At 46.0% G+C, this 287642-nt stretch overlaps 7 protein-coding genes across 10 annotated transcripts; 2 read left to right on the plus strand and 5 right to left on the minus strand.

Moving 5' to 3' along the window:
- Positions 1 to 4307: 4307 nt before the first annotated feature.
- On the minus strand, positions 4308 to 132966 carry ERBB2 (erb-b2 receptor tyrosine kinase 2). 2 transcript variants are annotated; one of them, XM_053363080.1, is made up of 27 exons: positions 132961 to 132966; positions 40752 to 40903; positions 35574 to 35760; positions 35051 to 35185; positions 33602 to 33670; positions 32454 to 32569; positions 30558 to 30699; positions 27674 to 27790; positions 26646 to 26772; positions 25670 to 25743; positions 25199 to 25289; positions 23975 to 24168; positions 23269 to 23401; positions 22710 to 22800; positions 20075 to 20235; positions 18292 to 18339; positions 16092 to 16230; positions 15056 to 15178; positions 14424 to 14522; positions 12223 to 12408; positions 10917 to 11072; positions 9312 to 9387; positions 9075 to 9221; positions 8102 to 8199; positions 6745 to 6918; positions 5660 to 5897; positions 4308 to 5404 (listed from the first exon to the last, which is right to left on the minus strand). In XM_053363080.1, exons 2-27 carry the CDS (start codon positions 40884 to 40886, stop codon positions 5016 to 5018), a joined length of 3645 nt encoding a protein of 1214 aa, XP_053219055.1. In that variant the 5' UTR covers positions 40887 to 40903; positions 132961 to 132966; the 3' UTR covers positions 4308 to 5015. The 2 variants fall into 2 exon arrangements, with proteins under 2 accessions (XP_053219055.1, XP_053219054.1); XM_053363079.1 differs by lacking the exon at positions 132961 to 132966 and adding an exon at positions 65821 to 66289.
- On the plus strand, positions 74781 to 86099 carry PGAP3 (post-GPI attachment to proteins phospholipase 3). 3 transcript variants are annotated; one of them, XM_053363083.1, is made up of 8 exons: positions 74782 to 75023; positions 77253 to 77350; positions 78218 to 78340; positions 79853 to 79915; positions 80456 to 80517; positions 81570 to 81706; positions 83492 to 83696; positions 85018 to 86099. In XM_053363083.1, the coding sequence occupies exons 1-8, from the start codon at positions 74834 to 74836 to the stop codon at positions 85076 to 85078; spliced, it is 939 nt and encodes a 312-aa protein (XP_053219058.1). In that variant the 5' UTR covers positions 74782 to 74833; the 3' UTR covers positions 85079 to 86099. The 3 variants fall into 3 exon arrangements, 2 of the variants coding, with proteins under 2 accessions (XP_053219058.1, XP_053219057.1); XM_053363082.1 differs by having other exon boundaries at positions 74784 to 75023; positions 78188 to 78340; XR_008327358.1 differs by lacking the exon at positions 81570 to 81706 and having other exon boundaries at positions 74781 to 75023; positions 78188 to 78340.
- Positions 91161 to 97325, minus strand: PNMT (phenylethanolamine N-methyltransferase). The gene is made up of 3 exons (XM_053363084.1): positions 96860 to 97325; positions 93100 to 93310; positions 91161 to 92154 (listed from the first exon to the last, which is right to left on the minus strand). Exons 1-3 carry the CDS (start codon positions 97017 to 97019, stop codon positions 91725 to 91727), a joined length of 801 nt encoding a protein of 266 aa, XP_053219059.1. The 5' UTR covers positions 97020 to 97325; the 3' UTR covers positions 91161 to 91724.
- TCAP (titin-cap) lies at positions 100739 to 104022 on the plus strand. The gene is made up of 2 exons (XM_053363087.1): positions 100739 to 100957; positions 102616 to 104022. The coding sequence occupies exons 1-2, from the start codon at positions 100809 to 100811 to the stop codon at positions 102998 to 103000; spliced, it is 534 nt and encodes a 177-aa protein (XP_053219062.1). The 5' UTR covers positions 100739 to 100808; the 3' UTR covers positions 103001 to 104022.
- Positions 117698 to 123822, minus strand: LOC128400682 (melanoregulin-like). Its single transcript, XM_053363086.1, has 5 exons — positions 122689 to 123822; positions 120790 to 120949; positions 120190 to 120280; positions 119727 to 119893; positions 117698 to 118252 (listed from the first exon to the last, which is right to left on the minus strand). The coding sequence occupies exons 1-5, from the start codon at positions 122763 to 122765 to the stop codon at positions 118067 to 118069; spliced, it is 681 nt and encodes a 226-aa protein (XP_053219061.1). The 5' UTR covers positions 122766 to 123822; the 3' UTR covers positions 117698 to 118066.
- STARD3 (StAR related lipid transfer domain containing 3) lies at positions 125087 to 152766 on the minus strand. Its single transcript, XM_053363081.1, has 15 exons — positions 152579 to 152766; positions 142685 to 142989; positions 140430 to 140507; positions 140029 to 140106; positions 139818 to 139871; positions 139441 to 139558; positions 137961 to 138059; positions 136936 to 136988; positions 134028 to 134120; positions 133279 to 133341; positions 132237 to 132332; positions 131268 to 131347; positions 131083 to 131187; positions 128868 to 128961; positions 125087 to 127714 (listed from the first exon to the last, which is right to left on the minus strand). The coding sequence occupies exons 2-15, from the start codon at positions 142892 to 142894 to the stop codon at positions 127610 to 127612; spliced, it is 1326 nt and encodes a 441-aa protein (XP_053219056.1). The 5' UTR covers positions 142895 to 142989; positions 152579 to 152766; the 3' UTR covers positions 125087 to 127609.
- Positions 152767 to 163335: 10569 nt separating this feature from the next.
- On the minus strand, positions 163336 to 213789 carry PPP1R1B (protein phosphatase 1 regulatory inhibitor subunit 1B). Its single transcript, XM_053361430.1, has 9 exons — positions 213414 to 213789; positions 206966 to 207026; positions 200737 to 200759; positions 191547 to 191622; positions 178923 to 179096; positions 174938 to 174988; positions 172862 to 172933; positions 166661 to 166804; positions 163336 to 164262 (listed from the first exon to the last, which is right to left on the minus strand). The coding sequence occupies exons 1-9, from the start codon at positions 213492 to 213494 to the stop codon at positions 164159 to 164161; spliced, it is 786 nt and encodes a 261-aa protein (XP_053217405.1). The 5' UTR covers positions 213495 to 213789; the 3' UTR covers positions 163336 to 164158.
- Positions 213790 to 287642: the final 73853 nt, after the last annotated feature.

Consider the following 287642-nt stretch of genomic DNA (forward strand, 5'->3'; position numbering starts at 1 on the left):
TGGGTGTGTCGTGTCTTGTTGTCTGGGCATCCTATACACACTGCCCAGGTTTGCACTCCAGGGAAGTCACCTCAGTGCTGCTAGCACAGTGGTGTGGCTTCAGCCTTGGAGGCGCACTCCAGGCAAGGCAGATACATATAGTGACTTTAATCAGGTACAAAATTGCCAGTTCTCACACTCTGACCCAAAGTTTTAGGATGTTAGCCAAAGAGTTATTTAAGGGTGAGAAGTCAAGGGGGCAAGCTATTCTCAAAGGTCTGGCTCTCCTGTTCCGAAGGTTAAGCCACCCATTTCTAGCATTTTATTCTGCATAGGATAGTAAGGCACACATGAAATTTTTATGCCTGCAAGAGACTTGGGGGCATTTTAAAAGTGGAAACATTAGCTGAAGCCTTGAGACCTGGCAACCTTTTGCTGGGAATGACTTGCAGCTGTGCAGTGTATGTACAAGCAAACATGCTGACGCTCTTCTGTTCTGAGATTTTCCCAAAAGAACAAACTGTTCAGAGACCTACAGGGGAAAAGCAGCAGCACTGATAGGAACACATAAATTTAGGAATTCCAACATGTCCTGGGCTCAGCTGCCCTTGCTTTGGGGTTAAAGAGCCTAGAACAGAAAGCAAGCATGCGGTTTCTAAACTTTGACATGGGAGTGATCACTGCTGAATGATCTGGTGCTTGCCTTCGTAACTGATGGCCAGTCATCTCACAATTTTGTCTGTTGCTGACCACTGCTCTATGGTATCCAGTTCTGTATATACACTTCTAAAAATACAGTCTTTAAAAACAAACTCAGATCTACCCAGTCCTTACGTACAAGGGGAAAGGCACAATCTTTTTGAGACTAAGATACTCTTCTCTTAAATATTATATGAAAAAAAAGTTAAATTTTTTTCACTGAACTGTTGGAAATTAAAATCAATGGATGGTAAAAGGCAGGATGGGTAGCAGGGATTTTGGAACACAAAAAGTAGTCATCGGAGTAAACTTTGAAAGCACATTTCAATATTGTGCATACATTGGTTCTAAGACTGAATCTTCAAGGAATTTAGAACTTTCTGGCATTGAACAAAGTGGTACAGGACACTGGGTCTGAACCAAACCCTCAGGCAGAAAATTTGAAGTGGGTGGGAGGTTGTGTCTTCCAGATTGTGCTGAACTATAACTCCCATCTTCCCTGACTGTTGGTCATTAAGGCTAGAGGACCACAGGTTCCTCACTCCTGGTGTAAATGAAACCGATTTCTCCACAATACCTATTTGTTTCAATATCTTGTGCTTCTACAAGAACTTCCCTTCAGACTGAGCCCGTGATGGATCAGGTCTGTCTCTGCCTCTTAATGGTACCAAAAATGCCACCAGAGACTGCAACCTCACATTGGTGTATAAAAGGCCTGCCTCTAAGCCAATAACCTTAGGCTACCCCAATCAGGCCCACATCCTGGATTCAGCAGAATGCAATTTACCTCACTTAGGGGAGCTGAAATCCAACCCAAAAATGCCCCCTCCAACCCCTGTATACTATATTCACAAACTCCCAATAATTACTCAAGACAAATAGTGTAGAAAATGAAAACCATTGTACAGTACAATTCTCAGATATACAAATACTTATGACACAACTGATTCTTTTAAAAGTCACCCACAGCAGAATACCTTCAATGTACCCACAAGCTGGAAAACACAGGTTTCAGAGAAAGAGATTGAACAGGGCAAGGGGTCAGGGCAGAACAAACTTTAGAAATGGCACAAGTCATTTCCCCACCTCCTCCCACACCACAAACAAATTTTAAACGAGTTGCAAGCTCATCTTGTGTTACTTAGGGAATTTCTTCAGTTGATGCTAATGGTAGCTCCCCTCACCTTTGTGCATGCAAGGAGGGGCAGCTCCAGAGGGCTTCTTCCTCAGGCTCCCTGGTTTCTTTGCAAAATTCATACTTCCATGTCCCTTGTGCTGTTAATTTCCCCCCCAAATTCCGCTTCCCGAGGAAGGATGGGGACTGACTGGCTGTAGGTACAGTGAACATTCCACATTGTTTTAGACAATAATTGAGTCCACCATCTCGACAAGACAGAAATGGAGGCAAAAGAATAGGGAGCATTGGGCCCAAGCTTAGTGCCACTATCTCTAACCTGGTGCTGTCTGGATAATTTGGACTGTGACTCTCATCAGCCAAGCTCAACATGCAAGGAGACTCAGGAACACACCATTGTTCCTCCCATTGAGCTGGCTCAAGAAACTTTAGTAGGGGAAGCAGGAAATCAAAATAGCCTCTACAACACAGACATCATGCCTCTGCATAGCAGTTTAATGGAAACCACAACTGGGGAGAGTGTTGCTGGACTCATGTCCAGATTTGTGTGTTTCTCCCAAGTTGGCCCCTGTGAGAACAGGATGCTGGAGTAGTTGGGCCACTGGCCTGATCCAGCAGACACTTCTTATGTTCTTACCACATACTATCAATGTGTGCATATGTCTTTGTTGTACATCCCCAGGGCTGTTTCGCTGTACAAGACTTAACTGAAAGCCCATCCGCTGCAATGAGGTTTGTACAGGAGAACTTCCCAGTGAATTGTGCCCCCATGAGTTGGATTTATTAGCTCAATTTCTGCCCCCCTTAATGGCACCTGGAGCCAGACATTGAAGCAGCCGCTGTCACCTGTTTATTGGTAGGGCTGCCCCTATACCAGAAAGAGGCAGGGCACAGAAAACCAGCGAGGACCACAAAAAAGGTGATTGGTGCACTAGATCAAAGGCCAGTGGTAGCCTTCCTCACCACTCTTCATGAGAAGCCCTCTGTTGCATTTTCTTCTACATCCCAGCAGTCTTTGGCTGGCTGAGGTTAAAAGGACCATCCTGTCCTAGTTGCTTTCAAACACCCTCCCAAAGTAATGAGCGATTGGTACGTGGCCAAATTCCAAAAACAAGGAACATTCAATAGAATTCTCCAGGCTAGGTATCCAAAAATCAACATAACTGCAGGGGGAGTGAGGAATGACAACAAAACATTTCCAAGAGCTGGGGGCAAAGTGCAGTTTGAAAGATAAAAAAGTATAGTCCTCACAGATTAATTCGCTGAGTACCATTGCCCTGCTTTAGGGCTTTGTGCATTGTTTCTCAGTCTGTATAAATTACAGGAATAGAGCAATTTTGCACCATTTCTCCCATTTTGCATAGTTATTCTGCATTTCTGATTGTCATGGACAGGAGAAGGAGCTGAGCGGAATCCATCTCCAATCTCTGGAAACCTTAATTTAGACCCCTCTCGGGCTTCTGAGATTTCAGCAGGCATTGCCCACAGACTTTCAAGCACATATTAGCCAAGTTCTCTCTTTTAAAAAGCAAAAAGGAAGGAATATAGTTCTCGGCAAGCTAAATGGCTGCACCCATAGCTACATACTACAGCTTTCCAGTTCTCCAATGTAATAGGAGGCATGCACCCAGCCCCACCCAGTGGTGTGAGGAACCTTTGGCCCACCAGATGTTGCTGAACAGCAACTCCTAGCAGCCCTAGCCGGCCCACCCAAGAGGCAAGGTGAGGCAACTGCCTCAGGTGGCAGATCCCAATATCAATCTTTATTCCCCCTGCCCTTGTTCCTGATGTAAATCTTCACTGATCCCTTCTTCCATGGTGGGGAGGGGAGTGAGCCATTTTCATCTCAGGTGCCAAAATATCTTGGGCCAGCACTGTCTAGCAGGCCTGGCCAACGGTCAGGGATGATGGGAGGTGTCATTCAGCCATGTCTGGAGGGCCACAGGTTCCCGTACACGTTACATATTGGTTCTGTGGGGCGACTTAACCTCTCCCCTCTGAAACAACATGCCAGCTTAGCTTCTCTTCTTCCCTTTTCACCCATTGCCTCAGAACAGGAAGCCACAACAACCACCAGGGCATAAAATGTGGCGCTATACAAAAAGAGAGTTCAAAACATGGTGTTATTTCTTAGGAGGAGGGAAGCACTCCAAAATTATTCTCTCTCTTAATTAAGATGCTCAACTGTTCTCAAGTTTACAATGGGAAAGTTTGCCAAGCTGTCCAAGCCAAGAAATGAAGTTGGTCTGAGTTCCTCACCTGCTTCTTCTGGAATCTTCTTGAGAGGGCAAAGGGGTGGGAAGGAGGCTCTCGCCACTAGGCAACATTGTTTTCTTCTTCCTCCCCAGGCCCCACCAAGATGTTGTGTTTAAGGAACATCACAATTCCCCCTCCCCAGTTTACTCTGTTCTAAGGACGCAGGTGCCCCTGGCCCCGATCCTAAGGCCAAGGAGGCACATTCCCTTTTTACCACTGTCATTAAATGACCAACACAGAAAACACACCACCGTTTTTATGCGACACCCATGCGTTGCCCTCATTTTTTACAACACACGATCTCATGGTTCTCCCTTCCCCACCCCATGTCAGAACCCTTAAGTTTTTGTTTTTTTGAAAATGTACCTTAAAAAAAAAAAGGTATCGTTCCACCTCTTAGTTCTTTAGCCCAGTCAGTGGTCTGACCCTCTTTGTCTTGTATTTGAAGGGAGAGGAGGAGGGGGCAGAAGAGCAGCCCTTTTTTCCTGTATGTCAGGCACGTCCAACTCCCAAGAGACTGCGATCTACTCCCAGTATAAAAAAACTGGCAGTGATCTACCCACTGTCATTGCCAAGAGCTGTTGAGCTTTTCGGGGAGAGGACTGCCCACAGTTTTTGAGCTTTTTTGGGGAGGAGGATGCACCAGAGTTGTTGAGTTTTTTGGGGGGATCGATCAGGAGCACCCCAACAATCGACCTGTTGTACATTCCTGCTGTATGTCAAATGACAGTTGGGCTGGGTTGCCCGAACTGCATGACAGGAGATTGTCACAAACAAAGTGCTTTCGCCCAACTGCCAGGACGAGAAGGAGCGGCCTACTAGGCCTCAAGAGGGCTGTGCTAAGGCCTTAGTGAATCCCGCTCATCTTGCATGCATTAATAGTTCATTCGTTTGTGTCCTGAGCTGCCTAAATATCAAAAATAGGTTTCAGTGGTGACAGGGGTCCTCACGCAAAGTCCTTGGGGCGAGAAACCGACTCGGCTAGGCCTAGGTACTCCAGGTTCTCTGCCGTCGGCGTAGTGGCAAAGCTGTTGGTGGCAGGAGCGGCAGAGCCGGCAAAGAATTCTGCTGGGTTGCTCTTGGGAGTCTCCTGGTTCCAGTAATATAGATTGTCAAAGGCCTGAGGCAAAGGGCCGGTCAGAGGGAGGTTGCAGGGCGTCAGGTACTCTGGGTTTTCCACCACGTTGCTGAAGCTGCTGCTGTTATGGAAGGCGTTCTTTGGTTCCTTGATGAGCCCATTCTTGCCCAAGTGACCCTTTGGTTTTTCTAGGGTGGATCCTGGAGGTCGAAGGCCTTTGCTGGATGGAAGGCTGTTTTCTGGCTGATTCACATACTCTGCAGGGATAAGAAAAATGCAAAACAAATGGCTGAAACCAGGACGCAGTGACTTCCACCAACCTTCCACCCAAACTAACAGCAAACATGGCATTTTGAGTCCTCAAATAAGACGCCACACTTGCTACTGGCAATCCACAGCCACAGGGGCTAGTAGCTTGTTTTTGAAACAAAACAAAACCCACACCAAAACACTTTTCAAGACTCCCCAATTGAAATTTTTGCAAGTACATACATTACAAACAAGGCACATACCTGGAACCATACTGCAGGGCACGGGTGAATTGTAGTTCTTAGCTTCTGGGCTCTCGTTTTCATTAATCGAGGCACCAGTGGGATCTTCGCAGTAGCGCTGCAGAGTGCTTCCTGTATAGTCCCCTTCGAGCAAGTCAGGAATGACAGCTCCTGGCTCTTCCAAGAGAGGTGGGCCCAAATAGGGGTACTGAGCTGTTTGCTCGGGTTCATCCTCATCCATTGGAGTCTCTGTGGTACTCTGGAAAGGGTAAAAAACAGGTGTGCGCTTCAGCATTGCCTGTGAAGAACACGTGCCAAGTAGAAACCTGATCGCCAAGGGTAAGTGTAAGCTGAGAGTTCAGGCTTAGGGACCATTTTGCAGCCCTGGCCAGCAGGGAAGGAGATTTGAAATTCTGGGGTTGGGGTGGCTAATCTTTCTTGGCTGAACTGCCACACTCAGGGTTCACAAGCCCTCTGATTTTGCCACCCCTCCAAAAAAGCTAGGTGGTCTTGCTGGGGGGGGGGGGTATAAGGTAAAAGGTAAAGGACCCCTGGATGGTTAAGTCCAGTCAAAGGCGAAGATGGGGTTGCAGTGCTCATCTCACTTTCAGACAAAGGGAGCCAGTGTTTGTCCACAGACAGCTTTCCGGGTCATGTGGCCAGCATGACTAAACTGCTTCTGGCACAATGGAACACCGTGACGAAAACCAGAGCGCACAAAAACGTCATTTACCTTCCCACCACAGCGGTACCTATTTATCTACTTGCACTGGTGTGCTTTTGAACTGCTAGGTTGGCAGGAGCTGGGACAGAGAAAAGGGAGCTCACCCCGTCGCAGGTATTCGAACCGCCAACCTTCTGATCGGCAAGCCCAAGAGGCTCAGTGGTTTAGACCACAGCGCCACCCACTGTGTATACAGCCTGTAGGCTATGGGCTAGTCACCACCTCTCTCTTTTGCAAACTTATTGAAATATTCCACACATGAGTTTCCAGCACATGCGCTTTACAGGAGAGAAGGGCATGTCCACTGGGAAGTCCAGCCTGAGCAGGATACAAACTGGCTTTGTATATTATCACCATAAACTGTTAACAGCCACATGCTTACCCTGGTTGAGGGGATCCTAGAGCGATAGTCTGCAGATGCCTCGCCATTGAAAAAGCCCTGGTGGGGTACCAAGTACTCTTCAGCATCCACCAGATCTTGCATGTCTTCTTCCTCTAGCAAAGTGCGGTAGAAAGTGCTGTCTATGGGGCTGGCAAGACCCATTTTATCATCATTCTGCCAAGGAGGAACAACCAGAAATATTAATGTGCATGCATGTTCTAATAGACAGCAATAAATATTTGTGGCTTTGAAATTCCACTGCTCCTGCAGTGGGCTTAGAGTTCATCAAAGTAGTCCACATAGCATCTTCTCCATAATTCTTACAACAACCTTGTACAGTAGGTTAGTGGACACCTCAGTCAGTAAAGCATGACACTGTTAATTGTCAGGGTTGTGGATTCAAGCCCCACAATAGACAAAAGATCCCACCATTGCAGGAGGCTGGACCAGATGATCCTCATAGTCCTTTTCAACTCTACAATTCCATCATTCTAACTCTAACTCAAACAAGTGAACCACACCATTATGCTACAAGGAGGCAAAGAACGCCATACATAAACAGCCATTTGTTAAGCTGGTTTGGGAGTAAAATTCCCTCCCCCAGATCAATCTGATCCCAGGCATGGAAGAGACTCTAATCCACCCAGGCCCAGTTAAAACAGGAGTCAGACAGTATGTGTTCAGAAGCCTCCCAATGACTGTAGCAGCAGCAGCAGCAGCTATCAGGCTCAGCAATCACAGACACCATCAGCATCACCCATCGCTTTTGGCAATGCCTTGCTTCTCCTAGCAGTAGATTACACCAGCTGCCAGCACAATCAACAAGGAAGGGCTGTTCCCTTCATGTTTGTGGGCTTCCTGGAGGTATCTAGTTGAACACTGTTTTTGAGGCAGGAGGGTGGACTAGATAGGTTTGGTCTGTTCCGGCAAGGGGCGTTTTATGTTCTTGTGTTTATTCCTTCCCCCCTCCACTTACCTGCAGCTGAACAAGATGCATAACGAAGGAAAATCCCCTATTAGAAAAGCTAACCAACAAACTTAAAACTAGCACGGGGACAAGCAAAGGAGTGTGTGTGTGTGTGTGTACACACACACACACACACACACACACACAAAGGATCTATCCACATGATGCTAACACTAGGCAATAGAATGAAATAACAACGCCCCCCCCCCATTTTTCTCCCTCCCTCCCTCTTCCCCCAATTGAACTTTTCTCTGCTTATTTGTCCATTTTGTAACACAAGAAAATATTTCATGAAAGCTAATTTAAGACAGTGGAGAAAGATCCCCTTTGAACACAGCCTAGGTCTTGGCAGGATGAAAGAGTCTTTCCCTACCACCACTCCTGGCTCACCTGGATGACCACGAAACGCTGCGGATCCCTGGCCATTCGCGTGAATTCAGTGACCAGTTCTCGGAACTTGGGCCTGCATTCTGAGTCGATCATCCAACCTGTGTGGCAAGCACAGCCAGCACTTGGAATGAATTAGTTCGGTTTAATCAAGTTCGCTGAATTACTTAAAAATTACCTAAGCTATCCCTGAAGGTAGCTCCCATAATTGACAGGTAAACTGAATATGAATTAAGTTCATTTGGGGCTAGCACTCTGAATGATTTCTAGTTCATCTTCATTATCTTATATGTGTGCTTTTCTTTACTCTTTGGACGCTTTGGGCCTTTAAGATTAAACACCACAATTGTTGGGGGAAATAAATTAAACCATTCACATTTGACCTGTGTGTTTTGGTATTTTCTTAAGTGTATTTTATACTTTGGCATAGCAGCCTGTAACATTATGAATGCTGAAAAACAAACGTGCCGAGGATCCATTGGGTGAAGTTGAATTGAACCGGCTACTGAAGACAAACTGAACTAGTTCATTTTGTCAAGGGACAAATTGGAACTGGAAACAGCTCCTTTGTAAAATGAACTTTTAAGCTCTGAATACAAACGTTTAGCCAAAAGGTTCAAACTCCAGAAAATACAAGTTCAAAGATGTAGGCCTTCTTAGGAGGCACCATAAAGATCCTCCAAGAAAAAGGTATAGCTCAACTTGCTGGCACCCCACTTCCCTTTAAGGCAGCGGTTCTCAACCTTTGGGTCCCCGGATGTTGTTGGACTACAACGCCCATCTGGCCTTGCTAGCTAGGGGTGATGGGAGTTGTAGTTCAACAACATCTGGGGACCCAAAGGTTGAGAAAGGCTGCTTTAAGGGCTATGGGGTGCCAGCGACAACAAAGGCTACAGTAACCAAGGGCCTTGCCCCCCTTGCCCCTGTATTTCATTGCAACCCTTTTTCCTTTCATGCAAGACCTCTAGCTTCTTACATTTCACCATGATCATGTAGACATCAATGGTGCAGATGGGAGGCTGTGGTAACCTCTCTCCTTTCTCCAGCAGGTCAGGGATCTCTCGGGCTGGGATTCCATCATACGGCTTGGCTCCAAAAGTCATCAGCTCCCACACAGTCACACCTGGAGAGACAGGCAAGGGGGTCCCGTCAAGTGCCAGCCGACGTCTAACTGCAGGAACGAACAGGAGGGTCCCCACAAGCCCCCACTTACCATAGCTCCACACGTCGCTTTGGTGTGTGAAACGCCTGCGCAAGATGGACTCCAGGGCCATCCATTTGATAGGTACCTGGGCAAGGCAAATGGCACAAAGTTTACCACTGTGGCATCAAACCATCCCTCTTGTGGGTTGGTTCCAAGCAGCAGCAGCAGCAGCTGTGTGTGTGTTTGTGTGGGGCAGGAGAACAGGCTTATGGGCCTAGTTCTTAGGGAGCTAGTCAATCTGCGCCTGGGCCGTACCACCACAAGAGGGCAAGCCTAGGGACACAGGATGGAATCCTCCTTCACAGAAAACACTCTCCCTGTACAGTGGTACCTCAGGTTAAGTACTTAATTCGTTCCGGAGGTCCGTACTTAACCTGAAACTGTTCTTAACCTGAAGCAACACTTTAGCTAATGGGGCCTCCCACTGCCGCCGCGCCGCCGGAGCACGATTTCTGTTCTCATTCTGAAGCAAAGTTCTTAACCTGAAGCACTATTTCTGGGTTAGCAGAGTCTGTAACCTGAAGCGTATGTAACCTGAAGCGTATGTAACCTGAGGTACCACTGTATATAGAAAGCAAGCATGCCAAGCTAAGAAGTAAGCCACAGACCTTTTCTCCAACAGGCTTATTTGAGAGAGAGAGAGAGAGAGAGAGAGAGAGAGAGAGAGAGAGAGAGAAATGTTTTGCCTGCAGAATTATTTGATCACGTGGGCCCTCGCATGCACTTCGAAGTGTTGCAGCTCAGACACAGGCTCACTACCTCTGCTGTTGTTTATAGGAAGCAGGCCTGATACAGTGGTACAGCTTCTGCTTTACATGCAAAACCTTAATCCCTGCCACCTCCCAGCAGGACCGGGCAAGACCACCCTGAAAACCACGAGAGTCATTGCCTGTTCATGTAGACTGGGGTTAGCCAACATGGTGCCCCCTCCAAATGTTGTTCAGGTCCCAGTGCTTTTTTCTTAAATAAAATGTTTAGAGGTACTCTCATTTTCCTACTCATATTGAAATACTGCTCCTCAATGAGGCCAAATTTAGATTCACAAAATGTTTAGGGGTATGCGTACCCCCCAGAAAAAAAGCACTGTCAGGTCTCATCAACCCCAACCAGCAAGAGATGATGAGTCTTTGTCCAATATCATCTGGAGGGTGACACATTGGTTACCTCTGGTGTAGACAACACCAAGCTACATGGGCCAACTGTCTTGAGTTGGTATAAGGAACTTTCCTATTTACTGCCTAGTGGTTAGAGTGCTGGGAGACCAGGGTGCAAATCCTCACTCATCCATCCAGCTCACTGGGTGTCCTTAGGCCAGTCGATCACTCTCAGCCTGACCTACCTCACAGGGTTGTTGTGAGGATAAAAATGGACAGGAGGAAAGAACCACATACACCACCTTGAGCTCCTTGGAGGAAAGGCGGGATAGAAATGTAATAAATAAATAAATTTGCCCGGAGGAGACAAAACCAACAGTGTCAGTGCACTTCTCCTACTACTCAAATGATCTGTAACTGCACCCATTTCTGAACAATTCTGATCAACCTTTAGGGTGCTACTCAGTCTTAAAGGGAGGTGCGCCCTGGACTTGCTCCATAATTGTGTTCTCTGACCAACCTTCCCTCCATCGGCATGATATTCTGTCTCATCGATGTCCAGCAGCCGAGCCAAACCAAAATCTGTGATCTTCACATGGTTTGGGCTCTTCACCAGGACGTTCCGGGCGGCTAAGTCCCGGTGGACCAGACGGACATCCTCCAGGTAGTTCATACCCTGAGAGAGAATGAAGAAATGCTGGTAACTATCCCCTTAAAGTTGAGCCAAGGGGAACTGTTTCTAGAGCTCTTAAAAACACATAGGTGCAATAACAGATGCCATGCACCCTCAGTCTCAACTGCAGAAGTGGAGAAAATAATTAACATTAATTTCTAATTTCTGTGGCATCGATACAAACTTGCTAAACTTGCTTGGAGAAGGGAAAGGAGGGTTCCTGCAGTGCTCTCCCATCCTCCATGCCTGATTCAACTGGTTTATTCCTTTTCAGCAGCTTACAAAACAAAAAATATGCTTGAAAATACAAAGCTGCTTTATACTAAACCAGGCAATCGTTCCCTCTGGCTCAGTACTATGCGAGAACAGCTTTCTAATATCTCAGACAGAAGTTATACTCAGTCCTGCTGTCATTCCTCTAACTGGAGACACCAGGGATTGAAGCAAGGATCTTTTGCAAGCAGAGCACACATTCTACCATTAAGTTATGTTGGATTATACACTTCACATCTCTGCAAATGTCAATGCTTTGGGAGTGGCAGTGGGGTTACGTGTGTGGATGGATTTGCAGGCAATAAGCCTAAATATAAGTGGTTTGTTAAAAGCTGGGATCAGGGGGCTGAACTCATTAAGGACTAGGAACTTGTTGCAAATTTAAAATGCAAGAGAGAGACTGGATGCACATATTCTGCATTTCCTCCAAAGAGTATTCGATTCAGCGGGGCACTTGTATTTGTGAAGGAGGAAGAATTTCAGCAAGTTACGTCACCCAGTCTTCCATTTTAATACCGCAGTGGTGGGACAAGTGTCATCTGCTGAAGTCCTCCCTTTGGGGTGGTTCATATAAACACAGGGAAGTCTGTTCTGTAATGAGCCCGTCACCATCACCAGCCACGATCCCTCACAATGCAGCTCTCTTCAGTTACGACCTCCGTCGTGACCCTATTTTCTTCTTTGATTGTCGGTTTGTGATTCTATCCCCCCCACCACCTTTAAAGAGGTGAAAGATGGGGGAGGATAAAGCAAAGAAAACTGAATGTGGGTGAAGAGAGGAGGTGGGTCCTGAAAGGGGCAGAATACAACTGGCTATGCAGTCGCATGCAGGCGGACAATCACCATGAAGCCCCGCCCCCGGCACTGAAGCTCCGCCTACCTTTGCTATCTGCACACACCAGTTGAGGAGGTCCTGGGATCCAATGCGGTCCTTGTTCTCCCTCACGTAGTCCAGCAGGCAGCCGTAGGGCATGAGCTGAGTAACCAGCTGCACTGTGGAGGTGAGGCAGATTCCCAGCAGCCGCGATACGTAAGGGCTGCCCACCCCGGCCATGACATAAGCCTCCTGGGGAGGAAAGGGGGGTGTTAGAGGTCTCCTTTCAGAAGAGAAATAGTGATGGAGATCAGGGAGAAGAACTCACATGGGCCAGACTTCAAGGGGAGATTTCTATCCCTCTGGGGGTGAGGGAGCAGTGTGAGTTTGCTAACCCAGGTTAGAGGGAAGACCTCCAGGAGGGGTTGTTAATCCACTCCCACCAGACCCCAGGAATTGCTGAATTCAGCCATGGCAAACAAAACATGGGTGACGACAACAGGGAAGCCCGATGCCGTGTAAGTTGCTTGTAACTTTGGCTGACAAAAAGTGTTTATAGACCGTTTTGAGTCTGTGGCATTCCCAGGATAATGAGGAGAATTGGTGGAGGGCACATTGCACCCAGTAAGAGGCAGAAAAGATCCGTCAGGAAGCACAGCAAATGGAGGAACCACAACATACTTGGCTTGGCTTTGAGAAGAAGCTGAGATGAGATGTGCTTATGTGTCATGCGTGACAATTAAGTCAACTGGAGGGATTTCGGTGACACTTTAACCCAGGGAAATCCTGAGCATATAGGAAGGGTGGAGTTATTTTATTAGAGGCCTATTTCTCAGCTCCAAACTGATATAAAGGTCTGGCTGCAGTGCTTTAAAGGAGAGGCCCACAATTTTTGCTTTTAAGCCTTATTCTCCATCATATTACTGCCCCACCCCTCCTACACCATTTTTGACAGTATCTCTCTATTGCAGAGTTGGCAAACATGGCGCCCTCCAGGTGTTGTTTTGACTCCAAGTCCCACCATCCCTGCCCCTCTGGCTGATGAGAGTTGCAGTCCAACAACATCTGGAGGGCCACAAGTTCCCCATCTCTGTTCTGGACAATAAGTCCCATGGATTCTACACTGGCATCTGGCACACTAAGACAATATCAGGGGTAGCCTGTGATCTTCATACAAACAAGAATGAAGAATCTGTGGCCCTCCAGATGCTCTTGAACTACAACTTTGGAAGGCACTGCATATTCTCCTCTGTTTCTCTTGGTTTTGCTTTGTTCTGCTGGGATCTTTTGAACCTGTTGACCCAATGCAGTAAACTGGTAGCTATCAATTTATCTTCAACTTGATGCTCATGTGCTATGCAGTTAGAACAGCAACTGCAGCTATGGCACTTAGGCTGCTTTTCAATTAGGTGGGCCGGAGGAGGTACCAAGAGGATGTTAGAGCAAGTGAGAAAGCGCTGTCCGTTTCCAGAAACTGTGAGAAGATTCTCGAAGTTTCTCGGAAGCATTGAGGTGCAAGATTGCCTAGTCTACAGCAGCTATAAATAGCGGTGGAGCACTTATCTGTGGACATGTGTGATTCCTTACATAGGAGAGACTGCTGAGCTGAGTGCAGGCAGCATGTACAACTGAAATGTGCCTTACTATCTGCATTGTAGTAAAGTTGCAAGTAAGTCTTCTACCATCAAGACTGGTGTTGCTGTTCAAGTAAACAATGCTTGACTGAGCTTTACGGCTTCCATGTGTGTTTTATTGCCATTGGCCGTACGCAACTTGATCCTTTCAACAAGAAGCTGTGCGATCGTCACTCTGCCTTGCAAGGGAGCTAGCATACATGCAAGGAAATGTTGCTGGGCCACCCTCAAGATTTATGGTTGGAGGTGGTAAAATCTTCAGAGGAGGCAAGGTTTGGGCTGGTCATCATTATTAATGTGTGTGCCTGTGTGTGTGTGTACACACAGGCACACACAGACACTGTTTCATTCTTATTCAAAGTGCTGTTATCGTTTTATTCCCGTTGCACCACCTCAATGGTTTTTGTTCTTTTAGTCATAGTGCCTTGCCTCGCTGAGCTGCTTGGATGGATTTCCCCCCACTTTCTTGTGCAGTCATTTAGGTTTACAGTACAAGTGGTGCATCAGGAAACAGTGTAATTATTCTCAGTTAAAATCTTGAGCCTCAGGGTGCTTGTCCCTGGTTCAGCTTTAGCCACTGGGCTGCAAATTCAAACCCGGATTAAGAGGGGTCACTGCGCCTTCCTCACTCACATCCAAAATCTCCTTGTTGGCTTTGGGCGAGGTGTTTTCCCGCAAGACTTTGATGGCCACTGGGATCTTCACACTCTCGCCATCTGGAATCCAAATTCCCTGCATGGATGGTTAAGAGAAAGAGAGCAAGATGAATCAATGCATCGGGTTTTGTTTTTTAAGATGATGATGATGATTACAGGAATATGGGAAGGAGAGTGCCACTAGACATTTCAGAAACACTGCGCTAAAACTCCCAAGTGAAAGATGTGGCCTAGTGTGGCAACGCAGATTGCCGTGCCTCTCTTCACGCGGGACTTCGTGGTGTGCCAGAGGCACTCGCACACAGCAGCAGCCCAGACAGAACTCATAAGTTAAATTGCAGTGGCCCTGCTAGCTGACAAAGGAATCACATTTCCTCCCCAGTACCAACTTAATGGCTGCTGGGAAGATGTGATCACCACCTGGAACAGGAACATTTCGTTGACAGGAGACACTTGGATCCTGAGTGAACGAGGAACAGGATTCAAGGCTTGGTAGTTCAAAGCGAGTCTCTGAAAAGGTTTCCAAAGGTCCTCAAGCTGTTGGGTTCCCAGCCAAGGGCTTTCCCGCGCCATCTGCCCACACAACAAATCTAATCCAGCGCTCCTCACCTTGTACACCGTTCCAAAAGCGCCTGACCCCAACACCTTGACTTTTTTCAGTTCCGTCTCCTTGAGAATACGCATCTGTGCCTGGTTCGGCAGGGCTCCGCTGGGTGTCAATGGCTCCACCAACTAACAGCGTCAAAGAAAGTGAGGAGGGGTGCAGAGGGGGGGGGCGGATTTAAGTAGAGGTTTATGGCCACCTACTAGGGGTAATGTAGCAGTGGATTTCCAACATCAGTAGAGGATGAACTAGAGGAGCTTTGAGGTCCCTTCCAACTCTATGGTTCCACTGCACCCTAGTCAGTCTCACGTACAAGCATGTAATAAAATTATTTGGGGGGACACTGAGAAGAATGAGAACAAAACAGTGCTGGGGACTTCCTGTGAAGATTATTCTCGCTGCAAGAAGCCAAGTTACAGGGAACCAGGTAGAGGGCCTTCTCGGTAGTGGCACCCGCCCTGTGGAACACCCTCCCACCAGAGAAAAACAACTACCAGACTTTTAGAAGACATCTGAAGGCAGCCCTGTTTAAGGAAGCTTTTAATGTTTAATAGATTATTGTATTTGAATATTTTAATATTCTGTTGGAACCCACCGAGAGTGGCTGGGGAAACCCAGCCAGATGGGCGGGGTATAAATAATAAATTGTTATTATTATTATTATTATTCAGCGGGGAGTTCCCTTTTGGACTATTTATACATTTAGGTCTTTTTATACATGCATAACAGGGAAGCAGTTGTCTTATCTGGCTTTCTGTCAGCTGTCCACAGAAGTTCAGAAGCAGAGCATGAAGATGAAGGCCTTCTCATGAAACATCTGGCAACATTTCAAATTCAGAGATATACTGCCCCTGTACATGGAGGTTCCATTGAGCATGGAACGTACAGGGAGGCAATTCCCCACATGGGGAAATAAAGCAGCGCTTCTAAAAAGGCTGCTAAAATTCAGAAGCGCCATGCCAAATCTCCCATGAGCTCTGTTACAGGCTCTCCTCACAACCCCACCTCAGGGGGAAAGAGGTTACGGCCGCCAAACCCTACCTCTGTCTCTTGCAGGAGACGCCGCAGAGTGTGCTTCCGCTCTTGCTGCTTCCGACGCTTGATGCAAATGATGATGATGGACAAGAGAACCAGGACGAGCGCAGCACCCACCACCCCAGCTGTAATGGACGTAGCCTGGCTGGAAGAGGACAGAGAGAAAAGGGGGGGAGCCTGAAGCAGGGTAGCCAACTTCGCCTGCAACTTTCAGGGGATGCGAATGGGCAGGCAGGCAGAGAAGCTGCGCCAGGCAGGGCTTAACCAAGCAGAGAAAGTGAGGAGGATGAGAGAAACTTTTTAGGGAGTTTCAACTGCCAATTAGAGACCTGCTCAATTCCTCAGGCCTTTGAGTGAACCATGGATACTCAAGGAAAGTCAGCAGTCTCTCCTGATGTTATGGTGAATTTTCATCCCTCGTGGTTTTTATTTAGATTTCAACAACAATGGATTCTCCGTATTGCCACAGCCACAATAACCCAATGTGGTGGGAACAAGCTGGAGCGCATATTTTTTCACAGGCACACGAAGGTGTGAGAATCAGCCCTACCAGAGAAACTGAAATATAAACTGCGAGCCTCTAGAGGTCAAAAAAGTAAGGACAGATTTCTTCCAGTTTGGTGTGATCTTATTGTTTATGTTAACAATGCATAACATAACCAATCTCCTCCTTCCACTAGCCCCCCTTGGCCTATAAACGGCTGTGGATGATAGAGGAATACAGGTAGAGCTCCACAAACTCAAGTTTGCTGGAAGTGCAGCTCAGCCCCCTGGAAAACAAGGGCTATCCATGTTACTGGTGTTTTTATTTTTTACAGACTAGTTATAATTCTTATTATACCAAAAGTCTGGAATGTATTGGTGATGTCTGTAGCCCCCCCTCTTTGTCTTGGCTTAGACATTTCATGCCTGTTTTCTGCGATGAATTTTGTTCTGTGCTTGGTTTGGCATTTTAATAAATACCTTATTTTTCGCTCTATAAGACGCACCAGACCACAAGACGCACCTAGTTTTTGGAGGACGAAAACAAGAAAAAAAATATTCTGCATCTCAGAAGCCAGAACAGCAAGAGGGATCGCTGCGCAGTGAAAGCAGCAATCCCTCTTGCTGTCCTGGCTTCTGGGATAGCTGCGCAGCCTGCATTCGCTCCATAAGACGCACACACATTTCCCCTTACTTTTTAGGAGTGAAAAAGTGAGTCTTATAGAGCAAAAAATACGGTAACTAAAACAAATAAAGCAAAAACACCCACCGACTGATATACTGCTTAATAATCATAGTTTCAAAGCGCGGTGGTTCCTGCTGCTTTTTCTGTTGCACGAGGTTCTGATGTACTGTGATTGTAACCTACTCTGAGATTCTTTTAATAATGAGGAGCTAGAATTTGTTTTTTAATAATGCGTTCAAAGGATTTATCTCCTAGATCTTTTGGAGCTGATGCATGTTAGTGATAAAGAGCACAGGCTGTGAGCACAAACACTGTGGTTCATGTCTCAGATCAGCCATGAATTCACCAGATGGACTGAAAATTATTTCACTTTTACGAAATTATCACTGCATTTTGTTTCCCTCTGACCTCACTCTTCTCCCCCACACAACCATGTATATTTGTCTGCCAATTTGAGACTTCACACATCTGATGAAGTGGATTCTGGCCCTCAAAAGCATATGGCATAATAAATGTGTCAGTCTTTAGGGTGCCACAAGTTTATTGGTTTTTACTGAATAATCTCTATCTCTCCAGCGAATCTTTCCAAATTTGTGGCCATTTGCTTTTTCTGTAGCACTTTCAGCTCATCAGAGTACACTGCAGGATTATTTGTGCCGTCACGGGGAAAGGAAAACATCCTTTCAAAAACCACATTTTTTGTAATTGAAAACTGAGGTTTCTCAGAATATTGAATTCCCTAATCACACATATTCATGGCTCTTAGCATGGCCTTTGTACTTAGGTTGTGCCCAGAAATCTTCCATGTTCAGTAACTTCAGTAACACACAGGTATCTGAAGAAGTGTTCGTGCACACGAAAGCTTATACCAAGAACAAACTTCGTTGGTCTCTAAGGTGCTACTGGACAATTTTTTATTATTTTTTCGTATATTTCAGTAACACAATACACTTTATACTTTGTATAGGCTTGCATAACATCTTGACTTCCAACGGAAGACACATGGGATATAAATGAAAATGAGCCAAAATCTAATACCTAGGTTTCTGATCCACGGGGCAGCCGCGTTCATCCCGTATTGTACACCTGGAAAAGGAAACACCAAGTTGTATCACACAACCATTTAAGAAATACCACTTCACTTGTTAAGGAGAAACAACGGGTGCCAGAACAGAATACAGCTCGCTACTTGCAAACATTTAGGCAATTTTAATTTCTTTTTCACTTTTGCATTTTTTAACTGATTGAAACGACCGATAAATACAAAGTGTGGAGAACTAAAAGCAATCTTGTTAAAAACTGTAACAGGCATAATAATGTTCAGTAGAGCAGAATGAAGGAGACGGGCAGGTGAATAAAAGTTTGTTGTATGCGACAACAGCCGCACGGATGCTACTAGCCCAGAGATGGAAATAACCCTGACCAGAGAAGAATGGCAAACCAAGTTGATGGACTATGCAAAAATGGCAAAATTAACTGGGAAGCTTAGAAATCAAGAGGGCAAGAACTTTAAAAAAGAATGGGAAAAGTTTACAATCTATTTACGAGAACATTGTAAGCAGGTTAAAACATTAGCAGGATTTCAACCACACTTGTAAACTAACGGAAAGTATGGATAATTTGGAAGGATAAAACTTGGGACAGTATTGATATGCAGCTGTAAATATTATCATTAGGACCCATGGAAGGGATTGGTGGTGAAGTCAGGAGATTCAGAGTAATCTTGATCTTTGGGTTTTATTTTTTGTCGTATGTTTATGTTTTTTAAAAATCAAATAAAAATTTTATATATAAAAAGGAGACAACTGAATAAAAGTTTGCACGGCTTCATGAGCTTTCGGACACATGCAGTTATCACAAGCCTCGGAAGACATTTCTAGCGCCAACATTTAAAGGCGGCTTTTTTTTTATAAAAAAAAACCTTTTAATTTTCCTTTGCTGACCTTGTTTCATCAAAGCCCGTTTAGAGGCAGGTGGCGATGAGGACACCTTAGGCGGCAGATTTTTGGTGTCGCTCCAGGGCAGTCAAGTAAAAGGCTGACAGAAGTCAAAACGATTACGTGCTAAATTATACAGGTGTGCTCTGCAGAGAGCAAACTGCTAACAGCCTTAGCATTTCTTCCTCCCCACTTCCCATCACCCCCTAGGCAAAGGTGCTGGTGCCTCTTTTCCAGCAGGACGTTCTCCACACAATCCAGAATGCGGCAGCTAGACTGGTGACTGGGGGCGGCCGCCGAGACCACATAACACCGGTACTGAAAGACCTACATTGGCTCCCAGGACATTTCCAAGCACAATTCAAAGTGTTGGTGCTGATCTTTAAAGCCCTAAACAGCCTCAGCCCAGTATACCTGAAGGAGCGTCTCTATCAACATCATTCTGCCCAGACACTGAGGTCCAGCTCCAAGGGCCTTCTGGCGGTTCCCTCACTGCGAGAAGTGAAGCTACAGGGAACCAGGCAGAGGGCCTTCTTGGTAGTGGCCCCCGCCCTGTGGAACACCCTCCCATCAGATGTCAAGGAAATAAACAACTATCCGACTTTTAGAAGGTATCTGAAGGCAGCCCTGTTCAGAGAAGCTTTTAATATTTGACAAATTATTGTATTTTAATATTTTGTTGGAAGCCACCCAGAGTGGCTGGGGAAACCCAGCCAGAAGGGCATAGTATGTATGTATGTATGTATGTATGTATGTATGTATGTATGTATGTATAAATAAATAAATAAATAAATAAATAAAATTAATAATAATAATAATAATAATAATAATAATAATAATAATAATAAATAATAATAATATAATTAACCATGTTGGAAACTCACGAGTGGGTGCAGTTGGTCGGGCAGATCTGACACATGCCTTCCCCATCGGGATACTTCCAGATGGGTACGAAAGAACCGTCCACCTTCACGCCACTGGGACACTGTTCCACGCAGTAGGGGCCATCTTTGTAATGGGCACAAGCCACACACTGGTCTGCGTCCTGAGGAAGGAAGAAGGACGGAAAAAGAAAAAAAGACTTTCTATAAGAAGCACAGGGGGAGGGGAACTCTTTCCTATCAGCTGTCCTGTATGGATCTGCATTCAATATCCCCCTTACAGCGCAAGGTGACTCGTTGCCGACGTGACCCAAGACTGACATTAAAGCCAGAAACTTTGATAGGAATCTATGGATTTGGAGTCGCTGGGTCTGGGGCTGTTGCAAAGTCGCCTCAGGTGAACTGTGCTGTTCTTGCGCATTTTATTACCTAACGAAGGGAAAAGTTGGGTAACTTGGATTTTGTAACATCGCAGGCGCATTGATTTCAATGGGCAAATTTAAGCACATGCTTAAGGCATGAGTCTCAAAGCTTTCAAGGAAGCTTCAAAGCTCTTCACTTTGGCTGGATCTCGCTCTGAAAAATCTAAAAGAAATGACTAGTTGTGACTTTCTGAATAAAGCTCGCCCAGCTTTTATCTATGATCCACGAAGTCTTTGCCAGCATGCCAGCTGATATTTGCTCTCTTGCATAATGACTATGTGGGCAGTCCTTAAGAGGAGGGATGGGCGATACTTCTATTTATTGTCTGAAACCGCTTTGGCGTTTGCATCGCAACACCAGTTTCAGACTTTTTGAGCTGCCGATACATCGTGGCTTCCCAGCCACTGCGATGTATCAGTGGTTCAAATTGCTATACGCTGTGTTTATAAATTTATTTGTTTTAGTTATTTGCTATTCAGTTTTCTGGCTCTTTTGTTTCTTCCTATCATTTCTATTACAAGGTTCAACTCAAATTTTTACGTAATAACATTTTGTTAACGCATTTATGGGTCACACAGCTATTAGGTTTTGTGTGTATAAAGACTGATGATTGAGTTTATTTAAGTTTTATTACCCTCGACTTTTCTCATTTTATGTTACAAAATAGAAACATCCATCAAAACATCAAGAAGGCAGAAAAACCCAGAAAAACCTGTGGTAATAGGACCATTTATTTTTTTCTGTAAAGCTGTGACATAATTTAGCTGGAAGGAATGCAAACAAGCACACCTTTCCTGTTAATAATTTATCTCCGGTATTTCATAGCCACCTGGTTTAAAAACAAGCCTGTTTGAAAACAAGCCTGAGGAATTCTCCCTTAATATTTGGATACAGGTGACATGAGAAGACAGAACAGGTGAAACCTCCCCACTGACCTGCTCCACAGATTCAACTGCATGGATTCATAGCTCGTTTTAAAGGAAGGAGCCTGTAGCAAAGACATGGAAAGCCCATGGCCCTCCAGACTCCAACCCCCAGCAGCCTCTGCCACCGTGGCCCATGACTGGGAATTATGGGCTTTGTAGTCCAACAACTTTGGAAAAGACACCTTGCTATATTGAGCACTGGTTTTTCCACATTTTATTCCAGCATACATGGAAATTCCTCAGAAGCTTATTTTAAAGCATTTTTTGTTGTGTTCTTTAGCAGGGGGAAACCCAGAACCTTCCAGAGTGGCTTATTAGATCAGTAATTAGACAGTACCCACCCGCAAGTTCATAATCTAAAAGGCACGACACACAAGGAAAAATGAACGGGGAGGGAAGAGGGCAGAGGCCAATTCAGAAACCAGTTATTTATCATTACAGTGACTGGTTAATTTGTCCAAGCTTCCTCCATGAAAAGATACAAGTTTCTAAAAATCGACAGCAAAACACCTTCTTTTACAACATGCAGTCATGGGGAGTACTGAATCAATTGGCTTGGCACTATTTGAACACATACTGCCATTTGCACGCTTCCACCTTCCAGATTCCTCTCACCTCTGCTTGAGCAGCAAACCGGGAATACAAACCAATTCATCCTACAGTTTGTGCAAATCATATGTGGATGTAAATTGGAGGTGAGAGAAGAAACCAGAGCAGAAAAGAAAGGGGGGACACAGGGTTTGTTTATGTAGCACCAAAGGGTGGTCTGAATTGACTTCTTGGGTGTGTTAAAGGTTATATTCGGGGACAGCTCCAGCTCTGAGGGGACCCTTAGCAAAGAGCTGTCTAGCGGGGGCCCTCCAATGTCAGAGGCCCTGGCAGGTTTGTTAGATAGTGGGAGTAAGCAGCCAGAACTACTCAGATCAGCATGGGGAGACTGGGTCCACAGGTCACCATTTTAATTTCTGACAATACCACAGCACTGCTCTGGGGCATTGTGGGAAATGTAAATGGTGGCTCCCAGCCCTGTTCAGTGCCAGAGGAGGAAAAATTAAATGGAGGGCTAGGGCAGACCTGCCAGGACAGCAGATGCTAGTTCTGGTCGTTCTTTCTGCACACAAAGGGTGACAAGAAACATGAGCAGTGTGTGTGTGTGTGTGTGTGTGTGTGTGTGTGTGTGTCTTGGAACAGATGCTCAAAGATACTTTATGGATAGACAACTTGATGTGGAAAGGCGAGGAAGTCAGAATAAAGGGAGGGCCTCAGCAGCCTTCAGTCCCTGCCCTTACCGATCCATTGCAGGACTCTGTCCCATTTTGGGGCAAGCACTCAGAATGGCATGGAAGGCACCGTGTCCCATTGACGTATTCCCGGAACTCTCTGTAGGAGAAGGAATTGCAAAGTCAGATCAATCCAAAATTTAGGCAGCTTCCAGTTTTTCTCCTCCCGGCTTTCCTTAACTTCCTGGAATGTCGTGGATTGACAATCCATCATCTGCTGGTGCGATTCTCATCACAGTAACTTCTACTAGGGCTGCATTTTAATTGTTCTATAAAATTTGGTGGTGACAGATGGATATTTCAAAAAAGAAGAAAAACAAGGAGGTGATATGTATGCTATTTTCACACCTCTTCCATGTACCCTGAAAGCACAGAATTTAGTCAACAACACAGAACCCAACACTAAGAAAATGTAGCTTTTTTATATATAAACATAGCAAATGTCTCTAGACCTTAATGTGGCTAAACAATGTATTTTCTACATAGCACTCCCAGAGCCATTAGGTTGCTCCTAATCTGAATTCTAGATAGACAGGGCTCCTGGTCTGCTTTCCTCATGATCACATACCCATCCAGAAGGCTGCAGTTTTTAACACATTCGTTCCCACGAAGAAACCCAATGCAGGACATGCACTGAGTCCCCCCAGGTCCCCAGCAGTGCCCCTTGGAGCAGAGGGGGGAGCAACTCTGGTCTTCATGTACTGTGAAGAAGAAGACATAGAAATGTATGCATTTGTTACCTGTTCTTTTGCTACCATCAAAGGCATGGAGAAAGACATCAATGACAAGTCATTTTGTTCGACTCTTGCTAGCCTCACTGTGAGCTGCCCAAGCTAACATTGCGCTGAGTAACCCTGAATTCTTATGCATTTGCTCACAAAGAGCTTACATATGGAGTCCCTAAATTCTCCTATCTGCACAGGATTTTTCATAAGCCTGGCAAAGGGGCTCACTTCCCTCCCCCCTCAACACCAGATTGTTAAAAAGTGGCTCCCAGATTGGAAGATTGTGGAGAGGGGGCCTAATAATAATAACAATAATAATAATAATTTATTTATAACCCACCCCCAGCCACTCTGGGCAGCTTCCAACAAAATATTAAAAGTACAATAAAACATCAAACATTAAAAACTTCCTTAAACAGGGCTGCCTTCAGATGTCTTCTAAAAGTCAGATAGCTGTTTATTTCCTTGATATCTGAAGGGAGGGCGTTCCACAGGGCGGGCCCACTGCCTGGTTCCCTGTAACTATAGGAGTAGGTGCCACACACTTACTACACTCGGGGTTGTTGTCATTCTGGAACAAGGTCTGCCGAGGGTTCTTGAAGATGGCTTCCCAAGGAACGTTCTGGATGAAGCAAAGGTTGGGGTTGTGGTGAATCAGGACCATTCCGCTGCTGATCTCTTGCAGCGAACGCAGGCCGAAGGAGGAGATGTTGAGATTTTGCAATGTCAGAGAATAGACTCCGCTGCCAAAAGAAAAGAAAAAACAGGCTCCCCAATCAGGAAGAAGAGAAGAAGCCCTAAAATAGCGAATTTATTTGTCTATCCCTGCCGTGCTGAAGTTGATATTGACTAGCCCAGAGAGGGACTCATTTAACATCCTGTCTTGTTTTGTTGCATTTCAAGTAATATAATTTCAGGAACTTCAGTTAGTATGAAGGGTGTAGGTTTTAAAATAAGTAAGATATTCAGGCATCTTTTTGCTGTACCTGAGGATATTACTTCCAACTTCTTTCTTTTCATATATGGGAGGAAAGATGGCTAGCGCAGGGCACCAACCAGGGCAGGATGAAGTGCTTTAGTGAGGGATTACAAAGCAGAGGGTTCTCTCCACTCTACCTACCACATGGCTGGTGTGTGAGGAGAAAGGTGAGGGAGAAGAAGTTACATTGTGTAGGCCCAAAGTTTTTGTGGTTTATTTGGATATCCTCCAACCTTTCGTCAGAAGGTGAGAGGCAAGCCCTCCACTCACTGAGTGCTTCTGCAGGATTAGCCTCCATCTCTGGAGGGGTTTCCCTTCAGCAGGAAATGCCAGTTCAGAGATCCCCTTAGGAGAGACAATGGGAAACCTGGGTTTCCTCTGAGCAACCCTGAGCTTGCTTGACCAAGTAACTGAAGTTCCACACTGCCTTGTGCATGTTAACAGTGAATATTTGGAATATGGTGGCAAGCTGACAACCAGCAGGAAGCCTTTGACAATGTCAAGACGACAGACACACACAACTACCAACATTCACTGGACTTGATAACTGGTAAAAAGAGGGACGGGATATATCCTGTTAGATCTTGCGAGCCACAAAATCCATTGGGGTTTGACAGCATTTATGCAAGTAAATAGAGACAGCTCGCTTACAGCCATCTAGTGAGTTAGTAGCAGAGGCAAGCTCAGATTCTGGAATCCTTGATTTATAGTTCAGTCTTTTAGCTGTTGCAATCTAAGCTATTTCTGCCCCAATCCAGGGTGTGTGCATGTGTGTTGTGTGTGCGTGCGCTTACTTGTAAAGGGCTCGTCCCCGGATCACTTGAAGGTTCTGGAAAGGGTTTAAGTCCACAAGAGACTCCGGCCAGGATTCAATATAGAGGAAGCCTATGCAAAACACAAAGTTTGGACCATTCAGCGGAGGATAAGGGCACCTGATTTATTTATCACTTATATATCCAACTTTTCCTCCAAGGAGCTCAAGGTGGCATACATGGTTTTCTTCCTCCCCATTTTATCCTTGCAACAACCTTGTGAGGTAGGTCAGGCTGAGAGACTGTGACTGGGCCCAGTGTCACCCAGTGAGCTTCGTGGCTGAGTAGGGATTTGAACCCTGGTCTCCCAGGTCCTAGTCCGACACTCTAACCACTGAACCACACTGGCTCCCTTAATTATGCTATTCCGTAACAACAAACAACCCCTTTGCCTGGGACTTGGAGGCAGGGTGGAGGGGGCCAAGGCTACCTAGAAATAAAATTCTTACGTACCTGTTAGATCCTTCAGGTTCTCAAAGACTTTAAGCTGCTTGGGATCAAGGGGCGGAGTATCAGAGGCAGGATCCCTGGACAGAAAGGAAGGAAACTGCATTGGTGAGAAATGAAATAAACAGACACACTTCGCTTCCTCTTGCTATTATTACTGCACTCTTTGTAACTTGAGTGATGGCTACTTTAATTTTGGTTCTACACAGTTGATGAAAATGTGGCCAAAATATTTTACGCACCACATGCTATTCTGAGTGGAATCACCTCAGCATTTCTCACAAGGAAACTCTGCTGTGGACAAAAGCCAGCCCTGGTGCTTCCTTTTTTAAAAAAAAATACATTTATTTGATTTTAGAAATATAAAATTATAACAATACAACCATACAGATCCACATTTACAGATTCCTCCAAATCTCTGGACTTCTCACCGTCTCCTCCATGCGTCCTACTATCAAACCTTTTCTACAGCATCTTTTCCAATATTCTGTATTTAATACAACTCCATTGTCTCCCTAGTACTTGCTACCTTACAAGTGTTATTGCAATCATGCTAATGCTTTCATCTGTTTACAGTAGTCTCCAAGATAAATTATAATTTTTTTCCATTCTCTGTTAAAGTTTTGGTCTTCTTGGTTCTCGAGCTTTCCAGTTAGTTTTGCCATTTCAGCATAGTCCAACAGTTTGCCATTTTTCTCCGGTAGGAACTTTATCTTCTTTCCATCTCCAGCCCTGGTGCTTCCAAGACTACTTGTTCCCAATACCAGAAGGCTTTCACACCTCGTGGTCTGATTTCCACGGCCACCATTTTTGTCATATACCGCAAAGAGCCTAAATCGTTCCAACTTCTTCCACTTCTTTCCTTTTTTTATAAACACTCCCATAGCCCTTCCAAAGCTAAAACCACACATGGCACAATTACAAGGATGTATTGAGCAAACTGATGCTACACCCTTTACATCTAAAGCTCGCCGTTACTCACCCTGCAAAAGTCTCCGGCAGAAAGGCTAAGCTGCCGAAGATCTTGGTGCAGCCGGCAAAGTGGTGGATGTTGGAGGCATTGACGGCACGAACCCCTTTCAGGAAATCCATTCCCAAACCATAGCAGACTGAGAGGCGGGGGGCGGGGAGTGGGGGGGGGAAGAATGTGCATATGAGTCTACAAACATCATCACAACCATGATGCAGAGCAGACAATGGGAACAACACAGAATCTTTGGGCTAAAGGGCTGAGAGAAAGGCTAACTCAGGCATAAGCAAACTCTGGCCCTCCAGATGTTTGGGACTACAATTCCCATCATCCCTAGCTAACAGGACCAGTGGTCAGGGATGATGGAAACTGTAGCCCCAAACATCTGGAGGGCCAGAGTTTGCCTATGCCTGGGCTAACCCAAGTCCTTCTTGGGTGTTGAATGCACCAGTTGCAATCCCTAGTGGCCAAGGAAGAGCCATGAGCCCAAAAATCAGGGTGAGTTGCCTGCTGAATATCTACAAATGCGATTCCTGGAGAGCAAAGCCAAGACGGTCATGGATAGGATCAGAATACTCAGGAGGTAGCATAAGTTAAAACCAAAACTTTGAGGAGAGCACAAATCGGTTTCAACGTTTGCAACTGTTTGCATAAAAAAGCCTTTCGCCTTTCTGGTTTTGGACTGGCTAGGGATGATGAGAGTGGCAGTCCAAGATATCTGGAGGACACCAGAGGACAAGTGGGGAAAGCTGCCATAAGCCGTCTCTACAACATAGGTCATTTCTACGGGCAACAGGAATGAGAGACAGGAAACAAAGTAGTATAGCATCCCATACCTGCGTCCCCATATATATCCCTCCCCCTCGTGCCAAATATCTCCATGCGATGAAGGAGGGCATACCCTACAAGTGTTGCTGGTACCCCAGGTTCTCAGAAGGACATGTATGGTGGGCGTACACAAGACTGATGCATCATGGGAAAAGTCAGTGTCTTCTTGGAAATGGTGTTTCTCCCTCCTCTGGCCAACTCCCAGCTCTTACCTTTGGGACACGGCTTGTTGCACTTCTCACACTTTTGCATGGTGCCCACGCTCACCTCCTGACTGGTCTGAGGGCACACCAAAGTACAGGACCCAACCTCTGCAGCCAAGTAGTTATCTGTAATTCAAAACAACAGGAAGTGAACGACAGCCTGGAATCAGCCTTTCTTTCTTTTTTTAATTATAAAAAAAAACACTGCATAAGGATGGTGCTGCAACAAGGCAGATTACAGCAATACGTACACCATCCTCCGTTCACTTATACGCTGTTTTCCCATGGGAAAGCATGCTCAAAGCAGCTCACAACAACAGCAAAAGAGCTCCCGCTGCCAATATGTTTCTCATGTACCGCAACAGCCTGACCATTAAATCCTCACCAGTATTCCATGGCCATCAGGTTACATCTTATCACATGGGTAAGCAAACTAAGGCCTGGGGGCCGGATCCGGCCCAATCACCTTCTCAATCCGGCCCATGGACAGTCCAGAAATCAGCGTGTTTTTACATGAGTAGAATGTGTCTTTTTATTTAAAATGCATCTCTGGGTTATATGTGGGGCCTGCCTGGTGGGGCCTGCCTGGTGTTTTTACATGAGCAGAACGTGTGCTTTTCATAGAATCATAGAATCATAGAGTTGGAAGAGACCACAAGGGCCATCGAGTCCAACCCCCTGCCAAGCAGGAAACACCATCAGAGCACTCCTGACATATGGTTGTCAAGCCTCTGCTTAAAGACCTCCAAAGAAGGAGACTCCACCACACTCCTTGGCAGCAAATTCCACTGTTGAACAGCTCTTACTGTCAGGAAGTTCTTCCTAATGTTTAGGTGGAATCTTCTTTCTTGTAGTTTGGATCCATTGCTCCGTGTCCGCTTCTCTGGAGCAGCAGAAAACAACCTTTCTCCCTCCTCTATGTGACATCCTTTTATATATTTGAACATGGCTATCATATCACCCCTTAGCCTCCTCTTCTCCAGGCTAAACATGCCCAGCTCCCTTAGCCGTTCCTCATAAGGCATCGTTTCCAGGCCTTTGACCATTTTGGTTGCCCTCCTCTGGACACGTTCCAGTTTGTCAGTGTCCTTCTTGAACTGTGGTGCCCAGAACTGGACACAGTACTCCAGGTGAGGTCTGACCAGAGCAGAATACAGTGGCACTATTACTTCCCTTGATCTAGATGCTATACTCCTATTGATGCAGCCCAGAATTGCATTGGCTTTTTTAGCTGCCGCGTCACACTGTTGGCTCATGTCAAGTTTGTGGTCAACCAAGACTCCTAGATCCTTTTCACATGTAGTGCTCTCAAGCCAGGTGTCACCCATCTTGTATTTGTGCCTCTCATTTTTTTTGCCCAAGTGCAATACTTTACATTTCTCCCTGTTAAAATTCATCTTGTTTGTTTTGGCCCAGTTCTCTAATCTGTCAAGGTCGTTTTGAAGTGTGATCCTGTCCTCTGGGGTGTTAGCCACCCCTCCCAGTTTGGTGTCATCTGCAAATTTGATCAGGATGCCCTTGAGTCCATCATCCAAGTCGTTGATAAAGATGTTGAATAAGACCGGGCCCAAGACAGAACCCTGTGGCACCCCACTAGTCACTCTTCTCCAGGATGAAGAGGAACCATTGATGAGCACCCTTTGGGTTCGGTCAGTCAGCCAGTTACAAATCCACTGAGAGGTAGCATAGTCAAGATCGCATTTTACCAGCTTCTTTACTTTATTTGAAATGCATCTCTGGGTTATTTGTGGGACATAGGAATTCCTTCTTCTTTTTTTCAAAATATAGTCCGGCCCCCAACAAGGTCTGAGGGACAGTGGACAGGCCCCCTGCTGAAAAATTTTGCTGACCCCTGTCATATCACATTCTCGTTCTGGTCCATTTCTCTCTACCCAAGTTCTTAAAAAGAATTTTGGGAAGCCATTTTGCTTCATGTAATTGGGAGAAAATAACACCTCCATTGCAAGGATCCTTCAGAAGGAAGTTGCTGCCAAGAGCATTTTTGTGCAAGTGTCTTTTGATGCATTGAATAGAATGAAAGTTTATGAGTCATGGCGGAGGGGACAGCATGTGTACAAATTCATCAGGGCTTTTTTTGTTTTGTTGCTATTTTGTTAACGTTTTGATATTGTTTTATAGATATGAATGCTATCATACTTTGTGAATCCTATAATATGATTTTTTGTGTGTAACTGTGATGTTCAGCTTATTTTTTTAGTTGTTTTGTTAATAGTGTTACATAGACGGTAACTGTTTTATTTGCAATCTGCGATTGTTTTAAATATTCTATACAATTTATGCTGCATTTGCGATGTTCCATTATGTTATTTTTATCTTTTGTTTGTAAGCCACTTTGGGATTTATTTGAATAAAAAGAGGCATAGAAATAGATTTTTTTTAAAAACACACATTTGGGGGGCATTTTTCTTTATAGAGAAAGGGGGAAAACAAAGGCCAAGTTCTCACTGAGGTGGTAAACTAGTATCAGGATTATACCATTGCTGAATGCAGACAGCTGTTCAAATGACTGAAAGCACCACCATTTTATATATGTGTCTGTGTGTCTACTGCTATTTTCTGTGCTGTTTTCAACCGTTTTTAGGAGGTGTTTGTATGTTGCCTTTTTCATGTTGTGTATGTGGAAAAATTAAAAAACTAGCAACTGGCATACATGAAAGGAATATTCTGTGTGCTGGAGTACTCAGTCATGTGCCTTTGGCTCCCAGGGAGAAGGGATTCGAGGCAAAACACAGGCTCGTCTCCATAGCTAAGGACTAAACAGAAGATAGTAACTATCCCAGGGCATTTTCAGTTCCACAAATCCTGCACACATACCGCAACCCCAATAACATATACATGCGCAAAACAAAAGGGATAATAATAAGATCCTTACAAGGGCATTCAGCAACACAGGTTGCTCCAAAAGTGTACCGTCCATTTGGATTGGGCAGATGCTCGTAGGTGTCTGGATTGTAGTTGAAGAGAAGTGGGCAATGCAATTCGCAAATCCCGCTGTGGTTGAAGTGCAGGCAGGCCTGGAGAAACGGAAAGGTGGCAAGTCCTATTTTTCTATTTTTAAAGGCATGTACACTTTGAGCGGGTGGCGCTGTGGGTTAAACCACAGAGCCTAGGACTTGCAGATCAGAAGGTCGGCGGTTCAAATCCCTGTGACGGGGTGAGCTCCCGTTGCTCTGTCTCTGCTCCTGCCAACCTAGTAGTTTGAAAGCACGTCAAAGTGCAAGTAGATAAATAGGTACCGCTCTGGCAGGAAGGTAAACGGCGTTTCCGTGCGCTGCTCTGGTTCGCCAGAAGCGGCTTAGTCATGCTGGCCACATGACTGGGAAGCTGTCTGCGGACAAATGCCAGCTCCCTCGGCCTATAAAGCAAGATGAGCGCGCAACCCCAGAGTTGGTCACAACTGGACCTAATGGTCAGGGGTCCCTTTACCTTTGTACACTTTGAGAACTTTCACATAGGAAGGACCCCACTGAACACTCAGGGGCCACCTTAGAAAGTGAGTCGCTTGGATCAAAAGCAACCAAGTTTCCGTGGCCCCACAAAGGCTAACAAAAATTTTTGTGGCAATGAACTTCCGAAGCCGTTCTTTTCATGGTCCAAGCCTGTAGAACTAGCTTTGCACCCACTTTCAAATGAGGACAAATTCTGGGGCAGCACTATGGGGTTTCATTTCTTTTTAGGGGTGAGGGGAGCACTGCAGCTTTATGGTGTCTTTGTAATATTTATTTTATTTACAATGCGCAATATACACAGTATAAATGGAAGTACAGTCGTACCTTGGTAGTCGAACGCCTTAGTTGTTGAACAAATTGGCTCCTGAACGTCGCAAGCCCAGAAGTGAGTGTTCCAGTTTGCAAATGTTTTTTGGAAGCTGAACATCTGACGCGTCTTCCACGGCTTCTGATTGGGTGCAGGAATCTCCTGCAGCCAATCAGAAGCCGTGCCTTGGTTTTCGAACCGTTTCAGGAGTTGAATGGACTCCCGGAATGGATTAAATTTGAGGACCAAGGTACGACTGTAAAACGGGCACTCTTGCTGTGGGCAGTGATGCCCAGTGAGCAGCCCTCACCTGAAGGCTGTATCCCCAATACCATCCAGAAATTATTTCCTCAGCTGGTAGAAACCTGTCTCTGCCTCTCTTTGTTGATTCAAACTCCAGAATCAATCTCTCTCTCTCTTACTTACACACACACGTACATAAACATGCAACAAGTAGTTGATTTAGACTCCTCCCCTGCAGATGAACTGCCCATTCAAAAACAAACAATCATTTAACCATTCACTTCCTTCATCAGCTGGCTAACACCCACCTTTGTCAGGTAAGAGGCTGATGATGATGATGATGATGATGATGATGATGATGATGATGATAATAATAATAATAATAATAATAATAATAATAATAATAATAATGTACCCCACCCATCTGACTGGGTTGCCCCAGTGACTCTGAGCGGCTTCCAGCATGAACAAAAACATAATACAAAATTAAACATTAAAAACGTCCCTAAACAGGGCTGCCTTCAGATGTCTTCTAAAGCCAGTCAACTCCAGATCCCAACAAGCTCTGCTCACAATCACCAGATTCAACAGGAATCTGCTCCTTGCCTTTTGGGTTCCGCCAGGGCTCCACCCCTGTTTCTGGCTCTGGCTCCAATACAGGTTGGGTGTGTGAGAGAGGTAAATGTTTGTGTTTTTTCTTGCAATCAGAAAACTTGACAGCACGTTTGATAAATGAGAAACGAGAACCCCAGGGCGCGCACACACTCACCAGGCAGTCGGAGTGTTTGGGTCCCGTGCAGCCGGCTGCACACTGCTCGTGGCAACAATCCGTTGGGTGTCTCCCCTTACACCTTGCACAGCTGCTGGCACAGACTGTGCTTGTCACTGGCGGGGGGGGGCAAAGAGAAAAACAGAAAAGTCATAGGCACAGAAGCTCCTTCATCAAACACAAGAGGGATCTCGTACCCTCTGAACTGACAGCTTGCAAAAAGGGAGGTGCCAGCAGCAGCAGCTGCTGCTTGGGCTGCCACATAAATGCCAGGTGACAGCAGGGTGAGAGGAAAATAAGGCACGCCACAGCTACACTAGGGGACAACCCAGGTCGTTGCAACAGAGAGAAAGAAAGGCCTTTGAGAGAACAGGAGAAGAGGGGATGCCAGGGAGTTTTGTGGGACAGGGGAGAGCTAAGCAGAAGTCTAACTCCCTGAGTGAATAACAGAAGACCTCTAAAGGCTTTGCTTTAGAGACATGCTCAGATGTACTCTTCTCAGATGTACTCTTCCCACCTCCTTCTCCAAACTGGAAAAGTGCTAACTAGGCTTTGGAAGAAGGCAGGAGGGAATCCAGGACCCTGTCAGAATCCTCACGTCTCCTTCCAAAAGCCCAGTGTCTCCCTTACCCAGCTTTGGAATGGCGGCGTGAGGGCTGGGAGGCATCAAATGTTGCCAAGGGCCACCAAAGAGGCCTCAAGGGCCGCACGGCCCACCCTGTTCTACATGAAGGATGGAGAATCCCATAGACAGGGGCCATATGCGACCCACCAGGCCCCTCTGTCTGGCCCTTGGGACACTCCCCAGTCCACAGCCCTTTGCTTAACTGTTCCCGTCTGCCTGAAATGCATATCTGAACTCTGATGTGCCTCTTGATCATCTGGATGGGTGGAGAGGTGTGCACAAGTGTGCAGAACTGAGCCTACAGTACAATTCACACTTGTTGCTCCTCCCACTTTTAGCGTCAGCCCTGCCCACCACTGACATGTGGCCCCCGAATGATTGCATGGAAGGGAATGCGGTGCTCAGGCTGGGGTAGACATCCGCTGTTCTACACGCAAATTACGCATTCCAAAGCTGTTAAGAGATACTGTGTAAAACCTGCACGTTTTGGTGTAGCCCAGATCCCAAGAAGCCTGATACTCACATGTTTGACAGCTCCCTTTTCCTTCTCCCCAGCAGTGCCCATTGAGGCATATTCTTTGACAGTCAGGGCCTGATGAGTGGGTAAAACAGACACTTTCTTAAAAGCAGGGTGGTCTTCACCAAATATTCCTGTATTGTATTTGTTACAGTCGATTTTCTCACAGAGTAAATCAAAGCACCTTAGGTCCAAACCAATTAAGAACCTCCAATAAGAATCTAAAACACAGATAAAAGGTAGGACTTTCTGATCCTACCCAACTAAAACGGGCCACAATGCCACCCTTCAGATTACAAGCCAAGAACACAGGTAAAGAGATAAAGCTTTGCCTAAAAATAGATCAAGATAACACCAGGTGAAAGCATTTCACAACCAAGGGGCCACCACTGAAAAGGCCCGATCTCACGTTGCCACCCTCCGAGTCTCCTATGGAAGCAGCACACAAAGAGGGGCCTGAAGTGATGATTGCAGGGTCTGGGTTGGTTCATGTGGGGTGAGACAGTCCTTGAGGCACTGGGGCCCCGAGCTGCATAATTGCCTTATAGGACAAAACTGAGCTTGCGAACTAATGGGTGGCCAGTGTTGTCATGCCAGAACTGGCATTATATGTTCAGACTGCCCTGCCTTGGTTGACAATCTGGCTGCCGAACCTGCACCAGCAATCTCCAAATTGTCTTCAAAGGCAGCCCCATGTATGGTGTGTTGCAGTGGTCCGATTTAGAGGTTAGAATAGGCAGTAACATGAAAATCAAAGGAGTAGAAGCAGACTTCAAAGGCCTCTGGCATGTGCCAACGAAGGAAGAATGAGCAGTGAGGAATATGTGTTTGGCATGGTTTTGTGGGAGAGCAAAATGCAGTAGCGGATGCAATTTTTTGTTTTTTTGTTTTTTAAATGGTCTTTTGTAGCTCAGCCAACCCCACGAACTGTAGAAGCAGGAGCAAAAGGAGCAAACAGTAATCGAGTGAAGAGAAAGAACTGAGGATCTCAGCCTTTGTTATGTTTTATGTTTCCAGCCCCATTGAAAGAAAAAATTACTTTATAAAGAGCATGGACACTGCCTGCTAAAACCTTAGAAGCTGGAAGGTAAGAATTTGACTCTCAAGGGTTCGATTCTTCTGATTGAAGTGTAACCCTGCAAATATATTCCCTACCCTTTCCATGGCTTGCAAGTATCAAAAAAGTTGGGTATGAGAAGCATATTTGATAACCTATACAACTTGCAGACCTCAGCTTGTCTTGTGGGCAGAATTTAATTTGTCTTTAGCAGAGAGTACACATGACTCTGGTTTTTAAAAAGATTCACCTAGAATGTAACAGGATAAGAAACAAGCAGAGATATGAAGGGTAATAATGTGTTCCTGGCAACTTAAATTCAAAAAATTGGGGATTTTATTTCGGTGCAGAATTCTATAACCCCAACACAGCCCAGGAGCCAAACAAGGTTCGCTTACAGATCCGACGGCGGCGGCGGCTGATCTCCGTGTAGTTCTGCTGGTTATGTTTGTGGAAAATGGCCCCCCAGTGGATGGTCTCCTGGAAGCACAGCTGGGGGTTTTCGTCTACAATCACACCACCCTTCAAGATCTCTGAAAAGAAATCGGGGGGGGGGGGAGAGAAAGGGACAGTAAAGAGCAATGTATAAAAGACTTGTTTTAATTTGCTTTGTTTTCTTTGTTTTTATTATTTCTATGGCTTAGATTGCGGCCTACTTCCAAGTCCAGGAGGGCTTTGGCAAATGCTGAAATAAACAAAACTCGGAACATTTCTATGGCACCCTGGGAGTGTCGGGAGGACGGTCACTTGCATTTTTTCATTGTAATGCTTACAAAAGCCCCATATCTCATATTACTGAGCAGGGAAGAGGGGAGGTGTAGCAGATTCAAATGGGGACACGACTGAATTTGTAGCTCAGTTGAGTAGGCAGATCAGGTTCTTTCAGGTCCCCGTCACCTTTTCCTGCCCCTCCTTCCATACCTGTCAGATCCAACATGCCCAGCTCCTGCAGCCCCACATCCCCGCTGGGGTCGGTGTTGTTGAGGACAGCCAGGGCATACTTTTCCTCGTACAGCTGCGTCCCACGGATTATCAGGAGGCTTTCCAGCTGCAAGTGGCGCACGTGGTTCTTGGCAATCAGCACATATCCCTGCACCTCTCTGATGTCCTGGAGACAGACAGACAGACAGACAGACAGACAGACAGACAGAAAAGGTGAGAAGCCAAGAAAAGAGGAGCAAGGAATCCTCCTTGCGCGGCATGGAGGCCACCCAGGGCAACCCCAGGAAGAGAGGCGGAACCGCCCGTCCTTACGGAGAGTCGGTGTGGTGACTCAACCCTGAGTTCCCAGTTCTGGCTGGACTACAACTCCCATCATCCCTAGCTAGCAGGACCTGGGGCCAGGGATGTTGGGAGCTGTAGTCCAACAACAGCTGGGGACCCAAGTTTGACAAACACTGGGTTAGAGTGTCAGATGAGGACCTGTCAGCCCTGAAGCTCACTGGGTGACCTTGGCTTTGTCGTCATTTGCTATCTGCCATACTAGAAGCTGCAAGGACACCTAGACAAAAGGCTTCAGATTATAACCTCAGTAGATGGGCAGACTGCTGTGGGAGAAGGAAGTCCAACGAAACACTTTTTTTATTATTATTACCTGGGATCCTGAGCCATGTAGGGCTTTAAAAGTTAGTTTCGTTTGAAAACAAGCAAAAACCTGAAATGGTGGGGTTCTAAAGCCCTTATTAGATAAGATAAGATAAGATAAATTTATTGTCATTGTCCATATATACACAGTATACACAACAACGAAAATCAAACACCCACCCAAAGACCGGGTTCACATACACATTTGCACGTATCTCCAACATTCTCATCCTATTCAGACATAATCTATAAAACATAACATAATCCAGAATATAACATAACCTATTTAAAGGCATAACATAACCTAAAACCTATCTCATTCCTTCCTACTTCCTGCTTGCTATTTCTTGCAACTGGCCCTAAGATCATTATTTAGTGCAATCAGAGCTCTTGGATAGAAACTATTCAGAAGGCGTGTGGTTCGTGTTTTCATTGTCCTATATCTTCTGCCCGAAGGCAACAGTTCAAAGAAGTTGTGAGCAGGATGGGTGGGATCTCTCAGGATATTGTGTGACTTCTTCAAAGTGCGAGACGTGAAGATCTCATCCAGGGTTGGTAGTTGGAGCCCAATAACATTCTGGGCAATTTTAATTATTCTCTGTAAAGCTTTTTTATCCGTTTCAGAGCTGCTCCCATACCACGATAATACACTATAGGTTAAGACACTCTCAATGGTACTGTGATAATAGGACAGAAGTAGGTGCTGAGATAGATTCAGTCCCCTGAGCATTCTCAGGAAATACAACCTCCCCTGCACCTTCCTCACAACCATATTAATATTTGCAGTCCATGAGAGGTCCTCAGAGATATAAATGCCCAGGTATTTAAAACTACCAACCCTCTCCACCTCCTCGCCATTTATGTGCAATGGTAAAAATACACTTTTCTTTCTCCTAAAGTCAATTATGAGTTCTTTGGTTTTTTTGGTGTTAAGCATAAGATTGTTTTCTTTACACCATTGAATTAACCCCTGTACTTCTTTCCTATAAGCAGTCTCATTGTTCTCACTAATGAGCCCCACCACCGTTGTATCATCCGCAAATTTGATGATTGTGTTGGACTTATACAGTGGGGTGCAATCAAATGTGTACAGGGAATAGAGAAAGGGACTTAGCACACATCCCTGAGGGGCTCCTGTGCTTAACACTAGAGTAGAAGAATAGTGAGGTCCCATTCTCACTGTCTGCGGCCTATCAGTCAGGAAATTCCTTACCCACAGACAGATCTTCTGATGTATACCCAAGTTGGTCATTTTAAGAAATAACCTGTCTGGCAGAATTGTATTGAAGGCAGAACTGTAGTCCACAAACAACAGCCTTGCGTAGGTTCCCTGTCGTTCTAGATGACTCAGTACAGTATGGACAGCGATGGAAATAGCATCATCAGTAGATCTGTTTCTTCTGTATGCAAACTGGAACGGGTCTAGAGTGGATGGAAGACCAGCCTTAATATGATCTAGCACCAATCTCTCAAAACATTTCATAACGACAGATGTTAGAGCTATTGGTCTATAGTCATTGAGAGATACCACCACTGACTGCTTGGGGACTGGCACTATAATCGATGTCTTCAGGCAGGTAGGGACAGAACCCTGCAACAGGGATAGGTTAAAAATGTCCGTAAATACCCCAGCTAATTCTGCAGCGCAGTCCCTAATAACCCGTCCCGTGATTCCATCCGGTCCAGCTGCCTTCCTAATGTTAATGCTCCGAAAGGCACGTTGTACGTCAGAGGTCTGTAATAAAAATGGTTGTCTATCAGTAGTAGTTTCTGATGATGTGCTGGTAGCCAATGCTGTAGTGACGGTAGTTCCAGTTCCCACCTCAAAGCGACTAAAAAATTGATTCAGTTGATCAGCCAGGTGCGCACTGCTACTGGCCAGTTCGTTTTTAATATTTTGCCCTGTAATTTGTCGCAGGCCTTGCCATACTCGACGAGGGTCGGAGCTTTCAAAATGTTTTTCAATCCTCCGGCAGTACATAGCTTTGGCGTTCCTAATGCCCTTTTTCAATTTGGCTCTGGCTTCTCTATACTGTTGCACATCACCAGAGTGAAAAGCAGCATTTCTTGCCTTTAGCAGAAGATACACATCCCTGTTTAGCCAGGGCTTGTTGTTAGGGAACACCCGTATTTGTTTGATGGTAGTGACAACATCAATGCAGCTTTTAACGTAGAACAGTACTGTTGAAGCGTATGTGTCCACATTATTCTCCACAAAAAGCGACCACTCGGTGCTCCGAAAGCAATCTTGAAGTTGCTCAGATGCACCTACTGGCCACACTCGTATCTCTCTAGTTGATGGTCTGATTCTGCATACGAGAGGTCTATATGATGGTATCATAAGTAAAGATATGTGGTCTGACTGCCCCAAATTGGGCAAGGGCTTGGTCTTGTATCCATGCATGATGTTACTATATACTCGGTCCAGGGTATTTCCCCCCCTAGTGGGACAATCAACATACTGGTGGAACTTAGGAAGCACAGTCCTTAAATCGGCTCGATTAAAATCACCAGCAACCACAAATGCTCCATCCGGGTAGGCCCGCTGCTGTTTGCTAATAGCAGTTAGCAGGTGGCCCATAGCTGTAGTAGTGTTTGCATCGGGAGGTATATACACCGCTGTTATTATAACAACATTAAACTCACGTGGCAAATAAAAAGGGCGGCACTTCACCACTAGGTACTCCAAGTCAGGAGAGCAATGCGTGTCCATTTGTTTGATGTCCGAGCTCCAGTTGTTATTTATATAAACGCAAATTCCTCCTCCTCTGCTCTTCCCGGATTCAGCGGTTCTATCCGCTCTAATTACTGAGCGTCCTTCTAGCTGCAGAAGTCCCTGTGGAAAGGAGGGATCCAGCCACGTCTCTAAAAGGACCATAACACAGCAGTCCCGGATACTTTTCTGCCGAGAGGTAATAAGCTCCAACTCCTCTACCTTGTTAGGCAAGGATCTCACATTTGATACAAGGAGACTTGGCAATGCAGGCTTGTGGGGATTTTTACCTAGCCTCACTCGTAATCCAGCCCTGCAACCCCTCTTCTGCTTACGCCCTCTCCGTTTTCTTTTCTTTCTGGCAAGGAGAGCAAGGGGAGTATCCCAAGAATGTGCAAGATATGGAGGCTCTCTGATAAGCTCAGCTGGAATGTTATAGGTTGAGACCTCCTGGCTGCAACCTTCTCCTCTGCCGATACTTAAGAGCTCTTGACGACTATAAATTTCTTGTGCCTGAGTATTTACAGTCCATAGCAGCAGTAAGTTCACAAATAAAAATAAAACACAAATCGGATACCGGTCTTCGGAGTGCCGAGCCGCTGCAAGTGCTTGCGCCGCCATCTTGCTCCTATAATAACAGGTCTGCTATTCAAGCTCACCCCTATGAGACAGCCACTATGGTTTGCCATTTTACAGATGGAAACGGAGGCTGAAAGATTAGGTAGCCTTGCACACAATGAGATCACGCTGAGCAGATGCCCAAACACAGATTCCATGGGCCCAGATCAAACAGCTTTGCTGTCCAGTCAAAGCTATTCCTGCCAACTCTGCTTATCTGCAGGTGCAATCACAGCACCTGAAGCTAGGGTGGCTTCTTTCGAGGAAAAGGGTGGCAGCCACAGGTGGAAACCCAGCCTTGCTTGCTTTTGGAAGCACCTTCCCGTATGTGACACTTTCACTGTGATAAGGAGAGAGACATGCAGATTTCTATGGCACAACCTGACTCCTCCGCTCCCGGTGGAATGTACAATCTCCATCAACTTTCCTCCTCTAAATGCTACTTAAGAATATGAAGAGGCAGCGTGGATCAAATTGATTTAAATCATGATTTAAATCACTAGTCAGTAAGACTTGATTTTTACAGACTTTTTTTTACAGAAAGACTCCTTCTTGCTGGTATAATCTTAATATTTACAACCAGATGAAGGTTTCATTTTTGGAATAATAAATTTTCAGAGTAGTTTTTTACAGTTCTATCAAAAATTACTGATTTGGTTATACTATTAGAAATACATAGACAGATAATTATGAAATTATTGTGAGGTTTAATAAGTTAACTGTTTATATTTGGACAACTTTTCTGCTGTACTTTACTAGAAGGAAAAAAAATTACCATTTCCTTAGTAACAATTTAAACAATTTGTTTAACTAAAGCAATAACATTATAGCATATGTATCCACGTTTGTTAACTGATGTGATTAAACAATTAAAAAAAAGAGTTTTAGCACACATGAAAAACTTAAAACAAATCCTTATTTCCTGATGAATAGCCTTTGGACGATAATGTAACTTAAATAGAAAACTATCTTTAGAAAGATTTTTCCTCCAAAAGCATTTTATTTTAAAAATCCGATAAAAAAAATCCGATTTTTGAGGTGTGTTTTTTTAAAAAAACCCGTTGATTTTTATCCACCCTGTGGAGTGTGTGCCCACTTTCCCCCTTTCCTCCTCTTCTCATTTTCATCCCGATAAAGAGAAGCTGTCTTGAGAACATGCATTTAACTTCTCCCATCACACCCACCTTGAGAAAGGACGTGTCCACATCTGCCGGCAGATAAGTGATCTCCAGGTTGCCTTGCACAACTTGACAGTTCTCATAGAGGTGGCGGAGGGTGGCGTGGTGGTTTTCTGGGCTGGAGGGATGCTGCAGCTTCATGTCGGTCCCTGTGCAGACTGCGGAGGAGGAGAAGTGCAAATAAGGTTGGAATCAAAAGACAAGGGGGACATCTATACAAACACACACACACACACACACCTGGGAGCATGTCTGCAATCCTAAGCTCCTTGTTATGAACTCCTTTTGAAAGGCTTGGGTAAAACTAGAATAGACTAAGTTTCCAAATGTAAGCTAAAAGTTCCACATATATAAACCAGTGAATCAATACGCATTATCGTGACTGTGCGTAGTCTGAAGGCACCCTTCCCAAAAGATATTGAATTAGCAATGGGTAAAAGAAACCAGCACACTAGGAATCTCAGCTCTCTCTTTTTGGTTTTTAAAATTTAAGTTCCTAGCCCTCAGGTCTGCTAAAGTATGCTGGGAATCTCGGAAGCTCATGGCAGAGCCAAGCCGAGTTGGAATTCAGTGCTCCATTTACTGTATTTTGCCATGTATAAGGCTATATTTCCGCCATATTTTTTAAAGTTTAAAATTGGGGGTCGTCTTATACATGGATAGTGCATATGGGGGATTTCTCTATTTGGAGTCCCCAAAAATAGGGGTCATGTTATACATGGGAGCATGTTATACATGGAAAAAATACAGTAACTTTTTCTCCTTCATGACTAGCAGAAACAGAATAGTTTAGACAAGCAAATGCCAGATTTTTCCATGTATAAGACTAGGTTCCCCCCCCAAAAAAATGTCAAAAATTTGGGGTGTCTTATACACGGATACATCTCCCCCCATTTTCTTAAATTGGAGTCCCGCAAAATAGGGGGCATCTTACACATGGGGGTGTCTTATAGACAGAAAAATACGGTATATGCAAATTGGATTAAAATTATGCAAATTCATTTGGGGGTACAGGTTTTTAATTCAAGTATACAGAACTGTGCTATTTATAGACAAGCTGCTTCCCCCTCTAGAACAAAAAACTAAAAATAAAATGATCTTTATAAATTGAGCAGCCTTTCTGTTACAGGCCTCTGGTTTGTGGCAGGTGATAAACTTTATGCCTGATTGTGGGAGAAAAGGCAAGTTTTAGGAAGCTAAGTTCTGTCTTTCCCTGTAAATGTGAGGCTTTTCCAGCTCTAGAGCCAAGATATATTTTTCTGGAAAGATTTCTTGGCTTTAAACAAGACATACGTCAGGCAGAAATCCAACAGGTGATGTTCCCTGCGTGGAAAAAAGGGCAGCTTTTAAATCCCTGTGCAACAGAGAGCTCAAATAGGCAGTGCTGGATGGTGATTTCATACACTGGTTTGAACCTAAGAGGCCATTTTATTTTATTTTATTTTGGCTTCGGGAATCTCAGCATGCAACTCATTCCCGGAGGCTGGAATCTATCCAAGCCATTCTGAGCCAAGCAGGAACTTCTCTCATCCTTTCAGAAAGCCCGATACTTCCTGTGCTTCTCCCCCACTCTTCACAATTCAACCAACCAGCATGCATTATTCCCCACGTACAGCCTTTTCGCCTCAATAAAAATCCTCCTCCAGATTCCTAACACCAAAGACAACACAGCACTATCTGTTACTATAGGAAATGCTGGGCTCCCGTTTCAACTTGGTAGCTCATTTCAATAACTTCCTATTGATTAATTCCACAGCCCAGCAGAGTCTCTCTCTCTCTCTCTCTCTCTCTCTCTCTCTCTCTCTGTGTGTGTGTGTGTGTGTGTAAGAATTGCTGCTCCTCAGCCAAGGAGATCTACATTTTGACAAAACTTGGCATTTAGGAGGTATGGAAGGAGCGACTGTTTCGAAGATCATCTCACTCAAGATTCAACGGCTTGCAACGATCTTTGTTTGTGAACAAACACATTTGGGACTAAACTGAAAAAATTAAGTTTTCCAAGCCAGCTAGAAATAGACAAAACAAAGTGTATAGCTTCCTCACAAACCTTGGAATAAGATAAACCAAGAGGTCAGTAGGTTTTATGTAAATAACAGGCAATTAAAAGCAAGAGGACGGGTTTGTAGAAGTCACACAACTGTTATAACAAAAATCTGCTCGCTTTCCCTTTTGGGGTACCCAAGAGCCCATGTAGTCATTATTTAGGACTAGGTTCTCTATCTGTAGGCGAAAATAACAGAGGCCAACCATAGAATATTGAGAAGCAAAGCAGCTAGGAAGCCTGATCTTTATTAAACTGTTGCAACAGGGTATTTACAACCCCACGCAGGAGGAAGGATGAACCCTGAATATTGGTGTGCAAACCCTTATATTGACTTTTGAAACTGCCCACCCTGTAGCCGAAGACCAACCCCCTGAAACATTTAACATACATCACAGAAGGAGGTGGTCAACAACAGAGAAGGCAGTCTACAGCAGAAATCCTGTTTGCTAGGGTACCTGATAATGATCACTGGTTGCATTACCTGGGCAGTCTGGGCATTCTTGTAAATACTCAGTTCCTGAATCCAGGTCACAGGCTCACCCTAGTCATACACAGATACACCCTTAAGACAGGATTTGTGAGCAAAGAGACAATGGTGAGGTTTTCCCATTTCCTTCCTCCTTGCAGAGGAGCATTTGAGGTCAATTTGGGAGAGAGAGATATAATGGTTTCAGGACTATTTTCCTGTACTGTTTCAGACATGTGGTTTCTATCTGAAGGCAGCCCTGCTTAGGGAAGCTTTTAATATTTCATGAATTAGTGTATTTTAATGTTTTGTTCCATGAAGGGGGGGGGACCCCTTCATGGATCACTGCCCCCTTCATGGATCACTGCCCCCCTTCATGGATCACTGCCTTGCCGTGGCGAAGGGGCTTGAAGAACTCAGAGAAGCTATGAACTACGGCGAGCAGGGCACACAAGATGAACAGGTCATAGTGGAGAGTTTTGACCAAACGTGATCCACCTGGAGGAGGAACCGGCAAGCCACTCCAGTATCCTTGCCAAGAAAACTCCATGGACAAAGACAACAGGCATATAAAAGTTATGACGCTGGAAGATGAGCCCCTCAGGTCGGAAGGCGTCCAACATGCTACTGGGGAAGAGCGGAGGGCAAGTACAAGTAGATCCAGAGCTGATGAAGCGGCTGGGCCAAAGCCGAAAGGACGCTCAGTTGCGGATATGCCTGGAAGCGAAAGGAAAGTCCAATGCTGTAAAGAAAAATATTGCATAGGAACCTGGAATGTAAGAACCATGAACCTGGGTAAGTTGGAGGTGGTCAAAAATGAGATGGCAAGAATAAATATTGACATCCTGGGCATCAGTGAACTAAAATGGACGGGAATGGGCGAATTCAGTTCGGATGACCATCACATCTACTACTGTGGGCAAGAAACCCGTAAAAGAAATGGAGTGGCCCTCATACTCAACAAAAGAGTGGCGAAAGCTGTACTGGGATGCAATCTCAAAAATGATAGAATGATCTCGATACGAATCCAAGGCAGACCTTTTAACATCACAGTAATCCAAGTTTATGCACCAACCACTGGTGCTGAAGAAACTGAAATAGACCAATTCTATGAAGACTTACAAGACCTTATAGAAGTGACACCAAAGAAGGATGTTCTTCTCATTATAGGGGATTGGAATGCTAAAGTAGGGAATCAAGAGATAAAAGGAACAACTGGCAAGTTTGGCCTTGGAGATCAAAACGAAGCAGGGCAAAGGCTAATAGAGTTCTGTCAAGAGAACAAGCTGGTCATCACAAACACGCTTTTCCAACAACACAAGAGACGACTCTACACATGGACATCACCAGATGGGCAGTATCGAAATCAGATTGATTATATTCTCTGCAGTCAAAGATGGAGAAGCTCTATACAGTCAGCAAAAACAAGACCTGGAGCTGACTGTGGCTCAGATCATCAGCTTCTTATAGCAAAATTCAAGCTTAAACTGAAGAAAGTAGGAAAAACCACTGGGCCGGTAAGATACAATCTAAGTCAAATCCCTTATGAATACACAGTGGAAGTGACGAACAGGTTTAAGGATTTAGATTTGGTGGACAGAGTGCCTGAAGAACTATGGATGGAGGCTCGTAACATTGTACAGGAGGCAGCAACGAAAACCATCCCAATGAAAAGGAAATGCAAGAAAGCAAAGTGGCTGTCCAACGAGGCCTTACAAATAGCGGAGGAGAGAAGGCAAGCAAAATGCGAGGGAGATAGTGAAAGATACAGGAAATTGAATGCAGATTTCCAAAGAATAGCAAGGAGAGACAAGAAGGCCTTCTTAAACGAGCAATGCAAACAAATAGAGGAAAACAACAGAATAGGAAGAACCAGAGATCTGTTCAAGAAAATTGGAGATATGAAAGGAACGTTTCGTACAAAGATTACCATAATAAAGGACAAAAGTGGTAAGGACCTAACAGAAGCAGAAGACATCAAGAAGAGGTGGCAAGAATACACAGAGGAATTATACCAGAAAGATATGGATGTCTCGTACACCCCAGGTAGTGTGGTTGCTGACCTTGAGCCAGACATCCTGGAAAGTGAAGTCAAATGGGCCTTAGAAAGCACTGCAAATAACAAGGCCAGTGGAAGTGATGGTATTCCAGCTGAACTATTTAAAATTTTAAAAGATGATGCTGTTAAGGTGCTACACTCAATATGCCAGCAAATTTGGAAAACTCAGCAGTGGCCAGAAGATTGGAGAAGATCAGTCTACATCCCAATCCCAAAGAAGGGCAGTGCCAAAGAATGCTCCAACTACCGCACAATTGCACTCATTTCACACGCCAGCAAGGTTATGCTTAAAATTCTACAAGGAAGGCTCAAACAGTATGTGGATCGAGAACTCCCAGAAGTGCAAGCTGGATTTAGAAGAGGCAGAGGAACCAGAGACCAAATTGCAAACATGCGCTGGATTATGGAGAAAGCTAGAGAGTTCCAGAAAGACATCTACTTCTGCTTCATCGACTATGCAAAAGCCTTTGACTGTGTCGACCACAGCAAACTATGGCAAGTTCTTAAAGAAATGGGAGTGCCTGATCACCTCATCTGTCTCCTGAGAAATCTCTATGTGGGACAAGAAGCTACAGTTAGAACTGGATATGGAACAACTGATTGGTTCAAAATTGGGAAAGGCGTACGACAAGGCTGTATTTTGTCTCCCTGCTTATTTAATTTATACGCAGAATACATCATGCGAAAGGCTGGGCTGGATGAATCCCAAACTGGAATTAAGATTGCCGGAAGAAATATCAACAACCTCAGATATGCAGATGACACAACCTTGATGGCAGAAAGTGAGGAGGAATTAAAGAACCTTTTAATGAGGGTGAAAGAGGAGAGCGCAAAATATGGTCTGAGGCTCAACATCAAAAAAAACGAAGATCATGGCCACTGGTCCCATCACCTCCTGGCAAATAGAAGGGGAAGAAATGGAAGCAATGAGAGATTTTACTTTCTTGGGCTCCATGATCACTGCAGATGGTGACAGCAGCCACGAAATTAAAAGACGCCTGCTTCTTGGGAGAAGGGCAATGACAGGCCTAGACAGCATCTTGAGAAGTAGAGACGTCACCTTGCCAACAAAGGTCCGTATAGTTAAAGCCATGGTTTTCCCAGTAGTGATGTATGGAAGTGAGAGCTGGACCATAAAGAAGGCTGATCGCCGAAGAATTGATGCTTTTGAATTATGGTGCTGGAGAAGACTCTTGAGAGTCCCATGGACTGCAAGAAGATCAAACGCATCCATTCTTAATGAAATCAGCCCTGAGTGCTCACTGGAAGGACAGATTGTGAAGCTGAGGCTCCAGTACTTTGGCCACCTCATGAGAAGAGAAGACTCCCTGGAGAAGACACTGATGCTGGGAAAGATGGAGGGCACAAGGAGAAGGGGGCGACAGAGGATGAGATGGTTGGATAGTGTTCTCGAAGCCACAAACATGAGTCTGACCAAACTGCGGGAGGTAGTGGAGGACAGAGGTGCCTGGCGTGCTCTGGTCCATGGGGTCACGAAGAGTCGGACACGACTAAACGACTAAACAACAACAACAACAATGTTTTGTTGGAAGCCTCCCAGAGTGGCTGGGGAAACCCAGCAAGATGGGCGCGGTAATAATAATAATAATAATAATAATAATAATAATAATAATAATAATAAATGAATTATGTGTTTGCCTGGTACATTTATGAACATTTATTTTATATCTTAGACCTTATAATTCTCATAACACAACGAATGCTGAGCATGTGCTTCCTTGATAGCAAAAAACGCCCTAACACATTAGCCAAAGAAATTATTTTTGAAACAACAACCAAACTAGCGTAAGAAGCAACATACCAAAAGCTGCAACATCCAGCTTGCTATAAACAGTTCCACCATCATCCCCATTTGTCAGGCTGGCTTTATTCCAGTGCAGGGGGCGACAGAGTCCCCCCACTGGGGACTGCTGGCCACACTCCTATGTGCTATTCAAAGGCCCTATGTGGTCCCGAGGCCTCTTCCCAGCCTCTGAGAAGGGGAGATGCCGTACAGTAACCCAGGGGGTGGGGAAACTTTTCCACCACAAAAGCCACATTCCCTCATGGGTCATCTTATGGGGGCCTCGGTTGGAGAGAGAGAGAGACAGATAGTCAGACACACAGAGAGAGCTGCCCTTGCTATAAGCTGTTCGGGTCAATTTAGTCCGGGGGGGGTCCGGCACACTTCCTCATGCGCAGCTCTGCTCTTTCCCCCGGGACCTTTGACGCAGCAGAGCGTAAAACACAGCGGAACAGAAGCTTGAAACGTTCTTCGTGTGGTAATAACTCAGGCTGACACGTAGCTCTCCTTATCTTAAAGACTTTATTCCTTAGCAAAACACAACAGCTATAAATCTCCTGCCTGGCGAGAGTTCGCCCATGGTGCTCCTTTCTCCATGGAGCTAAACACGCAGACTGAAAGCACACAGAGAAAACCACACCCTTTCCGTGTTCTATGCCCGCCCTCAGAATGTGAGGCGTCATCACTCAGAACTCTTAACCCTGTAAGTTCTGAGCCTCTCCTATCACCCCCTCTCGAATCACGTTCTGAGAGGACCTCTGAGTGTTCAACACCTTCCCCATTGCCTTCCGCCCCTTCCTGGCATCGTTGTTAGGCACCTGTTGAACCTCACAAACCTCAGGTTCGCACTGTGCGAAACCAACCCACGCATTTGTGACCTGAAACCTCTCAGGTGGAATTCCCTTTGTAGCCCGTGATGACCGCCTGGGCACAAACTGGGGTGCTTCTCCTGACCCACTGGGGCCAGCATGTGCGTCTTCCTCATCAGAAGACTCCCCCTCTGACTTGACACGTCTGTGAGCTTTCTCCATTATGCGCACAGGAGATGAGGGCTCACTCTTGGACACTCCCTTAACAACCTGTGGAGACGCCCTATTCTGTTCAGGGACCTGGTCTCCACCAGCAGGTTCAGGCTCTGGCTCTCTTTCCTCCTCAGCGTCAGACAGACAATCTGAGTGAACGTCAGAGCGCACTTTGCGCCTTGCCCAACCATCCTGCTCAAAGAACTCAGCCTGTTTACTGACCAGAAGCTTGGTCTGATCACCTTCTGGATATGCGAATCTCCACCCTTTTGTCGCAGGCTCATATCCACAGAAGATCATTTCCTGGTACCTTGGACCACCTTCTTGCTGCAACCACTTTGGTACAGGCACCATGGCCCTGCAACCAAACGAACGGAAGAAATGCACCTGTGGCTTCTGTCCGTTGAGCAAGAAATATGGGGTGTCACCTACCACTGCATTGTAGCACCTGTTCATCGAGAAATTGGCCGTTTTTACCGCCTCCCCCCAAAAACTGTGAGGCAAACCAGAGTCATCCAGTAGAATTTCGGATGCTCGAACCAGGGCTTTACTCCTAAGCTCTGCCACGCCACTCTTCTGAGGAGAAGTCACCTTGTGACGTATCCCCCTCTGGCGAAAGAAACCCTTTAGAGCAGACCCAGTGACCTCAGAACCACGGTCGAACTGGAAACCTTGCACCTTGGTGGAGAACCTTAGTTCCACCTCTGCAACCCAATCTTTGATCAGTTGCGCTGCTACCTCCTTAGCTTTCAGCGTGAAAGCCCATGCGTTCCTAGTATAATCATCTGTCAGCACCATCAGCCACTTGGCCTTGCCCAGACTTGGCTGTGGCATACCTAAAAGGTCTGCATGCACAAGCTCAAAAGGCCTTGTGGTCACTCTCTCCACCCTGGGATGGCTAAATCCCTTGTTTCTGGCTTTCCTGCAAGCCTTGCAATTCAAAGGTTTACCACATTCTTTTACCTTGCAACCTTTGGTGCACTCTGATAACATCTGAACGTCCTCACAGGACCCATGTGACATCCTCTTGTGCCACACGCAAGCACACGACACATGAGTGTGATCAGTGGCTTTCCCAACATTCCCCTCACCCTCGAGAGGTGATTCCAGAACAAAGAGGTTGTTCTGATTTTTTCCAACACGTACCAGTTGCTCTCCACCTCTGGAAATTGTGCAAACATTTTTTTCAAAACTCACAGAATATCCCTCCTGTAAAAGGCATGGTACAGATAGCAGGCAATGTTTTATCTCAGGGAGAACATAAACCTTCAATTCAGCCTGTAAAAAAGAGACAAACATGTTAGAAACATGGGTTACACGGCCCTGTGAACCTGTAGCAAATCTAACTGTTTTCTCAGTTGAAACAGCCTTGCAGTTCCACATTTGTCCATCAGGTGGCGCTGTTACCAAATGGGCATTCGCAGCTGAGTCAACAACCCAACGAAGCACTCTCCCCCCTCCGGAGTTGTCCTTCTTTGTTGCCTTTGCAACTGACTTCCTGCTGCCCCCGACCTTGGAGCTCTCGTTGCAGGTGGTGTTTTCCACAATAGCCATCGAAGCAGACAGTTGATAAACTTTCTCACGCCTGCCTGCGCTGTTGCCATGGAAACCCGACTGGTTCCCATGGGAAATGTCCTTGGGACTTTCCTGCCCTTTGTCTCGCTGTGGACAGCTTCGGCGCAGGTGCTCCGGAGAACCGCAAACAAAACAGCAACGAATGGAAAACTTTGCAAACTTGCCTTTGGACGTCAGTGCCCCCCCAACCTTTCCAGCAGCCCTCCTCCTCGAGGCTTTTCTGCTGTTGGGAAAATGGCTTTTGGCTTCTGCTGTGGTTTCTCTGCAAACCCCCTCCAGCTCCTGCCAAACAGCCTGGGCACTCTCAAGACTCTTGGACTGGCCTTTCTGGCCTGCACCCCCAAACTTGGGTGCAGAGCCTCCAGAGGAACAGCTAGCCACTGCTTTCCTCTTCCCAGCTTCCAGCAGCTTTCCAGCATGCAGCTCATATGTAGGGGCATTCCGGCAGCCCTCCAACACAGTCCCAGCCCCCTCTGGGCCTTCTGGGCATTCCTCAGCCCCTCCTTGACTCTCTGGGCGTTCCCCAGCTTCTGTGCAGCATCTGGCCCCCTCTGGGCGTCCCTCAGGCTGGCGTCTAGCCCCCTCTGGTGTGGCTCCCACTCTCTTCAGTGCCTGCCAACCGACCCAGGGCTCCTTCCCGTCTGCCTCTTCAAAAGGGACTGCACGCGATTCATGGCTGTCTGCCATCTGTCCCCGGGGGCCCAGCTTACTTACAGGTACCTCCCGGTCCGGCAGATCTCAGCTCCTCCCGGCTGGCTCCAGTTACTCCTTAGCTGGCCTTTGGCTGCTTCTCAGCCTCTTTGCCTGCAGTCTCCCTTTCCCAGCGTCTCATCAGCTGGCCTCCGGCTGCAGCCTCCTCACACGCACGAACGTTGCTTATCTTTATTGCTGATCGCCATAACCTGTTCGGGTCAATTTAGTCCGGGGGGGTCCGGCACACTTCCTCATGCGCAGCTCTGCTCTTTCCCCCGGGACCTTTGACGCAGCAGAGCGTAAAACACAGCGGAACAGAAGCTTGAAACGTTCTTCGTGTGGTAATAACTCAGGCTGACACGTAGCTCTCCTTATCTTAAAGACTTTATTCCTTAGCAAAACACAACAGCTATAAATCTCCTGCCTGGCGAGAGTTCGCCCATGGTGCTCCTTTCTCCATGGAGCTAAACACGCAGACTGAAAGCACACAGAGAAAACCACACCCTTTCCGTGTTCTATGCCCGCCCTCAGAATGTGAGGCGTCATCACTCAGAACTCTTAACCCTGTAAGTTCTGAGCCTCTCCTATCATAAGCAACACCCAACAAGATGCAGTGAAGTTGGGGAAAACTAGTACAGCATCAAGACACCGGTGATATCACATACCGTATTTTTCGCTCTATAGGACGTACCCGACCATAGGACGCACGTTGTTTTAGAGGGGGAGAACAAGGAAAAAAAATTTCTCTCCCTCTCTGCACAGCGCCCCTTCAGCGAAGCGGAAGGAGAAACGGAGCCCCTCCATTTCTCCTCCCGCTTTGCTGAAGGTGCGCTGCGTAGGGAGGGAAAGCTGCACAGCGCCTCTCCAGCGAAGCAAAGCCAGGAGAGGAAGAGGGATCGTGCGCACCGATCCCTCTTGCTCTCCTGGCTTCAGCAAAACCAACACGAAGCCTCCGGAGCGCAGTGGGAGCACTCCCACTGCGCTTCGGAGGCTTCGCGTTGCTATCGCTGAAGCCATGGAGCCTGCATTCGCTCCATAAGACGCACACACATTTCCCCTTAATTTTTGGAGAGGAGTGCGTCTTATAGAGTGAAAAATACGGTGTTTTGTACAACCAGGCATTACTATGTGCAATGAGGTGGTGGGAAGCTGTGGCTTGCTTGCAGCAGCAGAGACGTGCATTTAAATGTGATTTTCTTTCTCCATGTGTGATTTTTTAAAAAACCATAGATTATACAGAAACAGGATAGAAAGGATTTATGGGCTAGCACACGCAGAGTTGATACAGAATGGAAACAGAACGATTTGCCCACCCCTAGCCCGAGGTAGGTAGCCTTACCATGGGGCAAGAATCTGCCCCACAGATGGTAACTACCCTAAAGCAGGAGTGGGGAACTGGACCCAGCTGGTGGACCACGTCCCTAGCTCCCCCACCCACTGTGGACCAACTCTGACATGTGCGTGGGATCATCCACCTGAGGTCATACTGACACCTGCAGATTGACACCTGTCAAAATTCAAAGGCGGTCTGCAGAGGAAGCTGTTTTAATCTAAACTGCTTCCTCCAAATGGAGAAAGAGAAGCCCATGCGCAGTCGATGCCAGTGAGGTTCCCCACTATTCCCCTAAACTAGGGTGAGCAGAGAGGGAGGCACAGCTGCATCATTTAACGATGGGGCGTTCACCTGCGCAAATCCTACTGAAATATGCAGCTCCAGTTCATTTTCACTAGGCTTGCACAGGAGAAATGTGTTGGCAGATTGTACCTCATCTTATCCAGTGTGCATTCGGATTGCCCATCTCAATCTTAGTCCTGGTTAACCTAGATTAGTCTTTTCTGAATCTTCTCTCATAAGTACCTTCTTGTACAAGTCGTACCTTGGTTCTAGAATAGAATCCGTTCCAGAAGTCTGTTCTACTTCCAAAAGTTCGAAACTAAGGCGTGGCTTCCAATTGGCTGCAGGAGCTTCCTGTACTCAATCGGAAGCTACAGAAGCAGCGTCAGATGTTCGACTTCCAAAAAACGTTCGCAAACTGGAACACTCACTTCCGGGTTTGCAGCGTTCAGGAGCCAAAGCATTCGAGTCACAAGGCGTTTGGGAACCAAGGTACGACTGTACAGTGGTACCTAGGATTACATACACTTCAGGTTACATACGCTTCAGGTTACAGACTCCACTAACCCAAAAATAGTACCTCGGTTTAAGAACTTTGCTTCAGGATGAGAACAGAAATTATGCTCCGGTGGTGCGGCAGCAGCAGGAGGCCCCATTAGCTAAAGTGGTGCTTCAGGTTAAGAACAGTTTCAGGTTAAGAACGGACCTCTGGAACGAATTAAGTACTTAACTCGAGGTACCACTGTACTTGGATGTGAGGCTGTGCTTCATGGGCCATTTTACACAGGAAGAACTGAGAGGATACAAAGCAGGGCTTTCTTGCTGGCGGCACCCACTCTGTAGAACTCCTTGCCCCCCCCCACTGTACAACTTGCCGCAGCAAATAAAAAGCTTCATTGCAATTGCACTGTATTAAATCATTAGAGGAGCAAGTTAATTTTAAACAAGTGCAAATTTTTTTTTCCTTTTTCTTTTGTTTTTCTCTTGCTACCATGCCGCTTTGAGCAGCCTTAGGAAACAAAACTCAGAAACATTATGAAAGTATAGTTAATATGGCCCTCCTTAAATAGGGACCGAATAGAAACAAGCTTTAAAGGCTTTCTGTGGGGGAAAGGACCATTCTTCAGACTTGCTACGCACTGGAGATTTTGCACTTTGTTCCTTGAAAGCGGAGGGCGGGGGAAGGGAGATTGGCACTAAGAAATAACAGGCCAGTTATAACATTCAGAGCAGGAGAGAAACAAGCTTGTTTTTCTGGTTGGGATGGGCGTCTTCTCCTCATGTTTACTCCATTCCCACGCGGGCCGTTTACGCAACCCTCTTTCCTGCACGGACAAGCACCAGAAAGAGAAGCAGAACCAGCCTTCGCCTCTAGAGGATTGGCAACATGACGCCAAGGAGCCCAGTGGCAGCCAAGTGACCGATCCCGCAGACACACATCCCAGCAGCTCCCAATCAGATAGAAGTCTGGACAGTGGGGAAGAAACTGACACATTCCTGTTGGCAGAAGAAAGCGTGATTCAAGTCAGGTCCAAGGTTCAGCGGGAATGAAGCAATAAGCGAGGTGGGACTAATAAGTAGGTTAAAAACAATGAACAGGTGGACTCAGGTTTACCATGTGGCTGAGAACTATCTGAAAATAATCTCAAAACAAGTTCCACAGACTTTCAAATTGTTTTTTTTTTTATTTCTTCTGCTCCAGCCGAGTCTATTTTGGGTACCTCTCCCTGATAAATCATTTTTCTCTCATTTGCCTTTGGGGGGTGCCTTGCAAAAATGTTGTTTAGTATGCATACACAACTCTTCATTTGTGGCATTTCAGTCCCACCCACCCCAGCCAGGACTTTTAAGAAGCGAAATCTCTGACTGGATTCTTGTCGGCATGAATGTTAATGAACGCTGAAGTATCATGCTTGATACAGCTTTCCATTTCACATGCTGCAGCTGGAAAGATTCCCTTTGAGTTATTGGTAACTTATTACCGCAAGTGTGTCTTCCTAGTGCATCTTTAACTAAATGAACAAACACCCTTTTCTGCTTTTAAAGTGGTGTAGGCCAGGCTACTTGCACAGCAAATGAGTACAGTCTGCAGCAGAGTACATAGTCCTCGGAAGTCAGTAATGGCAAAGGCATCAATTCAGGCAGGAATCCTTTCTGTAAGGATCCCTTTGTCCATTTGTGAAATGTACTGTACTACAGTGTAGCCCAGGTACTTATGGGGAGGAGGAGGAAGAGGAAGAGGAGAAGAGAAAGATATTTTTTCCCCAAAAATGGTGGATGTTATGAGAGTTTCTATCCAGCAATACTTCCAAACAGTATAGCAGGTGTGCACAACTTCTGGCCTACCAAGCTGAACAAACAGCCCAGCAGGCAGAATAATATATAACCTGATAGAGCTGTCTGATTGCGGCTGTAAATGCACAGGTCAAGTGGCAGGCAACCCACAATACATGGCTGGTAAGCAAGGTTTGGGTTGGTAGATTCACCAGCTGTCTAGACCTGCAGTATGGCAACACGGAAACAAGTTTTGTTTAAAATCAAGAGGATTTTTTAAAATAGTAAGGACTGGTCATTTTTATTTAAAGAACTGGAGAGAGAGGTGGTGAGCACACACTTGCAAGGGGCATGTATTTTCTCTCTAAAGCTTAATTTTAATGAACTGGCCCTAGGATGGAGAAGCAGTTGCCCAAGCCCTAGGTGTATTGTGGACAATTGATTAAAACAACTACTTTAGCACGACAAACAATGGCAGAATTTGGATCTTCTAGTTGCAGAAATATTTTTGGCACAGTAAAATAATAGGTACAGCAGCCTTAGACGGTAAACCAGCAGCAACACGGGAAAGGCAGCAACAACAACAACACAGGCCTATCTTACAAATGACTGACAACGAGAGAAAAACAACCTCTTATTAAATGTAATAGAGTTTATGGCTGAGGCAGGATATGAACTGAAGGTTCCTCTTACTAACTGTGTGCATTTATATCCACTATACACCATTAATAGATTAGAACTTTGACAGTATCTAAATCAAATTAGAAGTTTACCACGAGTACAACCACTAGTTTGTTCTAGATTGTATTATCAGATGGCAAAGGGTCACAGAACCCCTTTACTGCTAAACGTCACACAGACTGGGGGATTTCTCCAGGTGTAGAGCCCCCTCCCTGCACAACATGCTACACCTGCCAATTTTTAGGTCAACAGAGCTATACAACCAACAAAGAACATCAAAACATAATCTGCTTTGCAACTATTGACAGATGTAGGAGCCCTGCTCCAATTGCAGCTAGCCTCCTTGAGAGCAAAGGAGAAATATGGACATTTGTGGCAGATGAAAGAAAGAAAGAAAATTAAATATAGATTTTCAGGTTGGGACTGAGGTGCCAGTTCTGAAAACATTGCAGGTGACTTCACTAGACAATCTCCATTTTAGAATGAAGAAAGCATTTATGGGTGGAGGCCTAGATTGGCCTTTTGGGGGATTCTTTGAGGAATGGCTTCTGCAGCAGAAGCTGCGGCTCAACCCTTCTCCCTCCTGGATCAATGGTGTCATTAGACTACCCCCGGGCGGGTTTGGCAGGGTTTGACAACAAAACTGCTTTTTCAAGCCGGGCATGTTTTAGAAAGGAAAAGTGGCTCATTGAAGCAATGCTGGTGGAGCCGACATGCTCCACCTTCCACACATTTTGGGCATGCCCATGCAGCTTAAAGGAGCTAGAATCAAGATAAGCTCCCCCACTTCACCCAGCCCAGTTGCCACTGGGAGATCAAGCAGGGGTAGGCAACCTAAGGTCCGTGGGCCGAATCCGGCCCAGTCGCCTTCTAAATCCAGCCCGCAGACGGTCTGGGAATCAGCGTGTTTTTACATGAGTAGAATGTATCCTTTTATTTAAAATGCATCTCTGGGTTATTTGTGGGGCATAGGAATTTGTTCATCCCCCCCCCCCCAAATATAGTCCAGCCCACCACATGGTCTGAGGGACAGTGGACCGGCCCATGGCTGAAAAAGGTTGCTGACCCCTGACCTACAGTATAGCAGAGGCTGTGAAAAGGAAGGAGCTGCTAAGCATTTGATAGGTACAGGGCTCAGTCTCTTTACACAGGGGTAAACAACTTTGTGCCTTCTAGATATTCTCACATGGGAGAGAGCTGATACAGCAACAACGAGAAGAGGGGAAATGTACTCTGTGCGTGTTCAGAGACCCACTTCAAATTTACATCAGACATTTTAGAGCTGAGTCAGCTCTGACATGCAATTCAATCACAGGGTTTTAGATAAATGCACTCTGTCACTGGTAAGTCACACCAGGAAGCTAGACAAGAACTTTTATTATCTCGTTTTCAACAACAGCAACACAGCACAGGAAACTTGACTTCATCCAGATACAGCTATATTCAGGGTCACCTAGTGGCTACACCATAAAAATGACACTATCCGCACAAAAACCAACATTTGGCAGGGCAAGTAACAGGCGTGCTCTTCTTTCTCAACTCCCGGTTTTCAAAATGTGTGTTTGGTGAAATTCAGCATTCTTTTTCTTTTCTTTTTAAAAACTCCCCGTGTTTTGAAGGGTGCATCTCAAAATTAGTTAGGGCATCTAAGCCTACAGATGGTAGGACTGAAGGAGAAAGGTCTTAGTTTTGGAAGATAACTAAGCCGCATGAAAGGGGTTCAATACTTGCCCACGTAAGGACAGAAACACCAGTCTGATAAGCAAGGCTACGATAAAGTGTGTCAGAGAAACCTCAAGTTTCAGCAAACACTACAGATAAGTTTCCAGACACAAGTGGGAGGTTTCTGAGGAACCCCAACACTGGGAAAGACAGTTGTGAAGAAAAGTGCTGTCCCCACATCCTACAGAGAGCAAAATGGGGAAGAGACTAGCGTTTGCTGGGGGATCCAGGAATCCTTACAGCAGTCTCAGAAACCCTGCTCCTTTGGCATTCTTCACCCCAAAGGAAGCCCTATATATTCTATGGTTGTGCATTGCCCATAGCAGACACCTAATGGGGAATTCTTCCACGGCCAAGGCACAGCAGCCATGTCACTTGCCAAAGAGAAGTCTCGCTTCCTCAGCGTCTAGGGCTCAGTGGGGACTCTCCTACGGGACAATCGACTGAAAAGGGGCCGTAATAAAGTCAACTCCCAGCTGCCCGAGTTCTCAGCGTGTCCGCCAGTGGTCTCCCAGCAACCAAGCAGTAAGAGGCCTCAGGCCTGGGCCACCCAGACAAACAGAGGGCCTGGGCTCTTTTCTAGTACTTGGTATAAAAAGAGTGGGAGGACACATTAAAATTAACTTCATTACAGCTGGTGAGATTCAGTTCCGGACTGAGCCCCCACAGCTTTCGTAGATGCTCTCCTCTTTGCACCACTTTTTTTAAAAAAAACTTTAAAAGTGGATTAGGCATCTGTAAACAAACCAAATACAGCTGAGGCAAGTGGACCCGCTTGTTTTCAATTAATTCAGCAAGAGGATTATAGCAAGGAAAGTTAGTATGCTATTGTACAGGGCACCAGGTGCCTGCAAGAAATGAGCTATAAATCATATCTACTTTTCTGTGGCTCCACCCCAATTCTTCCAACAGAAGAAACTATAGCTAACTAGAAGCTCTGCATTCAGACACAGCATATTTCTGAATACCAGATGTTGCAGATAAACAACAAGGGAACATTGTTGTCCTGGTGTGCTGCTTGTAAGCATCCCAAAGGTATTAAAACAAGAGTGCTGGACCTGAAGGTCAAGTGATTTGCGCCCTGGAGGAAGGGCGGTATATAAATTGAATAAAGAACAAATGAATAAATGAATAAAATCACAACCTGAGTACAAAGCAGAGGTGTGGTCCAAGCACAAAGCCCACAAACCATTTCTCCTTCTAAAAATCACCAGTCCTTTGATTCCACTGCCTTCAGTGCTATGGTATGTCCTATTCTGAATTTCCCCTTTCCACCCACTCCACCTTCAGGCTTCACATGTTTGCAGACACAAAAAGAAAAAACAAATTCAGGCAAGACTCATAGAATAGCGCTGTAAACATTTCCTTCTTCACACAACACAGAGTTAACCTAAGGAATTCTGCACAACACAATGTGAGGATGGTCACTAGGTCTGGGAGTTTTTCCGGAAGGATCAGAAAATGTCAAGGCATTTGGTTAACAGATCTATGAACAGCTAAAATAGCTAAATGGAACATCAATGTTAAAAAGTAGCATCTTTCTAAAACGCTAGGTGATTCTACAGGCAAACAACAGGAGAAGGCCGTCACCTTCACATTCTGCCCATCTAGCTGCTGTTGGATACAGCATGGTAGACTAATTCAGTGTTCCCCAACCTTGGGCCTCCAGCTGTTTTTGGACTACAATTCCCATCATTCTTGACCACTGGTCTTGCTAGCGAGGGATGATGGGAGTTGTAGTCCAAAAACAGCTGGAGGCCCAAGGTTGGGGAACACTGGACTAGATCATGCTAGTTCTTTCGGTTTATGGAATTGTGCTATGAATGAGTTCTCAAGGGAAGGACAGAAGATCCACACCCTTCGCGAACCCCATCAACAGAGCCAGAATGGATGGAGATAAGGCACTAGATCTGACCACTTCTCTGAGGAGGCAGAATTCTGGCAAACCAAAGCATGAAATTTAAAAGATGTTGATGGACAGATGCTGTCTAATAAGCACCCATTCGCCCTCCAACTCTCGTCTCCTGCTTGAACAGCTTTGAGGGAGCCCTTGGCAAACTGTGCTTTGCTGGGGCTCCTCCTAAGCTGGTGGGCTTCCTAGCTGCATCCTTACTTAGCAGAAGCAGAAGGGAGAGGAAGCCAAAAGGAACAGCCACCCGTGTGGCATGGCACTACTAGCAGTGCCTCTCAAATTCCCTTCCAGACTTGGTACTTTGATCTCTAATCTTGCTGAGGAGGATAAGAGCGCTGGGAAAAACAAAGGAGCTATAGCAGCTGCACACACAGTGCTCTGTGATAGCAGGGGTTCAATGGGAAAGAGTTTCTATTCTGCACAGTGACCAGTCAAGTGGCTAAACAGAAACCTAGGTAGGATTTGCAGGGGGTGGACTAGATGACCCTCGGAGCCCCTTCCAACTCTACAATTCAATGATTTGCTAAATCAACCTCCAACTCACAACAACACCCCCCCTTAGTGTTTTGGTATCTACCCCAGGGGCAGGGAACCTGTTGGCCTCCAGATGTTGCTGGCTTCCAACTCCCATCATCCCTAACCATTAGTCATGGTGGCCGAGGCTGATGGGAGATGGAGTCCAAAGTCATCTGCAAGGTCACAGGTCCCCCATCCCAGGTTGTCTATAACCAGTGGGACATTCCATTCCCCACTGGATCTATCGTAGATAAACAGATACACAGCAAATTGGTGAATGCTTTAAGCAACAAACAAACTATTCCAAGTGCAATCACTTACGATAGCAGTATATTTAAGGGGAACCTAGAAAATCGCATGTCGTCAAAACAAGTGAACCGCAGGACCCCCTGTAATGACACAGAAGACGTTGTGATGCAATTCTAGACTGGCATGGCAATGCATAGCGCTTGAGTCATATAGGGACGCGGGTGGATATAGGGACGCGGGTGGATATAGGGACGCGGGTGGCGCTGTGGGTAAAAGCCTCAGCGCCTAGGGCTTGCCGATCGAAAGGTCGGCGGTTCGAATCCCCGCAGCGGGGTGCGCTCCCACTGCTCGGTCCCAGCGCCTGCCAACCTAGCAGTTTGAAAGCACCCCCGGGTGCAAGTAGATAAATAGGGACCGCTTACTAGCGGGAAGGTAAACAGCGTTTCCGTGTGCGGCTCTGGCTCACCAGAGCAGCGATGTCACGCTGGCCACGTGACCCGGAAGTGTCTCCGGACAGTGCTGGCTCCCGGCCTATAGAGTGAGATGAGCGCACAACCCTAGAGTCTGTCAAGACTGGCCCGTACGGGCAGGGGTACCTACCGGCAGGAAGGTAAACGGCGTTTCCATGCGCTGATCTGGTTTCGCCAGAAGCGGCTTAGTCATGCTGGCCACATGACCCAGAAAAACTGTATGCAGACAAACGTCGGCTCTCTTGGCCAGTAAAGCAAGATGAATGCCGCAACCCCAGAGTCGTTCGCGACTGGACTTAACTGTCAGGGGACGTTTACCTTTACCTTTTTTTAACGGTCTGGGGGGAAGGGACACCAGCTGCCTGTGGTAAGTGACTAGTGCTTATCTATCTCCCCTTCCCTCTTTTGGTCATCTTACAGCAGAAAGAATTCCTGGGAGTTCAGAGCATGGCAATGGCCATTACAATTACACAGCACATTCTGCTGTTAAGGAACAGGGGTGGGTTGCTGGGGGAGAGAGAGTGGTGGAGAGTTGGGAGGTTGAAGGTTTCTCGCTTGCTCTGTAAAACCATTAGAGAGTTTAATATTTAACAGCAGCTGCAATAGAAGAGAGGTTTGGTGGGGGAAGGTTCTGGCGGGAGCCTGAAGGTCACTATGGAAACAAGCTAACTAAGGTCAAGGGAGAGTGTGTACCCCCCCCAACTCATGCTAATATCCCAACTCAGGGAAGAAAGGAAGATTAAAGAATGAAAATCAAGTTGGGACCTTGCCAAATTATTGTCTCACACCTTTGCTCTGGGTCACTGCTCCCCTATGTTTACCCTGCTCTGAGCAAAGGGTTGCATCTCTCGGTCACCATTTACTGACATGGCAAACAAACTTTCAGAAAAGTAGGAATTCTTAGGAGTCTCTCACAGAATTAGCTGTGTCAATCTAGGAAAGCTATGAAAGTAGCATCTGGTTTGGGTCTGTCAAATAGGTTTTGGGGTCTGTTCATGATTTACAAGGGCTTTTTAAAAAAGACACACAGATTACCTCAATAATCCTTACAACCAGTGCTTTTTTTCTGGGGTTTTCAAGGGTAAGTAGTACAGCACCACTTTAGCTAATGGGGCCTCCCACTGTGCCGCCGGAGCACGATTTCTGTTCTTATCCTGAAGCAAAGTTCTTAACCTGAAGCACTATTTCTGGGTTAGCCGAGTCTGTAACCTGAAGCGTATGTAACCTGAAGCGTATGTAACCTGAGATACCACTGTACTGGAACCTTTTCCCGCCAAATGTTAAAACTGTGGCACTTACTGTAATAACTTCATGGTGAGTACTGGCACCTTCTCTCTCTCTCTTTTTTTAAAGCACTGCTTACAACAACCCTGCCAAGTGGACCAGCATCACTGTAGTATATTACATATTAGACTGCAGAGACTGCTCAAGCATAATCTTAGCATTCCCATGCTCTCGACCAGAACCCCAACTAAAGTCTTGTTTGAATCTGCAGAACACACCATGCTTTTACAGCCCAACAGCTATCTGCATTTAAGTCTACCTCTGGATTATGCAAGCCTTCAAGTCATACAGCATTCTTCAGCCAAACAATACAAAGGCTGCGACACCTACATGCACTCAAAACCGCCTCCTTCATTGGCAACTTTTTGACTGACTGGTTCATCCTAATTCTACACATTTCCCAAATCTCCAAATATGCGTGATGATGTTAATTGATTTAAAATGTAATGTGCAGGGGGAAAGACCATCTGAGTTGTGAACACATTTCTTAAATCTCTGGCCACAAACAATTCTCATGCACCTGGAGGTAGGAAGAAAAGCAAGCAGGAGTCTTTGAGCCCCAGCACCTCTCACTTTGCAACTCAACCACTGGATTTTCTTAGCGGGATTATTAAACAAAACAAAAGATGACGAAATCCAAGGGATTAAAAAATTATTTACAAACAACACAGCCTTTGCCTGCTGTACTTCACAGTAAAAAGAGCCAAAGAACAGCACGCAGCAAAGCAAGGAGCCAGTAATGACAAGAATGGATGATCAAATAATCCCCTTTGTGTCATTTACAGCTTGTTGTTAGCATATCTTCCCTTGCCACATCAGAAGTTTTGCAACATTCCAGTAAACCCCATCAAATTTTCCTTCCCTGCCTAAAATAACATCATCAACTCAAGTCAGATCTTTGGTCCAACTTAAGTCCCAACTCTAAACATTTAAATTGTGTGTGTGTGTGTGTGTGTGTGTGTGTGTCAATTTACTAAAGCCCATTTGCCAGGGCTGCTGGCAGAATTCACATTCTCCATTCAAGATGCAGAATCAAGCCGAAATCCAAAGCCCACCCAACACTAATGACTCCATTCCTACATGCACATCTCTTCAGATTTCCAGAGACAGAAAGCCAACGTGGTGAGAAGCCCCCCACTTCAGTATTATTCGAGATCTCTGCACTAAACAGTGACTGTGGGATGCAGGGAGGCAGCATCAAGCCCGTAAACACTTATCAAACCATCCAGGATACAGTTTCAACCTCTTTGTTTTGCACCAGCCCTGCTCCTCTGCGTTTAACATCAACTTGGAATAATTTAATTGGTGAAGTCCCCACGAACACAACATGAGAGGTAGGGGAAAACTTCATCAGCTGAATTCCTGCAGCTCGTGCTCTTGGTTCCATTCCGGCATTTGATTCTTCCCTTGGCAGGGTTCCTTGCAGCAAAACTATATGAACATTTTCCTGTTTGTTTTGCAATCAAACAATTAAGAACATCGATCATAGAAACCACAACGCAAAAATTAACCCACAGTTTTACAACAGCTCAAACTCATCAGATGAAAGCTCTTATGGGAACGTAATATCTTATACCAAGTCAGTCCATCTAACTCCGTATTGTCTCCCACCTGGAGAGGTCAGGGATCAAACTGGGAACCTTAAATGCAAAACAGATGCCCACCCCCCCCCCAAGCTACAGTGCTTCTCCTCTCCTAAATAAAGATGACTTTACATATCTTCACCTACTCTCCAAGGATGGTCCTGTGTGGTGGGGCTTCCTTTGAAAAAGGACTGGAAACTCCAGCTAGCTCAAAACAGGGCAGCAAGATTCCCAAAGGGGAGGGTGATAGATACCACGCCATAGTATGCCAGTGTTTTTTTCATCAGCACTGGTCCAATTCAAAGTGCTAGTATTAATTTTTTTAAGCCCTAAATGATTTGGGACCAGTATTATTGGCATCTGTCCATCTCAGAAGACAATGGAATACGCCTCCAGAGAGGCTCACTGAACACCTACACTTCCAGCACCAGGTATATATCTCTTTACTCACACATACTGTTTAACAACTATGGTTTTACTGCATTTTAGTCCTTAGATCAGTTTTGTGTCCACCCACCCCTTTCCTGGTTGTGTTTCACATTTTTATTGATCTTTTACTGCCTCTTGATGGTTTAATGTTAATTTTTGGTGCTGGTTCAGTTTCTTGCACTGACTGTTTTTTAATGTCTGGTTGTAGCCTCATTTTATTGATTTTAAAACTGGTGAACCACCCAGAGTGGTGTACAACAATTTAAAATCACCACCCACGCAATATATGTATGTTATCAACGGAGCTCAACAAGACACGGTTTTTCATCGTAACGCACCCCTTACCCACCCCATTTCCCTTGTAGCAGCAAAATAAAGGGAAAGGATACCATATATATTTTTTCAATCCTCCACAAGCAGGCAGCCCAGGCCCAAAGCAATTGGGCTGAACTGCACTTGAGGATTCAGCATGAAAATGGTATAGTCCAGGGGTCAGCAAACTTTTTCAGCCTGGGGCCAGTCCACTGTCCCTCAGACCTTGTGGGGGGCCGACTATATTTTTTGGTGGGAAATGAAAGAATTCCTATTCCTCACAAATAACCCACAGATGCATTTTAAATAAAAGGACACATTCTACTCATGTGAAAACACGCTGATTCCCAGACTGTCCACGGGCCGGATTTAGAAGGCGGTTGGGCCGAATCCGGCCCCCGGGCCTTAGTTTGCCTACCCATGGTATAGTCCATCCAAGGGGTAAGGATGACGCACTCACAAGACAGAAAATACCGCGAAATGAATGGGCAATTGAAATAACCAGACAATTCATAGCTCATAGATAAGTAGACTGTAGGCCACTATCCCATTTAGAGTAGACCGCCCTGGGGGATCAGTGGCTCTCCATATTGCTTCAGGACTCCCCATGTCAATCAACTCCAGGCAGCACAGTCCATGGTCAGAATGGTGGAAGTTGTAGCCTTACAACAATATGATACCTCAAGGACTGCCTCCTTCCATATGAACCTACCCGGACCCTGAGATCATCTTCTGAGGCCCTTCATTGTGTGCCTCCTCCATGAGAAGTCCGGAGGGTGGCAACACGAGAACGGGGCTTTTCTGCAGTGGCTCCCCATTTGTGGAATACTCTCCCCAGGGAAGTTCTCCTTTTATACACCTTTAGGCTCCAGTCAAAAACATTACTTTTCAACCAGGCCTTTGGGAATGGGAGGGATTATCGGTTTCTTGCTGCTCTTATGTTTTTCATTACAGGTAGGTAGCTGTGTTAGTATGCCGTAGTCGAAACAAAATAAAAAAATTCCTTCCAGTAGCACCTTAGAGACCAACTAAGTTTGTTATTGGTATGAGCGTTCGTGTGCATGTATCTGAAGAAGTGTGCATGCACACAAAAGCTCATACCAATAACAAACTTAGTTGGTCTCTAAAGTGCTACTGGAAGGAATTTTTTTATTTTGTTATGTTTTTCATGTTTTTAAATTATGTTTTTATGCGGTCAACCGCCCCAAGATCTGCAGATGATCTGCAAATTTACAAAGTTCTTGAACAGACAGCTGTGCTCATCCAGATGTTGCTGTACTTCAACTCCTCTCCTCCTTCCCCACTGGCCATCCTTGCGGGTGGGCAACATCTGGGGGGTGGGGCAAAGGTTCCCCACTCCTGCCATAAGGCACTTCTTATGTTTTTAAGGAAAGACATTTGGGATCTCCGGAGCAATGCCCTTCGGCAAGTTTTGACACACGGCGGGGGTGGCCTGCTGGGGATTTAAGTCACGTTAACTCGTCGAGACTGAATGAGAACAAGTCCCGCTCCGTCCAGCACCATCTCCCGCCTCCTCCTTCGCAGGCAAAACCCTCCCCTTCTCTCTCTCACACACACACATCCACTGCAATGTGTAACCCAAACAAGGCGACATCGTTTGACTCTGCCCAAAGCGACTCAAGAGTAGAGCTGTCTCTCCACCGCCAGCTTGCAAGCAATTGCTAACGCGGCGCAGAAGCGCCCTGCGCCAGCCGCGCAAAAACACGCGTCGCAAGGGCGGCTCTGCAAACATGCGCCCTTTTCCCGTTGCAGCCCGGGCTTGGGGGGCGGAAAAGGGGGCAGAGAGGGCGGCCGCCGACATCTTCAAGGACAGCTAATCCGCGCCCCAACGAGTTCTTAATGGGCCCGTTTCCTTGAAGGCGCGCGTGGCCCGAAATATCGGCGCAACCGACGATCAGAGGAGCAGAAACTTCTCTCTGGCCCCATTTCCCAGACCCAACTCCCACAACGTTTGGAACAATGCAAAGAACTGAGCTTTTGTCGATCACACACACACCCCACACAAAAACACACCAAACCCCGCCCGCCCCCGGCGACCGACTCCGATCTGCGTTGACCCGGAGACCAGGAATTAATTAAATTAATCAAAAACACGCGGCTAATTAATGAAATAATCCCGCCCCCAACGAAACCCGAAAATCAACAAGTTTGCGCACATAAGTTTCTCTCCTCTCTCTTATTTCTTCCAACTTGGAACCCCCTTTCTTGGTTGCAAAACCGGCTGAGAGATTCCTTCCTGGACGCCTTTCCTCTTCCTTTTCTTTGCTTCTCTCCCCCCCCCCACCCCCGCCGCCCCAATAAACAAGAAATAGAAACAGAACAAAACATACGGATTCAAACTTACCTTCGGTGCTCCAAACAACTCCCGGCCAGACCGAAACCAAGAAGAACCCCATGCAAAACCAGCAGGGGCTGGGAATGGGCCCCATTGTTTTTTCATTGCAAATCCCAGCTCATAATTTCGTCCGGGGAAGAGAAGGAAGGAAGGTGGGTGGAGAGTTTTGTTTTTTTATTTTTGTTTTCTCCAACCGCCTTGGCAATCGTGCCCGGTTTGTTTTCTCGAGCTTCGCTTCCCCCTTTGCACTTTTCTTTGCAACCCAACTTTTCAACCCTTTTCACTTCCTTTACCAAAAAAAAAAAGGCACTACCAGAAGCCACCACCTCTTCTCACTCTCTCTCTCCTACCCACCAGCACCAGGCGTCGGGAACGCGCGCCGAGCGCGCTCCGGAGCAGGATTCCTGCTCCCTCGGGAGTGGCAAATGAGTTCTTCGTCGGAGCACGCCAAAGCCGTTCTCTGCCTCGTGGGAAATCAAAGCTGGAGAGAGGAGAAAACTTTGCGAAACGTTTTGCTTTGCCTCCTTGCTGCTGAAGGTGGAATTCCTTTTCTTCTCCTTGGGCGATTTCTTTGGACACTTTCCAGTTCAGAGCATCGACCTTGAATGGACAAAGAGAAGGGAAATATATATATTTCTTGGAATTAAATTAAATGCAGGCTACGCTTGCCAAATAATTTAAGGTGGAGGGGACGGTGGGGAGAGGAAAGTATATAAATCTGGAGTGGGGGGGTTGGAGGGGGGAGGAAGAAACAGCTGTGTGATAAGTAGAACTGTCCAATATTTCAAAGGATCTTAATTAACCGATTAGGAGGCAAATAATTAATATTGGTTGTTTGAATACTGAACTGTAAAATACATGATTTCGGACCGTCACCGAAAATTGATATGCGTAATTGCCCTTCTGAAGGCCCTTACGATTTAATAAAGCTCATGTGATTTCTTGAGAAATCACAATCCACTGGGGCCAGCTAGCAGCGGAAACCATAATTTAGAATCATAGAATTGTAAACTTGGAAGGAACCTCGAGAGTAATCTAGTCCAACCCCCTGCAATGCATTTGAAATATCAGGTTGCAAAAATCCTAAAAGCAAGATTCAAAGGAGCCTTAACCCTTAACATGCTGGTAGCTCACAGCACCCTGGATGTTGCCTTACGTCAAGTCAGACCAATTGGCCCATCTAGCTTCCTGTTGTCTACACTGGCTGGCAGCAGCTCTGGTTTCAGGCAGGAATCTCCTACCTGTGGATGCTGGGGATTGAATTCATATTAAAATGCAGCCTCAGCAGTCAACTTTTACATTGGAGTTGTATATAATAGGGCTTAAGCTCAAAATAGGGATGCGGGTGGCACTGTGGGTTAAACCACAGAGCCTAGGGCTTGCCGATCAGCAGTTCAAATCCCCATGACAGGGTGAGCTCCCGTTGCTCGGTCCCTGCTCCTGCCATCCTAGCAGTTCAAAAGCACGTCAAAGTGCAAGTAGATAAATAGGTACCACTCCGGTGGGAAGGTAAACATGCTGGCCACGTGACCTGGAAGCAGTATGCCAGCTCCCTTGGCCAGTAAAGCGCGATGAGTGCTGCAACCCCAGAGTTGTCCGCGACTGGACCTAACGGTCAGGGGTCCCTTTACCTTTAAGCTCAAAATAAGTCTGTACTGGGCTGCAGCTTGAACCACCTAAAGCTGACAACTTATTATTTATTACATTTACAACCCAGCATGCATACTTCTCGTTTTATCCTCACAACAACCCTGTGAGGTAGGTTAGGCGAAGAGTGAGTGACTGGCCCAACATCACCCAGTGAGCTTCATGGCTGAGTGGGGATTTGAACCCTTTTCTCCCAGATCCTAGCCTAGCCCTCTAACCACTGCACATTTCTAACATACTGTAAATCTAAAATAGGAAGGACTGAGAGATTTCTGGAATAGTCAAAGTTCAGCTCCAGGACTTGTTGACAAGGCTCAAACCCCATCTGCCCTATGCATTTAAAGCAGTATCATACCACTTTAAACCTGCCCTCAGCCCCAACTGTGGGAAGCATAGTTTGTTAAGGGTGCTGAGAGCTGTTGGACATCCCTTTCGCCCTCACAGATCCATATTTCCTAGAGTTGCCTGGAAAGTGTGGTTTTTATTTTTGGTTAAGCCACTCTGAAAATTCTGTGAGGGAAATAGAGGTCTCCTAGCACTTTTCCGCACCTTTTGCAAACTACGGTTCGCAGGGTCCTTTGGAGGAAGTTGTTACTGTTTAAACAGGTATGATAGTACTTTAAATGCATAGTGCAGATGGGGCCTCGGTTCTGCAAAATGATATTATATGAGCATTTATATACCATTTTAGAAAGATCAAGGCACTTTGTGTGCTAAGTACTGTAATCCTTACAAAACCCCCTGTCAGGTAGGTCAGTATTGTACTTCCCATTCTGCCGAAAGGGAGGCTAAGAGAGAGGAGAGGCTTACCTAGCAACTTCATAGCTGAGATGAGATTCAGGTCACAATCCTACACCCATTTCCTGAAAGTAAAACCATTTGTACTCAGTGGGACTTACTCTTGAGTTGATAGGATTACATGTCAGTGTACCAGGAATTTCCAGATTTCTTAGCACAATCTCTTGACCGGGACTTGGCACCCTTATTGTGAGATACTCGTGCAGATGGCAGTGGCTCTGGGCATGTGAAGGCTTCCAGATTGGAGGCTGCCTGCTGTTGGGCAAGCTTGAGCCCTGGGCCCTTTGCACTTGCAGGAACAAAGCAGTTCAAAATGTTTACATTTTTAGTCAATCACGCAAACCCATCTGACTATGAAAAGAGACAGAAGAATGACAATGTAGGAGATGAGTATTCTCAGGGTGGGGGTGGGGGGAGAGTTAAAAGCCAGCACAATGCAGGACTGGAATACGCCGCCCCCCCAAATGACAACACACAAAACACGCCCCCTGCAAAAGGGTTCCGGCAAGCAGGTAAGTACAGTGGTACCTCGGGTTACAGACGCTTCAGGTTACATACGCTTCAAGTTACAGATTCTGCTAACCCAGAAATATTACCTCGGGTTAAGAACTTTGCTTCAGGATGAGAACAGAAATCGCACGGCGGCAGCGGGAGGCCCCATTAGCTAAAGTGGTGCTTCAGGTTAAGAACAGTTTCAGGTTAAGAACAGACCTCCAGAACGAATTAAGTACGTAACCAGAGGTACCACTGTAAATGTGAAAGGAGATGTAGAACTCAGGGAAGTAGCCGTAATAATTAATTGGTGCATGGTCCCATAGAAAGCTCTCTTGTCCACACCCTGAAGAAGTCAACAGGAGAGCTGTGCAAGAGGTCCTGCTTCCAGGGAGGGGCACGTCACTCCCAGTTGCGACAGCTTCGCTGGCTCATTTAAAGGCATGATTCAAAGTGCCCTGAATGGCCGAGGATGAGTATTTACCTAAAGGACTTCCTTCTCCGTGTAGGAACCTATCCGAATCTTGAGCTCTCCCCGAAGGGCCCTTCTCTCAGTCCCTCTGATATCTGAGGTGTGTTTGATGAGGGTCAAGAGGTGTGTGGGGGGGGCTTCTCAGTGGTGGCACCCCCACCTTTGGAAGGCGCGCACACACACCTTCATCCAGGTAGGCAAGAGGCATTATCTCAGGTCAAGGATACATTCCAGCCAAAAAGAAGTGAGGGGTCTGAGAAGTGAGAGGCCAGAGAGGGCATGGCTTAAGGGAGAATCTCGGAGGTCTGGAGGTATGGTATTTCCCCCCCCCCGGCCTAAGGTTCTCCCCTGACTGCCCCAATTAGCTCTGTTCAGTCATTCATCGCAGGGACCCAAGGCGTGTACAAACCCATTCCTCTTTCCCAACACTCCAGGCAGCTAGTGCTTATCATTGTGCTATGACAGGCTTCCACCAATTTATTATTTTCCCTGTGGCCTAAGAGGGAGTTACATGTACAGAGCCTCCAGCTGTAGGAACCCTCTACCTGGAACGTAGAGCTGATGTCGGAACAGGTTTAGTCTGCGAGAGTAGAGAAAACGTTTCCTCCCCTGGCCAAAAGCCTTGAACTGAATAGGAGAAAATATTTCTCCTTGGATGCTAATGGTGTGCTTTTTATTTTTTGCACTTACAAGGAAGCTTGCTGCTCCTTTCCCTGGTGTGCAGATCATAAACCCGCCAAATGGCCTTTTTATGTCTGTATTCCCCTTTTAAAAAGATATACAGTGGTACCTCGGTTTAAGTACTTAATTCATTCCTGAGGTCCGTTCTTAACCCGAAACTGTTCTTAACCTGAAGCACCACTTTAGCTAATGGGGCCTCCTGCTGCGCCGCGCTGCCAGAGCACGATTTCTGTTCTTAACCTGAAGCAAAGTTCTTAACCTGAAGCACTATTTCTGGGTTAGCAGAGTCTGTAACCTGAAGCGTCTGTAACCTGAACCGTACGTAACCTGAGATACCACTGTATAGGGAAGAAGAAACCCAGTATTGGTCAGCCTGCAACACTCCTCCCCATCCCCCAACTGCCTTCAAAACACCAGGGCGACTGTTTAAGAATCCCTCTCTTCTCGATCCTCCCACAGCCTTGCTGCTGTCCTCTGCCTAAACCCCTTTTCAGGAAGAGCCTCCCAGATGCTTTGAGCACTGCTGGGCTTGTGGCAAAATCCTGACTCCTGACGGATTATGAGAAAGTCGTGCGTGCAGCAGGCCTTGCCAGTTTGCTGTGCTTCCTTGCCGCTTTTGGCAGCCTCGCTTTGCTGCCAGTTGTGATCAGGGCTTTGCTGGGCTTGTTGTAGTTTCTCTCTGTGTGTGTCTGTCTCAGATATGAAAGGCCAGTGGGTGGGAGACGACTTTAGAAGAAGGGGCAGTTGGCTTGAGAGACTGCACTCTGCGGAGGAAATTCTTGGAACGTGGAGGAATTGCTAGAGAATGGGTTCTTTCAAGGCTTCTTTCAAACCCTGCAGGCAGCCAAAGGCTCTGTGTGTGTGACTTTCTTGTGGTGTTAACTGATTCTTTTCTTTCCCCTCAGCCATATTTTTTTCCCATGCCTTGCAGCAGTTTGCAAGGAGTGGGTTTTAATTCCCCGGGTTCCACCTGAAAGAGAGGATACATTTACCTTTGCAATCCCAGCTGAAAAGCATTGCAGATAACCAGGGCCTGGAAATAATATATTCCCTGCCAATATTGGGCAATGGAATATAAAAGACTTTAGGAAAGGGACTGGTTTTTTAAAAGCCTTATCATCATACAGGCATTATGTACATTATGCTACATTTACACAGGAATCAGCTGCTGGTCACCCCCCCCCCATCTCAAAAAGGTTCTTCCAGAGCAACCAGAAGCATTTAAAAGGGCCAATTAATAGTATTTCTCTGGAACCGTTGTGTCAAATTCCTCAATGTGGCCATGACATCCACTCTGTGTGATCTGCCTTGTGGCTGCCATCAGTGATTTCAGCTCAGCTGAGGCAGTAGTTCCCCAGCAGTGATTTAAGCTTGTGGAAACTAGCCAGGGCTGCATACCTAGCCTAGCATCCCATCCTCGTCGCCAGTGAAGTGTAGGTGGGTTCCCACAAGGCAAGAGACAGCAATAACAGCAAGAACCTTAATTGAACTACATAACTGGAAAACGGAGGCAAAGCAACTGCTTATACAGTGGTACCTCGGGTTACATACGCTTCAGGCTACAGACTCCGCTAACCAAGAAATATTACCTCAGGTTAAGAACTTTGCTTCAGGATGAGAACAGAAATTGTGCTCCGGTAGCGCAGCAGCAGCAGGAGGCCCCATTAGCTAAAGTGGTGCTTCAGGTTAAGAACAGTTTCAGGTTAAGAACAGACCTCCAGAACGAATTAAGTACTTTATAAAATTTGAGATTACATTGTCATGGGGGGGGATTAAACCCGAGGTACCACTGTATACATTTCTGAAAGCCTGGGCCACTCCCACCATGATTGGCTGTCTATACTTCCAAACTGCAAATCACAACTCGGAGTTCAAGGGCCAATGGCAGAGCCCCAAATCCTGAAATGTTCTGTGATTGAACAACATGTATCAAATCAGAACACAGGCGCTCAGAATTCTTAGTCCATAGGTAGGCAAACTAAGGCCCAGGGGCCGGATCTGGCCCAATCGTCTTCTAAATCCGGCCCACGGACGGTCCGGGAATCAGCGTGTTTTACATGAGTAGAATGTGTCCTTTTATTTAAAATGCATCTCTGGGTTATTTGTGGGGCATAGGAATTCGTTCATTCCCCCCCCAAAAAAATATAGTCCAGCCCCCCACAAGGTCTGAGGGACGGTGGACCGGCCCCCTGCTGAAAAAGTTTGCTGACGCCTTCCTTAGTCCAAACTAAAGATCAGGCAAACACAGACCACTGAATACGTAACAAATAGCCCAATCCTATGCGGGAGGTAGACATGTCTAGATCTACTGGCTCAGATCCTAATTTAAGTTAAGGAAGTTAAGTTTCCCACCCCTTCCTCCCCACAGTAGTCACCTGTGCCTCCCCAAAAGCATCTCTGGAGAGTTGGCGGCCCTCCTGTATAATGTGGGATATGGTCCATGGGGAGCTGCTGAAGAACTGTAAGGTTGGAAAGGGGCTCAGGGGCATCTAGTACAACCCCCTGCAATGCAGGAATCACGGCTAAAGAATCCTTGGCGGGTGACCATCCAACCCGTTTTAAAGAATCTCCAGTGAAGTAGAGTGCACCACCTTCTGAGGGAGTCCATTCCACTATTGAGCAGCTCTTTCCATCAGAAGAAGAGGAATTGTCCCAAGCTAGGGAGAGATCCACACAATTTTAAGTGATTCCATCTTTCCAATCACACCTGAGGAATGAGGACAGGAAATCTTTCCTCCTGTGAACTTAACTAATCTTGGGATCCATGCTACTGATTTCAGTGGGCTTAGTCTGTTCACCTAATTCTGCACGGAATGAGGCTGTAAAAAGACTGGAAAAACAGAGCATGTTGCAGCTTATGTGGGGTAGGGAAGAAGGCTTAAGATGCAGCTTTTTGGTTTTAATTCCCCCCCCCCCCATGACAATGTAATCTCAAATTTTATAAATTGATGAATGGTATGGAGAGAATGAATAGGGAGAGGGAACTATCTCCCTCTTTCAAAACACAAGAACCCAAGGTCATCCAGTTCAGGCTACTATCGGGCAACAGGTTCAGGTCTGACAGGTATTCAGTGGAATGCATAATTATCATATAGAAGGTATTTAAATTAACGTTGGAGCTGCAATATCTTCAAAGCAGCCCTTGGAAGAGTATACACATGAATCTCTGGAGGTGTCTACTTAGAAGTAATTTTTATTGAATTCTTGGGACTTGGTCCCTGGCAAAAGGGGCTGCCACCTTGAAATATTGAGTACAATAAAATGCACACACTATCCAGGCAGCAGTCACTGAAAAATAAAATTTGCCACGATTCATTGTAACGCTGATGTGGTCATAACCACTACCATAGATTGTTTTAAAACAATTAGTTCACAGCTATAACCTCTAGGCAATGGACAGTTCTGTCAGTACATGAATTAGAATAAATTTGCAACGGCTTCTACCCTTCCTTTCTGAGGAAGCTGGGAGGTGAAGAAATTCAGGAGCCACAACCAGGATGCTTTCTGACAACAGAGGCAAACAATTCCTCCAGATTCTGTTCATAGCTGTCAACTGTTCCCTTTTTTTAAGGGAAATTCTCTTATTCCGAATAGGATTCCTTGCAAGAAAAGGGAAAAGTTGACAGCTATGATTCTGTTGCTCATGAGGTCTGGTTAGGGTGGTTGCTACTTGTTAGGCTTGAGGATCTGACCACACCTTTCAAGGGATTAAGCCTCTTCAGGAGAAGGAATAAAGTCTCAAGGGGAAGGGACAAAAGCATGGGTCTCACTATTTATTGCTAGGCTTTCCTATTATTTCACTTTGCTATCAACTCTGCCTGTGGGTGTCCACACGACTTTTTCTGGGGTGAAGAGTAAAACACTGACAGGGAGAGCAGCCATAAAAGAACAACAGTACCTGCACATTTTGCCTCATCTCGGCTTCTACTACAAATGCTAAAAACTATGGTCACACGATATATTTTAAGCACATAACTTTCTTACTGCCCCAATTAATGCTATGCTGTACTGTATTTAACTTACTCATCAATAGCCAGTTCTTCACTTGATTAAAAAGCCAAGGTGTTTGTTTGGGTTAAAGATAGGCAAGGAAAGCAAACAATACGTTATCTTCAATCTGTTATCAAAATTAACCTCACCAGCATGTTGAATGGCAGGCAGAGCTACATGAAACTCTGTGCATGCCATGCGTGCATGTGCGACTGTATACACACTAAAGCACATTCAAAGCACATTTCCCCCCTCAAAGAATTCTGGACACTGCAGTTTGCTGGGAATTGTAGTTCTGTGGTAGGTAAACCAAAGTGCCCAGAATTATTTTAGGCAAATAATGTGCTTCAAAGGTAGTGTGCAACCTGCCGGTGTGTGTACATGTTGCTTACACCCGTGTGCATTGGAGGCAACCTATATATCTGTTCCCACAGCCCAAGATTGAACTTCTAGAGACCCAGAGGAAAGGAGATGAACACTGACGAGTGATCATTCTAGAAACCTGCACTGAACAAAGGAATTTTCGGAAAGCAAAAATAAGGGCAATAATATAGGGACGGGGGTCTTTGTTGGTGTTTTTTTTAAAAGGAAAATTGGGACAGCTGGAAGAGATTTTAAAAAGATAATTTTCAAGAGAAAGAGAGGTGGCAATACGGCTTGTAAGTGGACGTGACAGGATTGTAGCGCTTGAAGGGGAGGCAGAGATGGGGATTCTTCTCTGCTTCTAACTGGAAGGGTAAGTTTCTCCCAATACTGTAGTCTTAAAGTAGAAGAAAGAACTACATTTCCCACAATCCCCTGCCCTTGCCGCCAAGGCGGAACCTTTGGGCGTGCGGCTCGTGTTTCCCCCAACTCTATGGCTTTCCCCCCAGCGGCTTAAAGCAAAGGACCATTTCCGGTCCCCAAACCAGAAGTGGAGCTTGCAGCCTCCCGGCGGACGGGATGGCGGCTCGAACCGCGCTCCTACTGCTGCTCGGGGTGGCGGGCGCCGGCCCGGCCCCCGCCCAGGCCTCGCGGGGGGACCGGGAGCCCGTCTACCGAGAATGCCTGACGCATTGCGAGAGGCGCAACTGCTCCGGGCCCGGGCTGCGGCACTTCCGCTCCCACCAGCCTCTCTACATGAGCCTCACAGGTACTGCAAAGCCCCCGGCCGAGGGAGCGCCACGCCCACCGCCAAGGACGAGGCGCGAGGGGGGCGGAATCCGCGACGTGCTCCTCATTTGCATAGCCCCGCCCACGAATGACGGTGCCCCGCCCAGTGTTTTCCCATAGGACGGCTTGGTGGCACCGCCTACCCGCTCTTTCGACCAATTCCTGACGCTCTTTCTCTCTGCCCTCGGTGGGAGGAGGTTCAGTAGCGTCTGAACATGTGCAGAGTGCATTTTCCAATTAAATTGGCAATGGTTCTTGGATGTAGCGCTGAGCTGATGTTGCTCCCTCCCCCCTTAACAGTGCAGTCCTACTCAGAAGTAAGACTCACTGAGGTCAATTTGCAGGGAAATGCACATAGGGTTGCAGCCTGGGGCTCCAGAGCAGCGAGGCTGCGCACACAGCTGTTGCACTGCCGCATCGTTGTTTGCAAGCAGGACTCTGCTACCCCCAAAAGGGCTGGTGGGTACAGCTGCTGCGTCTATCTCCCTGCTTCAGGACTTGCAAGCTGTCTCTTGTTTATTATTGTTGTTTTACTTATTTAGGCTGTTCATATCTCATCCTGAATTAGGGAGAGTAGCCATTCCTTACCCATTAGGTAAAGACAACTATTTTCTAACGTTTTCAAAGTATCTCTCTTCGAGTGAGATTCCCTCGCCCCCCCATTGATTCATTTCTCCCAGGTTTCTTATGGCGTTGTTGAAAGTGAGCCCATTGAGTGGCTTGTTGTAGCATTCACAGCTAGGTATGTGGTTCAACACCTTATCTGCCCTCCAGGTTTCTTGGAGGTTATAGCAAGTAAGTGGGAAGAAGCCACAATTCTTTAATTAACTAGGTTGCTTGTGGGTGGCATAACATGTACCATCGTTTACATGTAGTTAGATCTTACGTACGTTTATTCAGAAGGAAGCCTTCTGAGTTCAGTTATATATACTCCCCAATTAAAGCAGGCGATGTGATGTTGTGGTTAAGAGCGTTGGATAATCTCTGCTCAGCCTTGAAGGCCACTGGCTGGCCTTTGGCTAGTAGTTATATCTCAGCGTAACCTACCACAAAGGGTTGTTGTGAAAATTAAAAGGGTGCCACTTTGAGCCTCTTCGAGGGAAAATGGGATACAAAATAAAATAAGTGTACAGTCGGGTTGAAGTTGCTTCAGGTTGAGTGTTTTCAGGTTGCGCTCTGCGGCAACCCGGAAGTAATGAAATGCGTTACTTTCGGGTTTCGCTGCATGCACAGACGCTCAAAATGACGTCATGCGCATGCGCAGAAGTGGCAAATCGCGACCCGTGCACGCGCAGAAGTGGGTTGCGTTTTGCTCAGGATGCGAACGGGGCTCCGGAATGGATCCCGCTCGCATCCAGAGGTACCATTGTATATTATTGCAACCCTAACATCCCTCACTCTGCCTCTCACACTCAGGAAACCTTAACCCCTCTTACCCATTACATCTCCTATTCAGTAGTTATATATGTATGGCAGAACTGGCAGGCCCAGGTTTCAAACATACATTTAATTTTGAGAAGTCCACATGGCAAGGGAGTTGGAACCTGTGGTCCTCCAGATCTTGGATTACCATTCCCACCACCTAGGATGCTGGCTGGGTCTGATGGCAGTTGGAGTCCAGCAAAACAACAACACCACAAACTGCCTTATAAGTATAAAACCAAATTTACTAGAATAATAGCTAGAATAGAGATAGACTTGTAACCATTCAAACAACAAACATACTAAGGTGCCACGTGCAAAACAAAGCCTGGAGATACTGAAACCGTTCTTAACCTGAGGTACCACTTTAGCTAATGGGGAATTCCACTGCCACCACCACGCAATTTCTGTTCTCATCCTGAGGTAAAGTTCTTAAGCTGAGGTACTATTTCTGGGTTAGCGGAGTCTGTAACCCGAAGTGTTTGTAACCTGAGGTACAACTGTATATAGTTGCATTTGCATGTTTCCTGATTCCAAGCAGAAAACATGCAATATATGCTTCATTTAAAACAAACAAGTTAACTGTAAGAATTCATCCTGGCAACAAGTGGCTTGCCAGTCATGCTCCCTTAAAATAAAACAAACTTGGCAAATCTGAGTACCCTCCCACCCCCGTTCCCACCCTGGTATTTTAAAATTATTTCACGGAGTTCCATTGCATTCAGGCATTAGGCAAATAAATTCATTTGCACTAATTTAAATTTGTCCTCCCCCAACTGTATTCTAGGATGGACCTGCAGAGATGAATGTAAATATGAATGTATGTGGTTGACGGTGGGCCTTTACGTCCAGGAAGGATACAAAGTGCCTCAGTTTCATGGAAAGGTAAGCAACGTTTGTGTGCAGCAGCTGTGATACGTTCCATGTTCAGGATCATTGGGATAGGAATTGAAAATGAAGCTGCTATCATAATGCTGTTATACAAACCTATGGCACAACTATGTTTGGAATACTGTGTACCATTCTGGTCGTCTTACCTCAAAAAGGATATTGCAGAGTTGGAAAAGTTTCAGGAAAGGGCAACCAAACACAGCAACCGTGCGCCTTTGATCGGGGTGCATGGCTGTCACATCCCCACACCATCCTCCCCGAGTCGTCTTGTAGGGCTCGGATCTGGGGGCAGTGGCATGAGGAAGGTGCAGCAGCCATGCCGCTTGGGGCTGGTGCGTCAATGGACACGCACACCCATGCACCGCACTTGGCTTGGAGACACACTTCACCACAGTGGCAAGATTCAGGACGGAGAAAAGAAAGTACTTCTCCACATAACACATAGTTAAACTGTCCAACTCACTCCCACAGAAAGCAGTGATGGCTGCCAGTTTGGATGGCTTCCAAAGAGCTGCCCTCGATTAAAAAAAGAGCTTGAAACTTACCAGCTAGTTGGTAGTAACTTCGATCCCTCCTGGGCTGGGATTTTGCTTTGTAGTGGAAGTCTCTACAAAAATGGGTCACCTGACATCATTGTGATGTTAAGTGATTGACCTGTGGGAGTAGCCCTCCGAGGGTGGTGGGGAGCCCAGGATCTGGCCCACTGGCCAAATCCAGTTCCCCACCATTGCCTCAAACCGTCCTGAAAGAGCATGTATACCTTCTCATTTCTGGCTGATGACATATTTTCCTTCTTCTTCTCCCTCCCTTGTTTTCCCACCCGACCCTCAGTGGCCCTTTTCCCGCTTCCTGTTTTTTCAGGAGCCTGCTTCTGCCTTTGCTTCGTTCCTGAACGGACTTGCCAATTTAGTGATGCTGAACAGATATAAAGCTGCTGTCCCCCGCTCTTCTCCCATATACCATACCTGCATTGCCTTTGCTTGGGTAAGTCATTCTGAGTGGTTAATTCCTCACCACGGCAAGATGGGTGCCTTAGCTTCCTTCTCATCTTCTTCAAAGAGGTGGGAAACATGGAGAATAGAAAAGACAAGGAAGGCTTCTGGTTGCTTGAGATCTTGTGGGAAGGAAGCAGGGGAAACATGACAGGTTTCCCTACAAGAAGACTCACAGAAACACACCATGTCCTGCTCCTCAGTCCAGGCTGTCTCAGGAAATGCAGAGCGAGGTAAGGAAGTAAGGAGGGCATCTCCCATGAGGAACAAACTTGAGCCACAGCAGAGTGCAGTGTGTTTCCAGTGGCATTGTGGGTATTTGGAGAAAGGTTTGCTGAATTATGTGGTATTTTCCTCTGTGCTTTTTTAAAAGAAGGGTTATGTTTTGGAACAACGCTTATAAGTGTTAGTTTCTGTTATAGAAATTCTAAGGTCTCTCTCATTCTCATATACACACACACATACACAAAATAAATGTTCATAAATGTACAAAGCAAACACATACATAAGTATATAAACCACTTGTCTGAAATAGTGCAAGAGAACAACCCTGAAGCCATTTTGACTCTCCCAAATTGACCTCAGATGGGAAAAGCTTTCCATTTGTTTTTGGACTGTAGGGGCTTACACCTCCCTGTAAATACAGTCTGGCAAGTATCTGTTAAGCTGAGCACACTATCGATATGTGTAAGAGATTCAAGAACTAAGTATTTACCATCTCAAAGGAATCGCCAGGTTACCCAGAAAAGGCAATCAGATAAGGCATTATCAGGTATACTGGCAGACAGGAGAGAAGTAACACACTCAGATTTCTGCTGGGGACCAGCTCTTTCTGTGATGTATGTATGATGTTTTGGGGGTTGTCTTGAGCTACAGGGTAGGCAATTTCAAAAGTCTATGTAAGAGCTTGCACACCAGTGTTCTGGGCTCCTCCTCCCTCCTGCATGGTGAGCCCCCTGGTGCAACAGTTTAATAAAGATCAGGCTTACTAGCTGCTTTGCCTCTCAATATTCTCTGGTTTGGCCTGTTATTTTCTCCTACCAATAGAGAACCTACATAAGGACTCTATATGGGCTCTTGAGTACCCCATAAGGGAAAAGGAGCAGTTTTTTCTTATATCAGTTTCTATCTAGCCTTTTTCTTCTACTCTGTGGACAAATTGTGTTTTGATTCGGAAGCAATTTGAGGAAAAGGGTGGGATAGAATTGATAGATGGTGATAATAATAGATAGCATGTCTCTAGAGCTTTTTGAGTGTTTCACATACAGTATTATTGCAGCAGTCCAATAGACAAAGCAGCACGATTCCTCTAATTTTAAAGAGGGAGTGGGACTTGCTTCTGGGTTTGTTGGTTTAAGTACCATATGGCAGTTATCCCGGTTATCCCAGAATGGCTTGTTTTTATTACTTCTGTGGTAGAAGCCGGTTTTAAAAACCTAACTTCATAGAATGTGGTATTTTCAGGATAACCATTTATTTCCCTGCTCCCTCACTCCCCCTGCAGGTTTCTTTAAATGCCTGGTTCTGGTCTACAGTTTTCCATACTCGAGAAACGAATCTAACTGAGGTGAGCAATTTTGCTCTCGTATCATGAAAAATGTTGGTGTGGGGTGCTGGGGGAATTTTGAAGGCATGGCAGAAACCTCTCTAGTGGGTTTTAAAAAAATAGATAAGGTAAATGGTAGAAAAATGCAAGTTATGTGAACCCCAGGTAAATAGTGCAGCCAGCATGACAGCATAATCCTAACTATGTCTACTCTAAAGTAAATCTTGTTGAATTCAGTGGGGCTTTATCCCAGGGAAGTGAGGTTAGGATTCTAGCCTGAGACTTTCTTTCAGATATGTGTGCTCAGGATCATAATCACGTCAAGGTGTTTTTGAGGTAGGATAAGAGGACAGCTATCACAAGGTGTTAAAAACACTACTAGTAGGCTTCTGAGTATTTGCAGGCCATAATCCCAGGGGAAAGAGAAAACTTTCAATGCAGATCCCTGTCACTGGAGAAAAGCTATGAATAAACACAAATACCATGAGGATTTTCTAAAGAGAATGTGTAGCACTGAATGAGAACCGGCCCCGATTTATAACGACATTTCTCTTCCCACAGAAAATGGATTATTTCTGTGCATCAGCCGTCATCCTTCACTCTGTCTACCTGTGTTGCGTCCGGTGAGTTTCTCTCCTCCTTAAGAACATAAGGAGAGCCTTGCAGCTGGAAAAGACCAAAGGCCCATCCAGTTCAGTGTTCTGTTATCCCACAGTGGCCAAGCAGGCTGATGTGGTTGGCACAAGCCCAATAGCACTCCCCTACTTGTAATTGTATCTTAATCCCCTTCCAAAGCGGCTTCTGTTGGTCACCATCTTCCGGTGACAAGCTTCACCACTTGCCCTGCGAACTTATACTTTTTGTCTGTCCTGCCTCTCCCACTTTTCAGCTTCATTGGTTGAAATGTTACGCTGGGGTGGGGAACTTTCTTTGGGCTCCACAGGCTAGATCTTTGTCAGCCTTGCCCACCTGTCGAATCTCCTGCATGGCTTTGCCAAGTATCCCCAGGCTCCCCCTTTAAGCCCCTGACCTGGGAGGCTTAGGAGGGAGACCGCAGAGAAACTTGCAAAGGCTTTAAAGCAGCTCCCACACTCCCAGTTCAGCCTCCAGAGCTGTTGGGAGCAGCTCATGTTTCCCTTTTTAAGTGAGCGGGTGAGTGGCAGTAGCAGAGAGGAGTCTCCCCTGTCCACTCACAGCTCCCATATTTCACTTTTATTCAAAAACTGGGCATCTGCAAAAGGACAGGTCAAAACCGCAAGAGGAAATGTGTGTGGATAGGATATGTGCAGAGAGAGGAGGAGCAACCCAAGGACAAAGCAAAAGAGCAGCAAGTAAGGAGAGCTAGTGGAAACTGGCCGGGCCTTTTGGGAGATGTAGCTGTGGCCATTCGAGCAAAAGAAAATGCTTTGTGTTCTGTCTGCTCAAGTTTCTGAATGGCAGGACCAGCCTTTGCAGCTCAGCCATGCCCATAGATCAGGGATGGGGAGCCTGTGGCCTCTAGATGTTGATGGGCTCCAACTGGACTCCTTTGTCCTTGACCCTTGGCTCACATCTGGAGGGCCACAGGTTCCCCATCCCTGGCCTAGACCCGGAGGAACGAGTCCAGAAGTGACCCAGTTCCTACAGCTCTTGCAAGTTCCTTCAGCACCGTCTCTCTGTTTTCCTTTTCTTTCAGGACTCTGGGTCTGAAACGTCCAGCCTTTGCCACCGCCATAGGCATCTTCCTGCTCCTCTTCCTGGCCTGCCATGTGTCGTATCTGACGCTCGTGCGCTTTGACTATGGTTACAATATGGTTGCCAACGTGGTAATAGGTGAGGACGGTGGAGCAATGTTCTTCCCCTGCAGCAGGTGTTGGTTGGTGTGGAGGTGTAGCCCAGCAGATAACCTTTGTCTGGCCTTCTCCCCTAATGCCCCCAACCTCTCTAAGGCCCCATCTGCACCAATCAGTATCATGACACTTTATATGGTTGTAGCTTCTCCTTCAATGAATCCTGGGAACTGCAAATTGTTAAGGTTGCTGAGAGTTGTCAGGCAACACCGTCCCATCCCTTCACAGGACTGCAAATTCCTGGGAAGAGAGATTAGCTGTTTCCGGCTGGAGAATCTCTGACAAGTCCTTCGCTGCATCTGGCCACATAAAGGCAAGGGAGAGATCATTTCCCATCATTCTGTTTCTTAACCCGAGCAAAAGATTGTTTTGTGGAGATAATGCCAGCCATGCTCAGAGCAGTGGGGTGTATGGGGTGTTAGGGGAAGGGTAGCACCTCTGGGGGGGAGACATGTCATGCACCTTCTGGGGTGGTTTGCCCACCTTTGGTTCCTCCCCTGCACTCAGTTTTCACCTGTGGCTCCTTGAAGTTGTCAGCATGTAACAGTGGCCACACCCCAGAAACAGCTTTGACTGGCCAGCTAAACCAGGTGAGAGTAGCCGATGGGTCTTAATCCCTTGGTGAGTTAGGGACTTGCTCCTGCATGCAAAGACAGGCTCTGGTGGATTGAGCGGATGAGGCCAATAATGGGTCCAACAGTCGAGAAGGCGGTTTATGCACATGCAGTCAAGGAAAGCGAAGGTCAGATGGGGCTTATCTTCCTGGGAAGGTAGTCAATCTAGAAGGAGGAAAACTCTGATCTCTCCTGCCTAGTGGGATATCTTTGGGAGAAGAAAAGGCTAAGGAGCAAACCCTACGCAGACCTGGAATCCCTAAGACTGTTGGATGGCGCTTTGTATGCCACCTTTCGGCACCTCCTGTAGCCAAGCTGGTGCCAAGTGTATTGATCTGCTTTCCTTTGGAGCATATCAGCGAGGTCAAGGTCTTGTCGTCTGGGCAGCCAGAACCTCCATACACACTGCCCAGGCTTGTGCCCCAGGGATGTCACTTTAGTGCCGCCAATGCAGTAGTTTGACTTCACCCCCGGAGGCGCACTCCATTGTCTCTTGAGACAGGCAGATGCCAACTTGCAACTTGCTAAGAGCAGCATGTAGCTACACCCTTTAAAAGCACACACACCAAAATAGCTGTGAGCGTAACTTGGAGGCTGCATCTATATTGCTGGTACATATCTCCCTTATTCCTTCCCTGCACTCCCAGGGCGTTTGTAGTATAGAGCACCAGGATAGCGGCCCAGGACCCTCAGGGCAGGTTCCCTGGGATCTGTGGATTCACTGGGTGCAGGGCCAACCAGCAAGAAAAGGGCACCTATGTTACGGTTTTTCAGCATTATAGAGGCAAAGAGAGAGCAGGTCTGTAGATCCCTGGAGCCATGATTTTCCACAACAGTGCAAAAGCTTGTGTTGTTACATATTTGCCCAGAGGTTCCTCCTCTGACTTATGGCCCCATCAGGGCTCAGAAGCAGAGTCACCACTTGCCGTTAGTTTCCTCCATGCTTTCTCAGTGGATGATTCTGGGGGTTGTATGCATGGGGAGGGGGTATTCCTGGCATGCCTTGGGATTTGGTGCTGAGGAGCAAGGGGTCTGGGGTCCAGGGCTGCTAGTGCCTCTGGTGCATCGCCATGTACATAACATACCTAAGTTCCTGCAGCACTGTGACTACTGCCAAGCATGAAGCGGCATCCTCTTTCTGCCGTACCTTGCAGGCCTCCTCAACCTCCTCTGGTGGCTGGGATGGTGCATGAGGAACCAGCAACGCCTGCCGTACGTCTGGAAGTGTGTGGCGGTTGTGCTTCTTCTGCAAGCCTTGGCCCTCCTGGAGCTCCTGGACTTCCCGCCGTTGCTCTGGGTCTTTGATGCCCATGCCATCTGGCACATCAGCACCATTCCCGTCAATATCCTTTTCTACAGGTCAGCCAAGTTTGCTTGCCTTTGTGGGTGGGCCTTCTGCCATTGGTTCTCTGTGATTGCTTGTCAGGGTGCTACTTGGACTCCCAACTCCCATCACCCCCAGCCAGCATGGCGAAGGCTCAGGGCTGATGGGAGTTGTGTGGTCCAGCAGCATCTTGAGTGTCACACACACACACACACACACCCCACTGATCTATTTTTGTATCCCGCCCTTCATCCAAGTCAGGCAGTTCACAAGTTCACAGCACAAAAATACAAGATAAAAACACAACATAATAAAAATCAATACTACCACCTCCCACAAACACATTTAATATAGGCCTGGTTGAAGAGGAATGTTTTCACCTGGTGCTTAAAGGTGTATAATGAAGGCGCCAGGCAAACCTCCCTGGGCAGAGCATTCCACAAACGGGGAGCCACCACTGAAAAGGCCTGTTCTCATGTTGCAACCAGAACTCTCATGGAGGAGGCATATGATCTACAGCAGTGGGTCTTTAATACCGAAATACTGAGTATCCCCTTGTTTTTCAAAAGCCATGGGCCCCTTACTTCTGAAAAGTTAAATATCTTTCTGGTAGTTTTTGTTATGTGAATGATGCCTTGGACCCCCCCAGGTGAGTTATGCAGACCGCTTGGGGTCTGCGGACTGCCAACTGGGGACCACTGATCTAGAGCACACACAATCTGACAAGCTAGAACTTGTTGGAATCTGTGGCCTGTAGCCAGTCCTGTGTAACGTATTTAATATACTTTCGTGAAATGAGGCTACAAGGAGCCATTTTCCTGGAGCGTAAAGTGTATTCCTTCATTCCAGCCCTCATATAGCAATGTACAGAGAAGCAAAAACAACAGGAACCTTAGGCAGACCAAAACAAACCAATAGAAAAATGGGAGATACTGAATTAGATCACCAAAATTATATTTAGGAAAGGCAGTAGGGAAAAAGTGAGCTTTAAAGGCCGCCTTGAATGCCCGAACTGAAGGAGCCAAATAAACGTTGACTGGAAGAGGGTTCCACAACTGCAGGGCCACCACCAGGAAGGACCTGTTTCATGTGCTCACCAGCTCTAATCAATTCCACCATTGGGGTATGCAAGCAGGACCTCAGGCGTGGACCTTAGATTCGAGGGAGGGCAATATGGGTGCTGCACCTTCCTTGCGGTTCACGTAGCTGCTATTTCAGGAGACTTGCATTTCAAGGTTTTCATACATCACCAGGAAGACAAGATGGGCACATTCTAGTTCTAGGCATATTGGGTAGCTCAATCCATCCCTTCACTCGCCAGTCAATTCAGCAACTTCCTCTTTCCTCTCCTTGCAGTTTCCTCGTTGACGACAGCCTCTATCTTTTGAAGGCCAACTCCATCATTAAAATAGACTGAAGGGGCTGGTGGAACACAGCTTGGAGAACACCACTGGTCTCGATGGAAGACATCCATGGGCTCGTTTCCAGCAGGAGTGTGCTGTGTTCTGAGAAGTGGCAGCAATTTGCACTCCCTGGTTCTGCCCTCCTACTTCCCCAGCATCCACGTGTGGGTTCTGCTGCCATGGTGTCCTAAACTGACTGTCTGCCTTTCTCCTGGATATATCAGGATATACATCTTGCCTCTCCTGAAACTTGCGCTCGAGTTCCTCGCGCTGCCTTCCCAAGTCTTTTCATGCTTCTCTGGGGAGATTTTGTTTGTGGCTTGTCCTGGTCGATTCATTTTTAAACATTTGTTTTTATTACCCCGCCCTGATTAGCTCTATGGTGTTAGATCTGTTGGTCTAATATGCTTTTGCTAAGTGGACTTCCAAAAGCAGCATGGACGATGCTTCTCGAAGCAGAATTTTCAGAAGCCTTCTTTGTCATGTGCCATGGGTGAAATTGAAATGTCAACTGTTTCAGCGAAGCAGTCCTGACATGCTGTTTCATTGACAGGTTGCCTTTTGTTCTTTGCCAGCCCATCAGGTAACACTGCTCTGCAAACCCTACTTCCCCACGACTTCCCTGTCGTGATAAAAACAAGAACTAAGATTCCAGGTTGCGGCGACTTCTAGGAGGAAAAATGGGGCTGGGCTCAACCTGCCTAGAAGATTTTCCCTCTGACCTCAAAGCTTTGTGCACATACTCCTTGGTGGTGTGAGCTCTCTGTACGGGCTCAGACGCACCTCGGCTCATTCTTATTTTTTCAGAGCCGAGTCCTGGCATTAAAAACCAGGGGTTGAGCCTTGTCTCAAATTAAGTCTGAGCAGAATGGAAAAATATATATTTAAAAGACTTCTTTAAAAAACCAATTGGGGTGAATCTCTGAATTTTTCATCCTGAAGACTATTCCTTCCAGTCTGTGGAAGCTGTATTCGTCTGTTCAAGCTGATATGCGATTCATGGGGGAAATAAATGGCATTTCTCCTTTCCTTTGACACATCTGCTCTGTTTTTAAAATAGACACAGACTGCAGTGTGGTATGAGAGAGAGAGAGAGAGAGAGAGAGAGAGAGAGAGAGAGAGAGAGAGAGAAGACTTGTCCACCAAAGTTGCATCTAGTCTACTAACCTTGGGATGCTTACAAGTACAGTGGTACCTTGGAAGTCGAACGGAATCCGTTCCGGAAGTCTATTCAACTTCCAAAACCAAAGCACAGCTTCTGATTGGCTGCAGGAAGCTCTTGCAGCCAATCAAAAGCTGTGGAAGCCCCGTCAGATGTTCGGGTTCCAAAGAACATTCGCAAACCAGAACAGTCACTTCTGGGTTTGCGGCGTTCGGGAGCCAAAATGTCCGAGTACCAAGGCATTTGACAACCAAGGTACAACTGTAAGGCCTAATTGTGTCCCCAGCATCTCTGAAATGCATCATGGTTCCATCTTAGATTACAGTGGCTAACAGCCATTCCTGGAGGCCATTTCGCCCCCTGCGAATTCTGGGGCAGGGATCTCAGCCTTGGGATCTCCTCTGTTCATTTGGTGTGGGCCTATCTCCTTTTTTGTCTTTTGGAAAGACTTGACGTTGCAGAAGATTCGCTTTTAAGGTGGGGCTGCAGATAAGCTGCCTCAATATTTCTGGCAAAGCCAACTGGTTTTGCGAACGTTCCCAGAGATTTTGGGGGTGGGGGGGCAAGTTCCCAATGACACACCTCTGCAGCCCTGAAATGACATCAAACTTGGCACCACTCCAGGCGTCGGGTTGCAGCACTTTCAGCAAGGTGTGCATGAACACTTAAGCATTTCCTGCCAGAAAAAGAGAGACAGAGACAGTGCAGCAGGAGGGAGCCAAGACTGCCAAGGGTTCTTCAGAAAATGACCCAAGACGAGAGAACCAAAGAAATAATGGAAAAGACCGGGTGGCTTGCTGATGTCAGGTGTTCTATGACTCTAATCAGCCACCAGGTGGCAATGGAGGCCAGTGGTGGCTTGCTGGTGCCTTGGAAGGTACATTTAATAGAATCTCAGAGTGGTCAGAAACTTTAGAGTGGTCCCCAAGGGTCATCTAGTCCAACCCTCTGCAATGCAGGAATCTCAACTAGATCATACATGACAGGCGGCCATCCAACCTCTGCTTAAAAACCGGCAAAGTAAGGGGAGTTCAGGGACGCGGGTGGTGCTGTGGTCTAAAGCAGTGAACCTAGGGCTTGCCGATCAGAAGGTCGGTGGTTTGAATCCCCACAACGGGGTGAGCTCCCGTTGTTCGGTCCCTGCTCCTGCCCACCTAGCAGTTTGAAAGCACGTCAAAGTGCAAGTAGATAAATAGGTACCACTCCGGCGGGAAGGTAAACGGCGTTTCTTTGCGCTGCTCTGGTTCACCAGAAGCGGCTTAGTCATGCTGGCCACATGACCAGGAAGCTGTCTGCAGACATACACCAGCTCCCTCGGTCTATAGAGCAAGATGAGCGCCACAACCCCAGAGTCGTCCATGACGGGACCTAACAGTCAGGGGTACCTTTACCTGTACCTTTAAGGGGAGTTCACCACCTCTCGTGGGAATCTGTTCAGTGTCGAACACCTCTTACTGTCATGTTTTTAATATTCTGTTGGGAGCTGCCCAGAGTAGCTGGGGAAACCTAGCCAGATGGTCAGGGTATTAATAAGTGGTTGTTGTTGTTGTTGTTGTTGTTAATTGCCACCACTTGAGAGCACCACTTGTTAGGCAAGGGAAGCTGGCTGAGCTAGAAGAATCAGCCAAGCCAAGGTTGGAAGCCAGATCTTCTGCAAGTCACTAAAAGCAGGAGAGGGGGCAGCCTGCCTTCTGCCCTCTTCACCACCCAGGTGCCAGTTGTTTCGGGCTCTGCTGACCAGCTGTATTTGTGCCATGCTGGATTTTTATATAGTATCTACCTTCTGGCTCGATGTGTGTGCTGGATTAATAATAATCCTCCTGCTGCCATGAAAAGGGCACTTCTTCCCCTTTGAAAGCCCAGGCCGCTTTCAAAGAACTGTACATTCTGCCCGTCCTTTTGGCCGGGAGCTCGGAAACGGGTGGGTGAAGGTGACCTGCTGGAGCTCGTCATCAAAGGCCACCTCTGCGCTTCTGCTGAAGGCCAGAGAGCATTCAAGGGCTGCTTTGCACCCTCCCTTTAGGAAAAGTGCCCATGCTAGTGGATCCTGGGTGGAGGGCCTGTAGCTCAGTGGCAGGACAGAGCACATGCTGTTGCCAGGGGAGGGCTTGAGGAAATAGAAAGAGCCAAATTGTCATTTCCCAAAAAAGCATTTTTTTTGGGGGGGGGTGATAATAGGGGCAGAAGTCCCCCGCAAAAGTGGGTTAAATTGGTTATGTATGTTACCACTGCAACCAGAATTCTGTACGCGCAGAAATGGAAAGAATAAGAAGTTCCAACAAAAGAGTGGATTTTAAAACTATTGGACTATATGGAGATGGTGAAACTGGTGGCAAAAAACAAGAGGCCCAAAAGACGAAATGTTTGCGGAAGAGCGGAGACCATTATTATATTATTACCTGAGAAAACATTATAGTTCAATGAAATTGCAGGCAGGACTGGAAAATATAAGCCAAGGAGTGGGAATGATAAAAGAATGTAACGTGGGAAATACGCTATAGAAATAATTTATTATATTTAAGGCAGTAGATAAAAGGATTTGAACAGAAACATCATGGGGGTAAGGGTGGGAAGTCAAAATGCTAAGGGAACATTGTGTGGAAACGGAATTGAATTTGTTAAATTGTATGGAAAATGAATAAAAAATTGTAAGGGAATAAGGGTGGTGCTGTGGGTTAAACCACAGAGCCTAGGACTTGCCGATCAGAAGGTTGGTGGTTCGAATCCCCGCGACGGGGTGAGCTCCCATTGCTCGGTCCCTGCTCCTGCCAACCTAGCAGTTCAAAAGCACCTCAAAGTGCAAGTAGATAAATAGGTACCGCTCCGGCGGGAAGGTAAACGGTGTTTCCGTGCGCTGCTTTTGTTCGCCAGAAGCAGCTTAGTCATGCTGGCCACACGACCCGGAAGCTGTCTGTGGACAAACTCCGGCTCCCTCGGCCAATAAAGCGAGATGAGCTCTGCAACCCCAGAGTCAGCCACGACTGGACCTAATGGTCAGGGGTCCCTTTACCTTTTTAAAGGAAATAAAAAGAGCCCTCGTGGATCAGGCCAAAGGCCCATCCAGTCCAGCATCCTATTCTCACAGGGGCCAACCTGGGGCAAACCAACAAGCAGGACATGAACAGAAGACCCCTCCCAGCTCCTGTGGTTTCCAGCAGCTGGCCTACAGAATCATTACTGCCTCTAACAGTGGAGGGAGGACACAGCTATTAGGGTTAGCAGTCCACGATGGCTGGTGACTTGCAGGGGTGCCAACTTGAATAAAATATTGGGGGTGCCCAGGTAAGCCCCGCCCCACATAATTGATCACATGATGCAGCACATGCCCACCATTTGAATGGCAATGCCCATCAACACTGGGGGGGGGGGCTGGCCACCTCAAATGTTTTATTGAGGGGGAGCCAAAGGGACCTCAGCCCCTAAGAATTGGAAGCCCCTATGGTGACTCCTTTTGTCAGTCAGGACATATTATCCGGGTGAAATGGACTTGATATTGAGCTGCATAAGTCTGAACTTGGTAGGAGACCCCCTCCTACGTTCCTACCTCTGTGCCTGAAAGCTCACCCATGTTCTTGGCGAGCAGAGATAATTTTTGCAAACGGAATATTCTTGTTGTTGTTAAGGATGCATTTTATTAATTGTGTTTGTTTAAACAATTTATATGCCACTTAGCTACAGCCATCTCAAGGATACAATGCAATGAGTAAAAACGAGTTAAGACTATGAAGTCAAAATCCAATTACCATGCCTGCTGGAATTTTTTAAAATGTCTGGCCTCCATTGGAAGCGGGTGCCTTTGCCTGATGCACAGAACCTTTTTGGTTTCCTGGCCCTGTCACTTTCCCCTGGAACATTCATGGAGCATTTGCACTCATCTGCACATGTGTGACAGCTGCCTCAAATGTTCATATTATCGCTTATTCCGCATTCTGTTTTCTGATTGGATTGGTGGGGGGATGCATCAGACAGCAGTGTTTGTGAGGAAAACCACTGGCTTGATCTCGAATGTGGCTAGCATTGTGTGAAAGCTAAAAACCTAGCAGTGGGAGCGCACTGGTATGTGGTATTGTGAACATCCCCTTAACCTGGACTGTGCCACAGAGGGAAGGGTTTTTGAAACAACAACATCCCAATCTGATATCCGCCCACCAGCAGCTGCTATTTAAATAAGAAATCGAAACACGTCTGGTGAAGCACTTAATTTTGTCCTCGGATGCCTCCATTGTTGTTTTTTTAAATCTCTGGACTGCCACGCCTAATTCAGACTCTAGCGACATGTTCTCCTCAGCAAGAGGAGATTTCCCTCTTAGATTTCTGCCTTTGTGTCGCAAACAGGTATGGTAATAAACCAGTGTCTGGGTTGTACTGGGCGAGCGGAGGGCTCATATTACAAAATACTGCTCCATTACGAAACATTGCACACGGAAAACCAACATGTTAGGATTTCCTGACTACAACCCTTGTCCCTGACAAATATGTGCAGGGATTTATTTACTTTTGTGCTTCTACCCAATACTTAAGGTTCCCTCAAGCCTTCTGGTACCTCCCTCTTGTGTATGAGTGGTACTTTCTACCTACACAAGCAAAAAGACCTCCTGCCTGAACATTGGCAGGAAAGGGAATAATAATGGCCGTAAAGCTTACCTGAAATATAGGTTTTGCCTGTACCATACTACTTTTCTCCTGCAATGAGCAGGGAATACAGGGGACTGGCGGCTCTGTTCTGGGTTGCACTTTCTGAAGCCCAAGAGGCTTGGTCAGCCTCACACAGGAAGACAAGAGCCCACCACAGGCCATGCCTCAGAATCTTCTGCAATGTGCTAGGATACCTTGGCAGAAGAGTCAATATGGAAAGTAAAAAAGGTCAACATTTGGGAAACCTCCATCCTGCTTCATGTCCTAAGGAACGTGTACCAAGGAAATGTACCTCCAGATTTATTTCATAACAAAATTTATATACCACTTAACCGTAGTAAAACCTCTTAAGTAGTTTACAAGGAACGTCAAGCGCTTTGCAATAAATGGGGGGGGGGGGACTTGATATTGCAAACAGGTCATTAAGATGTCACGAAAGGGCTGTCAGCAACAGGATTTTTGTTTAGATTTCAGCACTAGATTTTCCACAGAAATAGGAAATCTGGATTAAAGGTGAGGGGGGGGGACAACAGGCTGACATTTTGATCTGTGTGAACAATGCAAGAGAACATTTTAAGCATCTGGCTTCCTCCCAAAGAATTCAGCAAACTGTAGTTTGTTAAGGGTGCTGGGAACTCTAGGTCTGTGAGGGATAAACTACAGTTCGGGGGGGAAAGCCATATGCTTTAAACATGTTAAATGTATGGTGTGGAAGTGAACACACACTTATTTGCACTCACAGAACAGAGGATCAGCTATCATCACAGGAGCAGCAATACAGAAAAGAACAGGAGCAGCATGCAATAAGCTGGGTTTTAGGGCGCAAGGGCCTTGTGTGTGTGTTTCTGCTAGGCGAGCTAGGATCAGGCTGTCTTCTGTGCATGGATGAAGAAGATCCCTTGCACATCATCCACACCAATCTTCAGGCTCGGCGGCATGACGTAGGAGCGGAAGTTGTGGGTGCGATAGCCGCTCTTGGCGAAGGATTCCTTGACATCTGCCTCGCTGACGGGCACGACTGACAGCTTGGCTTCTCCAGCCAAATAGAAGGACTCATCCAAAGCCCCGATCATGAGGAAGTGGCCACCAGGCTTGAGAAGCGTTGTGACGTTCCGCAGGGCCCGGTCGAAACTCGGTCGGTCAGGGCTCACGGCTTCCAGGCAGAAAGCAGAGACCAAAGCATCGGCTGGTTGGCTGAGAGAGGAACCTAGAGGTTTGGCCTGGTGGACATCGATGGGAAGGATCCTTCTGAGTTTCTTCTTCAGCTTTTGCTCTTTTTCCTTCCACGGTTCCCTAAATAAATAATCATTTGTTATTTATATGCTGCCCATCTGACTAGGTTGCCCCAGCCACTCCGGGAGGCTTTCAAAACAAATCATAAAACCACAGTAAAACATCACACATTAAAAACTCCAGATGTCTTCTAAAAGTCAGATAGTTGTTTCTGAATCTAAAAAGGAGCAAAGTCAGAAGGAAAAAAATATGAGAAATCTAAAGAAGGAGAAAGAAAGAGAAAAGGAATAGAGGGGGGAGGACTGAAGAAAGATAAAATAAAAGGACTTCCAGCTCTCTGCGGCTACATATGATATTTATTCTTTAAGATCCAACCATTCTATCCTCTATAAACCAGCATTTTTTCAATCTTCAAATCCAGATATTACAAGCTCATTTTCTCTTTCGCACAAAAAGTCCATAAGAAATTTCCAATCCTCAACAAATGTTGGTAATGATTTCTCTCTAATTAAACATGTTAGCCGTCTCAGCCAAGTCCAATAATTTTATCAGCCATTCTTCTATAGTGGGTAAGGCTGTGCTTTTCTTTGTGCGTATAGCAGTCTTTGTGCATATAGCAGTCTTGCCGCAGTAATCATATATTGTAGGTGTTTTATATTATAAAAAAGGTGCTTTGTAATGGGTATACTTAGATGGCCATAGGTTTCCCATCCCTCTGCTAAGCTCTTTGTCACCTGCACTGCACAGCCAGTACCTCTATATCTACTTGCACTTCATGCTTTCAAACTGCTAGGTTGGCAGGAGCTGGGACAAAGCAACAGGAGCTCACCCCATCGCAGGGATTTGAACCGCCGACCTTCTGATCGGCAAGCCCAATTGGCTCAGTGGTTTAGACCACAGCGCCAGCAGCCAGGTAAGGCATGGTAGATCACAGGTAACCATGATTGCATCCCCAGGCTTATTCCTTGGGAAGCCATGCCTCTCTCTCCAGCATTTATTTCTTACCCATTGCCTTCAATCTTACAGGTATACTGGATGTAAGGGGACCAGTCAAAGCAGCTGGAGTCTTCACCGAGCACCCAGTTCTGTATCTCGGCCCGATTCACTTCCAGGTAGTCTGTGGCCACTATCTCCTCAAAGTAGTCGCAGGCACTGAGGAGCTGATAAATGGTGGGGCCTGTGCCAATATCAATAAGGGTGCGGCCGCAGATTTCCCCTGCAAGGAGTGAGAATAAAGAACTAAGGTGCAATCATATCTGGCGATAAACAACTACCGTACTTTTCGCTCTATAAGACGCACCAGACCACAAGACGCACCTAGTTTTTGGAGGAGGAAAACAAGAAAAAAAATATTCTGAATTTCAGAAGCCAGAACAGCAAGAGGGATCACTACACAGTGAAAGCAGCAATCCCTCTTGCTGTTCTGGCTTCTGGGATAGTTGCACAGCCTGCATTCGCTCCATAAGACGCACACACATTTCCCCTTTTTAGGAGGGAAAAAGTGAGTCTTATAGAGCAAAAAATACGGTACATAAAATACTGGAAACCTCTTAGAAAATAAATAAATCTGTATTCATAATGAGGGTGGAGGGGGAGTGCAAGTCTTTCCCAAATACAATCATAAAAGAGGATTCAATACCCTGGCCCCTAATTTTCTGTTCAGAAATGACCTTCTCATAAGGTGAAGGGTGGAAGTCAAATGGCTAAAGTCGTATCTTGAGGAGAAACCTAGAATCCAGGCTACTCGGTTCCCTTTTCTGTTTGTGTGGGGAAATGTAATGGAGATGCCTGCTGCAAATGCTCCCCTTCTCCCACTCCCCGACCCCAACAGATTTGATCCCATGGAGGCGCAGCTCACTGGAAGATTTCCCACCGAAATTATATTGAGAGGCAAGCAGGATCCAGTACTTGTGATACAGTAGTTCAGGAGATACAGGAAAAACAGCACCTGCCAAAATTGCCGCTTCTAATAAAATATCACAGGCACAAGAGGCTTGTATTCTATTGCATTTGGTCACCTTATCGCTGATTGACAAAATGCCCAAGGGAAAGTCAGATAGAAGCTCCCAGCCAATCAAGGCCTGGAGGAATGAGGCACAGCTTGAAAGATGGTCCTGTTTTCTGGATCTTTCCAAGCCAGCCGAGTTGTAAGAATCTGCACACGAATTGCATTTTAAGTCTTCCACATAGCCGGAAGAGCGGTTCCATATTGTGATGTCTCGCAAGCCACCTACCAAACTAGCATCCCTTTCACTCCACATCGCAACACGCTGTCTGGCAAGAGAAGCCTAGGCATCTGGGTCCTCCTTCACACCTTGTAGAAGTGACTCAGTCGCCTCCAGGATCCCCCTGCCCATAAGGATCCTCCCCTCTCATTGGTCAATTGCCCTTCTCACACTCATGATCTCACTGATTAAGCTAGATAAAATGTCTTTCTTTCTTTCTTTCTTTCTTTCTTTCTTTCCTTCTGTTTATACATTTCACTAATTTTACATTCATTTTGATATTTCAAAACTTGGCTTCCTTCCCCCTCTGTATGCAGTTCCTTAAAATAGTTTTTAATATCTTCTGCATATCCAAATTAACTTAATTTGCTCATTTATTCATCTTCTTTAAATATATACTCTTATAAAACTGCAGGTTATTACAATAATCCTGTCCATGTTTTTATCCGTTTATAATTTATCTGTAAATAGTCAATAAACCATTTCCATTCATATATATATATATGTGTGTGTGTATATATATGTGTGTGTGTGTGTGTGTGTGTGTGTGTGTGTGTGTATATATATATATGTTATCTTGATTTCGTATTCTTCCGGTAAGTTTCCTCGTTTCTGCATATTTCTGCATCCATTCTTCCTTACTACAAGGCCACCACATATGATAAAAAGAACCTTCTAAGCTGGATAAAATGTGGCAGTGTGGTCTCCTACTTTGGCTGTGTACATTCATTTAAGAATACACACACACACACACACACACACCTTGCCGCCAAAAGGCTCCTGGGAACTGTACACACAGAACTACACTTTTTGTGCCACCCCCAAACTAAGTAATTGACACAGCAAATTGGGACCACAAGTTAATGCCCACCCCCAAATCCAACCTTGTCCAATTAGCACTTACAGTAACTTTGGCATCAGTTGTGGGTTTTATTTGGAGGGGGGACCTGAAATTTCAGGGCCACATGTTAATGGAGCTCTTGCAAAGTCCCATGGCAGGAACCTACCACAGTAGATCACAGCAGGAATCTATCACAGTCTATCAAAGCAGCCTGCTTTGCGAGATGGCTCAGCCGCTCTGCAAACTTTGCAAGAGAACTCAGTTAATTTCAAGTCGCCACCTTTCCTAAACTTAAGTGCCAAGCAGCGCAGAGCAAAGATCTTATAGGCAGACCCCACCCCAGCAGCTCAGTTTACCTCCTGCTTCTTGACTCCTGTTTCGTTTATTTGCCAGCAGATGAAAAGATAAAGAGGTTATGATTTACAAACCGTACGGACTAGCAGATTGCAACTAATATATCAGTCTGTAAGATTGCCAGAGTATCAGGATTGTATTCAACGAAGATCTATTCGGAGAAGACCTGCTCAAATTCATGAACCTGGATTAGTCATGTCCCTTAACTCTGACTAAGACTAGCATTGGCTACAATCCTCAGTATTTGGTGCAAAGTTTCAGGGCTCTAGAAACAGGCACAGCTCAGAAATCCAATTAAGAAATTGATTTAAGAGAAGTATTTTTTTTTTAAGGGAGAAATTGTAATCACTATCAATATGAAAATAAAACACCAGACCAGAAAGCTGGCCTGTCTAGTCCTATGCTAAGCAAGCTAATGGAGCAAAGACTTACACCTGCGATCACTTCTGTGGTTGATAGCCTCTGGCGATGGTTAAAAAAACGAGTGACTTGGGCTGCATGCGCACCATCTAAAGAGCATTTAATGAATCCTAAGGATGCTGGAACTCAAAATGGCACTAAACTAGCACTAAACTTTGGCATTGGTTTCAGGGGAAAGCAAAATTTTGGGGCCACACATTAATGGAGCTTCTTACAAGGCCAAAATCTCACCCAATCTAAGTCAGTTGCCTGGGTTCAGCTAACTATTTAATGTTAATTAATTAATTAATTAATTAATTAATTAATTATGAACTATGACCTTCTAGGACCTCAGCATCTTTCTAACATTAATTAATTAATTAATTAATTAATTAATTAATGTTAATTAATTAATTAATTAATGTTAATTAATTAATTAATTAATTAATTAATGTTAGAAAGATGCTGAGGTCCTAGAAGGTCATAGTTCAGGTTTTGCAAAGCATTTTACTCCCCACCCTCCAAGTTTACAAAGGAGCTCTCTCTTTTTTTGCAATGCACTTTTTTCAAATTTAGACAGCTCCGCATTTGGGAAGCTTACTTCTGATGGATGGTGACGTTGTCAAGGAAAAGGTAAAAATGACCCAGAGGCATGGCCTGCCCAAGACATATTGGCACCTGAGGCCGAACCACTAAATGGTGCCTGCCTCCCAGCCAGGGAAGAAGGAGGGGAATGAAGATCTACATCAGGAACAAAGGAAGAATAAAGGTTTGCGTTGGGATCTGCTCCCCCTGTGAATCCTGCTGCTTGAGGCGGGCGTCTCACCTTGCCCCATGGGTGGGCCGGCCCTGTCAAGAGGCAAGGCGGAAGATTTTCAAACGAGACAAAGGGAGATCACCTTTGAAACCCAGGTTTGCTAAGGAAAACAATTACAGGTCTACCTACCCGTGGCAAAGGCATCTGCCAGGCAGCGAAGTTTCCAGGGCACTGCAAACTCTTCGCTCGTGAAGTTGGCACGGGGTGGCATGTAGTTGTTTTGCAGGTAGGCCCGAGGGTTGAACTTCTGGTAGCTTTCGGCCACAGCCGCGATACCATTGGTGCTCATGGCTGGGGAAATGCTTGGCTGTGTCCGGCTCACGCAACCGGCTCTGGGTGAGTGGCTTTATAGCCCAGGCTGACCGAATGCAATTAGTCCCGAGTACTTTGGGCTGATACCATCAGGATCAGCCTGCGGGGCCTGTCTAAATTGGGGCCATTTCTCTCGCACACTCTTCCGCTCGCCGTGGAGTAATTGAGAAGACCTTTCCAGGAGCTTGATGGAGGTCCTGGCAACGCTGGGGGCGAGGGAACGGATTGCTTTATCTCGCACTGGATAGTCGTTTAATAACTCTATTGAAAGGACACTTTATTGAGGCTGTTCATCCAGTATAACCAAATTACTGTCAGGAACTAGGATGGGCTGGGCGGGGGAGTCTATGTCATTTGTCAGGGAAGAGCCCCGCTGGCAGAAGGTTAGACAGCACCCCCTTCCACGCAAGAGGCAGGGGGGCCTGCAAATCACCCCACTCCTCCTACAACAGAGGAGACTGTCTAGTGGTTTTTACTATTAAGCCCTCTTCTCAGAGAACTGTGAGATTTGTACCTCCGTGAAGGGAATAGAGTTCTCCTAGCAACTCTCAGCCCCTTAACAAACTCCAGTTCCCAGAATTTTGGGGGAGAAGCCATGACTGTTTACAGTGGCACTTTTCCTTAGGACGTCCCTATTTTCATCACAGAAATGTTGGAGGGTATGGAGTTATCTGACTCCCGGGCCGTCTGACGGCAATTCTGTATAGAGAAGGGCTTTTAAAAAAATGTTTAATGTTTTATTATGTTTGTGTATATGTTGGAAGCTGCCCAGAGTGGCTGGGGCAACACAGTCAGATGTTGTTGTTGTTGTTTAGTCGTTTAGTCATGTCCGACTCTTAGTGAGCCCATGGACCAGAGCACGCCAGGCACTCCTGTCTTCCACTGCCTCCCGCAGTTTGGTCAAACTCATGCTGGTAGCTTCGAGAACACTGTCCAACCGTCTCGTCCTCTGTCATCCCCTTCTCCTTGTGCCCTCCGTCTTTCCCAACATCAGGGTCTTTTCCAGGGAGTCTCCTCTTCTCATGAGGTGGCCAAAGTATTGGAGCCTCAGCTTCACGATCTGTCCTTCCAGTGAGCACTCAGGGCTGATTTCCTTCAGAATGGAGAGGTTTGATCTTCTTGCAGTCCATGGGACTCTCAAGAGTCTCCTCCAGCACCATAATTCAAAAGCAGTCAGATGGGTGGGGTTTAAATAGTAAAACTATTGTTATTGTTATGGAATAGGGCGCCCCTGTTTTCATGAGAGAAATGTTGGAGGGTATGCATGCCTACGCTTCTAACCGTTTGTCCTCACAATGACCCTGTGTGGCAGGCTAGGTTGTGAGAGGATGACTTGGCCTCAAGTGACCTTTGTACCAGGATTTGAGCCCAGTCCTCTTGCCTGGTCAAGGCCTGACACACCACTCACTGGTTTTCCTTCTCTTTGCCACCCTCTGCTTTCCCTCCAACCAATAGCTCCCACAATCTCTTGCACACACAGAGAGACATGTGCATCAAGAGTCCTGCCCTCTCAGTCCTGCCCTCTCTGCCCACAACACTCCTTACTGAGTGACTTTTTTGCCCAGTCAGCTTGTCACGTTGCCCCCTGTCCCCACCTCACCCTATAGGAGGAGACAGCTCAATCCACTCAGGACATTTTCTCCCCGTTATGCCAAAGTTTTGACATTCTGTCTCTGGGGCTGATCGAAAGTGCCTTTGAACCTGGCACTGTGTCTGTGCGAGAGAGAAGAAGGGAAGGAGGGAGGGCTGTTGGTCCTCCTGAAACTAGAGTGGGGTAGTGAGGGGAGGGGGAATGAGTGGGTGGAAAGATCTTTCTTTCCCAATGACTTCATCCCCCAGACGCGTCGTTACTCAGCTGTGCTGGCTCAGTGCAAACCTCTCTGGCCAGTGAATCCCGTAACCCTTCCATCCATCCATCACCAAATGCCTTTCTGAATCGCATCCCCTTGCTCGTAACTTCTCTTCGTCAGAGGCAGGACACCTAAGTTCGTTTCATTCTCCAGAAAGTTCCAGAAATTCTGCTGAAATTTCATGTCAGCATAGTGACATCGTAGGGACCTATGAGATCATATACAGGGTCATGTACATTACAGAAATTAGTATCACTGCAGCACATGAGATCATAGCGGTAAGCGTTCTCATTATCAACATGGATGAGGCCACATGTCACTGCAGTCTTCTTTTGGCAACCAAGTATTTTCTCAAAAAACCTTCCCATCTGAGATGAAGAGTGAACAAGAGAAAGTGGGGGAGATTAAACCAGGGGTAGGCAACCTAAGGCCCATGGGCTGGATGTGGCCCAATCGCCTTCTAAATCTGGCCCGTGGATGGTCCGGGAATCAGCGTGTTTTTACATGAGTAGAATGTGTGCTTTTATTTAAAATGCATCTCTGGGTTATTTGTGGGGCATAAGAATTCGTTCATTTCCTCCCCCAAAAATATAGTCCGGCCCCCCACAAGGTCTGAGGGACAATGGACCGACCCGGTGCTGAAAAGGTTTGCTGACCCCTGGATTAAACATTTCCCCTAGTAATCAACTGGATTTCACATGAAATGCTCAACCTCCTTCAAAATCACTACTTACCCTTGAAATTAAACACATTCCCATTTTACAGACGATACAAGGGAAGTAAAATCCACTTCTGATCAAAGATTAGAATCCAGATCTCAGACCTTTCAAGTGCCCCCATTTTCCAGAGACAGTCCTGGATTTACAAAATCCATCCCAGTTTCTGATTTGATCCTGGAATGTTCCGCTTTTCCTTAGGGCATCCATATTGGTGGAAGGCAATGCCACACATGCTCCTCTTGCCACTGAGGAATTGTGAACTTCCCACTGCATTAGACGTTGGTGACTTGGTTCTTTTGACAGGTGACGAATATGGGCACCCATAGGTTGTCAAAAACTAAACATTGACTTCTATTCAACAGTGTCATGCTGCATTAACCACTGCATATACCACTGTGTGCTGACGGTCAAATACTGCCATGGCTTCAATATTTGGAGGAGCCAGAGATGGCCACCAGCTTTAAAAGAGGATTAGACAAATTCATGGAGGAGAGGGCTATTGAAAGCTGTCGCTATGACCTGCCTCCACAGTTAGAGGCAGTAATGCTTCTAAATAGCAGTCATAAGAACATAAGGAGAACTTGCAGGATCAGGCCAAAGGCCCATCTAGTCCAGCATCCTGTTCTCACAGTGACAGACCCATTGTTGAAAACTGCAAAGGGAGAGTGCCTCATATGTTTGTGGTGCTTAGCCTCAGCAATTGAAAGAGATATTTCTCTAGGCAATGGCCTGGTATCCCTCTTGAGAATCAAAAGAAGCCCTTGTGTCCTGGCTTCCAGTAGGCCCAGAATGGAAGCACCAAATTAAATGGCAATGGACATTATTTCTATAGCGTCTTTCCCGCTCCCATCTCAGAATAGTGCATGTTTTGATCTCCCGTGCTAAATTAATGAAACGACCCATCAACAGCCACAAGTTGCTGCCAGGAAATGACAGGGTTAAAAATGTATTAAAAATATTGTCACGTCACACATTTGGTTTCCAGTAGCAAACGCACCCAGGGGAAGGGAGGGGAGGTGTCCGGTATCAGAATGCTCCACCGGTGACTTTGCAAGACCGATATAGCTCTGAATGCCAACCCCTCTGGAATCGGCATTCAGGAAACCTATATAAATCACCCGCAGCAGGGACAATAGACTAGACCGAAGGGAGACTCCGAGAACGCATCCTAGTTCGAGCAGCAGCCCAGACGCAACAATGCACGGAAAGAGCGTGGTCCTTCGCAGCTCAGGGAACCTGGCTGCAGCAGAGCTGAGCTGCCAGGTATCCGAGAGAGACACATCCCGGAAGGAATCCTTCAGTGCGGAATGGAAGGACCTCTCACTCACCGCTAGGCCTGAGGAAGGGTGAGTGTTGGGCTTGGGTCTGGTGGGGATGATAGGCTTGGTCTAAACTGTTATAATCCAGCCAGGTGGCTTTGTATTTGTTACAGAAGTCTACTGGCTGGGTCCTCCCAAGGAAGCCTAGATAAAGCCAAGTATTGGGAGAAGTTAAATATGCACTGCTCTTGGGGTCCCTGCCAGCTCTATGGTTCTATGATACAGTCAAGTCTTGGAGGTGCCAGACTCTTTCTGTCAAAGAGACAGCTCAGGCCCCATCAGTGTATAAAGTTAGGGGGCTTTTTTGCCCCAGTGTGCATCACATTGAGGCACATTGGACATTTCATTACCCATTCACTCAGCTTTTAGACATCCTTTCGGAGCTAATTTCCAGGCGCTGTTTGCTTCCCGCCCCCCCCCCTGAATAATTTGGTGCCCTCAGCAAATGCAGCCACTGCATCTCTCACCTCTGACAATGAAAGCGGAGCTTCTGCTTTTAGTGATTGTGGTGGTTTGGTTTTGAGTGCTACATCTCTCCTCCAGTTAATCTATCCCTTTCCTTTCTAACCCTTTGCAAGGATATCACACTTGTATGAGTATGAAATTAGGGGAGAAAGTATTTCGCCCGGTATGAAGCAGTCTAATCGTATTTGCCAGGCTAGGGCTGGGATGGTAAGGTGTGGGGGGTTTTAAGGCTGGGAGAGGGGGCTTTGGGGTGCACGGAATAACAGAAGGAGGTGTTGCTCAGTGCGGGATCTGTAACACTGGATGCAGCTAGGGCATCACTGTCAGATGGCTGCTCTGCTTGTCAACCTTTTCAGCAAAGAAGAGCATAGGAACCTAGGAAGCTGTGTTAAACTGAATAAAACCCACTGGGCCATCTAGCTTAGAACTATCTACAGGGACTGGCAGTGGCTCTCCAGGGATTGGGACAGAAGTCTCTCCCAGTCCCACCTGGAGATGCTGCAGGCATGTCCCCAAAGTCTCTTTGGGGGGCCTAATCCAGCCCGCCGGTCATTTTAATCCATCCCCTGTGGCAGTTTATTTTTTGGAGTAAAATCCCCAAAAAAGCTCAAGAACTTCAATCCTAAAAAAAGGACAACAACTCTGGTTGGCCCTCACACATGCTCACTTCATTCACCAAATCTGGCCCTCTTTGAAAAAAGTTTGTTGAGATTTCCTCATTCTTCCATCCTTGTGTTATCAAGACTCTTGCCGCTGATGAGCTATGCAGAGTTGGCTAAATTGACATACAAACTGAGGGACAAGGACAACTGTGACTTTAAGGAAGAATGGGAACTTTTTACAAATTATCTAAAAAGACAACAAAATGAACTGGACTCCTTGGCAGGTTTTGAATAAACATACACAAATTTATTGGTTGAGAACATGATAGATAGATAGATAAGGTAAGGATATGTATAATTTTATAACATGCAGAGAATACTATGTGCAGAGAAATCAGAGAGAGGAGCTGAGGTAAGTCCTTGGTGGGAGGGGGGAGGGAGGAGGGAGGGAGGGAAAAAGGAAAAAATAATGTATGCGATTATATGGTTTGATAATTTGTTATGTTGAAATTGCTTAATGAAAAGTTTTTTTAAAAAAGAAAAAAGTTTGGGCACCCCTGCCTGAAGCTGAGCTGTGGGGTGAATCTATGATTAATTTTCCACTCCTTCTCTCCACAGCTGGTCTCGGTTTGAAGCAGACAAACAGCGCAGAGAAACCTACCGCCAGCAACAGGAAGCCCGGGTCATAGTGCAGAGGTCTCCATGGGGCATCCTTCGCTTGGGTCTGCTGGGCGAACCTCTGACCTCCTACCACCTGCCCTACCAGAGGCCTTTGCCCTTGCCCATCTTCACACCGGCCAAGCTAAGCGCCAGGGAGCTCACCCCGACCCCCTCAGAGTCTGTGGAGTCCTTGCCGGTGACTGGCGTGTGTCTTGACAAGAAATCTGTGGCCGAGATCACCAAGGAGCTGCCCCTGGTCATCCAGCCCACCTGCCCCGACTTCAAGAAAGGCTTGCCCCGCTCCTTGTCCCGTTCCATGTCTCAGGATGCCCAGAGAGGCTGAGCGTACGGGACCCTTCCCCAACGCAAGGACTTTCCTTCGGGAACTGGCTTGGAGGCCTTGGGGGTGGTGGCCCCCCACATCTGTTGCTGCATGAGGACAATCCGAAGGGGCCCAGGCACATAGAAAAGGTTTGGTAGGATTGAAGCCACCTTGATGACTCCAACGGAGAACTCTTGAGGGTGGGGCAAGGACTAGGACTAGGACTATCTCTGTGTGTAAATGTATATATTAGATGTACAGCACCGTGCACTTCTGCCACCAGTGCTTTCCTTTCTGCACCGTGCATTGCGGTGGTGTTTATTTTATTTTTAAAAAAGGACTACCTCCCCAGGGAGAGTTAGGGAGAGCCCCTGAATTAAAGGAGAGAGAAAAAGAAAATGAGAATGTCATGCACAAAGCAGCTCATGGAGGTTCAGGGCCCTCTTCCATATGGTTTCACATAGTTGGGTGAAACATATTTGTAGATAGATGGTGATGGGAGCCCTGCTTTGCGAGCTTAGCAGGAGAGAGCGAGGGCTCCTTGCAGAAAGAAGAGGAAGGTTGAAGGGTTAGTGGCAAGTGAGAGAGTATGGATGACATTGGCGATGCTCCTGGTTCTGTTTCAGCCGATGTGGCCTGCACAGGTGTTTGGAGAGGAATCTGAATGTTGTACTTGAAGAGTAGGGAGAGGTTAATGGGACTAAACAACTTCTGAGGTGGCGTTCTCTCACCCTCCTCCCTAGATAGACCTGACTTGGGGTACGGGAACTCAGTAAAAATTTCCCAGTGCATTTATAATGAGGAACATCTGCATCTTGGGATGTTGAAGATGAGCCAAAGTTGAATTAAGGGGCTAATAGAGAAGGAAAGGAAGAGGGGTTAACCTGGACAGAAGAGGTTCAAGAAACAGATTTGGTTTTACACCTGACTCCTCCCCATAGGGTATGATAAACTATAGACAAATCATTAAGAATTGTAGAGAAATCCACTGTGAATACCTCCCCATGTCCTGTACTTCTTGTCCTTTGCTTTACTTTTGAAGATATAGTGGAATGCTGTATGGTGATTTATTGTATTCTTATAAGATAAATAAAAATGAGGGGAATGACAGAAAAAACGTCTCCTTAATTTCAAAGACCTCCTTAATTTCAAAGACCTTGCGTTTTTGTCAGGTTGCCTGGCAAAGTTGCTCATCTCTCTTTTTCATGCTCAAGGGATGTGCGCCCTTAAGAGTGACGCAGAAGTCCAATGGGTGCAAAGGAAAGGAAGCTGGTGTCCCAGCTATGAAGAAACCCAAGTCAGCCACTGATTCTGTGCCACCTTAGGAAGCAAAGCAAAGCAAACCTTACCTTGCTGCTTTCAGAAACACAACATTGACTTGGGTGCCATAGTTTGGTTCAGCCTAGCCTGCGTTGGTCAAGGAGCATGCAGCTGTTCACGTGACTTCCTTTGGGGAAAGAGGGAAAGTAACATGGCTTATTTACCCTTACAAATGAACATGGCTGGAACTTTGCGGTGGAAGGAGGAGCCCACAGGGGCAAGAACTGCAGTAGGGAAACAGTGGGAAGGGGCAGGATTAAGCTGCTTCTGTGTCTCCATTTGGGATCTCTCCCTCCTGGAGCTGCTACTACACGTGTATGAATGCAACACCCTCCTTACTTACCAGAGGTAAAACGCCCTCAAAACAAGCACTCTTCCATCACAGCCAGCCCCACACCAGGATGTGTGAATGGAAGTCCCTCTTCAAACACACACACACACACACACACACACACACACACGTACTGCACAGGAACATGGACTTCCCCAGATATTATGGGCTGTATTCAACTAACAGCATAGTATAGCCCCATACGCTGAGTAAAAGTTAATTAAACACAACCCATGGGGACACACACACCCAAAAGTGATCGCAAGGTGTCCTTTTAAGTCACAACATCTTTTTGCAACTCCGTCCTGGATGTGGTTGAGAAGAGACCTTTGAAACAGCAAATATTCCCCCCCCCACTGAAATCTCCACCCAACTCCACAAATCCCCTGTTGAAAATGTGCCTGAGCCAATTCATTAGCTAACAGTTTATAGCTACCTAACTGCATGTTCACAATGATCAAAGCATGAAGACCCTTGTCGAAATCTGTGACTTCCTAAGGATATCCAGGACATATCCAGGGAGTAAATCTATGACTGAAGGCAGGCTTAGCATTGGAAGTCATGTGGAGTTTGAAAAGAAACACCTCAGAATGCAGCCGTTGAGTTCACTGGAAAGGCCTACGTCTGTCTCCAGCCTATGTGAAAACAACAGTGAGTTTTGCGGCATCTTAAAAGACTTTAAAAATGGATTGTGGCATAAGGTTTTGTGGAGTCAAGTGGACGACTCTTTCTGCCACAATATATTTGCTAGTCTTAAAGGTGCCACAAGGAAAGCGCTGCTCAGTAGCAGAGCTTGTGATTTCTATCCTAAAGGCCACAGGTCCAAACCCTGGTGCCTGCAGACAGAGATTGAAAGACTTGTTTAAAATTCTGGAGAGCTACTGCCAGTCATTGTGGACTACGGACTCAGCTACATTAGTAAAAAAAACAGTGTTTTGAACGCGTTATAAACATGCAACACCTTATGGTGCTGGAGAGCAATAAATAAATAAATAAATAAATAAATAAATAAATAATCTCTGCAATTTCCCATAGCGTTTTCTTTATTTGTTATAACTATTTAATTTCTGACTTACTTATAGTGTGTGGTTTTTTCTTGTGTGAAGATCCACCCTAAGTTATACGAAAATTTGGGGTTGCCTTTTACAGCCCAAATCTCCCAAGGGACTCGAGAGACCCCTATGTCCATGATTGGTCAGAGAAGAGTGGGTGGAGGCCGGAATCAGCAGAAAGAAGGAAGGGATATCTTTATTATTGTGTGGCAACAGAGTCCCACCACCACCACCTTTCACGATGGTGAGGAACCGGAACAAAAGTGTGTAACAACTTTTAAAGATTTTAGAAATTGCCCAAGTCCTTAGCCAAAGACTACCCAAAAGCACCATATAATTGTTACAGAAAGAGGCGGTCTACAACAGAAATTTGAGCATGTGGCCTGTCTGCTGTTTGTCAAGATCCATGATAATGCTTGCCGAATGCATTACCCGGGCCAGTCTGGACCTAGTTTCTGAAACCATTGTCACAGACGTCTCCTATTCATACACAGGATTTGATGGATTTGTAGGTGAAAAGAAAAGGTTTTCCCAGGATATTTCCTTTTACTGCAGGGAAAATATTTGGGGTTATCAAGAGAGCCAAGATGACATTGGTATTGACCTGTGTACTAAAATAAAGTGTCTATTTCTTCAGAGAATATTTCCTAATTTTGAAGAATGAAGGATTGGTTTTCTGTGGAATGTGTGTCCCTTAAATTTTTTTTAAATAACACAATACAGACCAATGGCCTGACTTGGTATAAGGCAGCTTTGTCCTATATTTGTTGTTGTTTTCCTTAGGCTGCAGACCTCTTTGTTGCTTCTGCTGCCAAGGAAGCTACGCCTCTAGAAATTCAGCCTAACAGCATGAGGTACTTTTGTAGGGGTTGCTGTCTGACAAGACCATGCCTTGGCATTGTGCTCTTAAGGAATGGCGAGAGCAGCGCGGAATGTGTTTATCTCCTTCGGACGGGTGGATCACATTCGGGTTTGTCACATGTGTAAACATATCCCAGAATTCTGTTGGGGCTCTGATTGTTTTGCACTGTGCAAACAGCAGCCCCTACACACACACACACACACACACACACACACACACACACTGCAGGAATGGGGCAAGCAGCCTTGCTCCTGTAATTTTCACATGGCCAAAAAAGTCAAGGCATCGGTGTCTGGTGCCCAACAAAAATGGTAGGGCATGCCAGTGCCCTTTTTAAATAAAAACAGGTTCCAGTACTAACCACGAAGTTCTTACACTAAGTGCCACACTTTTAACATTGGGGGGCGGGGGCGGGGGAAGGTGCCAATACTACATACCCCTGAGTACCCTCGGGGGGGGGGGGAGCACTGGCGCAACTGAGCAGTAGGCAGAGCCAGAGCCAACTCATTTTAGTTTTGTTCCCCTGCTGAGTTCTGCAAGGGCTAAGGAGGATGGTGCTGGCAGGCAAGGAAGGCCACCCTCTGGGCTTCTTGTGAGTAAGAAGGCAGGCAGGCAGGTGGGGGCTGGCCAAGGGCAGATCAAAGTTGGTTGGGCAGTGCCACATTTGTCATAAAAATAGTGGGGCCATCTCAGTGGCTCATCTTGTCCAGCAACCTGTGTAGCAGCAGCCTGAGGGAAGCACACAAACAGGACCTGAGCATACTCAGGGATGTGTAATGGCTCCTAACTTGGGACACAAAAATGGGGCAGAGGGAATGGAATGGTATCCTAGAAGAGGGCATGGCTGGCTGGCTGGAACACTGAAGAGGAACACTCCACAGTGCAATAGGACCTGAGCATACTCAGGGACATGTAATGGCTACCAACTTGGGATACACAAGTGGGGAAGACAGGAGGGAATGGTATCCTGGAAGAGGGCATGGCTGGCTGGCTGGCTGGAACACTGAAGAGGAACACAGTGCAACCTTTTGTTGTTGGTCCCACTTGTACTCGGATAATAACCATCCCACTCCATGCACAAGCTCCCCCCTTCCTTAGCAACCTCCGAAGCCAAACTGTCTCTTACAAACAGTAACCAAAGTTAGGGCAGACCTTGGCGACCGACCCCAAAGATAGCCTGATATGTACAGGCTCGGGCTACCCTTTGCAGCCCAGCCTTCACATGTCTCTGCCCGTGAGGAGCCCAAGGTCACTAGGATGACGGGCATAACGGGGCAGGCCTGGTGATCTGGCCCCTTGGGGATGTGGGCGAGACCCTGCGGTGGGAGGAGAAAGGGATGGGACAGCTAATCCAAGCCTTTGGGCCAGGTTCGTGATGCCAGAGCAGGGCCAGGGCATTTGGCAATGGTACAAAGTATGGAGTGGGCCGGGAGGGACTTATATAACCCAGAACCAACAAGGCTGCCAAATCCTTCTAGCAATTCTACTGGGAAGACAGTGTGATTCGGCAGGCTCAGAGCCAGGATTCCTGAATACTATTTATATATATGGGGGAGGGGGCACTGCTGAAGGGTTAGAGCAAAAGAGATGCTGTCAGCTAGGACACTCTGGGGTCAGGACCCACTGCTGTGCCACGGTCTGGTCTAAGGGTTAGGCGTCTGAAAGGGCTGAAGACCACCGACTTCCTACAGCTGCAAAAAAGGAACAGACAGCAGAAAGTAGCGTTTTCTTTTCCAGTTTTCCCAGTCTTAAATCCCATTTTCCACATCCGTTGGCAATGTTTTAAAAAGACCTCGTGAAAATTCATTAGCATTTTAATGAGAATTTCCCCTGGTGTGCACAGCTTTGCATGCAAATTTGCCTAACATACACAGTATTGTCAAGCAATTCCCCTTCGTGCAACGCAGTTTGTATGTTCTTTTCACTATCATATGCATTTATATGCACACTTTATCCCAGCTTGTGTGTGTGTTTTTGGTACATGTTTCTTAGCTGGAGAGCTGCACTGCAAAATTCAGAGAAGTGTGAATTTCAAAAGATGGCTGGGTTTTGGTTTGTGTGTTACATACCATCCAACATTCCTCCGATGAAAGTAGGGATGTCCTGTATTATAATAATAATAATAATAATAATAATAATAATAATAATAATAATACTCCACCCCAGCCACTCTGGACAGCTTCCAACATATATAAAAACAGAATAAAACATTAAATATTAAAAAAACCTTTTGTATACAGGGCTGCCTTCAGATGTCTCCTGAAGGTTGTATAGTCACTTATCTCCTTGGCTTGGGGGTTGCATAAGTCCTTACCCTCCAGTATTTATCTGGTGAAAATAGGGACATCCTAAGGAAAAGCGGTGCATTCCAGGATCAAATCAGAAACTGGAACAGCTTCTGTAAATCCGGGACTATGCCTGGAAAAAAGGGACACATGGAGGGTCTGGTATTGTTTTGAAAAATGCAGACTGGGAATCTTGCCTTTGAAAGAGGACCTGCATATGAGAGCACACACCTGTGGTCTGAAATGGAGCAGTTGAGGCAGTTTGTTTATCCCCCCCCAATAAACAAATAACCTTTTCATACATACAGGCCATCATGATAGACATTTTGGTCACTAATCAATAATACACCTTATCAGGGTTTGCCCCCCTCCTCCACCACCAACCACCCCATTAACTTTATGGATGTTGACCTCTAATAACTGGAGCAGAGCCTTCCCTTCTCCCAAGCACACATTCTTATCAGCTTCCCCTGATTTAAAAGCATTCTTGTACTTCTGTATTTGGAAAGATGCTCCCTTCTCTCTCTCTCTCACTTTGGTCTTTAAATGGGATTGAGCTTTAAAAATAGAATAAGGGCTTGGCAGGGGACTATCAGTGTGTCCTTTTCTGGACGGAGAAGCAAACTGTATTTTGTTTATTTGGGTGGCAGGTGAGGAGGGAGGGCCAGAGCGGTTGTCTCCAAAGGCCATGAAATAAACCATAAAAAGATAATCCTGGCAGATTAGCACATACACAACCAAGCGCACAACCTTCTAGGCGGTAACTGCCTGCTCTGTGTGCTGTTCCTCTCCCCCCCCCCAATTTTCTTTTTAAAGCATTCCCCTCCACATGGGACCACTTCCTAACATAACAGCACAAACCCCTCCAACGTGACCAAAGGTCAGAGCATCCAGCACGTGGAAAGTGGTGTGGATGGCAGAGGAAACAGGAGACTTCTGGTCTGGGTGAAGCAGTTCTGCAGATTCCCCTGAAACTCAGCCTGCAGGTTGCAGCCCATTTTCCCTCATCAACCCAAAGGGTTGAGAGGGGGCGAGAAAGTTACAAACTGCAGCAAAATGAACTAACATGTATCACCCTCTTGTCCAAGGATCTCATTTATTAAAAGGTAAAGGGACCTCTGACAGTTAAGTCCAGTCGCGAACGACTCTGGGGTTGTGGCGCTCATCTCGCTTTACAGGCCGAGGGAGCAGCCGTTTGTCCGCTTCACAGACAGTTTTCCCAGGACATGTGGCCAGCATGACTAAGCCGCTTCTGGCGCAACGGAATGCTGACACCAGAGCAGCACATGGAAACTCTGTTTACCTTCCCGCAGGAGCAGTACCTATTTATCTACTTGCACTTTGATGTGCTTTCAAACTGCTAGGTTGGCAGGAGCTGGGACCGAGCAACGGGAGCTCACCCCGTCGCGGGGATTCGAACCGCCGACCTTTTGATCGGCAAGCCCAAGGCTCAGTGGTTTAGACCACAGCGCCACCCGCATCCTTCTCATTTACAGTGGTACCTTGGGTTACATACGCTTCATGTTACATACGCTTCAGGTTACAGACTCTGCTAACCCAGAAATATTACTCGGGTTAAGAACTTTGCTTCAGGATGAGAACAGAAATCGTGCAGCGGCGGCGCAGTGGCAGCAGGAGGCCCCATTAGCTAAAGTGGTGCTTCAGGTTAAGAACAGTTTCAGGTTAAGAACGGACCTCCAGAACGAATTAAGTTCTTAACCTGAGGTACCACTGTATTAGGTATGGGGAATATTAACTATGAATAAGATACTCAGTTAAGATAGGGTTGCTGTATTTCAAAAAGTAAAAACCAGGACCCCCCAAAAGTTGACTTGCCTAAGATCCAGGACAAAGTGCCACCTTTTAGAGATTCCTCCCAGACTTCAATTTCACCTCTGAAACCCCAGTAATGTCCCACTAGTTAAGACAAGACCTATGGTGCAAGGCTACAGCCAACCCCACATTTAAGGATGGTTTTATAGGGGAAAAATGGCAGCCAGTGCTGCCAAACCTCATGGTTGTCTTGCACCAGTAATGTGGGGAGATAGGGTGGATAACTTTTTTTTTTAACCCTATACATTTATATTCCTGTTTTCTTCTTTTATAGAACCCAAAGTGGCACCAGCGTGTTTTTCCAGGCATGTGGTTCTCAGGCAATCACCCATCCAAGGCACAGATCTGCTTAGCTTCAGCAAGGTAGCAATCTTCTGTGCCTTCAGACCATACCATGGGAACAGCTGCAGGAGGCGTGTGTGTGTGTGTGTGTGTGTGTGTGTGTGTGACACAACTTAACTCTCCCTGCCTCCCACTGCCCATTAACTCACCTCCTCTCCCAACTTTGGGAGGGGAGAATAGTCTCAGAGGAATTTGCAAGAGGAAATTGGTGGGGTGGGATTAAACACGTTCTCCTCTAAGGGGGATTTCACACTTGCCATGCCCCAGTAAAAGCAGGATTAAGAATGGCTATAAAGGTATTGCTCTGCTCCCAGGTGCCATGCATTTGACAGCCTACTATGCCATATTTTAGACAGCCTGCTATGCTGCAGGTGATGAAGCTCATTTTGTAAAGTATGTAGAGTATGAGGACAATGTTACAGGAGAACTACAGGGATTGGGGAGGGGAGGGTATCTTTAACAACAACACACACAGCTTTTAAAACCAATGCAGGATCAGACACTACAGTGTTGATACACAGCAGGCAGCCGACTTTGGCATTGTAAGGTATTATGGGGCTCAGACAAGAACATGATCCCCCCCAAAAAATAATCTTTATTAGTTTTCCGGTTACATACTCCACATACACATAATGTGTTGCATTTTACATTTATACTTGCTCCCAAGCACTGACTTCCCTCCTTCCTTCTTCTGGTTTTTTATATCACATATAATTTTATTGCATTATTTTCACAGACAAGAACATGATTAAAGTCCTGCTGGATCAGGCCCATGGCCCTTCTAGTCCACCATCCTGTTCTCACAGTGGCCAACCAGATGCCAGTTTTTATGTTGCATTCTGGTACACTGCTTCCATTTTAAAAGTATTGAGGTTACGAAGTGCTTTTCTCTCCCATTACATATTTTCCTAAGGATGTCGTCATGCTGCAGTCTGTGTGGCCGCCAGCAGGTGCTGCTGTGAACTGCAGCGTGGTGAAAAACTGGGCTCTGCTGGGCCATTGCAACAGCATCAGAGGAAAGGAGGGAACTGGAGATAGAGGCCGGTGAGGAGGAAAACAGGTGGCCCAAGTCTGCAAGCAGAAGTTTGGCGAGATGTAAAGGATAAGGATAAGGGTGGCTTTGGCAGAGATGGGGTGGGTGGTGAGCAAAGCAAGCAGGGGCATTTTTTATTGTTGTTATTATTATTATTTACTTGTTTGATTTATATAACGTCCTTTATCAAAAGATCCTGAGGTGGTATGCAACATTAAAAACAGATTACAGAACATCAAAGATAAAAACATAGTAAAAAGCATGCTGACGAACAGCCTAATAATGAAATAATCACCATCATAACAGTCCTCTCCCCCACACTGTTACAGGCCATAGGTTATTTAATAGCCACAGGCCTGGGTAAAGAGGAATGTTTTTGCCCGGTGCTGTAAGAAATGTAAAGATGGTGCCAGGTGAGCCTTTCTGGGGAGAGCATTCCACAATCAGGACGACACCACAGAACAGGTGATATGAAATGGGTAATCTATGGTATGTATTTTTGTGTTTTTAAAATGTAAACTGCCCTGTGATCCTCAGACGAAAGGCAGTATAGAAAATATAGCAATAATAATAATGATGTTATTTATGTAGATCTGTACAGGATAGCAAAATATCAGACTTCCACTTTTAATAATAACAACAACAATAAGATAAATAAATAAAGCAGAGCAGACCTATTCTCTCTCAACAGTATTCTGGCTGACAGACCTTCTCCCATCCATGTACAGTGGTACCTCGGGTTAAGAACTTAATTCGTTCCAGAGGTCCGTTCTTAACCTGAAACTGTTCTTAACCTGAGGTACCACTTTAGCTAATGGGGCCTCCTGTTGCCACTATGCCGCTGCCGCACGATTTCTGTTCTCATCCTGAAGCAAAGTTCTTAACCCGAGGTACTATTTCTGGGTTAGCGGAGTCTGTAACCTTAAGTGTCTTTAACCTGAAGCGTCTGTAACCCGAGGTACCACTGTACTAAGCAGAGAGGTCCTTGTTTTGCTTCTGAGATCAGACAATTTGGGAGGGTTCAGGATGGTCTGGCAGTAGGGGGGCTGGCAGATCTTCATAGACAAACCAACAAACTCCAGGCCAAACAGAAACTGAGGCCGCATCTGCTTTCCCTTCCCCATCCATTTTGGGAAAAACATTGCTTGCCCACTGCAGATCCCGTACAGAGCAGCTCACGTTGAACAGACCCAGCGTGCAAGGGGGAGGGGGAGGCAGCTGTAGACTGGGTTGGGTGAAGCATCAATGTGAGGCTTACCAGCACACTTGTGGGCCAGGGGGAATATAACTTGGCTTGCTGTTCCTACAAGGCCCCTAGCCAAAAAAACAGAGGAGTAGCTATTTGTTTTCCCATAGTGAGGATCATAATATGCTGACCTTTGCTCAGGGCCAAGAAGGGAGCGAGACTGTTAAGGCTTAGGCAGTTGGGAAAAACAAACAAAACACACACACTTATTGCCCTTTTGTTATTTATACAAAGAGTTATACTTTGCTTTCCCCACTCCAAAAAAAGAGTTGCTCAAAGCGGCTTATAAAATATAAAGGGCATACAAAAAAACAACAATCCATCAGTAAAAACACAAATGCAGCAGAGAGCAAGAATACAATAAACCCAGGCTGACGAATTAAATAAATTGAGCCACAGCAGAACCAAAAGCCACTGGGAAAAGAAAGCTTTTATTTGTTGGTAGAACACAAAGAAGTCTTGGGGCAAGGAGTTCCACATGCAAAGGATCACCAGCTGTGCCTCAGAAGGCAATGGGCCAGCAGGAAAGAGAGGTTTTAGCCCTTCCCACTTGCCTTTTGTGGGGGCGGGGTCAAAGGAGAGCACGTTGCCATCTTTTCCAACTGCGCCCTACCAAATCGGACTGAGTTTCCATCTAGCTTCCTACAGGATGCTCTAAGATCTCTAAGATACTCCAACCCCTTTGTCATTTTACAGTGTGATCCTATGCAAATCTGCTCAGAAGTAAGTCCCTCTGAGGCCAATGAGACTTACTCTGAGGTGGGTATTTTGGATTGCAGATTTAGTTGAACATTACACAGTTGTGTTGTGTTCTTTTAAAAAGCATACTATTTAGCTCCATGATATGGGTATATGATATTTTAAAAGTGGCTGTACCAATGTATTCATATAAAGGTATTATGTGACTTGACTCTGGATAGCTCAGTTGGTAGAGGATGAGATTCTTAAGCTCAGAGTGGTGGGTTCGTGCCCCACGTTGGGAGAAAGATTCCGGCTTTTGCAGGGGGTTGGACTAGATGATCCTCGTGGTACCCCTTGCAACTTGACAGTTCAGTGGTTCTGTTTTCACTCTCTTCAATTCAAAACCAGGGTGCTACAGTTAACATGGGCATCTGTACACACAGGCAGGAGTATCCCTTCCAAGAGGCCTGGGATTCCTGCGAAAGGTGTAAAACCACAGAAACCTTGACAAGGAAGAACAAAATCATCACAAGGAAAGTTGTTAAATGAGCTGGAGGTTTGGGGGGGGGGGAGAGAAGAAGACTCATTAATTACCTAGCAGTTCTCAGCTGTCAGAAAGGATAGTGACAGGAAGAGATATATGTGTTTGCATGTCTCTGCCAAGAGGGACAAGTAGAGCAGTTTCCAATATTTCTTGCCAACCTGTAGGCTGGATGCTTGAAACCTGCGATCCAGACTCCAGGAAAAGGCCGCCCTGGGTCCATTGCATGCTTGGGATATTGTGGGGAAGGAGAAGAAAGGGAGAAATTTCCCCAGCCGGGCCTTTTGTTTCCCGCAAACAGAGACTCTGCTATTTAGAAACAGGAGCCAGGGGGATTAGCGGCAGGGACAGCAGCAATCCCTGTCACCAGGCTCCGGGCGGCTTGTATATCAGGGACAGGTTGTACACAGAGAGATTGGAGAGAAGAGGGTGATGAAAGGAGAACAGGTGGCCTGGAAGCACACACAAAAATGGACAGGGAAAAGGAGGAGGAGAGAAAACAACCCTTCTTGTAGAAAGGACAGAAAAAAAACATTTCATAGGCAGGCATGGCCAATGGGCAACATTTATGTATGTAGTTTGCCATGGACATCCACAGGATTATTTTTTTTGCAAGTGTGGTAGAGAAAGCAAATACTCTAGGGCTGTTGTTGTGGTTTAGTTGTGTTGGACTCTTCCTAACCCCATGGACCAGTGCACGCCAGGCACTCCTGTCATCCACTGCCTCCTGCAGTTTGGTCAAACTCACGTTAGTAGCTTCGAGAACACTGCCCAAACATCTCGTTCCCTCTCATCCCCTTCTCCTTGTGCCCTCAATCTTTCCCAGCTTCCCAGGGAGTCTTTTCTTCTCATGAGGCTGCCATATTTCAAAAAGTGAAAATCCGAACTTGTCTAAGTTAAGCTTTCATTCTTTTTCTTTTTTTCTTTTTGCAAAATCTCAATAAAATAAAATTGAAGCTTTTCAGCTATTTTTAAGGAAAATCAAAATCAACACTTCCAGAAATAAAAATAATATCCATACTTTCAACATGGGTTGCCATGATTTTCCATGATTTTTGGAAATTCCACCTGGACGCTATTTCTGACAGACAAATCCTGGATATATGAGCAAACATACATAAATGAAAGGTGGGAACACGCAAGCTTCTCTCAAAACAAAAGAGAGGGATACCTGCCCACACCTTTTGCCTTGCATCTCTGGTTCTACAACTGCTAAACATGTACAGTGGTATCTCTGGTTACGAACTTAATTTGCTCCGGAGGTCCGTTCTTAACCTGAAACCGTTCTTCTTTTTTTTTTAAAGATTTTTATTGAAGTTTTACAGAAAAGAAAAATAGAAATTCACAGAATAAAAAACCCTAGATTACAAAAAAAGAAAGAAACACAAAAAATACAGAAAGAAAGCACAACTAATTAAGAAAAATTAAATTTAAACAAAGAAGAGGTAAAACCAATCCATTTTTCCAATAACCTCAATTTCATATGCTTATGTTCTTGACCTCCTCGCACCTCCCCCCTTTTGTATTCCCATTCAGATATTTAATTCAGCAAATTCTTACCCTTTTTCAAATGTTTAAACTTTATACCATAACATATACTATATCCATATTTTCAAGCATATCAATACCTTTTTTTACATAATCTTATTAACTTTTATCACTAATTACCACTTATTGCCAATCCAAGCACAGTTTTAGCATTCATTAATTTTATAGTATTTCTGAAGATAGTCTTTGAATTTCTTCCAGTCTTCTTCCACCAACTCTTCTCCCAGGTCTCGGATTCTGCCAGTCATTTCCGCCAGTTCCATATACTCTATCAGCTCTTAACCTGAAACCGTTCTTAACCTGAGGTACCACTTTGGCTAATGGGGCCTCCCATGGCCGCCACACGATTTCTGTTCTCATCCTGAGGTAAAGCTCTTAACATGAAGTACTACTTCTGGGTTAGCGGACTCTGTAACCCGAAGTGTTTGTAACCTGAGGTACCACTGTACTCGCTTTTCAAAGTGAAAGCTGGGAACCTGGGCTTATGCTTCATCCGGGGGGGGGGGGTAACTCTCCCCCATTTTTATGCCTATGTTGTGTACATTAAACCCACTTCTAACAACCTCCTGCCCTGCCCTCCTCTCTCACACAGAGTAGGGTTGCCATACATCCAGAATTTCCCATACATAGTAGGAATACGGCAGTCGGAAATAGTTTCCGGGTGGAAATCAGTTCAATATCTGGGAAAATCCGGACGTATGGCAACCCATGTCAGAAGTCTAGATTTTAGTGATTTTCCTTAAAAATAGCTTTTTAAATTCCCTCCTTGGGGGGGGGGAGATTTTTGGGAGGAAAAAAAAAAGTTGAACAACTTTGGGCCAAACTAAAAAAAGCTCAACAGCCTCAGCCCCCAAAACACAGAGCATCAGGGTAACTCAGTTTCTGTGCCAAACACCCAAACCCATGAGCTGTACAAATCATGAAAATTAAGCTAATTGGCCTTTATTGGCATATTTTGCTGAATATATCCGGCTTCTCCTGTCTGCTAATAATTGGTGGGTGGGTTGGGATAGTTTGTACAGTGCATCAGAGTGGGAACAGCCTGCCCCCTTTTAAACCACACTAAGGCCTATAAATTATTTTTTTAAAGCAAACATGTGGACAGCAAGTCTAGACTCTCAATGTGCTCTGTTGTAGGCTGAAATCCCACATTCTGGTACATGTGCAGCACAACTGCAGAAGGAGCCTCTCCACACCCTCAGCCTTATGACCAGAATTGTGTACACTCAGTGCTAAAGGAATCTGAAGTGAATTCAGCTAAAACGAGTTTGCGAGTCCTCTATGTCATATACGTAATTTATTATACTCCATGGAAAGCCTCATAGCTAACTAAAGTTCAGCTCATAAAGGGAAGAAAGAGTCTCAAAGATATCTTTCTATTATCTCAGCCTCTGGCCTTGCCATAGGCAAGAGAAAACGCCCTGGAAAAATATGGAGATATTATTGTTCATCACCCTGAGAATGTTTGATATTTTATCGTGTTTTTAATATTCTGTTGGGAGACGCCCAGAGTGGCTGGGGGAACCCAGCCAGATGGGTGGGGTACAAATAATAATAATAATAATAATAATAATAATAATAATAATAATAATATATTATTATTATTATTATTATTATTATTATTATTCTGAGTCAAGCGGCAAAGCCTAAAGTAAAGGTATCAAGGCAGTGTGTGGGAAAGCCCCACATTTTTGGCCATGGAGAACATTTCAGTTCTACATTTTGGTTTATGTTTTCCTTCCAAATGTTCACCTCATGTTTTATAGAAAACTACAGACTTAGCGTCGTGAGAAACGGTGCTATTTTTTAACTCATGATATTAATTCAGAAGAAAAAGGGCAAAGCATGAACAGGAAATGGGGGCGCAAGTTCTTTGTGTCAAAGGGAGTTTCCAACAGGTTCGCGGTTCAGTAGTCTACTCTGAATACATTCGTTCTTCCATCCATAGGTTGAGTTGCATCCGCCTCTTCGCACTTTCTTCAGTGTCTGCCTCACTTCTGTCTTCTCCTTGGCTTATTCCCCGTCCACGCCCTCCTCCATCTCTTCCTGAGCTTCTTTGCTCATTGTGACCAAGACAGGACCAGGTGTTGTAGGTCCTCCATCGCTGGAAGAGCCATCGTCCTCTTCGTCCTCCACAGGGTAGAAGTGCCGAGCTGCTGACAGGAATTCATCTCCCACATCAAGGAGAAGCAGCCTGTCCTAGGGGAGGAAAGGTGACAAAAATAAGGAAATAAGGTGATAGTGTTGGGTCCATTGAGATCCCACAATAGAGCTGGCCTAAGCACACCTGAAGAAGAAAATTTAAAAATGATGCCCACACCAAGCCAAGAGTAAATATCGGATTCAATTACACTTTACCTCACAGTAATTGTGAGGTAAAATAAAAGAAGGAGGGAGAGTGGCAATCCTTGGGTCACCAGAGGGGTCAGGGATCCCCCAAATCTTTAAGCAAACAAAAAACTAATTGTTGCCAACTGCCTCTACCCCGCTTTTAAAAGACAGAGGATGTAAGGGAAACACATATAAAACAAACCGAAGAAATGGTCCCTGTTTAGGGCAGGGGCCAAAGTACTTCAAGGAGCCTCTGTCACGAGGGAGATTCCCAGGTTCTTAGTAGCACAGGCCTAATACTGAATGGGTAGGGTTGGAGTATGTAATTAACTACAAAGATACAAGTATCTGGTAATAAAATGTAAATTAGATTTATTAAGGGAAGTCTGAGTCTAAAAGCATTCAAAAGGGGGAAACGGAGATAAAGTGATTTATTGTTGTTCTGCTCTGACTGTTTTCTAGCCTAGGAGACATCCACCCTTTGTTGTAGAAAATAGTTCCCAATAAACTATTTGGCCTTCGAAGAAGAAGAAGAAGAAGAAGAAGAAGAAGAAGAAGAAGAAGAAGAAGAAGAAAACAGGAGCTGGCACACCCTTTATTTAATTATTTAATTATTGCAAATAAAGAACAAAGCATTCTTCTTTCCATCATCATCATCATTATCATCATTAATATACCGCCCTATACCCAGAGGTTTGGTTCATAAAACAAAATCAAAATATAAAACCACAAAATATATAATCAAAATTAAAACAACCTAATAACCCCCCCAAAAAACCCACATTTTAAAAGGGCATAGTATGCCAATGAAATCAACCAAAGTCCTGTTCCAGACAAAGGAAAAGATTAAACTGAGATCTTTCTCCCTCAAAGCGAGAGAACTGACTAACCAAGCGAACACCACGTATTTTTAGCCATTAACAGGGCTACCTGCAGAAGGGGGACAATTTCCAAAGGATTGCTTTGTCCTAAAGGCATCACCCTCTATGTTGAACGGAAAACTTGGCATCACACTCCCAACACTAGGAGGAGGGGAAACGTCACCCTTAACTTGGAGGACAAAGGAAAAAATATTTGGGAGAGGGTGGCAAGATATTAAAGGATTCGTAAGGCCAATCAGCACATTAGAAGGAGTCGACTCACAGAGGCTTCATGACACTGGAAGCAGTTATTTGAAAACCACAATCAGGCTACCTGGAGGAGCTTGCTTGCGACTCCTACCTCCATGGTAGCTTTTATGCCACTGTGAGTTAGGCCCACAGCTTCTGTCCCTGCGGTGATGCACTGCGCAGACAAGCACATGCCCCAACAGAAGTTTCTATTGAATCCTTCCCCTACTTACAATGACAAAGAGGTATCTCTCAGGTGGACCACCACGATGCCAGCCAAAAATGGTTGTCTGCTCGGCCAGGGCAGTGTGGATCCTGCGGGCCTCTTGAGGATTGCGAAGGGATTCATATGAGGTGCTGGACGTGACAGTGAGGAGCCCATCTGCTTCAGCTTTGAATCCTACATTGGGAAGAGATCATTTATGCCCATATCCACTCCAAAAACCAACTCAATAAATAATAACAAGAGCAGCCCTGTTGGATAGGAACGGAGTCCAGTATCCTGCTCTCACAGTGGCCAAGGATAGGCAAATAATAGGCTTCACCCCTCCAAAGTCAACAGGGAAAAGGCTCTAGTAGTTTTTAGTTGTGGAACACTAAAACCAAACTTGAGAGAAATGAAAGTGAGTAAGGATAATAGCTCTCCTAACACTCTCCAGTTTGGTCTGTGGTGGAAATCCCCCAAGGACACCGTACCCAAGACTTCTAGGATTTGCTTCCATCGGTCCTTCATCTTCTGACGGATCTGCCGGTGAGCGATGATGTCAAAGCTCAAGCGTCGGTATTCCTTTGTCAGGATAAAGGAGACCATCAAAAGAATGAACCACTAAGCTACGTTTTTCAGCAAAATGCCCACCGTCATGTAAAGTATGTGTGGAGAAAGGCCTATATAGTACAGGGATCTCTAAAGGGCTGCTTTGTGCGTGCACCATTAACACACTGCACCCCACTGAGGCCCCTATTCCTAAAGGTCATGCCACCCATGCAGATTGCGTCTATGTTGCATCACTCAATGGAAGCCATTAGCCAACCCCACCTGCATAGCCCTATGCTGGTTTTTATTTGTGGGTCACACTAGAGTGCGACAGAAACTAGAAACTGGTTTATATTATTTTAATGCTTACATCAATGCATCACTGTGTTTGTGGGCACACATACACAATCATTCTTGTCTGTTGACATCCTTGTCTGGTACATATTTCTCCAGATGATCCAACCATATCAGACTACGTGGGCAAATGTCTTGCAATTAAATCTCCCCCAAACAAAAATATTCTGTGCGCAAGGACAACATACCTCTGATCCCCGGCGCGTTTTTGACCTTTTCTCCAGCAACATGTGGAGTTTATGATCATCATCCCGTTCCACATGAGTCTTGTCCACTGGTTCATTCCACAAGTTGACAGCCTCTAATTCCCGTCGTTTCTGCAACTTGTTGAAATACTGAAGCGTGTCACTGCAACAGAAAGGTTACAAACAAACAAACAGCATCACAATGGCTGCTCTTCAAACTGAGACAGGACTCCTAGGTTTACTTCTCACCAAGTAACTCAGTGGTAGAGCACATGCTCAATCTCTGACATCTGCAGGTAGGACTGCTATTGACCCCTGTCTGAAACCCTGGAGAACCTTTGCCGGTCATTGTCAACCATACTGTGCTACATGGACCAATGGTCTGGATCAACAGAAGGCAGCTTCCTAGGTACTGTATCTGGTATCTGGGCTTTATCACTTGGGATTGAAAGTGGGAGCTCACATGGGCAACTGCTTCTCACATAACCTCCTCCATTTCTCCAACAAAAATAGGGAAGTCCAGTGTTATTTTTCTAGGAAAAGAAGTACTGGAACTCACCATGAACACCTCCCTCATTCTCTTAGAATGCAATGGCGCCCACCTGATTGGTGCTGGCAAGTTCCAGCTGAAAAAAAGCCCCAGGAACATTCTATTCCATACCCTCCAACATTTCTTCAATGAAAATAGGGACATTCTATGGAAAAGCAGGGCATTCCGGGATCAAATCAGAAACCAGGACGGCTTCTGTAAATCCAAGATTGTCCCTGAATAATGGGTTACTCGGAGGATCTGTGCTCTGTACAAAAACAGTCCCTGCACAGAGACAGCTAGCATATTGAGGGAGAGGCATAGTCTTCTCCCTGACAAGCTATTTGTTTTCATGCACAGAAACAACATTTCTTTCATGTTGTGATTCCTGCAACTTCAGTCCAAAGCAGTGCAGCCTGGGCACAGGTTTACCATTGCGGCGAACGCAATGCATCTCTTTAGCCTTGTAGATATCAGGTTGGGACTGGAAACCTTGGGTTTGAGCCTTGCTACGTACATAGAGCCTAGGACTTGCCGATCAGAAGGTCACGTCAAGTGCAAGTAGATAAATAGGTACCGCTCCAGCGGGAAGGTAAATGGCGTTTCTGTGCACTGCTCTGGTTCGCCAGAAGCAGCTTGGTCATGCTGGCCACATGACCCGGAAGCTGTACGCCGGCTCCCTCGGCCAATAAAGCGAGATGAACGCCGCAACCCCAGAGTCAACCACGACTGGACCTAATGGTCAGGGGTCCCTTTACCTTTATGTACATTTATTCACAATAATTTTTCAGACTAAAAAGTCACCCTCAATTAAAGGAGACCAATTAATTAAAAGCTGATTAATAGAAGCAATTAATGTTGCAGCCCTAGAATTAAAGTGTGCATATAATTCAAGAGGGCTTTTGTGAAGGCACACACAAAGATTGTGACTCAAACAAAGCACAAACAATAGCTAAAGTGTGAAAGCAAGTTAGGCAGAATCCTTTCATGACGAATCCTGTAAGTTACATAACCAAAACACCATTGCAGGAGGAGGAGGTTTTCAGCAGGCTTGGGGGAATGCTAAGATTTGCAAAAGTAGAACTGAAATATTTAGACACAGAGCTCTAATGGAGGAAGGAAATGCCATCTGGTTGTTGGGAGTGGGGATGAAATGGAATATCCTGGGAAAGGGTGGGGTTGTCTGGCCAACTGGGGCCCTAAACAGCAATATTCTGTACTTCCAGAATTCCAGAACTGCCAGCTTCCGTACAGCATCACTTTGAAAGCAGAACACACTTACCTTAATTTATGCCATTGTCTGCCATTGCTTATTATAAATTTGGCAGAAGCTCGGGGCTTGCTAAATGAAAAAGCTGATTTGTAACACATACCCAACCACCAATGGATTCTTCTCCAGTTCTTCTTCTATATGGCAACAGCAGCTGCAAACTTTGTACCAGAAATTCATCTCTCTCTCTTTCTTGCAATGTGTTGTAAATGCTAAGACAGGCTTGAGACCAGCATATTGAAACGCAATAAAAACCAAAGTTAAAACAGAAGATGGGGAGAAAATGGATGGGGCAGGCGTAAGTCCAAGTAGTAAAGGAACTCTGCTTGGGGGGTGGGAAGGCAAAGGCGTTATATGAATTCTCTTTAAATATCATCTGCACGTCATAAGCAGTGATCATGTGAGATTCTCCCCCTTCCGCCATAGCTTAAGGCCTTTAAAACAAACTGCAGAGTATGAAATAGTGTATTGTATGTTGCCTCCGTGTTGATATGGAATGAAAAGTAGGTTTGTTTTTCGTATCTTCAAGAAGAGAGACCGCAGGATTAGACGAGTTGTGAGGCACTGTGGAGCCACATGAAGCCAAAGGTGCAGAGGCAAGGAAAGGCAGAACAGAACCCAGTCCTTGCCGTGTTATCCACTGGGAGAAATTTTGCCATCTATTCCTTTTGCAACCAGCCCTTCCTCCAAGCAGCTCAGGGTAGCATAAATGGAGCCACCTCAGTTTATCCTCACAGCTACTTTGCAAGTTTGGTTACAGTGGGCAAGACAGTGGCTTGCACCCAGAGCTTCTTAATCGCCAAGTAGGTCGTTTGACTCTAGCAGGGCTGGTCCTGCCATTAGGCAGAGTGAGGTGACTGCTTCTGGCGGCTTATGGGAGGAGGCAGTGGTGTCCCATAGCTCTTCTTCCTGAGCTCCCCAACCATTCCTTCTGTTGGAGAAGAGAGTTGTGTGTTGTGCATCTTGCCCTCCCCATTTTTAACTGCCTTAGGGTCTGTGCTTTGCCCTGTTGTTAGTATTGAAGTAGGATTCAGTGGATGCGGGTGGCGCTGTGGTCTAAACCACTCGAGCCTCTTGAGCTTGCCGATTGGAAGGTCGGCAGTTCGAATCCCTGCAATGGAGTGAGCTCATAGCTCTGTCCCAGCTCCTGCCAACCTAGCAGTTCGAAAGCACACCAGTGCAAGTAGATAAATAGGTACTACTGTGGCAGGAAGGTAAACATTGTTTCCATGCACTCTGGTTTCCATTATGGTGTTCCATTGCGCCAGAAGTGGTTTAGTTATGCTGGCCACATGACCAGGAAAGCTGTCTGTGGAAAAACACCGGCTCCCTTGGCCTGAAAGTGAGATGAGCGCCACAACTCCATAGTCGCCTTTGACTGGACTTAACTGTCCAGGGATCCTTTACCTTTCTTTTTTACCTAGGATTCAGTGGCCAGCTCAGTTAGCTACTAGAGGTGGAAAGAGCATGTGTATGGGCTATTTTGCCCGTTGCCTCAGGAAGCAACATGTCTTGGGTCAGCCTTGGACTTACTCGGGCCACATTCCACCTTAAAGTACTATGATAACAGTTTAAAAACAGTCATGGCTTCCCAACCGCCAAAATGGATTAATCCGCAATCAATTCATAGTGACAGGGACCTCTGGGAACTGTATCTCTGGGACAGGAATAGGGGTCCACAAACGACTCTGTTTCAAGAAGTCTTTGGAGGAAGTCATGGCTGTTTATAGAGTAGCCTTACTCTGCCCAGGGTTAATAGAATAACCACATACCCATTTGCAATTCTTAGCCTTTTCCATTTAATCTTATGTCCCCACTTCTACTATAAAACTCATTTTGTGACCTTGGGTCGTGCATGGATTTCTTTCCACTGGAAGGCCAACATCCTATCTTGTGCTAAAAAAATATATGCTCACAGGAGTAATCTACTCAAGTGGACAGTAGATCTTCAAAGCTGCAACCCTGTAGAAGTTCACCACTTGGGCGGCACACTAGCTGTGCAAGTAGACTGCACCCGTGAGCAGTTTCTAAATGTAAGTTGCTAACTGGTGCTATCAGATCAGACTCTCTATATTAGAATTTTCCATCTGTAAAATGCTGAACAACAGTAAATCTGCTTCCAAGGATTGCTCCTAGGGCAAAAGCAACAGAACACTCTGAAATTCCCAGGCAAATGATCTGGGGAGGAAATCCCAATGAACACACGGAGATTTGCCCCTGGGAAAGCAGGGTTGCAATCATGCTGCCAAAATGCCAGTAAACTGTGTAATTGTTTTATTCCGCTTTCCAGATAATTACTGTCTCCCAAAGCAGCTCACATAAGTTAAAAGAGAGGAGGAGCAGGAGCTTGTCTGGAACACAGGGCTCAGCAATTAAGGTAAAAGAGTCATATCATCACTGTGCTATTTTTGAGTTGGTAGATTAGCTCCGTTCTTCAGGGATGGAGATTTGAAAGTGAAGGGATATCCCATGCTAGGCAGAAAGACACATTGAGCCAGAGGAAAGTTGTCACTAGATTTTATTAGATCAAGTAACAAAGAATCAATGCAAAAGGCATACGTGTTATTCAAGTGGCTTTTTAAATGAGGTGTGCAGGTCCACTCCCGATGCACACATAAAAGAAAACAGTTTCTGTGCATTAGATTCATGAAGTCTGTAAGCCTCCCTTTTCACAGTCCATTTGAAATGCTTACGAACAACCCAAGGCGCTTTAATAAGATTAATAGCCGATTCTTAGAAACGGGAACTCGGGCAAATCTCCGATGCTGGCAAAAAATGTAGAAATATTGTAAAGCAAGTCACTTCGGACAACTTCCCTGGATGGCGAGCCTCTTTTTCATCCTTGGAAGCCTATTGTGGTGTCTGGAAACTCACCCCACCCCGCAATAGGAAAGGCTTCTTACAAGCCTCCCTATTCCGACAAAGATATCAGATGGAGGGGACAGGACTTCCTACAAGTTCCACCCACTGCACAAAACACACAGAGGCAAGGCAAAGGGGAGAAACCAGTATACAAAAGTGGGGGGGGGGGGCTCAACTGCTGAAAATACGCCTGCAAGAACAGGTCTGGCACACATGCTAGTTGCCCTGTTGTTGTGTAAGCCAGGTGTGCAGTTTGCTCCCCCAATAAATCCAGTGCAGAATATATTTATTTGCTTTCATTTCAACCTTTTGACTTCAAGTCCTGCCTTGGGGTCTTCAAATGCACTGAGCGAGCAAGCAGCCATGCGTGATTCTCGCTACAAGACTAATTCTGATTCTAGAGCCTTTAAAAGTGCAGGAATCTGCCTTAAGGCTGCAATCTCTGTGCAATCCCCCATACTACTTCTGCTGAAAGCTGTCCCGCTGAAGTGGAGAATCACAAGAGTCAGTGCAGTTTAACCCAAATGGCTTTGGACAACAGTTAACATTTGAGGCCAAGAACTTTGGACACTTCTGGTAAGTTGCATGTTAGCTCTGTGCCAGGATTATTGCACTTATTATGTTGAAGCAAAGGCATTTCACTTCCGCCCCACCCTCCTGTGTCCCAAAGCTGATCCTCTGAAGGGATTAGAAATGTCGATTCCACTCAAGGCAAATTCAGTCAATTGCAGACCAAAAGGCCTGTAGATGTTATGTCCACCACATCTCCAGCTTTCTACACCCAAGCAAGGCGGGGTGTGGGGAGAGAGACACAGAACTCAAGGCTCTGAAGATTGATTCATGAGCTACGTAGTTTTTCACCTGGAGAATACTGGTTATCAACAGCGAATGCAGGAGAGCAGAGGAAGGCAACTTAAGGACTCTGGGGAGCGAAGGAAGGAGGTTAATATAAACATCTGCTCTGGTGATAGGTCTATACTAGTCTTACTTCTATGGCAAACCCAGCTCATGCTTCATGAAACAACAGGCTGCTTTCAATGCTTAGCTCTGATAGGCACCAGGCAGGAAGTTTCCAAGGATGCTCCTCCACTACACACACACACACACACACGCACACGCGCACACGCGCACACACACACACACTCTGGAGTGGCAGATAAGGGCTCTGGCCTCTCTATATATTAACAAGTCAATAGAACCAATTATAGATCTTGGCCTCCATTACTAACATTTGAAGCCTACTCCAGAATGATGAGGCCACAATCAAACCCAGGAACCACCAACCAACCACTGGGTCAGTTTAGTCTACGGAAGCTTATTTTATAGTCTTTGCTACTCATGGGCAGGAGGAGAAACTGGAAAATAAAGCAACACGGAACTGGGAACAGCAATGCTTTCAAGCCAAGGTGTCAGTTTTGGTGCACCACTGAAGACCAGGTACTTGACAGGGGGGCAGGAGATTTCGTTCTCTCTGGCCATTACCAACCATACAATTGGCAAATTTCATCCAAACATTCGGGCAGTAAAACCTCCTGACGCCGTCACAGCTATGCCGAAAGGTGGACGACCAGTAGCAGTGCCTGGGACACTTTCTGGCTTAACCTGCTGCACTTCAGCCGTGCGACTGTGTGTGCAGGTTATCTGATGTTGCACTTCTGTTCCGCCATGGAAGGCAACTGGATAAGTTTATGGACACACAAATCATGATTACACCCAGGGAGAAAGGAAGGGGGCTATACAGGTAAGCACTTAGCAGGTTCTGGAAGCATGATCATGAAGGAATTTGGCACATCGGAATCCATACATGGCTCAAGTTCTAGTAGCAATGTTAACTTTGATCATCGGTGAAAGGCTGGAAGAAGCCACCTTGGTGCTTCTCACCAATTCGCTTGGGCACGGACCACCTGCTTTGTCTCGATCTCCCTCTTGCCATTTGGTCATCACCTTCAGCCCTTTACCTGGCTGACAACCTGAAGACACAAGGAAAGGCTCTTCAGCCTGATCCAGAACGTCAGCTGTGAGATTTTGTCTTTGTTCTCTGGCAGGAAGAGAGAGAAGAAGAAGAAGTAGAAGAAGAAGGAAAAAAGATACTCCAGTTCTTTGGACCTTGTTGGGTTTGAGCACGCTCAAAAGGCAACATCAGAGCAAGGAGTTCCAAGAACCTAAGACCTCGCCATGACCTCCATAATACGTTTGCGCAGGTGGAAAATAAATTCCGTCATGGTGGCGCTCAAGCTTTGGTTGATGAGGTAGCGGGGAAGTCGGCCCTGCAAGAAGAGACGAAGGATGAAGCCAGAGAAGCATCTTCAACTCTGATACAGGTTCTGAAGCTGCAGTGGTCTGCCTGGCCCAAACTGGCACCATTTCTCAGGTCTTTGCCCAACATCCCCTTTGTTTGGAGATACCACTAAATGAACCCAAGGCATCCAGTGCTAAGCATGTGCTCAACCACTGCTCTCTTTAAGCTGGGGCAGTAGAAATGAACAAAGGAATATAGGAAGCTGCCTTATGTTGAATCCATGCATTGGTCCACCTACCTCAATGTTGGTTCACACGGACTGGGCAGTAGCTCTCCTGGTTTTCATAAGAGAGCGCTTTCCCTATATCTACCTGGAGATGCCAGTGGCTCAACTTGGGGTTTCTCCACATGCAAAGCATGCAGTCTACAATGGTGCTATGGCTCCTCCCCTTAAACCATAAGATTAAGAGAATGCTACAGAGAAAGGAACCACAGAACTGAGCAATTTCTGATCCCAGCTGGCAAGCATGATAATCCTTAACTGTGTCAGTGGGTTGTCAGTCACACCGCAACATTTTGTTACAGGTAACACTGTTATGTTAGGTATATAAACACCACAGGATAGTATTACTACTACTATTACTACTACCACTACTACTATATTTATTAAATTTGTACATTGCCCCTATACCCATAGATCTCAGGGTGGTTCAACGTAGGGTTTCCTTAAAATCTTCCTCTTTCCTACATATTCCTCTGTTCAGCACCTCTCTTTCATCTCATCAGGTCCAAATTATATCCCCAAACAGGGCACTCATTGGCTAGCAAAGCTATGCAATTGGTCTGATTCTGCATTCTGGAGGGAGAGCAGCCCTTGCCTCTTACTTGGACCGTTCTCCAAGGCACATCTTGATCCTCAGCAGTACAACCACATACCACGTCCATCAGAGGGGAGCAGGAATAGATTTTAATGGCACTACAGCATCTGGGCCACATTGCCATTTGATTCACGTGAAAAACATCTAATCAGGACCCAGGACCCAGAAATTTCCAAGGTTTGAGACCTTGGACGTGACAACGAGCCATTTAAAAAGCAAAACACAACAGTGGTAGAGCAGGAGAGAAATGGTCACAATCTGGCTCATTCAACTGAAAACACTCAAGGACAAGACATGCCTTACCTTGAGGTCTGTATTGAGTATCCAGAACAAGGTACAGAGGTTCGGGTTAGTGGGACATTTCAGAGCAACGAAACCACCTGGACCATTTTCCGCCCTGGAAAAAGCCAACAACGGGGAGAGTTGTCACAGCAGAAGCAATTTAATAGCTGGCTATTACCTAGAACAGATGTGTGGAGCCACATGCCCAGGAGCTGAATGTGGCCCTCTGTGTCTCTCCACCTGGCCCTCTGGACTCCCTAAGCCATGCCCCCTCTCCCCTGGCTTGGCCCGGAAGTGTTCTTTCCTGATTGGAATGTGTCTTTGAACTGCGACCCTGTCTCTCGCTTGTCTGGCTGGAGAACGGAAGAGTTTTGCAGAAACCTGGCTTTTTCATGGGTGGAATATCTGCAAGAGGCATACCCATTGCCACATCTACTTTTGCCTGTGGCCCCACCCCATCCGCCATCATACAGCCCCTGGAAGGTTGCCCATGAAAGAATTGGGCTTGATATATAAAATCCTGTGCCCAAAGCAGTGTACTCTGAAATCATGAAAATATCAAGCACATACCAATTTCCCCCGTCTTATGAGTAACTGAATTCCCCCCATCCCCCGATACGGTTTTAGAGCCACACTTTTTTCAGTCCTCAGCACAAAGAAGATCCTGGCAGGCCTCCTCTTCCATAAATGAGACAGAAAACCCCCTCCCTGAGCACTTTTCTGAAGATGCTGCTACATGCAGCAGGGGTTTTATGGCATGGGCCATAGAGGAATGGGTTCTTACAGATACCTTGGGCCCAGGCCAGGCCATTAATAACGTCAGAAGCCATGAGCATCTGTGCATGTGCTGCATTTTTATGGGAGTGCCTCAGTTCCCATTTAAAAGAGCAAGCTCCTGTCTTGCTGGAGGAGTGTGTTTGCTGTCACCGAAATCAAGTTTTACAAAAGTAATCCGAAGTCATCCGTGCACCCCCATCCAAGGGAAACTAAACCCAGCTGTGTAGTGCCCTTGGAACTTCTTGCCTGGCAAAGTGGAAACCAGAAAGGCAACAGCAGTTTAGAGGGAATGGTGTTTGGGAGGAGAAGAGCAGGGGGCAACAGGTGTCATGCCTGTTCAATTTCAGTGTGTGGACACCTGAAGTAGAAAACTCATATTTTCAACCACTTCCCACGCATTTCAAATGCTAGAAATCCAATCAGCTTGATCAAGACAAAGAGACAAGGAGCATTGTATTTCATCATGTGCATGCGATGTGGGGAATGTACGCTGCCCTTCTCACAGATTTCCCCCAACAGCTACGCAGATGCTGAGCTAAAGGCCAATGACTTTTTAATGCTATTAGTCAGAAAAATGAAGTTGGTGAGCAAAGACACCCTGGCTGGTCACCTGAGGCAGAGGCTCTGAGAATAACAAAGGAGGCCTTGATGCTCGGGCAAGGGCTCTGCTCATCACAAGACAGCAGCTGGGAGCCAAAGTTGGACTAGACACCCAGGAAGCACTGAAGAACCATTTCGTTGAAAAGCTGGTTTGAGTGGACACCTCAACACCTGCGACTTCCCCAAGGATCAAGGGTTACTGACTGTCAGTCACATGCAAAACACCTTTCTTGTTTCCCCATCCTCGTGAAACCTTCCCCTACTGTGCTATTTAGCACTGAAGAGCTCAGGTTTAGTTCTGCAGAAGGAGAAAGGGAAAAGGTGCCCTTTCCCCTTTGCTTCCTCCTAAAACTTCCCCATACAGTACAGGGAGGGGGATATTTTAGCCCTGTGGTGCAGGTTCCTCTGAACCTGATGTCCACCTCTCCAGGATACTAAACAATCAGAGGTTTAGCCAGGCTAATTCCCTCTCTCCCCACCCCAGCTTAGCATTCTGCTGGTTCTAGAAGACATTCAGTCCTTGGTTAACCAGGTTGTTAATCCCCCCCTTTTAATTTCTATTTCTAAATATCTGAGGAGTCCCCCTAAATTATGCATAAAACTATCATATAGTTTCATGTTGTCTCATTTCACATTACATACTAGGCTACCCAGTTTTAGAAGTATCCAAGGTCTTATTTTCATTTTGGGAAGTGCTAGTGTAATTTGCATTGTATCTTGTCCAGGTGGATTGCCCATGAAACTTTTTATTTTTCAGAAATTAAAAGTCAAAGACTTATGCACGATTTAAGCCAGTGCATCGGAGGAAACCTACAGGTAATAAAATAGATCAAAGCACCATCCATAGGACTCTTTATACCTGACATATTTGGAAGTAGGGGGACGTGCGCTGTGAACTGTTGCCATCCCTGATGAAATGTACCGGTCTCTCCTTCTCTCAATCCGACGCACATTTATGAAGTCCCTGGGAACACAAAACAAGAGGTCACCACCCTCCTTTAAAAAGAAAGGACTGTCAAGGGTCGAGGCCAAACCAGGACTCACCTGGGTGACACAACGCCAGCAGCAGCACCAGCTGCTACATCATAGGATACAATTGTGTTGTCATCAATCCGTTGCAAGATCTGTCAAGAAAGAAGAAAAACGAGATGCTTCCCTCTACCTCTGCTGTCATAAATCTATCTAAGAAAACACAGTCTCTCTCTCTCTCCAGGAATGCTGCCTATGGGAAATACAGAGACCTAATGGGAAATGTTCAGCACCTTCACAAAAACAATTCCCAGTTACATGGCGGGGGGGGATTGTGATAGCATTTGGTTCAGTTGAGCGCAGGGCTCCGTGTAGGACCTTTGACATCAACTAAGACAGAAGGACTCATGCTTGCAAGAAAACAAAATCTAAAAGCTGCACCACGAACAACCTTGCAGAATGCCACAGAGAGCCTTAAACAGGGTTGGGTTTATCCCATTAGATGGTTTGCGCTTCTAAATCATTTTGCCACACCTCAGTTCTGTTTCAACTAAATGTGAAATTGTTTGCCCTGTGTGCCTGCTCCCCCGCAGGCACTTCAGGAAGAAACCCCACAACACAGTGCAGAAGTAGCAACCCATCCCTCAGCCATGCAAATGGTGTCAAACTCCCAAGGGGCAAAAGCTTCCCCGTTCATGCTAAGAAAGGTGAAACAAGGCACTCAGTGGCAGCTTCATCACAAGCAGCTTCTGAGGAGCTCAAGGAAGTATGCAGAAACTGTAGGACAGGAAAAACTTGAAAGGTTGCCACGTCCAACAGAGATCAAGGAAGGACCTCAATATACAATCCACCCTAGCCCAAAACTTCCTCCCTAAGTGGGAAACACAGATAACAATTTACAGCGGTGAGAGATGCACATACAAAAGGTTTTCGTTTGTTCCTTGTTTTGCCCCTCATCAAAGACTAGAGGAGATTGAGAGTGACTAAAGCCAGGAGTTAAAATTTAGGGATAAGTAATTAGCAGCTGAGTTTGCCAAGACCTACCTGGCATGCTAACAAGGTTTTATTCCACAGGACCATCTTCTCCGGCTGAAGAATCATCTCCTGGTAAACTATCTCGGCAGGACACTGTAGAATTGCCTGCAAGGGAGGGAGGCTTGTTAATCGCCCAGCTCTCTTTTACTAGCTCTGCCCTGTCCCTCTGAGGAGGGTTCGCCTACAAAGTCCCCCAAGGGATGCAAAGGGAACCTAGCTAGGAAGAGCCGACAAGCAGCCCTCTCCCCCCCAAAAGCCTCTGAAGAGTCCTAAAGAGCCTTGAATATGGGGGAAAGGGGCAGTAAGAATGGATAGAGGGAATAAATGAAAATGGATGAAAATGCCATATTTTTGCCTTGTGGTTTTTCCTACGCCTTGCAGGGCATGGGGATGCCTGCATGGAGGATGCAAGAAAGGTCACTGAAATGAAGACTCCTTTGATGTGTGAATTATGGGGGAGCATGTGGATGTATGGCTGTGACTTTGGCCTCATCCGTTGCTGGCAAGCAGACCATAGTAAATAATGCCAAAGGGACTTCAGACCCTGGGCTGAAAAAGGTTCCCAGCCCAGCCCTGATTTGTTGAAAAGGGAAGACCGCTGCCACCCAAGTTCTCCAACGGGGAAGTTTTCCAAGAGGGATGAAATTAACCCAAGCCAATGGAAACTAAAGGATGATCTCTGGGAAGCTTAGTTACCCCGTGGCAATGGTCTTATTTCCACTGGGCAGCACACATTCCGTGCTCCCAGAAAATGAAAACACAAGTTCAGTTCATGCTTGGCAAAGCAAGTGGAAACAAAAGTTTGTTTCGCTGCTAGAAGCAAATTAACATTCATCCCCCCCCAATATCCCCAAAGAGGAATCCAGACAGAATGGACGGCTGCCTCACCCGTTCTGCTTCCTCTCCCCCAATCCTACAAACAACACTCCTTCCAGATTTTAATTCCTGTGCAACAGCCTCCACCCTCCATCTCTTTTTAACTGAAGGTGCAGGAGGAAGACTGCGACTTCTGCAAGTCATCGGCTTCAGAGGAAAAGTCAAGGCAACTTACCTTCAGGATGAACACCTTGCCGTAGAATGGCATTTCCAGAGAGTGAACCGTGTCGCCAAACTCCTGCATGAGAGGGGTGGAGGGCACATGAGTTCCCCAGCGGAAGGCCAGAGCTGCTTTTGTGCAGCACTGCGAGAACTTCCAGCATTGAATTAGGCCTCTTGCCCATCGCTAGGACACAGGGCTGTTTAAGAGCATGCTAATATTCTACCCTCTCCTCTAAGCGCCAAGTTCCAGTGCTGCTATCAGAAGATGCACAAGTTCAAGGTACAAACCACAGTAGGAATAGCAAAAGCAGGAATTGCAAAAAAACACCCCACCAGGAATAGCAAAAATATGCATCTTAAAAAAAAAAAAAATCTCAAGAGGGGAGGAGGGTGTCGAGTCACACAATTGAAGCATTACTTCTTTTTGAAAATTAAGTCATGATCCTAATTTTCTATGCTGTTTAGTTGCAGAACAAGCTTTTAAGTGGTGTGCAAAATAAAGACAGTACCGCTATTTCACCATGTGGGGGAGGCATTTAAAAGAGCAGCTACTGAAAAACAAGGCTCTCTCATCTCATGGCAAGGCTCCCCAAGATTCTTAAAAGTAAACATGCTAAGGTTACGCTCAGGGAGAGCCAAACAGCCCTATCCAGCTTAAAATAGATGATTACTTCTTTTCGAAATCTGATCAGAAGACTGACACCGCTTCCGCCCTCCCCCCTGCAAGGGCGATAAGTCATCTTTCAGGAACCATAAACTTACACTGCATCTCTCAAATGTCCAGTTCTCCTCTTGGGCTAAGATCTGGTCGACCACCTCCATTGCTGCTTTGCCTTGTTGGATGTATTCTCTTTCCTAGGACAAAACTAACAGTTAATTCATTTCCTATGACAAACAGTCCACAGTTTAGGGATAAAGCACCAGTTCCACATCCTCTGAGTTGTATCCAATGCTGGTCCCAGGCCCCGCCTGCACTATACAGTTGAATCAGCACCATCCCACATTAAAAAGTCATGGCTTCCTCCAAAGAATCGTGGGATCTGTAGTTTGTTAAAGGTACTGAGCCATTGTTCCCCTTGGAGCTGTAATTCCCAGAAGAGGGGAATAACCACTCTGAGAACGGTAGCTCTTTTGAGGGGAATAGGGGTCTCCTAACCACTCTTAGCACCCTTAATAAACTATGGTTCCTGGGATTCTTTGGAGGGTAGGCAAGTGGTATGATACCGCTTTAAATGCATAGTGCAGATGAGACTGTACTCAAGAGTTGACCCACTGAAATGAGTGAAACCAAACCTCTCCATCAGCCTAACACCCCCCTCCCCAGCTCGCTTTCAGTGTTGCCTTCCTGCTTCTTCCCATCCCCACCTGGCAGCAGAGGGAGAGCTGCTGCAATTCAACTAGGTAAGTATGTAAGCGTGGCTTATGATATATAAGTACTGGCTGTCGTGCAATTGCTCGCATGGAGTGAGCAGCAACTACCTCCAGGCAGGATAAGGACCTCCCAGGATGCAGGCAAGTACCCAAACCACATCAACACTGACCCATAAATTCGAAAAAAACCAATAATGGTCTGGCAAAAGTATAATTGTAAATGGACTACCAATGTTTTAAGTGATTCTAACACTGCATTTCTGCATTGTCGGAACCTTGTGGTGAAGGGCAGGTAAGAAATCATAAAAGCAAACAAATGGCAATGTAAAAAGCGAATTATTTGGGATGCTGAAAGTGAAAATTCAGAGTCAACTGCTTTGGATTAATGCTGCCCCCTGGTGGCCAACAGGAGATGAGAGCAATGTACATATCATGAAACAGACTTCTCTAATATTTTATTTACACACACACACACACACACACACACACACATATAACCTGACTTCCAGAAAACAAAGATTGGGATTCTGAGAATTCTGAAGTATTTCACACTCTCCTCACATAGTTTGAGGGTAGTTAATCAATTTGATAAGCTAACTATAAAAATTTGTTATAATCAAGACTCCAAGGCTGCATGTCGGTTAAAGAACAAGAGAAACAATCCATGTTTTTCTGGCAGTCATCTGAACCTTTACCAAAAGACAAGGAGGAGAATGTTCATTGTGTGCATGCATGCATCCATGTTACCTAAAATAACACAATGGATGCTCTACTGTTGTGTCTGCAGTTGCACTGCAAGCCTATCTAAAATTACTGATGCCTGAAGGCATTGAACAGGTCGATTCCGGAAACCAAAGTACATTGGGAACATAAGCGTGGGAATTATATTATAGTTACTATGAAATGTGCATGCATTAAAAACAGGAACACAGCGTGCAGAAATGAATCTTATTTAAAGAAGCTTTTGGAAGAATGCATGCATACACAAAAAAATTGTGCATAAATAATAATAATGTCATTTATGAAATTCAATTATTGCTTTTTAAAAAACTGGTGACTGGGTGTGAGTACATACAAGCAGCACCTAACCACTACAAACCACCTGGAGCTAGTCTTAAGCCTACACTGGTTTCCTTTACCCATCAACCTGGCTGCCAGAGAAGACAGTGGGCTTAACATAGATCAGGGGCAAATGAAGGCTGAGAGACAGTGGATTAGCTGAGTTACCCCAGCCTCTTCTCATAGCCAAGCCAAAATTTAGACCAGGGGCTTTCTGGCCCATGCGATTAGCCATTACGCTACACATCAGCCCCTCAACAATGCATTACCCCTTCTGCTAAACCGAGTAGGTGCCTGTGATAACCATTTTGGTGGGCCACGTATGCTGCTGAAACATTTATGGAATGTACCCTGCGTGTTGCGAATGAAAGTAACAGCGTTCAGACAAGGGCTTGTGGCTAGGGACAACCCTCCTACGCCAAGGGAAACAAGGTCAAGGTCTATTAAACCCTACCTGTAAGGCATGAATGAGCTGTAGGAAACAATTGCGTTTGCGAGATGCCGTCCATGCAGCCCCCACAACACTGAGGTGTATTTCTGACCACACTAGCAATCTTTGGAAACTGAGGCTTTCCCACCTGATTGAAAGCAAATGCGAAAGGGGCTGCTCAGCTCACATAAGGCTTGGCCAGTGGCATAGGAAGGGGGGTGCGGTGGTTGCGGACTGCCCCGGGTGTCATCACTGAGGGGTGTGTGTGACAAAATGGCAAAAATATGTGTTTTATAAATAAATAAATAAATAAATAAATAAATAAATAAATGGCTCACAACACTTTAAAAAAAACCAAACTCCTGCACCCACTGCACGCCCCTTCCTACACCACTGCAGGAACACTCTCTCCTTGAGTGATTTCCAGAAACCAGAAGCACTGCTGCCTCCAACTTTGCAGACAGAGCACAGCCTTTATGGCTAGTAGCCTTTGACAGTCCTCTCCTCCACGAATCTGCCTAATCCAGAGGCGTGGTTAGGTGAGGCAGGGGGCACTGGGCGTCACACTGCAGGGCCTGCAGCGTGCCTGAGCCACGCATCTCTCCTGTGGGGGAGGCGGTGGGAGGACTGCCTTCAAGCTCCGTGTTGCTTTTTCGAGTCTGCCCACCGCCTCAGCCTCCCTACAGCTGAGGGGAAGGCTGTGGAGAGGCTCCACGCAGCACGCCCTGCCTTGGCTTGCCTTGCCCTCATGGGCAGCTGGCTGCAGGATGCACCGGACACCCGAGCGGCTAGCTATGCCACTGGGCTTACCTGGTCAGTTAATGTCCTCTTTCCCAAAAGTTCATCATCCGAGTCATCTGATCCTAGAGAACGAGGGGGGAAAGGAAATGTTTAAAAGTTAAATGATGGGAGATCTGGAAGTGTTAAGCATAGGATACGAAGCAGCATTGCACAATTTCAAGGCTGTTTGTTCACACAAGTTCATCTTTAGGAATATCAGGCATTTACTGTCCGTTGGCTGCTGAGCAAGATTCATCTGATGGCTGGAGCATGCCAGAGTAGGAATTACCCACCTCCAGGCAGCCAATTCTCCTGGGTTTCTGCCTGAGTCACTGATCTTAAGTGTGCTGCCTGACTGGAAGGAAGCCCAGAGAAGTAATTCACACAGAGATGCAACAGGTAGCCAGCCTCCTTAGAGGATGGACAATAGTGCTGCATCTCTGCATTGAGACTGAGTGACAGATCCCAGTGTCACCTAATGCAGATGCAACAGAGTTACGGCTTCCCAATTCAACTTCTGCAGAAGACAAGTAAGGCCAGAACACTGGATCATGCAAGGACGCAATGGGCTCCCTCCTGTGTGGACAGGAATATACAGCCCATAGGACCTTTTGGTCCATGTATTTCTTGCGACACACTACAATTTCCCAGGAATTAGGCTGAGAATTCCTGAAATAACCCTTTGTGCTCTCCCTCTCTCTTGTGAACGAAAGCATGGATACTGCAGAAATGGGGCATAAGGGATGTACATGTTATGACTGGCCCCTTCTTGTAACATAGAAGTTAAGAGAGCTTAGCTGTGCTCAAACAAGCTTTAGGTTACTGCAGCTCAGAAGAGGCAATCTTGTGTGTTTGCAACTTTCATATTACACTCCAATTTCATTGTTCTGTATGGGACAATGACAATAAAGTTATCGTATTGTATCGTATCGTACACATTAACTGACTGGTAAAGAGAGGAGTGAGTTATTATCATTATTTTTTTACTAGTGCTCAGTTAGAGACAGACTTTCAGAAATACATCATACCCAAGTTTTTGGAAGAAATGTCATTACCTGCAACGGATTCTGGAGGGGAGTAGAACTGGCCGTCTGAAAGCGCCCCTGAATAAAGGCGGGGTCCTCGGGCCACAGCAGCTTGAGCTGCCAGGTACCCTGGAAAGAGGAGGGGACGGAAATCAACTCATTTATATTGCATTGCATTTATATCCCTGGCTCAACCTGTGTGACCCCCAGATGAGGGAGGAAAAGCTGTCTGAGAAAGGGCAGAACTGTGCTTGAGAAGAGCCAGCAATCCTCTCAGTACGGTAATTCTGCCTCCCTTAATAAACTGAGAACAATAACTTCATTGAGTTATTTGATGAGCAGCTCAGAATGAAAGACCAGGGAAGTACAAGCCCTGGAGAAAGAGGCAACAGTTGGCCTCTTAAGCTTGAACGGAGTGGAGAACACTAGGACTGGGCTGGCCTCCTAACTTGGTGGCTTGAGCTGAAGATCTGCCCAAGCAGGTATGGGAAGGGGGAAGAGCTAAGCTCAGTGAAAGGAGCACGCAGGTTGAAGCATTTCACTTCCAGCAACTTCAATTTGCAGATTCTCAACCAAGTACTGAGCTTGCAGAAGGATGTTGGCCTGGCATTTTAAATACGTCGGCCCTTGGTTGTCGAGGGAGAGCACCAGAGTCATATGGATCAGAAAGGATCACCCTCGACATCCTTTCCAACCTCATTGTGCCTGCACAAGTTTCTAGCCCTCATGGTTACAGAAGAATACTAGGAAATATCTTCACCTCATTGACTCACTATACGTTTTAAAGCATTGCAAACTCTGAATCACAGGAAGAAAGCCATAATGAAACCTAATCAATGTATGCAGATGAACTTGGGTGTATTCTGAACTTGGACATTTTGTTGCACAACAACAAGGCAGCGCATTGTTGCTTAACACACTCAGACACCTTTGTACAGATAGGCAGATTTATCACCACCCTTTAGGAGTTGGCCAAGCTGCTTCCCCCCTCAGCCTTTCAGCTGGAGACAAGACATGTTATCTACATGGAGAATGATGGCCTCTTTGCCTATCATATCTCCAAAGCAATTAAGCATCTAATCCAATAGAGAGCTTTTTCCTCCAAGCAACCCTGAGCGTTTCCCTAATCCAATCGTAGCAAAGTGCTTGCTTAGTTTTGTCGTCTTTAAACCCTTTTCTCAACATGCAAAAACAAAACAAAAGCAAAACCCCAAAGACACAGAACGGAAGAATAATCTTTTGCATTATTTTGCTTTTTAAAGCTTTCCTCGCATAGGACTAATCTAACATATTAAAAGGCCTTGAGGCATCAGAATGTAGATCCAGCGATACCTACTGTAAATACAGCAACCTGCTTCCATGAACCCTTAAGGTCATCTGCTTTCTGAGTGCTGCCACCCTCACCCCCCTCACAACACATGGGACACAACACTAGCAGGGCTGTCAAAACCAATTTTACCGGGGTAGGAGATTTCTTCCATTCATCCATCCTCACTCAACACAGACTCACATTGCTCTTCCTCAGCCTCTTGGGGCAAGACTTTAAAATCCAGAAACCATGTTTCCAGCCAGGCAAGGACAAAGGAAATGATGGGCAGCAGATAGCCAAAAGCCCCTTTGTTCAGCAGCTGTTGGTGGGGAAAAAAGGAGACGACATGATTCATATGAAATGATCTCCAGTATTTGTCGTGGAACAACTACACCCAAAGCACTTGTAACCATTTGTACCCCCAAACCAGCAAGCAGCCCTGAAGTTTAAAATGTTCCAATTTTTTAAAAAACTGAAATTTTGCATCGTCTTCTTAAAGGCTTGCAATTTGCTCTGAGGTTTTGGAAAGGGACCATAAAGATTTAGAGCAGAACCTATGTTTGCTATCAGCAACTCACATCTGAAAGGATAACTTTCACAATCAGGAAGGCACTGGACACCAATGTAGTGATCTGGAGGGTGGGAAGAGAAGAGAGAAGCCCATGAACAAAGAAACAAGCAAGCAAACAAGCAAGCAAGCAAGCAAACAAACAAACAAGCAAACAAACCACAGCTGCAATTCAATGTTATGTACGTCTCTGAGAGCAAGATAAAAAGTCAACTTCTTACCGCAATGACCCACCAGTGGCGGAGCTTGAGGACAGCATATCCCAGGAGCAGCAGCGAAAACCGGAAGAAAGCCAAGAGCTGATAAGAAGGAACACAAGAGGCAAATCATGAGAAGGCCACTGTGTAGGTCTCAAAAACACAGAGAAGTTAAAATCTCTTTTTATGAATCAATCTCAACTGGCACCAAGAATAGGCAAACTTTCAGGCTTTCACAGGACTCTTATCCAGGTAGGGCCTAACAGGCAAGGAGTTCTGTGAAATGCACAGACTATTGAAGCTGCCTGTGTACTGACCTCATGGCTCCTTTGGCAAAGTCATTCCCCCGCACTCCGCCTGCCATGCCCACCCCCAGGTCTCCCCTTGGCTATTACTGCAAGCGACAATTTTGTCAGGATACTTACAAATATGTCAAAAAAGGACGTTTTAAAGTTGTACTCGATGATTTCATACTTCAGACTCTCCTGGATGCTTTTGGTTGCCTGCAGATTGGCAAGATTAAAGTTAAATAAATTAAGACACACCACAATGCCAGCCTGGGACTTTTTAATGCAGTGCTCCGACCTGTGACCATTTAAAGCCTGCTCTCTGCGAGGATCAGCTGAGCATTCGAGCTCCCACAGAGAGTTCGGTCGTGCAGTTGATCCTACCATGTCTCTACTGCCCCACACCAAACATCACATATGACATCACGTGTAGGGCAGGTGGGAAAGGTTTGGAGAAAACATCCACACAGGCCAAACTGGGATCCAAGCTAGAGGTTCCTCACCCCTGAATTTTAATATGCTGGTGCCAGCAGCCACTGCTTCCAGTGGAATCATAGCATTGCTTTATATTAATGGGTAGGGTTTTCCTGACGCTTAGTTGAGCCATCTGAAAACATGTGAGGTCAGGAATTTTTCCTGCAAGGTCAGATTGGCTCCCGCTTCTGTAGCGTGTAGGTCACTTGCTTGAGTCATCGGTCTTCCTGCCACAAGCTTGCAGCGTGCACTGGTCCAGATTTGTGTGGGTTTCTTTGTGGGCGAGGACAACATTTGGATTTATCCTTCCTTTCAGCCCAACGATTAGAACAGTTCTAAGCAATGACTCACTGCTTATCTCAGGCTTGTTTATCATTTAAATCTGGGACTAACAATTTGCTAACTCAGTTCAGCCTCTGATTTGGTTTACTCCTTCTGAGACCGAAATGAGCTCACAAAGAACCCCCGGATAATAGGAGGGGGAGGAAGAAGAGTTCACTCTTTTTCTACCTAAAGATAAGCAGTAAAACAAGGACTTGCAATAGTGTTAGAAACTCAGATATATAAGCTGATATCGCCAAATGGCACCTTAAACCTGAGTTACAGTCACCACAACGGAATGTCTAGGCACATTTTCTTTTTAGTGAAACATTATTATTCATTTTATTTCTATCCTGCTTTATATTTAAAAGAAAAATTCTCAAAGCAGTTTATAACACATCAAAGCATCAAATAAAATAAATGCAAGCTTCAAGGAAAATATTTCAGATTCTACTCTAAGTGACATTTTGCTTTCCTCAAATTTATCTACCTACTTGAACTAATAGAGCTGTCCCATAGCATAAGTACTCCAGGAAGCCAGTGCGGTGCAGTGGTTAGCGTGTTGGACTGGGACCTGGGAGGTCAGGTTTCAAATCCCCACTCAGTCATGAAGCTCACTGAGTGACCTTGAGCCAGTCACTGCCTCTTAACCTACCTCACGGAGACATTGTAGGGATTAACTGAAGACAGAGGTGAGCCATGTACTCCTCAGAGGAAAGGTGTGAAATAAATGCAATGAATAAGCTCTTCTGCTTAAGAAAGCTGGAGAGGCCAGCCAGATGGAGATGTCAGCTGCCAACCTGGAATCTAGAGGTCTCCACGTGGTTCCAGTTGGACCTGCGCCACTTGCAAAAGGCACCCAGCACATGGCTAATTTCTAAGAGTGATTTGCAACTGGGTGACGGTTAGATATCTGATGGCCCTTCAAGCCGTTATGTGGCTGGGCAGGACAGCCAGATCAGCAGCTCCCAACTCCCTCACACACATACACACATGCAACACAAAGGTCTGAAAGGAGGGAGGGAGCTTCAGCATGCGCAGTCTTCCCTGTGGTCTTGAACCCTGTGTGTTAAGAGCCTGCAGATCCCATGAAAGACTATATATGTGTGAAGACTCCCTCCCTTTAAACGGTTTGCTCTGTACATGGAGATGCCATGCAGAAGGGGCTACCTGGCACGTCCCAACTTCCTGTTCACTGTGTACAATTCCACCATGTGCAGAAACCTTGAATGGGGCTTCAATCTCATGAGTTGCTCTTGGCCCAAGCAGCATCACCACCTGAGCAGACTCACCCTGGGAGCTAACAATACCCGACAACAGACATACTTGTGGGCTGCGATGAAAGCAGCACACTGACAGCTCAAGGCAGAGGCGGTGAGGGGAACCAGCTCGGAGGAGTCTGGCACACTGCTTTCTGCCTGCCTGGACTCTCAGAGAGAGGCACTCCCTGTTTTTTTGTTTTGTTTTAAACTGAGCCTGACTCACTGCCGTTGCTATATGAACATGTTCAGGGACAACCACTTTTGGGACCCTTGTTTAAGCCAAACCCCGGGGGGGAGCAGGAAACCTTATTCACAAAGGCCAGCTCCTCAACTCACGTTCAGTTCAATTATCCAGAGGAGCGAGACGAAGAGAAGATCGAAGGTCACAAAGAGGCAGAAGGTCCGACGCACATCAGAAATGGCTCGCCTCCTCTCGGGAGAGAAGAAGTGGTGCGGGGAGAGGCCCGGGCTGTGGGAAAGAGAGGATGCAATGGCGGGAAGACTCTGCTCCAGGTCACCGTTCTGCAAGCCCCACAGCTTGCTCATCCTCAGGCAGGAGGGTGAAAGGGTTGGCTCTCGCGTGCAGACGTGTCATCCGTGACTCTGTCAATGGCTCATCTGCAGTGGGGGTTGCAGGGGGGCTGGAGAGAAAGAACAGGGAAGTGAGATCGTCTTGGTATTCTGGCAGCAGAGGGAAAAGGGAAAGAGAATGAGATCAAGATCCTCAGCAGGAAACCAAAATGCAGGTTAATGCTTTGGGTGCACGTAGTGACAGCCAAGAAACCGAGTTATTTACACCTCTCAAACACACCATGTTTCTTTTCCCTTTTTTTTTTTTTTTTGCTATCTGTTTTTCTGGGTTGAATAAAAAGGAAGCATGAAAACGCTGGTCTACCTCATCCCAGTTTTTGTTCCTTGAAGCCCAGATGGGAGTTGAGGGAACTGGGCCCTCACTCACAATAGCTGCAACTGTTATATCAGATGGCGGTTCAGAGACTTGGAAGGAACCAAAGGTCATCTAATTCAATTTCCCTACACAAAAGGCAGCAGAGCTGGAAAAATATTTTGCAATAACTAGACTCCAGCAGCAGCTACTGGCCAAGTACCCCCCAAAACCCTATCTGCTTCTCTCTAATTTCTAGCATCTTTGGAGAACACCAGCCACACACCCACCCTACCCAGATCAAAGTATGACAGCCAGATCGCAGGTTTTCTAGATATGTCAGAAGATCCCTGTGCTTTGTTTCCCCCAGAGCTAGGTTCCATAAATAAGAAAGTAGGGCCTGCAGACATATGAAAAGTGAAGCATCTAAATAACATTTCACATATCACGTTTTAAAGATGGAAAAGCAGTTCCCAAGAATGAATATGCACACACACAATTTCATCTCCCAAGCAGTAGCTTTTCCCAGAGAAATATATGACAGCAGCAACTGAGAAAGGATTAGACCTTCCAACTGTAAACTTCCTGCAAGGGGGAAAAAGCCCAACACAATTTACACATGCAAGCGCCCTTTCATATGCATGCGTGTGTCAACTCCTGTGCAAATAAGACTCTTAAGCCACTTAGCTTCAACTGAAGGGAGGGAAATGTCACTTCACATAACTGAGTAAGAACTGGGACCTCCACTTTCTGCAGGAGACCCAAGCGTCTCAAACGAAAGAAGAAGTTCAGCCATCTGTGATTCCTGAATAATACACATCGGTGCCTCTACCCATCTCCTCGCTCTGTGCAGAAGTCTGAACACCACTTAAGCAGCTGTCATAGGATCGCTCAGTAAAATTGCTCATTGCCACCCCCTGCCCAAGTGTATCTCTCGCTGAAAGGCAGAAGAACAAGGGTTTTTCAGAACAGGTATACAGCATCCATGAAGAAGAGAGGTTAAAGAACCGTGGGTTTTGGTCACCCAGGCTGGGGGAAGAAAATTCAAGACTATTTTGTAGGGCTCCCTCCCAGGTAAGCATCCTTAGGATAGGAATGCAGTCTCCTGAAATATAACTGCCTTATTTTGTACAAGTAACACTGCAAACATACCCAGCACTAGAGAGAGCAAGCTGAAAAACTGTTATACCGCATGCTACTTAAGCATGTGTAGCTTGATTTTTACCATCTGAGAGGTTTGGGGGGAGAGAAATAAAAGGCTGAAAAGAGAAACCACCAATTTTGTAGTAAACAAAAGAAACCTCATGTCAAATAACATTTCACCCATTCCAAGAGCGAAAATATTCCACAGAACCATTTTTAATGGCTCTTCCAAAATCATTTTTCCCCCGTTGGAAAAACTGAAAAAAGAGAGTTCTTAAAAAAAGAAGAACTTTCCCCTCCAAAGTATTTTTAGGCTACCAGAGGATAAGACCTTCACACCCCCTTTGTGAACTCCTAAAGGCACCTGTGTGGCCTGTGAGAAATATACTTATGCACAGCCTCCCTCTCCTCCAGGAAACTCTAGGTGCTGAACATAGTCTGCCCCTCCCCCCCATTTTTCCCAACACACCCTGTGAGGTAGGTTAGGCTGAGAGCCAGCAATTGACCCTGCTCTCCCAGGGCCACACTCTAACCACTGCACGGCACTACAAAGAGAATGCTGGGCTAGACCGACATTCTTCTGATCCTGCAGGGCAGCTCTTCACACCAGAAGTTCTTGACTCACCCCTTTCTTCTGGAGAGTGTGTTAACAGTAGCAGTGTTGTTCCTCCAGCATGTGACTGAATCATTGTCAACTCAGCTGGATTGTTTTGTTTTTCATTCCCCTTGACTCAGTTCGGTCCCTTTTGACATTGACGCTTAGAAGACAATCCAACTGTTTTAGATTATGCTTTATAGGATTTTTAAAAATAAAATCCAGTTTTAAAACAAGCAAGCAAGCAAGCAAGCAAACAAACAAACAAACAAACAAACAAACAAACAAACAAACAAGGTTGCTATCTGTGGTCTAGAAGACTGGGTGGGAGACTGGTTTCCAAAGAGGTTGAAAACAGATGAGCATGTTTGCTCTCTAGCATCTCACCCCACTGCTTGAGGAACAAGCCTGTTAAACCCCAGAAGAGCTGAGTTGAGGACCTGAACAGACGCAATTTTCTTTGGCAGCATAAACAAACCAACCAAGTATATCTGTTAAGCAGAATATGTTCCTCTCTCAAGTCTCCACTTTGTTCATAGGGCAATGCCACTGACAAGGGATCCGAGGGCAGGTGAGAGTTATCCTGAAGGCTGATTCACTCACACACACATATAAAGTGGCACCTCGGAAGTCGAACAGAGTCTGTTCCAGAAGTCCGTTCGACTTCCAAACATTCGGAAAACAAGGCACGACTTCCGATTGGCTGCAGGAAGCACCTGCAGCCAATCGGAACCTGTACTGGACGTTCAGGTTCCAAAGAACGTCTGCAAACCAGAACACTCACTTCTGGGTTTGCAGTGTTCAGGAGCCAAAATTTTCGACTCTAGGCGTTTGGGATCCAAGGTATGACTGTATACACAAATAGCAGCAATGCCGAACCTCCTACATGGGAGACACCTGGGGCTTGAACTTTCTTGCATCAACTGGAAGACCACACACATGTTTAAATGTGACTGCCACAATAGCAAACCCTTTTCTCTCTTTTCCGGGCAGGCCTAATCGCAAGAGCGCCACCTTCCATCTCTTCTTTGCGATCACTTGCTAGGCAGGTGTTAGTTACTCCTATTAGCATAGTTCTGACTGGGCTTGTTCTCTTGTCTCCCAAAGAAGGGAGTTGGGGTGGGTGGGTTGAGGGCTGTCACCACAGCTTCCTGAATGAAGATTGATGAAAGTCATTTTGCTAAGAGGAGCTGCACAACAACTGTAAAGATAGACGCGGTGCTGCTCATTATCTAGGCTAGAATCTATCTGCCTGCCTGTGGGAAGCATCTGCCTGTGTTCCTGTTTAAACAAGGCAGATCTGGGTAACAGCCACTCTTTACGTTTCAAACACGGGGGTCACTCATTGCTTCTTCATCCTAGACGTAGCTTAACAACTACAGACAACAGAGCCAGTCTGCAACCTTCACCTTCAAACTGAATAAAAATGCAGGCTCGCACCTTCAACGGCAGGTCTATTTTGCTCTATTTTTGATGTCCTTATCCACACAGCCTCTGCTTTGGGTAACATCCTGCCTGATCATGCATACCGGAGAACTCAAAAGCTTGCAGCTGGCACACCATTTTGCAACGTTTTGGTTGGCCATAATAAAGGCGTTGCCCAACTGTGGACTTGAGGGCTCTGCTTCCCTAGCTTACATATCAGCATGGCTGCCTTTTGTTGTTTTTTCCAGTTGCCCCTACTTCTGCCAACATATAGAGGCAACAATTTAAAGCCACTTAAGATACTACTATGACTGATGAATTAGCTTGCAGAAGCTGCTTGGGAAGGATTTTCTCTCAGTTGGCTAAAACCTGGTAAATGTCATCGGTTCTCAAGCCAATCAACATTCATGGAGGGATGTGTAATTCAGACAACCAACATTTCCCCATAGAGGGGTCAGCAAACTTTTTCAGCAGGGGGCTGGTCTACTGTCCCTCAGACCTTGTGGGGGGCTGGACTATATTTTTAAAAAAGAAGAACGAATTCCTGTGCCCCACAAAATAACGCAGAGATGCATTTTAAATAAAAGCACACATTCTACTCTTGTAAAAATACCAGGCAGGCGCCACAAATAACCCAGAGATGCATTTTAAGTAAAAGGACACAATCTACTCACATAAAAACATGCTGATTCCCAGACTGTCCATGGGCTAGATTTAGATGGTGATCGGGCCGGATCCGGCCCCCCAGGCCTTACTTTGCCTACCCATGAGCTACAGCACGAAGGAACGAAATTACAGTGCAGAATTCAGAGCTGGTAATGGTGATGAGGAAGGAGAATCCAGCAGCTGTAGCAAAGCCCCCGAAAGGGCTTAAGTGGAGCCCAAGGTTATCTGTCAAGGCAGCCATGAGTCCCTGATCCTGCAACTGAAGGAAAGGCAGGCAGGAAGGCAATCAAACTGTGTTCCAGGTTCAAGGTTCAACCCAAGGATGGAACTGAAGGATAAGCAAAGAAACCTCTTGAATATGAATAGGCAGATGCGGATCACATATTAAAACCAGATTCCTATTAAAGGTTTCTGGTTAAGGTTGTTCTCTGGGAAAACATAGTTTGATACAGTTTTTCAGCACACAACTGAATTGGAAAATTCAAGAAGTCCAAAAGCCAGTTAACTATGTTCCAATATGCATATTAGTTCAACAGCAGATCAGCTTGAGCTGGAATTTGCAAATATCAAATTTGACTGGGGGAAGAGGTGGTTTTGGAGTGGCTTGAGGTCTTTCTTCTAGGAAAAGATATGAGCCATGGTACCTGCACAACTGTGGTGCAAAATTTGGATGGTTTACGGCACAATTCTACCAATGTTGACTCAGAGGAAGTCCTATTGAATTAAATGGGGCTTACTCCCAGGTAAGTAGGGCTATGATTCTAGTCTTCAATCAATGGGGCATATTGCTGCATGCAACTGTCATGTGGGATGTCACGCCACAATTATCCTGCATAGGTTTGTGTGACTTTTTTCAACATCCCACCCAAAGATGCCCTGAAGGTCCAACTTTTACAAAAGGAGGCTATGCAATTACATTCCTCACTGCACAGCAGTCCACTAGCTATCACCTGCAAATCTGAGAAAAACAAGCTTTGGGACAGTTGTGCTACTGAGTCTGGCAGTTTAGTGGTATGCCCCAGGGTTTGCATCTACAAGCCAGCCTTAGTGGATTGGACCTGTTTAAGAAATCTTCCCTGAACCCACCATTATTACCTGGGCTTTGTATACTTGCTTTCTACTTCCTCCCTGTACTTTTCCATTTCTTCCATTTGCTAGCAGATCTACTGCTGGTTTGTTTGTTTTTTAATGTTACTCAGTGCCATTGTTACTCAAGTCCTCTCTTTGCTAGTTCCCAGCTGTAGTCAAGGTTTGTTCTTTTTTATCAGTTTTTTTTTTTTAAAAATCATTTGATTCCTCTTCAGCCTACAACGTCAGCATAAAAGTCTCAAGTTCCCTTTGGCAACTCTGGAACATTTCCTTCAAAGCTACCAACGCATCACCCAACAAAATAACCATTCCCTTGCTATTTCTGTCCTGCTTTGCCGACTCAGTGAAGTGATAGAGAACGGTGCATACGTGATTCAACACCATAAAAAGTGCACGAGGCAACAATGCAGAAACTAAAGGTTAAATACATAAACCAGCAGAAAATATAAACCCACTAGTATGCCAACTAGGAAGCGGGCAAAAAGTATGATCAAGAACACACATTTAAAACTTTTAAGAAATTGAAAGCCTATTGAACAACAACAAAAAGTCTTCAGCTTCGAACGAAGCGTCATCAGGAAGGTTGCCAAATCAATCTTCTGGGGTAGGGCATTCAGCAACAAAGAAGGTCTTATCACATACTCCTGCTATACTAGTCACAGATGTACAACAAGGCCTCTCCCGTAACCTTAGAAAACAGCCATGTGAATATGGCAAGAAGCAGTAGGCAGCCTTTCTCAAGGTAGGTGCTGGATTCCTACTCTGGTCAGCCAGCAAGGGAAGGCTAGCCTAGAGCAGAGGTTTTCAACCTTTTTGAGTCCATGGCTCCCTTGACCAACTCCATTCTTTCTGCGGCACCCCTGTGGGGCTCAGGAGCCCAGATATGTCACGCCTTGCCTGCAAAGCTGGCAGCCTCTCACCCTATTTTGAACCCCCTCCCTTGTGGAGTATTCCCTCAGTGTCTTCTCCTCAAGGCAGAGCTGCGAGAGGGCATCAGAGGAGGGAGGGGGAAAAAGAAAGAAAGAGGCCAGTGTTGCTTGCAGCACCCCTGGCCATCATTCAAAGGCACCCCAGGGTGCCATGGCACACTGGTTGAAAACCACTGGCCTAGAGGAGTCTCGGCATCTTGGTTCTTTGCCATTTAGGGCCTGTGCAGCGTAATCTTTTGTATGTTTACTCAGCAGTTCCATGGGACTCCCTTCCTGGTTAGGTAGAGGATTTCAGCCTTAAAAGATAAATAACCAGCGATCCAAACTGAACCGAGAAGCAAATGAGAAACCAGCATGGATGGTACAGCAAATGACTCATATGCTCTCAATAATTGGTCGAGGGCCAACTTCAGCCAGCAACAGGAGCATTTTTGGGGTAAATAACTTTTTTATTTATTTTGAAGGAAAAAGACTATGAAAACATTTCCAATTTACATACACAGGGTATAACACGACAAGAGCATTCTCAGACTAGGCTGGATTTTCATTAAGAACACTGACCTGCTCAAGCTGCAAGGAGACAGCAAGCCTGGACACTTCCTGCAATCCCCATCCTCAGAGGCCACTATCCCAACCCAGGCTCTCCTCAGACCCCACCTCCACCCATCATTTGCCCCTTTCCTCCATCTCATCACCAGCTCCTCACCTACTTAGCTACTTCTGTAGTTTTCCTCTCCACACAGTTTAACCAATTTAATATCAACACTTCTCTTATTGTTCCCATGGGGTTCACAATGCACAATGAGGCTGGTTATCCAAATCTTAATCAGTGGGATTCGGCTAGTAGAATTCCCTTCCCTGGTATCTGTTTTCAACACCCCACCTTTCAACCAAAGGAACATGTACAAATAGCAGAAGTTTGTCAATAAGATCTTAAACTTCTTTGCCTAATTGATCTCAAATCCATTTAGCTTCAATATATATTTATAATTATTACACCTTTCTGACTCAGTTGCTCTCTCCCAGTGGATGAGACAAAAATGATGCTGAGAGAGGGAGAACAAGCTGGGAAACAGGTAATTTAGGGTAGGCAAGAAAAACACAGATTGACTTTGTCAGAAATAGCATCCCTGCCCCCACACTTCTGACTCCTTTTTTAGATTTACCTTGTTCTGCTAGGAAGAAGGCAAAGTCTTTGAAACCTGACCTCTCCTACACAAGGAAGCAGCACTCGCCCCACACAGGCATGCTATCACGTAAGTTAGTGTGTCATACTGGGACCTGGGAGACCAGGGTTCAAATCCTCACTAAGCCATAAAACTCACTGGGTGAACTTGGGCCAGTCATCAGTTCTCAGCCTAACCTACCTCACAGGGCTGTGAGGATAATATGAAGGGATGGAGACCTCTTTGGAGGAAAGATACATTTAATAATGTAGCATGTTGGTTGAGACACTAAGCGAGGGGTCAGCAAACCTTTTCAGCAGGGGGCCAGTCCATTGTCCCTCAGACCTTGTGGGGGGCCAGACTATATTCTGAAGGGGGAAAAAGAGAACAGATTCCTATGCCCCACAAATAACCCAGAGATTCAATTTAAACAAAAGGACACATTCCACTCATGTAAAAACATGCTGATTCCTGGACCGTCCGTGGGCCAGATTTAGAAGGCGATTGGGCCGGATCCGGCCCCTGGGCCTTAGTTTGCCTATCCATGCACTAAGCAATGATCCAGGAAGCCTCTCACCCTCCTCAGCAGAATCTCAACTCTGCCACAAACTCACTTAATTGATCCAAGGCAATCTATTACAGTGGTACCTCGGGTTAAGTACTTAATTCGTTCCGGAGGTCTGTACTTAACCTGAAACTGTTCTTAACCTGAAGCACCACTTTAGCTAATGGGGCCTCCCACTGCCGCTGCGCCGCCAGAGCACGATTTCTGTTCTCAACCTGAAGCAAAGTTCTTTACCTGAAGCACTATTTCTGGGTTAGCGGACTCTGTAACCTGAAGCGTATGTAACCCGAGGTACCACTGTATTCTTAGCCTGAGCTCCCATTTGCAATATAGTAGCAACAATATTGATCTACCTTACTGAGTTCTTATGGCAGATGCCACTTGTGCTACTTGCTTTACATCTGCTAATTCCTTGACACGTGCCAAGCCATTTTTGTATGCTTTGATTGTTACTCATCAGATGATCTCTGGGGACATTCCTGTCTCCTGTACATTTTAAGGAAAATAAGCACTTCTCCTTTCCCCAGTCTACTAAAATTTCTCTTCCTCTTACCCTTTCATTGCCAAACACATGCATTAAAAGATTCTTTCAATTTCTTTTCATTGTTTCCACCCTAAAATCACATGCGGTCAGGCTCAAGCCTACATAATAGTTCTACTGTCTGACCTGGAAGTCTTTATGTGAATAAAGACAGCCCTGCTCAGAAGAACTATAAAGTAGGTGCTTATACACATTACAAGTGCTACATGGTGACTGAAAGTCCCATATACAATCATAGCCATTAGGAGGCCTTAGGCGAACTGCTCTATTCCAAAAGAACTTACACTACAATAATTCTGATAAATCTTCTAGGTAGCAAAAGCCTAAAATGGCAAGTGTTCCAAAAGTTGCAACCTTACAGGGTTGATGCAAGGATGACTAAAGTATGAGCACTATAATTATAACTATTTTTATTAGAAATACTATTTGGTGACAGTCCTTCATTTTAGGCAACATCTAGCTTCTTCTCTCTTTTGTTTTTGCCATTTTCCCTCCCATGGCAACATCTAGCTTCAAAGTAAGACATAGAACTATGAATCAGCAAGTCCCCAGTCCAAATCTTAGATCCACCATGAACTTCATTATGCCAAGCCTCAGTTCCCCATCTCTGCAAATTTGACCCCACTATTTATTTCCCTTGTACTGCCATGCACCTGTAGCTGTCAACAACGTGCAACACTTAAATCACCTGATGAAGTGGGGGATGTAGCCTGGGAAATCTCAACCCACAATAAACAAGGTTAATCTTCTAAGGCACCATTATTTGTTGCAATAGACCCAAACCTGCAACAATGTGGTTTTTATTTATCATAATTTTTATTATTATGACAGCAGCAGCATGTAGGTTAATAACATTGCAGCTATGAGACTCAAGAAGCCCCCAGGAGAAATTTCACCTCAGGGCCACAGCAGAAGTAAGCCACCATGAATACACACATCTTAAAAGACCCAAAACTACAACATGAGGACGATTAATACTGACCTACCTTACGGGGTGTTGTTAAGGATTCCTGACCTCATGCATGTGAACCGTTTTGAACACACCAAAATTCAAAGTATCAATTTTCATCCTAACAATAATATATATCTATATGTATATCTATATATAGATATAGATATATAGATATATAAAAATGCCCCAATTTTCACGAGCCTGTCTTTCTTCTTTCCCTACGAGCACCTCATCCTACACTGCAAGGCCGGGCTTCCCCCATCGCTAGACGTTTACCTGATGGGCCACTGCCTGCCCAAAGGCCTCAGCCTTCCCTCAGCAACAGGAACAAGGGATGGGGGGCAGGGAGAGAAATAGACGGAAGTAACCGCCACTTCGGACAGGACACTACTTCCTATCACGTGATCGCAGCGTGACCTGGAAAAAAAAACAAGCCGGCACGCGCACCCTCCCTCAGTCAATTCTCCGAAAGCGAGAGCAAAAGGGGGCGGAGTCAGAGCGGGGGCGTGGAAAGCAGGAAGCGAGAGAGAGCGCTAAATGGTTGACAGAGGAGGGCAGGCGCGTGGGGGGTGGGTGGGGAGGAGGAAGCAACGCCATTGGTTGGAAGGAAGACGTTTGCGTATCCCTCATTGGCTACGGTGGGAGAAGAGAGGCGAGATTTAGAGCGCGTCGCGAAACGTTCAGGTCGTTGGGCGGGATTCCGTGTAGGATTCCGCCCATTGGTTTCTTGGGATGTGAAGGCTGTGGCAGTGATTGGTTGGAAAAAGAAGAGGAGGCGGGAGGTACTTATTGTCTGATAGCGGGTGGGAGTGCGGTAGGAGTGTTGATTGGTAGTTGTTGGAGCAATGGGACACTTTTATTGGCTGGAGGGAGGGGGAAAGGAGCAAAGGGGTTCGGCCGCTGGGAAAACATAAATACAAAAAGAATGGAGTGGTTGCGTTGGGATGGAGGAATGTGACCGGTGTGGAAGGAAAAGGTGCGGGAAGTGGTTGAAGTTTGTGAAACGGATCTATTAGGAGTCTGGGACGCACAGTAGCAGGGAGGGCTGAGCATACGTGTGTATAAAGGAGACACGTGTGTGAGAGATCAACTAACTGAAAGAGAGGTTGCATGGGGATTGGTTGTGATTTTCGGGGAGAACTCGTGATCTCAGTGTCGGACGTTGGTGGGGAGAAATTAATTGCTAGCCTGGTGGTTTGTCCCCAGTATTTTGTATTCAGGTGGAGAGAGGGAAGACACGTGTTGTTGTGGCTGTTTGGCCGCTAGATGCTTTTGGACTACAGCTCCCATCATCCCTGACCAATCGCATTTGGAAGGCTACAAGTTCCCCAGTCCTGTTGTATGCGATGTAATCTGCATGTGTGCATGAAGAAGAGACTGGGCTTTTGTGAGACATACTGCATTTCCAGTTCCGTTGTAATAGCAGCAGCACCACTACCAGTTGTGTATAATGTATTTCATACCGTAAAGTGACAAGGAGGCAACTCTGAAAATCAATTCCACTCCCATTAGTATTGTAGGTGGGGCTGAGTCTGAGGTGGAAAAGGAGATTTGCTCATGCAAGACAGGAAAGAGTGAGTAAAAATTGTAAACCGTTTGGATTATGGCACACAAACATAGATCAGGGAGGCCGTGAGATGAGGTTGTTATGTTTCTGTTGAAATCGGCAAGGGCGGGTGACTGTTTCTTAGAAAGTGATCAACAAGTTTGTACAAGACCACATATGTTTCTAGCTGCTGTTTCATAACAGCTAGAGAGATAGCTATCTCAGCTGTTGCTCACAAGTGTTTATTTATTTCGAAGAAAGATATACATGACCTTTCCCCCACCTTTTCTGCACAAACCTATTCCTGTTCCTTTGTTACTGAAGTTTTGGACTTTTTCATTATTAATACAGTTCTAGTTACATGTTTTGTATGTCTATATTCCTTTCCTCACGCTGAAAAATTATGTAGGTGCCTAATTATGAATGCTAGTCTGCAAGCTTTGCAGCTCTACATTTTATAGGCGGTTTTTAAAGGTTGCATAAACGTGTAAGTACAGTAATACGTTGTCTGAATAGCAACTAAACTTGGAAGAGCGAGTGTGGCGTTATGGCTAGCAGGCAGTCCAACTTTTCATAGCAAGTCTGCAAAAGTACTTCAACTCATGGGCCACACACTGCCTTGTTGCACAGTGGTGGTGGTGGGGAGCAAGGCCAAAACTTGGTGTGTCCCCCTGCCAGCCATCACACTGCTTTCTCAACACGGGTAAGCAAGTTGCATCCAGATTTGGGGAAGGAGGTGCAAGGCTGTCGCAGGTTCCTATAGCCCTCCCACCCCCTTCCCAAAGCTGAGAAAGCGCTAGGAAGGAGGTGGGAGGACTCCAGGGCCCTGCCTCCTTCCCAAAGCCCAGTGCTGCACTTACTTGGTTTTGGGGAAGTTGCTGTGGAGGTGTCAGATGCTGCCAGAAAAAGGCCTTGAGGGCCACATGTGGCCCTTGGGACGTGCGCTGGACCATCCTGGGCTAGAGTGTTAGGCTAGGACCTTGGGAACCTCAAATCTCCTCAGCCATGAAGCTCACTGGGTGATCTTGGGCCACTGACCGTCTCTCAGCCTGACTTACTTCAAAGGGTTGTTGTGAGGATAAAGTGGGGAGTGCCACGTCAAACTCATTGGAGGAAAGGTGCAATATAAATGTAGTAATATTCCTTTAAATAAATTAAAATATTTTTGATGGCATAGGTCATCCCTGTTAAAAGAGAGGGATGGGGAGTTTATGGTCCTGGAAATATTGTTGGCCTACTACTCTCATCACTCCTGAGCCATTGGGGGAGTCCAACATTTTCATTTAGGAACATTTCCCGCAGAAAAAAAAGCTGTTGAGTCCTGAGATATCTAAATCAGTGCCTTAATCTGGGAGAATATTATTTCAGTTCTGTTATTCAGTTTTAACCTGCTTTTCAGACCAATCCCAACATGGCTCACGTAAGTCAGAAATTCAGCATAGTCATGGTGAAAATGAAGCATATGAAAACATTACCTGTGTTTTCAACATGCAGTTATGGTTGCAATCCTTTACCCCTAATAATAATAATAATAATAATAATAATAATAATAATGCAATGTAGTCACAGCAAAGAAAAGAACACAGCATTTGGTTTGTGGCATCATTTTACGTGGTCTTAAAACATTGGCAGTCCTTATAGATTCTCCACAGACAGGTTTGTGAGGCTGATGGAAAAGCTTTAGTTTCTTTTTTCCCTTACGTGTGGGGAAAAAAGGGAGATCAGGTTTTATTGCAATCCTAAGCACGCTTAGGAACAAGTAAGTTCCATTGGACACAGTGGGACTTACTTCCAGCTAAACATGTATAGGATTGCACATTGTAAGCCTCTCTTCCATTTCTATAGCAGACATTTCCTCCCTGAGAATTCTGCCTTCAGATTTTATAGAACTGCCACCTTAGCATGCAGCCTGGAGTCTGAAATCCAGCTGTGTTACTGACTAAGATAGCAGTCAGAATATTTAGCTGAATCATTACCTACCTAATTCTGTTTTCTGTTTTGTCAGTCATGCATTTACAGACACACAAACAAATACATAATGAAGTTTTGTGTTTAGAGGTATGTGTTTTCTGTAACTCTGTGGTGTTTGTTTTATAAAAGATGATATAAATAAACCACTTTCCCCCATTATATGCAGTCTAATGCCATCCCTGTTTGTTTGGGAATAGGTTCCATGCAGAAGGCTGCCATTATTTTAAGTCGGCTTTTCATACATGCATTCCACATTGATGGCCCTCACTGCCAATCATGGAAATCTTAATGCTTACTAGGCAACATGCTTAGAAGACTCTGATTGTAACCAAGAAAAACACATGGAAAAGGAGAAGCTCCCTCTTGTATACCATTTCATTGGGCAATTACATAGCTGAGCTTTAAAAATAAATAGCCTGATTGGTCTGGCGTCAGATTGGCCAAATGGCAATCATATGCTGAGAGAGAAATGCAATATTTACACAAAGTTGCACACCCATTCTGGAAAATAAACAGCATTCAGTGTGTGAGTTTGGAATGCTTGCAAATCCCTGTGGACTTAATCTTACTGAGGATGGTATTCCAGACACGGGAAGCTACTGATTCACAATTTCCTCACCTCAATGCAACAGCCTTTAGCCACCCTGAGCCCAGTCTTGCCCGGGTAATAAAAAATTACTTTCTTACTTACACCAGGCCCATACAGCAATTTGCACAAACACTGCGTTTATTGGATATAAGGAGTGGATGCATTGTCTTGTTGCAGTGAAAGGAAGATTCATTGAGAGGTTATTTTTCCTGCCAGGTATCTTGCTTGCCAGAAAAATCAAGCTGACTGCTTATTATTTATTATTTAGGAAGCATGTACAATAAAGTGCTGCGCTAAGACAAAAAGCAAGAGACAGTCTTGCTTGCAGGCTTTCAGTCTTAAGAAAGGGAAAAGGACAGGGAGGAAAAGAAAAAAAGCAGACACCGTTTCTTAAAGTAATGTAACTGCAATGTAACTGTCTTTATAATGGAGATGGTTTAGGAAGAGAGGAGGATAGGGCTGCCTCAAGACATTGTGCCACACTAGGAAGGTAGGCCAGATCTCCCTGCTGCCGCCTCTGGCTTGAAATAGTTTTTGCTGCTGCGTTAGCTGTCAAAGTCCTCCTGGGCTATCTTCTGCCATGATCCATGTGGTTGGGACCTGAGAGACCAAGATTCAAATCCCCACTCGGCCATGAAGATCTTTGGGCCTGTCACTGCCTCTCAGCCTAAATACCTCACAGGGTTGTGGGGGGATTAAATGAGGAGGGGAAGAACCGGGGGGTTGAGGGAGAAAAAGGTGGGATAGAAATGCAATAAATAGATACCACGCTGGTTTGTTTGCTTGCTGCATCTGGTCTCTCTCCCTCACCTCCCCAAATTTGTGCCGTCTGCTGTGGAGTGACCAGTGGTGGTCCCAAAGAATAGGTTAAAAAAAGGTAAATGACTCCTGGATGGTTAAGTCCAGTCAAAGGCGACAATGGGGTTGTGGCACTCATCTCGCTTTCAGGCTGAGGGAGCTGGCGTTTGTCCACAGACAGCTTTCCGGGTCAAGTGGCCAGCATGACTAAACCGCTTCTGGCACAACAGGACACCGTGACAGAAACCAGAGCACACAGAAACACTGTTTACCTTCCTGTCACAGCAGTACCTATTAATCTACTTGTACTCATGTGCTTTCGAACTGCTAGGTTGGCAGGAGCTGGGACAGAGCAAAGGGGAGCTCACCCCGTTGCATGGATTCGAAGTGCCAACCTTCTGATTGGCAGCCCAAGAGGCTTAGTGGTTTAGACCACAGTGAAAATGTCCCAAAGAATAATGCTTTGGTGTTGATTACTGTTAAACTTTAAACCATGTTTGCTGCAACAACTGCAAATACTGCTTAAAGTTTAACACATGTGCTAGAGTCACCACACTCCAAGGACTTGTGGGGTCTGTAGAGGCCTTTGAGAGTGCTGCAGTGGAGATTGCGATGTGGGGCAGGGGTGGGTTGGATCCAGCAAGCAAACAAAATGGCAGCACTGAGTGGCTTGGCAGGTGAAGGCAGCTGCAGATTAGCAGGGGGACACCGATCCACCATTCATCCCAATCACTGCCTGAGACAAGAGGCTCACCCTTGTCTACTGGTAGGGCTGGCCCAGAAGGAGGAGCCACATGGCTGCTGGTCCATCATTCAAATGAATGCAGTAAGCCCTACTGCCCCATCACTGTCTCTGCAGCAGCCAGGTGGAATTATACTAATAGATGGCTGTTAAGGGAACATCATTAAACTGAACAGAAAATGTACCTATCTGGAAATTCCTCAACTTGATAATACAGTGGTACCTCGGGTTACATACGCTTCAGGTTACAGACTCCACTAACACAGGAATAGTACTTCAGGTTAATAACTTTGCTTCAGGATGAGAACAGAAATCGCGCGATGGTGGTGTGGCGGCAGCGGGAGGCCCCATTAGCTAAAGTGGTGCTTCAGGTTAAGAACAGTTTCAGGTTAAGAACTGACCTCCGGAACGAATTAAGTACGTAACCAGAGGTACCACTGTATCTGTTTTTGTAACTGTAGTCATTTAATTATGCTGCATTGCATAGTAACCCTTTACTGTAAATATGTATTGTACTGTAAATATGGATTGATTAAGCTCTATAGTACCGTATGTTGACAAGAGAGGAGAAGCCAAAGAACTTTACAGCTGATAATTCTGGTTTCTTTTTTTCTTCTTTTTCTTGCTTGCAAACTAGGGTTACAGCTTATGACTCAGACCCTTGGACAGGCTGTTTGACATTTGGGCTGTGACTTTTATTGTTCCACAACCCACCAGTCGGTGTGGAATTTATTGTTATACTTAACCAGTATGAGAAAAAGAGGCTGGCTATCGTGTCTTTGAGCTCTTTCAGTTTCAAGAGCAGAATCATTTCTGCTGTGAGGCTCAGATGGATTGTTTCTGACGTTTGCTTCCTCCTTTCAAACTGGCAAATAAAATATAGTTTTGCAAAGGGGTTTTTATTAAGCATGGAACGCCCTAAAAATGCTTAGCAAGGGACAATTCAGTACCAAGTGGGATTATTAGGCTCTACTTTAAAAAAAAGCAGGACGTGCCTGTCTTTGCAGAGATTGCTGGGCTGTGGGCAACAGCCAGCAACCCTGTGGAGAATTTTGTGTGTCTTGAGTGATACTGTTATATATTTAAAAACCTGTATTTGTTGATGGTTCCTCAGTGATTCATTTTGATGGGAGGCGGAGCAGTAAATTACCCTTGCTCTTGACTCACCTCTGAGATTTTCTGCCCTCAGTTAAATCCTTGGATATTTATGTGAATGATTACATCATATCAAAGGCTGTGGTTTGTAAAGGCTTTTGCCATCTCCATACAGCTTGCAGCACTGGAAAGCAGTGAAGCTGGACTGAGGCCCTTTCAGTTAGAGAGCCTCACTAGATTTGGTTTGCACTGAATTTAGTAGTATTTGGCCAGAGTTCCTGGAGCTCTTAGGACTGTAATTTTTGTAATATGCCTGTGTGTGGCTTTCCCCATTTCCATACCCTCCAACATAGAATCATAGAGTTGGAAGAGACCGCAAGGGCCATCGAGTCCAACCCCCTGCCAAGCAGGAAACATATCTCCAAAGAAAATAGGGATGGCCATAATGATAATAATAATAATACCCCATCCACCTAACTGTCAAGTTGCCTCAGCCACTCTGGGTGGCTTCCAATATTAAGAGCATAATAAAACATTAAACATTTTTTCTGTATACAGAACTGCCTTCAGATGCTTTTCAAGGTGATATAGTTCCTTATAACCTTGGCTCGGGGGGTCTCATTACTCCATACCATCCTATATTTCTCTGGTAAAAATAAGGACATGCTAAGGAAAAGTGCCTGTTATTTTTGTCCATGGAGTTTTCTTGGCAGGGATACTGGAATGGCTTGCCGGTTCCTGCTCCAGGTGGATCACATTTAGTCAAAACTCTCCACTATGACCTGTCCGTCTTGGGTGGCCCTGCACGGCATAGCTCATAGCTTCTCTGAGTTATTCAAGCCCCTTCGCCATGACAAGGCAGTGATCCATGAAGTTTGACCAAACTACAGGAGGCAGTGGAAAACAGGAGTGCCTGGTGTGCTCTGGTCCATGGGGTCACGAAGAGTCGGACACGACTAAACAACAAGGAAAAGTGGGACACTGCAGGATCAAATCAGAAACTGAGATTGCTTGTGATATTCTGTGACTGTCCCTGGAAAATAGGGACACTTGGAGGCTCTGCATTTCTTTTTGTTGAGCATTAGGCCTAAGGCAAGAGTGAGGAACCTTTCTCAGCCCTGAGCGCTGCATTCTCTCCTGATGGGCAGCCTTCTGCATGCTACATGCCAGCGGTTGGTGAGTCCAGAGGCAAAAGGGCAGAGCCCCTGATTTTGTACGGTAGGCTACATTTCAGCCACACAAAAACCAGGGGTTTCTACACTCCTCCTCCATCTCTTCAACCAGGCCCACGAGAAGCATTGCCACACTTCAAGGGCACATGCCAGCCGGGTGAAAGCACTTGAGGAGGAGCCTCTAGAGAGCAGGGCAGGTGAGGGGTCTGGCCTAGGGAGAGAGGGCACAGTGTAGTTCGAAACCCATGGGCCAGAAAGACGGACATGGAGGGTTGCGCCCAATAGGCCTGAGGTTCCGCAGCCTGGACTAAGGCATTGCAGGAAGGGAATGTTCTGGGGACGTTGTGTTGCTTGGGAATAATTTTTGTGTTGTATAAACAAAATAACAGAAATGTTACATAAAAATGTAATTGAGGGGAAACAATCCTTTTATAAGGTATGCACAATTTCCCCCCTATTTATTTTCTTGCATTTATAGCCCATCTTTTTTCCCATCTTGGTCCTAAGTGTGGCATATGTGTGGCTCTCAGACAGCACTGACCAGACCCAGGTTGGCTTAGTTTCAACAAGATGGTCGCTTCATGTTCTTCAGAGGACAGCTCAGTTGGTTAGTGCATGGTGCTGAGAACACCAAGGTCACAGTTTGATTTCCATAAGGGACAGCTGCATATTCCTGCTTTGCAGGGGGTTGGATGAGACGATCCTCAGGGTCATTTCCAACTCTATGATTCTACATGTCTTCAGCCTGTATCCTGAATCCAAATGGGGCAGAGGTGGGGAGAAGTTGAATTGCTGGTCTCCATGACAGGTGGGCAAGCCCGTTCCATGTAGCCCCCTGAGTGGGCTTGCTGAATTAGACAGGGCTGCAATGCAATGTCCTTAGCAAGTTGATTTTGCAGTTTTGAGAAGTGCAGCACTTGATTCCTGATGCAACAGAAGTGGTTGCTGGGGGGAAAGACATGTTGACTCTGCACAAGGATTTACTGACACGAGAAACCACACGGACAGGAAAGTCCCACAGACTTTCCCAGAACCTTCAGGGTTCCCACTCTCCCAAATATTGACACTACTCAGCCTGTGCTGAACTTTCTGTTGGCTGAAGGAGCAGAAACTGGAGCACTCAGTCTGGGCATATCTACGCTACATACGTATATTGATGTTATATTCTGGATAACTATCCCGAGTCGCCCCGTTCACATATGATATTCCTTGGAGTGTGGATTCCTTTTTCTAGGCAAGTTGAAACAGGTCAGTCTGCCCTCTTACCTACGACTGAGGCCTTGGAGAACGAAAAATACGCCAAGGTTTGGGCACCATTCCACTACCCAGACCTTGCCACCTCATCCCATCACACCATGTGCTAGCCAAATGAGAACAAGCTGCTACATGCTCTGAGCAGCTCCCCTGGAAAGGATCAAGGAACAGACTAAGCTTGATTAAGAGAAGGCAAGATTGGAGCAGTTAAGGCGGCATGAAAACAGCCCTTGTCTCCTCAAGTGGGGTAGGTGCCAAGACCCAGCTGGCTTTGCTCACTTCCTTGCAGAAGGCCGAGTGACGACTTGCAAGTGGCTCTCTGGCAACAACAATGTCTCTTTGCTATATACACGGTCCCAGCTGGGAACTGGCCTGAAAAAACCAGTTTCCATACTAACGCAAAGTATTAGAAGGGAGTAGATTTTTCCTGTGTACTGAGAGCAGAGTCCGGGTGGGGTGGGGGAGAGTGGAGGGTTTAGGTGGAGGGGGAAATCAACCAAACACCCAGTGGACATACATAGTTGTACAAAGTCAATCATTTGACAGAAAGAAAACAAGGATGCTTGTCTGAAGAGAGATGAACAAGTGATTCATCATCTGCTCGAGCGAAAGTCAGCCAGCCACATTGCATGCATGGGGTTGGATGCCATGCTCTGCTGCAGACATTTTTAGAAATATTAGCTTCAAAACAAAATTTCCCCCCTTTGTTTTCACTTTTCAGGAGACAAATGTTTGTATACATTTCATGCCGCATATTCAAGTGCTCACAATTACAGGCAATTTCATGCCAGGAGAGGTGATTTGAATCTAGTTCTCAAATAAGGTGTGCATGATTGTACCAGACACAAGCAAGCAGCAGGCTTAGCTTTCAAGTTTAATATGTACATAATAGGAGTGTACAGGCAGCCACCATGATCTTAACTCACCCCATCAAAAACTCAGACTATTTATATGTAAGGATCTCTTACACAGACTGTGAATGGAGGTTGTAAATGATCCATCAGCCCTGTCAACTGTTGCTGATTGAGGGCCTCTCCAGTTTACCTATTTGTAAGCATCCTGAGTTGCTTGAATAAAGCTTACCCAGAAGTTAGATTATATCCGATCTTTATTGAGTGTTGATGTTTATTGGGCCACAAGGAAGTTACACAACAAAGAGCATTGTCCTACATCCTGGTTTGTGGGTCGTTTACATACCTTTCCATCACTGTTTAAGGCATTTCCTCATCAATTTCCAAACAGTAAAAAGTTGAGATTCTTTTCAAAAGCAGATTTATTGCGCACAGGGTGACCGAGCCCTTTAATCCGTTTTAATTGCGTACACCTGAATTTCCGACATCGGCTTGAATTCCTCCCACAAAAAAAGTAGAGGCTGTCTTGGAAGCACAAGTGTTAAGTAGCCTTTGAATTTCTTTCCTGCAGAAAAAAACCCACAAAATCCCAGACCGCAAGAGTTTTAGCTGGTCTGCCTTTTGGCAGCAAGAGTTACTGTTTTAAGGAAGATGCAGAGACGGGGGGTATCCTAGTCATAGCTGTCAATGTTTCCCCCCCCTTTTAAAAGGGAAATTCCCTTATTCCGAATAGGATTCCTTGCAAGAAAAGGGAAAAGTTGACAGCTATGGTCCTAGTCCACCCATTGGGAGTCATTGGGAATTAAGCCTTTTACCTCCCGAACCCTGTCCTCCTGTCCATGAATCATGGCTCATGCACTTAGGATTGATTTGCAAAAGATAAAATGCTTCCTGCCGTTATGAAACCCTTTCCTTCTGTCATGCTTGGCTGATGCAGTGAAGGAAAGAGCTGGCTTACTCAGGGCTGGTGACCATTCATCCCCACCCCTCCATAAAACACTCTTCAAACATCTCGTTTATTTACAAAGCTTTAATAGAGCAGAGAGGCACATGGAAAGGCATTGCCCAATACACAGGTGGCGGAGTAAGGGTCTAAGAGCATAGGGAGGGGGGGAGAGCAGTTTCAACTATACAAAATGATTAGATTTTAATTTGCAGCTTCCAGAGAGATGAATGGGGCATTGGGGAGGCAGGTGAGAGAGAGAGAGAGAGAGAGAGAGAGAGAGAGAGAGAGAGAGGTGGTGGTGGCAGGGATTCAGAAGTGAATCAGTTGCAGATATCCCCTCCAGCTTATCAGTTCGAATTCAGCTGTAAGTTTTCAAACATTTTCAAACTTGGATTTCTGGGAATCTAACGATGGTCTTCAGGCCAGCTACCTGGCTATTTTCACTGGTCTCACATACTAGTTTTAGAATTTCAGATCTGGATGGGTGAAAAAATGTTAAGAACCGCCATGCTGGATTACACCAAACGAGCAGCCCTGTGGACAACGACAGCTCTTATGCACACACACCCGAACCCCGGAACCTCACAAGCAAAGGCACAGTAGAGATAGCCACCCTCTTGTCACTTGTGCCCAGCCTCTGGCCGTCAGAAAGATGATATATTCCTTCTGAATGTGGAGGTACCAGCGACTGTGGCTCCCTCTCCCCCCACTTCCTTTTCCCTTGTGCTAAATAATTCACGGAACACAAACCAAACACTGCAAAATTAAAGACAAATCTGGAACAGAAAAGAGAAGATAGTTGTTAAAAGGAAATAACCCAATCCATCTTGGTGAAAAAGGAGAGTTTTCCATCAGTGGGACAGCTCCCGACTCTTCCCCTTCACTGCTTGCGCTAGGTGGTGGTGTGGATAGGGGGTGGGGAGGAACGGTTTTCGGCGCTAAGAGCGCAGGGAGGTCTCTCTTCCCAGCTGGAGTGACTTAGTTCCATAACATGATCTACAGAAGGAGAGGAAAAACATAAGCATTTGGGGGGGGGGGAGTTCTCGACGTGTAGGGCATCTACATTACAAAATTTCACACCAGTTTCAAATCACTTTAAAGATGGTTTTCCCTCTGGCAGCCATAATTTGTGAAGGTGCTGACATTTCCATGTAAGAAGCCCGTTGCTCTTTCCTATGGCTCCTATTCCCAGGGTTTCCTGCTGAATGGCTGTGACAGTCAAAACTGGTTCTAAACGAACTTTAAAAAAATAATCTTCCCTTGTAGAGTCCAAAGCAAGAAGAAGAGGAGTTTGGATTTGATATCCCACTTTATCACTGCCCTAAGGAGTCTCAAAGCGGCTAACATTCTCCTTTCCCTTCCTCCCCCACAACAAACACTCTGTGAGGTGAGTGAGGCTGAGAGACTTTAGAGAAGTGTGACTAGCCCAAGGTCACCCAGCAGCTGCATGTGGAGGAGCGGGGAAGCGAACCCGGTTCACCAGATTACGAGTTCATTGCTCTTAACCACTACACCACACTGGCTCTCAAGGAGGGGATGAGATGGTTGTCACAGTTAGGGAATTATGAAGGCATCAACTTCCATTCCACCCTTTATTAGTCTTGTGTAGGACTCCTTCTGTTTTGTGTTCGGCTTCAGATGAAGCCCACATGGTTGAACTTTTCATAATTGCATTATCATTATGTTATTCTGCACCAATCATTTCAATGCAATGGAAAGCCAGTGCAAAGCGGATAGGGGAAACATGACTGATTACACAATAATTCTATATTGTTTGTAGGCTGAAAACAACAACAGTGAATAATGATCATATTCGCTGGATTAATTTCTGTTCTGGACATGGGACATCACCCAGACCACATCACCACCACCACCATCAACAACAATTTGTTTTTTGCACCCTGTCCATCTGACTGCGCTGCTGGACAGATCAGGTATTTTGTCGGGTGCCTGGCAGATCAGCTGACTGCAGCCAGGCAAGGGGAGATGCTAGGCACCAAAGGTGGTACAAGGACATCTCCACCCAGTTGCAAAGGGCTGGTTGCAGGTTGCAAAACGTGAGTGGCGCCTGGCTAATTTCGAATGCAGACCAAGACCCTTGAAAATCAGGTAGTTCTAGAACAGCCAGCTAAGGCAACTTTTTAGCTATACAGTGGTACCTCTGGATGCGAACGGGATCTATTCCGGAGCCCCGTTCACATCCTGAAGCAAACGCAACCCGTGTCTGCATGTGTGTGGGTTGCGATCTGCCACTTCCGCACATGCGCGTGATGTCATTTTGAGCGTCTGCACATGCGTGAGCGGCGAAACCTGGAAGTAACGTGTTCTGTTACTTCTGGGTCGCTGTGGAGTGCAACCCGAAAATGCTCAACCTGAAGCATATTTAACCCGAGGTATGACTGTATAGGGAAGCTGAGGTCGAGGAAGCCATTTCTGCTGGTGGTGGGTTGGTGGAGGGCTCTGTAGGGCCCAAAAGAGATAAATACTCTTAGTCATAAATAGATCATTCACTTCCCAGCCATGATCTTAAACCAGAGGCAGTGTGGAATATACAATACAGAGCACTGGGCTTGGACCAGGGCAATCAGGGTTCAAATCACTACTCTGATGTGAAACTCACGGGGGGAGGGCGGGCTTGAGTCATTCATTATCTTTCATGTCTCACATCACAGAGCATAATCTCATGTACCACAGCAGATTCTTGAAGAGGTCCCAGTTTGAGAGATGGTGGTGACACAATATTAAACCAGCATTATACTTATCCTTTGCGTTGTAAAGTGAACTTAAAATAGTTCAGAGGAGGCCCAGAGATGGAAAGAAGATAAAGTCCCGACCAGAGAAGAATGGCAGATTAAGTTGATGGATTATGCCGAAATGGCAAAAATGACCAGAAGAATCAGAAATCAGGAAGACCAAAATTTTAGTAAGGGATGGGAGAAATTTATAATTTATCTTAAAAACCATTGTAAACAGCTAAAATCATTAGTAGGATTGGAATAACACTTGTAGTTGAGTGGTGAATTTTGGACATAATGGAGATGTAAAAGATTTGTATTATTATAAAAGATGCAGGAGGAAATGATTTACAATAGGACTCACTGAGGGGAGGAGGAAAATCCAGGAGATTCTTTGGAATCTTTTTTTGATGCTGGATATGTGATTGTAAAACTTTAATATGAAAAACCAAATAAATATTTTTTTTCTGCCCATACATCAGCCCCTTACTCAGCCTTACTCAGGGTTCTTGTGAGGCAAACAGGCAAAACACAATTTTTTAAAAAAAACCTTTTGCAACACTAGGAATGCAACAACATGTTAAAAGCCAAGGACTAAACTAGGCACTGTGCTGATTAGCAACCACCAGAGACAGAGCTCCTTTGTTCAGGTACATTACCTGTTAGTGGCGGGTCTCCCTGCTCCGGTCCCACCTCTGTCTCCTGGTTCTGCTGGTCCTGGGCTTCGCCCTCAGCACCTTCTGGTTGCTCAGATTCATTGGGGACTTCCTCTACGGATCCAGCAAAGGATACTTTCTGCCCACCTGACGGGAACAAGCGTCACACTGACGAGCAAGAAGTGACAAAACATCTTTTGCCCTGCAAGCATCCTTTACAGCAGGGATGGCTAACCCTCAGCTTGTGGCCTGAAGGCACCACCGCCACATTGGCGGACGTGGCCAAAAAATAGTTGGAAGAGCAGAGAGAGAGAGAGTGATTCTCTTCTCCACAGCAGCACTCGGATGTTTCCCTGATGCTCAGCCCAGTACTACTGGAGCCTTGGCCTAACAGCTTTGGCCAGATCAGGTGCGGGAGAATTGTTTGGAGACTGAATGTTATGTACTGAAGTTCTCACCGTGGGCCAGCAGGGGGATACTGTAGATAGTTATGCAAATAAGGGATCGAAAGTGACGTTCAGTGATTGGATAGTTTTAGAAAATCGCTACAGTTACGTTGTACTGGAGCTCTATATAAGCAGGCTGACTGAACCCTTCAGTTCAGTTCTGTTCTGGCCTGTGAATAAACAAGAGCTGTTTGAAGAATCGCTGTGTCGTCTGATATGTTCACCCACAACTTAACACTGAACACATAGCTATAGGCAACAGAGACAAAACGAGGGCATCCACACATCACTGCAAGTTAATTCTGGGATCAAATGCCCCTTCCATTTAAGAGAAAGGGAACTTAAAAATTACTTGTGTGCCATGGAAAACGTGGAAATTCTAAGGAGCCTCAGTTTCAATACATCCCATATTGTTTAGAGCCCCATATAGATACACCAGCACAGGTACCTTAACTTGCAATTTCCATCCTTTCTGGTGTAGAAGACACTCAGTAATTATGTTAAAGATTTAAACCAGTGGTGGATCTTTGGGTCAGACACTTCAGCAGTGCCCTGTACAACATCAAAATTTGGCACCTCCTGCCTCTTGCCTTCCATTCTAAATCATTGTTGCAGTGCCCCCTGTGGCCCCCCAAGGCTCTGCACCCAGTGTTACCAAACCGGTTGCATCCCCCCCCCTGCTTAAACTGAAGGGTTAAAAAAAAGTCTAGAATTTATTTCGTTTATTGAAAAGAACATTCACTGAATTCCATTAAGCCCCCTCTGGTGGTGGGAGGGGGAGCAGGGAGGGGGACACACCCCATAATACATAAGATTTATACTGCCCTTTAAGATGTCAAAATAACTTTGCAATTATTGTCTTAGTAATATTTACATCAGCCCTCTAAAGAAGGCTATTTTTATAATTATCTCAACATTATCCCCGCTTTTGCCGTAATGGACTGTATTTTAGTCCTGATACAGTTCTTCAACCATGGAATGAACTATGATGAAGATAATGAACTGGCTCAATAGGTCCCGTACTATACCAGGCCTCGCATGCAGTCTATTGCTGTTATCACTCTAAGTGCCTAAAGCTAAGACAGAAATAGCTTGCAATAACCATATAAAGTGCCTTAATAATAGTAATAATAATAGTAATAGTAATAATTATTATTATTTATTATGTATACCCTGCCCATCTGGCTGGGTTTCCACAGCCACTCTGGGCGGCTTCCAACAGAATATTAAAATACAGTAATCCATCAAACATAAAAAGCTTCCCTAAACAGGCTTCCTTCAGATGTCTTCTAAAAGTCTTTAGAACACATATCCCCCCCCCTCAGGAATCATGGAAACTGTATTTTGTTGAGGGTGCTGGGAACTGTAGCTCTGTGAGGGCAAACTACGGTTCCCAGGGTTCTTTGAGGGAAAGCCACGTGCTTTAAATGTATGGGGCCCAAATCCACTGCTGAGATCACAGATTGCAAACAGGGCAGAGATCTCAAAAGAAGTTGCAGCGGGAATCACCGGGGGTGGGGTGGGGAGCCAGAGACTGCAAATCCCATCGAGTCATGGCAGCTTCCCTTTGTCTAACACACACTCTCCTCTCACACACATATGCAGCAGAAATTCACTCACAAATGCACCCAGACTCGCGCTGAAGCATTTTGAACACACCAAAACAAGCACAGCGGCTCCATTCCTCCCACCCACCGTCTTCCACAGCAGCCTCCTCCTCAGCGATGGCCATTTTTCTTCTGGGAAGCAAGCTCCCTCTGGGAAGACCCAGCGTTTGGCACTAAGCAATGTTTTGAACAACTCACTCTTAGTTAAATTACTGATTAGAATGGGAATTCTGAAACCTCACGGTTCCAGATTTATACACAGCAGATTTTGACCAGCAGAAGGGAGGTCCTTGAAACAGGCAAAAGTTTTCAACATAATGGAAACAGCCCCAAATGGGTAAATGCTTTGACTGTTAATAATAATAATAATAATAATAATAATAATAATAGGGAACATGGGATGCCTGAACCTGAACGCAAAACGTGTGAACTGCTCTAATTCAGCCATTCTTCTCCAGGATTTTCTGAAATTTCACCCTATTATGCTGCCCTCAACCCACCCAAGGCATATTCTTTATGCCAAATTTCACGCGGATAGGACAAAACTTCGTTTCATGAAGCTTTGCCGTGACAGAATGGGAAAAAAGTCAACTGCCTTCACTGTTAAGTCATGTATGTATATAATATTTAACCTGCTTGCTGATCAAACAGCTTTAATAGTCTCTGTGTCTGAAGGCTCTCTATGCAACTGAGAAGCCTTACACATTGCAGTAGAGAGGGCAATCTCTGTCTTTCACAGACTGATCTCTGAAGACCTGAGCAGGCCACTTCAAATGGCTTGGTGGGCCTCATCCTGCCCATTGTCCACCATCCCCAGTAGTATCCTAGAGGAGAGCACTAGGATCCAGCGGGGACATGCCACAAGCCTACAAAACTCTTCTTCCCCAAGTATATAACCAACGAAACCTTGATGTTCAGGGCTTTCAGCTATCCCTGACAGTTAACTCTTGGCCACTATATGGTGCAGCAGAGGATTCTGGGAAAGGGAAAAAAGGGCTCGTCTCTAAGCCTTCAACAATGGTACAAGGTTCCTGTTCAAAGGGGCTGTTGTGGAGAAGGGACACACCACAACATTTTATTGAGATTCCTCTTCTGTATGTACAGAATATGTACAGATCTGCCTATGATTCTGTTTCCATGGAGACAGTGGCTGGAGAAGGACAAGAGTTCCTACAGGCAGCTGACAGTGATAAGGCAGAGAGAGAGAGTTGCCCACCACTGCCATTGTTCGCAGCTTTCAAAAGTTTTTTTTTTTAAGAGCATCAGAATCCTGCATAATCTTCTCGTGCATAGCCAGCTGTGCCCGCTTCTTGAGCTATCTGATTTGGCCATGGCGATGCACGACTTCAGTTACATGCCATTTGGATTACTGTAACGCGCTCTTTGTGGGGCAGCCTTTGGAAAGTGCTCAGAAACTTCAGCTGGCTCAAAGAGCTGCAGCCGGATTGTTTACTTGGGCTTGTCGTACGGAGCGTACGACTCCCTTGCGACAACAGCTCCACCGGCTACCCGTCGGTTTCCAGGCACAATTCAAAATGCTGGTTGTGACTTATAAAGCCCTACACAGCTTCAGTCCAAGCTATCTGAAGGACTCTATTCCCTCAGACAAACCTGGCTGGGTTTTGAGATCTTCAGGGGAGACCCTTCTCTTGCTCCTGCCACCTCACAGGGGCGCTTGGCAGAGACGTGGGAGACGGCCTTCTTGGTGGCGGCTCCCAGGCTTTGGAACTCGCTTCCTAGAGAAACTAGACTGGCTCCCTCCTTGTTGTTCTTCTGCCAGCAGGTGAAGACTTTCTTGTTCCAACAGGCTTTGTTTTTTTTTTTTTATAATATTTTTATTAAACAATTTTTATATTAATGCAAACAAAACATACAAAAATAAACAACAAACAATAACAAAACAAAAAACAAGTACCATTTCATATCCTAATTTCTTTAACCTTTCTTCCTCGACTTCCTCTTGCCTCCCGTTTCTGTATTCCAAATTCTTATAATTATTCAGCGAATCTTTCCCTTATTTTACTATAAATTTATGTTAATCATCCTTATTCTCTTTGTCTTAACCAATACTAATAGTAACCATTTATTTTAATCCAACATCATTTTAACTGTCATTAATTTTGTAATATTTCTTTAAATAGTCCTTGAACTTTTTCCATTCTTCTTCCGCCGCTTCTCTTCCCTGGTTTCGGATTCTGCTCGTCATTTCTGCCAAGCCCATGTAGTCCATCACCTTCATCTGCCATTCTTCCAGTGTGGGTAGATCCTGTGTCTTCCAGTACTTTGCAATAAGTATTCTAGCTGCTGTTGTAGCATACATAAAAAAAGTTGTATCTGTCTTTAACACCCCCTGGCCGACAATACCCAAGAGAAAGGCCTCTGGTTTCTTGGAGAAAGTATATTTAAATACCTTTTTCAGTTCATTATAGATCATTTCCCAGAATGCCTTAATCTTCGGGCACGTCCACCAGAGGTGAAAAAATGTACCTTCCTTTTCTTTACATTTCCAACATTTGTTGTCGGGCAAATGGTAGATCTTTGCAAGCTTGACTGGGGTTATGTACCACCTATAAATCATTTTCATTATATTTTCTCTTAAGGCATTACACGCCGTAAACTTCAACCCGGTGGTCCACAACTTTTCCCAATCAGCAAACATGATGTTATGACCAATGTCCTGAGCCCATTTAATCATACTTGATTTTACCATTTCATCTTGTGTATTCCATTTCAGCAGCAGATCATACATTTTTGACAAATTCTTAGTACTGGATTCTAACAGTTCAGTCTCTAATTTTGATTTTTCCACCTGGAAGCCTATTTTACTGTCTAATTTAAACACTTCATTTATTTGATGATAATGTAACCAATCTCTCAACTTCCCTTTTAGTTTCTCAAAGCTCTGCAATCTCAATTTGTCCCCTTCCTTTTCCAAAATTTCCCAATATCTTGGCCATTTCGACTCCATATTTAGCTTTTTAACTGCCTTAGCTTCCATTGGTGATAGCCATCTTGGAGTCTTATTTTCCAGCAAGTCCTTATATCTAACCCAGACATTTAATAGTGCTTTCCTGACAATATGATTTTTGAAACTTTTATGCGCTTTAACCTTGTCATACCACAAATATGCATGCCACCCAAAAATATTGTTAAATCCTTCCAAATCCAAAATGTCTGTGTTTTCAAGAAGCAGCCATTCTTTTAGCCAGCAGAAAGCTGCCGCTTCATAGTACAATTTGAAGTCTGGCAGGGCAAACCCCCCTCTTTCCTTTGAATCCGTTAATATCTTAAATTTTATTCTGGGCTTCTTGCCCTGCCAGACAAATTTAGATATATCTTTCTGCCACTTCTTGAAACAGTCCATTTTATCCATTATTTGTAATGCTTGAAACAAAAACAACATTCTTGGCAATACATTCATTTTTATAACTGCAATTCGACCTAACAAGGAAAGCTTCAGATTTGACCAGATCTCCAGATCTTTTTTCACTTCTGTCCAAGTTTTTTCATAATTGTCTTTAAATAGGTTCACATTCTTAGCTGTCATATTCACACCCAGATATTTCACTTTTTTGACCACAGTCAACCCCGTCTCATTCTGAAACCTTTCTTTTTCAATCTGTGTTAAATTTTTCTCCAATACCTTAGTCTTTGACTTATTCAGTTTAAATCCTGCCAATTGGCCAAACTCATGAATTATCTCTAAAACTCTTTTCGTACTAGCTTCTGGCTCCTGTAAAGTAAGTACTAGATCATCTGCAAGTTGTTCCAACAGGCTTTGGGGATCTGACTGCTTTGAATGAAAGGGCTGGTGCTGTGCTGTTTTTATTGTAATTATTCATATGGTTTTAACAGGTTTTATATATTATATAGTTTTAATATATCAATGTTTAATTTTTTTTAATGATTTCCCCCCTATGCTTTTAGTGGTTCTTATTTTTATCTGTAAGCTATTTTGAGTTCTGTCAGGGAAAAAGGTGGGGTGGTAACAACAACAACAACAACAACAACAACAACAACAAAGTATGCACCCCGTGGGCAATGCTGCTGCTGCCATGCCATCTTTAACTCTCAAAAGCTTTTTGCCTTCACCCATATAACCCGAGTGATAAATCCCACTTAAGCCCTGCAGTTGTCGCACACACATTTACCTTTCCGTTTCTGTGATTTGGAGAGTGCAGGATAGATGGGATGCTCAGATTCTTTGGGCTTGTTTTCCAAGACTTCTCAGGCAGCCGTGATGGTGATTGAAGAGGAAAAAGGAGAGAGAAAATGTCACTACCTACAAATGCCCCATTGTGTGTGTTTGAGTTTGTATGTTGTCTCCTCTGCCTGTGTGCTTCTTTCGCTAGTCTGAAGACCATGTACGTGTGTGTTCCAATTAAACATGATGCCTTCTTGTTATGTCTTGGATTAAATCTGGAGGCATCCAGCAGCAATGTTATCAGGTAGGATAACAGAGGCTGCAGCATCTTTGTGATTCAGCTGGTTTTATAGCAACACAATCTTCTCCAAGGGTGCTTCCAGATATACATTTATTGTGGGATCAGTGCTCCTCACACATGCAAGTTGTTGGTTGTTGTTTTTTTTGCAGCAATCCCTCAACAACAATCTTTCGCAGTATTAAGCCCGTATCTGGAAGGACCATAAGCAACAGCCAGTGTTGCCATATGCACATCGAACAGTGAGAAGGTGGCACACGCACACACAAACATATGGACCAATGAACAATCTGGGAGCACTTGATATTGTAGCTTTGCAGAAGCTAAGGTCAGTGCTGTGATGGAGCCCCATGAGCGCTGCTCTGTGCTTTAAAAGAAAAAGCAGGCGGTCGATGTCAAAAACACCGAGAGTATATGCACAGATCATTTAGTGATGGAGGGGGAAAAGCAAATTATTAAGAGCCAAGGATAACAGAAGTAAATTAACATGTCACGCCCACACAATTCCCAGTGAATGCAATACATGTGTGGAAAGCAGCAATCTAGCATTCTATCAAAGTGCTGACATCTAAGATGCGGATCAGAAGGAGATATATTTGGACATATAATACAGCTCCAGCCAGACTGTACCACTTTCAAAGTACAGATGGGAAATGCATGTAAGAGCACTACCATATATAGTCATGGAGAAGTGGATGTTACATTTTTCTATGTGGGTTTGGGATTTTTTTGGGTGGGTATGGTGAAACATTCAAGCACACCATTCCTGAGCTGCATCTAAGGGGTGTATAATCTCGGGATAGATATATCTGCTGATTGAGCGGCTCAGCTCTTCAACATTCTTCTCCCTTGCCACTCCTGCTGGGCTCCTGTCCCTATGAACCTGGGACTAATAACACCCAAGAGATCTCCTCTCTTCCCTGCCTCAGCTATCTGTGTCATCTGGGAGCTGAGTGGTAGGGAAAGTGGCAGGGCGGTATGAAGGTAGATGGAGACTACGGGGGGTATGATGAATACGTGTGTGGCGCAGTGCTGCTTCTGGTGTGGAGAGATAAACCCAGGAAAAGCGTCCCATCCTTCTCACACCATGGCACAAAGGCGTGCCAATTTTTTGGCCCTTCCTCCTCGCCTCGCCCTCACTCTGGACGCTTTGCGTACTTGGGTCGCATGCAATGTTGTCATTTCTACTGTGGCTATTGTGGTAAAGAGATTTTTTTGGGGGGGGGAGAATACCAATACAGGTCCTTGCCAAGGGCACAAGGGACCCTAGGTATGCCTCTGCATGGAATGCTATATACATCTTGCGTATTCAATTTGTAAGTTTAAAACACTTGACTTAGATTTGGCACCTCCTGAATTTCCCTTGTAAGACCGGCAGGCATTCCTTGCTTGTTCCAAGTTATGAAAAGGTTGATAAAATAATTGGTTAAAACCAATTGAAAATTGGTTAAAATTGTGTGAGCCAACTTTCTGACCTGACGCCATCTTTACAGGAAGTCTCCTTGCTTGTTTGCTATTTAACCAGAGCTCTCATAAGTTCCGATTAAGGCAAAATTAAGAAAAAAAAGATGGGCAGAGCCTCCTGTAACTTTCACAATAGTCTGCAAGACTATTTGGCACATGCAGTTTATCATGAAAGGGTAAGAGAATCCCTCTTTTGCACAACTGCAAAGCCCACAGGGCTGTTTGACTTTGGACAGCTCTAGTGCTGATTGCTCTGATTATGTAACTCTCGGATAGATTGCTAGGATGCAGATCTGCCATGAGAGGAAGCTGTTTTCTTACCAGTGCATTGCCTGAGCAAGGCTGCCTTGGAAGCTGGGCCCAACTGGGATGCTGTAACAGACAATAAAGAAATATGAGTTGGGAAAGGAAGACATGGTCAAAACATCTTTTCTTTTTCCTTTTACTAACTTATTTATTGATACTGCTTCATAGATATACAAAAACACAAATCCATTACAAAGTATCTTTTTTATAATATACTAAGATAAAATAGCTACTTAGCAAAAAAAGAGAGAACAAAGTCAGAAAGAATAAAAGACAAGAACAGGAGAGAACGGAAGAAAAGATAAAGGGAAAGAAAGGAAAAACTAAAGAAAGACAGAAATGGGTCAAAGGACTTCCAGGTCTCTGTCCTGCAGCAACATATAATATCCATTCCTTAAAATCCAATCGTTCTATCATCTATAAACCAGTATTTTTTCAATCTTCAAATCTAGATATTACAAGTTCGCTTTCTTTTCTCGCACAAAAAGCCCATACGAAATTTCCGGTGCTTAACAGATGCCAGTAATGATTTTTCTCTAATTAAACAGGTTAACTTTGCCATCTCAGCCAGACCCTAAAACACCATTGCCTTTTCAATGCCCTGTACACACTGCTGGCACTACACGGAAAAATAATTGTGCGGCAGCATTTTGAAAAGAAAAAAGAAACCAAGTTTCCAGTCCCTGTGGTTGCCCAGACTGATGCTGTCAACACATCACTGGTGCAGAACACGGTTAGGTGGTTCTTTCCCCCTTTATTCAGGTTGCAGCTGGTTTGGACAGGGGGGACACATCCAGCACAGCATTTCACAAGATGTTGCAGGAAATATGAATTGTGGCTAATGTTATATGTACGCCAGTTCCCAAACTTGGGATGGGAGCCCACTAGATGCAGAGTAAATGTGTGTGTGTAGACACAGCCTGAGAGCCAGCGTGTGATCACAAAGCTCCCGCTAGGATCTTATAAACCCCAGCCACATCCACGTACCAACTTGGCACCATCCTCCTCTTCGCTTTCCCCATGCCCTCCCTCTGCAGTTTGAAAGAGGCTCCATGTGACCACAATTTCATGATGATCTGAAATGCTTTTTTAAAAACTGCCGGACACCTAGCAACTACCCCCCCCAAACTCCAGACCTTTTGCTCTGATACAGCAAGAGGGAGTGAATTTGTGGACAGAAGGGTCTGGAGGCGGGAGAGAGAAAGATGCCTTGTATAGATGCCACCTCTCCCATCTCACAGCTCTTTCCTGCTGAGGAAGATGGTTTCCTAGGAGACTAGCAGCTTCTCCCCATACTGGGGGTAAGGAGTGTGTGTGTGTGTGTGTTTGTGTGTGTGTGTGTGTGAGAGAGAGAGAGAGAGAGAGAGAGTGAGAGAGAGAGAGAGTTGGGAGAGGGGGGGAGGAGGAACCATTTACAGGTTTCTCCCTGACAGCAGAGGTGCTAAATGAAGGGAAATGTATTCAGTACATGCAGCGAACCCCCCAGCGAGTAGGATACATGGCGAACAGCGGGAGAAAGCCCTTTAAATAGAAGAGCATTGCCATGGAAACAGCCCACCTGCTTGAGAACGACTTGACCTCGACAACCAGCCCCTCCCTGCTCTCCAGAGCACCCTTTGAGCTATCACCTCAGGCTGAAGCGAATGCATTTTATGGGGGGGGGGCGCGCAGCAGAAATGGGGAAAAGTCAGGGGAAGGAATTCTATCTTTCAACCAAGACTTGGGAGTAGGGGAGGATGAATGCCAAAGCGGAGAATTATAATTTGATTTTATTTTTGATGTGGAGTGAAAAGAAATGTCTGAAACAATAGTTCGGAATTTAGCAAAATTATAAGGTTGCCAAAACTTGCAAAACTTTTTTTTTTAAAAAAAATAGCAGTGCCATTATGATGGCAGAAGCCAGTTTCTTGATTAAGAACTTCCAAGGGGACCAGCCGTGTTTAGACTGTTGCAGCAAAAAGCAACAAGCCAAGAGCCCCGAAGGCTGCTGAATTCAGTATGGCATAAGCCTTCAAGCAAATGCCACAATAAATGCATTAGTCTTTAAGGTGACACAAGACTCTTTGGTGTTTCTGATTAAGAACAGTGCTGCTTCACTGGATTAGACATGGCATATCTGCAGCAGCAGATAGCCAGATGTCCCTGAGAAGTCAAAAGTAGGCAACTGAGTGGCTGGGCCATCGCTTGCTATTTCCCCCCAACAACCTGCAGAGGTATACCGTGGTACCTCGGGTTACATACGCTTCAGGTTACATACGCTTCAGGTTACAGACTCCACTAACCCAGAAATAGTACCTTGGGTTAAGAACTTTGCTTCAGGATGAGAACAGAAATTGTGCTCTGACGGTGCGGCAGCAGCAGGAGGCCCCATTAGCTAAAGTGGTGCTTCAGGTTAAGAACAGTTTCAGGTTAAGAACGGACCTCTGGAATGAATTAAGTACTTAACCCGAGGTACCACTATACTGCTTTGAATTGTGGAGGTTCCATTTGGCTTGTCATGGCTACTAGACCTGCCCCCTATGAATATATCCTATCCTTTTAAGAGCAACCAACAGTGAAGGCAAGCGCTAAACGATTTGGCAATGAATGGAAGAACTATGCATTTCATGAAGAAAGATTCGAGGGCAGGATTTAGAAGAGGCAGGCAGCATGCATGCAGCTCTCAGTTCCACAAAAAGCCAAGTTTTGGGTTGAAGAAACCCAAATGATGAATTTCAAATTCACTTTGCAGATGATGGCCTTGATCCAGGTAAATGAGTCATGGCTGAGCAGCGGAACCCAAGTGAGTCATGGCTAATTCATTCCCCCAGTTGCAGGGGGACTGCGATGACTAACCTCAGATGTATTGGGGACGATGTATATTTTCAGGTCTGTGCTGGTTATCTTTGCATATTTAATTCTGTGTGCAAAATTTAGGTTTTTAACAAACTGGGAAATGCTTGGCAAGGAGCGGGCGGGAGGCAAAGTCATAGGGGATGGGTCCACACTTGCACCCATAAGGCTAGGCAGTTAAGATTTAGACAGTAGGAGCAGGACTGGATTCTGGGGAGATGGAGCAACGTAAATTTGAGCTTACAGTAGATTCTCCCTATATATTGAAGTGGGCTCTCCTGCTGCAACCACAAAGGCAAGAAGTTTGCTAGAGAGAGGAGAGGAGAGGAGAGAGGAGAGAGGAGAGAGGAGAGAAGAGAGGAGAGGAGAAGAGAAGAGAAGAGAAGAGAAGAGAAGAGAAGAGAAGAGAAGAGAAGAGGAAAACATGGAAGCTGGAGTGGTCAGCTCATCCTGCTCTGTATCCCAGCAGCATTGACATCCATGTTTGTTGCAGATGAAAGCTGGGCTGCTTCCTGTTGCCAGTAGCAGTGCAGGCAGAGAGTGGGGAAGTATTCATCTATTTTAGGCTTGGAAAACGATTTGTTATTAAGCTGGCCCTGCCATACTCCACTTGCGGGCTTCCCGGAAGCATGTGGCTCGAAAAAGGATGTTTCGGAACAGCCTTCAGTCTGAAGGGCTGTTTATATATATTTACATTTCCTATGGAACATAATCTAGGCATATCCTTTTCTCTGCTGTGGTTTCGGATGAATGATTAAACTTTCCTTTCCTTTGCTATGGTGCTTAGACTCAAGGCAGCGCAAAACAATTTTCTGCAATTCCCAGAAAATACTCTCCCCTGGTTTTGGTGTGGGCTCCTACAGTGTAATGTGTTTTATTATTCCTTTCCCCTTTTCCTTCCCTTCCCTATCCATTCATACTATACTGACCCAAAAGGGCAAATGCAACATCGGTGTTACAATGGTGCTGTGCAGGTAATAACGTTAATAAACCAACACAATGGCTTCAGAACAAATTGACGTGTGACTCATCCACTGTAGGAGCTACCTAGAAGCTGCCAGGCCCAGCCATGCCAAGCGCAAGATGGGTATTCTCTGCTGCCCCCTGCTGGCACCACAGTCTCCCTCCCCCGCCTCTCGTGTGTCTGCTTGCTATTGTCATTGCTTACCCCCGGGCTTGCAAAGGCCGGGCATCTCCCTCACGGTGTCATCTGAATCCTGAGCTTCCTCCTCCTCCTCCTCCTCGTCTTCATCTTCCTCGTCCTCCTCAACATCCTCAGGGTAGTCATCATCCATCCAGGAACTGTTGGATTCCAAATGGCTTTGCGCTAGGCGCTGCACAGCTGTCAAAGATGGAAAATTCGGCAGGTGAGATTTGCTTAGGAGCGCTCACAGAGAAATGGGAGTTTGGAACTGGAGAACCTTGAATAATGAATTTAACTTCACTGATACCTTGTGAGTTACTGCTGTCTTGCTCCTGACTCCCGCCTTGAAGCAGCCCCACATTAGACTCACAACTGCAACTTAGGGAGATCTTCTGGGCACAGTCCTCAGTTATCATCTTTCCTTCCTCTTGATCCTTACAACCTCCTCTGGCAAGACTCAGCCCATCCAGATTCCAAACCCTGCATGTTCTTTTTATACCTCTCCCCCCCTTGCCCTTTGCCTCTCAGGTCTCCTGCTGTGTTTAGCAACTCTGGAAGATTTTCATCCACTCAAAGCAACCTTCTCTTGCTATCAGTTTAAGGATACACTGCTACCTCGGGTTACAGACGCTTCAGGTTACATATGTTTCAGGTTACAGACTCCGCTAACCCAGAAATAGTACCTCGGGTTAAGAACTTTGCTGCAGGATGAGAACAGAAATTGCACGGTGGCGGCACGGCAGCAGCGGGAGGCCCCATTAGCTAAAGTGGTACCTCAGGTTAAGAACAGTTTCAAGTTAAGAACTGACCTCCAGAACGAATTAAGTTCTTAACCCGAGGTACCACTGTACCTTGAAATAGCCTATCAATAGTGAGCACCTGAAAAAAACAGACTGAGCAGGCTCACAGCAGGTACCTAGCCACAGTCTCTCCCACCCCAGTGAGATGTATTTTCTATTGAAGGTATATTTTATATATGTATTAGCATGTGCAAATCCATGCACTTGTTCTCTTCTTGGTGCTGAATTTCCTTTTTAAAAACAAAACAAAACAAAACAAAACAAAACAATGTGTTAAGTTCCCACTCTAGTAGGAAGTAAAATGTCTGCAGAAACTTTGCATGAATCGCCAGAATTTATTAAAGTGACCTGCAGGGAAACAATTAACATTTTTTTAAAAGGCCAGTGGGTCAAAATAAATGTATGAATTCTAATACATATCACCTGGCTGACCTCACAGAACCATCTGCCTTGGAGTCAATGAGATGGTGAACCTTTGAAGTACAGGTGGAGAGGTCCATGGGAGTGAATTATTATTATTATTATTATTATTAATAATAATAATAATAATAATAATGTCACTTCATCTCATGGTGAAGGTTCTAGCTAGCCTTCTCCCTGACATGCTTATACCCTCCAGCATTTCTCTGATGAAAATAGGGACATCCTTTTCAATAATAATAATAATAATAATAATAATAATAATAATAATAATAATATCATCTATACATCGCCCATCTGACTGGGTTGCCCCAGCCACTCTGGGCGGCTCCCAACATATATTAAAACATAATAAAACATTAAACATAAAAAACCTTTCCTATACAGGGCTGCCTTCAGATGTATTCTAAAGGGGGTCACATAACTCCATACCCTCCAACATTTCTCTGATGAAAATAGGAATGTCCGAAGGAAAAGTGGGACATTTGAGGATCAAATCAGAAACTGGGGTGGCTTCTGTAAATCCAGGACTGTGGGGTCCTAGGTCACACAAGCCTAAGATCATACCTGTTGTCATACTTATCATACCTGGCAAATCCAGAACTGGAACTGCACAAGAAGCCATTGCCATGTTGCTCCATTCCTCCCCACTCCCTACTGAGTCCTATTGCCCAACCTCCCCTCCAGCTTTTTGGGGGTCACAGAAGAAGCTTGTTTGCTTCATCTGGTTGGAGGGGAGCAGAGCATGGGGTAAAGGGACTGAGCGGGGAGAGGAGCAAGAGAAACCACTGCTGCAGCTTCCACATCTACAGGTCTGTTAAAACTGACAAACCCCAAAGCAGACATAATCTCATTAATAACCCAGTCTCTCCTCCTACTCTCCCCCTGCTGCCAGAAACATTCACTGTTCCCTGACCCAGGGCACTGCAGCGTGTCCCCCCGCCCCCGCCAGCCAAAACAACCTTTCAGTTTTCTCAGAGATACCAAAGTGTTATAAATAATTCTATATCTGGCACCTTCACCCTCAGCAATCAGAATGTCCCTAAACATTCCATGGCAGCTGAAAAGTCCGATCAGCAAGGTTGTTGGTGTTTTTTTTTACCTTATCCCTTTTTCAATCACAGAATCTCTGAAGGCTATAATTTGAAACACTGCCCACAATAAGAGCACCTTAACATTTGACAGGCGAAACTTTGGTTTTGATGGGATCAAAAGAACATCGATGTGCATTTATTTAGAAAAAGAAGAGATTAGTTCTTTGAGAAAGTACAGGCATGCAGGGTAGGGCGGGAATTTTCCCACACCTCCTGAACTGACTTAAAGTTCTATAGAAAAGTTTGCACAAAGGGGGGGAAATGGTTTCCTTGTTCAATAAACTTGGCAGGGACCTAGTCCTCAGTGAGGAATGTGATTCGCCTTGTTTGGGGAAGAAAAATAGCCACAAGGGAGAGAGAGAGACAATCTTTTCCTTGTTCAGAAGAGACTTTTTATTTGGTAGTGTCAACTTTTTCCTCTTCGTACCCTCTTTGCAGACACACCTTCCTTTGCGTTCCTTTACACAAGCCCTGTTGTTTGTTTACCTAAGGTCAAACATACGGTACTTTAGACCAGGGGTAGGCAACCTAAGGCCCATGGGCTGGATGCGGCCAAATCACCTTCTCAATCTGGCCCATGGACGGTCTGGGAATCAGCGTGTTTTTACATGAGTAGCATGTGTCCTTTTATTTAAAATGCATCTCTGGGTTATTTGTGGGGCCTGCCTGGTGTTTTTACATGAGTAGAATGTGTGCTTTTATTTAAAATGCATCTCTGGGTTATTTGTGGGGCATAGGAATTAGTTCATTTCCCCCCAGCTTGCTCCAGCTTCCATGTGACCACCCTTGAGATATTTGAAGGTGGCTATCATATCGCTTCTCAGCAATCCTTCGACTGATCAAGCCCTTCTAAGACCGGGCTTGGGCCAAGCAAAAGCAATGGTTAGGCAAAGAATTATAGATACCGAGAGACAACAGGACTGCTTAAGGTGCCCCGACTACAAAATTGTAGAAATCAAGAGATATATAGCTGCACCAGCACCATATCTCTTTTTTCTTGTATCCAAAAATGCAAGAAGGGCATTTACACTTGCCAGAAGCTTGGCTCTGCCCTCGCTGGTCTTGGAAGGATCCTTTATGACCAGAGAATTAGCGCCTGTCCTTTGGAGGATATAGGAAGCCCTGAACACATATTTTTTAGATGTCCCTTTAATGATGAGGGACGTAGAGAAACCATTGACCCCCCCCCCGGCTGGTGAGGCTTGCAAAAATTCAATCTTCTTAGGCAAAGACCACAAGACGACCCGGATTGTCGCCAGATTCTGTGCACAGATCTGTAGGTGCAGACCCTCCCCCGATTCAATCTAGTTTGTTAAGAAAATTCCCAATGTCAGATCCACAGGCGACTTTGGGTCATTTCTCTAAGGTAGTCTATTTTAAAGTTTTTATGTGTTTATATGCCTATCACACCTTTAAACTTAAAATCCATTGTTGTATATTGTTTTAAATGTTTGTTTTGCTTTTGGGATTGCAGTTCCCTTTGTGTTTCTCAAGCTGGTCTCTAACAGTAATAAATTTCATGTTCATGAGTGAAATGTATAAATCTGAAAACCAAATCCTTCGATTGAAAGGGACAGGGTTGTGTTTAGCCAAGTAGTTTATTTACCCTAAAAGTGTGGAAATCCACCTGCCATCCTGATGGAGGTTGCTGGGGCAGGGAGGGGTTGTTTTTGTTTTAAAAACCAGCTTATCTGGCGACTGGAGCCCTGGGGCAGGCAGGAGAAGAAGGGCTGTAGGGCAGATCCACGCCATCATCTAAAGCACATTTAAGGTACAATGACCCCCCAAATAATTCTGGGAAGTGTAAAGGGTGCTGGGAACTGTAGCTCTGTGAAGGGGAAACTGCAGCTTGCTTGTGGGTCAGAATGTAAGCTTAAGGCTCATGTCGACATCCCAGATTTGTGCACTGTAGGGAGGACTTAGAGTTACTTGTGTTTGCATTAGCCAGGGACAAAGGGCGCATGGAGCTAAGATTACAAGGCCACTTCCCTCCATTGACAGCAGGCTTTTGCAAAATCTGCAGAAAGGGTGTTCCCCCACATGACTGTGCTATTGAGGACAGGGGTGACCAAGACTAGATAGAAGCCAGGGCAACATGAGCTCGAAAAGATACCCATGCAAAGCAGAGTGTCCAGATGCAACAGGGAATAGTTTTGCAGAAGAGGGAACTTCACCAGCGTCTGCTTGTCTGGCTGAAATCCCACCTTCTACACAGCTATGGAAGGTGCAAGGGCCTTGTCCTCTTTTGCATTTGCCCCCAAAGCCTTAAACTAAAGTATGGAGAAACTTAGTTTGCCTAAAAGTATCCTCAAGCCTCCTAGAGCAAAATATACATTCAGAGGCTTAGTTTGGTGAGAATCGAGTATGCACTTCTAGAGTTAACGCTAAATAAATTACTTCTGGTAACTGGGCCACCATAGCTGATGGAGGGCCATGAAAATTTGTGTCCTGGGCTTTTCAGACTCGTCTAAAAAGGTAAAGGGACCCCTGACCATTAGGTCCAGTTGTGGCCGACTCTGGGGTTGCGGCGCTCATCTCACTTTATTGGCCGAGGGAGCTGGCGTACAGCTTCTGGGTCATGTGGCCAGCATGACTAAGCCGCTTCTGGCGAACCAGAGCAGCGCACGAAAACGCCGTTTACCTTCCCGCCGGAGTGGTACCTATTTATCTACTTGCACTTTGAGGTGCTTTCAAACTGCTAGGTTGGCAGGAGCAGGGACTGAGCAATGGGAGATCACCCCATCGCGGGGATTCGAACCGCTGACCTTCTGATCGGCAAGTCCTAGGCTCTGTGGTTTAACCCACAGCGCCACCAGCACCCCATATTTAGACTCGTCTACCCATGTGCTATCTGAAAACAATGGGGTGCATTGGTTGCCAGATGTGAATTTCTTTTCAGCTCTCTCCTACCCCACTAGAAACTACAGGATTGATATGGATTGTGGCTAATGCCGTGTGAATGCGGCTTCAAAAATTAAAAGCGCTGGGTGCGGAGGAAGCAGTAATGTGAACATGCCCTTTCCTCTTGTACTCTGGAGAGCACCATGCACACAAAGACATAAATTCCACTTATAATGCTGTCACTCATGCCCTGGGGAGGCAGGTGGGCCTGCCCTAATTCTGGCAGCCATCCGGGTACTTGCCCTGTAAGCTGCTTAGATGGGGAGAATAATATATGCCATACCTCAAAGGAAGACAGGGATGTAAACACAGCAGGGAGAGCCAGCCAGGGACCTGGGTCCCGTCAGCAACAGCTTGAGGAATGCTAGTAAGGACAAGCAAGATGCTATATGGCTATACGATACTTTGGGAGGTTGGCAGCATGTTTGATCTATGGCAGTGATGGCCAGACTTGGCCCTCCAGCTGTTTTGGGACTACAATTCCCATCATCCCTGACCACTGGTCCTGTTAGCTAGGGATCATGGGAGTTGGAGTCTCAAAACAGTCGGAGGGCCAAGTTTGGCTATCACTGATCTACGGAATAGCAGGGCAGGGGAGGTGCTTAATCCTTTCTTTTTATGCATTGGTCACCTTTTGCTTTTCATAGAATCGTAGCACTGTAGAGTTGGGAGGGACGCCGGGGGTCATCTAGTCCAACCCCCTGCAATGCAGGACTCTCCCCCCCCAACATGGGGCTCAAACCCATGGCTCTGGAATGAAGAATCTCATGCTCTGAGCTAATCTGCAGGCATTTCCACCTGTGCCCTTGGGGCAGGGGAAGACAGGTGCCTATATCATTTACCCTCCCCACCACGTGAATGGGAAAGCAACCGTGGGCAGGAAGGGGGGGTTAGTGGGGGAAATGGTTGGAATGCAAAGGGTTAAGCAGTTCTTCCAACCTAATTCAGGCTTCCACAGCTACTTTTAACTATAAAAAAAGGGATTAGGGAGCAGTACTGCTGGGTGACTGTGCATGGTTCCTAGACACCACTTTTTCAGGGAAAAAGCAGGTGAGCTCTCCAGCTCCCCACCACCTCGCATTTTATCTCATCATCGTTATGTCTTTTCCACCCCTGCCAAATCAAGGGAGAGCGGACAAGCCTGTCTGTGTGCAAGACTACAGCTCATTACTTCCACCGCGGCCTCAAGATTCCCCCCTACCCGCACCCCAGTTCTCCCTGGGAGGAAGGAGAGATAAGAGCCCCTTTAAAAGCAGCAGCCACGAAACAATGTAAAAGCTTTAGGTATGTGTGGGAAGGCAATGTGCCAACTCCCCCTCAGAAGATCAAATAGCTTGGGGAGGGGGGAGAAGAAGAAGAGAATTAGAGAAAGACAGGTGCGAACAATAGGTGCGGGGGAGTGATGATGAGAGCAAAGGCTGACGGGAAATGGATGAGTGCAGCACTTTGTGGGGGGCAAGCAACTGGCAGTGAGCATTCCCTGTCGGAGAACAGGAAGGATGTGAAACACACACACACACACACACACACACACACACACACACACACACCATTCTGGCAAGCCGTTTCTCACATTCTTCTGACAGGCAGCGCATTTCCAGTACCGGGGGCATGTGCACTCCAAACACTGCTCATCTCCAGCCCCCAGCCCCCCAGTTCTGGCTTTATCTATCAGCCCAGTCTATTTACTCCTTCGCCTAACACCAGTCAGGTTTGTGGCACCAGCCGTTTACGAGCGACTGGGAGTTTGCCTTTGACCCATGACACGACCCAGGCACCTATCTAAAAACTGCACTGGCTCGAACCAAAGTGAGCTTCTCTTCCTGGGGAGAATTCCCAGAGAGGCCTGAAGGGCCACATCCAGACCCCTCCCAGGGCCGCAGCTCCATGCCCTACTTTAAAGGCATGCACAATGTCTGGCATTCATCCCAATTTGCTTCCACAGAACTTATCAGACAGTTGAAAGGACCACGAGGGTCATCTGGCCCCATCTCCTGCAATACAGGGATCATTTGCCCCTATTGGGGTTTGAACCCACAACCCCGAGATTACGAGCCTCATGCTCTACCCAACTGAGCTATGCGGGGGGTTGCCAGTCTTTGTTGACCATTTGATCTAATCTGTTCTCAGGGTGGCTCGATGACAACGAGCATTCATTCGGATTTGCTTGCGGGGTCTTTATAAATTTTCCTGTTAGTCACTGTTTCAAACCACACCTTTCAATGCATTTCCTTGTCATCTTTCTGCATGGCAAAAAAACCTTTTTTTTTAATAGTGGATTTGCTTTTGCATATGTACAGTATTTTGCCACATGTCCTGGATGCAATAATACTGCATTGGTAGTGGGTTTATACTGGACTGCCCACACATCAATCAGCTTTTTTTGTTGCTTTGCAGTGCCACCACGGCATTCCTGCATTATTATGGTCTGGAAGGGCACTCCTGCGCTATAGTGCAATGAAAGGAGGACATTCCCTCTCCCACCCCCAGAACATTTATTATTATTAATAATAATAAAAAGTTGCAGGATTTCAGCAGAAAGCTACCGGACATGTCCCGATTGGAGCAAAAGGCCTATGTTCACCCAAAACATTTGCAGGCACAAACAATACTGAAAGTGGGTTGGTGTACAACTGCCCCGATACTATCATGAGCAGAAATCTCCATAAATGCACAATACAAAGGACGTTTGAAGGGGGTCCAGAGCTCTTTCATCTACATCAGTTGCACAAACCAATGTTGTATCACACTCTTGAATCCTGCCTGCAAATTACTGACAGTCCGGTGGCACCCACAATCATAATCTTAGCTAATAATATAGTAATCATCTTGCATATTTGTAGAGCACTCTCTTGTACTCTGCTCAGCCTAACTTCCATATAGGTAAAACTCTTTTGATTTCCCCATTCCTATGTTCATTTCAGTTGTTCCTCTTTGCATCATTTCCCACTTTAATCCGCCTTTCTCCAGAATTCCTGGCACAGCCTTCTTTACAATTTCTTCCTTCCCTGCCCTCCCCATCACCACCCAAAAGTGGCCTTGAGCCTTGGAGAGAGTCGAGGATCCTGCTGCGGCCATTCCCTTTCTCCTGGGAAGCCCTCCTCTCCAGGCTGTGTTCTACGGGAAATGCTGCCGATTATTGGCAGCGCTCATGACACAAACAGCAGATTGTGGGAAGAGGAACGCAGCACAAGGGAAGGTCTTTAAATAGGGCTTTGTTGTCAAACACATTGGCCTCCAACTGCCTTGGCGCTTCCAACCTCCGTTTGGGAAGTTAGCGCCACTTGTCACTCAGGGGGTGGGGGAGAGTGGATGTTCTTGCTGCTGACCTTAGTGCTAAAACTGGAAAATGCAAACGACTGGATCGAAAGCTCTGTGTGCGTGCACATCCGTGCTTCGACCGGCTGCCTTTCATTTCTACCAGGTGATGTGTCAAAGCGAAAAAGAAAGGGCTTGCTTTTGTGAAGGGATGAGTAAGGACTGTCTGTTGAAAGTTGACACAATGAGAACTAAACGTCGGTGGTAAGAAGTCAATGGCAACCTCCTGCTGCATAGATTCCAGCAGCACTGGGGAATGAACAGTCAGAAGTACAACGTGTTGGGGGTTCAAGGCTCAATTTAAGTACAATGTGGGGCATGTTTTAGAAAAACCTTACCTGTATGGTGTTCCATGTGCTCAGAATCACATATGAACTGGGCCATTGGCATTTCTGTGCACACTATTAGCATGCCAGGGATAAATGGCCCAGGAGACTGTGATGTTAATGTATGCTCAGGGACCAACACTTGGCTTAACTGTGACGCCAATAACATGTTTTCCTAATGTGACCGACAGTGAGTTTAAACATAATTTAAATTGAGTCTGGCTCCCAGAGCTTGGAAGGAACTGCAGTGACAAACTGACACTTAATATGTGTGTGTGTGTGTGTGTGTGTGTGTGTGTGTGTCTTTCTCTGTGTAAAGTAGGTAATAAGAAGTGATTGGAATACCTCCAGAAATTCCAGGTATTGCGCTTTCAAGAAACCAGCATCTGTGATCCTCGTCAGCTGTTTGTGTTAATGTTATATTTTGGAAGGCAGCAGCAAAGAGAGGCCTTCCTCAGCAGAGACCTTGATGTTAGTTTCAACAGACTCTGATTTCATTGCGTCGCTGTTAAATGTAGCTGCAAACCAGAGTTCTTTGGTTTTCCCATTCAAATCAGAAGGCCTGTGTTTATTTCCTTCCCAAGGGAGCCTAGAATTACTCAAGTCAAACTCAAGCTTTACCTTCAGCCTTCAGATCCCTACTTGGGTGGGAGGTTTTTAAACAATGCCAGAATGTGCTCTAGTGAGGGAGACTTTATGCAATGATTTCAACGTGGATATTTCCTTGAGGAAATCACCAAGGGGGCTAGGTAATTAATAGGCCAGGAAAGCTTCTGCTTAATTCAGCCTACAGTTGAAAATAAATATGTAATGGATGCATCACTGATGACCAAGAAGGGTCATTTACTTTTGCATCTATTGTGGGAGGGAGTCACACTGATTATAAACTTCTTCCTGGTATGTTCAAAATGCATATCAGCCAACATTTATTTCATGAAAATAGGGACGTCCTAAGGAAAAGTGGGACATTCTAGGATCAAATCAGAAACCATGGTGGCGTCTGAAAATCCAGGACTGTCCCTGGAAAATATGGGCACTTGGAGGCTCATCTTTTGTGGAGGACAAACCTGATCATGGTAATTTGCTGCTAATTTTCAGTGGCCTTTTCTTGATACCAACATCTACCCCAAAGGAGCCTCATAGTGTTTGGGGTATATCTGACTTAAGGCATTTGAAACAAAGCACCCATTTAAAGAAATCCAGGCCAGCGTTATGAATTAATCTCAAATCGAGGACTCTCTGGCTCAGATTTTGCGTGTCGTTAATCGCATACAGTTCCGAGTTCCCAACATTTTCATATCTATATATTTGTTTGCCGGAAGAAGCTGCTCATGCGTTGCTTAAAAAGTGGGAATGCATCACACACAAAGAAAGAGGGAGACTTGCATAAAACTGACACGTGTTGATTGTTGTGCATAAATGCAAATGAAGAAATAATTACTCTGTTTACAGAGAAAGGGAAAATATCATGGAATCATAGAGTTGGAAGGGACCCTGAGGATTGTCTAGTCCAGCCCCCCAGCAATGCAGAAATATGCAGCTGTTCCATTCAGGGATCGAACCTGCAACCTTGGGCTTGTCAGCATCATGTTATAACCAACTGAGCCATCTCACTATGGTGGGGAAACTGAGGCCAGGTGGTCTGTGTACCTGCTCGGGCTGCTGCTCAGGTGCTAGCGAATTCAAGACCCTTTATCTTTAAAATGGACTTTGAAAGGACATCCTCTGCGAGTCCTTCAAACAGAGGACTGTCCTCCGTACAGCCACTGAGAGACTGGCAGGGGAGCAGGTCATTTAATCCTCTTCCACTTCCAAGTTGGGCCTTGCTTGGAACAGATTGTCCTTAAAATGTGACCTTTTGGAAAGAAACTAAACTTTTATATGTTTCTGGCTGGAGCATTTAAAAGCTGCATGGCTTAAGGAGAAATGCAGAGAAGTATAGTTCATAACAGGGCTACCAACTTGAATAAAATATTAGGGGGGGCTGGTAAGCCCCACCCAGCGTAACTGATCACAAGACGCAGTTCAGGCACACCATTTGAATAGCATTGCTCATCAACATGGGGGGGTGACCCCCTCAAATATTTTATTGGGGGAGCTGAAGGGACCTCAGCCACTAGGAGCTGTCTTCTATGAGGGTGAGGAATCTCCAGCCTGCAGGCTAGATTTGTCCTGATACGGGCACCAGTTTGGCCCGTGCGGCTGTTTTGTCCAAACCATGCCCACATAATGTGTGGCACCAGGCGTAGGGCAGGCTGTACAACCAAGCTTCACATGGGGAACTCGATTGTGCAGCTGATCCCTGCAGAAAGTAGTCCTGAAGTCACCACCCAACAGCTGATGGGTGACTTAAAAGTCTGCTGCATCAGCTTCAGGGCTGAGTTCTCCATGGGGCAACTCAATCCTGCAAAAAGCATGCTTGGAGTCATCACTCTTGCAGCTCCAAGCCTATTGATAAGCAGCTCTTCAAAGCACCGCATAGAGCTTTGATCATCGCCTGATGCCATTGTGACATCATCAGGTGACTGGCAGGTGGGTGACCCTGCCCACCTGTCAAGAGGTAGGGGAGAATAAGGTTCTGGCTTGCTGACCAGATCAGACTCCCCCACCGACCCTGTTTTATATACTGTACACACATACACACACTGCTGTGAGTCAACCCATCTCCCTGGCATCTTGGTTCTGTTCATCTGAAATGCAGAAAGTCGGCGCAAGGTAATGCAAAGTTTGGTTCATGCATAACCCACCCACCCGCCCACACATATTCCTTTCCTTCCCCAGCCCTTCTCTCTGTGTGCCCAAGGTCACCTTCGCTGCTGTGGAATGGTTAGCTTTCCGAGCAGATGGAGTTGTCAACTCTTTATGAAAAAATATAAAAATAAAAGCATAGGGTGGGAAGAGAGGGGGCACCTCGCATATCCAAATCTAGTGCGTGCGGAGTCTGTTTCCTTAGAACTGCAAGTTCCCCGGCAGCCTGGGGGACGGGGGGGGGGACGACGACGGAGGGAGGGGTAGCAGCAAGGGAGTTTCATGCAACTGTGAGAAAGAAGAAGAAGGAGAAGGAGAAGGAGAAGGAGAAGAAGAAGAAGAAGAAGAAGAAGAAGAAGAAGAAGAAGAAGAAGAAGAAGAAGAAGAGATTGCGAAGATGGTGGCATTTGCAGTCAATGTTTTTCTGGGGAATTATGTATGGACTGAAGTTGCAAGTGGAATTTCTCTCTCTCTCTCTCTCTCTCTCTCTCTCACACACACACACACACACACACACACACAGTTAAAAAGGTAAAGGGACCCCTGACCATTAGGTCCAGTTGTGGCCGACTCTGGGGTTGCGGCGCTCATCTCGCTTTATTGGCCGAGGGAGCTGGCGTACAGCTTCCGGGTCATGTGGCCAGCATGACTAAGCCGCTTCTGGCGAACCAGAGCAGCGCACGGAAACACTGTTTACCTTCCCGCCGGAGCGGTACCTATTTATCTACTTGCATTTTGACGTGCTTTCAAACTGCTAGGTTGGCAGGAGCAGGGACTGAGCAATGGGAGCTCACCCCGTCGCGGGGATTCGAACCGCCAACCTTCTGATCGGCAAGTCCTAGTCTCTGTGGTTTAACCCACAGCGCCACCCGCGTCCCAATATTCACACAGTTAAAAGGTGTTAAATTCCAGAACTTTGTGTGTATGTGTGCAGATGCATCCAATGAAGTCAAATGGTGGGCGATTCAGGACAGACAGAAGGAAACCCTTTTGCATTAACACTGAAAACTGCAAGTCACAAACAATTCAAAGCTACCTTACCTTTAAGAGAAGGTGGGGTGTAGACACAGGGGGCATTCCTTTTGTTTTTAAGGTGGTAGCCTTCACCCAAAGCTCTCTGGGAAAAGAAAACAAGAGTTATCGGGTCAAAGGCACAGCTCTCCAAAGATTTCCCAAAGAATGGGGAATGTGACGATGCACAATAAATTGTTAAATTAAAATATTGGCTTTGATCCAGGATTCTGAGTGTGTTTGGATAGGCATTTCTTATTTTGTTTTCAGCGGCTGCTCCCCAACTCTTTGACATTGGAAATGGCTTCTGAAACTTGTCGGTTTTCAACACGGCTATCACAATTAATTAAATTTATATACTTCCCTTCATCAAGAGACTACAGGACAGTTTACAGCATAAAACACAAGATACATTATATAATAATAGTAAAAGGAGGAAAAGATAATCTCTCTCTCTCTCTCTCTCTCTCTCTCTCTCTCTCTCTCTCTCTCTCACACACACACACACACACACACACACACACACACAAAGGCCATAAATTGATTAACAGCTGAAGGCCTGGTTGAAGAGAAATATTTTTGCTGGGCAACTGAAGATATGCAATGAAGAAACCAGGTGAGAGCATTCAACAAAATGGGTCACCACAGAAAAGGCCCATTCTCGTGTTGCCACCCTCCAGACCTCCTGTGGAGGGGCACACAAATAAATGCCAATTATAACCCAATTAAAGAAACTGCAGTCAATTAACTGTGATGATGAGTTCATCAGTAAAATCTGCATACAACTGCAGGTAACTATAATGATAATTTGGATGCAGGGAAGGTGCACCATGTTTTTCGATAATATAGCAGTCATAATCTAAGAAGAGCAAGAAAGGAGAGAGACGCTTATAAGGGGGTGTCTACTGCCTGCAAGATTTTTCTAAATGCTTGTTTTGTAATATTACAAAAACAGGTCTAGGCTAAGATAGGCAGCATAGTGCCCTCCATATGTTGTTGGACTATAATGCCCATCAGCCTCCAGCCAGCAATGTCAACGGTCAGAGATGATGGGAGTTGTAGTCCAACAACTTCTGGAGAGCACCACCAGATGTTTTACCCTAGAATGGGAAAATCCAAAGTATTATTATTATTATTATTATTATTATTATTATTATTATTATTATTACAGGGGGAACAGGGGCTGGCATTTTGATACCAATGACGTTGCGTGGGCTCTGCCAAAAAGTTGCATGCGCAAGGAGCACTTGTCAGCCCACAATACTCACCTGTCTGGAAGGAACCCCTAATTCCTATAATTTAATATCCATGATGCATTTAACATTTAACGTTTTATGTTGTTATGCCCTAAAAGCTCTGCGTAAGTGTTTACTGCCATGTCACCAGGAAACTCGATTCAGTTTGCAGTTAAGGACACCGAAACAACACGACAGCCAAAATTCAGCTATCCTTCAAACCTTGCAGTTGTCCGAATTTTGTGATACAGTTCTCTAACAAAACAAATTCCTCCAGAAACCTGGAGAACTGGGTTTAAGATTGGAAGACGAGAAAACTGAAACTGACCAGTCTTTCAATCCCTAGTTATGGGCTCCTTGCAAGCGGTCACTGTGATAATCTCTTGCTCTAGGCCACAAACCTTCTAGAAAATTAACCTCCTACACTGGCTAGTCTACTTTCCAGCAAGGACCGAGGCATCCCCTTTCATTCTAAGGAATGGGAATCTTGGCCCCATTGGCCAATAACATGACTTCCTGTTTGGAAAGACACAGAGGTGTCCTAATCTGAAACTGGTGAACTTTCCTTCCCAATGCCAAATATGGTAACTGGTCAGATGAGTGTAAGCAAAACACACCACCAAGACTTCCCAAGAGAATTTTTATAGGGCCAGAAGCATCCTGTAGCTGTTCAGGGTGTCTCAATAAAACAAAGGGAGAGGGGAGAGTTGCTATTTTTAAGTTTCCTTTGCAGTGTCTGGAATTACGTTCGGTTTTCCTTAAATATGTTTCCCCTTTGTTTAGCGATGCTTGTTTTGGCTGTAATGTTGTTCCCGGCAACATCAAAACTGCCTGAAAGACTGCCTCGTGCACAGCGCAAAGGCAAAACTGCAACAGATTTGGAAAGCGGCGTTGAGCCAAAAGGAGGCAGGCAGTTGCTTTTAATACACAAGTGCCCCATCTTTCGTGCGGGATAGGGGTGGCGGAGAGAAAAATCATACAAAAAGGTTTGTGAGGATTGGATGGGAGGGGAGAGACCGCATCCTTGTTGCCAAGACAACCAGGCCTACACATTGCCTGTGATGGTTTCACTGTAGCGTCGTAAGTCAAGGAAGAGCATGTTGAACATGATGCCTCGGCACTGGAGATGTATTTACTTTCGCCTCATGCCACGAAAGAGGGCAACGCAGGACATAATGGTGCTAATGACACCATCACATTCACAACATTATCCCTGATCAGCTGGGATCCTGTGGTGAAGAAAGCCTTTAAAAACACACTTTGACTTTGTTTTTTCACATCACTTCGAGCTCCTTTGAGCTCATGAACTTCGTGAAAAAACAAAGATTGTATTTATATGTTATAAAATGGAAAGTTAATAAGTATTATTTATTTTAAAAAATAAAAACACACTTTGACAGGGGGAGAGCCTTCATAGGAGCCAACTCCTAGGGGTTAAGGTCCCTTCACACCCTCAATAAAATATCTGAAGGGGCTGCACCCCCCCCAATGTTGATGGGTCTTGCCATTCAAATGGCGCGCATCGATTATGTGATCTTGTGATTGATTATGCAGGGCAGGTTATTACCTGGACTACCCCAATATTTTATTCAAGTCAGCACCCCTGAGAGCCTATGAGGTGTAATGGTTAGCGCCTCAGACTAGAACCTGGGAGATTATGGTTCAAATCCCCACTCAACCCATGAAGCTACCTGGTTGACCGTGGGACAGTTGCCTAGCCTACCTCACAGGGTTGTTTTGATGATAAAATGGGGAAGGAGGAAGAACCATGTGCCACAGCAAAGAGCTTCCCTTGAAGGGAAAATGGGATATTGATGTAATAATAAGTAGTGAAATAAACATTATCATAAGTTAATAAATGCAGAACCAGATGAGGGAACAGTGGCTGTGAACAGCTGCAACAACAAAAAATATTGTAAAGCTTTTTTTTAACAGTAAAGAGTTTTATTGGATGTGGGGGGAAGGCCCAAGGAGGAACATCTGGCACAGGGCAGTTGACCCACATTGGTAATACTTAGAGGATAGTGAGGACACCTCTTTACCTCAGGGAAAAGAAAGGGGTGGTGTGGACAGAGGCATTCTGGGAAAAGCAGGAGCAGGGTTACTGCTGAAACAGTCCCAGGAATGATCCTGAGAAGTGGCAGGAAGTGTACTTCTCTTGAAAAAGATAATCTGCTTTTGTCCTTCTCACCAGTGCTGGCCCAAGGCATGGTGGGACCTGAAGCAGAGCCCTGGAATGTCTCCTTGCTGCATCATTTAGACACCAAATCTTGCCTTAATCTATTCCCTCCCCACCCTTCCCTGGTGCTGCCCGAAGCAGGTCATTTCACTGGCCCCACTTCCTCCCTGAACTCCAGTTCACAGAGAAGGGAGGGCGTTTATGGCGTTAGACAGGGCTTCTTAAATGGAACTATAAATAAATAAATAAATAAATAAATAAATAAATAAATAAGATCCACATTACTAAATTTGCAGCCTTTAATCAGAAAATTAAGCAACTGAAGTGTTAGTTGTTTAATTGGTGATGGAAATATTTGAAAGGCAGGGCTGAGAATTATGTTCACACTTTGTTGAGGTTATTTTGGTTCTTCTGATGTAACTGTAATACAGAATGGAAGGATTTTTTATTTCTTTTTACATATGTAAAAACGATGGCCTTTCTTTTGCATTAAACTGTGAGTTCTCACACGTTCTTTCGGTAGCTTAAATATTTCAGTAGCTTTTTAAAAAAAGAAATCCGAAAATATATAGATTTTGGAAATAACTTTCACATTTAATTACTCGAACGAGCTAAAACCCAGATGATTAATCGCAGTAAAGTTTTTTCAAAGCAGTTTTTGACTGCTATGTAAGTTAGCTGTTACCTAGCTATCCAGCTCTGGAAACCAGCAAAATCCTTTCCTTCCCTTTTTTGTGTGTGTGTTGTTGTTCACTGGACAAAAGCTCTGATCGCATTTTGGAAAAATGTCCGTGTTCCCCGCTCATTTTGGGGTTGGGAAACAGGTGAAAAAGGTACGCATTCTGTCTGACCTCTGCCAAGGGCTTTACCTCCCCCTCCCAGAAAAAAAGGGGGGAAGCAAGTTGCCAACTGGGGAATGGGGCGGCATACTCAGCGATTAAAGGGATAATCTGATAAAACAACAGACAAGTCATGGGGAGAGTTTGAAAAGCAGCCAGTCTTTCTCAAAGGCACTAAGCTTCTGGCTCCTGACTTGCTGTCCCCAGGATCCCATTCCAGAACAGTACTTTGTCGCATATTAAAGAGGAATTTAATGTGATTGAAGATCAAGGGGAAGTCATGGAAAAATGCAAGCAGGAATAAATTTTCTCTGCAGGCTTGGGTGTGTTTGTGTGTGAGAGAGAGGGGTGGGATAAGCTCAAGAGCCAGACTTTCCAATGGGGCATTGTTTGTTTGTTTGAGTAAATTCCAAGGTCTTCTAGTGCAGCAGAACTGCAGATTGCGATGCCCAGGTGAAGGGCATTCAATGAAGAGACGCAGAGTCTCACCGATGTTGCAGTCTCCTGCCCTTCATGTTCTCCCCCCAAATCCTGCGCTTACTATTACAGTGGTACCTCGGGTTAAGAACTTAATTCGTTCCAGAGGTCTGTTCTTAACCTGAAACTGTCCTTAACCTGAAGCACCACTTTAGCTAATGGGGCCTCCCTCTGCCGCTGCGCCGCCAGAGCACGATTTCTGTTCTCATCCTGAAGCAAAGTTCTTAACCCAAGGTAGTATTTCTGGGTTAGCGGAGTCTGTAACCTGAAGCGTCTGTAACCTGAAGCGTCTGTAACCTGAAGCGTATGTAACCTGAGGTACCACTGTACTGAAATAATGGCATAACCTTCCAACATTTCTCCGATGAAAATAGGGACGCCCCATTCCATAACGATAATTTTAATATTTATACCCCACACATCTTACTGGGTTGCCCCAGCCACTCTGGGCAGGTTCCAACATATACAGTGGTACCTTGGGTTACATACGCTTCATGTTACAGACACTTCAGGTTACAGACTCCGCTAACCCAGAAATAGTACCTCGGGTTAAGAACTTTGCTTCAGGATGAGAACAGAAATCGTGCTCCGGCAGCGCGGCAGCAGCAGGAGGCCCCATTAGCTAAAGTGGTACCTCAGGTTAAGAACAGTTTCAGGTTAAGAACGGACCTCCAGAACGAATTAAGTACTTAACCCGAGGTACCACTGTATAAAAATGTAATAAAACACTGAACCTTTTTTTTTAAAAAAAAATCCCTATACAGACTGCTCAGGAGTCGAATAACTCCATACCCTCCAACATTTCTCCAATGAAAATAGGGAAAAGCAGGACATTCCAGAAAATCAGAAACTGGGATGGCTTCTCTAAATCAGGGACATCCCTGGAAAATAGGGACACATGGAGGGTCTGTAATGGGGGAGGCTGAAGGATACCTAGCAGCTGAAGAAAGGAAGAGTCTACCTCTGCCTTCTAAAGTCAGCCAGTCCTCTCTCTCTCAGCAACAGGATTATTCACACATTTAGTTCAAACTGTGTCCTGTGTCTCTCTGCCACCTTTTAGAACTCTGGCATTTTTCGTGTCTCAGTTCAAAAAACAAAAGAGCAATTATTCAGGCCACACCGATGGACAGGGTGGCTGCCTCATCTATTTCATCTGGCTTGGCAGAAGCAGAAATTTAGCAGGCGAAGCTTTTCCGAGTGTGGGAGATAAGGGACAGCGAAAAGTGTCACGTGCTGGGTTTAAGTTTCAGGCTGCTGTTCAAAGCACAGGGGGTGTCAGCTTTGCCACAGGTGTGGCCTTCCTGTGTGGCAGGAGGGCAGCTCCTCTCTTCCCTCTCCATCTTAAAAACGTTCTGGGAAACAGTTGCTTGCAGACAACCTGCTTACTGAGCATCTAGGGAGGGTAGATTATTTACTGTTCACTGAGCACTCATTCTGACTTCACTCTCAGGGTTTGCACACAATGGAATTTACTGTGTGTTTGCTGGTGTGTTAGAGTTAGAAGATCTCTCTCTCTCTCTCTCTCTCTCTCTCTCTCTCTCTCTCTCTCTCTCACACACACACACACACACACACACACACACACACACACACACACTTTTGATCCCTCAGTCAGAGGTGCCAACCTGAATAAAATACTGTATTGGGGAGGGGGTAAGTACCGTATTTTTCGCTCTATAAGACGCACCAGACCACAAGACGCACCTAGTTTTTGGAGGAGGAAAACAAGAAAAAAAATATTCTGAATCTCAGAAGCCAGAACAGCAAGAGGGATCGCTGCGCAGTGAAAGCAGTAATCCCTCTTGCTTCTTCTGGCTTCTGTGATAGCTGCGCAGCCTGCATTCGCTCCATAAGATGCACACACATTTCCCCTTACTTTTTAGGAGGGAAAAAGTGAGTCTTATAGAGCAATAAATACGGTAAGTCCTGCACCAAATAACTGATCACAAGCCTTGGCACTCACACACCATTTGAATGGCAATGCCCAATGCCCCCAGCCCCTCCAATATTTTATGGGGGGGTGTCAAAGAGATCTTGGCCCCTAGGAGTTGGCTCCTATGCCTCAGCTTTGCAGAAAACTGCACAAGCAATTTGCAATAGCCTGACTGTGGGCTTTTGCAGACTTCTTGGGTGGGGAATTTTCTTTTTTAAAAACAAACCCCAAGCACAGCTATCTATATGCACACCCTGTAGGTACTTAACTGGCACAATAGAATCAGCAAATGAGAAGGCAAGGACAAACACAAAAGGGATTGCCTACTGGTGTGCATGGGAAAGCCCAAAGTTTTGCTTCCTATACAAATGTAAATAGGTGCAGGGGTGGATTTTGATTAACAGCTAAATAAAGATCAAATGTGGACAAACTTTTACACTCCAAAAGCCTTACTTCTTCCCTCCAAAGGGTTCTACCCTCTCCTGTGTCTGTCAGAAGTGTGACCAGCCCAAGGTCACCCAGCAGCTGCATGTGGAGGAGCGGGGAAGCGAACCTGGTTCACCAGATTATGAGTCTGCTGCTCTTAACCACTACACCACACTGGCTCTCATGCGCTGTCTCTGACACTCATGCAAGCAGAAGCTTGAATGCTGCGAAAATGCAATATTCCTCAAGCGGAACCATTTCCCCCACCCACTGATTGCATAAAAGTCAGAGTTTTGATTTCCACGTTAAACAGTTCACCTTAAAATGTTCTAAGCCTTTGTTCAGAGAAGCAGTAAGGAAGTCAACCACTCCTCCATATTCAGGAATTCTGCCTCCTCACACCCATAGATACTTGGAGGGGGAGGCTGGCTGTGCTTACGCAACAGCACTGAGGGGTAGTAAGCACCCTGCACTTAATTCAGAAGCAGCCTACTTCCTTGGCAGCCACACACACACACACACACACACACACACACACACACGTGTGCAGAGGGAAAATGCACACCGTTTTGGGTGGCGTATAACATACTCCTCCAGAATATAATGCAGTAATGCTTTTCAGACTGTGTTCTGGAGAAAATTGGGGCATCCTATTGTTATGTAGCAAGCTTCCCTGAAAGAAAGCTGGCGTGCCATTACTGTGAAATTTACTGTGTATTTTGGAATGCTGTCTGTTCTTTATGCAGTTGGACACCTCTTGAGATATCCAAACCAAAGTCTTCATGATGGTTCCTGAGGTCAAGAAGCAGGTCAAGAAGCATGTTTGGATACAATGGGGTGCCATTTTAAATTAAGATGGAGGGCTGAATCTTTCGCACAGCACTGATTTTTTGGTTTCTTAGAATTCCCAAGCAATGCTGAGTAAGAACAGTGCTGGATTTATGTATAAGCTAAACAACCTTTAGCTCAGGGTCCCACTCTCTTGGGGGGCCCCAAAAAATTTAAAGGAAAAAAACACCTGGATGTACATTTCCAAAATACAAGATAAAAAACATATAAAATAAAACCTACATACAGCAACAGTGTTTTGTGTTGTGTAGGCTCCTATGATGTAAGTAATGGGCTGCTAGCCTGCTCCCTAAAATATCACTGGTTTGCTCATTTCTATATATAGGGTGCCTACATTCTGCATGGACTAGCTGCATGGCAACATGTGCAAATGGCTTTAGATACTTATTAGGTCCATAAATTACCATACAGCATATATTCAACACAAAAAACAGTGACAATTTGTTGTTGACAAAGGACAGCTGGACATATAAAGGACCCCATTACCTTCAGTAGCTTAGGGCCTCATCAAACCTAAATCTGGCCCTGAGTAAGAGGCACTTAGTATACCAATAAAAAGAGAATAATGAGGACATGCTACTTGGTTCTCTCTCTGATGGGGTCCAAGAGCCCTCCTGCCACCTTCCCAAGATTGCCCAACTTTGGGAAGGAGGCAGCAGAGCTCTGGCATTCTGACAGAAGCCTGGCACCTCCTTCCCAAAGCCCAGGAAGCTTCTGCCCTGTTTAGGGAGGGTGGTGCAATACTCAGGTGTGCACAATGTTGACCTTACACTGAACTTGCAAGCTGGCTCCTCTGGCCCTAACTGTTTCCGTTATGAAAAATTTCAACTCACACCACTGCACCTAGGAATCCTGCCTGTGCAAATTGCCGTTCCATCAGGATGGAAGAAAGCTGAGATACAGTGGACGCTCAGGTTGTGAATGTGATCTGTGCGGGAAGCACATTCGCAACCCGCAGCGCCGCAACATGCGGGTTGCGATTCGGTTCTTCTGCGCACACGCAAAGCGCAATTTAGCACTTCTGCGCATGCGCAAGCGCCGAAACCCAGAAGTAACCAGTTCCAGTACTTCTGGGTTCGGAGCGGTGCGCAACCCGAAATCACACAACCCAAAGCGTCTGTAACCCAAGGTATGAATGTATGACAGGCAACCCAACATCTCCAGGAATCTCTGGGGACAAGGAATTGCTATTAAAGCAGATATGACCTTGTAGCCTTTTTCACCCAACTGCTCCTTTCCTTTTGCATGCCTTCTTCTCCTACGTATAACTGGTGATACTGACCTGGTATGGAGAACCTTCGTCTTCTGCAGCAAGCGGGTGAAGAAAGAAACAAACAAGAAAAGAGAGCAGTGTCAGTAAAAGCAAACAACAGAGAGGCGTAGAATTGCAATCTGAATTTCCGCAATCTGAGACAGAAATACCCAATGTGGCATCCTCTAGACGTTGTGGAGGACACCTTCCATCATCCCTGATCATTGGCAGTGGCTGCTGGGATTTGCAGGCCACCAGGTTGGGGAGGCCTGCTCCAGGATACTGGGAGAGGTGCAAAGGACTTGATTCACGCTCATAGGCGTTTCGTGGCAAAGTTGTGCTGGTGGCACAGGGCGTCTCATTCATGCATTCAAGCAACCAGGCAGGTGACCGCCTGGCAACTTGACTGTGCGGAGGCAGCTTGGCACAGCAATCTATTTGTGTGACTGGCTCCCCGCATTGGGTTGATTTCAACAGTGCCTCTGCAAACCATGGGAGCTCATCAGCATGTTTTTAAACCACCCCAAACAGCACAGTGAGCCGCTTACGCAAATAGCTTTCCTGCAAGGAATTGCCTGCATTCGTGTTCAGAGAGTACCTGCTCAGCTGCTTGGATTTATGAACCAGGCTGGAATGTTTTACCTCCTATTCAGCAGTAATAACCTGGTTAAATCCATTATGCCTAGCGTGGGAGCAGCTGCCTCCCTGTTGAAGCTTCATGGGGTCCACTGATGAATGGAGCTATTGGTGGGCATAAGTCAGTGCAAGCCAAAAAGTCTTTTGTAACTGTGCCTTTTTTGTGGAGAAGCCACCCCTCTCGCAATCCAACGCACAGGCCTTTCTTCAAAATCAGGCCCGTGTCAGCAACTGGGAACACAGACCCCCCCCAATTGTTCCTATTTTCCAGGGACAGTCCCAGATTTTCAGAAGCCATCCCGATTTCTGATTTGATCCTGGAATGTCCCGCTTTCCCTTCGGACGTCTCTATTTTCATCAGAGAAATGTCAGAGGGTATGGAGTTATGCAACCGCAGAGTCCAGGAGATAAGAGACCACACAACCCTTAGAAGACATCTGAAGGCAGCCCTGTATAGGGAAGGTTTTTTTAATGTTTAATGTTTTACTATGTTTTTATATTTGTTGGAAGCCACCCAGAGGGGCTGGGGCAACTCAGTCAGAAGGGGGGGTATAGACAGTAAAATTATTATTATGATCTAATAGGGAGTCCCTATTTCGCTGGAGAAATGTTGGAAGGTTTGGGGATAGGGGTAGAGCTTCATTTCCAAGGGGAACAGTACCAGGGCTACCAAGCCTGACTGCTGAAATGCCCTCTTCTCCTTAGCTCCTTAAAGAAGCATCTGGGCACTCTGCCCCACCCTGTGTTTGGTGGAGAGCCTCTGGCTGCCCAACTGTTGGTGGACTCCAACTCCCAGCAACCTCAGCTTACAAGGCCAATTGGCATGGATCATGGGAGTTGTAGTGCTGCAAAACACCTCGATGGCTACAAGGTTCCCATCCCTGTTTTTAGATCAGCTGAGCATGGAGTTTAGAACAAGGAGAGGACTCAGAAAGGTGGAACTCTGGAACTCACCCTCCAGTGGTTAGCCAAAACCCAGGTTTCATCCTGGGCCTCTGCCAGACCTTTTGGCTTGGAAAAAACGCTCAACTGCCAGGGATAAACAATGCTCTCTCTGTGTATCTTGTTTTCTGAAAATTATCTTCACGTTTTAAAAAATACTGTTTGTGTCTTGGTTATGAGCTGCCCAGATCTTCTGTGTGAAGAAGAGCCTCTCCAAGTAAACGTGTCCATGGTCCCAAGAGATCGCAAACTTGCTTAATGTGCCTGAGCTCTGCAGAACCCATTTCTGTACATTGGGCCACAGATCGGTGGTGGAGCACATTCGTTGTTTACAGAAAGGCCCAGGCCCAGGCATCTTCTGACAGGGCTGGGAAATACTCCTGTCTGAAATCCCCGGAGGGCCACTGCTTGGTTAGAGCAGGTGATGCTGAGTTGGATAGGCCAGTGGTTTGAGTTGGTACAAGGCAGCATCCTGCATCTCACATGCTCCTTTCCATCACCAGTATGTAGCCACCTGGAGTTTAGATCTTCCAGAGTGAAAGCAATGGCTTATGGCAGGGGTGGCCAACTCCCAAGAGACTGTGATCTACTCACAGAGTTAAAAACTGGCAGTGATCTACCCCCTTTTTTAGGGTTCAGGTCAAAGTTGTTGAGCTTCTTTAGGGAGGAGGAAAGTGACGTTGAGCTTTTTTTTTAGGAAGGAAAACCCCATTTTTGGTGGTTCAGGTGCTGAGCTTTTTTTAGGAAAGAAAGCCCCATTTTTTAGGGGTGCAGGGCAAAGATGTTGAGCTTTTTCAGGGGAGCCAAAGTTTTTTAGCTTCTTTGGGGGGAGCCACTGATCTACCGGTGATCTACCACAGACACCCAGTGATCTACCGGTAGATCACGATCTGCCTGTTGGACATGCCTGACTTATGCATTAGCAAGGGGTCCCCAATCATGGAGACATTTGAAAACAGGTAAAAAATGTAGGTAACCACCCACACCCAGGGACCAAGCACACCTATTTTCCTGGCTACAACAGAGTCGCTTCTTTCAAGTCTAATTTAAGGGACTGTGTGGGCAGCACAGAAGGTCTCTGTGGGCACATCTTCACCCATGGGCACCACCTCTGGTTACCTCTGCATGAACATGGCTAGGAGTGAGTCCTGATTGTCAGGCAGCTGAGGATCCAACCCCCATGGCAGGTTGCCAGGAACAGACAAGACAAGGAAAAGTCCTTACCATCTGCATTTATTAAATATTCACAGAGAGAGGCTTGGGAGTGTGGCCTCTCGGATAATGGCGTTGCCCCAAGTGAAACCCCACCCCCTCCGTCTCTCCCACTTCCTCATGAGTCATCGCTATGGGTGCTGGAAACTGCCCTCTGCCTTTGAGCTCTTTGCTCTCCTACTTTCAAGGCCCACCGTGTTCTGGGAGAAAGGGGGGCGGGTCTTGAATGCTTTCTAAAGACACTGAGTCCATCAGCTGTTTCTCACCTAGTGCTGCTGCTGCTTCTTCTTCTTCTTCTTCTTCTTCTTCTTCTTCTTCTTCCTCCTCCTCCTCCTCCTCCTCCTCCTCCTCCTCTCCCATTATTTCCCAGCTTTCCCGCTCATCTGCCTCTGAGCTGTGATCTCCCTCAAAACTTCTGTTGTCATTCTGAACTGTCTCCTTCTTCTCTGGAAGGGTCAGGCTGGGGAGGTGGTCTGCACCATTCCTCCTCTGCCCAGTCCCTGACACTGATGGGAGTTTGTTGCAGAACTGCTCAGATGTTTTTGCATCATGGACATATCACCGCCACCAAAGTGTCTGCCTTTTAGTGGTTCCACCTGGATTTCAGATCAGTAAAAAATTACCTGTTGTGTACATCCACAATCACAAGTGGATTTTTGTGACAGGCTGTTTGTTATGTGACATTTCTGTGGGTGGGCTCCGTCGCCACACTGCTGCTTCCCTTTGTTCCTCACCTGAGCACAACCTAGCCTTTTTTGTTCCTTAGGGGATGCACAGCATGGAGAAAGTGGATGGAGAAAGCCCTCCCACTCCTTCTCTCATAATGAAGCTGAATGCTGGAAGATTCAGGACAAATAAAAATAAGTACTTCTTCATGCAGTGCATAGTTCAGCTACTGATCTTGCTCCCACAGGAGGCAGGGATGGCCACAAACCTGGATGGCTTTAAAAGAGGATTGGACAAATTCATGGAGGAAAGGGCCATGATCTATGATCTATGCACTGCCTTCCCCAGTTGGAGCCAGCAATGCTTCTGAATACCATCCACTGGAAACCACAGGAGAGGAGAGTGCACTTTTGGTCAAATCCTGCTTGCAGGTTTCCCACAGGGTGGCCACTGTGAGAACGGGATGCTTTGCCTGATCCAGCACACTCTTCTTCGATTTTTAAGTGTGTCTATTTCCACTTCTCCTGCCAACCTAGCAGTTTGAAAGCACGTCAAAGTGCAAGTAGATAAACTGGCGGGAAGGTAAACAGCGTTTCCGTGCGCTGCTCTGGTTCGCCAGAAGCGGCTTAGTCATGCTGGCCACATGACCTCCGGAAGCTGTACGCCGGCTCCCTCGGCCAATAAAGCGAGATGAGCGCCGCAACCCCAGAGTCGGCCACGACTGGACCTAATGGTCAGGGGTCCCTTTGCATTTACCTATTTCCACTTATTGCTGCTTACTAAAGACACGTCTGAATTTCAACAAGGCAGCTCAGAGGAAGTGTTCGCTCAGGACCTCTGCACAGTGCATGTATAATAATCCTATTATAATAATCCAACAATAATAATAATAATAATAATAATAATAATAATAATAATAATAATGCAGAGGTCTCGCAAAAGATACGTCAATCACACACTCATAAACACTATGTGTGATATAAAGCCTCCCAGTCTGGAAGCACGCAAGGTCTCATTTCAGAAATTAAGCCGTTGTGTGTTAAGACACCCCAATGTGCGCTGCGAGAAACTGCACTCGCGGGGCCCAACTGAGGTCTGGAACAGAGCCGACCACTGGCAAATTCCAGCTGCAGTTAAGCAACAACGCTGCTCACCCACCGTTCCGACTGTGAAAGTTTCCTGGCCACATAAACATAGCTGGAGGATGTGTTGCGGAAAGTTCCTTGGGAGGGAATCAGCCCGTGGAATAGGTAGATTCTGTCCTTCATGCCCTGCCTGTCCCTGTACAACAAGGGAGGCTATTGTCCAGAGAAGGAACTACCAAGGGCTGGAAGGCTGTTCACCTCTAGCAAGAGATACTGAGGAACATAGTCTTATTTTCCAGCTGCTTGGATGGAACCTTGAGCACAGAAAGAAACTCCAGCGATGAGCTTTCTTGCAATGCAGTTTGACAAGCAAGGTTTGTTATGGAGAGGATGGGGGGCAGCTGGCAGTTGCCTCTGCTTTCCATGTTGGGGCGCAGGGAGACGGTATTTCCTTTCCTTGGTTCTTAGTTTGCATTTCCCTTACAAAAGATTTCTGAATCTTTAAGTTGTTTAGCGTGTGTTTATGCAGTAAATCACTTATTTTTAAGCAGCTAATGTACTGTAGCAGCTAAGACTGTGAACTGGCCAGACTCCAGGCCGTGTCTCACCCCAGCCACAAACGCACTAGGTGGGGAAGGGTCAAAGCTGAGGGGTTCATAAAGAAGGCTGTAGCAGGTTCAAGCCCACGCATCTCCAGGTAGGGCTGGGAAGGATCCCTGCCTGAGAAGTTGCCAGTCAGCACCTACTGGTTTTCGCCAACCTGAAGGAAGTTGTAATTGAAAACGCCAATAGGGCACCAAATTGATGAAGGCTGACGTAGACTTTATTCAGCAGGGCGGACCAATCATCTGGCTTGATACAAGGCATTTGCCTATATCCCTAAACCACAAAATGCTCAGCTTCTAACTTCTATTCATCTGCAGTTTAGAGATTTTACCAGCCAACCTGACAGAGGTGTGGTTGTTTGGGGGGGGGGACAGGCTAAGGGATTGCTGATTTATAGCGTTGTATTCCTGAGTTGCTCTGTAATCAGAGTTCTTTGGCTGACGTCATTTGTACAAATAATAAAAAAAAGTTGTAAAACCAAGCCAATCAAATGTAACAGCTCCAGAACAGCCTTGGGTTACTGGGGTTTACAGGCATCTGAATAATTTTGAAATGTTCGGTATGCATCTTATCATACACATGCAGTGATTTTATAAATCGAGAACAGGAACCAGAAGGAAGGTTGTTTAGCTTCTCCCAAAAAGATGTAAAAATTTTTTTGTTGTTGTTCTCAAGGAAACAGTGTCTGGATTTTGTTTTTTTGCCAAAGAAGGTCTTTGCCATACAGTCTGTTACCTGTTTTCCTGCCTAACCCCTGCCTGTACCCCTGCTATCTCCAGCTGAATGATCTAAATCAGGAACGGGGAACATTGTACTCCAGATGTTGCTGAACTACAACTCCCATCAGCCCTAGCATGTATGGCCAATGGTCAGGGGTGATGGGATTGTAGTCCAGTGACTTCTGAAGAGCCATAGGTTCCTCACTCTTGGTCTAGATGGGCCAACATTCTGACTTGATATAAACCACTTTTGAATGTTCATACATATTCAAATGCTGCCACTGTGGACCTAAGGATATAAGAAAAGCCAAAGGCCTGTCTAGTCCGCACCCCAGGCCACCTGTCCTCTTCTTCTTCCCCCATCCTGGCCTGATAAGAAGAATTAAGACTCACCAGGGGATGATGTTTCTGACAGCTGGAACAGCAAGGCTGGAGTTGGTCTTCGTCGGCGGATCTGGAACGGATATCATATGGAGGATTTGTTAGTTTTGCAGAGGAATATGACACAGAAAAAGATGGGCAATGCAGTCTTTTTTTTTTTAAGGGTGAGGTTCTGAGAACACACCACTCCTGCCAATTTTGCCTGTACAAATTCACAAGCCAAGTACCCCAAGGTCTTCTCTGTGAGACAAGACTCTGAGCATTTTTGGGAGCTGCAACTAGGGCGCCATTCCTGGATTTGGGAATGAGCACTGGGACCACCAGGGATGTAGGTGGCACTGTGAGTTAAACCACAGAGCCTAGGGCTTGCCAATCAGAAGGTCGGCGGTTCGAATCCCCGCGACGGGGTGAGCTCCCGTTGCTTGGTCCCAGCTCCTGCCAACCTAGCAGTTCAAAAGCATGTCAAAGTGCAAGTAGATAAACAGGTACCGCTCTGGCGGGAAGGTGAACGGCGTTTCCGTGCGCTGCTCTGGTTCGCCAGAAGCGGCTTAGTCATGCTGGCCACATGACCCGGAAGCTGCATGCTGGCTCCCTCGGCCAATAAAGCGAGATGAGCGCCGCAACCCCAGAGTCGGCCACGACTGGACCAAATGGGCAGGGGTCCCTTGACCTTTACTTACTAGGACCACCAGTTTCACCCATGCCCTGTCCTCCTTCAGCCTTGTGGGCACAATTTAAGGTACTGCTTTTGGCTTGCCTCTCCTGTTCCTTCCACAGCCATAGAGGCAAATTAGGGTGCATTTGGACATGGGGGATCATAGAATCATAGCATTGTAGAATTGGAAGGGACCTTGAGGGTCATCTAGTCCAACCCTCTGCAATGCAGGAATCTTTTGCCCAACGTGGGTCTCGAACCTACGACCCTGAGCTTTAGAGTCTCCTGCTCTACCGACTGAGCTATAGAGGCTGCATTTGTCTCCCTAGCTGAAATGCCAGCACTTCTGTCCCCGTCCGTAACATTAGTTTCACATTGCATCACCTGCTGCATTACGAAACTGTGGCTTTTTGACCGATATACCACCCTGTTGCTCTACATTTCATTCCCACCGGAGGGCGTGGTGTGACTCAACAGCGGACGTCATCGAACACATCGTTGCCACACACCCCCTACCCTTCATGTGCATGTGCACTTCTGACCCCCCCCCCCGACTCACACACGGAAACAGCAGGAAGGACCTCTAAGCCAGAACCACCACCACCCCACATTTCATACTGCAATTTTCCAGGTTAACGGGGTTGCGGACAAAGCAATTAACAGGGAGATGAGTGCTAAATGTCAACTAGATTCTGCTAGATGGCCAGAAGTGGCCTTTACTTCATGTGGAAGAAGATGTAAAATGCAAAAAAATGATCAGGTAAGGAAACTGGGATAAAGTGCTGTTTTAACACAGCCCTAGGTAATCGCCAGAGGTGCCTGGATTTCAGGGATGCCTCCCTCAGCTACGTAAGGGGCTTGGGAAGAGAGCCCATGCCTGCATCTTGGGAGGAGGCAGCTGAATTGGCTGGCAAGAGCTCCCTGGCATCCCAGAGAACATGACTGGGGCCCTGCTGGTCTCCATTGGCTGCTCAGAGGGGAGGAAATAAAGACGCATCAGATGCGAATGAGGAAAGAAGCAGCCAGCTCAGCTCTTCATAATTCAATATATTATTGTTATGCTGCTCAGCATACGAGAAAGCCTTGGGGTGGGGAAGAGTCAGAAGGACTTTAATTTCCCTAGGAACACTTAAGGCCCCCCTCTAGGCATCCTTTCCCCTCCCTGTGCATTCTTCATTATTTGTGCTTGTGATGATATTGGGGCAGCCTAATAATAATAATAATAATAATAATAATAATATGCTACCCTGCTTATCTTGCCTGTGGCTGCAAAAGTTTTGGGGTGCTCACACTACAGTGGTACCTCAGGTTAAGTACTTAATTTGTTCCGGAGGTCTGTTCTTAACCTGAAACTGTTCTTAACCTGAGGTACCACTTTAGCTAATGGGGACTCCCGCTGCTGCCACGCTGCCGGAGCATGATTTCTGTTCTCATCCTGAAGCAAAGTTCTTAACCTGAAGCACTATTTCTGGGTTAGCGGAGTCTGTAACCTGAAGTGTATGTAACCTGAAACGTATGTAACCCAAGATACCACTGTTCTTCATTTTCCATCATTGCCTGTTTGGAAACTTCTTGCTGATATCCCATTACTCCTCGGGTACCTCTGTTTTATTGTATTCTGCAACATGTTTCTGACACAGTCATAGTGCATTATAGGGGGTGGATTTATTCTGCTTTCATTTGTTCCACGATTCTCCCCCAGTGCTGTTGCTGTCCGGAGGGGCTATAGCGTAACAAAAGCAAGACAGAAAGAAACTAGAACATCCGTAGTATGAAAAGTTATGGAATTTCATCAGGGAGTTACGGGATGTGCACCGATTGGACAGAAAGTATGTGAGTAGCTCTAATAAACTTTGCAGGAGCAGGGAGCTGGGTTGCGTGTGGCGACCCCAAGAGCATCATGAGAACAAATCATTGTGAATGTGCAACAAAGAATACTTCCTGGTGTTCTCCACCTTCTTATCAGCACATGTTTCTGTCATGGTGACTCTGGAGTCAGGTTCCTCATCTTCAGGGGTTAGGGGTGAAGACCCTGATGCAGAAGGGGAAGGGCATTCAGGGACAGCCCCAGACATAGGAGTCGACTCCTAGGAGCCAAGGTCCCTTTGGTCCCCCATAAAATATTTAAGGGGGCCGGAGCCCCCCAATGTTGATGGGTATTGCCCAGGGCCAGATTCAGGTTTGATGAGGCCCTAAGCTACTGAAGGTAATGGGGCCCTTCATATGTCCAGCTGTCCTTTGTCAACAACAAATTGTGGCTGTTTTTTGTGTTGAATATATGCTATACGGCAATTTATGGACCTAATAGGTATCTAAAGCCATTTGCACATGTTGCCATGCAACCTGTCCATGCAGAATGTAGGCACCCTATATATAGAAATGAGCAAACCGGTGATATTTTAGGGAGCAGGCTAGCAGGCGGGGCCCATTACTTACATCATAGGAGCCTACACAACACAAAAAACTGTTGCTGTATGTAGGTTTTATTTTACTTGTTTTTTATTTTGTAAATGTACATCCAAGGTTTTTTTTCTTTAATTTTTTGGGACCCCCAAGAGAGTGGGGACCTAAGCTATAGCTTGTTTAGCTTATACGTAAATCCGTCACTGGTATTGCCATTCAAATAATGTGTGTGTGCTGTGTCATTTGATCGATTACGCTGGGTGGGGCTTACCAGGGCCCCCCAATATTTTATCCATGAGCCTGTAGGGCCAGTATCTGTCCGCTGCCGCCCTCTCTCAAGGATGAGGCACTGCCATCATCTGACAGGATTCCATTGGCAAAGACCCAGGAAGACTGAAGGCTCGCTTCTCCACTGCAGTAAAGGTAAAGGACCCCTGGATGATTAAGTTCAGTCAAAGGCGACTATGGGGTTGCGGCACTCATCTCGCTTTCAGGCCGAGGGAGCCAGTGTTTGTCCACAGACAGCTTTCCGGGTCATGTGGCCAGCATGACTAAACCACTTCTGGCACAACGGAACACCGTGACAGAAACCAGAGCGCACGGAAACACTGTTTACCTTCTCGCCACAGCGATACCTATTTATCTATTTGCACTGGTGTGCTTTCAGACTGCTAGGTTGGCAGGAGCTGGAACAGAGAAAAGGGAGCTCACCCCGTTGCACGGATTTGAACTGCCAACCTTCTGATCGGCAAGCCTAAGAGGCTCAGTGGTTTCAGACTGAGCCTCTTGGGCTTGCCGCTCAGAAGGTTGGCGGTTCGAATCCGCACAATGGGGTGAGCTTCTGTTGCTCTGTCCCAGCTCCTGTCAACCTAGCAGTCCGAAACCACTGAGCCTCTTCTGATCGGCAAGCCTAAGAGGTTCAGTGGTTTCAGACTGAGCCTCTTGGGCTTGCCGCTCAGAAGGTTGGCGGTTCGAATCCGCACAACGGGGTGAGCTTCTGTTGCTCTGTCCCAGCTCCTGTCAACCTAGCAGTCCGAAACCACTGAGCCTCTTCTGATCGGCAAGCCTAAGAGGCTCAGTGGTTTAGACCACAGAGCCACCTGTGCCCCTTGGCCTGAAAGCGAGATGAGCACTGCAACCCCATAGTCACCTTTGACTGGACTTAACTGTCCAGGGGTCCTTTACCTTTACCTCCACTGCAGTAAGAGGTTATTGGAGAAGGCTGGACCCTTTAAAGCAGCACAGGTGATGTTAACCATGAAGCTGCACCCACTGCAAGAAGCATTTCATATTTACAATTTTGTGCAGCTGCACTCATGGAATGTATGCATATATAGCTGACAGCTTTGTGCATCTGACAATATCTTTTCTATAATCCATTCCCCGCTTACACCAGCTGCCATATATTGGTTAGTCTTCAGAGGTCCAAAATGATTCTCCTTTGCTTTGGTTGCCGTTAGTACCCCTCTGGAATTTGGAATTGGTTGCTACCAAGATTTAACACTCTCCTGAGATAGCTCAGTCAGCAGAGCATGAGAGTCTTAATCTCAGGGCCGTAAGTTTAAGCCCCACACTGGGCATTGCAGGGGGTTGGACTAGATGCCCCACGGTGTCCCTTCCAACTCTACAAGGCTGCGATTCTGTAATTCTTCCCCTGTTCTAGCCAATCCATGCTCTGTGTGTGTAAGAGAAAGGGAGATTCACTGCCTTTCAGACTAACCTACCTCACAAGGTGGTTGTGGAGAAAAAAGGTGGTCTATAAATGCAATCCACCAATGCTGTACAGAGCGTCAACACTGATACAGTTAAGTTCCACTGGTTTCCATGAGAAAGGTTTAAACATGTGCTTAACTCTCACACTCGAAAGCGCATCTTTCTTACTAGATCGTGGCCCTAGAAATTATAATAATTTCTGTAGCACTTTTAGTGTGCAAATTGCATTATGATTATGCATGTGTGGATGTGGGCGTGCATATCCTTACATACACAAACCCAAGAGATAGGCTGTAAGTATTTGCATTTTATGGATGGTGAACAGAGTTTGCAAGCTAGTGACTTATTTGCCCAATGCCACTCACAGAAAACCTCTGGTCGGAGGCTATGTGCACTATGTGGGCACGTGGAATTAACTAATTAGAGAGAGAGAGAGAGAAATCTGCATCTAGGTAACTCAAATTCTGGAAAAGCGGGCATCTGCAAACACACATATATTTGCTTATTTTGTATCACACATTCTCTTCAGTTGGTCACAGGGAGGAGCAAAGAGTAGAGAGCAGATGCTCCACCCCCTGATCTCTGGAGATCCTGTTTTTAAGAGCCCTGTTTCTGATTTCAGAGTTTCCACCAGGACTTGTCCTCACACTTCCACTGAGAAGTTTCCAAAGCCATAAGGACCAGAAACCATAGTTGTAAAAAACAAAAAAACTGGCCAAAAGTTAAAATTTTCAAAGTGTTGATTTCTTCGCTGTGTGTGTGTGTGTGTGTGTGTGTGTGTGTGAGTGATTGCATGGTTTAAGTGTGAAATTGCAGAAAGCGCAAAGGCAAGTGTGAAAAGCAGGGATTTGCATCTGATGTGAGAATTTGCTCACTGGAGTAAAAATAAATGCATGAAAAGAAAGTTTGGACGCACACCGAATGTGGGGTGTGCAGGAATGTGCACTTAAATGGCCATCGTAGGGGAAAAGTGCCTACTTTTTATAAATAAGCTTGGATTCAGGGGTGGTTGTGCAAGAAGAGCAAACAGTGCACATCTGGGCTTGTATGTGCACCTGTGGAAGGAGGAAATAAAGTGCATTTCAAATGCATTAACTGTATTTTCCTGGTTGGGTTCATTAGTTCATTTTGGTCTTGCATTCACAGGTGTTACTTGCATGCAAGTCACTGAAATCCCTACGTAAATACACAATGCTTCAAATACTAAATTCTCTTACTTAGCTGGTTCATACACCCCGCTCTTCAACAGGTTTCTGGGAAGGCTTACGCAAAGTTAAAACGGCAATGATGCAAATTACAAGAAAACTCTTAACACGTTTTTAAAAAAGGAGCACTAAAATGCTCACAGCAGAAAAGAGTGGAAGCCACACACATTCGATATAAGAAATATGCATCGTACAAAGGGCATTTCATAGACGCGCTTAACCTGAGGACTCGGAAATAAGTCCCACAGATTTCAGCAAGTCTTCCTTCCCTGTAATATATATTTTTGAGACCGAAGTTTCCCGTCTCTCTCTGTGTGTGTTAGAACATGAAGCACATTGGATGTGCTTATTTGCATTGCAAGCTGAAAGATTGCCTGCGAGAGACTCCGGCAAATCAGTGCTAGCTCGCACTTCCCAGCAACTTGATCCCGAAGTCCCAAGCCGCCTCTGCCGCCCCCCTGACCCTAACCCTCGTCCCCCTTACCATTTCCACCGCTCTGGGGTCCAGCTGGCTAGGGGGAGCAGGCACAGAGAACTGGATCTTCTTCCTCTCCTTCGGGTCCATTGTAGCAGAGCCCGTGTCTTCTTCCAGCCTACGCCAAGGAAGACGCCCCCCACTCACTCTGCCCCTCTTGTGAAGGATGGGGATGGGGGTCTCTGGATCTCTTGCCAGCCCCCTTCTGGATCCAGCTCCCTGGGAGAGACGGACCCCCTTCAACAGCAGCAGCAGCAGCAGAGGTGCCCGGTGCCAACTTCCCTCTCTGCGAAAGGCAACTGAGGGTAGCTGAGCTCAAACCTCATTCCTGCTGCGTTGGGGAACTGTGTAGGTAGAGACGCGAGGGCAGGAGGAGGCAGGGAAGAGAGGAGGTGGGAGGGGGTGGGGAGAGGAGGGGAGGGGCAGCTGGCTGCTCTCCAGCGGCAATCTGAATTATTTAATCCTCTTCTCCCAAGGCAGGTGGGCACCAGGAGGACTCAGCCTCTTAACAAGCCCTCGGCTGGGTGCCCATTAAAAGGACGCCAGTCAAAGGATGCCAACTGCCCGCCTTCAGCTGTGTGTGTGAATGAGCAGAGCTTTGGAGGTGACCAGGAACAAAAAAAAAGCAAACACCCAAAGTTGGCTCTTTTGGCAAGGCTTCGATTCATCAGCCTGAGAGCCTCCCCCTTTCTTTAGGTTCAGGTCTTCAGCCCCAGGACATACTGAAATGGAAAGATTTGAAATAATGAGGAAGAAAAAGAGAGTGCCTCTGAACATGTGCAGAGTGCTTTATTGCTGGCACCTTTTATTTATTACTGTATTTTTCCATTTACTCCCCCTATTATTATTTTTGAACCCTTTTCTTAAAAAATAATAATAAATCTTTACGGTTGCCATATCTCTAGAAGTGAAAATCCAGACGATCAGTGGTGGTGGCAAGTTTCTCACGTTTTGGGGGCCAATCACTCTCAAAGTTTTTAAACCACCCATGTAGAAGACGACACCCAACTTTTGACAAAAAAACCCCAAATAAAGCAAAAAACGTTTTCTTATACACAGAAAAATATGGTAATTTTTACATTCACAACCCATGTTTTATATCCCCCCCCCCGCAAAGAGCTCAAGGTTTTCTTCCCCCATTTTACTCTTACAGCAACCCTGTGAAGTAGGCTAGGCTTAAGAGGCACTGATTGGCCCAAAGCCACCTAGTGAGGTTTTTTTTGACTGAGTAGGGACTGGAACCCTGAACTTGCAGTTCCTGGTCCATAATCTTTTGCACTGGATTATCATACTCCTGCCCTTGTCTCCATCCCACTTTAAATACATAGTTTTTAAGAGAGAGAGAGAACTTTTGCTTACAGGGCTGCAGGGCAAACAGCAAATAACACATCCCAGCCACCAGTAATTCCCTCAGATACCTAAATCCACCTCTGTATATATAAAGGGGCATGTGCAAATTTTAAGCACACTTTTTTTTGTCATGGGTTTAGGCTCTTTTAACTACCTACCTGTGCTCCTACCTCACTCTCACCAGTGGGTGACCGCAAGCAGCCTATGAACACCTGGGAGCAAGAGCTATGCCAGGCATTGGCTATGAGAGGGTGTTCCCTGTGCCCCTGATCAAGCAGGATTCGGCTCCGTCTCCCACCAGCCAATGGGTGGTAGAACCTAAGGCTTTAAGGCTCCTGGTTGTGCATGGGCAACCGTGTTTTCACCTGCCCCGTACCTGAAGTCACAGGTGTGACATCATATGACATCAGGTGCATGGGCGGCGGGGGGGGGGGAGACATACTTTCTCTAGGGAATTCAAAGTGGCGTACATACTTCTCCTCTTTTTTATTCTCACAACAACCCGGCAGGGTAGGTAAGGCTGAGAAAATAGTGCCCTTAATTCTGAGAGATGCAGAATTCAACAGGTTTCATGTGAATGGGTTAAAACGCCAGAGACAGACCCTTTACAGAAGCCATCCCAGTTTCCGATTTGATCCTGGAATGTCCCACTTTTCCTTAGGATGCTCCTATTTTCATCAGAGAAATGTTGGAGGGTATGGAGTTACCCGACTCCTGAGACATCTCAAAGCAGCCCTGTATAGGGAAGTTTTTAAATGTTTAGTGTTTTATTATGTTTTTATGTATGTCGGAAGCTACCCAGAGTGCCTGGGGCAACCCAGTCAGATGGGTGAGGTATTATGGTTACCACTGAATAGGACGTCCCTATTTTCACCAGAGAAATGTTGGAAGGTATGCAGAGCCTGTGGCCCTCCAAATTTCGTTGGACTACAATTCCCATTGTCCCTTGCAGGCTGAGTTGATGGAAGTGGAGTCCAGCAATATCTGAAGGGATATCCTAGACGGGGAGAAGCAATTACCCCTTATTTGCCCTCAAGACAAACCAACTGGAGACACACTCCCCCCGGAAAGAGCCAGGAAAAAGGTTTAAAAAACACTGTGATATGATATCTCCCCAGAGTACAGCCTTATCCTAATCTCATAACAAAACTTGGACGTTTGTACAGTCTCTGTCCACAGTTCAAACATCCGCTTGACCCCTTTGCCCATTTTCAAGTGGGGGAGGATAAATGCAAAACAAATTGTAATGTGATGCCTGGAATGAAGGCTCCCAGCCACTGAGATTTACTCATTTATTCTGCTTCTGTCGTTTACTCATTTATTCTGCTTTATCACTAGTGGCTGGGTGGACGTTGTACCGTAGAGCCACATTTGCAGCACATTCTATCCCTCAAAGAATTCTGGGCACTGTAGTTTGTTACAGTTGCTGGGAATTGGAACTCTATGAGGGGCAAAATACAGGGCCCAGAATTCTTTGAGGGAAAGAATGCACTTTGAATGTGCTATAAAGGTATAGTCTGTATGGAATGCTGACAAGAAAACCTGCTCACATTCTTCTCTGGGTTCTGGGATGTCCCGCAATAACCTTTTCGTTTTGTTTGACGATTTAAATCATTTTTTTCTACCGTCCTTCAGCACACCAGATTTCAGGCTACTTTCAGCATACCTAAAACAGCAGACGAAACCTTAAAAGCAGACCGAGGGCCCTTCCACATGTCCTTAATGTTCATCATGCCATTGGGGAGGTCATAAGCATCCTGCTTTCAATACTATTTGTACCTGCAAATGTTTTCAGGTGCTTATACTGCTTCATTTCCAACCAGTGCATAGCCTGTAACATCCTGCTGAAATCTGATAACTTTCCATGTCACAAATGTTCTTGGTTGGGGTTTTTCGGTCCCACTGTAGCCCCTCCAGACACCAGTAGCATGGTAACATTGAGGAAGCATCGCAGAACAACAATGAAGCAGAACAAATTCACCACCAATACACTGTTGCGGAATACACCCATGTTGCAGAATACACCCATAATAAAACATGAGTCTGGAGGGGCCTTACTTGCGTCACTAAGTTTATATCAGAAGGCAAGAATAAACACAAGAATAAAGGTGAACCACTAAGATTGTTAGGGTACTGAATTCTGTGTTTGACATCAGATCTGTGTGATGAAAATGCACAATCAATAGGTATAGCCCTGCCTGCAATCAAAGCACTCACCCATGGCTCAACTTTTTCTATCATGCTCTGCCTTTTAAAATATTCTGTCACCACCTTTTTCTCCAAGGTCTTTCATTTCTACATTCCTCGGGAAACAGAGGCTGTCAGCACAATCCTATACATGTTTGCTCAGAAGTGAGACCCGTTAAGTTAAAGCAAACGTGCACAGCACTGCAGCCTGTGACAAAGGATAGCTCAGTTGGTTAGAGTGTGGTGCTGATAACACCAAGGTTGCAGGTTCGATCCCTGTAAGGGACAGCTGCATATTCCTGCATTGCAGGGGGTTGGTTTAAATCAGAGCTTTCCAAACCTTGTGTTGCGACACGTTAGTGTGTCGGCTGCAGTGTGGAGGTGTGTCGCACGGATGTTCCCCATGCTTTGCCCGGGGCTGGAAAGTAATTCAGTTTTACTAGCAAACTAGAGGTTAAATTAACCTCTGGTTTGCTAGTAAAACTGAATTACTGTGTCGCGAAATGATGCATGTCTAAACAGTGTGTCACCAACATGGAAAGTTTGTAAAGCTCTGAATTAGATGATCCTCAGGGTCCCTTTCAACGCTATGATTCTTTGATACAACACCTTGCCCTCTACTGGTGCCAAGTTACTCCATTAAGCGGTGTTGTTTTTGTTTAGTTGTTTGGTTGTGTCCGACTCGTTGTGACCCCATGGACCAGAGCACGCCAGGCATTCCTGTCTTCCACTTCCTCCTGCAGGAAGGAGGAAACTCATGCTGGTAGCTTTGAGAACACTATCCAACCATCTCGTCCTCTGTCGTCCCCTTCTTCTTGTGCCCTCCATCTTTCCCAACATCAGGGTCTTTTCCAGGGAGTCTTCTCTTCTCATGAGGGGGCCAAAGTATTGGAGCCTCAGCTTCAGGATCTGTCCTTCCAGTGAGCACTCAGGGCTGATTTCCTTCAGAATGGAGAGGTTTGATCTTCTTGCAGTCCATGGGACCCTCAAGAGTCTCCTCCAACACCGTAATTCCAGCACCTTTAAACGGTGGTGCCCCCCTAAAACAGCTTGCCCAGGGGGCAAGCCGCTCTGGACGTTATGGCATTGACTTACAGCAAGCAAGATGTGCAGAGCAAACTGGAAAACCTTGGCTTCAGAAGCCACCTCCACAAACAAGCTTAGTGATCTTGCAGGCTCCAGTTTAATCCGGGTGGCCCCTTCTAACCCAACAGCCACATCGTTCCTTGTTTGGCTTGGGTATTTATTCTGGAGGCGTCTGACAGAATAAAATAAGCCCCAGGAATTGGTTGTGACCCAACAGGAGGGAGGGGGGAACACTTGGTGCTGGCAGAAGGGACCTGAGAAATCAGGGCAACAGCATTGCCCAAGGCGACGGAGGTGTAAGAACATTTCCCTTTGTGGATGTTATTGATGCTTGGAGAAGTCGTTTTAACATCCCATTGCCTACTACTATTTAGCATTTATTTTGTGTAAAGCAGCCAAGGTGAGACCCTGCCCCACAGAGCTTACCAGTGGCAGGGGGACAATGCAGCCAATGTTTAGTACTTTTAAGTCCCAGTGATTGCAATAGGAAGCAAAAGGATTATAAATGGATGGTTTTCAAACACAACATGCCCTCGGTTTCAAACAGTTAGGGCTCTATTTAAAATGAATGCTAGCCTCTGCTCCAGAAAGGGCACACTTAAGTCATGAATGTCCTTACTTTGGTATAGGCTGTCTTGAATTCTTCTTGGGACAGAATAGGAAACCGGATGTCCCCCACAATCAATATCTGTGTCGACAAGATTACTGGTCACTTTATGCAAGGTTCAAGAGGGTGGGATTTGGGTGCTGTTGACCCTTCTAAGCAGGGATGGGGAGCCTTTGAACCTCCAGAGGTTGCTGGACTCAGTCTCCCATCAGCTCCAGCTAGCATGGCCAACAGCAATGGAAGATGGGTATTGTAGTCCACCAATGTCTAGAAGGCCACTGGTTCCTCATCCCTGGTTTAACACAAAGCTCAGGGCCGGCCTGTCCATGAGGCATACTGAGGCAGCCACCTCAGGTAGCAGAATCCAAGGGGAGCCTCCATTGCCATGCCCCCTTCCTCTGCCACCAGAGGAGTGAGGAGAAATGGCTATGGCAGCTCCCAGTGCAATCTTGTGTGACCTAGGTAAGCAAAGCTTCATTGGGGGTGGGCTGCACTTCATGTTGCGTGTGCTCAGGGCGGCACCTTCTCATTTCGGCTCAGGTGGCAAAACAGGATGGGCCGTCCCTGACAAAGCTGGTTGGAACAGGACAGGTTTTCTGAAGAAGTCAACTTTCAGGAGGAGGAGAATATGATTCTGTGGACCTATCAAAAGTTAGAGAATGTGTTATTATCCCTACTATTACAGGAGAAGACAGCCTCATCATAAGCCAATCTAATGACCTGGGGGAATATCATTTCCCACTTCTAGGTATGGCAGTCAGGATTTGTGCATGAGCAAAACCCAACTGAATCTTCTTATTAGAAATTTCACAGGGGCCCAAGCTTATCCTGGCAACCAATATTCTAACTTACGGCAGTCCCCGTCAGAATTCTGGTAAAACAGTTTACCATCCCAGTGTCCCCATTCGTAAATGTTTTGTGGTGATGTTTAAAAAAACAGAAGAAGAACTCTGCTAGGTTCTGAGATCTCTGTCCCTTTCCAGGGGATCTCCCAGAGGCAGCAAAATCCCACAATTTGGCGGGCATGATTCATTACAGAACATTTAGCCTGGCTCAGAAAGCAGGGACGAAAGTCCTCAGCAGCTGAAACTCTGGGATTTTCAAGGCAACTCAACTGCCTCCATGGCTGGCTTCCAACCGTTCTAGCAAGAAGAAAAATATTTACCCTGACAGAAACGTCCAGCCAGAAGCTCCGCTCTGTTTTCTACATACCTGGATTGTTGTCAAAAAAAAGAAGTTTTGTGTGTGGGAGCAAATCTGTCTGTTCTCTTTATATATTTTTAGAGGGATGTGGGCAAATGAGAGAGGATTCCAGGCTGCGGCCTTCTCCGTGTTATAATTAAGCTGCCCTCTTGCTCTGCTGGACAAAATGGGGAAAATATCGCTGTAACTCATTTAATGAAAGTGCTGGCTCCAGGTTTTGCGAGGGGTGGCAAGACACCCACAAGACACCCCCTTTATCTCTGAGAGTCTTCCCGCTCACAGTCACAAACCCTCCAAGCGTCCCTACTGTCCAGGGACAGACCAGGATTTGCAGATGCCATCCCGGTTGCAGATTTGATCCCAGAATGTCCTGCTTTTCCTTAGGACGTCCCTATTTTCATTGGACGGTAGCGGGTTATGCAACCCCCAAACCTAAGAGAAAAGTAACTCTATAGCCTTTAGAAGACACCTGAAGGCAGCCCTGTATAGGGGAGTCTTTTAATGTGTAATGTTTCATTACGTTTTCATATATTTTGGAAGCCGCCCAGATGGGCGGGCGGGGTATAAATAATAAAATTATCATCATCATCATCATTATGGAATAGGATGTCCCTATTTTCATTGGGGAAATGTGGGAGGGTATGCTGTCAGTGTTGCCAACTGCTCCTGCTCCTCTGCCTTGTCTGCTTGCTTTTGCCAGGCAAAAAAGGAGCAAGCAGCCAGTGGCAGCTAGCCAAAGGAGGAGCGTCCATTGGGGCAAAAGGGGCACTGACCCACCAAACCCAGTCTGCTCTCAGCCAGCCTCCCTATTTACAAGCAATCTGGAGGATGTCACTGCCTGGCAGCCCCCTCCCTCTCCTTCGTCTCTGTGTTGCCCTTGCAGAACTCTATAGTGAAGAGGATGGGAATGGTAGTCTGACAACATGTCCTAGCTCCCTGCTGCTGTTCCACCACGTGCGACTGCACGCGAGGAAAATGACACAACTCCTAAGATTTCCCTGAAAGGCAATGATTTGCCAGGGCCCCCTGGAGAGTATGAGAGATGTGAGAGACATTGAACAGTTCATGCATTCCTTATTATCAGAGCTATGTATAGACTCAGGCCTATATATAATTGAATATATTTTATATGTTAAAAAGCTGCATCCAGAAAATCTGTATTCTTTCACTTTAATGAAGAACATTTAAATTGCAAATGGGGAACCTTAGCTATTCAGATGTTGCTGGACTCGTAACACATATCAAGCCCAACCAGCATGCCCAATGGTCAGGGGTAATGGAAGATAGAGATATTGGTTATGAGTTTGAAATGTAATAGGGAACATAAGAAATGCATACTGAGAGATTAGATTGGAAAATTTTCAGACAGGATTGATGGAAGTCAAAAATTTGAATAAGATGTAAAAGTATGTTTAATTACTGTTGAAAATGATATGTTAAAAAAACCTAATAGAAAATTATACTTTATTAAAAATGGAAGTTGTACCCTGACAACATCGGGCTTGTGGCAGCACAAGTCTCTCCAACCCACCTCAATTTGTGTCACAGAGGTTGCAATGCTATGCGGGCTTCTCTGGGAGAAAGCCCCACAGAGTAGATTGGGGCTTACTTGTGAGTAAATATGCAGCTGGGCCATGATGGGACTTGGCACGGAAAAGCAGTGGGTGGGGGAAAGGGTTAAACAGCCTCTAGCCTACCTTTTGAAATCCCTCCTCCCCAGGCTGCATTTCTGTAGGGGAGAAAAACTGTTGGGCTTTTCTTACCTGCATGGTTGTATATAATGATTAATAAGGCGCTTGATAAACTAAGAGTAACTTTCCATTTTTTAAAACAAATGTTATTATATCTTAAGTGGAATTTAATAATGCTATTGTTCCTCTGGATTATAGAGCTTTCTCTACCACTGAGATACAGTCTCATCATGTTTGTCCTTTCAACAGCCTATGTTTGGGCTGTTCTCCTTTGTTTGTTTGCCTGCAGGCAGCTCCTTCCTTTGCACCAGCTCTCAAAGAGCAGTCTTTCATGGATTCCCACTCAGGTACACCATTTCCTGGCCAATGCAAGGCTTGAACAATCTCAGAAAACTCCATCTCTGGGGTTGCGTCTCTGTTTGTTTGTTTCTGCTGGGCCATCCCTACCATTTGACAGAATGAGGCGGCCGCCTCAGGCAGCTAATTCTGGGTGTCAAGAAAGGGCATCGAATGGCTAACTAATTTATAGTTGCTGTGTTTTTACTGCGAGGGTGAGAGGGATTTTCTGCCTCAGCTTGCCAACATAATATTTGCCTCATCTTGGGTACGATGCATCTTGACTTGAGAAGGGGGAGTCGCATTTTTTTGCTTCTGCATGTGGCCCTCAAGGCCTTTTTGGTGGCCCTCAGCAACATTGGACACCTCACCCTGCAGTTTTCCCAAAGCCAAGTAAGCAAGGCTCTGGGCTTTGGGAAAGAGGTATAAGGGGTCTCACAGGGTCCTAGAGTCCTCCTTTCTCCTTCCCAAAAGTTAGTTTTCCAGCTTAGGGAAGGAGGTGGACTCTGCCAGAGCTGCATGCCACCTTCCCGAAGCCCAGTGCCTCAGTTATCTGGCTTTGGGAAGGCAGCACGAGGGCTAGGAGGGTGTCAAATTTTGGCCTCCCTCCCTCCCCACATGACCAGGCAGTTCCGTGTCACAGTACTTTTGCAGTCCACTTGGTATAAAAAGTTGGACCACCCTGCTTTCAAGATTCATTCTCACTTCTGTTTGTCCCACGTTTTCTTCTGTTTGTCCTGTGATTTCTAGGTGCGGGTCTGAGAGGTTTTTCTTTTATCCTGCCGCTTTCCTCAGAAAAACAAAACAAAAAACCCCTTGTTTTTGTAAAACCTTGTTTGTCCTCAGTAACCAAAATTATATTATCAACATATACAAGCAGAAAAGTTGTTTTCCTTCATTTGCAAGGAATCGTACAAAACAAAGTGGCACTAATAAAGAAAAGTTCCAGGGTGGCAACAGAAAGCAAACTAAAAATGCTTTTGCAATTCATCAAAACTATCCAGCAATATTAAGGTATAGGAAAACTGGTGCTATTAAGAGTAATCCTTCTAGCTGGTTAATTGGTTCGGGAACTTCCATGCACATGACCTGTGATGCTAATTATTTCCCCCAAGAGTTAAATGAACTAATCAGAGGCAGCTACAGGAGAGCTATGAGATTAAGGTGAGGGTCGGATGCCTTGTCAATCCCAGCAGGCATATAAGAGGACGAGCCAACCTGCCTAGGCCACAGAAGGTTTACAAAGTTCAGTTATTGCAGAAGTTTTTCAGTGTTAATTTTATGCATTTTTTAAAATCACCATGGTATTTAACAATAATATCTTATGTCCTTTAGAGGAGAAATTGTGAATTGCAGAATTTTAAATACCCGTCATCATTCTTGGCTTCACTCAATTTTGTTTATAACATTCTTCCATTTTTTTCTAGTTGTCAGGGTGGGGGTGGGGAGGGGCCTCAAAAGTGGAGTAGCCTAGGGCCTCTCCATCTAAATCTGGCCCTGGAGGTGGCCCATCAACATCTGAAAGGCCACTAGAGATGTTCCAGAGATTATCACAATCTTATGGTTTTAAAATGCCCATTGTTGACTCACACTAGTAAAAATCCTTTCACATGCTTCTGTGTTTTGCCTCTTTTTCCTTCGGCTCTTTGAGGATTTCCCCTTTCCCCAGGATAGTGAGCAAAAGAGCTTCTCATCCGTGGCGGTCCAGAAAGCCCATCGCAGGTGGGCACAGCAGAGCCGTGAGTCACCCAGGGCCCTCTGGAGAGGCAGACTCTGCCCGCATGTTGTACAAAAGCTGGAGGCGGGAGAGAGAAAGCCTGCCAATTATACCTGCCTGGTTATACAATCCTCACAGCTTTGGAGAGAAGCTTGAAAGCGTGAAGGCAGCATCTTTATATATATATATAAATGTCAGGCTCTTTGCACAACAAGGAGTGCTGTTTTGAAGCCCTATGAGGCTCCCTGCTTGTTCTTATAGGGCTGGCTTACACGGCGAGTATCCCCTACACATGATCAGCCCTCCAGGTAATCCTGGGGAACAGAACTTGGAACTAAGATGAAGGAGGGTGAGGGGAACCCAGCCCAGACAGCTTTTCGACCTCTGGGTCAGTTGACAGTATTTTGTTTTCAGTTTAAAAGTTTGAGCTTTGGACTAGTTACTTGTGCATTTTTTAAATAAACCGGGAATTCTGATGTTCGTGTGTTTGTGTTTGGGCGGCAGCGTTGGGGCGGTAAGTAGTAGCATTTCCACTTAGTGTGCATATTTGAACTGAGTAGGTCATGCATGTGCATTAAAAAGTAAGGGACCCCTGAACGGTTAAGTCCAGTCAAAGGTGACTATGGGATTGCGGTGCACATCTCACTTTCAGGCCGAGGGAGCTGGCGTTTGTCCACAGACAGCTTTCCAGGTCATGTGGTCAGCATGACTAAACCGCTTCTGCTGCAATGGGACACCATGATGGAAACCAGAACGCATGGAAACACTGTTTATCTTCCCGCCACAGTGGTACCTATTTATCTACTTGCACTGGTGTGCTTTCGAACTGCTAGGTTGGCAGGAGCTAGGACAGAGCAACGGGAGCTCACCCTGTTGGACGGGTTCAAACTGCTAACCTTCTGATCAGCAAGCCCAAGAGGCTCAGTGGTTTAGACCACAGTGCCACCCATGTGCATTAAGGAGCCAGGCAGCTGAGCTTAGCCCCAGCACATCCTCCAGTTGCTGAGTGGTGGTGACTTGAAAATAGGAAGCCACCTTATGAGGCCATTGGTCCACCTGGCCTACTGCTGCCTACTGTGATGGGTAGCCCAGTGTCTCAAGAAGAGTTATTTCCTAGCCTTGTTCTCTGCCTTCTCCTTTGAAACCAGGGACGGACAGCCTGCGGACTTACATCTTCATGGGGCTCTGGCTTAATATCCAAAGCCTTCTGCCGAGTGATCAGTTCAGATATCTGGCAAAAATGATCATCTCTTCCCCTGGTAGTCTGCTGAGTGGGGAGGAATGGTGGGTTAGAGAAGTGGGTGACAGAAATAAGAAAGAGAGGGGTCTGTGGCTCAAATGGGGCATGGAGGGGGGAGGTGGCAGAAATAAGAGGGAGTGATAGAAAACAGAGAGAATGGGGTTTAAGATATGAGGGGGGATGTGGCTTAAGCCACATTTATCTCTGCCTCTACCCAGTGCTGGATTACAAAATAGGCAGAGTAGGCCTATGGGCCCCACACCTTTTAGTGGCCCCACAACAACGGATCAAGATAATATTGATTTGATATTGAAAAATATGACAATCAAGTATTAGAAGATAATTTGTGAGGGGCAGGAGAGGTTTTGACTGCCTAGGAGCCTCTACAGGGTTTAATCCGGCACCGCCTCTACCTGCTCCTGATATTCGGACCCTGTCAGATCACCCTTGAGGGAATGTGCTCCTTGACCACTCCTTTTGGAAATGGAGGTGCTGGGAGCTGAATCTGGAAGCATCTGAAAAGAAAACATGTACTTTGCCAATTAGGAAATTGGGGTGTGTGTGTGCTGCCCTTTTGCCCATCTCACTGCCTAGAAAGAGCCGCAAAGGCTAGAGTCCACTTTATCTGATGAAGTGTGAACTTAGTCCAGGATAGATTACGCCTTAATGAATGTGTTAGTCTTTAAAGTGATGCTTTGTTGTTTCCGCTGCAACAAGACTAACACGGCTCCCTTTGTTCCCTTCCCAGTTCTTTTGTCCTGCAGTGGCCCCTGAGGAGGCACACAGAGTTGTGTCCAGTATTTGGGGGGGGGGGCACAGGGAAGGCAGAGTGGATCTCCCCTCCTTTTTTTACAAAAAGTTGCTTAAACAAGATGTATGTGTAGCTGCAGTCTGCCCACCTCTCACACCATATCACCGTGAACTGGTTGACTTCAGACGTTTTCCTCTGCAGCCAATGGCTCACTTCCGACTAAAGTGCTAGAAAGTGAGGAGGGAAAGATCAGCTCACCTGTTGTTATAAAAATTAGGCCAGCTTTGGCTAACCAGGTATTCTTGAGATGTTTTGGACTATAACGTCCATCAGCCCCAAACGTCTCAGGGGTGCCAGGTTGACAAAAGCCAATTAGACCATAACTCTATGTGAATGGGGCAAGCGTGGAACACATGAACATGATGGTTCCCATCACTGCTGGATTGGTTCTAGTAAGTATGTCCCACAGGCAGCGGCAAGCAAGGTCTTCAGGACATTGGCTAGCTCCATGCTAGAGCTTGGGAGCAGCAGCTTGCCGATCAGAAGGTTGGTGGTTCGAATCCCTGTGACAACAGGGTGAGTTCCCGTTGCTCGGTCCCAGCTCCTGCCAACCTAGCAGTTTGAAAGCATGTCAAAGTGCAAGTAGATAAATAGGTACCGCTCTGGCGGGATGGTAAACGGTGTTTCCGTGCGCGGCTCTGGTTCGCCAGAAGCGGCTTAGTCATGCTGGCCACATGACCCGGAAGCTGTACGCCGGCTCCCTCGGCCAGTAAAGCGAGATGAGCGCTGCAACCCCAGAGTTGTTTGTGACTGACTTAACTGTCAGGGGTCCTTTACCTTTTTTACCTTTACCATGGCACCAACCAAAAGCTGGCCACATCCACACCATAAAGCAGATAGCCTGGGTAAGCTTAAGGATGGACAGGGACTCTGAGGCCTAAGCTGAGTCACATGGCGCTTGCTAGGCCCAGGCCTCAGCTGCCTTCCTGGTTGGTGGAGTTTCTGAGGTGCTGCCATTTTCAGTCTGAGACACCGGTGAGTCATTTGGAGGGAAATGTCAGTGAGGCAGCGAGAGATACAAGACTGGACAGAAGACTAAATGTCAGAAGTGGAGGGGAAATAGATTTGGGAATCGTGGATATGGACATTTAGAAGGAGCAGGAAGCTAAAACCTCTGAGAAATAATAATAATAATAATAACAATAGTTTATTATTTGTACCCTGCCCATCTGGCTGGGTTTCCCCAGCCACTCTAGGCAGCTTCCAACAAAGATTAAAAAGACATTAAAATGTCACACATTAAAAACTTGCCTGAACAGGGCAGCCTTCAGATGTCTTCTAAATGTCAGGTAGTTGTTTATCTCTTTGACATCTGATGGGAGGGTGTTCCACAGGGTGGGAACCATTACCAAGAAGGCCCTCTGCCTGGTTCCCTGTAGCTGTGCTTCTCGCAATGAGGGAACCGCCAGAAGCCCCTTGGCGCTGGACCTCAGCGTCCGGGCAGAACAATGGGGGTGGAGACGCTCCTTCAGGTATACTGGGCCGAGGCTGCCCGAAAAAGGGCTGCCTGTGAAGAGAGACTGGTTACATTTGAAGATAGGAGGGGAAAGAAAACTTTCCTTTTACTTTGACTGAAGCTGTGACATGAGATTCAGCTTGCACAGTGGAGACTGAGAAGGCCGCACGGTTGTTATAGCAACAAGTGCTGCATGTGCGTTCACGTGTGTGTTTTAAGTACTATTAGATAATATTTCCTTGATTTTTGAAACTGCAGAAAAACTTATCTGCGGAGATTACTCCCCCACCTTTGCTTTGACAGGATTTGCTGCCTGACAAGTATGCGGCACGATCTCCTACCACTTGTCCCCCACGCCCCAAATGGGGCCTGTGAGTGCAGAAGAGCACGACGCGATCTGCTTAGGTTCTTCTGTGGAGATGCCAAAAACTGCTTTCAGGGTTCATTGGCCTCCCTCTACTACTCTCAAACCATCCCAGCCACATGGTCGTTTGACTTCCTTCCCATCAGTTCTTTTGTCTGCACTCTCGGCCATGCACAAAGTAAGCATCTTTCTGCAATCATACACTCCAATTGTTGTTCTCAAACTACCAGAGGCTATCCCTGTTTTCCCCTTCATGGATCACTGCTTTGTCGTGGCGAAGGGGCTTGAATAACTGCAAGAAGCTATGAGCTATGCTGTGTCCCAAGAAGGACAGGTCATAGCCGAGAGTTTAGACCAAATGTGATCCACCTGGAGAAGGAACTGGCAAACCACTCCAGTATTTTGCCAAGAAAACTCCATGGACATAAAAAAGGAGAGGCTTTGAGAATAAAGTGAGAGTTTCCAAGGCATGCTCTGGGTCATGGAGTCACAGAGAGTCGAACATGACTAAGACGACTAAACAACAACATCCCTGTTTCGCCTTAAGGGAATTTTAGAGATACATCGTCCTCATGTTGTTGTTTTTAAATGCTAATGTGAACTCAAGCCTCCACGTCGCCTTTCATAGCCTGGTGTCCTTCAGATGTTGTTGGACTACAATTCCCATCATCCCTGACCATTGGCCATGTTGGCTGGGCCTGATGGGAGTTGTGGTTCAGCAACTTCCAGAGGGCAACCAGGTTGGGGAAGACTGCGCTCAACTTTTGAGTCTTTGCAGGTACCAAGGTTCCATAGCTACTACGCAATTGGGCTGACCAGCCACCTATTGCCCTTGGCTTGGTTTTCACAGGGCATGTGACCGGCCCACAGTTAAAAATGTTGCACATTGCCCCAGAGTGATGCTACAGCAGGGCGTTGTGGGAAGTCAAAAATGATCGACCTCTTGCGCCGGCTTCTGCAGATCACTCAACTCCAGTTGGTCATTCAGCTAGCCCAGGCCAGCAACAAGCAAGGGCTCCCACTGCTGGAGTGTCAGCTCAAGAGGATGGGAATGGCCAGAAGGACTCTGGGAGAACATCCAGGGAACTCAGGAGAAGCACCCAGGGGTGTTCTCCTTCCTCCCCCCCCCATTATCATTTAAGTGAGGCAATCACCACATTGCTTAGAACTAATTAGAGGCTGAAGTTGCAAATTTGGCAGGAATGGCGGGTCAAAGTCACCAAGGGTAGCCAATGTGGCGTCCTCCATTTCTCACTGGACTACAAGTCCCATCATCCCTGATCATTGGACACATTGGCTCTGGCTAATGGGAGTTGGGGTCTGATGACACCTGGAGGGCACCCTGTTGACATAAGGAAAGGGGACCCTTCCATGTAGACCCATTCCCCACATCATCACTTTCTCACATGCGAACAACATTCATCTCGTTTTGGTTCCTGCTGACCCTCATCTCATGGATCCAGGGACACTGGAACGCCTCCCCCTCCGCCCCCATGCTGGTTTTGTAGCTGGTGGTAAAAGCTGCATTTTGCCGCAGCGGCAATTTTAGTTACGGGGAGAGAGAAAGAGAGAAGAGAGAGTGTTAGCATAAAAATAGAAGAACATTTGTGATAATTACCACTTACAGCTTCACCCTCCTCGAGGAATTAAATTATATTTTATGACTTTGGGTTGTTTTGATGGAACATAATGTGTCTCTTTTTGTTACAGAATAGTCATCAACTTTGTTGGTAGGGGAGGGGAGATGATGAGGGGGGAGCACAGAGAACTGAGCACCCCAACCCAGCAAATGCAATTTGCATGCAGGAAAAGTTCCTGCATGCAAAGCAGCTTTAGGGTTGCATAAAAGCCTGAAAGGCACAAGGAGACTGAAGTGATATCTCAGGAATCCACTCATGGTGTCCCCCTGGAACTTATAAGGGGCTCCTCGATGAGGTGGTCAGTCATGGTAGACTAGATGACCCTTGTGGTCCCTTCCAACTCTACAGTTCTATGATTGGGACCAGTGACTGCAAAAGCAGGCAATGCTCTATTATTTGGAAGAGGTTTCTTCCAATGAAGGCAGAGGTAGCTACCCAGGTGGTGCTGAAGGTCTCTGAAGGTCCCGGTCTGGGATGGTCTGTTGCTGAAGCAACATCTGAGCCTGTACTTAGGAATCTCCAGCCTTAGCACCACACAAAGCTGTCCAGGGTGCTACCTAGAACATTTACTTTGCCTTGCCTTCTACAAAAAATGAACTTTGAAAAGAATCCGAAGGATTGTCTGGAACCCCCCAGCTTGGGCTAGAATCCTATCTGACTAAGTGACTGGGATTGAAAACCTCTATGTTAATAAGAACGGCATCAGTCACATTAATGCTGTGACTCCAAACAAGCTCTCCCTTCGGAAAGTCCTACTGATCTTAAAGGTTGTATCTTCCAGGTGCGCACCCTTAGGACTCCAGGCACATTGTGCTTACAAATCGGTATTGATTTGTATGCTTGAAGAGCTTTTCTGTCAAATTACCACAGGGTCCTCCCAACGTGGGGAGACACCTAGGCAAGCCACTCATCGGCAGGGGGGGTCTTGTCCCCTAACCTCTACACTGGCTCTGCTAATAGTATATGTAAAAGGTAAAGGTAAAGAACCCCTGAACAGCTATTTCCGGGTCACGTGGCCACCATGACTAAATATCGCTTCTGGTGCAATGGAACACCGTGCCAGAAACCAGAGCGCAAGGAAACGCCGTTTACTTTCCCGCCACAGTGGTACCTATTTATCTACTTGCACTGGCATGCTTTCATACTGCTAGGCTGGCAGAAGCTGAAACAGAGCAACGGGAGCTCACCCCATCACGGAGATTTGAAGCATTGACCTTCCAATCAGCAAGCCCAAGAGGCTCAGTGGTTTAGACCAAAGCGCCACCCACTTCTCTTGGTATATATAGTACAGTGGTACCTCGGTACAGGTACAGCCCTGTTTACGAACTATTCGGTTTACAAACTCTGCAAAACCGGAAGTGGTGTCCCGGTTTGCGATCTTTACCTTGGTCTAAGAACGGAAGCAGAATGGTGGAAGGGCACCGGCAGCAGGAGGCCTCATTAAGAAAAGCACGCCTCGGTTTAAGAATGGTTTCAGTTTAAGAACAGACTTCCAGAACGGATTAAGTAGGTAAACTGAGGTACCACTGTATATGTACAGCCATATCTGCATATACACAACCATATAAATTCTGTCTGACTTTCCCAGCATTCAGTCACTCAAGTACAAGTGAAGGGAACCTTTGGCCCTCCAGATGTTGCTGAACTTCAACTCCCACCACCCCAGGCCAATGTGCCTCGGGTTACATACGCTTCAGGTTACAGACTCCACTAACCCAGAAATAGTACCTTGGCTTAAGAACTTTGCTTCAGGATGAGAACAGAAATCGTGCAGCGGTGGCACAGCGGCAGTGGAAGGCCCCATTAACTAAAGTGGTGCTTCAGGTGAAGAACAGTTTCAGGTTAAGAACAGACCTCTGGAACGAATTAATTATGTAACCAGAAGTACCACAGTACCTCCTATAGCAGGGTTTTTTTAGGGAGGAGCAAAGCCCCGTTTTTGGGGTTGCAGGGCAAAAAATTTAGCTTTTTTAGGGGAGCCAATTTGTTGAGCTTCTATCTACCATGGACGTCGTCCAATGATCTACCGGTGGATCACAATCTGCCTGTTGGATGTGCCTCTCCTATGTATAACCAACATAACTCTGCTGAGGGCTTAACTCATGTAGCTAGATGCCAACATTCCTCCAAGGAGCTCAGAGCTCTTAGCAGTTCCTTTAAATTAATCAAAGTAGACAGGTCGCAAAGTGATTCACAATTTGGAGGTGAAAGTGAGGGCAGGAGAATGGCCTTCTGCTTCTTGTCCCAGGTGTTAGGGCCACCAAACAGAGGCAGGAAACAGGTTCATCTCTGGTGTTTCTGACTTCCCGCTGCCTCTCCCGTTTCTCCCCTGTCTTAGATGAACTCCTCGCCTCTCCACCCTCCACCAAAGCTGACAGACCTTAAGCTCGCCCTGAATTAAAATGAGCTCGCATACTGTGCTGTACACATATGCCGGGCGTTTTATTAAAAATTAATTTTATCCCATTACAAAAGGAAACTTTAATCTGTGGCAAGTGCTGACGCAGGACGAAGTAATGCCAGGACATTTGGGACATTAATTACTAGTTGACATGTTGTTTACCCTCGTATGGGATTCGGTCTTTGTGGCCGTATCACTTGGGCTAAGCAAGCAACAGCTGTTCAGGGCAAACAACTGAGAAGGAGTTGCCCTCCTAACCCCAGGGGTATGCTGGCTTTGCTTCTGAAGTGGAAGGTCTGACCCGTTTCGCAACTTCCACATTTATAACCATTTCTTTTCTCTCTCCCCCACCCCCTGAGGGCTTAATTTAAGCTGGAGCCCATTCCTGGGACGCGTGACGCAATTTGTACCCGAGCGCTGCAGCAGCCTCTGTAGTTAGATGCTGGAGCATTTAATACTCGAGGGAAATGCAAAGCTCCTTCCAGAAGAGTTATGGCTCTTCTGTTGTCAGCTGCAAGCAGAAAGGCCATCCAGGGCCCTTATGGACATCCTTTTAATTGCATGTTCAGGACAGTTGCTAATGGGGCAGCCACACACAATCCTGCTTTCCATACCGCTTGTGCCTGCAACCCTTTTAGACCACAAAAATGCTCCATTTTGGTTTTGACCTGCTTTTGTTGTGCCTGCCCCTGCGCCCGGACAACGGTATTGTGGCAGCGCCGCAGGGCAACTAATAAAGCAGAATGAGTCCCCCACTAATGCACTATGATTGTGTCAAGAACATGTTACAGAATTCACCTGCAATAAGACTGGAGGGGCTCCGATTTCCTACACTATTGAGAGTCTTGTGCTTTTTCCATGCGAACCTCTTGCTGGGTCCCATTCACACCTGTGCTGCTGGGGCTGGGGGCATTTGGGCCATTCGCCGGGTGCCGTTTTATAACTCGTTTTTGAAATTTTAAATCAATCTTTTCAATTATTATTAATATAAATTAATTAATTTAATAAGAAATATTTATAACAATATTGCACCTTTTTTTTTTAAAGGTATAGCACTATAACACCATACTGTGCTAATGCTATAATGCTAAGGGCTTTTCTGTCCCAGCTCCTGCCAACCTAGCAGTTTGAAAGTATACCAGCGCGAGTAGATAAATAGGTACTGCTGTGGCGGGAAGGTAAATGGCGCTTCTGTGCACTCTGGCTTTTGTCATGGGGTTCCATTGCACCAGAAGCGGTTTAGACCTGCTGGCCACATGACCTGGAAAGCTGTCTGTGGACAAATGCTGGCTCCCTCAGCCTGAAAGTGGAGATGAGCGTTGCGACCCTATAGTCTGTTTTGACTGGACTTAACCATCCAGGGGTCCTTTACCTTTTACCTTAAGGGCTTTTCTAGATGACCTGTTTAGTAAGCACCCTTTCTTATCTGTTTGCTCAGAGGTTACAGGATACTGTCACCATTAACCCACACTTTCCAGTACATTTTCCCAGTCACTTCTCTCACAAGTGATCCTGGCTTGAAACTATCGAAGGGATTCTATTATTCCTACGGTTCCAGACCATAACAGAGTCAACTTTTCTACAGTGTGTTCGTCGCCCATCAACGTGCCTCGCTTTCTTCCAACAAAATCCACACAGCTTCCTATCACCTGCCTTTAAGATGGGGAGGAGGTAGAAGAGAGGGAGGAGAAAGGAGATTAAAAGAGGACTGGCATGCTAGGTGGCCCAAGGACTGTTCTTGATTCAGGGATGGCGAACTCCCTGTGTTTTTTGAAGAACGCCTTCTGTAGGGCAGGCAGAGATTTAGGGTGGTGAGGGTGGAAGAAATGAAAAAAAATATTTGGGCCGCTATTGCCCCCTGCTGGCTCCATCCTTTCTGACACGGATCAAAGTGTTTCAGCTATACGTTGCTGGAAGCATAGCAGCTCGGCAAGCCCCTGACGTAACCGTCCCAGACCTGCAAAAAAAAATCCCTATGTTGTCACCTGTTTCTAAACATCAAAATGCTTGCTCCCCTTTTGGAGGGTGAGGTCTCGGCTTTCACTTGGTTTGAGGAATTTCATGCTCGGCGAAGTTTCCTAATGGACAGTCGGGCAATTAGCAGGTGCTTCCGCTCAGGAACAAGTCCCAAGGTGTGGGGCTTGCTCCCAGGTAAGTGAGTATAGGATGGCAGCCTTCATTGATATCAGCAATGGGGAAACCTTTGCAGCCTGAGGGCCACAGTCCCTTCTGGACCACTTTCTGAGGGCCATGTGCCAGGGGCAAGTGGGAACACAGGCAAAAGTGGGCAGAACAATGGAATTAATTGTTCCTTTGTACAGCAGGGTAGTTTTGGGGACACACACACACGCCACCACCCCATCCTTCACCCAGGCAAACAAGAGGCACGATCAGAATTCAAGGACACATTTCAGCCAGCTGAAATTATTCAAGGAGGGTGAAAAGCATCACCAGCAATGACTGTGGCCTGGGGAGAGTGTGCGTAGGCATGGGCTGAGGAATGTCCTGAGAGGTTTATGGTAGACCCGCTCCACAGTCTTCTGTCCTGCTATGATTTGGTAGTTTTGGCAGCTGGGTTAGCAGAATGGTGCTCCCGGGGTCCTTCCATCTTCTCAGTGGCCAGGAGGTTTCCTGGGAAACAGTCGGAAGTGGGCCAGGAGCTGTGAACGAGGAGCAATGGAGCTACCGCCTCGGCCCTCCTGACTGCTGGCTAAGTGAGACCCACAGGACAACTCAGGAGACAGAGCCAAGAAGCAAGGAGAAGCCAAAGAGGAAGTCAGAACTGAAGCACAAGAACGTAAGACTAGTCTTCTGGATCAGGCCAGTAGCCCATCTAGCACAGCACCCTGTTCTCACAGAGGCCAACCAGATACCTGTGGGAAACCCACAAGCAGCCATCTTCAGGGAAGTTTTTAATGGTTGACGTTTTCATATTTTGTTCAGAGCCTCCCAGAGTAGCTGGGGCAACCTGGTCCGATAGACGAGTGCTCCAGTGGGAGAACAGCCTCTACCAAAGGCGTCATGGACTTTGAAAAAGCATGAGTTCAGGATGAAAGGGAGAAACAAGCTAAGAGGAAGGCACGTTTGGCAAATCCCCACCGTGATCAACTCCTGCCTGGGAACATACGTCCCCGCTGTCGAAGGGCATGTTGAGCCAGACTTGGCCTCCACAGTCTCTTACAAACACACCAAGTTCATTGAAGACAATTCTACTTGGCTACAAGTGATCACCAAAGAAGAAGATATAAATAACACAATTGTTGTTGTTGTTATCATGATTATTAAGCAGATTCCCACTCTTTCTTTCTGCTGTTTCCAGCAACTGGCATTCGGGAGCATTACTGCCTCTGACTGTGGATGCAGAGCACTGCCTCCATGGTCCATGCCTCCAGCATCCGTAAACAGCTAGTAGCCATCACTAGGCTCCTCCACCAGGAATTTGTCACAACTGGTGTTTAGAGCAGGGTCAGCAAACTTTTTCAGCAGGGGGCTGGTCCACTGTACCTCAGACCATGTGGGGGGCCGGACTATATTGGGGGGGATGAACAAATTCCAATGCCCCACAAATAACCCAGAGATGTATTTGAAATAAAAGGACACATTCTACTCATGTGAAAACACACTGATTCCCAGACCGTCTGTAGGCCGGATTGAGAAGGCGATTGGGCCGGATCTGGCCCCCGGGCCATAGCTTGCCTACGCATGGTTCAGAGTCGCTTGTTTTCCTTGCCCACGGATTGCAGGAGCTTGCAATGCCACCGGCTGCCAGCAGGTGTCACTCCTTGGCCAGAGTTGTTGGCAAGACCTGTGCCAGTGTCTGGCTCTTGGCAGAGTCCCCGTGTCACAAGTTAAGAGCTGGGCATTAGATCAATGACCTTGGCAGGGAGAGATGCGGATGGGAGATGGGGTTGGATTAGACAGAATTTGGCAAATTGCAGCCTGCTGGGCTCTGCCAAGCCTTGCTGGGCAATCAAGGTCCGTCTTCGGATTCTCCTGTAAGACAGGCGAGTTTTTCACACCGACAATACAAAGCAGAACAGAATAGAGACCCCTTTCTACTCTCCTGCTCAAAGTAGGAGACCCATAAATTGTTTTCATGGTCAAATCAATAAATTCATCATGATGCTTTTGGGCAAAAGGATTTAAAAATAATAATAATTCTGCGTCCATTTCCACATGAGTCTGACGGCGATTTACAAGCATACCATAAAAATAACTAAAAACTGTTTTTAAAGCTGTACCAAAACAACAACACTCAACTATAGGTAAGTTTAAAAACAAGAGGCTCAGAGACCTTGTCACCCAGCTAGGGAAGCTTATTGAAACAAAAGTGTCTTCCACTGTTTCCAGGAAGGGCAAGTAGTGAACACCTGTTGTATCTCAATGGGGATGCACAGAACAGGTGCAGTCACACTCAAAGCCCTGCTCAGAGTTATTGTGGAGTGGGCTGCTGGTATTTTAGGGACTTCAAGGAGAAACTCTTCTGCAGAAAGCAATGTCCTACTGGGTATACAAGGAATTAGGAGGTGGTCTCTCAAATAACATTTCTTTTGCAAAAGAATATCTATAGATTGTCTTCCTTCCTTCCTTCCTTCCTTCCTTCCTTCCTTCCTTCCTTCCTTTCTCTCTCTCTCTCTCTCTCTCTCTCTCTCTCTCTCACACACACACACACACACACACATACTGTTGTATCTCAATGGGGATGCACAGAACAGGTGCAGTCACTCTCAAAGCCCTGCTCAGAGTTATTGTGGAGTGGGCTGCTGGTATTTTAGGGACTTCAAGGAGAAACTCTTCTGCAGAAGGCAATGTCCTACTGGGTATACAAGGAATTAGGAGGTGGTCTCTCAAATAACATTTCTTTTGCAAAAGAATATCTATAGATTGTCTTCCTTCCTTCCTTCCTTCCTTCCTTCCTTCCTTCCTTCCTTCCTTCCTTCCTCTCTCTCTCTCTCTCTCTCTCTCTCTCACACACACACACACATGCACACGCGGCCCTCCAAGCCAACTTTCAGCCCCCGTACCTTTTGGGTCAGGGATCAAGTGCGGCTCAAAATGGCTTCAGAATAGGCAGCAGAATTTTGCCTGAATTTGTGCCACAATATTTATTCTCCTAGCACATTTAGGCTGCTATGTATGATCTCTTCGTGTGGATGAATGTTCTTCAGCCACTCCGTGCCAGTTAACCCAGAAGAGAACGATGCAATAGTTGTGTCTGTGGGGCAGGATTCAGCGGGGGGAGGGGAGTACCCAACAATAGAGGTAGAAGTAATTTTGGATTCCCGAGGGACAGATCTTCACCTGTAGATGTCTGTCGACATCTTCAGATGCTTCACAAGGGACCAAAGAAGGTTGCAAGCACTTCACATCCCCATGCCTTCCCACAAGTGTCTCCGACCATCGTCCCTGTAAGGCACAATACTTTAATTATGCCCCATGATAGATATGGGAAGGAGGATGGGTGAGCGATAGATACGTGGGGTTAAGAAGCTCAGTGACTGTGGCCTCATTCAGTGCCTTGAAGCATCTAAAGATCTCTGGGTACTTGGAGATTCCCAAGGTCTCTGGGTGCTGACTTGGCCACCATATCTGCATTAAAAGCTGTGGAAGACCAGGTGTATATGGCTAACTGGCTAATGGAAGCCTAACCTGTGCCTCCTGCAGGGCCACCCTTGCTATAAAGCAATGGCTTTGGCCACCAGATTCCTAGAGAGAAAATAATTCAGTTGCCTTGTAGAAGTCACTGCCATGAGAATTCACAAAGGGCAGGTTATGAGCTGTGAGGGTTTACAGGGCCAGCCCTGTCATTAGGCATAGTGTGGCAGCTGCTTCAGGCAGTAGATCCTGGAGGGCAGGGAGTGGCAATGAAGTGCTGGAAGGCAGAGCTGGGCGTGAAGACTGCCATGTTGCAGCAGCCTTCTATACATGCATGTGTTTATAACATCCTGCCCTTTGCCTCAGGCAGAAAAAAAACATGGGTTTCCCCCACCACCACCTCTGCGTTTGCCCTTTGAATACCAGTCAGTAGGGGACAAACAGTGGGAGAGGACTGTTGGTTTCATACCCTGCATGTGGGCTTTCCACAGAAAAACCGGCTGGCTGCTGTTGTAAACAGGATCTTGGCCTAGACTGAGATATGGATGGACTCCAACTCCCACCAGTTGTAGTCAACACGGCCAGTGGTGAGGGATGATGGGAACTGTAGTCCAACAACATCTAGAGGGCCACAAGTCATGCCTAGACTCGGGTTGATTCTACACACATATATAAATGCCTTTATTTATAAAAAAAACATTTTGAAAAAATATATTGACTATGCCATAGCTCACCATCACTATCTAGTGTCAAATTTGTATAATGCACTTTACAACACACTTAAAACATTTTATTTGCAGCTGTATAGCTGGGTCCCAGGAGCAACAGTGCAGCTAAGAGAACTAGGTATTTTTAGAGTCGAAATCCAACAGCATATGGATTGGCCAGAGGTTTCTCCATCCCTGTGTTAGAGCAATCACAACAACCCTGATTTAAACAAAGGGGGAGGGGAAATACTCTGCACATGAGCTGTTTGTCATTTTAAACCCACTTTGATCATAAGCATCACCAGGGCTCATGCCATGCCTAGAAAGCACAGCTCTGAGCGGTTTTTCCCTAGCCCCACTCCTTTTCCAAGGGAAAACCTGACTTGCCGTTTGCTCCGATTGAGCACTAAAGAACAGTTTTCCCTGGGGGAAAGCAATGGGACAGGAGAAAGTGTGGGTAGCTAAGCCTTTAGTCTACGGAAATAAAGCAGTGTCTGCTTCTGCTGCCCTGATGCTAAGCACATTGGCTTGGGAATAAGCACCATTTTGTTGCAGGAAAGGATAATATATTTTCTTAAAGTGAAAATAACAAAACGAGCATCTGTAACTGTGTGTGCAACATGCCTTGCAAGCTGCCACCTGACTAGAGCATGTTTTTGGAAGTGAGGAGAAAGGCAAGAGGAGGATGCAGCAATGACCATCAGCCTCAGTGGGTCCTAACGCTGCCCCTCCTCTGCTGCCACTATCTGCCAATCTATGGGTGGCCACTGGGTTTTTGAGGTCCAGTCCTAGCTTCAGCACTGGCTAGGGAGACCTTTAATCTGCTTCCTCTTCGTTGCCTGATAACAACCTTTCCTCCCTAGCACTCACATAGCCTAACAAGGCTATGTGAGTGCTATTTTTGTCTGTTTTTGATGCTAAGGACACCCCGGCTCCATTCCTTTGCTTAGATCTGAGATTAAATTCTCAGTTTCCAAAGGGCACTGGAAGAAGTTCTGGTCTGGAGCACACAGTAGAATCCTATACAAAACGAAATCAAATGTTGATCCGAAATCCCATGCAAACGGCCGTTCCCCTTGTACTCCCCGCTAAGTGAATCCAGAACAACTATCACACAATTCTCCCTTTTGAAAGGGAATTACAGCTCACTCCCAACCAGGTCATCTTAGAAGTAAATCCTACTCAGTTCAGTGGGGCTCCCTTTGCAGGTAACTGGGGTTATGATGACTGCAGCCTAAATCATTCCCCACGAAGGATGTCGTAAGGGTGGCAGTGTGGGGAATAACAATGTTTGCAAGGGATATGGGGTTGGCAAGCGAATTAGCAGGGCGAGGGATGCCCTCTACCAGCCTTTCGGAATAGTGCAGAATATCCTTACAGGCAGACTTGCAAGCTCCTGTTTGTCCTTTCGTATTCAGATCAGAGGCAGCCCTTGCTGGAACTTCCCACAGGGGTGGCTGGGGGCCCCTGAGGCTGGTAGGGCGGAAGGCAGGGAGCCCAAGAGCAGGTGGAGCCACAGCCAATGGCAGGCAGAACTAACCCATTCTAGTTTCCCACCCGCCACCCTCCTCCCTGCCAAGTTCTGCAGGAGCCACGCTGAGATATAGAAGAGGCCTGCTGGCACTGCTGCTCCCTGGTCTGTGTGTAAGTATGAAGGTGCAGGCAAATGGGAACTGGCTGAGGGCAGACCGAGGCTGGTGGGGCAGTGCCCTGTTTGCCCACATGGACCACCACCCACTGACTTGCTACTTGCAAACAAAGACTAGTTCAAGCAGTTCCTAGCCAAGAGTGAGATCTGGGGGACGGGGCAGCGGCTGGAAGTCAAGAAACTCCCGGTTCTGCAACAGAAGCAAGGATGGGAGTATCTACTTTCTTGATTTGTTGCTAGGCTGCCACTGCCTGGCACCTTGACTCTAGACCATGGGTAGGCAAACTAAGGCCTGGGGCCCGGATCCGGCCCAATCGCCTTCTAAATCCGGCCTGCGGACGGTCCGGAAATCAGCGCCGCACAAGGTCTGAGGGACAGTGGACTGGCCTCCTGCTGAAAAAGTTTGCTGACCCCTGCTCTAGACTTTTGTCCAGGCCTATATAGTTCTCATTTTATAAATGCCATTTTCCCCTCCTCTTCTTTTGCCTCCTTGTGAGCTGCTGGGGCGAGGATAGTGTTTCTCCAGGATGGCAGAGATGAGGTTTGACCAAGGTATAGTTGGGGTTTCCTTGGAGCCAGGGTCTAGCCTCGGAACCTCTTTCCGAATCTGGGGCTTCAACTCTGATTGCACAATATCTGCTTGCATTACATTGAGTTCCTTTGCTTTCATGGATGCTTTTTATACATCCCATCGCCACGAGCTGTTGTACACCCTCTGCCGCAGATTTGGCTCCCCGCCACAATGGTGGTTGCGAATCACGAAGAATCTCTTTTTCCTTTTTATAGTGACAGCTATAAAAATAGGCAAGCTTTCAAGTCACACTGGGCACAATTGAAAGGAGGCTCGTCCTTCAGATGTACAAAAAAATGGAACTTACACAAAACTGGAAAGGGATTAGTGGTTAGGAAGAAGATAAATGACAACTTAGATACCTGGTTCATGGGTAGCCTGAGATTATTCAGAACCAGAGACTTCCAACTCCTTTGTTTGTGGCTTTTAGGATACAATCTTATCCACAGCTGCCTGGGAGCAAGTTCAATTGCACTCAGTGGGACTTCCTTCTGAGCAAATATGTATAGGATTGCACTGTTAACTACTAAACTGCTCCAATGCTATGTAATGTGTTTAGTAGTGGTATGAAATAATAATAATAATAATAATAATAATAATAATAATAATAATAATAATAATTTTATTATCATTCCTGCCTCCCATAAAAATACTGGTCTACTTTGCTGGACTGGTGTAAAAATTATATAGATAATGTATATGAAGCACTCTGAGAACTGAAACAAAAGTATTATATAATAATAATAATAATAATAATAATAATAATAATAATAATAATAATTTATTATTTGTACCCCGCCCATCTGGCTGGGTTTCCCCAGCCACTCTGGGCGGCTTCCATAGAAACCAAAAATACACTAAAATATCACACATAAAAAACTTATACACATTATATAAATACGATTATCGAACTATTTAAAACTCATCCTAGTCATATCACTTCATGGCACATTCCACTGAATGCGAAGGGAGCCACTGCCAAGTGGTGGGGTTTTTCTTTTAATGTTTGCCATCTGCAACTGGAAGGCTCTTGGCCAAACCCAGCCTCACAAGGGGAGCTGTTTCCCTTGATTCCCAGTCAGCAACTGAAAGGAGGGAGATGCATGAAGGCAATGATATCTGGGGGCGACAGAATGTGACAGCGTCAAACTTCAGAATACAGAGGCTGAAGCGCTGCCCCACCGCAAGATACGGCCGAAAATTTACTTCGTGCATGTGCACACACATACAAACACGCACGTCTCCTCGCAGACAATTGTCCCCAACAACGTAACAGCAGGGGCATACTTTGGTCTTTTGAATTTCAGCTGGGCCTTGTGTGAGCCCAGAATTTGCCCCCTCTCCTGTCTCCTTCTGTTATGCTCAATTTGCTACGTCATAGTTGCAGAACACAGTGCCAAAGTTGTTGAGCATTTTGGGGGAAATCTTGGGTAAAAATACCCCCCAAAAGAGGACAATGGAATACTATAATTGTGTTCTCTCTGCCTAAGGTTGTTCCTCGCCTTCCAATCTGCGGGCTCTTTTTAGTGAACAGACATTAACGGCCCATTACCTTACCTGGGATGACAAGGACTGCAGTCAAGCAATTGCAAGGGGGAAACATCCCTCAGAGACCTCTGTTCTCCCCAAGGATGTGGGGTTGAAGAGACAAAGAGAGTTTCCCTCATTTAGCCCTGGAGCTTCTGAAATTCGGCCACAGCCTCCATGACAGTGGGCTATTCCTGGGCCCACCACTCCTTAAACTGGTCCTCTTGAGAGATCTAGTTGCTGGCCAGAGATATGGAGGGTGGCCTCTTTCTTTTGACAATGTTGTCTCCTGGTTTAAAAATATTTTATATCAGAAATGTAAGGGCATCAGAAGAAACCCCGATTCAGTGATTTCTGTGGATGTTATCCCCGGCCCCAGCTTTCCCACACACAGAATTGGTGTTACAGGACTAAGTATGTGAGGGGGAAATATCATCTTTAGTAACGGATTAGGCAGCCACCTAAACCCATGGATTGCTTTATTCATCTGCATACATAACCTCATGTGTAACACACAGTATTTATCACCAGGCAAATCTCTGGATTAGAGCCATCACTTTATAAATATACCAAAATCTCCCCTCCCCACAAAAAAAATCTCACTGAAAATGTGAAATCCCTATTTATTTCCAAAATAACATATTTTCCCTTTCCTTTTGTCTTCAAAGGAGAATGTGAGATATACCAAAATATTGTCAATGCATGTCAATGCAAGCAGATGTATAAATGGCACCATCTGACCTCTGATGTATAATTTCTTAAAGCCTTTTATTATTATTATAAAGATGGGTGGGCTTCATTGATACCATTACTACTTCAAAAAAAAATTTTGGGGAGGACATCAAAAATACTGCCTTTTGATTGAAATGTTTGCGTTGCTTCAAACCTTCCAAAAAGAAAGGTTTTTTTTTAAAAAAAATATTTTAGGAGTCACTGAAATTCTGCCAGCATTTTCCTCTGCATACCTCCACTGTTGGAAATGAATCAGCTACCCACAAGAGAGTATGTCTTTTCCAGCATCTTACCCTCTGGAACTCTCTGCCAAGGGAACCTCTTCATGCAAGTTTATTGTTAAATTTAGAAAATTGCCTAGGATCATTTTATTTATTTAGGCTTTTGGTTTATAGTTTTCCTTTACTGGGCTGGCTTAACTGTGATTTTAAAGGATGTCTCTCGATCTCTCTCTCTTTTATTAAAGTCTCTTTGAGATTCTATCTTAAGAGCTAAAAGGCGGTGTATAAAAATTTAAATAAAATATCATCTCTCTTTGGAAATGGCACAGCTAATTGGCATTTTTTTTCACCTAAAAGCTACACTGGAAACACAAACAGCAATTTTCGAAGCCGAGCTCTTCCTCTTCCTCTCATCTTGAAGCCTCGTTGCAGCGCAATTGGTCTTTGGAAATGTCCAGCCAATTTCAAAACAGACAGAGAGAGAAAGTGTATGTCATTATTTAATGGGCCCTCGCTGTCAATATGTGCAAAAAAAGGGGAGGTTTTTAAAAAATAAATAAATAAATAAGAAAGCTTGTTTTAAAAAAATTGATGTCAGGACCGCCTGCTTTTTCTGAGTGTTCTCATAAACGTTTTGGAACCTTAAAAAAGCGGGTCTTGAAGGACTGCCTCAGATGAAACGCCGTAGCGCTGAAACTGTCTGGCATGGCTGACTTGTGTGTTTTGCAGCTCCCTCCGCCACCCCCACCACCCTCCCAATTTCGCCCCTGGTTGCTCGCAGCCGATCCTGGGCCCATCAGTGGCAGACAGGACCTGGGACGTGAGCCAAGGGAAAGACCTGGCACGTGTCGTGGGCACGGGGCAACGGCGCCAGGCCTGCCGCCTCCTTGCAGGAGCGACCTGCTTTGCCACCCCATATGCCAAGTCCCCTGTGCCACTGCCAGACAAGTTTGAACGGCGGCCAAGAACCCAAGATGGAGTCAGCTGCGGCTTTGACCTCTTCCCTTCACCCTGCACAATCAGCGCTCTCTCTCTCTCTTTCAGCACAGCTCAAAGAAAGGGACCCACTGCAGACAGAGAAAGAGAGAGAAAGAGAGAGATGCAAGAGGGAGGCCTGCAGCCCATAGACAAAGCCTGACGTAGAGTTACAGTGCAACAATAATGCCGAGATACACCAGCTCGTTTTTTAGGGCTGGGCAAACTAGACCTTAAATGCCAATGGAAGGTGCTCACTTTAAAGGGGGGGGGCAGGAAAAGCTGCTTATAGAGAGGGGACAGCAGAGCAAGAGAAGTGGCAAGGGGGGTGGGCTTAACCCTTTCCTCACCTGCTCTTTCTGGCTGTGTTCGCACCGGACATTTAAAGCACATGGCCTCCCCACCACCACCACCACACCAAAAAAAGGAAAAGAGTCCTGGGAACTGATGTTTACCCTCCACAGGGCGACAGCTCCCAGCAACCTTAGCAAACTGCAGTTCCCCAAATTCTTGGGGGTGGGGTGGATGGTTTCCATGTCACCCTCTCCAATTAATTGGCCTCCCACCACACAGATCCATAGCTGTCAACTTTCAGATTTGAAAAGAAGGGATCAGCAGCCTCACCTGTCCCGGGGATAGTCTACGGGATATCTAACCATCCGGGATACCAGTGGGAAACGGCGCTGGAATAAGGGAATTTCCCTGAAAAAAAGGGAAGGTTGACAGCTATGCACAGATCCAGATCACTTGGGGTAGCTTGACCGTGAAAGGAGGCAACCAAAACCAACAGGCGGATGGGTGGGGCGAGGGGAAATTCCTTTAAATTCTATCCAAGGCTGGATGCCTGGATATTACTCCTCAGATAGGAAAGAAAGACAGTCCTGGGTCTGGTTGGTTCAGGGGAAGAGATGCTGTAAGCCAGGATTCCTGCTTGCTGGAAGATATGCTGGGATCAAATGTAGAGGGTTGTGGAGCACCTGATTTGCTGCATTGCAGGGGGTTGGACTAGATGACCCTCAGGGTCCCTTCTGACTCTACAGTTCTACCATTTAGGCCTAAAACTGATGGAGGTGTGAGGCTGATTGCAGTGAAAAGTGTGTGTGTGTGTGTGTGTGTGTGTGTGTGTGTGTGTAAGGAAGAGATGAGGGCACCAAGCTTTTACTATGTAAAAACAGATCACACACACCCCATTTGAATGCTGGAAACATCTACAGATGCTAACTATGTCTTTCCAATTGTTTGCCTGTTCTGTGACCCTTGGAGGCTCCCCAACATCTGAGCTCAAACAGCCCTTGGAAGCTATTCGATTTGGCTTTTGGTGGCAGGGCCCAAGTTGGCACACAGCAGGGCAGGGTTATTCAAATGTCCAGCCCATAGTTCCTTCACAATCCAAGAAAAATGGCTCTGTGCATGCTGCAAACTAGTTGTCTACATTGTTCCCTTAGGTGTCAACGTGCATTTATAACTCCACAAATATATAAACCTTCCTAAGGGAGGATGAGCAATGGAATAGCTCCCAGTCACGATGACCAACCTACACCATCAAATCACTGTCTGCATCGTGCAAATCAGTTGGAGAAAACAAGGTAGGCAGTTGAATAGAAGGTGTGTGTGTGTTGTTGGCGTAACAAAATGGCATATGCAGTTATTTTCTGGCCACTTCCCTTTGGCTCCGTTGCTAATACCCTCAGACCCGTATTAACAACAACACAAACTATATAAATACCATAGCCATATGGACTAGAGACTTGTTTTCTTTTAAAAAAGGAAAACTGAGGGGTTTTTTCAGGAATCCAGCTCTATATCGGACATCAAATTCCACATGGGATCCTGCACTCATGGAATTACAGAAGAGGAACAGACCTGGCACAGGAATGGAGGTTTTTTTTTCCCTTTCCTTTTTTTAACCAACATAAAAAACCCAAACAAATCAGTTTCCTCTTTGCTTTCTCTGCACTGTAACTCGACGTTTGGGTTGACTGGTCCCAGAGGGTCTCTTCTGGCTTCAGTTCCGATGCATCTAAATGTGGGAATTGGGGACACGGGAAGGAAAAGCTTCTGCCTTTGCCAAGGGGGATGGATTAAATGGCACCCCAGTGGGCTTTTACCCCATCTGCCGATTTCACAAATCCCTCAACAGCATTGCATGTAAAGCGAATACGTGTGTGTGTGTGTGTGTGTGTGTGTGTGGAGGGAGAGAAATCACTTTTTAAAAAAGGCTCCAAAAGCAGACAGAAAAATCTCTCTCTATCGCTGCCAACTCTACCAGCTTGAGAGTTTGACGACCGCCTCATTTTAAAGGCTGACTTACCTCCCTACCGCTCTGGAATCTGACTGAGAAGTTCCAGATTTGTGAGGGATTCTATGTGTATCTGGTCAGTCTCCTCCAGGGTGCCACAAAAGCATTGATCTCTTCCCTTAAGTTGCCTAAACAAGGTTAATGCCAGTTAAGGTGAGCTCGCCTCTTTAAAAGATTTATTAGTTCAAAGGAAATCACCTGGGGAAACCCCCTCCGAAGGCCAGTGGAACAATCACAATGGTCAAGAGCTGCAGAAACCAACGTGCTGCCCTCTGTATGTCACTGGACTACAACAAGATCATGACTGTTGATCACACCTGAAGGGACTGATGGGACTTGGAGTCCACGCATCTCGGGGGTGTCATGCTGGCTGCCCTGACCAGGAGCTTAGATAAAGAGGTTCCCTATAAGGAAATGCTGAAGTCAAGTGTCCAGGGTATTTTGCAGGGGGGAGATGATACGGCATTCCTAACTCTACACTTGGCAGTAAGCCCCTTTGAATTCCAAGTAGACATGGCTAGGATTCTGCTGTAGGCTACCCAGACCCTCCAAGTGTCCCTATTTCCCAGGGACAGTCCCGGATTTACAAAAGCCATCCCAGTTTCTGATTTGATCCCTGAATGCCTTGCTTTTCCTTGGGACGTCCCTATTTTCATCCGAGAAATGTTGGAGGGTATGGAGTTATGCAACCCCCAAGCCAAGGAGATAACTATACAACCTTTAGAAGATACCCTAAGGCAGCCCTGTATAGGGAAGTTTTTAAATGTTTACTGTTTTATTATGTTTTTATATATGTTGGAAGCTGCCCAGAGTGGCTGGGGCAACCCAGTAAGATATGTGGGGTATAAAAAGTGCTTTTTTTCTTTAAAAAATGTTTAGGGGTACTCTCATTTTCCTACTCATATTGAAATACTGCCCCCCAATGAGGCCAAACTTAGATTCACAAAATGTTTAGGGGTATGTGTACCCCTGCGTCCCCCCCAGAAAAAATGCAACTGGGTGTAAACAATAACAGCAACAATAACAACTACTATTTCTCAATATCCCTAAGGAAAGGTCAGTGGGAATACATGTGCCACCAGTAGTATTTTTTCCCTGGGGAATGGTGTAAATGGTTCCCCCTTTTATCCTCACAACAGCCCTGTGAGGTAAGTTTGAATAGCTCAAGGATACATCTGTTTCCCATGCAGAAGGTCCAAGGCTCCATCGCCAACATTTCCAGGTAGGGAAAGACCCCAGTCTCTAACCCTAGAGAGCTACTGCCAATCTGTGTAGACAATGCTCAGCTAGATGGACCAATGATCTGGCTCGATATAAGGCAGCTTCCTATGTAAGGTAAAAAGGAAAAGGACCACTGGATGGTTAAGTTCAGTCAAAGGCGACTATGGGGTTGTGGCGCTCATCTCGCTTTCAGGCCGAGGGAGCCAACGTTTGTTCACAGACAGCTTTCCAGGTCATGTGGCTAGCATGACTAAACCTCTTCTGGTGCAACGGGACACCGTGACGGAAACCAGAGCACACAGAAACGCCGTTTACCTTCCCACTGCAGCGGTACCTATTTATCTACTTGTCCTGGTGTGCTTTCGAACTGCTAGGTTGGCAGAAGCTTGTTATGCAGGCAAACTGGGAGAAAATGAGAGGGGCTGATCTTCTCTTGCAATATGCATCTGCAGAAGAGTATTGAGTGTCTTCTCAGGCAAGCTCTAAGTCCAGGCTCTGATGCCTCCTGCTTGGGATGAGAAGTATAACCAAGCACTGTTTTAACGGTGTCAGCAACCCTGTTCCTCTGGGATATGAGGACAGTCCAGTCAATTATAGAAAAATACATTGCCACCACCAATGAAATAAAAATAACTGAACAGTCGGTGTTTTAAAATATAGATTATATTCAGTGAAAGTTGCTCAGAGTTAAGCAGTTGCTCCTACAGTATCACATGAGAGGCTAGGTCATGTCAATTAGGCTCAACCCACATTATAGCATGCCTTATTTATTTATTTACTAAATTTGTACACCGCCCTTCACCTGTCGTTCTCAGCAAGGTAGACAGCATAAAATTACAATATTAAAAAACATGAAATTACATAATAAAAATCAGGACAAAAACAAACCAATAATCCCACAACACATTTAAAAGGGCATTGGATGCCCATTAGCCAAAGGCCTGGTGGAAGAGGAATGTCTTCGCCTGGTGTCTAATGGTCAGGTGAACTTCCCAGGGGAGAGCGTTCCACAAGTGGGGAGCCACTGCAGAAAAGGCCCGTTCTCATGTTGTTCCCCCCTCAGGATCTCTTATGGAAGAGGCACACCAAGAAGGGCCTCAGAGGATGATCCTTAAGGTAATGCCTTAAGGCATGGGTAGGCAAACTAAGGCCCGGGTGCCGGATGTGGCCCCATCGCCTTCTAAATCCAGCCTGCGGACGGTCCGGGAATCAGCGTGTTTTTACATGAGTAGAATGTGTTCTTTAATTTCAAATGCATCTCTGGGTTATTTGTGGGGCATAGGAATTCATTCATTTTTTTCCTTCAAAATATAGTCCTGTATACCTGAAGGAGCGTCTCCACCCCCATCGTTCAGCCCGGACACTGAGATCCAGCGCCGAGGGCCTTCTTGCGGTTCCCTCATTGCGAGAAGTGAGGCTACAGGGAACCAGACAGAGGGCCTTCTCGGTAGTGGCGCCCGCCCTGTGGAATGCCCTCCCATCAGATGTCAAAGAGATAAATAATTACTTGACATTCAGAAGACATCTTAAGGCAGCCCTGTTCAGGGAAGTTTTTAATATGTAACGCTGTACTGTTTTTAACACTGATTGGGAGCCGCCCAGAGTGGCTGGGAAAACTCAGCCAGATGGGCGGGGTATAAATAATAAATTATTATTATTATTATTATAGTCCGGCCCACCACAAGGTCTGAGGGACAGTGGACCGGCCCCCTGCTGAAACAGTTTGCTGACCCCTGTGTATTGCAGTCCAGAGCCGGTTAAGGCTTTATCGGTCAAAACCAGCACTTTGAATTGGGCCTGGAAATTAATTGGCAGGCAGTGCAGTCAGGCCAGGATTGGTGTAATATGCGCAAACTGTCTTGTCCTGATGAGAAACCTGGCTACCGAATTCTGCACCAGCTCAAGCTTCCGAACCGTCTTCAGAGGCAACCCTACATATAACACATTAAGCCATTCTTTGTTGCTCCTGTACAGTGTTTTCCTATTTTAAAAAAGGGGGGTGCCAGTACACGCCATGATGTTGTTCCAGTAAGTGCCACACTTTAAACCTTTGAGGAAAAATAGGTGCATACCCTGGAGTACCTCTAGAAAAAAGCACTGCTCCAGGCAGCAAACTCGATGCTCTCTAGATGTTGCTGGACTACAATTTATTTAATCTAGCAAAAGGTATATATACCCCTTGATTGCAATAAAACATTGAAGAGGTTCAGAAAAACAACCAAACAGTAAAATCACCAATAAGAGACAGTTAAAACCAGGTCTTAAAAAAAAAAAAACATTCAAAAGTTAATTGAAATCAACAGCAAGCAAAAACAGATTAAAATGAAAACGTTTTTAGTCGAGGCCAAAGAAAGTACAACAAAGATAGTTGCTTGATGTCAATAAGCAGGGAGTTCCGAAGTGTAGGCACTGCCACACTGAACATTCAATTTCTTACAAGTGCAGAATGAGTATTATGTGGGCATCTGCAACCGTTCCAGTTCCGCAGATCAAAGTGGGCATATAGCAACAGCCTGGAAGCGTGCTGAATAATGCTAAGGTTGCGAGTTTGATCCCCGTATGGGACAGCTGCAGATTTCGGCATTGCCTGGGGTTGGACTGGATGATCCTCAGGGTGCCTTCCAACTCTATAATTCGATGATTCAGTGATCGGTGATTCGATGAAAGCTTGCAAGCCCAGCAGTGAAGCTTTCCTGGTTCTGCAGAAGGTTGGACATGGGCTTCCCACCTACCAAACCAAGGAGTCTCCTGTCGTCCCCTGCCCCCCCCCCATGCCAGCTAATAAAGATGTGAGAAGCAAGGTGGAAGTTAATGATGATTCATGCCCAGATTGCCTACACAGAGCAGAGTCACCACAGTACAGACCTGCTGTCTGTGGTCCGCTCTCCCGGTGGGCTGGGGCTTGCGGAAAGGAGCCAGGGCAGGCCCCCTCCACCGCCTCCCCTGTATCCTTCTCCTCCCATAGTCCCAACCTGATGCTTGACTTACAATCACCAACCAGTTTGCAGCCTCCAGTCCCCGAAGAAAGACTAAAGTTAAAACATCTGTTAATTTATAAACCAATTTAACCATGACTGGTTAATAAATAGCGAACAGCTGCCAATTCCACTACCCCTTAGCTCAGAAGAAGGGCACTCTGGGAGCCAGGATGGGAACAGATTAATTGAGCTGCCTTTTTAAAAACTCGGCTCCTTTCTTGGGCACACATGTGGCATTTTGCTCACTCCCTGCTTCCCCCGTCTCTAGCCATGGTTGCGGAACTTCCTCTCCCCCAGAATCGAATCACCTTCTTCCTGAAAAAACCGAGGGTCTGTCGGACAGGTGGGCTGGGATGCAAGCAGCAGGCAGTGGCTGGCACCTCTTGCTTTTAAAAAATTGGTTTATATTGGCTGTCCACAAGTGCCACAGACGTGCTGCTTGATTTCTGAAAGAAGAAGAGATTCAGAAGGAACAGGACTCTAAACTGTCCCAGAGAGATGCCCTCTCTGCTCCGGGCCCCTTCTCCCCATCCAGCTCCATTTGAATAAGCAGTTGGCTGCTGTTCCTTACTAGTAAAGGAAAGACACACCTCACATGCTCAGATGCACTCTTTTTATTATTTTGTCAGATACCACGCTAGGACTGAGAGGTGGTAATGAAACCATGTTTGAGGAGAGCTGCCAATGACCTGGTTCACAAGTAATGTGATATCTTAGACTTCTGCAAGCACCTCCTCACTCTTTTGCTCCAAGATGGAAGGGACTCGAAAGGTTTGCTGCCGTTTTCAACCGACTTTGGTTTGTGGTTTGTTTTAAAAAGGTAAAGGTACCCCTGCCCGTACGGGCCAGTCTTGACAGACTCTAGGGTTGTGCGCCCATCTCACTCAAGAGGCCGGGGGCCAGCGCTGTCCGGAGACACTTCCGGGTCACGACGCCAGCGTGACATTGCTGCTCTGGCGAGCCAGAGCCGCACACGGAAACGCCGTTTACCTTCCCGCCAGTAAGCGGTCCCTATTTATCTACTTGCACCCGGGGGTGCTTTCGAACTGCTAGGTTGGCAGGCGCTGGGACCGAGCAACGGGAGCGCACCCCGCCGCGGGGATTCGAACCTCCGACCTTTCGATCGGCAAGCCCTAGGCGCTGAGGCTTTTACCCACAGCGCCACCCGCCACCCGTGGTTTGTTTTAACTATGGTTTAATCCAGCTGGTTTGGATAAACCGTAGCTGGCACTGACTGCAGTTCCTGGTTAGGATGCAATAACAAACTGAGGTTAACTTGAAGTGGAAGTGGGTGTTTCTGATCACCTCATTGTAATGGGGTAGATAAACAAGTCCAAGACTGGTGCACATAATGCTAAACCATGGCTTTGTGTTGGCAGGCAAATCAGCTCTCAGAATAAGTCCTGGGGTACAAGTACCCAGTGCTGTTAACAGAAAGTGCCTGAATTCTCAGTATGAGAGTCGCTAGGAGAGAAGATTGGCAATTAGGGGTACATCCCTGATCATGTTCAGTGTGCCTTTTCTCTTTAAAAGGGGGAAAGACACTCTGCACATGCTCAGGTGTGCTTCACCATTACCAGGTTCCTACTCCCACAAATAGACTCTCCATAGAGACATCCTACTTCATAAAAATGTCATTACTCTGTTAAAAAAAATGAATCAGATCCATTAAATTAATTTGAGGAACTAGCCAACCTTTCAGGCCAGTGGGCACATTTGTGATTTTGAGAAAGTGCTGAGGGCACCAGTCACAAAATGGCTACCATGGCATAACAAAATGGCTGCCACATCTAAAAGATCCGAAAAAGAGGACCATGAAATGGCGAGGGCATGCTTCCTACGTCCCACCAAAAGGGGGGGGGGGAGGCATGTATATCAGCCACTGCCATGCTCACTTACAGAGAAAAGCTTTTTCTACTGTGTAGAGCAGAGGGGTGGGTGTCCGATCCTGGCATCCTTCGAAATATGGGCATGTTTAAGGGAGCATGTTCAATGTAAGAGAGACCAAGCCAGTGCAAACAGGAACTGAGCAGGAAGACTAAATCATCTCTGTGCAGTGTGGATTTCTGAGGGGATATTTACTGAGACATTTGTGAGCACCATAGGATGTACTGGTGGGCACAATGGCAAACTGTGACCTGACACATGCCACTATATTTATTTATTTAATTTTTTTTGTTTGTTGTTTACCTCACTTTTCAAGTTTCCAAAAGTTTGAAGATTTAGGACTCAGCTATACAGGTGCAAATAAAACGTTTTAAGTGTGTTGTAAGTGCAATATACAATATGACACTCGGTGGTGATGGTGAGCCTTATGGAAAATTCAATGTATTTTTAAAAAAACACTTTTAAAAAAGCATTTTCAGAACGTTTTTTAATATGTGTGTAGATTCCATCCAAGTGTAACATGGTCCTTCCCTCCAGGTTTAAAGTCTAAAACGCATGACAACGAAGGCAAATATATTGGAAGGCAGGAGGAACAAAGGCACACGGCTTCTTAGTTCCAAAGTTCTTATTGTTGGATGGTTTTAGATGAGTAGGAGAGGATATTTTATTTACTTGTTATCCTTCCTCTTCTTAGTTGTGTAAGAATGCAAATACAATCGTACCTTGGAAGTCGAACGGAATCCGTTCTGGAAGTCCATTTGACTTCCAAAATGTTCGGAAACCAAAGCGCAGCTTTTGATTGTTGGAAGTTTAGCTTCCAAAAATAGTTCCACAAACCAGAACAGTCACTTCCAAGTTTGCGGCATTCAGGAGTCAAAATGTTCGATAACTAAGCTGTTCGAAAACCAAGGTACGACTGTACCTATTTCAGCAGAGTTTTTTAAAAGCACCATCCGTGTGCAGCTTATTTTTTAGAAGTTTTTAGAGGCAAACCTAGAACAATTGTATAACCTAGAACAATTATGATATCCAAGGATGCTTAGGCAGACTTGGATCACTTTTCTCCTATGTTTCCCTCTCATCAAAGAAATAATTCTCAGACTGCTTAAGAAGAAAATACCAGGTTTATTCACAGTGAAGGACTTCCCAGGCTTCAGACAGATACAGTGATGAAAAGCAGGCAGGCAATGATCCTTAAAAGTTACAAAAGTCCATTGTCCAGCTCAAAATGATGTGTGCTTCCTTGAGGAGAACTCACAGACAACTCCCCACCCCCATTGTAGGTAAGAAGAATGCCTTTTGGTTCAGCGCTCTGGCTTGAGCCAGCTGACTCACGACAGAGTGCCGGGACATTCTAGGATCCAATCAGAAGCCAGGGTGGCTTCTTCTAATTCCTGCATAAAGGTAAAGGTAAAGGGACCCTTGACCATTAGGTCCAGTCACGGACGACTCTGGGGTTGCGGCGCTCATCTTGCTTTATTGGCCGAGGGAGCAGGCGTACAGCTTCCGGGTCATGTGGCCAGCATGACTAAGCCGCTTCTGGCAAACCAGAGCAGCACACGGAAATGCCGTTTACCTTCCTGCTGGAGCGGTACCTATTTATCTACTTGCACTTTGTGCTTTCGAACTGCTAGGTTGGCAGGAGCAGGGACTGAGCAGCGGGAGCTCACCCTGTTGCGGGGATTCGAACCGGTGACCTTCTGATCAGCAAGCCCTAGGCTCTGTGGTTTAACCCACAGTGCCACCCGCGTCCCATAATTCCTGCATATCCCACTCAAATCGGGACAGTTGAGAGGTATGATGTGGTGTCAGCCCAAGTCAAGGAACAATATCCTAGAGAAGGAGTAGACAATGTGGACTAGACCTCCCTGACCATCAGCCATGCTGGCTGGGGCTGATGGGAGTTGGAGTTCCCATCTGGAGGGCGCCAGGTTGGTTGTCCCTGCCCTAGGGGACACCTTGATGCTCTGACTATATGTATCAGGGTAAAAACTCAAATTTGGAAATTAACAATGGGCCACCTGGAGGTTTGCCTCCAGCTACAACGTTTGCGTTAACCTGGCCTCTCTTGTGCTTCCCTCCTCCCCCTCCCCTCCATCAATAATGCACAGCTTTGTGTTTATTGCTACTTAATTAATCCACACTTAGGACAATGAAAAGCTGCAGAATTCCCCAAAGTGGGATGGAAACAAGGGGAGATATATGCCATGGCCGCCACGACTTCAGGCCAGGGAGAGCTGAAAAGTCTCTTTTACTTGTAGATACCCAGCAGTGAGACATCTGACTCCTCTTGTGGAGGGGATGGACGGTCACAAGCTTCACGGCAGCCAGGGCTAAGAATCGGTTGTAGAAATAAATGCAAAACCAGAGCAGGATCAGTACAAGATGCACACACCAAGCAATTGATGTACATTTAAAGCACATGGCTCCGGGAACTGTAGCTTTGTGGGGGTGAAACTGTTGCCAGGATTTTTTGAGGGAAGTCATGCATTTTAAATGCACGTTGAGTGTGCTTTTAAATGTGTGGGGTAGATCTGCCCTAAAACACAAGAGTCGAGACTGTTGGCTAAACTCAGGAGGTGTGTATTTTTGGTGCCGCGATGTCCCATGCATCTTTCAGCGCAATGCTCTTGTGGGAGTCGGGCCAATTCAACGTGAGAGTGCAGTACCGGAACAGGACGTTCTGGGATCCAATCAGAAGCTGGGGTTGCTTCTGTAATTCCGGGACGTCCCAGGAAAATCAGGGTGGTTGAGGGGGAGGTATTCCATTGTGGCTAGTAGCCACAGATAGTCCATTTGTACATTTTGGATTTGGAAGGTTTTAACAATGTATTTGGATGGCATGCATACTTGTGGTATGATAAGATTAAAGCGCATAAAGCATTTAAAAACCATATTGTTAGGAAAGCATTGTTTAATGTTTGGATAAGATACAAGGATTTATTGGAAAATAAAACCCCAAGGTGGCTGTCACCGATGGAAGCGAAAGCTCAGAAAAAGCTCAATATGGAGGCTAAATGGCCGAAATATTGGGAAATTTTAGAACAAGATGGAGATAGACTTAAATTGCAGAGTTTTGAGAAATTAAAGAATAAAGTGCGAGATTGCCTCCATTACTATCAGATAATGGAGGCATACAATTTGGATAAGAAAATTGGCTTCCAGGTGGAAAAATCAAAATTAGAAACAGAATTGTTAGAACCTAAAACAAAGAATTTGTCAAGAATGTATAACTTGCTGTTGAAATGGAATACTCAGGATGAAACGGTTAAAACTGCTATGATAAAATGGGCACAAGATGTTGGGCATAATATCATGTTTGCAGACTGGGAAAAGTTGTGGAACACCGGTATGAAATTCACGGCATGTAATGCCCTAAGAGAGAATATTATGAAAATGATTTAAAGGTGGTACATGACCCCAGTCAAGCTTGCAAAAATCTATCACTTGCCCGATAATAAATGTTGGAAATGTAAGGAAAATGAAGGCACATTTTTTCACCTTTGGTGGACGTGCCCAAGGATTAAGGCTTTCTGGGAGATGATATATAATGAATTGAAAAAGGTATTTAAATATACCCTACTGAAGAAACCAGAGGCCTTTCTCCTGGGCATAGTTGACCAATCGGTGTTAAAGAAGGATAGAACTTTTTTTATGTACGCCACAACAGCAGCAATAATACTTATTGCAAAATATTGGAAGACACAAGATTTACCCACTTTGGAAGAATGGCAGATGAAGGTGATGGACTATATGGAATTGGCAGAAATGACCGGCAGGATTCGAGACCAGGGAGAAGAGTCAGTGGAGGAAAATTGGAAGAAATTTAAAGATTATTTACAGAGATATTGTAAAATTAAGGAATTTTAGAATAATGTTGGATTGGAACTAAGTGGTTTCTAGCTGTGATGGGCTAAAAGAATATGAAAAAATGGGTTTATATAAGTAAAAATCTAAGAGCGTAATAATTTAAGAATGAGATCTGGGTAGCAAAAAGAGGGAAAGAAATTGTTGAATTAATAACTTGAACTTGGAATACAAAAAAAGGGTGGTATGAGGAGGTCCTAGAAACAAGTAAATGAAAAATAAGGAGATGGAAAGATTGATTGTTTTTAACAATTTTTGTTGGATATTTTTTCTTTTTTGTTGTTTTTTCTTTTTGTTTTTTGTAATGTAAAATCCTTAATAAAAATTATTATAAAAAAAAAAGATAGTCCATTTGTACAAACCCTTCTCACACCTCACCTTCTCAGAGTACACACACATTGCCAGGAATGTGCAAAATGGCCTCCGTGACTCAGGTAGCAGGAAGAAAACTGAGGGCTAACCAAGATGACGGAATGACGGAAGATGACGGAAGCAGTTCAGGAGAGCCCATGGAACCTGAAGTGCTGATGCCACAGTGTCTCAGGAATGGCAGAGATCTGAACATCTGGGAAGTCTCTAGTCAAGGTGTCCAGTTTTACAGGAGCACTGCACCTGAGCACCATATCCATGAAGGACTGATATGAAACTTTGTCCCCCGCTGACTGACTTCGGAGTCCAGCAACCCCAAGGACATTTGTATCTGGCATATTTGAAGGGAAGAGATCTTATCAATGGCTTCTTAGCTGTAACAGGGACACAGAACCTGATTTGGATGCAGACTTGAGTTCCAAACAGTGATAACAATCAGCAAAGGAGGCTGCTGTTTTCGTGAGCCGCTAGTGAGGTTTTGTAGCAGGGACGAAGGACCTGTGACCCTCCTGATATTGTTGGACTCTGACTAGAATCAGTACCTTCTAAAATTATAGAAGCACCTGGGTGACTACTGAAAACTTACCTTTTAAAGGAGAGTGTGAGGCAGCCATTTTATTGTGTATACTGGATTTGTGTAATCTGATATTATACATTCTGTCTTCCAGTACCTTTATAGCAGTCCTCTTCAGAAACATTTGCTGTGAAGGATTTTATAAGTTTATTTTTTAATATATTGATTTTTATTAGGTTTTTCAAAAAACAACAACAACCAACAAATTTACTTCACATACAATATATCATTCACCATTTTTATTTTTGACTTACCACCCCTCCAACACTCATGTTTTTTATTCTTATCCTTAACTGCTGCATTGTTGTTAAACCCTCTAACTCCATCTTATCATCGTTTTCCCCCCACCGCTCGTATCTCAAATCCTGCACACGATTTCATATCACTAAAATATTTCAACAGAAAGTCCCCCCCAAAAAAGGTATCCAATTTTCCATAAACAGTTCATTATTTTGATCTCTTAGTTTCAGTCAGCATTTTATAAACCATTGGCTGGAGCTGATCTCCAGCAATGTCTGGAAGACCACAGGTTCCCCATCGCTGCAAAACTATAGCCATCCAATGGCTGCTGTGAAGTCCGTGAGTCTCTTTGCTGGGGATAGGTTAGGGTGGTGATTCTGCTGACACTTACGGAATGTTCCGGCACAGCCTGTTCAGGAAGCCTCCGCTAAGCGGCCAAGCACACATCATTTCCTAGCAGCCTTCCTCTGCATCTTGTGCTATTCAAAGCTATGTTTGTCTGAGGCTGTTCATTAGAAAAAGAAAGAAAAGACTTGACCTTTGCATGAGCTTCTATCTGCTACTGTCCACCACCATCAGATACTGAAATATATAAGTACACAACAGCAAGAAGTATATAAGGGTCGGTTGTTTGGATTTTGAAAGAAAGCGCTTCTGTGGAATCCTCATCCTAAAGTGAATGCATACCTTAATTTCTTCCATCAGGATTTATAATGAGAAAGAAATCCATAGTCCCTGTTGAGACCGTCGTTCACCCAATTAAATCTCAATACGTTGCGCCGTTGTAGCATGAGCAGGAATGGAGCAGCTGGGCTCCAGGGCTGGAGTGTTTGTGTGTGTGTGTTTGTGTGTGTGTGTGTGTGTGTGTGTGTGTGAGAGAGAGAGAGAGAGAGAGAGAGAGAGAGAGAGAGAGAGAGAGAGATATGGGGGGCAGATGGGTCCTGAAAGAAGGCAAACCAACCCAGCAGGGGCATTGTCAGCCATCTAAACATACACAGAATTCCACTACAACTTCCAGACAACTTCTTTATTGAGCATTCATTTTGAATTGTTTGCAGATCAAAGTGTATGGGGAGGTTAGACTGTGTTGGCTATTATAAAATTGTTGGGTACAATTGGATGCTATTTTGAATCCAGATGATGGCATGAACCTTTCAATACTGCACTAATTCTTACCAAATTTTGCATGATGGTTCCTGAGCAAAAGAAGCAAGTTTCCGTCTGTGTTTGGATACAATTGGATGCCATTTTGAATCAAGATGGCAGACCACATCTTTCAAACTGCACTGATTTAACCACTAATGCCAAAACTAGTTCCTCAGTAGCACTGTGTATTTTATTTCTTTTATTTTGTAAAATTTAGACAGCTTGATTGTAGGGGGAAAACTAAAAAAAAGATAAATCAGGAAAATTATCACTAAAAGATTTACAACTGTAATTAAAAAACATATAGAAAGTTAAACCCTAAATAGAAGAGACCAAAACTAAAACTCATGAATACTTTCTAAACATCTGGGAAGCCTGTCTAAATAAGAATGTCTTCAGCAGGTGCTGAAAAGACTACCGTGAACCATAGGCTGCTAGTATGCTGTACTTAGGTTATCATCAAGTTTTATCCTAAGATGGCAGGGAGGTTAGAATATGATGTCCAATGAAGCTGATTGCCAGTACTTTCAGGACAAAGAAAAGACAGCGCTTAATAAAATACATGTCTGTAATGTTCCATCTTCCAGAACTGGTTGCCACAGTTGTGGTGATGGCCTGTCGAGGAGTTAAGAGTGACATGCAGTCAGTACGTCTGTCCCTAAATCAAGTCACCACTAGCTGTGATTCTTTATGGAATTATAGGGGGGTTGTTCCACTCCTGCATCTCTGTGAACTGAAGCAAGATGTGCGTGTTTGTGTGTGTAATGTTTATTTCTGTTGCTTTTCCAAATGTTACTCAGATCACCTCACAATAACACTAACAAATCATCAATACACACACACACACACACACACACACACACACAGCCAAAAATATATTGATGCATTTCAAATAGTACAGGGGTTCTCAGACTTTCTACCCCCAGGGCCCACTTGGGAGAGCTGAAAATTGTTGAGACGCACAAGCCACAAAATGGTGGCAGATGGAGTTGCAGTTTCACATAACCAGCTAGCAGGTACTGACATCGCTTTCTACTGATAGCTACTCTCTCTTTGGGAAGGGCTAAGTTCTTTACTACAGCAATTTTCTTGTGACAAGGAGTTCCATCATTCAGCTTTCCTTGTGCTAAGGCCAAACGTTGGCTCTGGAGGTATTGTGAGTCAACACCCCATTTTAGGCAGAAGTAGCTAATCCAGTCCGTATAGTTAAAGCTATGGTTTTCCCAGTAGTGATGTATGGAAGTGAGAGCTGGACCATAAAGAAGGCTGATCGCCGAAGAATTGATGCTTTTGAATTATGGTGCTGGAGGAGACTCTTGAGAGTCCCATGGACTGCAAGAAAATCAAACCTCTCCATTCTTAAGGAAATCAGTCCTGAGTGCTCACTGGAAGGACAGATCCTGAAGCTGAGGCTCCAATACTTTGGCCACCTCATGAGAAGAGAAGACCCCCTGGAAAAGACCCTGATGTTGGGAAAGATGGAGGGCACAAGAAGAAGGGGACGACAGAGGACGAGATGGTTGGACAGTGTTCTCAAAGCCACCAGCATGAGTTTGACCAAACTGCAGGAGGCAGTGGAAGACAGGAGTGCCTGGCGTGCTCTGGTCCATGGGGTCATGAAGAGTCGGACACGACTAAACGGCTAAACAACAACAACAAAGCTAATCCAGAGGCTTTTAAAAAAGAAGGCTTCTTATTTTATATTTCCCCTTCCCACTCAACATGCCTCTGAAAGTATTTTTACTCATCTCCTATAATTACTTCTTCCCTTCTTCTTCCACATTTATCTTGTACCTCATTTTCTCTTCCCCAACTCCCGGTTCCTTTCAACCATGCTCCCTGCACCTTTCACATTCACTTTTTCCTCCTTCCCTCTCTTATCCATTACTTTTCTATTCCCAGTTTTTTACTATTTTTAATATCTAAACACTATCTTTTAAAAATTTCCTTCAGCATCTCCTCTAGTTCTTTTCCCCATGGAGACATCTCTTTCCTCACTTCTCCTCCCCAAAATCCATCTATCTCCTGGCCTCCTTTAGGCCTCATCCACATTGCCTCTTGTCTAGTCGTTGGTCGGATAAGTTTTTCATTTGCCCGGCTCCTTTCCCTGGGAAAACCAATGGCTTGCAGTTGAATTGGAACAAACATCAATCTGCAGAAAACCTGATTGATGCTTGTTACTATTCAGTGGTAAACATCAGGTTTTCTGGGGGAAAGTGGGGCAAACGAAAAACCTCTTGGGCTCAGTATGGGGAGTTGCTGGGGTTGACATCAGCACAGCCAGAGGACAGGGCAAGCAAGTGAGGAGGCCATGGGCTGGATGGGGCCCTGAGGCCCAGCTGAATGGGGAATGGAGGCCCAGCAGTGGCCCTAACCCTACCATTTAAGAAACAATGACAATACAACTATAAATACACATTGGCAAGCTAGAGAAAAACATTCACATCAAAGATTCCCCTGAACATTCTGGGCACCTTTGGCAGCTGCAGCCTTTGTAGCTGAAGTCACTCACTTGGCCCGATGGAGCTGAGCCAGGCAGAGGAACCAGGACCAGGTCCTCAGTTGTTGGTATAGCATGAAACTCTTATTCTCAGCGTCGTGGGTTCGAGCCCCACGTTGGGCAATAAATAAATAAATCCTGCATTGCAGGGTCCCTTCCAAGTCTACAGTTCTATGATTCTATTCTGTGATTCTAGATCGTACAGAACCCACAGCCAGCTTAGATGGTCACTAGGCACCTCCAGAAGCAGCAGCTGCTGCTCAGGATCCTTCCATCCCAGGCCAGGTGGAACAGGACGGACAGAGAAAAGGGACCAGGTCTTGTGGGCTTAAAGAGCTGGTAGCCAACATGCTGTCCTCCAAATGTTGTTGGGGCTCCCGACTCCCATCATGCCTGAGCATTAGTTGTATTGGCTGTGAGGCTGATGAGGCTTCAAGTCCAACAGCATCTGGAGTGAGCTATGTCGTTGGCTATCCCTGGTCTCAGATGGTTTCTGCAACGGGAGGTGCAGTGGCCCATAGTAATGCCAAGAGCATCCCTTGGGGTGGAATCGTGGGCAGGAGTCACTTCTAACTTGGATGGCTTTAAAAACGAAGAACGCTTCCCAGAGAACCGGTCTCTGTATGGCTAGTAGCTGCCATAGCTGAGTAGAACTTCAGTCTCATTCAAAGATGGAAGGTGGACGTTTCATGTGATCTAGGAGTGGTAGAGAGACTGCATTTCTTTTCTTGGGGTTTAAAATCTTTCCCAGCTCCTTCTTCCTTACCGATAGTTACAGCCCTACAGTTTGTCTCATGGTCCATCTGTTCAATGGAAATCCTTTGCTGGCTGGTTTTGCATTTAGCCTTTTAGACAAAGAGCAAATCTACCGATAGATCTATATCTAATCTATATCTGTAGTGCCCACCCCTGAAGAAGGCCTCTGTCCCTTTAAGATGCCGCCGTTGTCCTGGATCAGCCCAAGCGCCTATTAAAATTTTATGCGAAGTGTAAATGGGGCAAGTCTCCAGCTTCCTCGCTCCCATCGAATGATTTATTACTCGCAAATACCACAGAACTAATTAGTATAGTAATTAATTAATACGAATTTGCATATTTGCATGTGCAATTAGCGCAGTGGAGTGATTACTCTGAAAATGAGAAACTTGGGCTTGTCAGATGTTGGTGTGAACTGGACTGGAAAGGGGTGTGCAAATGAACTTTAAACAGCCTCTCGCACGGCAGGCAGGGGAGAGGGAGACACACAGAGACAGACAGACAGAAGGCCTTGATGGGGGGGGGGAGGAAAGGAAAGGGAAAGGGGCTAGGTGTGCGGTAGGAGGAAAAGGCGAGGCGGATTTGCACTTTGTAAGAACACATGATTTGCACCACCCTCCCCTCCCTGCAAACTTGTACATGTGCTAGATCAAAGCTGTCTATGCTGCAAAAATCTCTCCTCTCCCCCACACCGCCCGCCCCACTCCACCAAGGCCTTTCCAGTGGAAAGGGGTGGGGGGGAAAGCTCCCTTTTATTCATGTATTTCTTCCGATGGCACGGCTCCAACTTTGCTGAGATCCAACCTTATTGTCATGCATTACGCTTCCCTTTCGTAGCTAAGCTATGTGTAATGGGATAACGCAAGCTGTTTCCCAACCCGGGCCTGGTATCATAGCAGTGACACCTTAAAGGTGCCGGACCCTATTTCTGTTTTCCCCCTCTTCTGTACACATCTTCTTTTGTGGGTGTTTCACGTTTACTCCCATGCTGGCAAGCTGCCGATTGCTGCCAACCTGAAGAATTAACTTTGGATGGTTTGGTGGGTTGCTTTTAAAAATTAAAAATAAATCGCATAAACCGATGAGCAAGAACGCCAGGGTGCTTTGTATGCTAAGCTAACAGTTCTGATACTGATGGTAAAGATACAGTCCCAGATAGGCAAGCAATTACCACTATATCCCACCCTAGGCATTAACTCCCATAATGCTGAGTGTTTGTGAAGGGTGCCCCAGTGACTGTGGTATGTGTACCACCAATGGTAGTTGCAGGAAGACTTCCTTCTCACACCCACACAGCCTTGCCTGCTCCCCTTATTATTTCCCAAGGTTCTCTGTCTGCAGCCACACTGCTCTGGAATGGAGAGTTGGAAGCGAACACAGAATGCAGCTTTCCATTTTTATTGAAAAAGCCTCAGCTCCTAGCAGGGATGGAGGAAGGGGGTGCGGTGGGGGCGGTCCGCCCCGGTTGTCGCCACTGAGGGGGGTGACAAAATGCCGGATGGCTACAGACAAAATGCCAGGCGTCACTCACTGCGGGGCCTGCAGTGCACCCAAGCCACACGTCTCTCCTGGGAGTGACGCGGTGGCTTGGGCGCATGCAGGCTCTGCGCTGCCCCAAACGGTCCGCCCGCCACCTCCCCCTCAGCTGTAGGGCGACTGAGTGGGAGGAGGCAGGCAGACTTCTCAGAGGCCCTGTGGAGCGTCCTGCCCCAGCTGGCCCCACCCCACAGGCAGCTGGCCCCATCCCTGAGCGCAAGGCCCGATTGGCTTGACATCTGGAAAGCCAGTGGTGGGCCTCTGCAGCCTGCTTGGTGATGTGCCCCCTTCAATGGCAAGCAGCAAGAGAAGAAATTAAACATAGAATCGCGGAGTCGGAAGGGACCCTGAGGGTCATTTAGTCCAACCCCCTGCAATGCAGGAATCTCAACTAAAGCACCCATGGCACATGGCCATCCAACCTCTGCTTAAAAACCTCCAAGGAAGGAGAGGCCACAACCTCCCAAGGGAGACCGTTCTATTCTCAAACAGCAATTAGTGTCAGAAGCAGTGTGCTCCTCAGTCCCTGATCTGCCACCTAAAGCAACTTCCCCAGCTTCCCTCATGGGTGGGCTGGCCCTGGCCAGTGGTCAGGGATGATGGGATCTGCAGCTGGAGGGCAACATGTTTCTTCATCCCTGATCTGGACCAACATCCTATTTCCCACAGGAGCCCAAACAGATACCTTAGAGAAGCTCATGAGCAGCACATGATGGGGATGGCTGCCCGCTACAGTTTGCAGCTTGAGTTCAGAGGTACACTTCTTCTGCTTCTCCTTCTGCTTTTAGTGTGGGAAGGAATCATTTACCTGTAGCTTAGACGTTCCCTGTTGTATCATTTCCTCCCTCCCGCCTTTTGGGGAGAAGCAGGGAGCATAACAGTGCAGTAGGAATGTGGGGTGTGAAAACATGCTCTCTGCTGCTACAGCAAAAGTGCTGGCTGACTGCAATCTGCTGCTGCTGCAGAACACCCAATGGTAGGGCCAGCCCCAGTGGCGTAGCGTGGGTTGTCAGCACCCGGGGCAAGGCAAGTAATTTGCACCCCTAACCCGTGGATTTGCGCCCCCTAACCCGTGGATTTGCGCCCCCTAACCCTAACCCCCAGATGTTGCGCCCGGTGCGGCCGGCCCCCCCTGGACCCCCCACGCTACGCCACTGGCCAGCCCTTATCCAGATAGCTGGCATCCAGGCATTCCTTGGAAGACTTGAGTCAGAAGTATCCAAAGCTTGTTGCTTGGCCACTGGGACACTTTCCCTCCCCCCCAAGCAGCTGTCAGTGCCAGCTGCAGAGATTTTTGAAGTCAAAATTGAAAATCACGGGGTGGACTTCTTCTTGCTAATCATCTGAATGTAACACATGGGAGTGTAAGGCTTGGAAATAACTTAGTAGTAGTAGTAATAACAACAATAATAATTCAATCACAAAAACACAGGTTGTGGACTGGACCTCTTTTTAGAAAAATGACACAGAGTGTCTGTCCAGATCTTCTTCCTGCATACAGCAAATGGTGTCGAGTAGAGAGTGAGATTGTGTCTGTGGCCCAGGAGTGCCCAACACACACCTTTCAACCATCCCAATTTGACCAGGACATCCCTGAATTACAGAAGCCACCCCGGCTGGCCATTCCCCTCTGATGGCTGTGTGCACAAGGTTGTATCTTGGGGCAGCCTTCCACCCTGGGCTTGCCTGCAGATGTTTGCTCTTCCCAGTAAACCTCTCTTGGAGCATGCAGACCCCCAAATTTTATTATTCACCCCATTTTCCAGAAGGCAGCAAGACCTGTCTCCATGCCTGGAGTTACAAGGCTCTTTTGCAGGAACCCCATGGCTGGGATTGCCGGAAGCCAAGATGGTGAGCTCTCCAGCTCCTCTCCCAGAAGCTTCTCAGATGCCTCTTTGAGCACAGAATGGAGACAGGAGAGTACAGCATCAGGACTGGAGTCGATTAGGCAATATGCCTCCAGGTTAGCCAGGTGGGACTAATAGAAATATTAGGAGGCTGGATTCCTGCCCTTAGCTGGTCAATAAAGCAATACCTTCTGTCTGGTGCAATGTCTAGCGCTTGCAACTGACCTTGAGAACTCTGGATTGCGGGTAGGGGGTGGGAACACACGCTCTAGGTTGGATTTGGAGATACCCACCACAGCCCGGGCCTGATCCTGACACCTAGCAGCTAGAGATAGCCTTGCCAAGGTGGGGAATGATTCGTGATATTATCATTCACATGTAGGAGGTTATGCTACAGAGGGAATTTTTATTTTTTATTTAATTAAAAAATGAATTTTTCAAAATGGTGTGGATTTGTGGCATTTTACATCAAATGATAGGCAGTCCCGCAACTATCGCCCTTGGTGCTTTTGTCTCCATGTCTCCCTATAAGGAGCAATATCTTGGATACTGGGGCAATTTGGAATTTGGTTTTCAGGACTGTTTTCAGGACTCATAATTTGTCATTCCCTCAAAGCAGAAGCACCTTCTGGGGAGATGTGTCCCTGTAGCCCTGCTATTGCCAATGGAGACACATTGAAACGGGTCACTTTCCCTCACCTTTATCTCCATTCACCTCCTGCCCCAACTCCAGAAGCCCCACTTCCCACTATAATTGGAGTGAGCTCCTCATTAAAACTCAATTTGGGCTTAAATTCTGCAAAGACAACTCCTCTTCGGTGATGGCCCAGGCCACAACCCATCACTCTTCCCCCTACCCCCTGTTTTTGCCATGTACTGTCTCTGTGGCAACTGTCATCATTATGTACTGTTGCCATGGCAATGGCTGTTGTGTGCCATCGTCTCCACATTGCCTGTCTCCACCAAGGCCCATCTCCATGGTGACTTCTTCTCAGGCTATATATCCACAGTGTTCTTCTCTGTGGAAGGCTCCACCTCTTGGCCAAAGCTCAGCCAGTAGCCTTGAAGGAGAACTTTGAGGAAATAGGGCTCAGCCCCATCCTGCTGCCCTTTCTAGGCCAACGTGTGTCAACTGCAACTTCTATCTGACAGAAAGGCCGGTTCTGGGGGTGTGCTTGCCCCACGTCTCCAACCTTTATTACCATGATGGGGCCTTGTCACACATCATATTCTTTTAGGTGTACAGCAAAGAAGAAGAAGAAGACGAAGAAGAGGAGGAGGAGGAGGAGGAGTTTGGATTTGATATCCCGCTTTATCACTACCCTAAGGAGTCTCAAAGTGCCTAACAATCTCCTTTCCCTTCCTCCCCCACAACAAACACTCTGTGAGGTGAGTGGGGCTGAGAGACTTCAGAGAAGTGTGACTAGCCCAAGGTCACCCAGCAGCTGCATGTGGAGGAGTGGGGAAGTAAACCCGGTTCACCAGATTATGAGTCTACCGCTCTTAACAACTACACCACGCTGACTCTCGATGTAGTCCAGTTGGTCCTTAATGTCCAGAGGCACATCTGGAAATTGAAGAAACCTTTGTGGGCACCACAAAATACCCATTTTACAAAAGAAAAACTGGTGATGTTCAGATGCCGCCTAAAAACAAACGGGGGGGGGGGAGGGAAGCAGATGACTATGCCCTCAGAACAAAGAACTCCTTTAAAAAAGCAACAAAAAATCACTTTTTATAAATATTTAGAGGGGCAGTTGGCCTTGGCAGGCGCAAAGAGGAATGAGTGCCTGAGGACACCATGGTGTCCTAAGGAACCAGGTAGGGGGACTCAGTTTTATGCCATAATACATTTGCTACTCTTAAATCACTCCTTTCTTTCCCACAACCTATTTAACATGGTTCATGGCTACCCACTTCAAGGCATGAGCAACAGCTTGAGAGACCAAAGTGGTGTGCAACTCTCAAGTTTCCTCCCACAGTATAAACTATCTTGGACCCTGTTGGTGCAGCCACCTCTGGGTGCTGCCCTAATGCATGACAGGGCCTTCTTGGTGGTGATTCCTTGCTTGTCGAATACCCTTCCTGCTGAATCGAGTGTCTGCCTCTCCTATCACTAACATTCAGGAAGAATAGAAAAACCTTCCTCCTGTCCACCCCGACGTTTGGTGACTGACAAGTACCGTTCCCAACAACCTGGAAATTATCAGATGTGAGTGTATGCAGATGTTTTGAAGTGATTTTAGGTTTTCTTAAAGGTTTGAATTATTTTCAGATGTCTTTAGTATGTTTTTATTTTATTTATTATAATAATAATAATAATAATAATAATAATAATAATAATAATAATAATTTATTTGTACCCCACCCATCTGGCTGGGTTTCCCCAGCCACTCTGAGCAGCTTCCACAAAGATTAAAAACACATTAAAATGTCACACATTATTTGAATTATTTTCAGATGTCTTTAGTATGTTATTATTTTATTTTAAATTGTGTTGTATTGCTGCTTTTGGTGTTTGCTGCCCTGGCTTCCTTTGGGAGGAAGGGCAGAATTTAATGTAGTAAATAAATAAATACCCCTCCGGAAAGGATTTATTTTACAAGGTGGGGGGGAGTGGGGAGGAAGTTTTAGAGGGAAATTCAGATAAATATTCCATTTAAGGTAAATCTGTAAACAAATCAACAACAAAAAGTAAGGGGGGAGCGCTGGAAGTCCAATAAATCATTTATCTGCTGATATACAGGCCTAGTTTAGAATGCAACTATAGGCATCAGCCTTTGTCACTCCTTCACTTCTGCTGGATAATTTTTTATTTCTTGAGTTTGTGTGTGGAAAAAAAGCTTCTTTTCTCCACTGTCTTCTCTAGATGGTGCTTTTTTTAGTCACCCTCCCTATGATTTCACCGTCTTTCCCCTCTCAAAACTCCCTCGCCTTCAGAATTACCTCACCAAAATTCCTCCTCAGTGTCTCCTAGGGCAGCTCCTCAGGGCCGAAAAACGTGTTGCACTCCAGGCATTTTCCAGGGTGCTGCAGGGTTACCTAAAGTATAACAGTGTTTTCAGTGTTTCACAAAGTATATAGTTTCACAAACTATATGCACATTCATTCTATGCGAGTACAGTTGCGTGGATGGCCTGCATACCCAGCATTAAGCCAGATTCTAATACATGTGTACAACTCTGGTAGGAATACGCGTTCTTTCCCGAGGAGACACACACAGGGCTGCGTTCTTATAACCATTTGAATGCATTTGTCCAATTCATAACAACAGGCTGCATTCTGAATTCAGTGCCAGTTCCCCACCCATTAAAAAGTTCTTCTCCAGCTCAGAATGAAAAATGAGATTTTGCTCAGGTGCCATCAGACAGCCAGTCACACTCAAAGCTGGCTACTTTATAGGCCCATGTGCAAAAGTTATTGGAAGCCAAACCCCTTTATTCTTTTCAAAGCTCTCTGTGATTGCTGTAGGCACAGGTATAATAGTTCACAGTGGATTGCTAGGAACTATGTGATCAGAACACCTTACCAAGCAGCCTTTGGTGTATGTACGTACGTACGTACGTACACACACACACACACACACACACACACACACACACACAATTTCCACTATTTTTTATCCAAGAAACTCAAGGTGGCTGATCTGGTTCTCCCCCATCTCATGTAATCCCCACAACAACCATGTGAGGTAGGTTAGGCTGAGAGGCAGGGACTAGCCAAAGGTTACTCAACGAGCTACATGGCTGAGAAGAAGAAGAAGAAGAAGAAGAAGAAGAAGAAGAAGAAGAAGAAGAAGAAGAGGAGTTTGGATTTGATATCCCGCTTTATCAGTACCCGAAGGAGTCTCAAAGCGGCTAACAATATCCTTTCCCTTCCTCCCCCACAACAAACACTCTGTGAGGTGAGTGAGGCTGAGAGACTTCAGAGAAGTGTGACCAGCCCAAGGTCACCCAGCAGCTTCATGTGGAGGAGCGGAGACGCGAACCCGGTTCACCAGATTACAAGACTACCGCTCTTAACCACTACACCACACTGGCTGAGTGGGAATTTGAGTGCTGATCTCTCAGGTCCTAGTCAGATACTCTAGTCACTACACACCAGCTCTCTTTCACTTCCTGGGCAACTTCTCTATTCGAGTCAGTTCTTCTTCTGGCAAATGATGAATGTGGCTGGTATCCCACAACAAGATCTAAAACGTTCTCTTCTTCCCAGGTTATTTTGGCTTTGGGAGGAAGGCAGTTGAATTTACAAGTGGTTCTCCATCATGGCTGTGCTAGAAGCTACAGTTCCCCTGGCCCTGCACTAAAGTTCCCGAGCAGCATTGTGAGAACACTTGTGTGCAAAGTACTGCAGGCTAGTTAGTGAACTCAGTAAAAAATAATAATAATAATAATAATAGTGTGTGGGAAAACACTTTCCTCATCAATTTTCTGATAGTAAACTTAATTGCTGACCTGATTCTAAATCAAGTGGAGGGGAGTTTGCCCATCACTATTCCTGACTGAGAATAGAATCACACTTGCTGATAAATTTTAGTGCATGCTTCAATCTCCCTGTGCACCATTATTTAATGACATGTAGTGATGTGAAGGGACGTGGGTGGTGCTGTGGGTTAAACCACAGAGCCCAGGACTTGCCGATCAGAAGGTTGGCGGTTCGAATCCCCACGACGGGGTGAGCTCCTGCCATCCCATTGCTCGGTCCCTGCTCTTGCCAACCTAGCAGTTTGAAAGCACGTCAAAGTGCAAGTAGATAAATAGGTACCGCTCCGGCGGGAAGGTGTTTCCGTGCGCTACTCTGGTTCGCCAAAAGCGGCTTAGTCATGCTGGCCACATGACCCGGAAGCTGTACGCCGGCTCCCTCGTCCAATAAAGCGAGATAAGCGGCACAACCCCAGAGTCGTCCGTGACTAGACCTAATGGTCAGGGGTCCCTTTACCTTTAGTGATGTGAAGGTCAGCATACAGGTATCCTTCATTTTGTAAGAGCTTGACTCGGAACGTTTACATTGGGCGGTAAATTCAGGTTTTATGGTGTCAGGCAGCAGAGAATCCAACCCCCACAGCAGGTTGCCAGGAACTGATAAGACAATGAAAATTTCTTACCAACTGCTTTTTATTCAATATTAAAAGAGAGAGGCTTGGAAATTCAGCCTCCTGGAATAATGGCTTTGCCGAGTGAGTCTCCACCACCTCCCTCTCTCCCTTCATGCGTCATCACGACGGGTGCCCTCTGCCTTTTAGCTCTTTGCTTTCCTACTTTCAAGGCTTGCCAGGTTCTGGGAGAGGAGCGTTCTGGAATGCTTTCTAAAGACACTGTGTCCATCAGCTGTTACCCCTCTGGTGGTGCTTCTTTCTCCTCTCCCATCATTTCCCAGCTTTTCCCTTCATCTGCCTCTGAGCTTTGATCTCCCTCAAACTTCTGTTGTAATTCTGTTCTGTCTCCTCCTTCTCTGGAAGGGTCAGGCTGGGGAGGTGGTCTCCACCATTCCTCCTCTGCCCAGTCCCTGAAACATGGCAACATAAAGTGTGAAATGGTCCCATACACTCTGTGACCCACAGAGCACTTATTTTGGGTGATGCCAAGCAAGACTGCACCCACCATTTTATTCTTCTGCAATGGAGCCTCGTCTTCCTCTCCTCTTCTTCTTCCTCTGTCCCTGAACTTGGGCCTTGAAGAAAAGCTGCATCCAAATATTGCACCCAGGAGAACTGTATCTTACTTTCAGTGGTGGAGTTGAACAACAGTGGTATCTGGAATACCCCTCATCAGACTGTGCACCCATTGCAACTGGGCTGTGCCACTTCATACAGCAGGTGGGGTTTCACATAACTGAATGTTTCTCAATATCAGATGTAAATAAAAGCATCTCTGCACAGTGAAAGCTAGATGTCCAGGAGAATAATTATTGCCTAGCTTCTTCCTTGGCATGCCAGATTACTATGAGTATGGAAATATTTGGAGGGAAGAACATTCAGTTGTGCGGACCCTCAACCTGAAGGCTGAAATGGTATGGTCCAAGCACAGGTCTATCAACTCATTGAGAACTAGAGCTTGGATATGGTGGTGCTGAGTGTGTAGGACTCTGCCTGATCCAGCAGGGCCTTTGGTGTGATCTAGCAGAGTTCTTCTTGCACAACATGCTGAATTAGCAGAATAAATCCTTGCATAGATCAGGACACAGGTCCAACTCCTTGCTCAATGGATCATGCCACATAACCAGTCAGTGCAGTATGAATTAGGGCATTTGTGCTGATTGCAGACATAAAAGCGCTCTTGGTGGCTCCTCCAGATCTTCTGAAGATCTTTCCACCATCATCCAATGTCCCAGACCCGGACTATTTCAAAACAATGTGCGGGTGCCCTTTAGGAAAATAGCTTGTTTTAAACTAGAGATTCCTGGCTCATAGTGTGCGCTTTTAACCAGTACCTTATGCTGGCTCTGTCTCCAGTCCACAAAGCTGTATTTCACCATGGGTTTCCAGCCTTGCCTAGAAAGATGGGCAGGGGAAACAATAAAAGAGAAGAAATAACAATAACCGTTCACGCAGAAGACTGCCAGGGAGATAAGAGAGGTAAAGTGGAAAGTGCAAATTAATAAGGAGTAAAAGGGATCAGATAGATAGATAGATAGATAGATAGATAGATAGATAGATAGATAGCACCATTTCCTCTCTGTGCCAAATGTTGTGGCAGGCAGCCAGCTCTGTAATATTCCATACGGCGCTGCTGCCTGGGTTTAGCAAAAGAGAAAGAAAGGGGAGGTGTGGATTGCGAGGGCCTGGAGCAAGAGGCACAAAGAAGAGAGGGGTTATTGCCCATCCCATGGGGGCAGCTGAGGGAAAAGGGACCAGCCACGATCTGGCAGTGCTGCCATGGAAAATGGGGTCATCACACACACACACACACACACACACACACACACACACACACACCACAGCCCTCCCCAGCTCCAGCATTTTCTGAAACTGGCAGTGCCAGCTCAATTGCACAACGTCCTTCGAAATGGGACTAAGCTGACACCATCTGGGCAATGGGAGGGGGGGTAGGTGGGTTTTTTTAGCACTTGTTCTCTCTCCCTGCAGACTGGCTCTGGCGAGTGCCAAAAGAGCTCTTGTTAATCCATGACATACTGTGGTGGTGTGGGTGCCAAGCATGCATTTGGGCTGCAAAAACCTACCCTTTTTCCCAGTTCGGCTGCTGTGCTGGAGGACATCATCTCAGGCTCTCCTATCGCTCTCGCCCCTCGTGTTGTGGGAGGGCAAGGCAAAAAAACAACAACCGTGCCCTCAGCACCACCACCACCAATCTCCCACTCATACCCCCAGACCCACCCCAGCAGCAGCATCCCCCCTTTTTTATTTTTGCAATCAGAATTAATTATGTAAAACAGGGAGATTTGCATAACATGTTTAAAAGATGTCGCTTCCATTCCGGGTTGCAAATGTATGAGGTTCTGCTGCTCCCTCCTACACCCCACCCTTTGGTTGTCATCGTTGCAAGAATTAGGCTGCCCTTGAGATGGACTGAAAATGGGAGAAAGGGAGGAATGAGATTTCTGGGCCAGGCTGGGGTCATGAATCCAGGCCTGGGGCTGGAGTTTTCCAGACTTGGGGGGCTGGTGTCAGATGATGAAGCTGAGAGCCGAGGCCTGGAGTACAGCAGACAGGAGGCCCTGCTGTGTTGGACTTGGCAAGAGCAGGAGGCCAGCAAGCTTCTCCATACTTCAAGCCTGGTCAATCAAGAGGCTTTGTATTGCAGGGTCGGGGAGCCAGTGGCTTTCCAGATACTGCTGGACTGCTACTCCCATCATCCCATGCTGCAAGGGGTTGATGGGAGCTGAAGTCCAACAACATCTGGAGGGCCACAGATTCCCCCAACGTTATCGTACTGTGTGGCACTTGCTTACAAGGGGTCATCTTCTACCTTCTCTGCCAGAGGCAGCATGACCCTGAATGGCAGGTTCTGGGACTCACAAGTAGAGAGAGGGCTGTTACATTCAGGTTCTGCTAGGGGGCTTCCCTTAGGCATCTGGTTGGCTACAATGAGAACAGGGTATTGGACAAGATGGGCCGTTGGCTGGTCCAGCAGGGCTCTTCTGATGTTCTGGTGCTTCTGTGGTCCAAGAGGGGCTCAGGCCCATCTTAGATCCCAGCCTGTCATGGACTGGTCGGACACAGAGGAATGGTGGGAGGAACCAGCTGGGGAACACCCAAGGAAAGAAGGCTCAGAGCCCAGGGAGAGGTGGTGGGACAAAAATGAGTGGGCAGAGGGAGAAGACAAGGAAGAGGAGGTGTCAGAAGCTGAAGAGGTAACAGAGAGTCTGCATCAGAGAGAAGTTGGGGGCAGGAACTGAAGCAGGCTAGTGGGAGGAGGGAGGCCAAGAGGCAGAGATGAGTCAGGCTGGTGAAGAGTCACAGGTGTCTCCCCCTCCTGGTGTGACAAGCTCTCTCCCTCTCCCCCCCCCCCGTCTCCCAGAACCAGAAGAGGGCTGAAACGGGCGGAGCAGTGGCAAACTGCACACAGGCACAGTTTCCAATTGCTTGGGGAAAGCCCTGGAGAGGAGGGGACAGATTCATGGGGTAAGTCCTACTGGGGAAGAGCTAATGAGCTCTAGGCCTGACAGTCTCTATCATTTTTACACCAGTCCTGCAAAGTAGACCAGTATTTTTACAGTGAGTGGGGCAGGAGGATTCATTATAATCACACACACACACACACACACACACACACACACACACACTGCTTTTACCAGTATACCACTGCTTTTGCTTAAACAGTTCCAGATGGCAGGAGCAGTCTCCAGAAAAAGCTTTGCAGGACCTTGGAGAGCTCCTGGGAAAGCCCTAAGTTGATCCAACAGGCCGAGCCCTTGAAACCCCAATATAAGGCATGATGACTGCTCAGAGACCTCACAAGCAAGAAGGTTGCAAGGGATTTAAAACGTAAAGCCATGCAATGTGGTGCCATTCAGTGACTTTGCGTCTTGCCCTCTGCCTTTTCTAGTGAGGGCCTCTAGGAGAGAGAACTACTTTGTACAGTGGGAGTGTGGAGGGGAGGAGTTCAGGGTCTCCATCTGTCAGGCCTGAGACGCCCATCCTAGGTTTGGAGTCATAGTCATCCTCCGTCTCAGACAGATCCCCCAAGGAATCCACACACAGGTTCCAGGTCCAGAGGATCCTGAAGCCACAAGACCTGCTAGGCCGAGATCCTGGTTTGAGATTGTTATTGGATCTTCTGCCACAGGGAGTTTGCAGCACTGGCTTCCTGAAAGGCTCAGCACAGCATAAGGGTCAGGATCCACACATTCAGCAAGTTCTTTACTCAGGAACATAGGAAGCTGCCTTGTACCAAATCAGAACATTGGTTCATCGCTCCGAAAAGGGGTTCACTGGGTTTTCAGGCAGAAGTCTTTCCCAAGTTCTTCTTTGAGATGTTGGGCTTTTGAACTTGAAAGAAGTTCCAAAAGATGGAGCACCTCCTTCCAGTGGAAGCTGGTTCACTGCCCCACCTGCTTCAGTCTTCCCTCGGCCATCTGCAACCTGTCTTCTTTCTCTACCAGTTCCAATGGGCTGCTCCTACCCAAAATCCCTGCCCTGAGGAGACACCCTCAGCAGGATCCCCTGCTTCTTAACAGGGCAGAAGTTTCCAGCTTTGCTCCAGGCCAGGGCCGTAAATCAGAACTTGTAGCAAAAAGGAAGCACCTCCAAACTCTCAGTATTGTACGCATACCAGGACATTTAGATTTGTGCCGTTAAAGTGGGTTAAGAACGGACCTCCGGAACGAATGAAGTACTTAACCCAAGGTACCACTGTATATTGAAATGAGCAAACCAGTGATATTTTAGGGAGCAGGCTAGCAGGCGGGGGCCAATACTTACATCATAGGAGCCTACACAACACAAAACACTATTGCTGTATGTAGGTTTTATTTTATTTGTTTTTTATCTTATATTTTGGAAATGTACAGGTTTTTTTCTTTAAATTTTTTGGGGGACCCCAAGAAAGTGGGGCCCTAAGCTATAGTTTGTTTAGCTTATACGTAAATCCAGCACTGCCATAGCCATGCCACAAGGAAAATCAAAAATAATTAGATAGATGATGATAGATGATAGATAGATAGATAGATAGATAGATAGATGATAGATAGATGATAGTTGTGCTCAAAGAGCAGCACTTCATAGAGTAATACCCTATTTATTTGTATGAGCATAGCTGCAGCATAATTTCCTGGGCAGCAAGGCCCATTGAAGTCGGTGGCCCTTTCTTCTGACTGCATTGGCTCATTGGTGCATTATGTCCACATTCTGAGCTTTGACAAAAGATCTTCAGCCAGCTGAAATGCAGCCTTTAGCTTTTTAATTAGAAACGTGAACCGTCTTGCAAAGAAGTATGACCATTTTGAACAGCTAATGTGAAGAAAGGACTCCGTTAAAGAGTAAGAGAGGCGTCTTCAGCCTCTGCTTGATTACTTTTCTCACTCAATGGCTTTCTCTGTGTCTTATCTGCCACAAACGTAACTTGAAAGCCTCACTGTCACCTCATTCACTTCCCAGGGCAAGGAGGGTTCATAAATCATTCTGGAACTCCAACAGATGACATCACTCCAGATCCTGCTACCTGTTGGAAATCTAGAGTCATGTTGGCTCAGAGCCTGGCCACAACAGAAGAACCAGTCTGACACTAGCTAGTCCCTTGAAGGAGCCAGGTTTGAATCCAAAGCTTTGGGAGCCCTGAATGATCACAATGGTGACCACACCTCAATCTTTAGCCCACATCGCTTATGCAAACAAGCCTATTCATGTGCCAAATTCTGCCATTCCCCCTTTAAATAAAAGACACGTTCTAACTATCTGCCAGAGCATAGATTTTTCTCAAATCACTTAGAACATCTGCATGAGGCCACTCCTTTATATTGCACCATTCATCTAGAATAATGTCTGCATCCATACTAAAAATCCTAAGTTTAGAGAGATCCCCTCGCCTCAATTTACCAAATGAAGTATGCACCAAATGTGTGCCATAAGATATCACCAACATGGTTAGAATAGCAAGACAATTAATGGGAAGCCTAATGAGGGATAATGGAAAAGCCAAGAGGAGGCTGTGCCTTTGCTTGAAGGTTTTACCATATGCCTTCCAGCTTTCTCAGTGGGATCCTCATTGGCCTTTGGGTCCCAGCTCACCAGAGCCCCACCTTCCCACCCCCTGGAAAAAGCAATGGTGGGAAGAGCCCGACATGTATAATTTTCAACTTGAAAGAGAGGGTTTCCACAGGAGCAGAAGTTTTCTTAATGCACAATCCAGCTAAGTCTTTTATACCTTTGGGAGGGGTAGACATCATGGTGCCCTCCAAATTCTGTTGGACTACAATTCTTATTGGCCCCAGCCAGCATGGCCAAGGGTCAGAGTGGTGGAACTTGTGATTCTACATCTTCTAGATCAGGGTTTCCCAAACTTGGGTCTCCAGCTGTTTTTAGACTACAGCTCCCATCATCCCTGACCATTGGTCCTTCTAGCTAGGGATGATGGGAGTTATAGTCCCAAAACAGCTGGAGACCCAAGTTTGGGAAAACCTTGCCTAGGGAACTCCTCTTTCCACCTGACCTCTGCCATCATCTGTTAAGATCTAGGGAACAGGCTTTCCCCAGAGATCCCACCAGTCAAGTGGGGGCTGAGAACATGGTCTTTACGAATGTGAGAGCTTCCCTGAGCCTCCAGCCTTTTGTGTGGATGGAAAGATAATGTATTTGTCAAATATATCCTGTTTCTCTCCCTCTCTCTCTTTCCAAATATGCCCACTGTGTGAAATATATCTTAATTGCTGAATTAGAATTTTGTGGTTGCAGAAATTGAGACTTAAAAATAATAGCAAAAATGCTGAATTCTAACTTCCCTGGTAGAGCTGCTTAGCCAAAAGAAGCAGAAATATTTTCTTCCCCACCGTCCCCAGGGAACCACTTGATTGGCTGAGAGACTGAAAGGACACTTGATTGCAGAAATGCCATTGGACGGAAAACTTGGCTCTTTGGTGCCTCCTGTGTCCTTCCCAGGCTGCTGTCCAGCATGGCCTGTTATTTGAGATCTAATACTCTGGGCTTGTATAAGGAAAAACGGGTATTTACGTATTAAAAACACAGGAAAAATCAGGAAACATCTCTTGCAAAGAGGCAAAGGGTCAAAGCCAGGGGGAGGCACAGAAGGGGAAGGGGGTGTCGGGAGATGGACAAGGAGCCCAGCAGCTGTATTGGCCTGGCACAGCTGGGAAGCAGGGACAAAAACATCTGAATGGCTCTGGCTATAGAGAGTGCCCAGGAAATAGAGATCAAGCCAGAGAGCGACAGCAGCGAAATTGAGACAGACAAACAAAATTAGCGAGGAGAAAACAAGGGGGAGGAAGATGCATCCTAGCAGCCACCAACATTGCCTTCGTCAGGGAGGGGGGAAAGAGAAAGAGACATACAATCTGGGCTCTAGTGATGACACCGGGACAGGATTCTTCACCGTGATGCCGTGCAAATGACCTTTGCTGGAAGTACCGTAGCTCAGTGGCACAGTGCCCAACTTTCTGCGTGGAGAAAAAGCCCCAGGTTCAATCCACAGCAGCCCTTGGTAGGGCAGGGAGAGCCCCCCCCCCGTCTGAAATCCTAGGGAGTCACTGCCAGTCAGAGTAGGCAACAGCAAGCCAGATGTATTCTCACCTAGGCAGCTTCCTGGGGTGGCATGCCAGTGTCGGGTGTAAAGGTAAAGGTAAAGGGACCCCTGACCATTAGGTCCAGTCGTGACCGACTCTGGGGTTGCGGCGCTCATCTCGCTTTACTGGCCGAGGGAGCCAGCGTACAGCTTCCGGGTCATGTGGCCAGCATGACAAAGCCGCTTCTGGCGAAGCAGAGCAGCGCACAGAAACGCCGTTTACCTTCCCGCCGGAGCGGTACCTATTTATCTACTTGCACTTTGACTTGCTTTCAAACTGCTAGGTTGGCAGGAGCAGGGACCGAGCAATGGGAGCTCACCCCGTCGCGGGGATTTGAACGGCCAACCTTCTGATCGGCAAGTCCTAGGCTCTGTGGTTTAACCCACAGCGCCACCCGCATCCCTTACAATTAGGGCTACCTACCAACCAAAGGACACCATCTTGCTTTTTCGGCAACAAGCTAATTGGACGGACACCACTGCATTTGCACATGGCTGAAAAACTCAGCAGAAGTGAGATACTGACGGAAGTCAGGGCCTTTTCCTGCCATCAGGCCATAGATCCTGGGTGCTGTCAAGATAGCCAAGCAGGAGATTGTCCATAGGGGACAATGGAAGCTTTTCTGTGCAGCGCCATCTCCCTGCATGCCACAGAAAGGAAATCCATGAAACTCCGGAGCCAGAAGAATTCTTTATTGTATAACCTGGTCAGAAATCTAGGCTGGGCTACCGTTCTTTATCACTTGCCAGGATGCTTACGACTGGTGGTTCCAAGCTCATGGGGAGTCCATTGAATTGCCCAGTGAATGGTCATCGGTATTTGCCTCAAGCGGTGATCCCAAAGTGCAGTAGAGACAGAAAGAAGGGAGGATGGGGAAGATGAGGGGAGGGAAGTGATGTGAGCGAGGTGTTTACGGAAGTCAGTTGCAGAGCTAGGCTAGGGGGTGCCCTGGACAGAAGAGAAAGGGAACTTGAGCTACTGTCTCGCTAAGCTCACGGAGGCAAGGAACGGCTTATCAGATATCGAAATATACAGATGGGAATGGAACCCAGCTGCTGTGATTCCCAGTCATATCCCCCACCCACCCACCCACCCTCTACCATCAACAGACCAGCCATGCTTTGACACCACCATAAATCCCTCCCTCCCTCCCCCAGCAGCTCGCCAGTTTGGCTGGTAGCCAGATCCCCTTTGCGCAGCCCCGGCTGTCTATCGTTAAGATGCTCTGGGGTGATGGAGTGGGAACGGTGGCTTATTAATACGCCGGTGCCCCATTAGAAACATCTGCATCGATGGGGGAGTGTGGGGGGGGGCAGGTGGGGGGAAGGGAGGGGTATTAATGAATTGCACCCCCGCAGGGATGCCTAAATCGGAAGCTCTTTTATTCACTGGAGGAATCTGAGCATCTGTGTGCACGTGTGTGTGTGTGCGCACGCGCATGCTGGTTATGGGGTGGTGTGGAAAATTGAGGGGCGAGCCTCCCCATCCTGCACCCCACATCTCTACTGACTTTTTGCTCTCCCCCCCTTCTGTGCAATGAGTCCATTACACACTTTGTCACTGTGATCTGTCTCTTACCTTCACCTCCCAGAAATACGGCAGCATTGAGGCTGTTCCATCTGGCGCTGCTACCAAACATCTCCCTCCTCCTCTCTCTTCACTTCACCCCCTTCACCCCCCACCGCCCAAGACTCTCCCCCACCCCACAGCTGCTCTGCCACACAGCAAGAATGGAGTCGCATCACAGAGGAAGTGAGGTTAGCTATGGCTCTATTTGTAACACAGCCACAACCAAACAAAAGACATATATCTATGGAGCTTGGTCTTCTGCATGCCAGAAAATCAAGACTCCTGAACTGTGGCATAATCACCCAGATTTGAGCGAACTGGCTCTGGTTCTTCTGCACATGCCCAGAGACAGAATCTTTTCATGACTACTTCGCATCTCCCAGAGTGGAGGCCTGGCATGCAAAATATACATCTTTTTTTTACAGGGACTGTGATAAGAATTAGGGAGTACACAGTGGCCTTCTCAGCAGGTGAGTTTTAACAGTCTTTCGATCATCCTGTGGCATGATGGCTATCACTTGTAAAGAGTGTCTACCTACATAGTACCAGGAAACCAAAATGGGATCTGGTCCTCAGTGGAACAAAGGTTAAGAATGATGGCTCCAGAAGGTGGCAAAGTTATTTGCCAGGACTGGCAAAGGGCATCATGGACTGGTTGGCTGCAGAGGAGTGGTGGGAGGAACCAGCTGGGGAACCACCAAGGAAAGAAGACTCAGAGCCTGGGGGTTGGTGGTGGGACAATGATGAGTGGTCAGAGGGAGAAGACGGGGAGGAGGAAGTGTCGGAAGCTGAGGAGGTAACAGGGTTTAGTGAGCTGGGAGAGTTGGTGGCAGAGAGCAGTCCAGAATCAGAGGCGGAAGCTGAAGCAGGAGAGGAGGGAGGCCAAGAGGCAGAGGTGGGTCAGGCTTGTGAAGAGGTGTGGTTGTCTCCAATTCCTGCTCCAACAAGCTCCCCTCCCCATTGGTCTTCCCGAACCAGGAGAGGCATGAAGTAGGAGGAGCAAAAACAGACACAGGCACAGTTTCTAATTGCTTGGGGGAAATCCCTGGAAAAGAAGAGACATAGCTGGCTGTGGGGAGGTAGGGAACCTTTAGTCTCGGCAACTGCTTAATCAGACAAAACCTGACGGAGATGAGTTGCTGTTCTCATTAGACCTGACACTCCTGTGCAGATCCTGCTTTGCTAATAAAGAATTAACTCCAACTTGCTCGGTGTGATTTACTGCTGGCTTGCTCCTATTAAAGGGTAAATTTCCTCAACAGCAACACCATTCTCCCTTTGGATGGAGCTGAAAGCAGCATGAGAGAGTAGCTTCCTCATAGTTAAATGGACACACTGAGAATGCCATGCCCGAGTACCTCCATCCCCAAATCTTAGAGCAGGGGCGCAGAACACTTTTCAGTGCAAGGGCCAAAATTCTCTCCTGAGTAACCTTCCAGGGGCCAAATGGTGGGCAGGGCCAATGGAAAAAGTGGGCAGAGCAACGAATGCGGGTTTTACCTTCCTAGAGTAGGCTAGTTTTTACATACACTCACGTGCTCTCTATCCAGGCAAGCAGGAAGAGGACACATTCCAGCCAGGCTGAGACACACTTGTGGAGGATGCCTACCAAGGCTGGTAAGGGGTGTGGCCTGCGGAGAGGGGAGTCTCAAGGACTATATAGGGCTGGAGGACTGCAGATGGGCCCCCTGGGCCTGAGGTTCCTCATCCCTGCCTTAGAGCCAAGATTGGGTCTCTTCTCAAGCCCATGTGACCAAAGAAGGGAGGGAAGAGAAAGGAGCCTTTCAAAGACTAATTACCTAAAGATGAGTATCTGAGGTTTGTTAGCATGGGTTTCTCTCTCCAGCCCCCCCACTCCTCTCATCAGTCAGCGCAGCCGCTGGAGGAGAGAAGAAAGTGAAGACATAAAAAAAATCTGGCAGATGAAAGGAGGAAACTGGAGATGAAAACCCAACTGTTTCCTAATTGCGCTGTGGACTTCCTCTAATGGGCGCCACCTTCCTGTTTGCTCACGCATGCGAGTGTGCGCAACACACTCTTTGATGGGGCAAAGTGGGGGGAGAAAGGATTGTATTAAAGGCCTGATCTCAGACTAGGCCTTTCGCATTGCAGAATATCAAAGTGGTGCCAATCAAATTTCCCAAGCACTCAAGCAATGCTATGCAGAAGACACCTGGGGACAAAGCGTCCTGCAGACGACTTGTTCCTTCTGCAGTTGTCCCAATTTGCTTGCACAAAGCTTCTGTAGAGGTTTGGCTATGTCTGGTCTTTATTGGGCCTCTTGGGCTTGCCGATCGTAAGGTCAGCAGTTCAAATCCGTGTGATGGGGGGAGCTCCCGTTCTTCTGTCCCAGCTTCTGCCAACCTAGCAATTCAAAAGTCTACCAGTGCAAGTAGATAAATAGGTACCATTGTGACAGGAAGGTTTCTGTGCGCTTTGGCACTCATCACAGTCCTCCGTGCACCTGTAGTGGTTTAGTCATGCTGGCCACACGACCTGGAAAGCTGTCTGTGAACAAACACCAGCTCCCTCGGCCTGAAAAGTGAGATGAGCACCACACCCCATAGTCGCCTTTGGCTGAACTTAACTGTCCAGGAGTCCTTTACCTTTACCTTACCTTTTCTGATTTGTCTGCGGGGATGTTAGATAACAATGAGCCTCAGAGGTGGATTTAGGGGAGCGCAACTAGTTTGCCCACACTGGGCACTGAGCCGAGAATGTACCACAGGAGGTACCACAACAGTGACTTACAATGGAAGGTGAGAGGTGGGTGGGCGCTGAATATTGGCCTCACACAGGGCGCCATTGAAATTTGAAATCCCAAAGTCTGCCAAGTACTTGAAATTGAACCCATGCACCCAAGTCACAATCTAGCGGGAGGAATCTCCTCTGCCACACACCCAACACTGAAGTGAATGGGAGCTGCCCTCAAGCACTCCTCCCATTCATTTCAGTGGGGTCTTGGGCAGGAAAACTTCCTGTTGCTGAATTGCACCCTTTATTTTATTTTTCAGTCGAAGAGCATCCATAACTGGGAATGCTGAATGCATACAGAACAATTTGGACTGGGAGAAATTGCGTGGAAACTTTTCTCAACGTGTTTTGCTTCCCTCCTGCTTAACAATCCTTTGCTTCCTTAAGAGAGGGCTCTGCTAAACCTCTCCTTCCTTCCTTCCTTCCTTCCTTCCTTCCTTCCTTCCTTCCTTCCTTCATGCCATCTTATGCCAGCTCCTGCTCTCTGGAGATAGCTTGGGAGGTGAGCTGTGGCTCCTAATGTGCTAAGACAAGGAAAATCACCATCAATCTCCTCAACGTGAAGGCACCAGAGCAGAAGGGTGCCTGCAAGCACACTCAAGCAGCCCTCAGGCCCCGGCGGCAAAAAAAGAGGATGAGGCAAACGGCCACATGGACAACAGTGGTGTGCTCCATCAGGGCCGCATGTGTGATGTGTTTCGAGGGAAAGGAAAGGTGGAGGACTTTCAGAGAACGCTTGGGGATTTGGGCTCAGAATGTGCTTCTTGGAAGGGAGAAGAAGCTAAAGAACAACTTCAGACATTAGGCCCAGACTGGCTGACAGGCAAGACCAAGGATTGTGTCCTGTGCTAGTTCCACTGAATTGAATGGATTTAATTTAATCCCCATTTCTTTAAAGGGTCTTTTCCATTGGGTACAATCTTAAATGCCTGCCTCTGTGCCCTTCTATTTACCTTCCCCTGGGCCCCATTTATTATTTTTAGTAGTAGTATCACAATCATCATAGTTATTGGTAGCGTTTTCTATTTACTTCTTTGATTGTACTTACAGTTCCACGCCCCCCCCTTCACCAAATGGTCCTGGGGGAGGGATTATAAAAATATGACAATGAAAACACGGGATAAAACAAGTCCGTTATAGTAAAATGAGAATCACAAACAGAACCTATAACAAACTTAATGAGCTGGGATAGCTCAGTGGGTAGAGCATGAGACTTCTTAATCTCAGGGTTGTGGGTTTGAGCTCCACACTGGGAAAAATATTCCTGCATTGCAGGGGGCTGGACACTGCGTGGCCCTTCCAAATCCACAGTTCTAGAGAAGGCTGATCACCGAAGAATTGATGCTTTGGAATTATGGTGCTGGAGGAGACTCTTGAGAGTCCCATGGACTGCAAGAAGATCAAACCTCTCCATTCTTAAGGAAATCAGCCCTGAGTGCTCACTGGAAGGACAGATGGTGAAGCTGAGGCTCTAATACTTTGGCCACCTCATGAGAAGAGAAGACTCCCTGGAAAAGACCCTGATGTTGGGAAAGATTGAGGGCACAAGGAGAAAGGGACGACAGAGGACAAGATGGTTGGACAGTGTTCTCGAAGCTACCAGCATGAGTTTGACCAAACCGCAGGAGGCAGTGGAAGACAGGAGTGCCTGGCGTGCTCTGGTCCATGGGGTCGTGAAGAGTCAAACATGACTAAACGACTAAACAACAACATGATTCTATGAAATAGCATCAGTGCAGGAGGTAACCAAAGTCTGTGTGAAGAGGTGCGTCTTGACCAGCCATCTAAAAGCACGCAGTGATGGTGCCAGGTGCATCTTGGTGCCTGGGGGAGCCCCACAGAGAAGCCCCCCCCCAACACCACTATGTCTCATAGGATAATCATTACTAATGATATCATTACCATCATTGTTATTATTTTCCATGGGTGTTCTGGCATTTACTCAAGGATCTAAAATGCTCAGGCTTTTTCTATAAGGAGGCTCATCCATTGCGTAAGAAAGTCCTGCATAAGAATGTCAAATCTGAACCAGAAGCTTTCATACTGGGTATAGTGGGGTAAAAAGATACCGAGAAAAGATTTAAAAATTGTTCTTATATGCAACAACTGGAACAAGAATTTTATTAGCCCAAAAATGGAAACAGCATGAAGTACCAACAAAAGAAGAGTGGCAGATGAAAACGATGGACTTTGCAGAACTGGTGAAACTGGCGGGAAGAATCCAGAACCAGCGAGATCAAGTATTCCAAAAAAGACTGGAACAAATTTATATTATATTTGAAATACAGCTGTAAGAAATTAACATCATTAGCAGGGTTATCTGAAGATTTGTAAGATGAACTAGTTACCTATTCAGGTTGAGTAATTTAATATCTTAAGTAATGATATAACAAGAATAGGAAAGGAAGGGAAATGCAAAAAAGTAAAATTTAATTTTGTAAACCATTAGGCAGGAGGGAGGGAAGTCGTTTAGGCTCGGTTGAGCCAAGAGATTTAATAAGAGGATACAATATTACATATTGTGATTATATGTAAAACTAATAAAAAAATATTTTTTAAAAAAAGAATGTCAAATCTGGAGAAGGGCATTCTCCCCCACCTACTTTGTAGGGAAGACTGCACATGTATTGCCCCTCGTTTTCCAGTTAGGCTTTATGCCCCAAACTGGATTTTGGATTTCGCTCCTAAAATTGGATAGCCCTTCGTTTCCAGCAGGGGTAGTCAACAGGTGTCCTCCAAATGTTGTGGGACTCCAACTCCCATCAGCCCTATCCAGCATGGCCAATGGGAGCTGTAGTCCAGCAACAGCTAGAAGGGATCCCATTGGCTACCCCTGATTTACACTACAACAATATGTAAGTGAGTTCCGCTTAGTTCAGTGAGGCTTACTTGCTGGATAAGCGGGTTTGGGATGGCAGTCTCATTCTCAGGTGTGTGTTTTTCCCCTGATGCCATATGCAAGAAGTATAGCAACATCTATTATAGGAGCTGTTTTCATCCTTTTGTTCTCCAGAAATATGTTTGGCCTACTGTCATCTCTTGTTTTCTCTGTTATAATAGGCTCAGCCCAGTGCAAAGTGTGATATCATTATTAGAGTCAGGACTCCACTTCTAGTAACAGGGTTGTTCCGAACTGCTTAGTTGGCACACTGACAGAGAATAGGCTTTGTTTTCTGCAACCTGGTGGCATGTGGCAAAATATTCTGTACAGTGGTACATCAGGTTACAGACACTTCAGGTTACAGACTCCGCTAACCCAGAAATAGTACCTTGGGTTAAGAACTTTGCTTCAGGATAAGAACAGAAATTGCACGCCAGCTGCGCGGCAGCAACAGGAGGCCTCATTAGCTAAAGTGGTGCTTCAGGTTAAGAACAGTTTTAGGTTAAGAATTACGTTCTTAACCCGAGGTACCACTGTACTGGATAAGCCAGGGCAGCCTGCTATTATATGTTACATTGTTTCTGATTTATCACTGAATTTCCTAGAAGTTCCTATAGCTGCTTTGTTATGTATATATTTTGATAGTTGGAATAATAGAAGCATAGAATTGTAGAGTTGGGACCCCAAGTGTCATCTAGTCCAACCCCCCACAATGAAAGGAATCTCGGCTAAAGCACCCATGACAGATGGCCACCCAACTTCTACTTAAAAACTTACAAGGAAGGAGAGTCCACAACCTCCCGAGGGAGACCGTTCCGCTCTTGAACAGCTCTTACTGTCAGAAAGTTTTCCCCATTGGTTCGAGTCCTACCCTCCAGAGCAGGAGAAAGCAAGCTTGCTCCTTTTCCATGCAACAGCCCTTGAGATATCTGAAGGTGGCTCTCATAGCTCCTCTCAGTCTCCTCCTTTCCAAGCTAAACATACCCAGCTCCTTCGACCGTTCCTCATAAGGCTTGATTTCCAGACCCTTGATCATGTAGCAATTACAGGATCTCAAAAAGCATGATAAAGCCATCACTTTCTGCTTTAATTGAGCTGCTTTGAGCTGTTTCACTTATGAGACCGCAGCAGACTTGCCAAAGCTGGTACTCTTCAGATGTCTTAGAGGACAACTTCCAGGTGCCTTGTTGATATGGCTGGTGCTGATGAGAGCTGGACTCCGAAACATCTGCAGTGCATCAGGTTGGGACAGGCTGGATTATGCCCACATTTTCTCAAGACCAGTTGTGGTATATTGAGAAGGAGCTGGTTATTAAGTGAGTTTACGGAAATACTTTATGTTGCTCTATGCTGCTTTAAGGGCACTTAATTTCATTCAGTAACATTTTATGTATTTCCTTCTCCTATGCAACTCACCATGGGATCATTTGCCAATGAAGAGCAGCGCAGGAAACTGTACAGAAATACATTAAAACAAAAAACGAAACAAAAATCCCCTGTGAGAATTCACACAGGCAGATATGTTTTTTCCTAATTTTGTCACACGGATCACTTATTTTTAGGGCTGTCATTCAGTCAAAGAAATCTTATTCTGTAAGTTTTAGCAGATCGGCTGAATGGCTGAATTGCCATGAATTTGCATGTGAAGAAATAGTCCTAAAATGGTGGAAGCACACGTCCTAATTCTGTGATGGGGAACCTATGATGTCTTTCTTGGTGTTTGTTGTTGGTGGACTCTCATCAGCTCCAGCCAACATTCCCCAGTGCTACGGCATGATGGGAGTTGTAGTCCAACACTGCCTGAACAGCCACATGTGTTCCCCATTCCTGATTCAGATGATGCCAAACATTTCTCTCATAAGACATCATCTTGAAAGAGGCACCCCTTTTATAAGTACTTCACTAAAAAATAATTTTACCAATTTAAATATCTGCTGCCTGATTAACTGGGCGCACCTTGTTAGTCAAATCAAAATATTTGAAATCAATAGAGTCCTTGATATGGCTCCAATCCTAGGCACAGCTATCCTGCATCAAAACCCCTTTGAAGTCTCTGAAATTTCCTTCCAAGTAAACCTATGCAAGCTGCAAGCATTGCGCTTCTAATTCTGTGTATCTGCTTGGGAGGCCAACTGATGAGCCTTAGGAATGTGGCGTAACCTCTGCTCTGCCAGTGGAGAGGGGAAGTCAGTAGGCCAGATGGCACCTCTGCCACCAGAGGGTCCTCAGTATGGACAAAGAAAGCTCTGCTTGCATAGATAGAGTCACAGAATTGCCGATTTGGAAGGGTCTGTGGGAATGTTCAGAGAGGCAGGAGAGGACATATTGTTTAATAATATCCTTCCTAACTTGCGCTAGCAAGTTCCTTTACTTAGCAGAGTGCATTCCTCTTTTAAACACACAGCGGTTAGCTTGTCGCAAGCTTGTTTAAGCTTCTCAATATATGATTCCTGGTAATCCCCTTTTCTCCCCCTTAAAAAGAATAGACACGACACAATCTTGTGTAAAAAGTATAAAAAAGTTTACTCACACATTCAGTTCACAGATGGATCCCTGAAGGCAAACTTAGGTTACAAAGCATATGCATGTGGCATCTATCCCATATAGAGATTGTCCCTTTGTCCTCTGTTGGCTGAAAGATACCCAACAGGGCATCTCTAGCTAAAAACTGTTGCTTCTGCGACAAATAGAGTCAAAAAGAGAGGGAGGGCTGTGTGCCTTGTGGTTTTGATTACCTAGGCAGGTAAGGTCACACCCACCTCTAGTCACATGCAGAGGAAGTTTGTCCCAGCTCAGGAGGAAACAGGAAGTTCCTACTGGCTGGAGCAAACATCTCCTTTCATGTCCACTCTAGGAATGTTGTATTTGACTGCTATCAGTGTATCACATCCCACAGAGTCATCTAGTCTGAACTACTGCAAAGCAGGGATCACATCTACAGAATCCCTGAGAGATAGCCAGTAGCCCATTCCACTGTTGAACAGCTCTTACCATCAGAAAGGTTTTCCTAATGTTTAGCCAGAATCTCCTTTCTTGTAACCCATTGAATCCAC

The sequence above is a fragment of the Podarcis raffonei genome, chromosome 13 (assembly GCF_027172205.1).
Source record: "Podarcis raffonei isolate rPodRaf1 chromosome 13, rPodRaf1.pri, whole genome shotgun sequence".
Classification (NCBI taxonomy): domain Eukaryota; kingdom Metazoa; phylum Chordata; class Lepidosauria; order Squamata; family Lacertidae; genus Podarcis; species Podarcis raffonei.

Coding starts and splice junctions, on each gene's coding strand:
- PNMT (XM_053363084.1), bottom strand. CDS start 97,019: ATGAGCACCAATGGTATCGCGGCTGTGGCCGAAAGCTACCAGAAGTTC. Junction 93,311..96,859: donor GGCAGATGCCTTTGCCACGG/GTAGGTAGACCT, acceptor CACTCCTTGCAG/GGGAAATCTGCGGCCGCACC. Junction 92,155..93,099: donor TGTAAGATTGAAGGCAATGG/GTAAGAAATAAA, acceptor TTATTTATTTAG/GGAACCGTGGAAGGAAAAAG.
- ERBB2 (XM_053363079.1), bottom strand. CDS start 65,905: ATGGGGCCCATTCCCAGCCCCTGCTGGTTTTGCATGGGGTTCTTCTTG. Junction 33,671..35,050: donor CCGCCGCCGCCGTCGGATCT/GTAAGCGAACCT, acceptor CCCACTCATCAG/GCCCTGACTGTCAAAGAATA. Junction 30,700..32,453: donor CCAAACACTCCGACTGCCTG/GTGAGTGTGTGC, acceptor CCGTTTCTCCAG/GCCTGCCTGCACTTCAACCA.
- TCAP (XM_053363087.1), top strand. CDS start 100,809: ATGCACGGAAAGAGCGTGGTCCTTCGCAGCTCAGGGAACCTGGCTGCA. Junction 100,958..102,615: donor ACCGCTAGGCCTGAGGAAGG/GTGAGTGTTGGG, acceptor TTCTCTCCACAG/CTGGTCTCGGTTTGAAGCAG.
- PPP1R1B (XM_053361430.1), bottom strand. CDS start 213,494: ATGGACCCGAAGGAGAGGAAGAAGATCCAGTTCTCTGTGCCTGCTCCC. Junction 200,760..206,965: donor GTCAGAAACATCATCCCCTG/GTGAGTCTTAAT, acceptor CGCTTGCTGCAG/AAGACGAAGGTTCTCCATAC. Junction 164,263..166,660: donor GGGAGACCCGCCACTAACAG/GTAATGTACCTG, acceptor CTCCTTCTGTAG/ATCATGTTATGGAACTAAGT.
- STARD3 (XM_053363081.1), bottom strand. CDS start 142,894: ATGAGCAAGCTGTGGGGCTTGCAGAACGGTGACCTGGAGCAGAGTCTT. Junction 133,342..134,027: donor GGACATTTGAGAGATGCAGT/GTAAGTTTATGG, acceptor CCTCTCATGCAG/GAGTTTGGCGACACGGTTCA. Junction 131,188..131,267: donor GCTGGCGTTGTGTCACCCAG/GTGAGTCCTGGT, acceptor TTGTGTTCCCAG/GGACTTCATAAATGTGCGTC.
- PGAP3 (XM_053363082.1), top strand. CDS start 74,834: ATGGCGGCTCGAACCGCGCTCCTACTGCTGCTCGGGGTGGCGGGCGCC. Junction 75,024..77,252: donor TCTCTACATGAGCCTCACAG/GTACTGCAAAGC, acceptor ACTGTATTCTAG/GATGGACCTGCAGAGATGAA. Junction 80,518..81,569: donor GTCTACCTGTGTTGCGTCCG/GTGAGTTTCTCT, acceptor CTTTTCTTTCAG/GACTCTGGGTCTGAAACGTC.
- LOC128400682 (XM_053363086.1), bottom strand. CDS start 122,765: ATGAATTTCTGGTACAAAGTTTGCAGCTGCTGTTGCCATATAGAAGAA. Junction 120,281..120,789: donor AAACGCGCCGGGGATCAGAG/GTATGTTGTCCT, acceptor ATCCTGACAAAG/GAATACCGACGCTTGAGCTT. Junction 118,253..119,726: donor AGAGATACCTCTTTGTCATT/GTAAGTAGGGGA, acceptor TTCCTCCCCTAG/GACAGGCTGCTTCTCCTTGA.